This window comes from Heterocephalus glaber, unplaced genomic scaffold, assembly GCF_053883595.1.
Source record: "Heterocephalus glaber isolate CG9 unplaced genomic scaffold, H.glaber_assembly_v1.0 deba00001550, whole genome shotgun sequence".
NCBI lineage: Eukaryota > Metazoa > Chordata > Mammalia > Rodentia > Bathyergidae > Heterocephalus > Heterocephalus glaber.
Genome location: NW_028258343.1, coordinates 11,890,155 through 12,135,475, shown reverse-complemented (window position 1 = coordinate 12,135,475; position 245,321 = coordinate 11,890,155). Strand labels below are relative to the sequence as shown.

The 245,321-nt window shown below is 37.2% G+C and overlaps 1 protein-coding gene and 1 pseudogene across 8 annotated transcripts; one reads left to right on the top strand and one right to left on the bottom strand.

Moving 5' to 3' along the window:
• The first annotated feature begins 2,848 nt into the window (after positions 1–2,848).
• On the top strand, positions 2,849–147,295 carry Eya4 (EYA transcriptional coactivator and phosphatase 4). 8 transcript variants are annotated; one of them, XM_087190090.1, is made up of 19 exons: positions 2,849–3,261; positions 15,382–15,431; positions 76,150–76,274; positions 77,598–77,666; positions 86,348–86,440; positions 90,864–90,930; positions 92,090–92,232; positions 92,373–92,516; positions 95,287–95,366; positions 99,308–99,473; positions 108,005–108,141; positions 109,965–110,048; positions 126,929–127,018; positions 131,942–132,000; positions 132,108–132,268; positions 135,732–135,846; positions 138,369–138,490; positions 140,357–140,457; positions 144,006–147,295. In XM_087190090.1, the coding sequence occupies exons 3-19, from the start codon at positions 76,154–76,156 to the stop codon at positions 144,084–144,086; spliced, it is 1,833 nt and encodes a 610-aa protein (XP_087046216.1). In that variant the 5' UTR covers positions 2,849–3,261; positions 15,382–15,431; positions 76,150–76,153; the 3' UTR covers positions 144,087–147,295. The 8 variants fall into 8 exon arrangements, with proteins under 8 accessions (XP_087046216.1, XP_087046215.1, XP_087046221.1 ...); XM_087190089.1 differs by lacking the exon at positions 140,357–140,457 and adding an exon at positions 140,496–140,596 and having other exon boundaries at positions 2,852–3,261; XM_087190091.1 differs by lacking the exon at positions 140,357–140,457 and adding an exon at positions 140,496–140,596 and having other exon boundaries at positions 2,929–3,261; positions 86,363–86,440.
• On the bottom strand, positions 115,476–116,165 carry LOC110349475 (homeobox expressed in ES cells 1 pseudogene; annotated as a pseudogene).
• Positions 147,296–245,321: the final 98,026 nt, after the last annotated feature.

The following is a 245,321-nucleotide window of genomic DNA, read 5'->3' as shown; positions in this document are numbered from 1 at the left end:
GGGATAGTATAGTTTGTGTGCCATTTTCAGTATTTTAAAATGTAAGGGAAACCAAGTGTTTACTCATAGTAAGGATTTTCTGGATTTTAAAAACATCTAGATCCTTTGATTTGGGCTGTTTTAAAAACTCATTTGTACCTGCTTCCTGTCATAATAGTTAGCAGCATTGATTGATGGCAGTACGAATGATTTCAAATATGGAGATGAAAACGGTTATTGTCCACTAAAATATATTTGGCAAATGGAGTCTTCTTAAACACATGGTTCATGGTGGAAAAATAAACTACTGTTATGCCCCTGATACATGTGAGGTGGGGGTACTCACTGGTGATACTCACAGGTGGGGAAATTGAATTTTGGAAAGAATGGTTTTTATATCTCTGGTTACTATTTGGCAGTATGCTAGAAATACCACATGACAACAATCTCTGTAAAATGTAAATTTTTAAAAATCTATGCAATTTTCCTACTTAGTTATAACAGTATAAAGGTATATAATGGTATACTTTAACATATATGATTTACTTTTATATTTGTAGAAAGACTTTGTGAATCTGGTGTAAACTGTGATGAAGATTGTATTTTTCATCAGAAAAAATGTAGTTATTTGCACTCTTTAAGATTAGAAACTGCAAAGGACTTTATTTTTGCGTGTACAGTTTCAAGAGATTTTGCTGCATTTTTCTTATTGTCCTCACTTCCTTCTCCTCCTCTAGTTTAGGAAAGAACATGACAATCCGTCCAGTCACCTTTAATGCATGAAGAACTTACTTTATCCTTCTCACAGTTTCAGGCATGGTTGATTGAGTCTCTATTGTACCAGGAACAGACATATGCTTTGCTTCAGTGAATACCTGTTCAGTTCCTAAGCATTTAGAAAATATTGAATGACTTATAATCCCTTCGGAAAGTAGCCATTTCAAAAGCATATTGCATTGAACTTGGAAAATCTGACTTATATTACAATACTCAAAAAGCACTAATTCCCTGAAATGATTTGGGTGCAAAGACACTAGTTTTGGAGAGCCTAGCCATCTTAGGAATCAAGAACTGCACCTGTCCAAATAGGATCTCTAAGCACTCTAACAGAATGGCTACTTTTATGGACTTTAATAGACTTGGGCAGCTCATGGCATCCAAACCTAAACTGAACTCTTACTGTAGGTGAAAGATGTATATTTATCTAGCTTCTCAGCAGCAGCAACTGAAGCAGACAGTACTGGTGGGGAGATAGCGCTGTCTTCAGTTCCTAGGGTTACAGCGGTTTCTTTCCTGCAGCCCAAAGCTGAAATAGGTATATGACCTTCTACTTGGTTCCTCCGGAAAAAGAGCAGCCCTTTAAGAAATACTCATGCTACAGATTATCCAGATGAGGTATTTACTCTTTGCCTGTAAATCATTGCATTGTTTAGAGCCAAGCTGTAAAGAGGAAGAAAAATGAAAGAAAAAAATTTCAGAATTACATAAACAAACTGGAGTCAGTAATTCCCTTAATATCTGTAAGTTGTTACTGAAATTGCTGAAAGAAACCATGCAATGCATGTAGTCTTCATTTGAGTTCTGTGAGATACATTTTTAAAGGGATGAAAGATGAATGTGACTTGATATTACTTTTTATCATTAATTAAGTTTATGGGTACAATTTAGACACACATAATGATCACATTCATCATATAGAATTTGTACCTGTGCATGACATATCTTTATTTATATTTTCCCATTCCCCTTCTCTCCCTTCTACCCTTCTTATTTACCAGAGCTTTGTTTCCATTCTTTCTTTTCTCATTTTTTTCTTTTCCCTTCCTTTCTTTCCCTCTCCCCCTTTCCTTGTGCCCCTTCCCATTTGAAAATTTTCTTCCTGTTTCACAATATCTGTTATACATTTTGGTCCTGATTTACACTTTCAGTTTCTCACCCCAGTGAAGCAATGCAATATTCCTCAGACAAAAGACTGATATCTGGAATAATGAAGAACTGAAAAAAATCAATCCCTCCAAATTTAAAGACCCAATCCAAAAATGGGCATCTAAGATGAATACACACTTCTCAGAGGAAGAAGTACAAACGGCCAATAAATATATGAAAAAATCCTTGACATCACTGGTCCTTTGAGAGATGCAAATTAAAACAACTCTTCCATCGCACTCCAGAAAGAATGGCTGTTATTAAGAAACCAACCAATAACAAATGCTCTTGGGGTTGGGGGTCTTGATATTACGTTTTCATCAGTTATTTAAAAAGGGAACATAAATACCAGATAATAAGCTTAACTTGCATCATCCTTATTTCTTGAATTTAGCTATTCATGTTTCATCTTAATTTTATTAGCACTTAACATATCCCTTCTCTTTTTGGTTAAATAAAAAGGCCTTATTTTAGAATACATGTTCTGTAAAATAACTATGTGTTTGTGAACTTTTCTAAGTGCGTTCATTCCTTCCTTTCTTGCAAATGAAAATACATAAAAAATGAATTAAATTAGAACACCTATACTCATTCTTATTGTGTTGATATACACATGTGCTTAAGAGAGGAAGAAACTTTGTCCTTGTTGTGGACAGTAATGAAAGTGAAATCTTACATGCTTAGTCCTTCTTCCAAAAACATAAAAACAAACAAAAATGTAAAATGTTGGTTGGGAGCTTTAAATAAGTATCATTCTTATCTCTCTTAACTTGCCAGGAAGTATTTCTTCTCAAAGAAATATTCTGCTGTAACAGAAATTTAATGTACCATTTCCTTTTTGAAAATTGAATGCAGGGATTTAATTCTTTGAGGGGTTACACCAGTGGGCTGTGAATGTGTCACATGACACAGGTTGACAGAGTCTAGGAGTCAGTCAGATCTGACTTCATTGAAAGCACTCAGGAAAAATGCTGGGCATAGGTTGGATCCCTCAGAAAGACAGGCGCTGTGGATGAGGGTGACCTCTGACAGCAGTTCATCCTACTATAAACACAACGGCAGGGAAGGCCATTGGTGGGAGCCCAGAATGTTTGCTCTCCAGGGTTTCTCCTAGTTATCATAACTGCCCTGCTGCTGGAGCCGGAAGGTTCCTGCCAGAGCAAGGTGTTTTTAAGGCTACCTGGATGTTGATTAGAGACTATAAACCTCTCAGAACCTTCTGTGATCCTCAAACCAGGCTTCTTTCTACTGACTTTGCAGACTGGAATTTATTGACTGTTGAGCTTCACATACACACACACACAAAACTCACTTCCAGAGACAACTGGAATTCGTTTCAGGTGTTTGGAATTTGAGGTAAGTTGTATGTAGCTTCTGACTGAAGCATTGTCATTATTATTATGCTACTTAGACAGTCATATATTTAAATATATCTGTCTTGGGAGGAAATGTTTTTCTAGTTAAAATAGTTTGGAATTTTTACATTTTTAATATAGAGATGATAAAAGAAATATGTTCGTAAACACTTTACAAGGAAATCAACTAGAGAAACATCTTTAATCTGTCCATACTTAAAGTTTTAAATACATTTTGTCTTTTTACACCATAAAAATTCACCTATTCTAGTTAGATCATGTGAATGATAGAGTAAAAGCAGGTAATGTGATAATTGATAACTACTAGATTACATATCACTACAGAACTTTAACAGGCATCTTTCAGGAGTTTTACCCTAATTTTTGCATACTGCAACCTTTAAAAAACTAATGCCAGCTATTTAAATTAAGGATTTTTTTTTTTTTTTGGCTAACTTGCTTTGAAATGTTATGCTTAGTTTGAGTTTTTCATCAGGTTTGGAATGTTGCCAACTAAATGATAAATATTTCACATAATAAAATGAATGTTTTTCCTCCATTTATGGAACTTCATCTTTTTTCTGGAATAGTAAGACCAAGTTTAATTTTAACTCTTCCAGAAGTAATATTTTCATTGGTTTAATCTTCATTTGAATGACTACTAGAACATATACTTTGAAAGAATACTAGAACATAAACCTTAACATGGAAGCCTTGGAATGCTTTGGTTTAAATCTTTTAAATATGTATTTGGGTTTTTGAGCAACAAAAGGAAAGGCTGTTTGGTTGATGAAAGGTCTGAGATGTGGGTGAATTGTCGCAGTAATGAGAGTATGAAAGATTTGTTTCACTCTAGATAACTGAGGGACAGTTTGCTGTATTTGTAAAATTTTATCCTTCTTGTGAGTTAAAAAACCCCACTACACAGAAGAAGAAAATATCCTCTAAGTATCTATGAAAACTGATTTACTGCCAGAGTTAGAGTGTTTAGGGAACCTGAAGAAGAAAGGGAGGATAAATTATCTCGGCCAGTAAGTTTTCCTGTTTGGTTTCTAGGGTCTACTGAGCATCGGTTAGCACTATCCAGTTTCCTGCTTCTTTTCTTAGTTGCAGTTACTGTTTTTTGAAATACTGTGCAATTAAATGATTGCTGAAAAGCTTTGCTACAATTTATGCAAAATAGATCAAAATGCAGCATGCTACAAGTACATTCTTCTTACTGCATAGAATTTAATTTTGGATTACCTTATTTTTCTTTTTGTTTTCTAACTGAAAGTTTACTAAACTAATAAAATATTACTTATCACAAATGAATAAGAAAAGCAAATACCAAAATCATATAGTACATTGTGTAATAACTTTTTGAGTGGAGGGAGTGGGAGAAAGACCAATCTTTTTATCTGTACTTTGATTTTTCTCCTTCCTCCAAGTTCTTTATATATGACCTCTGTTGAAATTTTCAAAATTGTACAGTCTGACTTCTTGAGCTCAGAGCCACTCTGCAGAAAGGGAGGTGGTTGTGTGTGTGTCCTAGGGCAACCACACATATTACTTTAGGGAAACAGCCCAGGCCAATTTTAAAGGTAATGCAGCTGTTGAAGAAATACAAAAGCCAGATGACTTCAGAAGTGTGCATTGAGGAAATCAGGATAAATTGTCCTTAAATCTAGCTTTCAGAAAGCCATTTTAATTGAGGTCAAAGAGGAAAAAATCGTAAGTCTATCTCAATTATTTATTAGGTTTGCTTAGAATGAGACCTTCACTCCAGATAGACCTGATCTATAATTCCTTTCCTCTTTTAACCCTTGCATTTTCTACCCTGTGGAACCGTTTTACATTTACAGTGCAAACTGCACTTCATTCTTTAGGATAGACAAATATTTAGGACCAGAGAAATTGTGAAGTTAACTGACTACATTCCATTTCCATCTAAGCAGTCGATTTTTGCATTTAAAATTTTTTCCAATAAGCTACTCAGTTTTGACTTGAAATCACAGTTAATGAGGCTATTTCTTCTGGCCACATTATATATGTGAAATATGTGTCACATGGAACTCTTTTTCCTTAAACCCTTAGCTCGCATGTAATTTTAAGTGTTACTTTAATTTGATAGAAAATCTGCTCAAACAAAAAACACATAATTTGCATTTTTTTCTTGTGTTAAATTATGCTATAGTTTGTGTTTTATGAACTCTCACAATGAAGAATTTCATTTTGTTATTAAGACCCATGGAAAAGTGATTTATAGGCTTTTTATAACAATGATTAAACAAGATAGATTCAATATAACATGACTTGACAGTAGACTTTTAAACTCAGAAATGTTGCTGTAGTATTGTGAATACAGATTAAAATGTCATATCCTACAAATACATATTTTTATTATATAGTTTAATTTTACAAATAATTGGATGCCAGCATGTCAGAAGTATTCTTTAAAAACTGATCTTAGTAGATCAAGAATATAATTCATAAAAATTAAAAATATAGCTTCTCTATATATTATATACTTACCAAGGTTTTTTGCCAGAAAGTTACATTTCATATAAATTTATCTAAAAATATATATAGATATGTGCTGTTTAATTTAAAATTACCTTTAAAATTTTGTTTGCATTTTATCAATTTGTTTCTAGGTTGAAATGTTTCTATTTTCTTTAAGAGTTATGATGACTTTATTAGCACCGAAAATTTTATGCTCTTTAGAAATCTCATTTAATATTCACACACACATGCACACACACACAAACCAGAAAGATTTTAACAGAAACTTTTACATGTGAATCCAGCAGTTTTATACTGATAAACCAAACCATACAGTCGACTATTGTTTAAATTTTAAAAATTACTTAGCAGTTATACCTAACAGGCAAATGATGTTAGGTACACTATAACATGTTACACAATGATTAATATTCATGCTTAAAACATATGATATCTAATCTGCCTGTGGCCAGATTCTTTTGAAGTTTTGTGACTAAGATGAGCAGAATTTGTTAAGAGAGAGGGGACTGTGTTGTCTGGGGTCCTGTTGTGCTTGGCAGGTCATGATAAATGAGGAAGTTTTTCTTAACCTTGTGGCCAAAACATTCCAGTGTCTTTAAAACAGGGTATTAAGAAAAAGATGCACAAAATACTGCCTGAAACATTACCAAGGGTTCTCTATTTAAAGGATATGGGTAAATTCTTAAGATTGTTTTTAAAGCATTATTCCTGAGAATTCATAAATCTTCACTTGCATGGAAAGAAATCTAAAACTAGAAATTTTGATACATAAAACTTGGAATTATTGCCTCCTGGTTCAGTGTGAAGATTCACAGTATAGTTAACAGTTTTAGTTTAATTGCCGTGCATTTGACTAAATTAACATTACGCTCATTAAGCAATGGTTTTCAGTTTATAATGGAGTATTTTGTTTTGGTTTTTGTTGCTTGTTTAAAGAATTTTCCAACCTTTTTTTGTAACATACAGGACTACCCAAACAAGCAAACAAAACCCTGCTTGTAAATAAAAAGTTTTATATAAAGGAAATCAAGATAAATGGGGAATATGTTTTTAGGTGTTCATAATGCACATTTGTGAAAAATCCTCTTAAAATTCTTATCTATTATATTTATGCATATAGTTAAGGCTGGGTAATCTTGTCTCATTACCAAACTTAGATGTTTTCACTGGTGCTGTGAAAGCACTTTATAAGGCATCGAATGGTTCCTTTTGTGGCATTTTAAAAAAGAAATTAGCTTTGGCCTGGTGGGAGATAATGAAAAAAATGTAACCATAGAAAGAATTAGAAATATTCCTGAATAATTCATACAGTATATGTGGTGTGTGTGACAGGTGACCAAGGACTATGGCATAGCTAGGGAGAAAATGTGTTTTAGAACTTTAAAGATTAATGTGGTTTGGCATTTGGTTTAAAGCTTATGTACCACGCATAAATAATTATGCTTTGTTTTCCCATGTTATTGTAACTAAGTTGCTTTTTAAACATATTCAACCTTGCCATGAACTCTCAAATAATTTGAAAGCTATTGTGACAGTTGTCATTGATGAAGAGTTATAGACTATAGGATTTTTTCCATTTAAAACATAATTTCTCCCCAGTGTGTGATTTTTGTCTAACCTCCCTCCCCCAAATCAGCATCCCGGGAGGCCCCGTACTGAGGGCCAGAAATCAAGTAAGATCTTGCCCTTGACAGCCCAATACACCAGGGATAAAACAATTTCCACTTTGGGTTATTGGTGGTGCATTTTTATTTATTAACCTTCTAACACTACCATTCTTAATCTTTATGTTTATTTTGTCTACTGTTGCCAATTTCAAACAGAATACTCAGTTGTATCTTTGTTATACAGCAGGTAAAGAACAGTGACAGCAGTTTTACTTTAAATGGAAGACATGAAGACCTTGGGTTGTGGGCTAGAATTCTTTAATAGGTGGTAGTTTGAAGACTGGCACTTGGTGGTAAGGAAATGATACCTAGGGAGGCTAGGGAGAAGCCTAGGTAAGAAATGATAAAGAAAATGAAAAAGAATTTACCCAGAAAAGAGAGGAAACTTTCTCAGCTCCATAAAAAGGATTTCAGAGATATATACATTTTTGAGCTGTAAGATTTTTTAAAAGGAGACAGTTAATAAAAATACTTTTATATAAGCTAATAATGAGATTATCACAAGTTCTATTTCTAAGACTTTGTTTTGACTATCATTTGACAAAAAGGCATTTTATTTTCTTTGAAAAACCTGTCAAGTTTGGATGGACATAGTAGAACATAAACACATTTTTAAAAATTCATTGTGACAACTTTTGTGTTCTAAAGGTTTTTTAAAAATGTTTTGAGTTTTTAAAGTCAAAGAAATGAATTATAGCATTTACAAAAAATGTCAAATAACTCCTATTGAGAAATACTGAGAGATTTTAGTTCCTACCAGTAGAGACTGTGTATCTCTGAGTTTGTATCTGTGTGGGTTGGCATTTCTGAAACTCCATGATGATCTTCTCCACATAAATTATATTTACATGGATCCCCAAAGGACCGTAAGTTATCACATTACAATGTGCATCTTACTTGAATTCTAAAGTAGCATTAACTTGTAAATATTATGTTTAGGAAATGAGCCTGACTGATCTTTCATTGCTTTAAGTAACTAAATATTGTAATAATTTTGATGAATACATTGTAAATGTTATAAATTTATGCACTGTTATCTGGACTATTGTTTTCGGGACCTCCTTTGTAGTATATGTGCTGCTGAAGTGAGCACGGGACCTCATTTTTAAATTAATTCATACACCTGCTTTTACATTTTCTTATGTTGTGCATACATGCTGAAACAGGATGGGGGAATTCTAATTAATATTTTCTGAATGCTGCTAATTAGAGGCCAAGATGATCTGGCCTATCAAACTATGTATCAATTGGTTATAAATTTTTTTTTAAATTTAATATATAAAATATCATTCAACTGATATGTAGTAAATGCAAGCATAATTTAAATACCTAGAATAGACCTGGGATAATTATAAGAAAATAATGTTAAGTTCCATTATTTCACTTAATAGAAGGTACTAGAAAATATAAAAATGTGACATGACCATTATATTTCAGAAGTCTCACTTTCACTAACAAGAACCTGAAAGTAACTAAAGTTGGTGCCATCTTGTACCTAACACTAGACAATGATTCAGTGATTCAGTTTAAGTGAGTCATGAAAATTTATGATACTGCAATACTTTTGTAATTATCATTTATTCAGTCTTATTCACATTGAGTCTTCACACTTCAAATATAAAGCTGAAAAAAATAAATAGTTGTACCACTTTCTGAGTTTCCAAAGGGTTTGTCATGCAATAATCTTATTAAGGTATGTAATATCTTACAAAACAATTTGTATTTTGGGGATGTTTTCCTTAAGCAATAATGCATTCAAATCTAATTTACTTTATATTTCCTACACAGTTCAGTGAAGAAATATTGCCTTACCTACCATGCATAAACATATGTGTAGTAAATTATTCATTACAGCAGCAACTTGCTTCTGAAGTTTTCATCTTGGACACTTAGTTGCAGATTGCTCTTTTATTATCAGTTTGTATTTTATGTCCTAAACTTAATCATTCAAGTTTATTTCTAAACAAAACAAAGTTTCTAAAGAAGTCTTTTGAAAACATCTTTTTCTATTATTCCATTTTTACATTTTTTTATTATTGCTAATGTTTCAGGAATTATAAACAAGATTAAGTACAAAATAATTAGGATAATAGATTCCAGCTTGTTTTAGACGATAGTAGGTGAAATAAAAGAAAGTTCGTTGTGAACTTTTTTATGAGTTAATTCTATTTTTCCTTAAAAGATCATGAGCTCCCCAAAGTGCCAAGTGGTTATAAAATGTGTAAAAAATTAAAATTGATTTTGCTACTTCAATCTAATTGTCATAATGCTAAATATTCTAGAATTTATATTTTCTCTATATATTTTCCTGACATTAAAATCATTCATTATTCTCCACTCCAAGCCCTACATTTATCTATACTTTATTTAAAAATTGTTCTCTGTGTTTTTCATCTGACTACAGCTAAAAATACTTCAATGATGAATGTATTGTGAAATATGAAAAATGATTTTTAAGAATAATTGTCTCTAATGTAATGTCATTGACCAGTCTTCTGTACTCCATTTTCCTGCTTTATTTTCTTCTCAGCATCTGACCCTACTGACATTTTTTGTTCACCAGTTCACACATTTGCTGTAAGACTCTTCCCCTAGAATTCATGATCCGTGCAGGCAGGTTTTTGTTGGTCAGAGTCATGACTGTTCAGTAGAAGAATGCCAACTATGAGTGTATGGTAAATTTTCTAGTAGCCATATGGTAAAAGTAAAAAGAAACGGGAAATTATTTCCTTTAGCCCTGTGTGTTGAAAATATTTTGGTTCTCAGTATAAGAAATAGCGATGAATTTTACTTTTGTTCTCATTAAGACTTTGACATCCAGCATGCCTTTGATACTTACAGTGCATCTCAGTCCAGACTGGCCATGTTTCAGCTTCTACATAACCACATGTGATGAGGCTCTGCTCTGCTCAGTTGCTTGGGCCGGCTTCGTCTCCGGCCCTGGAGGGTGTCTAGCATTTCCCAGGCATTCAGTAATGCCTAGCGAAATGAGCACATTGTGCTATTTTGGACAGGAAAAAACAAAGCAAAACAAAACAAAACAAAACTCAGAACTTGTTTTTCCAATTAGACCTTCCTTTTGCAGCTGTTTGTACTGTGGTTGGTGGTAGACACCCGAGGTATCTGGATAAGTTTTTCAAAATTCCTTTCATTTTGCCGACCTGAAGATTAAATGTTACTAGTACTTGTTTGAAAACTGGGTACTTCAGGAGTCAGTTCAACAGATGTATTTAATGGTTGATGTATTTTATAAAATGAAGGTTCTTCTTTCAAAACTATTCCATAAAACTTTCACTTCAAGTCTTAGTTTCAACAGGGCCCCAGGTTCTAGTTGTGTAAGATGAGCAATTCTTAGAGATAGATCCACTGTGCAGCATAGTACCCAGAAATAATACTAGTAATGTATTGCACAATTAAAGTTTTACCAAGAGAATAGATCTTATGTGTATGTATCATGTCCACACACACACACACACACACACACACACACACACACACAGAGGTGGGAAGACTTTTAGAGGTGATGGATGTGTTCACAGCATAGACTATGGTGGAGGTTTCATAGGTGTCTACTGCTCCAAACTCATCAGGCTGTATACCTTAAATATGTACACTTTTTTTTGTCTTTCAACCATACCTCAAGAAGAAAGAAAGGACAGCCTAAAAAGCAACTGGCAAATCTAGCCTAGGAATGAAAGAAAGCCTTGATGTGTAGTCCTCAGTCTGATTCTAGCCGTGCTGGTGCCAGCAGTGGACATGGGTGTTTTATAACATCTTTGAAGCTCAGTTTTGAAGCTTGTGGTTAGATGTTCCCCAAAGCCTCATGCTTTTCCAGAGGTGGATGAATCTAGAGTGTGTGATGCTGGGATTGAGGGCTGTGATTACTAAACCACTACATGTGAGTGATTGGTTTGGCACTGCCCTAATTCTGGTAGTCTGAATAAGATGAAAAGAGCAGAAAGACACTGGTAAAGTCCCTTGTTGCTTTTGTTACTTTCTGGCCACCATGAACTGTTTCTCTTGTTGCTTCTGCTGTCTTCCACCGCCATGAACTGTTGCCCCTCTGCCATGCCACCTATGCCTTGGAGCCAACTGATTATGGACTGAAACCTCTACAAACTGAGCTAAATAAACTCTTCCCCCCGTTTAACTTGGGGTGTTGAGTATTTTGTCTCAGCAATAAGAGAAAGTAAAGTACACATTGGTCATATCTATCTTCATTATATAGATAGTAGAAAAAAATTGTTGAATAAATGACAATGCTGTATTATGATATAATAGAAATTCAGTTTTTAGAAATTTCTCTTTTTTTATTAGTACATGTTTGCAGTGTGTGCAGTTTACAATCATCTTGTGTAGTGGGTACGTGTACACATAATCCTCTTCCCCTTCTCTCTCAGCTCCCTCCCTCTTCCTCTAAATCCCCTTTACCCATTTTCATTCTTGTTGATATTATTAATCTTAGCTCATATTTATAGCATATAGTGTTTATATTCACTAAGGCTATTAGGTTCCTTGCGTGGTGAATCTTTATTCTACTTACTTCCCCATTCCCTCCCCTTCTCCCCTCACCCTGGGTCTCCTGGATCCCTTCCCATTTGCAAGAGATCTAAGAATGTTTTGTTATTCACTTTAGTTTATATGTGTATGAATTTTAAATTCTCATCCTGTTAAAATGCCCTTATCTATCTGACTTTGAAGTTTTCTACTTAACTTACATAGAGATCAATTTATTTTTGTTCTCAGTATTATATGGAAATATTATATGGGAAAATAGTGTCTACCTAAGCATTGTGTCAAGCATATAAAAATACTCAGAATTTAATTAGTATTCATTTCTTAGGTCCACAAATTAGTATTTTGATATTTGTTTGTTCATTGAATACTTAAAATCTTCAGCATGCTTTCCTTTTACAAGTGGTTTTATAATTCCTAGGACAAGACATTAAGTCGGCTAAAATTCATTTTACTATAGCCAACTTGAGTGCATTGACACGTCTTTTCCTTTTCAGGTAGTTTTTGTCCACAGGCTGGTTTCAAACTTGTGACCCTGCTGCCTCCACCACACGGAGTGCTGGGATTCTGGGTTGCACCACCACACTCCTTGGCTCCTGTTTTAGTTCAGATCTTCTCCACCTCTTAGCAATAGGTTGAGTGATTTTTCTTAGCGAACTAGTATGTGAGGAGCATCCTATCAGGGCTGAGGATGTAATGATGCATGCTTAAGGTCAATACCATCTCTGTGTTCCTTATTGCATAAGGCTCTTACCTGTCTTTCAGGCTTCTCTTTTCTCCTTTTTTTCCCACTATCTTCTAAGCCGTCTCTACTCAAAGCATCTCTATAAAACTGTTCAGCAATCAACATTGCCTAAAGGTTAGTTTCCAATTCTTTACTCAATATAAGGGCTTCACATGTAATTCTTCTGTCAAACCCTGTGACACAGTGCCTGTTTCCTCCAGACTGGGTCTTTGAGTCCTGTATCCTTTAAGACTCAGATCTGAAGCCACTTCCTGTTTCATTTGCCTTCTTCCTATGCCCAGGGTAGTTCGGCCTTTGAAAGTCCACCGTACTTTATATTGACCTCCCTATGTCAGTCACAGGGTTCTAAATATTATCCTTTCCTCACTTAGCCATGAGAAAGTAAGTGAAACCTCTACTGACATCCTTTTTGGATAAATGCATAGCTCTAATAATATCTAAAAGGATGTACAGTACTTTCTCCCATTATTAAATGGGAAATCCTGGGCTATATATGCTATGCAAAGAAAAGTATTTCCCCTAGAGTATGTAGAACCTTTGTCTTCAGTGAAATACCAATTTGCTTTGGAACTATTTTAAATAAAGTGGAAACAAGCAGGCCAAGAAATGAGGCAGAATTCGTGCCCATAATTTAAATTCAAACCCTAGTTTTCATAAAATGTATAAGCCTGAACTTCTGTATTAAACAGTAAGTAAAGCAATAGATTTATTCTCTGTATTACAATCATTTCTTTGAAGCTATTTAAATATAATCAGAACTTTCTCATAAGCTATTTGGAGAATAGCTTTGGAAAGTCATGGATATTTTAAAAATACTTTGTGTTTCAATTATGGGAAGCTTATCTGGTTTTGAGTCTTGATTGAGAGTATGTCTTCTTATTCCCAAAGTCCCATCATGGTCTTCAGGAAAACGGCATTCATTTTATGGTGATTTCTGTGTACTCATTAGGCAGTTTCTATAGTTTCTGGTGGTAAGCCATGGGAAAAAAGTATTCTGTCTCCTGATGTACTTCCCATTTGATTCTTATTTTTCTTGGACAGATTTTTAATGGACAAGACTTTTATGGATTTTCTATTAAGCTTTGTGATGACATTTCCTTTTTTTCCCCTCATTTTACTTTCTCTTCATTATTATCTTACTCCTCCTCCTTTTTTCTTTCTTTCTCAGTGCTAGGGCTTGAACCCAGGACTTTCATACAGAACTGTAACCACAGCCATTTTAATTTTGAGACAGGGTTCCTAAATTGCTCACGCTAGGCTTGAACTTGTGATCTTCCTGTCTTAGCTTCCCAGGGTGCTCGGACTACAGGTAAGAGCTACACGCAAGATGGCTTTCTCCTCCTCCTCCTCTTCCTCTTCTTTCTCTTTCTCCTCCTCCTCCTCTTCCTTCTCCTCTTTCTCTTCTTTCTTCAGTAATTACTTTTGAAAACATTTCTTCACCCCTCCATCTTCCAATGCAGTTCCATCTTAAGGGCATGGAAGTGACTGAATAGAACAGAATGGCAATGTCTTTGCTACTCAGTTTTTATTTTCATGTAGTGTAAATGTATGCACAGGGAGCAAAAAAAGAGAACAAAGTTAATCAAGCAAACAGTTGATTTTCCAGATTACACCATGTCTAGGCTTGGAAAGAACAGCAAAATACATAGATTTTTACGAGTATAGAGGGTTTTGTGTTTGATTTTTAACCATTCTTCTAAGCCAGGGAAAGAATTACTTTCTAAACTGGAAATGTAATACTGTATCTTTAAAATTCAAAACCTATTGTTTAGCGTTATTATTCATTTTATAATTCACACCAAACAAGTGTGGCTATGGTACACATCCAATACACTTTTTTTTTTTCACTTCCAAGGCATATATTAGAAGCTAAAACTTCTAGGATTCTGTAGGATGCATAGATAGGCCATGTCAGTATGAACACTTAGAACATAAGGCAATGGACTTGTAAATGTATATTTTACACTTCCCATGTTAACTAAAGGAGTTTTAAGATTACCTCTGTATGCATATAGCTTTAAGACCGTAATAATCAGATGTAAATGTCTCTGCCTGAAGTTAACATGTGGAAGATGTGAAGAGTATGTGCGTTACCTCATTTTAGAGGATGTACCCCATATGTCTGTGCAGAAATAGATAACATACCCTAGCAGCAACATTTTTTTTCATTCTTTATCCTTTGTGGGTTAAAAACCTCAACATTGAAATACATTCTTGAAATATACTGCAAATATGTTTGAGAAGTCTAAGAATAATATCGAAACTTAATCAGTATGCTGAACATATAAGACATATAGTCCTTTGGCTGAAATAATGAAAATTAATACAGGAATGTGTTAGCTAACACTATGCTCTGTCTCAGAACCTGATTATTATTGTGAATAGTATGCTTGCTAGTTCCTAACAGGGAAACTTAGTTCTTCAGTTTCTTTGTTTTTTGTCCGGCTGGTCCCCAGCTATTTTAGCTGAACATTTTACATACTAACGGAGAGCAGGGGAGTGCATTTGGCAGCTGTTCATGGGATAATAATGAAATATGCAATTTAGTACTGCATGCTGTTGCTGTAAAATGTGAGGAATATTTTATAGAGATCTTGGTGACCAGAACTGTCTCCACTTTAACAAGTCTGTGACCTTGAGTGAGGAAGTTGAATTTCATGTGAGAATAACTGGTACTGTTTTCTTACAGGTAAAGAAAACGTGCACAGAATCCGATGTTTCAGAACCTCAGAATTCCAGGTACAGTAAAATAAAGATCAAGACTTCACTGAGAAAAACTGCAATTTTGAGAATTAATAGAATATTAGACTATACCACAGGCTCAACTGTGACTTGAAACATCGAATGTCTTAAAGAATTTTTGTGTATGGAAATTAGGTATTACAATGACTAAAGTATCATTAATCATATCATCAATAAAGAAGATTGATTGAAGTTAGTTTTTTAAAATGATTATAGAAATATCTCTAGAAATACTTGAAAATATTCCCTTAGATGTTGTTTTAAGTTAACCTTACTTTTTCATTCTACTCTGTTCTTATAATCCATTTAGATCTGAAATTGTGCCTGTTATGGAATAACTGACAAATCTGTATTTACAAAAAAAATAAAACAGCCTCCCCAAAATATCTTTCACAAGAAATACTTCTAGAGTTTGAGAATGCTGTCAGATTGTTAAACTCAACATTAACTTGGCATGGTCTTTTTGCTTTTTAGAAGCTGGTAAAAATGATGAATTAAAATTGTCACGCAGCTCAATGGAAGAACGTAGCACCATTTTGTTGTTTGTGGTTGGACCAGATCCCAAACAGATTTTTAGGCCTGTGCATTTTCATTACATTCATTTCAAAACTTAGGCCTCAATATTAAATGGAGAAGGGCCGGGGATTTAGCTCAGTGGTCCTGGCGCCTGTCTGGCAAGTGCGACGATCCGAGTTTGATACTCGGTACTCCCCCAAAAGAATATTAAATGGAGAAACAAAACTGTTGCAAATACCGTGAGAATAATAAGCATATGTCTTTGATAGGATGTTAATGATGTGACTTACCCTATTACACTGAGAAATTTGTATTCATTGTGAGGTGGGTACTAGGGTCTTGTGCTACTCACTGTAGCATATGACATGGTTAATAATTTTCTTGGTTCAGAAAAACAATACAAATCTTGATAAAATGTTAATGGTCACTATATTTTTCTTTTATAGATCAAGTATGTATTATGTACCAGTATGATATGCTTATCACTGATTCTTCTAGATATCAAAATGATTGTACATGTATAATCTGTTCCTTTGGATCTTTAATGGCATGTAATATATAATATAAGATTATTTGCTCTTTAGTCTTTCTTTCTTTTTTGGTTTTTTGGTACTGGAGATCGAACTCAGGACCTTGCCCTTGGGGTTGTGAGGCAGGCGCGGTTCCTCTGAGCTATATCCCTGGCCCTTATCTTTAGGATTTCTAATTAGCTATCAAATAGAATGAAATAATTTTCAGCTTATGGGAGCATTAGAAAATGGATGAACTGTTAATTATTTTCCTGCAAAGCACAGAAAGGTAGGACGTGTAGAGAGAAAGAAGAGCTGGAGCACTATGCCTTGCAGGTGCTTCCTTCCAAATCATTCTGCATGCTCTGAAAGGGCTATAGAAGTAATGCAATCATTTTGTAAATGTCAGTGTGCCATTTTTTTTGAAAAACTTTATTTCAATTTAATACAAGTAAACACTAACAAAAATATTTTTTAAAAACATTCTTCTGTGAAAAAAAGCAAAACTTCATTACAAATTAGAGAACAACCCTAGCGAATACTCAGTGTATCTTGAAGACAGAGTCAGAAGGAAAAACAGAGCAGTAATCATCTGTGTTATTAATATTTCATATCAGTTTTTGTGCTTGAGGTTGCTCAGGATTTTTTGATAATAAATTTTAAGCCAATTTGGTAGAAAGCTACCAAACTGACTTGGTATTCACAGGCTGCTTCAGTAAGTTAGAGAAAAATTCAAAAGTTTTCATAGCTCAGTGGAGTTTGAAATTAGATCATTCTTTTTTATATAGGAAAATCTCAGCCTGTGTGACATTCAAAGTAGCGTTTCAGAGCTGAGGGGATGGATCGCTTGGCAGCATGCACGAGGCCCCGGGCTCCATCCCACCACTGCACCAGAAACAAAAACAAAAAACCGAGGAGTGAAATAAATTTTACTTTTAAGATAAGTACTGGTTATTTCTCAAGATTGTTTAAAAATGTATTCTATTCTTTAATAATATTATCCCTGTAAATTGAAAAGTGGCTGCAGTTCCTAGAAATTAGCAGATATTTTCCATGGATTAGCTACTTCTTAAAAGTTACTTTCTTCGCCCCCTGCTGCGCAAGCTCAAGGACCGAGTTGGATCCCCGGTACCAAAAAAAAAAAAAAGTTACTTTCTATGTAATATAAATGGGTAAAATTAGGCAAATGACTTTCTAAGAATGCTAACGCTTTTTTGCAATCAAAAACAAATACACTAAATAAACAATCCTTATCAAAACTCTAGATGTAAAAGCCTTCAAGAGAACCTGGGGTCACTTAGGCTTTCACGGTGCCCAGACATCTTCGCGGTGGCCGGTTTTTTCCTGATTTTTGCTTTGGTGACCAAACTCCACACTGTAGCCAGGGTCAGTACCATGCAATATGACCGTTCTGGGATTTTGAAATTTAGTTACTGACACTAAAGCTGGGAGACCCTAAACTGACACTCACGAAGAAAAGAATAAAAGTAGGCTGAAGAGCACTTTGTATAAAAGGATATGATAATTACTGAATAGTTAAGGAATCAAAAAATGCTTAAAATAACATTTATTATGTGCTTTCACAGAGGTTCTGCTTCTATAACCCTAAGCAGTGATTTAGTATGCAAAAAGGGGTTCATTATTTTTTAACCATTAAGAACCATTACATTTATATTTTCTCATTTTCTCCCTTTTCCTTAATCCACTTGCAAATGCATGTGTGTGTATGTTTGTTTGAGAGAGACAGATAGACAGACTCAGTTGGATTGTAGAGTTTAAAGCCTGGTGCTTCATGATTCTGTTCTAAACAAACCTTCAGTACGGACTTGAGCTCAAAATGAAATATACTGTATCAGCATAAAGTCCAAGCTGAAAACCTCCTGTCTTACAAAATGCTGCCTCACTTGGAACCTAGAGTTAATGTCATTCATTTATTTAGCCAGCTTTTTATTCTGTGTTGGTTTTGGATTTTCAATGATTCGAATAAATACAGATTGGAAAATGTTTTTACAGTAGGGAAGTAATTAATTGGGTGTGGAGGCTTTGTCAGGAGAATTCTTGGAGTGACATATGTGTATCAGCAAATTATTTGTCTTGCTTGGCCCTAATTCCTTTTGGAAAGAAATGCTGGGACTGCAGATGTAACTAGTTGATTGGGGAAAAGAGAATTTACGAACCCATGCAGTATGAGTGAGGCAAATCTGTCTTCATAGAAACAGCATTTCGTATATGTACTGAAAGGTAGACATCAGGGACAGTATTTGCTCTGCTTCCTGAAACTATTAAATTTGATGTCACATGGAATGGAATATAATACATTTCTTATAAAATTTTATACTCATTAAATATTTTCCTTTTTTTTGTTTTTCTTCTGTGTTGCTAACCATGCCTGGAGTACACTATTCTTGGCCTGTATTCTTAAAAATGTTAATCATAAAATATGTTCTTTAAAAATATTAAAGTTTATATTTATCTCATGTTTTACTTATCCTCAAAGTAAGTCTGCCACTAGATAAACCATCTTAAAAAGTAAGCAGAGACTTTATTTTTAAGTTGATTTTTTTTCTGTATTGATGGTAAATTTATCAGCATAGATTTGGGCCTTGTTTGAGTCACTTTAAAAGTACATGGTTCTTATTAAATATAATAGATAGCTCCTGAGCAACTGAATTTTTTACCAGATGTTTCTCCGAATCTCACATTTGAAAAAATACTTGTAATTTCAGTTTTTTTTATTTCTGAGGGGAGAGGAAATAATTTGCCTCATTCTTTCATTGGATCCTTTATAAATGTTTTAGAGTTCTTCTAGATTAAAGTAGCCTGGTATACTGAAGTGATTTTTTGTTGTTGTGATCTTTTATTCAGTTTTTCTTTGCCTTTTCTCTTTTGGGGTTTCTCTTTAGTGAACTGTCACCAAGAATACATCAGAGAAAGGAATTACAACTCAATTCAGGCATTTTTATTTTACACTAGTTCTTTTAATGAAGGAGTGAATGGAAATAAAAATTTTGGTAAAATTCGGCTGTGATGGAACTTAGAGCAGTTATAGCAACTCTTTTCCTTTAGTGGCTTCATCTCGGCCTGCCTACAGTACTGCCTGCAGAGCACAGTAATAAGATTGAAGAGAGACTATTGAAATAGAAAAAGTACTTATGGCACATGGGAACTAGAATGATAATATTTCCTTTTAGTGAGTAAAAAAGAGATTCCATGGGTAATGGTGAGGGTCGATCTTCCTCCTTCATTAGCTAAAGACATTGAATTTTCTGAGAACTTAATGATTGCCTGAAATCAGCAAAGGGCCCAGCCCGAGTCTACTTGCCTAAGTCTTTCCTAATGTTGCAATTATCCAGACAAAGGCAAAATGACTGTCCAGCTTTAAAGAAGCACTGGAATTCATTTTGGCTTGATAGCTAGGGTTTTAGTGAGGCTCAGGAAGTTTATTGATTCAGGGCTTAGCTGCAAGAGCTTTAAAAATGCAGTGAATTCATCATCTTAAATAGTTATGATTTAACAATGTTACAGTTAAGTCATTAAATTATACATATTTATTTGTTAGGATAATAAGTTTTGCACTGCTTCCAGAAGACTGAAATGTTTATCTGCATATAACTGCCTGTCTAAAAATTAAATGCTATATTGTTTTCACTGCAGGGAAAGCTGAGGGGCCCTTCCTGAAAACATGGATACTTTATTACTGTGCCAAAGCCGAGGTGCATCTAGTCCAATATTCTGTCTTCAAAGATCATTTCTGCCGGGTTACATTTCCTCAAACTAGAACATTTGGGAATGTAGTTCCAATAAGCTTAAATTCTCTCAATAACACAAGCTAGCCATGTAGTCCATGCAGTTATGCAACATTTCTTGGACTCAGTTATATTATTAGCATATGATATTTTTGACTAATGAACCCAGAAAATTGCTAGTCATGTGCACAATAATAATCAACTCCTTCTAGTTATTTAAAACAACCTCTTTCAAGTCATAAGGTATGCATCTTCTGAAAGTGATAGGTGACAGATATTCTAAGAGTATGGTTCAATTCTCCTGTGATTTAGTTAACCTGAGTTATGTTATAGCTTAATCCCTTTCTTCCAGTCCACAGTGTTTTGTCTTGTTGCACAGTTGGGCCTCGTTTGGACTTCTCTCCATTCTCTTCATCATTTTTCTCCATTCACTGGAGGTTTTCTGAATTCCCATTGATAGAATGCTACAGGTGTGGATTCAGCTGGAGTTGTGAGTGTGGATGATGTGTTGTTTTTTGCTGTTAATGGCACTCAGCAGGTAGCGTTAACTTGACTGTTTTGGTCATGGTAGTGTCCTGAGCATATTTCTTCTGATAATTGATGTCTCTACTAAATCCACGATATCAGTAATAATTTAAAATTTAAATATCTCTAAACTTCACTTGATCTTAGCCAAAAAGCCGAGAAGCGATCTAAACTTAAATTGTACTTAAATGTGTTATATATATAATATGTCCCCTGTCAGTCCTTTTTTATGTCTTATTGGAAACTCCTGGTAATTTATCCTTTCCAGGATAAATTATACTATACTAATTATAGCAAATATACTGTCTGTATATTTGTTGACTTCTTGGTATCTTTCTCCATTTAGAGTGAATCTTGAAAGCTTAAATGACTGAGCAGATTAGAGTAAAATAATGCAATGGGTTCTGACACATTGTTCCTAATGGAGTAGTTGACTCTTAGGGCTTGCATTGAACAAGACCAGTCCTGAAGCTCATGAGAGAAGAGAGATAAACTGCACTAAGGCCTTGCTCTCCACACCCCTTCATTCACTGCATGTTCGGTTGGCCTTTGCTTTACTGTCTTCAGATTCTGAGGTCTCATTCTTAGTTTGTTTTACTTTCCCTTTTTATCTTTTCATGTATAGTCCCTGTTCACGACTTTGGTCATGGCTCACAACGCCTAACATGCTCTGCTCGCCAGAAATTGAAATGTAAATGTGTTTTAGAGATGAATAGTCCCACTTGATTTATGCGAAAACTTAGAGTATATTGTAAACTAGGTGAGTTGGCCCAGATGGTGGCTTGCGTAGTAGATTCGTTATTGTTTTAGATACAGCTACAAATATGTTATTGGTTGCAACTACAAATATGAACCTGTCAAAGCGGAAAAGGGAGTTTTGATTTTTTTCTTATTTCGTTTTGTTTTTTAAGGAAGGATATAATATCCCTTGGAGAACTTGAGAAGGGAGGGTGTTCTGAGTCTCAGAAGGTATGAGGGCCGGGGTGGCTGTCCAACTCTCCTTCATCTCTCTGCTCCCAGCTGCTCCAGTGTCTCCGTGTCTCTGGATTCGGACCAGTGGATTAGCCTGATGTTTCCTCCAGGACCCGCGAAAGGAGGACAATTCCCATGTGACACTGCTCTTGATGTTGTACATTTTATCTCTTTAACCCCCAAGTAGATAGTAGAACTTCCCTTTTTCCTTATCTCATTTCTAGATTTCTAGGGAAGAGAATGCCACCAGAGAAGCAAAACAGAATGTGGCTTTTAGGAGCCACATCTGGGAACATACAGATGGGGGTTGAGAACTCCCTAAAGAGGGACACCGAGAAGATAACCAGCAAGTGTGCGTTCCTTCCCAGAATGTGTAATCCACTTGTGTTATCCAACACCCTGTTCCATCCTTCCCTTCATGAAATATAGAAAAATGAAAATGCACCCTCTTCCCTAGTGAGATACAACTCAGTGGTTATTCACTAGTATGAAGATTTATTTCATAGATCAAATATTTATGAACTGTGATCTGCAAAGCAGAAATTTCTTGAGACAGACCCTGAAGTGGAGTGGCAACCAAGCTTTGGTGTAAAAGGACCTCCATTGCTCCTCCTCCTCCTCCTCCTCCTCCTTCCTCTCTCTCTCTCTCTCTCCCTCCCCCTCCCTCGCTCTCTCTCTCTCTCTCTCTCCCTCCCCCTCCCTCGCTCTCTCTCTCTCTCTCTCTCTCTCTCTCTCTCTCTCTCTCTCTCGGCTTTGACCTTCTTGTCCTCATCCCCAAGCTGACCACTTACCACCCAGTAGACCCAAATCTCTCTTCTGCTCTCAAATGCTAATCTAAATGCCAATTACCTTCTTCATTTCCTGTGATTAATCTGGATGTTAGATTATCAGATTAATGCACTTTATCCTATGATTTCAATTATTTACCTTTCTAAAAATAAGTTCATTGAAATTAGAGTCTTGGTTTGGACTTTGTTTTGAAACCAAGTCTGCAATACTCTCAGAGAAATATAACCAGTAATCAGTAGCCTAGAGCCCAATTTGGAAATTTTGGCAGACCTTCTCTAGACAGCAAGTGGTCTCAAATGGGTTTCTGGTCAGGTGATAACATGATTAAAATTGTACTAATGATGACAGATCAGCCATGGGACAAGTGCTTGGAAGCAGGGAAACCAGCTAGGAGACTTACTTAAGAGGCCTGAGGGAAATTTAGCAAATTGTGCTTATTTGGGAGAGGCATTATACACTATTTTTCTCATGGTTAAAACATGTTTTCCAAATTTTCTACACTGCATATCTATTTCATTTGTCTTTCTTTTGTCTTTAATTATATACAGAGTATGAAATAGGCATGACAGTAATGGGACTGGCTGCTTCTTCTTGATGCTTTTCATCATTCTCTAGCAAAGAGAAAATGCCTGACTTCTCCACATGTATTAGTGATACAGAAAATGGTGATGCTCCTGGTCAGCTTCCTCTGTTGCAGACTGAGCATCTCTGACATCTCATGAAGCAGTCTTTCTACAGACAGTAGAAAGTTACTTGCTTTGAATTAATTGGGTCTGAGTAATGCATCACACAAAGTAGCATTTGTTTAATGCCATTTTGTTTTATTTTTTGGAGCTGGGGTTGGAACCTAAGCCCCTGTGCATGCTAAGCACATGCTTTGTCTCTGAGCTACATTCCTAACATCTTGTCTAGTATTTTTTTTATCCAGGGGATCTAAGGATCTAAGAAAAGACTATTTTGCATCATGGGGATAATTAAAATTATTGTGGATGGGAGTGGTGAACATCGCTGCATATAGGTCTTGTTGACTGGTCTGCTTCGGGGGTATTGAGATGCATAAATCCTTATTGTCATCCTGGACGTGGGGCATCATTATTGCAGAAGTTCTAGAAGAAAAGTGGAAACTTTTATATGTCCCACTTCATGGTGTACCAATTTAAGGTGGAAGAAACAAGGGCTCTAATGGTTTCCTTTCTGCTCTTCAGTTACAGAAACACTTAAAGTTACTGTGTATTGGGCATCTACTATGTGTCTAGCACTGAGTGTTTGAGATGATCCTATGCACAAAACAAAGATTATGTTAAAGTGTAATAAATACTGGGCAAAAGAAGAGACTTGAGAACACCGAGGAATAGATTGTGATTTTAAATGTGATGCTATTTGAAGAAAACTTGAAGATGATGAGGAAGTAACCCAAACAGAAGACTAGAGGAAATATATTCCCTTCGAGAGGACCAGTGCATGGGCCCTTCAGCAATGGCCTGCCTGGCATCCAGACCGCAGAAAGGAGGGCAGTGTGGCTGGAATAGAGTAAACCCAGAGTTTAAAATTAGAAGTAACGCTATTCCAGAAAAGCTATTTCTTGCCCTTCCAGTATTTTGAAAATATTTGCTTGAAATTTTAATAAATGAGTTGCGAATAATTTTTTCTGGACTAATTGGTAACAGTCTCTGGCAGGCATTCCATCTCCCAAGTGCTACCAGATGGGGCTGCCCCTGGCCAGGACACCTCTCTCTGCCACACCACACATTCCCTCTAGGAGTATAGCCATGTCCTGATCAGAAGGCTTGGGGCTGCTTCACCAGCAGAGCTCAAGGCCTTAAGCCTGTGTGAAAATAAAGCCCTTACAGTTTCTGCCGTAATATAGATGAGGTTTCAATAACAATTCCAAAAATTTGATATTGAAAGGTACAGAGATTCTGCTCATTATCTGACATTTAATCGTCACGTTTCAGTTGTCTTAGCAACCTACGCAATGCTCTCATTTGCTTTTCAATAAGCCAGAGGGTGAATGGATTCTTTGTTCATGTGTTTATGAATTTCTATCACCTGATACTTGATGTCTTTTGGACATGCTTGCTATGCCAAATAACTGTCTCCATATTATATTCTTGTAACTAAAATTAAATTCAACTTTTCCCAAAGATGTTAATTTCTGAGAGAATATCCAACATGTGAATAGTTGGAGATACATATAGTTTAAAAATGCTTTCATTTTCATTTTGGTTGTAATTAATTTCCAAGGCTCTATAAGCTTGACAAACTTAGTTATCTAACAGACATCACCCTCACAGGCATATTTGAGAGCTGCAGAGAGAGACAAAAGCCTGATAAGGAGTATAGGTGTCCTAGAATTTGCTGAGTACTGTCTCAGTGTGAGTCTTCACTTACTGCACATATAGTCTAAACTCTAGTGGAGGAACATGTTGAAATCATTGACAGAAATACAGGAAACTAAATGACTGCTCTTAATGATAGTATTGGAAAGTGGCAAAAAGAGGTAGAAAAATAATTAAAATAAATGTGAGAATGCAAAATGCTTAGTCACTTGAGGTATTTTAGGATTCACACTAGAAACACTGTAGACAATTCCCAAGGCCATGGATATGTCTTAGTACCTACCGTGTAAAGATTCTTATGAGTGTTGGTCAGCCTGATTCTGTAAATAAAAGTTAATTGTTTTTAGAGTCATAATATTTTGGAATTATTTCTATACTGCATGATTCTATTTTAAGTACACTTTTGCACAAATACTCAAAATTTGAGTATACTCACAAAATTTGAGTTTATTGATAATTCTTTGAAGGTTTCTGGACAGCTAAGTTTTGGTAGTTGCATTCCTTTTATTCCACTAAGAAGAACAACTAAAGCGTCTGTATCACTGGGGTTTTTGAAGTTGGTGGCGGGTGGAGGGTTCTAACCGGTTCAGGTACCTAGCATGATTCCTGGGACATAGTAGGAATTAAACAAATGTTTGTTATGTGAATGGGTGAATGAATGAGCAGTGCCCTTTTACTTTTGGGGGATAGAAGAGTTCTTCATATCTTTACCTATGCTTTTTTCACTACAACATGCCGTGTAATACTAAGTAATGAGGTTTAACTGTCATTTGTTAAGATCAAATTTCAGGAAGGCCTCTAAGTTTGCCATAGAAAGTAGAGTACCATTATGTCCCAGCTTGCCCCTAAAACAGTCCCAGTTTACACCTGCTACCTCAGCGTCTCTTTGGTAAAACCCACTTCACTTTCAAGAAAATTTTGTTGGCATGATAAATTTTGAGTTACCTTAAATAAAATCACCATGGCTTTTACAAGCTTCTTGAGATTAAAAAAATGTAATATTCTATCAGTGTTTCTTTTTTATACTTCATTCCTTCTATCCTTTCCCTTCCTTTCTTTCCTCCATAGGAAGATTTTTATAGTGGTCCCTTGTGAGTTTATCTTTATAGTAACATAATATGTGAAAATCTCCCTTGAAATAAAAGATCATTTAAGAAATATCCTGGATTTGTAGGCTTGACCTAAATAGGCAGCTCCTCTATTTCATTCTGTCATCTAATTAATGTGTAGGAACTCCATACTTCTCAAAAACAGTACTGCCTTTTCCAGAATACACACAGAGTTATCACGTGAAGATCCCAGCTCGTATGATTCATCTCTGCTGTCACCGTGCTCTGGTATTCTTCTCCTGGGTGCTCTGAAGTCCCAGCTAATGGGGATGTTAGATATGCTAGTGCCTGGGAAGAAGTGATTAATGTGGCTTGGACAGATGCCAGGACAGATGCACCATGCCCTCAGGGTGGCAGCTGTTGTGGTGAAGATTGCTGGCCTTAGACAAGAGTGTGACGTCCGACTTCAGACAGGAGATGAAACCAGGCCACTGTAGCTCAGACGCTGGCTTTTCCATGTTCTTAACCTATGTGTTATTGCTCTTGGAGATTCACTATCTTAGGCTTTCTAATTATTTATTGTTTGTTTTAAAGAGAAACATTGATAAAAACCATTTTATAGAGATCAGAAATAAGGGGGGGGAGTGTGTATGTGAACACACACATGCACGCAACATGGCAACATGACTGAAGTATGGACAACCCCCCACTGTTTCTCCAAGGGAGATTTGGGTAACTCAGCTCTGTAAGGAGGGCCTGTCCAGCACAGAGCAGTGCTGACCCACACACTGCAGGACTTTCTGACACAACCTTCTTCCATATCCCAGTGAGCCAAACTTTCTGCCACTACCAGTGATGCCTGATTTTGGTCAGAAGAGGCTGCTGTGCTTACTAAAAATTCAGAGGCTTTGTGGACTGAAAACGATTTGGGAAATACAAAGCTTAGAGTATTCTGATGGGGAAACCAACCCTTTGAAGGCCCAAGAATGAATCACTCCGCTTTGCTGGAAAAGAGTTTCTCTTCTAGAGTGACCCTCACAGTGACCCTCAGTCTTGGTTCTTACAGACACGACATGACACAGGACACACACGCAAGCCTACAGGCAGCAACACAGACCTCACCAGTACATTAGAGAAACATCAAGGCCAATGTCCTGATGACAGCCCTTGACTGTCGGTGCTGCTTATAGGGTCAGCAAGCTCCAGGGCCCAGGTTCAAGGCCTTGGAAGAAGAGTAATATGAGGTTTCAGAATTGTTTTTCCAAAATTTCTACATTTCTAGTGTCTTTGTACTCTTTCCACTCATTTCCAATTTACCTGTTCCATTCCATCTAACAAATTCTTGATAGTAGAACATAATGATTTTTGTAAAATTTAATTTCACTTCACGGAAACATTTTTTATTGATGTTATGGAAATGAATGGTGTTTAAGGAATATTGGAAATAACTTTTCACATATTGACAACTTCTTCTTGATTTGTCATTTATCAGTACAGTATTCTAAACAGGATATGGGAATCTTTGATAATGACTTCTTTTATTTGCACATATGCTGTATCCCCTGATTTATCACACTGAATCCTTTGTGTGTCCTTCTGCATTGAGGCCCCATTTAGTTAAGCAACTGAGTTGCTGCTCAATGCTTTGTGCTTCATACAAGGGATAAAAATTGGAAGAAAGGGAGGATGTTGCAAGATAGGGGCCTTGTCTTCAGGTCAGGAATCAGATGAATGGCAAAAGCATACTTGTTTTTCCTCTGCTCAGTTCCTAGAAGTGACCAAACTGACCAAACTGGTTTTGCAAAGCATAGAAACTGATTCTATGTGGATGGTAGGGGTTGTTGATTCATGTGCTGGAGATATTTACTAGAATTTCCATATTTTCTAAGTAATCTTACCCTTTCTTAAGGGAGAGGGATTTTATGCAATAGATTGTCATTGGACTGAATTTTCACAGCCAAATTGAAGCTGTTAGCATTGGTTGAACTCTTCTTGCTGAGTGACTTTCAAGGTGGTTTTCAAATTCTTCCCATTAGAGCATCTGATGCATTTCAGCTGCTTCTTTTTTGCTTCGTATTTTCATGCTGTTTTGACTCAGTGGCTTTTCTGATTATCATGTCAGTAATAACAGCAGTTTTAGTCTGACGTGTGTTCCTCATTTAAAGTCCTGGTCTGAAAGTGCTTCTTTTCTGTACATGCTGCAGGAGGTTGGTTTCAAAGCGCCGGGAAGATTCTACCTGAGTGGATTTCAGAAAATAAGGACATTTCATATGGTAGATTGGGAAAGGCCAGCTTGCTAAACAGTCCTAATGTGGGTCCTTTGGGGAAAAAAATGCCACTTTGCAGGTTAAAACTGTACAGAGTAAAGTATTTCCCCCAAATGACACAGGTGAAATATGCACAGGATAGAGAAACGAGAGGTGATTGGTGCCTCCTGAAGGAGAGTGGAGTTTATTGAAAGATTTTTAATAAGATACACGGATGAAAATAAATTAGGTAACTATGTATAGCATCATTATATGGTTGGGATGTTTTCGCTAAATAGTTGCATTGTCATATCTGTAGTCTTCTCCTTTCTCCTATCTGTACCCATCTTGACTCAGCTCAGCTGGTACCCACTGAAGATCATGTTCAATCCAGCTCAGTATTTGAGAAGAGACTGCCTGCTCTGCTAGTGGATTTTTTGTTTTGTTTTGCGGTACCAGAGATCGAACTCAGGACCTTGCACTTGCAAGGCAGTTGTGGTGCTAGTGGATTTTTAAAGCATAAATTACACATGCTCAGATTTTTCAGTATTATCCATTACTTGGTTAGTTCATGAAATCCAGAAGTTGGTGGGTGGAGCAGAAAGGTAGGAAGAGTTACAGAGTTAAAAGCAGGTTGAAACAAGCTGTTGAGGGGCAAAAAAATCCAAGGAGGCCACTTAAGTTTTAAATCAAGAATATATTTTCAGTGAAAATAGTTTCTCATGATTCACAGAAAAATGTTGACAACTTCTGCCACATCTGCTGGAAATCACAATGTAAGTAAGTATTTGTGTGGCACTGAATTATGGCAGGGATCCGTGCTGTGATGTGAAGCAACGTTCTCATGCAATGGCAATACTTTTGTATTTTTCTGGCTTTAAAAGTAGTTTCTTGACTTCTAAAACATGTTAACAGCATTTCTTCTTCTCCTAATTACAAGGATAAATTGGCATTGTGCCTGTATGATTTCCAGAGTAGGTTTTTAAAAATAAGTGTAATGGGAAAGATAATCGTTTAATGCTGGTGGATAAAGTTCTGGCACAGTTTAAACAAACTTATATATCAAAACATAAAGAGAAAGTTTTATCACATTACTAGGAAAACAAAATGGAAGGATAATTGGGCAGTTAGATCTGAAATGATGAGGGCTGGGTTTCCATGTTTCATAATATTCTTAAGGATTTCTTATTCTGAATTTGCATATCAGAATAGCAGCACATTTTTTTTAACCTATTTCTAGTTTTTATGTGTTTATATAGTCTCCATTTAAAAGTGTTTCATTTTAAATTAAACACACCTAGTCCATATTATGTGCAAAACAACATCATTTTGTCAGTGAGTTATTAAGAATAAAGTACTAATAATGGTACATCATTGGGCTGGGGATTTAGCTCAGTGGTTCTGCCACTTGCCTCGCAATCTCAAGGTCCCTAGTTCGATCCTCTGTACAAAAAAAACAAGTCACATTATTTCTAAGGTATAAACTGATACAGATACAAGTTTAAAAAACTTCATACAAGCTCCCTTTGTAAACAGTCTGTGGTATTATTTTATCGGTTTATTTTATTTATTATTTAGCACAGTTCATGAAATCAAACTCGGTATTTGTGCCCTAGATATTATGGTGAATTACGGTATACTGATGGAAAGGATAGTAATAAAGCATACAAAGTATTAATGGCTACCTTCTCTTTCAGTTGTGCTATTTTTTAGGTAGTGAAGAGGTTCTATATTCTGATTTCAGTTTAAACTAACTTCAGGTAGCATCTACCTCTTTTATGTTAAATTGTAGACTTTTTTCTTGTTATCCTGGGATAAATGCTAATCAGTGATTCTAATAACAAACTTTCAGACCATCTTGATTCATCTGAAGTGAAAAGAGGAGTTGATATAGAATAGGAACTGTGAAATAGCTCCCTATCTTGCTTTATTAATATTTTTCACAGACCATATTTAATTCCTAAAAATCTAGCTTAAATAGTAGTACTTTATAGGGCGTAGTCATATAAGATAAATAAACTTTCTCTTTTCCCCAAATGCCTTCTTTAACTGAAGGAAGAGAAATAATATTTTTGTTCTGATATGTTCAAGAGGAGTACAGGTAGTATGCGATGTTAATTCCGTGTTGAAATGACAGTTCATGGAAAGCGTTTATTAAAGAACACATTTAACTTCAAGGATTCTTCTTAATACCAAACAATATTTATTTTTCACAATTGTCCTTAATGTATTCAAATCTAAATACATCAGTCTTCTGTTTAGACTGTCTTTTACACAAGAAAATACTACAAAAAATACCTCACAACTGGAAGAAATCTTTCAACGTATCTTCTTACTAAAATGGCTCAGGACTTTAAGTGCTGAGTCTTCCGTTTACTTACAGTTTTGTAATTCAATGAATGTTGCTGACGAGAGACAAATTAGAATAAAAGTACAAAACATGTTGCCTTTTTTCTAATGCTGATGTTTTGTTGATGATGAAAGAGCAGATCAGTTCTCAGGTTACTGAATGGATGAATATTTTTATCCATTAATTCATTCCTAACATTCAGGTAGGTAGCATTTAGTGAAAAGCTTTGTTTGCCCCATCTTTGTACTGCTTAAAGAGACTCCATTCTTACTTAAGTTATTTAGACAAATATTGGCTCTCAGTTCAAAATTTTTCTTAAAACATTCAGGGTTGATTTGTTTCATTTTACACAGAAAATGCAAAAGTTTGTAGTAAATAAAAGAAAAATAATTTATAGTTTCAGATCATACAGTCTTCCAGTCATAGAGAACAATTCCAGTCATTGGCATGAATAATATCACATTTTTGTAACATTAAAATACTTGAGACCATTAATTTCTTATGAATTCACTTATCAGCAAATGTAAGTGTCCACCTAACAGAAAGCAGTTTTGTTTAGTTTCGAGTGTCCTTTATGTTCTTGTCACCCTGCCTCATCCTCCACCCCCAGTGAATCACTTATATCCAGCTTCTAGTCACTTTGGGTCTGCACATGAGGGCAGAAAATCCTAATTCCTCTTCACTCAAGATTCAATACCACTTGCCTTATTCTGTTTTAAAACTCACCTGAGAAGTGCCTTGCTCACTCATTCCTGGCTGCCATCAGTCTGCTGTTCTTTCTGCATAAGCACATACTCCTGGTTCTTCACTGGAGAGCTCTTATTCTTCCATTTTCATTTGGGAGTCTCCTTCCCTGAGAAACATTTTCTACCATAATGTGTTAGAGGTGCCTTTCCTGCCCACAGTCTCCATCTCCTGTGCTCACCACTGCCATGGCCTTAACACAGTGTGCTATCATATCATGACTCCTGCCATCCCAGCTGGACTTTGATTTGCTAGTGACCTTATTTTCTAATCTGTGTTCCAAAGTTGTAGTCATGTTCTAGCCCATAGCAGGTGTGTTATAGGCTATCTATAGGATGGATGGATGGATGAACATTATTTTGGCAACATTCTTCCCGCAATAAATCTCCTCATAGTACAAATGGCTCAGATCGAATATAATGGTTTTGGGGTGGGAGGAAATATCATTATTGTAAAATCCTCAGTGCTGTCTACAAACTTATTTTTTCTTACATTGTCATAATGATGTGACTCATTTCCTCTGATCTTATAAAAATCACTCTTGATGTTTTAAATCCTAGTACCTATTTATGGAATGCAATACTCTTGACTCATTAACTCAAAAAATTAATTCAAGAAGTATTTCTTTTCTCTCTCTTTTTTTTTTTTTTTTGGTGCTGGAGATCAAACTCGGGTCCTTGCACTTGCGCAGCAGGTGGCGAAACCACTGAGCTAAATCCCCGGCCCTTCAACAAGTATTTCTTGAGTGTCAGTTATACAGTAGGCACTGTTCTAGGGTGAGAGGGCTACAGCAGGGTGTGAAGTAGAAGCTTCCTCCTTGGGCTTTATGTTCTAATGAACAGACACAAACAGTAGTAAAAACTGGTTTATAGAACAGTATATTGGATGGTAGTAAATGCTATGGAAAAATGCAAATCAGGAAAAGAGATGTGTGGGAGGAAGAGGATTACTGTTTCTCACTGTTTGTCTGGGTAAAGCCCTAGTGAGAGGCAGATGGGGGAAATGAAGGGGTTAGTCATGCAGACACTTGGGAGCAGGGTTCCAGAAAGAGGGAAAAGTATGTGTAAAGGTCCTGAGGTTAGAGCATATTTGTTGTGTTTTGGGAATAGTGAAGCCAGCTGGAGAATGTGAGAATAGGAAAGACAGTATGCTGCGTGATATACCTGGGAGTAGAGAAGAGGCAGAAAGCAGTTCAGCTATGGTGATTAAAATGCCTTTACCTTTTACTCTGAGTGAGCCGGAAAGCCACTGAAGGCCTGTGAGGTACGAATTGAACAATTGCACTTTGTTTGTAATGGGCTCACTTTGATTTCTGTGTGGCACAGTGCTGTTCCATATAGCTTTCTGCAGTGAAAATGCTTCACAATCTACACTGTCCAGTAGCGCAATAGCCTTTTGCCATATGTGCCTATTGAATGCTTGAAATACGAATGATGCAACAAGGAACTGAATTTTTAATTTTCAGTGATGTGGTTCCTATTTACTGGACAGCACAAGGGTCGAGTAAAAACTGAAGGGAAGCCAGTGTGGGAGCCCGTGGTGATAGCGCGGATATCCAGGGTTGTCTCCTCTACACAAAGTAGGCCTTTGTCAGTATTTTCTTTCATTCATTCATTCATTCATTCATTCAACAGGAGGGTACTCCACACTTAGCATGGTCCAGGGTCTGTCCTAGGTATTAGGGGAATTTAATATCTATTATATGTAGCTTTGTTCTTACAAAACTTATGAAATAGCAAAGGTAAATACATATGCAGCTAATGATACAAGAAAGCCTCATAAGACCGTGACTATTAATTTGTTAAAGACGAGAGTGAAAATGAAGGCAGGGCTTCCTGGAAAAGGTGACGTCTGACTGCACAGGAAGAGGTGCTCAGTGTGAGCAAAGCATAGTACATAATGGCGTAGACTGGGGTTCGTCTGCAGCCCTGGAAAGCCTTTGAATAAGGGCAGTATGTATTTTGTGAATTATCTTCATTAAAAATGTTCTAAGGTCTAGGCAGGCATGATGGTGCATACCTGTAATCCCAGCACCTGGGAGCCGGAGGCAAGAGCATCAAGAGGTGGAGGCCAGCCTGAGCTGCCTAGGGAGACTCTATCTCAAAAAAAGAGAGATGAGAGAGAGTTCTAAGATTTATCAAGACACTCAATGCTTTGATCCTCAAAATCATAATGCCCCTGGCTACATGCCAGTAAATGCGTAGTTAGAAGGCATAGCTTATGTAAAGCTATTAACAGGCTATATAAAACCTGTTCTTTATACTTTGACAAAATATATAACATCCAGGTACACTGTTATCATTTTTTAATTCTAGAAGTTTTTCTATCACAATTAAAATGAAATGAGTAAAATTCATTTCTTTTCAATCTCTTTTGCTTTTCCTGAGCAGAAGAAATGCAGTTATGTTAAATCAAGTTATGCTTATGATTATAAAGAAAAGCTGACCAAAGAATTAACATATGTATAGCACTTGATTTTCCTGCAACTGAAAACTGAGACACTTAAATATTTAATTTTAACTTTCAGCTGTACTGTCTATTAATCTTGTGAATGTTTTAAATACAGGTGCTGATATGAAAAATACAAGATATCCTATTTCTTTGAATTTTGGAAGAAATTTGGAAGAATGACTCCTTTTTTATAAATGAAAAGATTATTTAGAACTCTTAATTTGAATAATTTAAATTCATTATTGAAATGCTAATTCAGTTTTATCAACCACACCTTATGCTGTGGATTAATGAACCTGAACTGCTGACTATGGAGTCTAGGCATTGTTTGTTATGTACTGAAGGAAGGGTGTTCATCACAGGATGTTTATTTAGGTCACTTATTTCGTATTGTTAGGAATTTGTTAGTGTTTCTTAAATGGAAAGAAGATTGGACTAGACATTAGGGGAGTAGAAGGAAAGACCTCCCTAAGCCCAAATTCTTCTCGCATAATGGAGACTTTTGTCCTTGCTTCTTCTAGATCCTCATCCCCCACCCTCTGCACTTGGCTCATGGCCTCACATTACAGCAGATCTGGCAGAAGCAGTTCGCAGACTGCCTCCTACCCTTGACTCTTGAATACTCCGAGGACCCCCTGTGCCGGAGATGAAATGCAATCATAAATCTTCTCAGCTCCTGTAATTTTAGTCTCCTAAATTCAATTAAATTGAGCCTAGTAAGAATTTATAAATCAGAAGTGAACTCTGTGTAGATTTAGTTTAGGGTTCTGATGTTTGCTACTGATTGTTTCTCAGGAAAGAAAAAAAAAGGAAAATTACTGCAGCTGATTTATTTTTTTTTTGGAGCTTCCTCGTGAATGTATGACTTATAGAAATCAAAATCATATTTCTCAAATTCCGAGACCACTGCCTATCGGGCAATTCAAGTCTGTTTCCCAAATGGTGAAGAGAGTGCCAGAAAATCAAAAGCTTTTGGTTGCCTGACTTCTCTAGCATTCTTTGGAGGATTTCAAGTTGAGGTGGGAGGAGACAGTGCAACCAATTTGTATTAAGAACTAAACATGGAAAGGGGATTAGGAAAATCTTTTAACTTACTAATTATGCAAACTTTCCAGGCCTATTATGCATACCTTTATAGTTTGTTTTCCTGTTTATGGTGCAGTTTGGATTTTGTTGAAAAGTATTTGTTACTAAAAATTTGGATGTTATTACCAAACACATTACGCATGTAATGCTTACACTCTGCATGGTGAACAGACCATGGCTTCTCTGTCTTTTGTTGATGAATGACCTGCTAGAGGTCCTGGTGATGAACAGGAAGGATCTTCCTTCTCCAAAGGCGACATCTGGCTCCTTGGCAAATTCCATGTGCATTTTTGTTGATGGGGTTGACTTTGCTCAGGACTGTTTTATGTGGTTACACTGCAGATGGGCTGTCTGAATACTCTTGTCCTTTTCAATTATTTGTATGAAAGATTAAAAAAAAAGAAAACTTTCTCCTGATTTTTAGAATTTTCACATAAGATTGAATGGATCTCAACAGCTGTAGATTTTTTAGGTTTGGAAAAAATTGAAAAGTTGTTTTTACAAAGGTAATCTGATATCATGGTACCCAGTGTCAGACGACTTAAATTAGAAAGCTGGACTTAGCACTTGCTAGCTGTAAGGTTTTCAACAAAATATTTAACCTCTTTCTGTCTCAGTTTATCCATTCTGAGAGTAGGTGATAATAACACCACTCACTTCCTAAGTTTCTGTGAGTTTTAAACAAGGTTACACCTCCAGAGCTTTTAGGAAACTACTCGGGAACCTAGCAAGCATTCAGTGTTAGTCATGATATGATAATTTTTTTTTCCACTGGACTGGAGTGTATTCTTGTAGGTGTGTGATTTAGGATTATTTTTGGCTTTAACTGTCAAGAAGTTTAATGCTATGGGTAGCACTAAAGGAGAACTTATTAATTATGCAAACTTTCCCAGAATAGCCTGAATACCTTTGTAGTTTTCCTATCAGTGTTACAATTTGGATTTTGTTAAAGAATGTTTATTACTCAAACTTTGGATGTTATTACTGAACACATTATGCATTTTATGCTTGGAGAAGAGACCACTGCTCCTCTGTCTTTTGTTGATAAGTGACCTGTTTTTTGATAGGGGTCCTATAAGTTTGTGGTCATTTTCAGCTGTGAGTAACAGTGATTTATTTTTAAGAGTGAAAAAAGAATTCACCTTCTGCTAACTAGACTTTGATCAGGCAAAATCCCTCTTCAATCTGGGTTTCATTAGAAGTGATATGAAGTTGGCGTTTAAGTGGTCTTGATTCCATAGCTGCCAGGTTACATGGAAACAGCTCAACTCCTCCTGGCAAGGAAGAACTGTAGGCTGGATTGGTAAGATGATTTGGAAACCTGTCCTGATCCTATTCAACATAAAGCATTAAAACTCAAAACAAAAAACTCAGTACCAAAAAGAGATGAAATCAGCACCTTGTAGAAATGTCCATACTCCTGTGTCCTTGGCAGGATTATTTACAATAGCCACATTATGGAAGCAGCTGAAGTGCTCATCAGTGGATAAATTGTCTGTGAAGGAGATATATTATATATAATGCATAATATTATAATATATAATACCTTAATATTAAAGTATATTACTATTGACTATTATTATAAAATTCAAATATTAGAAAGTAGAATATCAAAGTATTGTACTTTAAAAAGTTGAGCAATGTTCTAAACATATTCTAATAATATTAATGTTAATAATAATATTCTAATATATAGCAAATGAGTCCAGCAGGGTGCAGCAATAAAGATGAATCTAGAGGACATTATACTGAATGAAACAGGCATGGAAAGACAAATACTACATAATCTCTCTTGCATGTGGAAACTGGAAAAATAAAATGTGTTCACTACATAGAAACATAACAGAGAGGTACCAAGCAGAGATGGGAAAAAACCACAGGAGGAAACATAGGTTAAATAGTACGAAGTTACAGTTACACAGTCTAGAAATCAAAAGTACAGTGTGAGGACTACAGTCAACATTGTACGGTATACTGGAATTTTTCTAAAACTGTACACTTTTCTCAGTGGTAGCCAACCTATGGTGCAGTGGTGCAGTGGGCTTTTTGTATCATGGAAAGCTCTAAAAGCTTTAGGTGTTCATATGGTAGAATTTCTGTTCCTTTCTTCAGGGTTATTTCAATGATGAGTTAAAAAAAACACAGGCCTTAAGCTTTTGAAACACTTCAACCTCTGGGTATCTATCAGATTTAATGCAGTAAATTTGCTAATATTTGACAAACCAGTCTGAAGAAAAATAATTTAGGTATAGTATATCAAGCCAGTGTCCTCAGTGCTGTGAATATCTTTGTTGTTTAAACCTTTTCTTTGCTTTCCTGAGATGGTAAGAGTTTACACTTGACCTTGCCTAAGTGTATGAGGAGGTTGGCATCCTTGAAAACTTTCTATTGAATACATTATAGGGAAAATAATCTAAAGGATACATTTTAGACATAGAGATGTGTTATTGGTGTTATTTAAATATAAATCACATCCTGTGTCTTCTTCAGAATTGACTTAAGCTTTAGAGTGAACAGCATTGTTTGAAGATGAAATGGAGAAAAGACATTATTTTGAGAAAGTATTATGTAAGGTGCTGTAAACTCAGCATAACTAATGATATCAGATAATTTTCTTCAGGCTATATACCTTTAAAATAAATTATTAGCTAATACAAAAATTAGGAAGTTTTTCCAAAGCAAAAGTCACAACTTGACTCTAAAGAAATCTCTTGCTAGAAACAAATTCTCTGTATTTTTCCACTAAAGTAAGATCTTAATTCCTTCTATCCATCATGTGTTTTCTTCTTTCCCTTGAAGGCTCCCTGCTTGCTGCGATGGCCCCACAGTCCCTCTGTGGGCCAGGCTTTCCTAGCTTCTACTGGGCTCCCCTGCAGTCCACTTCAAACAGGGCTCAGGCTCCCCAGTGAGCCAGTGAAGTTATTACCCCCAGGTGTTGATTCACCTTTGTCATTGCTGGCTTTCACCTCCTTCAGCCCTGACTCACTGGGGAAGGGGAGAGAAGTTGGAAGAAGATCAAAGTCATAGTGCTGTGGTTGGAGCATCAGAGGTGCCCTTGGACCCGAGGTGCGGTGCTGTCTTCTGCTCTTCCTTCCTCTCCCTGACACAGCCCCATCCCACCCTACCCCTTCACCCTCTGACATTCTGCCCTCCTCAGCCTATGCAGATGAGCGGGGCATGTGGGTAAACCATGAACGGAGTCCTTAGCATGACTTTGTTTTTACTTTTGCATACAACAGCCAGAGGTTCAACACTGCATGGTGCTTATTTAACGATTCGGGACAGTTACAGATGATAGAGGAGGGCTTATTACTTTCTTGACTTAATATTTTAAAACCATCTTCTCTGCTCCCTGGGAGGCAAGAAGGATGAAGGGTATGATGACGCAGAGATCCCTTGTTTCTCGGCACCACAGTCAAGTGGCTCATCAAATTTTTATGCAGTGGTTCGTAATTGTTATGTGTGGTATAAAACACAATGTGAAATTCCATGAGAAAAACAAATAAAACAACAGCACCCGTGATTTTCTTTTAAACCCACAAAGTATTTCATGCTCTTTCTAGAAAATCCAGAAAATATGCAATATTTTAAACTAAAAACGAATTCCTTCTACCCAGAGATAAGAACATTTTGGCAATTTTTATGTGTATTTGGAATAATACTGAAAATTTACTTTTTTTATCCTGCTCTTTAAAAATTTTACATTGAATTACAAATAATATACAATATTAAAAATTACCTCCATAATATCATATCATGGGTTTATATGAGTTTATGTAATTCCTCATTGGGGAATATTTCTGACTTTCCTAAAATTTTCTTATCTATGATTTATTGAACATATTTGTGCATAAATCTCATTTTCTTGGAATGAACTTCTAGAAGTGTAATTCTAGGTCAAAGATGATGCCTATTTTAAAGCTGACAGCTGTCCACCAAGCCTGTACTGTTTTGAAGTAAAGACTAGCAGTACATAGGAGTTCTCGTCTCATGCTTGTTGATACTATTACTTTTATTTCAAACAGTTATATTTGCTATTTCATAGGTAACACTGGTATACATTTTTAGTTACTTAGGTTGTGGCTTAGTTTTTAAGTATAATATGCATACTGAGAAATACACATATCATAAATGTGCAGTCTTGAGTTCAAGGAACTGGACACACCGATATGATCCGCACTCAGAAAAGACCTCAAACAGGAGCTATTTCCAGAATCCTCCGTCTTACTCCCTCCCCTCCAAGTCAAAGTCCTCTGTCCTTGTATTAACATTAATGTTAGTTTGTGTGAATGGGATTTTATGTAATGTTTCTATTTTTTTATGTCTGGCTTTTTTTGCTTAACTTTGTAAAATTCATACATATCTCTGCGTGGGATTGCATGTTTGTTATAGCCTACTGATTTCTCTCAGGTGGCTGTTTGGTTGAGGTCTCCAAGGTGTCCAGTCTTTTGAGCCTCTGTCCTCCCCAAACGACCTTCACCTGTTCTTGTTCCTTGTCTGGCTGTGTAATTCTCAGGGCTCATCTGTTCAGCTGCTGGCCTAGCAGGAGTCATAGGTTTCTATCCCTTTTTCTTTCCACTGTGCTCCCTGGCTGGTGGTTAGGGCTGATGTCTTCTTCACCTGTCTTCTGCTGTTTGGTGAGAGTGCTCTGGTTTTCATCATAGCCCTGCAGCTGGATGAGGCAGGGGCATGAGGTACCCATGAGCACAACCAAAGCCCTATTCACTACTATGGAGGAAGGAAATCAGAAATATTGGGACGCAACTGGGAGTATGTCAGAAGATGATCAGTGTATTCTTCAGTCTTAGACCCTTGATCCTACCTGGGAATTAGTCAGAATTTCAAAAATAACTCTCTTTCTTGTTTCTAATGGAATGTATTTAAAACCTTTCCCACTCTTCCTTAGTCCACTTCGTCTTCCCTTCACATTCCCACACTTGAAGTTCTTGCCTCCTACTTCTCAGATTAAAACAGAAGGCTAGACATTTCCCTTGCTTCCTGTCTCATCTGTTACCTGAGGACATCTGTCTTCAGCCCTTACTGCTGTTATTCTGACATAATATGCTTCATTCTGTCAAAGCTAATTTTCTCCTTTTATGCTCAGGATCATTTCAGAATTTGGCAATAACTTTTGTTGTTAATCTGGTGAATTTGCGTTTTACTCCTTTACTTTTTTATTCTCTGCACATTTGTCATTATTGTCCTGTTCACAACTCTCTGTTGTTGTTGTTGTTTGTTTTTGTTTTGTTGTTGTAGCTTTTGAGACAGGGTTTCACTATATAGTCCAGGCTGGCCTTGAACTCACTATGTAGCTGAGGCTGGCCTCGGACTCGTGGCAATTCTCCTGCCTCAGCCTCTCCAGTGCTAGGATACAGGCTTATGTCACCATGCCCAGCTTCACAACTCTTAAAACATTCTTCCTTTAGCTATCCTGAGGCCATACTCTCAGGGATTACCTCCTGTCTCTTGAATTGATGCTCTTCTTTTACGTCCGTCCCTTAGTAATGGTGCTTCACAGAGTGCTACCACATTTATCTTTTCACCACACCTCTGCCATACCCATAGATTGAACACTCTGTTATGCTGATGAATCTTAAATGTCGGTTTCCAGCATAAATTTTAACCCAAGCTTCCCATAGATGGTAGAGACCTACTTGCATTTCTCTTAGGCATCTTAAACTCTGCACTTCCAAAATTTACTTGATATATATCCAAAAGTTCGCCTTCTTTCATTGTCTCCTTTCTCAGTAATATTACTTTTCTCACTTTTTTTTTTTGGTTACAGGGATCAAACTCAGGACCTTGTTGCTCTTGCGAGGCAGGTGTGGTGTCACTGAGCTAAATCCCCAGCCCAGTGTTACTTTTCCCCATCACAGAAATCAGGATGCTCATTTTTGGGTCTTTTCTCATATTTTTCCTCATGTATAATCAATCACAATTTACCAGAAAAATAGAATTTGTCCCACCTATTGACTATTATTCATCTCTAGTTAATACCCTAATCTGTCACCTAAATAGTAGTCTCCTAATCATTTCTCTGGACCTGATTTTCTCTTCTAATTCATTTTCTACATGCAAACTAAAGGGATTTATATAGAATAAAATTGCAAGTGGGTAACTTCACTGTTTAACTACAGGTGCCCCCCCTCGCCTAAGGTGTTAATGTAGTTTTCCTAAAGGGACACCAAAGGCCCCTCACGATCTGGTGCCTGCTACACTTGCCAGCTTACCTTATTCTCTCATCCTTTGTCCATTTCACTCTACATATTCTCCATGCTCTTCCCCATGTTTGGGTCTTATATGTGTTGCCCACTCAGCTCCTGTATAGATTTCAGAACATAGCTTTTTATGCTAAGAGCCTTTCTCTGATCTGCTTTCTCCGAGGGTTGGTGAAGAATCCCTCTTACATATTCTCAAAGGGTTGTATGCTTTCTCTTATATTATTGTAAAGAACTTAGAAAAAATGTATTGCAATTTTCTGTTGATTGCATCCTCCCTAGAGTTTCAAATTCTTAGTTTTTACTGTTTTAAGTGGTATTAAAATATTTAACACCAGACATAGCATCAGCACAGACTCAGACTCAGTAGAAAGCAGGCCACACACCTTACTATACAGGCTTTACTTCCTCAGTTCACTTGTTTCTATTTGGCTTGCCCTTTTCTGCCCTAAGACCTGAGAGTTTGCTCCACAGCATAAGCTGCAGAAATAATGAGCTTTACCTGATCTCTTTTCTATTTCTCAGGGCTCCCAGAGTTGCTTTATATTCAGTGTCTTGAGAACTGTTGTGTCCTGCACTTTGCTATTTGAGTATTTTTGTTTTGTTTTTTGTTTTTCTGGTTGTTTTTGTTTCTTAATTATTTTAGGGAGATGGGAGTGTAAGTCACCTCCTTGTTAAACTATTTTGGGCAAAAGGAGAGGTAGTGTCAGCTGTTTTATCTATTTGAGATGGTTGGTATTTATGTTATTTCTTGGCCTTTATGTCAGATTCATTATGCAAATAAATGTATTTGATATTATTTCATAAATCTTATCCTGTTTTTCAGATGGGCAGACAGGCTTAGAAAATTCAAGTAACCATAGTTCATTCACAAAGTTAGTAATATCTCCATCTCAAACTCATGGCTGCTATCAAACATAGCTCGTTCTCCACTTAACCACACAGCTGTTTTCTTAAACTGCAGAGCCCAGCTGTATCGGTAGACCTGCTGTTGCAGAGATAAGTGACCCACCAGAGGAGAACAAGGTCTTAAACCTCACACAAAGGGAACCTATTAGTAGACATTTCTTACCTAGCCACTTCCTGTTTACAAACCCTCCAGTAGGTCCCTTTTTCTTTAATAATAAATGCCAAGAATTTACAGTAGTTTGAAAACCTTACCCAATCTAGGTCCGCCATTATCCTGGGCCCCATGGTCTGCTCTTCTCTACTGCTCTTTGGTTTTCTTCAGTCCACTGGCATTTTCTCTGTTCTTTGAACACTCCCAGTATACCTCTTCTCAAGCCCTTGCACAGGCTGTCCTTTCTGTGTGGCACCCTCTGCCCTCTGGTATCCACTTGGCTTGTTCCTTCACTGGGTTCAAGTCCATGCCCAGTGGGAATTAGGAGACACACATGACTGTTATATGTGAATTGTATCCCCTCTGCTCATCAGCATTGTCAGTATCTTCTCCAGATTTCTATCTCAGAACTTACCATTTCCTGGCATAATATGTAATTTACTCAGTTATTACATATGTAAGTTTCACAAAAAAAGAGAGATTTCCACTTGACAATACCATGCACTACTGCATAGTACCTGGTACTTTGTAACTACTCATAAATATTTTAATTAATTAATCAATGTTCCAGGTCCTGTGCCAGATAAGACAGCCTCCAAACCCATAATCTAATGGGAGAACACAGACATACAAATATAAAGCAGTGTGTCAGAACAGTGGTTGAGACATATATAGGGATTCCCTTAATCTGTCATGAGTGACTTAGGAAACACTTTTAGAAAAAGGTAAGGCCTTTGACATTTCTCCCAGGATCGTTTGGAGTCAGTTAAATGAGCTAGAAAGGCAAGATATTCCAGGCAAAGTGAATCTTTGTGCAAGGGTATGGGATCAAGAAAGACAAGTCCTTGTGGAGGCCTCTAAGATGTGCTTCTCTGAGCACTGGGGACTTGAGGGAGCATGCGAATGAAGGGTGTGCCATGGTCAGACGATCCTTTGATAGAGGGGTCACTCAGACTACAGCGTGAAGCAGGAATTTGAAGAAGATAGATCAGAGGTAAAAAAAATAAATAAAGGTCAATGCATAGTCTAAGCCAGAATCTAAACACAGAAGATTCAAGAAAAGTTCAGGAAATCAACATGTCAGGAATTGGTAGTTGATGGCATTCAGTTAGTGTGGGAAAGGAGAAGGTCAAGATAAACCCAGGTGACCCAGGTATCTGTGATCCAATGGCTTCCTCAGCCAATTAACAGGTGTCTACAGTGATCAGGTATTTTATTGTTTTCCTTGCTGGTTTTATTTTAAATTCCTCATCAAGTCCCATTTCCCATTCTAACCACACTCTAGAAACCCTAAAAAGAGAAGGCTTCAGGAAGAGATTATGAGAAGAATGTGTATAAGGGTCCTGTAAATTAGTAGATTGGCTTCAGGGAGAATTTCATTATCACATAAAAAAGACAAAACATTCTGTGTATTTTATATTGTATTGATATCTTTGATAAGCAAAATTACACATGCACGGCAGTTTTCACACCTATATTTATTGCGTGAAGAACAAAGGTTCTACATTTAACTACCAGGTTCTACATCTAACTACTAGGTTCTACATCTAACTACAAAATCAAAGTAGTAGAGCCATACTCCTTCGAGTAAAATTTATGTAATACCTTGGCTCACACATGAATAGGAGAATAGAGCAAAGCACCATCTCTCTCTAGCATCCACACTGAGTCTGATAGCTGTTAGTGACAATGGCTAAGGCCAGCTACCTGCTGTAGTTATGCAGCTGTGAGGAGCCGTGATGACCTTTTACTCACATGAAGTGCAGGAAAGCAGCCTGTTGGTAAAGCAGTTTGTTAAAATTGTTCCTATTCTGGTCATTATTTAATTTGAAACCATTGTCATAACTAGATTTTTGCATGTCATTTGAATCTTAAATATAAAAAAAAGAATATTCCAATTGGAGCCAGGTGTGGTGTGCAACCTTGTAATCTCACATCCTAAAAGGCTGAGGCAGGAGGATTGAAAGTTTGAGCCAAGCCTGAGCAACTTAGTGACTTACTGAGACTCTGTCTCAAAAAATAACTTAAATTCAAAAAGAGCTGGAGATGTAGCTCAGTTCAAAACTTCTGGATTCAATCCTCAGTATCACAAAAATAATATTTTAGAATATTTTATTTGTAAGACACTCAAAAATCAGGACAAACCTATTCAGCTTATAGTTAAGGAAACTGAAGGCCAGAGACTTTCAGTGGCTTTCCCAGTATTTGAGGAGTTTGAAGCAAGGACCAAGACAAGATCTTAATTTCCTGGTTCACATTTTTTAGCAAGGATATGTGAGGGCTGTGGCTGATCCTTGGGTTTTGTTATGCACATGCTAGACTGTTAGACATCTTGCGAATCTCTTCTCTCCATAATGCCTAGCACAGTAACTTGCATACACTAATTGCTCAGAAATATACATGGTTAATGAAAATTATTGATGGCATTATACTCTGGACCTTTTTTTCTATGACATTAAACACTGAAATGTTCACATTTCTCTATACACATTTACAAAATATTAATCTATACATGCTTATTCTCAGTGTATTTTAAATACTATAATTGAAAATCCAGTATACAGATAAATTGTATAAAATCTGAATAAACTTGAAGTTTTGTTCAAATGAGTACTAACCTTCACAGCTTAGGCACATTAGCTGGAGATATAGTAATATAGTAACTAAGAACAACTCTATAAACAAAGCCAACCAAATTGATATCATGAGGATCTAAAGATAAATTATAACTTTATAAAATTGACAATTGACATTTCCAAGTTAGAATATTGTATACTTTCTTGAAAATAGAGAAAACTGTACATCTGGAAGCAATAACTTCTGAAGTGATGAGATTTACTGACCTGGCTTCCTTTTCCCTTTGTCGATAAGGGTGGATAGAATGACGTAGCACCTTGCTTTCTCTCTTGTCTCTGGGCCAATGTTAGACTGTCAGGTTGTTTCTGTTTTTAGTACACAGCCAGATCTTTTTCTTTTCTTAAACATGGTGGACTTATGCAGTAGTAGTTCACTGTCCTTTCATGGATTCCTTAAATTCTCAGATTCTGGGTAGGATTTCAGCAGATGCATCTTCTGTATGGCTTCATAAATGAGTAGGAGACACATACTGGAAAGGAGATTCAGTAGCACTGTCTTCATTGAAACCAACACATGAACAGTGTGTCAGTCAGTTTTATACTCTGTGATAGTGAAGGATGTACTTTTCCAAATAGTGTTGGTCCTGCATCAAAATACAATCTTTAGTTTGTCTGTCATCCTTGAACCTTTATGATGTACTGCCTGGCATTGGCTTTTCCTGTGTGAGTGTGGTGGTTTGTCTTTCCAGTCAAACTGTGAACTCTTCCAAGCAATGGATTTTAGGTTACAAAACTTGATAGCCCCTAACTATGCCTCAGATGAAGTAGATTTCATAAATACTGGAAGTGAATGAAATATTTTCATCCTGTATGAAAAAAATTTTGAAATGGAAGACAACGTGCAGATACACCAAAAATACCATATTTCCTTACTCTTCTCCATTGGAAAGGAAAAAATGAGACAAACTGTTAACAGTTTAGTTGGAAAATGTCCCCAGTGTCATGAACTCATAGGCAGGGCTTTTGGAAGGTGATCGAATCATGAGGGTGGTGTAGCTAACCTGCTATTAGGAGGTGGGTCTGGTTAGGGCCAGGTCTTTAAGGTATGTCTCCTCCTTTCTGCGTCCCTCCTCCTTCTGCTTCCTGACCACCATAGTGTGATCAGCTTTTCCTATGAGATGCCCTTCTGCCATGCTGTATTGTGCAGGACCAGCCGACCCTGAACTGTAGCTGTAAGCCAAAATGACCGTCTCCTCCTTTCAGTTCTGTGTGTATGATATTTTATCCCAGCGACAAGGAAAGTAACTAAGACACAAACCAAAGCATTTATACTACCCAAACCAAAAGAATTTCTGTGCATGGACAAAAGAGTGCAGTACAGTCCCAGCAATATATCCAGCACTGACTACTTGGGTAATTGCATCACTTTATAGGGAGCAAACACTACAACTTCTTCATCATGTTATCAGTGGTGCTTAGCACAGTGCCTGGTTCATTAGCCATTAATGAATGAATATGCATGTGGATATGAATAATTAATGAATGAATATGGATGAATAAATAAATGCCCCACATTGAAACCACAAAAGAAATGTTTTATGCTATATTTTGCTTGGTGTCCCATTTCATGTGTCCTGTTTAGTATGTTGAGGGTGGCAATAATGTGAGTATAAAATATGAAGATTATATTTTTCAGATGACTTGCCACAGTGGAGAGCCGTAAGGGTGTAGTTGGGCAAGTGACTGCACAGAAAATATCCAAGAGATCTACAATTCCTAATTTTAGAACATCACCAAAAAATTACCCATAACTTACACAGACATTTCCATTAATTTAAAAGATGTTCTCAGGCATTCATGTCCATTACTAAGATGGTGAACACTTGTTCACCAAACTCATAGCAGAACCGTTAGCATACTGATAAATAAACATTCCAGTAAAGACTAAAAACTAGAGAAGAATGGATACTTTGTATAACTTCTTTGTTGTCAGAGTATTGTTTTTGGCATTATTACAATGAATATCTTGCATATGACTTACAGTTTTAAAAGCATCTATGTTAGTCAGCTTTCCCATTACTGGATAAAAGAGCTGACACCCACAACTTAAAGAACAGACTTAATCTAGCTCAGGAATTCAGATGATTCAGTCCTTGATCAGTAGGTTCCAAGGCAGATACAGCATGGCAGAAGGGTGTGGTGAGCCACGGTGGCTGGGAAGCAGAGCCAGAGAGGAAGGGATCAGAGATCCTATAAAGTACCCAAGGCCATGCTTCCATGATCCACCAAACACACCCAGAAATGTGATTTACTAATCCCCTATGAGCTTCTTCATCCAGCCCTATCATGAATAATGGGCACAGCATCTTTTTAAATATAGGTTACATCAGTCTTTATCTTCCTTGTTAGGCAGTGCAAGAGTTCTTTTTCTCATTTTATACATGAGGAAACTGAGGTTGAGTGGAGCCCAAATTATGTCACTCACTTGGCACATAGTGGAGCTAGGCCTCATGTGGAGGCCTTCCAAGCTTGCTGGTCTTGCTGTCTGCCCATTGTTCTTTTAAAATTGGATTCTGAAAGCTGGTTCTTGAGTTTGCCTTTAATTATAACAACATTGTAAGAAGGGATGACCTTGACAACCCTGAACAACTTTTACACTGTGTTAACCCAAGAAAAAACAATTTGCCAAACTCATGGTGAACCCATTGATAGATACTTGTATGATGGAGCAGACTGCTAAAGTCAATGTTAGTCCTCATAGAACCAATGGAGAATGTGACAAGCAGCACTTTCTCAAGTAGGACACTCAACAATTCAAGAGGAGCAGGCCATGCAGCAGTTGGACCTTATGTGCATAATAGGCCACTATTACCCAGCCTCTTATCTGGCTCACGTTTCTACCCACTACCCTTACTGCAGCCTACCCTTCATGTCAGGCTTCATTGTATAAAGAAGATGAGCACATACTCCTTCCCTACATTGGACTCCTTATTCTGCATCTTTTTTCCTGTAAAGACAAGGCTAAATAAGTACAGCTTAATCATGCAAGGTACTGGTCAGAATGAGACTTCCATCTTTATCCTTGGTCAGATGCATTCAAGAGAAGAGTCAAGCATAAATATTATTATTATTCCTACAGCACACTGATTATAATTACATTTGAGGTCATATTCCAATATAAATATCATTCAAACTGTCTTAGCTCTTCTGTCCAAGGATTCTCGAACTCAGGAAGAAGAGTTGGTCAAACCGCCAGCACATTAATCTAAACATGCCAAAGAATCTAAATAAATCAAGTAACATCTCATTTGGGATGATGTTTAATATACCAAGCTTGTGGCAAGCCACAATGTTTTGAGATTGTTCCATATGATTAAAATTGGGTTAAAGTATGTTTTATTTAACATGGGTGCTCAAGAGTGGCCTACATATTCTACATTTTAGTGTCTGTGTATTTGGGTGATCTTTCTGTGGCTGTCTCAAACCTCTTCTTCACTTTGAAGTGATACTGACAGTAATTGAATTGCAAAGTTCAGACTTTTCTGAAATTAGGAATCACATTATGGAATGGGATTGAACCATGTTTATCCATGGCTTTGCTTATAGCTAACTTTGAACAAGAGCAGCTCAGCTTTAAAAGATGTTTCCCACATAGGTTGTTCACATTACCCAAAGTTGAACAGTGTATATGCTCATTTGAAACAGGACAAAGTCATAGATAGCCATGTGCTTTCGTAGTGTCCATAAATTCATAAATATGGATATGGATTGGGAAAAGAATCTAGTCAGCCTATGTTACCTCTGCGACAACTGAACAGTTCACTATTTCCCATTATAATGGGGTTTTAAAGGTATTATCTGTCTGCAGGGATGACCCCTTTTGTCTCTATTTTTATTAGAAAATATGAAATTGTAGTACTAATCCTTTTGCTATGAAAGGGAATAAAGCTGTATGTTTTATTTTATTTTTACCCATTTTCTTTTGTGACATTGCAACAGATAAGAGACAAATAAATCTTTGTACCCATTTTTTTTTTTTTTTTTTTTTTTTGTACCGGGGATCGAACTTGGGTCCTCGCGCTCACGCAGCAGGCGCTGAAACCACTAAGCTAAATCCCCGGCCCTTTGTACCCATTCTTTACCTGTATAAAATCTTAACTTCATTGTATATTTACTTTGGATCCTAAAAATAGGCACTACAGAAACTGTGCGGATCCCTGTATAATCCTCTAAGATATCTGTCCCCTTTCTCTTCAGGAAAAATACTGTCCTGAAAGGAGACATTTCCATTCCCATAAATGCACTAGCATTATATTTTTAGTACGTATTAGTGATTTTAGAAACAACATGTAATATACTTCTGCTGGTTTTTAAAATCCACATGACTATAAATGGGATGCATAATTCGGTGGTTGGCTTGTTTATATTCTGAGATTATGTTCTTTACATTTATCTTTGTTCATACATATAGATCTAGCTCATTTATTATAATCACTACTTGCATTGTATTTATATAACTCAAATTGTCTATGCATTCTTTTCTAGATGAGCACTTAAATTGTTTCCAATTATTTAGCCTTACAAACAAGCAATATTGTGGATGATTTTTCTGAGGTTGAAACATAAAAGAAGAATTTAGGGATTTAGTTCATGATATTTGTCTCTGCACTTATTGTGTAATACAAGGTTTCATAGTCTTTTAAAGTACTAGACCATGTATCCAATGAAAGCATTTCATGAAACTAAGTATTTCCAAGACTTTCATGAAAAATCAGCAGGTATACATTATGGAACCATGAAATGTCCTTTACCTGTGATTGCCTTTGCTCTTTCCTTTCAACTTAAATGCCCTTCAAGTTGCCCTTCCAATTTGCCTGCCCTCGAGCTTCTTATCTCCCTGCTCCCTGTGATCCCTAGAGTGAAATTCTTCATCCTGTGGCCTCTTCCTGAATGCTGCCAGTCCCAGAGGCGTGTCTTCAGATGGGGTTTCCTCCATGCTCAACTCTTTATGGGGCAGGTGGACAGATATGCAATGATGAGGTTGGGATGGAAAAGACAAAAGACATGCTAAGAGCAAGTAGTTTCATGAGTAACAAAATGACCAAAGAGTTGCAGGGGGAAGGGCTGGAGAGATGTTGAAGAGGGGTGAACGAGCTGTGGAAGTCTGAAATATCACTATTTATGCCAAATGTGTACATGTTTGCCAATACTTGAAAATGCATCAATTGCTTGAATAGTGGAAAAATGAAAACTGGTACTGTATTACAATCATTAGTAATGTAAACACGTTTTCAACTTTACTAGTTATTGCAACATTTCTTTCCAAATTGGCTCATTAGTTTACATTCCCAACAGAAGTGTGAGAATTACACACTCTAGCTAACGCTAACCTTTATTTGATTTTGTAGAGTTTGCCAGTCTGATGGGATTGACGCAATCTTTCGTTATTGTTTAAAGATGCAATTCACTGATTATTAGGGAAATAGAATATGGCCAGTGCTTTTTAAAAATTTTACAATTTTTAAAAGTATACACTCATTACATAAGTACTATGTAAGTACTACCTTATTACATAAGATTTATGGAAATTCAAAAAGCAAAAGGAGAAAATTAAAAATTAAAATTAAATTAAATTAAAATGATTCCATAACCTAGTAGGTCTATTCAACACACCTTCTAAATGTTCATTCTGACACATATATGTGGAAGTAGAGACCCTAATGAAGCCCAAAAGCTTGTCCCTACCACTTAGTCATTTTTTCTTTTCTCCCCAGCACAATCTCTTGGCAGCTGCAGATCTTCTTTTGTTCTCAGATGCTGCCATGTTGTAAGTGCATAGTAATGAGTCATTCCTTTGTACTGCTGAGCCTGGTTCCATTGGGCAGAGATACCACAGTTAGTAAACACATTAACCTGCTCATGGATGTTCATGTTGCTTCTGGTTTGCTTGATTGGCCACTTAATCTTTTATAGAGTAATATTTATATAATATGCCTATAAATTTTCTCCTGAGCAGAACATTAAACAGAAAGTAATCCCCATTATTATTCAGGGCCTAGGACTTTAGGTTGTAAAAGTGTCCAGCAAAGATGAAAGAATTAGGTGTCTGTTGGCAAAATCTAAAATCTAATTAGGAAAACACAGCAAGAAATTAAAGAATTTGGAGGAGATGAACTGAACTGAAATCAATAATATTCTTCTCTAATCCAAATTTCTGAGCTTCCTTTCCCCACTGTTCACTTGAAAGTCTTTCCCTTTCTTCCAAACAACACATCCAAACCTGAATGACTTTTCTTTCACTCAGGACAGTCTCTTTATTTTGTTCCTCCTTAGTGCAGTTCTTCTCCAACTACTAAGTTCAGAAACTCATTTTTTAAAAATTCTGTTCACATCTAATTAGTTTCCAAGTTCTGATTGCCTTCCTAAATAGTCCCTTCCCAGTTCTTTACTCCTGACACTGTTTCAGTTTGACTCTGACCACCTCTTCCTGAGCACTTCAGTAAGCTCTCTTTCCTCCCTCTCTTGTTTGCCTTTGTTTCATTCAGCCTTCTTCACCTGGTCACCCCATGCTTCTGAAATGTCATTTTGACCATGCCATTCTGTTGCTTCCAATGTTCCACCTGCTCCATTTTTACTTTTTAAATCAATTTTACTGAGGTTTACTTAGCACGCATATTTAAAATGTTCAGTTGAATATAGGTATTTGCCTTTCAGCTAAAATCCAAACTCCTTGGCACAGAGCTGAGTGTGGTCTGTGATTTCACTTCCACCCAGAAAAAGTCCTTGGTCTCAGCGATGCAGGAATATTTCACTGTTTGTGGGAACCTGAGCACAGCAGGCCATTTCCCTTCCATGCCTTCCAGGAAACCTGTCCTTCTGTCTTCTGAAATCCTTCACTGACTCTGAGAGGAAAAACTCAGAGCTCCGCTTTGTGTACTCACCTAAACCTGGCAAAGTTAGGCACAGTTTCATCTTTGCTGTGTCCCTACACTGCCCTTATACTGTTAGAACCTCCTTGGTGGCCCAGAGTCACAGGAGTTTGAATCTAGTAATATGTAAAATGGCACTTGCCTAACCAAGTGCTCAGTAAATACGTTGAGTGTTAATAAATATGAGTAACTCAAACCGTGGGGCTCAGCAAATGTGAATAAATGAAAGCGTGATTTAAATAATCTGATCAAGGTGTAGTAATCTCGCCAAAATATGCCCAAACATTTCACTTGTTTTCAATTCTGTCATCACCACCTTACTCAAAAGCCATTTAACTTCTTGTGGAACTTGTTGTATTAGCTCCCTCATGAGCTCATGCCAATAAATTAAACTACACCAGCACAGATTAGCTAGGCTAATCTACAAAAAGCCAACTGATTACATTACTCTCCTGTCAGATTCCGCTGCTGCCTGGCTTTCAAACTCTGTAGCGATGTAATGCATTGTTGATAATTATGTTCACCTGCTGTGCCATGGAACACAAGAACCCAGGCTTCCTGTCAAACAGTAAGATCACACAGCTGAGTGGCCTCTCTCCCACTGTTCCTCTGTACTGCTTTCCCTTGGCCTCTGGAGGTAACCAGTATACTCTTGACTTCCGTGAAATGCACTTTCTTTGGATTCCACTTATGATTAAGGTCATACATTGACCACTACCCAATGTATACGTGAATCAGAACATCACACTGTACCTCATAAACAGGTACAAATATTATGTCTCATCCAGTAAAGTGTTTTTAATTTTTAAAATTGTGAAATAAACGAATAGAGGTATGAAATTGTCCACTACTTGGTGGGAGTACAAGTAATTCTCATTTCTTCAGGGGAAAAAAACAACAACTTTGAAGTATGAACAAATTTGAGTGAATATGATGCATTTCTATATTTCTTAAGCAGAACCACAAGACTAGTAATTTATAGTATTCATTCATCTAAAATGTAGCATTTAAATTCTGAATTTGGAGAAATTTCTGAAAATAGTAATTGTTGTACCCAAAAGTGTCAATTTATCAGTCATATATTTTCTGGATTTTTGGGCTAATACTAGTGTAAATTAAAATTAACTCAAGATAATTCTAGTATAAGTCTAAAGAGATGGGGCATAAAAATGATATGAGACTCTTGTAGCTCAAAGTAAAAGAGCAAGCAGGTTCTTGTTCAGGGTAGTGTGATGATACCTAATTTTGCTATGGCTAACTGCATTTACCAAGTCTTTCCTAAATTATGTGATCTTTTTTAAGGAGAAAAATTGTAGCCCATTTTTCCAAAGCTCTCAGTCTGGAAATCTGTAGTGGATTAATGGATTGATCTGTAATGGACTATTAAGTATTTAAATAGAAACCCCTGAAGAGCCTTTGGGAGAGGGTGTCAAGAAGGGAGTGATATAGTTATTGGTGAATTTCAGAAAAAGGATGTGCAAGTGTGATTATAGAGCTCCTATGACCTGGCGTGCTACCAGGTTCTAGGTTCAGTAGGCTCTTCCTAGGGATTCTCTCCAGGTCCTTGTTACTCTGAACAAAGAATTGGATGAGACATGTGAAAATGGTAGTGAGGTTTTTCATTTATTAAAGGTAGGGAAAAAAGTATGCTTTGCAGAATGAGAGCGGGCCACTGAGAAAACTGAGTGACCACGAGGTTAATGGTGGATCTCTTTTGTATCCCTCATTTTTCAAGCTGATGTCAGGTCTAGGCTGTCTTGTCAAAAACCTGCTTGATTTCTCACCAGAAGAATTGAAGATAGCACTTTCTGATTGGTCCCAGTTGCAGAAACCGGCAACTGTGCTTTGTGCATGTGTCCCAGATCTCTGGAATTGACAGGTCACACCAACGCGCTCTGTTGGCTAGCCACACCCTAATCTCCTGCCTCATTTCCCCCTGAGATAAATAAATCCCCATAATTCTTTATGGGATACTGAGCATGTGGAAGTCTCTGTCTTCATATAGTTACTTTCAGTTGAAAGGGGCTGCAGACCCTACTTACTGGGAATTAATATGGCCTCCAACTGCTTTGAGATGTTGAGGCTTACTGGCTGGGTGGAAAAAAGACCTGTCAGAACACAGTGAGAAAGAACTTAGCACCAGTATGTCAAGAACTGCCTGTTGCATGGTCTGTTTTAAAAGGTGGACTACGGCAGATAAAGTAATAAGTGAGCCACTCAGTCTGTGCAAGAGGTAGACCCTTCTGTAAAAGTTCAGGTAATGAATTAGGAGCAACTAATTTAAATAATGATTGGCATGAAAAAGCACGGGTGTTTTGGAGTCCATTTAGTGGAACACCAATAGAACAAACAGCTATGTAAAGATTGAGAGTTTGAGGAAACATCTAAGGATTTAATTTGAGTGACAAATTTAATAGAACAGATAAAGCTCAGAGCATGGCTCTGTGAGAAAGGAATGATCATGAGCTGAGGTGTGGACTTAAAAGCTTAGAAAAATTTGTGAGAAATCCCTGTGGAGAGAACTGGTATAAAATTGGAGATAAGTACTGGTGCTCAGAAAAGTTATGAGGGTTGAGGAGGGATAGATTTGGAGTGGATCAACAACAAAAAAGTTGTTGAAGACATAAATATGTGTGGAATTTCCTCCAAACAGAGTTACTTAGGCAAGATGAATTGAGGTCCAAGGCTTCAAGATATGGATATCGAAAGGTGAAGAGGACAAGGATGATCCAAAAGGAGACTGGAAATTAATGGCCAGACATGACATCAGGAAACCAGGAAAATAGTGGTTGCATTGCTTAAATGGTATCAAGTGGAAGTAATAGCCTGGCTCACCTGGCATAGAACAATAAAGTAATTTATTGGCTTGCATAACTAGAATTCCAGAGGTGGAATGGCCTCTCAGGAGTACGTGATCTAGGAGCTCAGTTTCTTCATCAGGAAACCACTTTCCTTTGTTTCCTTTTGCCTTGCCACCCACAGTTTTGGAACTGCCCTGTGTCTGTTGCTCCTTTCATGATAGAGTGACTAATAGCAGAAACCAAGATTCAGGACACTGTGCTCTCTCTTCCTCATCCAGCCAAAGAGGTCATTTGGATATGAAAGCTCTCCTAGGAGGGTGAAAAGGAACTTAACCTACTGTCTCCAGCCCAGTGCTCTCTGAGAGCCCTTGCCACAAATTTGGCTACCTGATGATTCCTAAAATAATCATTAATTTGGTAGAGAACATAGGCTTCCATGTCCTGGAGCTAAAGGGGGATTTACCTTCCCCTGGGCTGCTGGCCTTTGTTGGTGAGAGGTGAATACCTGAATAAAATTCAAGTTTTTTTCTTTTATGTAAAAGAAAATGGAAAATAAATACTTAGATACACAGCAGGGATCTCCACTTAGAAGCCATTGACAGTGAAATCATTGACATTGTCAAATTCCAAAAAGAAGCAAAAGAAACAGAACAGAAACAGAACAAAACAAAATGGAACACAAATTAGTTCACCAGTTAAGAGGAACTGACCCTAGACATGCTCTGTGGATTCTGATTGCAGTGGCACCAAACTGGGTTCTGATAAAGGCTCTTCCCATCACCAGGGTATGAACATGGTCAGAATCTCCATGAGTTCTCAACAGTTGAAAGGGGAAAAAAGAGGATCTTTTTTTTTATATATATATATATATATATATATATATATATATATATATATATACTGCACACTGGGTAGAGCTCAGAAGTACTTTAAACAACATTATCATTATTACATTCTTTATTGCTATTTTAGGTATATTTGTAGCTCTGCAGGAAAGGTCTGAAATGTTACATACTCCATTGAGATGTCAATAAATTATTTATTTGGGAACTGAAAATAGAAAACTTTTACTAACTCACTGTTTGCTTTTGGCTAAAACACATTTTTAAAGGAAGTGAAAGAAAATGTGTAATTTTAGATAAAACTTTTTACTATAGAAATCATGGTACCTGATGAATGATAGGCACTAATAATTATTAAGTTATTCTAGTCTTCATATCAAAGGATGAAAAAATATTAGATTGTTTATCAATCAAACTGTAGTATTATGCTTGTGATAGTTAACTGATTGTGTCCACTGAGAGAGAAATGCCCAACTAAATTGGCTCAGCACAGTTCTGGGTGTGGAAGACCCACCCTAGGGAGGACTGTTGCCAGAATGGCATAAAAGGGAGATGAAGAAGGAAGGCTGGCTTCTGTTTTCTTCAGAGGAGCTCCAGTGTTTGCCTTCTCCTTGGATGTTGTCTCCTGGCTTCCAGCACTGACCCTTTGGCCTCCTGATTCGGACTTGCACAGGGCACTCCACTGAGCTCCAGGCCTTCACTGGATCCTTCAGATCCCCAGTTTGAAGACAACCCTTTTGTGCTCTTCCATACCTGACTCTCTGGGTGGCCATTGTAAGGCAGTCTTTTAAATTCTTACATATGTGTATATTTTGCTTTAAATCTGTTTCTCTAGTAAGCACTGACTGATACAGATTTTGGTAAAAGAACCGGCTCTAGAGAAACAAAACTGTAAAGATGAAATCCCTTAATGGCTTTAGGGGTTCCTAGAGTTGGCTCTCTAATTTGATGAGACCTAAGGATCCCGTAGTCTCTCCTTATACTACTATGGAGAATAATGATTGCCTTTGGTGTGAACTGTTTAAAATAATACTCAGTGTAGATCTGTTTGATTATCCTAATCCATTACTTGTGAGATATAAGGAATTTAGCGACTTCATATATGAAACTTTTGAATATTTTTGGCAAAATGGGAAATATGATGCTGGCTGGTTGCTCTTAGTATCTCTGGACAAACTAGTGGAGGGAAACAATGAGTTCAAAACATCCAGAGGAAATCTAAAGTCTTTTGATTGTGAGGACAAATTAATAAAGGAAAACAAAGAGCTCGAAGACTCAAATTCCCAGCTCCAGACACACATAAAAAATTTAAAAGTTTCTCAGTGTGTCCTGAAAGAGAATCTCTTTTCCTTTAGCCACAGGGCTGAGATTGCAGAAACCTAAACATGGGCCCTCATAATTTGGTTGGCTGAAATACAGTGCAAGTTTAATGCTCAGCCTTCAAGGGTATCTGAAGTATGGGGGAGCGCACTGATTGGAAAAGAATGTGATCCTGTAAACTGGAATGGAGATATTTGGGGAGATCCTGATGAGGCTGAGGATGTTGAGTTCCTAGACTAAGGAGATTATTTTGCCAGAGGAAGAGATTTCCCCACCCGTAGTGGCAGAGGCATCCCCATCCCCTCCCCATGGTGTTGGCCTCTCCTAGTATATTTGAGGAAACTAATCCTGTGTTGACCAAACGTGATAACACTGACATTCCTCAGGACCCACCTTCACCATGTACTTTTGCCTGTAGGCCTATAGTCAGGCTCAAATCACAGAAGACTCCTAAGGGTGAGGTATACAGTGTGGTCCATGAAGAGGTCCACTATTCTCCCAAAGAACGTGTTGAGTGTTCTAACTCTTACAAGCAGAGGCCCAGTTAGAAAATGTGGGAATGGATTTTACAGGTGTGGGATAATAGTGGCAAAAATATATGCCTGGACCAGGCTAAGTTTGTTGATATGGGCCTGCCTCCCTTAAGCAAGGAATCTGAATTTAATATTGCACTTTGTGGAGTAAAGAAAGGTATTAATAGTTCATTTGGCTGGTTTACAGAAGAATAAATCAAAGGATGGCCCACTGTATATGAGTTAGAGATGTCTGATATTCCATGGTTTACTGTTGATGAGGAAAATGAGAATGCTCAAATGAATTTGTCATGTCAAACCTAATCTGCCACACTGGATGATCCCAGTGATCACTAACACCTTGAGAAACAGATTCCTGAGGGGAGCACCAGCTTCCCTAAGGAGTCCTGTCATTGCTCTTTGCCAGACCTTGCAGTGGGGTCTGTGGTTACTCAGTTGGGAAACTTAAGGGCTGTGGGTTTGATTGGATCCCAGAGTGGCAGGGATCAAATGGCAGCACTTAACTACCAAAGACAGGGTGCACACACTCGCCCTAATGGACAGCAGAAGCAGAATGATGAACAGAATGGCCTGACATGTATAGACCTATGGTGTTGGCTGATTAGCCTTGGTGTTCCCAAAAGTGAAACAGATGGCAAGCCAACAAAATTTTTGCTAGATTTATATAATTGAAAAGATTTAAGGACACACGAACAGAAATCTACTTCAAATTGTAGGAACAGGGAATCACAGCCCCTCGACCAGTTCCCAGATTTGAGCCAGCTCACAGACCCAGAGCCCCTTGAATGAAGGGGTGCCCAGGTCCTCTTGGAGGAGGACCCTGGTCCACCAAAAATTTATATGGTCGATCTTTCTTCCAACTGTCCCCAAAGGAACCTAAGGTCTTTCACCCAAGTGACTGTCCTTTGGAGGAATGGAAATGATCGGCCATTTTGTGGACTGCTAGACACTGGTTCTGAGGTAATGCTGATTCAGGGAATCCAAAGCATCATTGTGGCCTTCCAGTAAAAGTAGGGCCCTTTCAGTAAAAGTAGGAGGTCAGTTGATCAAAGGAGTTTTCTCAAGGGTCTGACTCACAGTGGGTCCAGTAGGTCCTTGAATCTATTCTGTAGTCATGTCCCCTGTTCCAGAATGCATAATTGGGATAGATATACTTAGTACTTAGCAGAATCCTCACATTGGTTCCTTAACCTGTACTATGAGGGCCACTGTGGTTGGAAAGGCCAAATGGAACCCATTGGAGTTGCCTTTGCCTGGTAAAATAGTAAATCAAAAACAGTATCACATCCCTGGAAGGACTGCAGAGATTAGTGCCACTGTCAAGGACTTCAATCATGCAGGCAAGGGTGGTAGTCCCCAGCACATCTCCATTCAGTCCTCCCATTTGGCCTGTGCAAAGATAAGTGAGTCTTGGAAAATGACCGTAGATTACTGTAAGCTGAATCAAATGGTGACTCCGATTGCAGCTGCTGTACCAGATGTAGTGTCTTTGGTTGAGCAGATTTACACATCTCCTGGTACTTGGTGTGCAGCTGTTGATTTGACAAGTGCCTTCTTCTCCATACTTATCCATAAACCCATTAAAAACAATTTGCTTCAGCTGGCAAGGCCAGCAGTACCTTCACTGTCCTACTTCAGGGTTATATTAACTTTACAGCCCTATGTCACAACTTATTTCATGGGGATCTTGATTACCTTTCTTTCCCGCAAGGTATCACACTTGTCCATTACATTAATGATATTATGCTAGTTGGGCCAAGTGAGCAAGAAGTAGCAACCACTCTGGATTTGTTAGTAAAGCAATCAAGAGCCAGAGGATTGGAAATAAATTCAACTAAAATTCAAGGTCCTTCTACCTCAGTGAAATTTCTGGGAGTCCAGTGGGGGGACACTTAGAAGTATCCCTTTTAAAGTAAAAGATAAACTGTTGCATCTAGGTCCCCCTGGAATCAAAAAAGAGGCACAAGACCTAGTAGGCTACCTGGGTTTTGGAGGCACCACATTCCTTATCTAAGTGTTCTACTCCAGCCCATTTACCGAGTGACTCAGAAAGCTTCTAGTTTTGAGTGGGGCCCAGAACAAGAAAAGGCTCTGCAACAGCTCCAGGCTGTTCTGCAGGCTGCTCTGCCGTTGGAGCCATAGGATCCAGAAGATCCAATACTACTTGAAATGTCAGTGGGTAGAGATGCTGTTGAAGTCTCAGGCAGGCCCCCATAGATGTGAATTTCAGTGGAGACCTTTCGGATTTTGGAGCAAGCCTCCGCCATCATCTGCAGACAACTATTCTCCCTTTGAGAAACAGCTCTTGGCCTGCTCTTGAGCATTAGTGGAAACCGAACACTTGACCATGGGACACCAGGTTACTATGTGACCTGAATTGTCTTATCATGAGCTGTGTATTTGATTCACCAAGACATAAGGTTGGCTGTGCACAGCAACAGTCCATCATTAAATGTAAATGGTACAAATGGTACATACATGATGGAGCCAGAGCAGGTCCAGTAGGTACAAGTAAGTTACATGAAGAAGTTGCCCAGATGCCTGTGGATCCTACTCCTGGAATATTGTCTTCTGTTTCCCAGCATACATTTATGGCCTCATGGTCTGTACCATACCTCATGAGCTGTCAGAGGAAGAGAAGGCTAGGGCCTGGTGATGGATGGTTCTGCTCATTATGCAGGCACCACCCACAAGTGAACAGCTGCAGCTTTACAGCTCACTTCTGGGACATCCCTGAAGGACAGTGGTGAAGGGAAATCTTCACGGTGAGCAGAACTTTGGACAGTGCATCTTGTAGTATGTATTGCCTGGAAGGAGAAATCACCAGATTTGCGACTGTATACTGTCTCATGGTTTGTGGCCAATGGTCTAGCTGGATGGTCAGAAACTTAGAAGGAACATGACTGGAAAATTGGTGGCAAAGATATCTGGGGAAGAGATATGTGGATAGACTTCTCCATATGAGCAAAGGATGTAATAATTATATCCCATTTTTTAAAAAAAAAAGTCTTCAAAAAGTGACCTCAGCAGAAGACTTTGATAATCAAATGGATAAGATGATCCATTTTGTAGATAGTAGTCAAGCTCTTTCTTCAGCCACACTGGTCATTGCTCAGTGGGCCTATGAACAGAGAGGCCATGGTGGCAGGGATGGAAGTTATGCATGGGCTCAGCAACATGGACTTCCGCTCACCAAGGCTGACCTGGCCACAGCCACTCCTGAAAGCCAAATGTGCCAGCAGCGGAGACCAACACTGAGTCCCTGATATGGCATCATTCCTTGGCAGTCTGATTATATTGGACTACTTCCATCATGGGAAGGACTGAACTTTCTCCTTATAGACATAGATACTTATTCTGGATATGGATTTGCCTTCCGTGCAGGTGATGCTTCTGCCAAAACTACCATCTGTGGACTTACAGAAAGTCTTATCCGACATCATGGAATTCCACAAAGCATTGCCTCTGACTAGGGAATACATTTTATGGCAAAGGAAGTGAGGAAATGGGTTCATGCTCATGGAATTCACTGGTCTTAGCATGTTCCTTGCTATGTAGAAGCACCTGGATTGATGGAAAGGTAGAATGGTCATTTGAAGACAGTTATAGCCCCAGCTAAGTGGCAGTAGCTTGCAGAGCTGGGAGAAGGTTCTTCAAATGGCTGTATATGCTATATGTAAATCAACATCCATTTTATGGTACTGTGTCTTCCATAGCCAGGATTCATGGGTCCAAGAATCAAGAGCTGGAATTGTGATAACACCATTGTGATACCACTCACCATTACCCTTAGTGATCCACCAGCAATTTTTTTTTGTTTCCTGTTCCTTCAACCTTATGCTCTGCTGATTGAGAAGGAAGGCTTGTACCATGAACCACAACTACCATTGAACAGGAAGTTAAGACTTCACCCTGCTCATTTTGGTCTCCTCATGGCTCTGGGTAAACAAGATAAAAAGGAAGTTAGTGTTAGCAGAGGTGTTTGACCCAGACTATAAAAGGGTAATTGGACTGTTACTGCACAGTGGAGGAAAGGAAGACTATACATGGACTGCGGGAGATCCCCTAGACTGCCTCCTAGCATTACCATGCCCTGTTTTGTTTTGTTTTGTTTTTTGGTACCAGGGATTGAACTCAGGACCTTGCACTTGCCAGGTAGGTGTGGCACCACTGAGCTACATCCCTGGCTCTCCATGCCCTGGCATTAAAGTCAATGGGAAACTATGGCAACCCAATCCAGACAGGTTAACAAATGGTCCAGAACCTTTAGGAATGAAGGTGTGGGTCACCCCACCAGGGACAGAACCAAGACCTGCTGAGGTGGTTGCTGAAGGCCAAGTGAATACAGAATGGGTGGTAGAAGAAAGTAGTACTAAATAAGAGCTATGACCCTGTGATCAGCTATAGAGACAAGGATTGTAACAGTTCTCTCCTAATACCCTTCCAATGTAAGATAATTGACAGACTTGATATTGGTTCTTAAGTATTGTTAAACCTATATTAGATCATTTGAAATTACTGGTCAATTTATTTGTACATTCAACACATGTTAATTGAGCACTTACTATGTACCAGGCACAGTTTTACATGCTGTAAGTACAACAGTGAACAAAAACTCCTTGTATGTGTCCTAGAGGGAGAGACAATGACTAAACATACAGTATGCAAGGAAGATAACTGCTTTGAAGAAGAAGAGTAAAAAATGTTATGGGTTGTTGGCCATGATTGCCTGTAAGAGTCACTGTGCTACCTAAGTCAGTAGGGGATCTCCCAGCAGGAATGTCTGAACATAGAAACAGGACCAGGGGATAATTAAGGGAACCGTGTTGCATGGAAAAGGAATATCAAGCACAGAGACCCTAATCCAGGAGTGGATTGGGCAATGGTAAGGAAGAGCAAGTTGGGTTGGAGAGATGGGATGTAGGAGGTGGAGCTCCATGAGTGAGGGGAGCCACTCAGGAGATGAGGTCAGAAAAATGGAGCATCCTGCATCGTGTAGGGAGTAACGAAAGCGCACCTGGGAGTGACTCTAAGAGGGACGTGAAGGCACTAGAGGTTGTGAAGGAGAGGATTGATGTGAATGAGTTGGTTGACTGCCATAGGGAGAACAGGCTATTCTAGGGAAGGAGTGAACTTGGGACATAAAAGTGAATCAAATGCAGCTTAAAATAAATTAGTTATGTAATAATAAAGATACTAAAGCATAGGAACAGGACAAAGCAGGAGAGAGTATGGAAGGAAGTCTAGGAAGTTTGAATATAGATAGTCCCTAGCTTACAGTGGTTCTGTTTAGACAAAGCTTACTCAGACAACCACTCTGGTTTTCATTTTCAGTGCAGTATTCAATTCAAGACCTTATTATAAATAGGTTTCATGTCATAGGCTTTTTCCAAATTGTAGGCTAAGGTTAACATGCGGAGCACATTTCAGTTAAACCCAGATAAGCTATGATGCTTGGTAGATCGTGTGTATTAAATGTGTGTTTGACTTTTCACTGTACAGTGAGTTTTGGGGACATAACCCCATCATAAATTGAAGAATGTCTCTAACACAGACAAATCTGTTTTAATTAGTAGATAATTTTGGTTTGTGATTAACATCACTGTTCATGTAGAAATTTTCTAACCCTCATGCAGTCTTCTTGACATTGAATGAATTTTGCTTTATAGTAGTTGAAATGTGAAGCACACTGTCTCTTGACAGATTACCAGAGTTTATCAGGGTCAATGTCTTTGAAATTATTGTCCTTTTGACATTTTATTGTAAAGAAAATTACATGCTGGATATTTTTATCGAGCTTCTAGGAACTCCTCAAATGCTTTAAATTTAGAATATCGTGCGATCCCCCTTCAATGTTCATGGTTAGAATGCATTTAAATTTATGCAATGTTTGAATACCTTTTTAGCAATAAGATTCATGGGAAAGTGACCTAAAGCTTCTGTCATCTTATATTTTATAGGCTAAACAGTTTACTCTAAGAATTTAGAAGCTGCCACCTGAAGTTACAGAATGATTTTATTTTGGAAGACAATTGAAAAGTAAAGATTACACAGAAGCCTAACAAAATATTCAGTTTACTTAAATGGTCTGGCCAGGACTTTCATCATGAGGGCAGACCTTAGTGCATTATTCCACACCCTAGGGATCTGCAAACCACCTCCAAGTTCCTAAGGGACCCTAACAAATGGAAGCATTGACATTTCTGCACTCAGAGCGGCCTCCCACCTGGGAAAGACAGCCCTGTAATTGAATCGCAGCATATGCATTGTCATTCCTCCCACCTGCCCCCCTGATGCTACAGCAAATTAAAAGATCTCCTGGGCTCAGCCTGCCTTCCAGCTGCCAGCCCCTGGTAGACATGAGGGAGCCAGCAGGAACCAGGTGGAGCAGTTTTGAGTTGCACTAAACACACAGTGCAAGAAGATTGGCCATAACTTCCCAATTGAATATTTATGCCAGCCCCATTTCTCATCTTGCTCTTTGGCTCCGATGGAGTGCTGAGCTCCTGCTGATTTCAAGGGCTCTGCATTGTGTTTGGATCGGCTCCGTGAACTCCTGTGCCAGATGAGAAATGGGCCGTGGGTTCCTATCACTGAGATGGCTTGCTGACTTTTTTTTACACTGTGACTATCATGTTCTAGTGTCCTAAGGCTGGGGGGCGGGCCAGGGGGAGTCCCCTGAAGTCCCCTGGCACTGCTGTTCCATCAATTGTGTACCACTCAGCCACGGCTTCCAGCAGAATGGAACTTTGACTGCTTCTGTGAAGGGTCACACAACACTGGCTTGTATGTGGCTGCATTTTTCTGAGGTTTTATTTTTGTTTGCTAAGGTCAGGCACTTATCACAGGGCTCTGTCATCACATTTCACATTCTGATCCCTCGCAGCAGGTGCTAACTTCCTTGGTCTCAAAGTGAATGGGTTGAGTAACCTCATAAAGATACAGAATGTCTTGGCAGGGAAAGGAACAGGGTACAGAATACCTGTCGATGGAGGAGTCTCAGTGTTATTTAGCGAGCCCTGTAAACCCAAGAAGATATTTGGAAAACTATGTACACACATCTATTAATTTTTTCAAGGTAGTAGATGAGATACTTAGACTTGTGTTCTTGATTCCTAGTCCAAATTATTGTCTCATGGGACACCATTCTTATGTGTATTTCATCATGAGATTTTCTGAAGAAAAATCAAGTTTTTTTCAATTGTTTCATGTAATGTAAAAAACTAGACACCACCAAATTGCTGATTACAAATGAAATTCGTAAGTAATTAAATGTCAGTGATTATAGGGCCACAGTCATGAGAATCCAGTGCTGTATAATTCCCTAAACCAAATAACCTCCTAGTCTTTTATGATAATAATACCAGGAATGAAGAAGAAAATCATGCATTACATTTATTTAATATATACAGACTTTAATAAAGTATGTGTGTCAAAGGCTTTCGATATATTTTTGAGGACAAGGGAAAAAGAGTCTGAATGCCATTACTGTTTTAGCTCAGTACTTTTCCTGAGGAGATGCTAGTCCACCACTGGAGGTGGACTTCCATTCCACTCAAGATCTGTCCTTGGCCCTGACCTGCGTGCGCTGGTCCCATTGTCAGCGTGTTGAGGGTATGCTGGGCTAGTTCGTGGTAACAAGGCATGGAAACAGAATCAGAATTTAACAGGACAGGCCGAACCAATGGAGTTAGTCTAACAACATGACTTTGGGAGGAATATATGAAAAGCTGTTCACTTGGGCTTTAGGTGCCAAGTGTATATTAAACAACTGATTAGAAACATGGGTCGAAAACATCAGCAGTGACACAGACTTGGGGACTTCCTTGGCTGTTTGCAGCCTGTGTTGGAACTGCAGAGTATCTGAGAGTGCTCCTCACCTACTCTTCAGGCTGCTGGCAGTCCCGAGAGAGCTGTTGTCTTTGCCATCTTTTGTATCATAACTGTGCGGCTGCAGGTCCCACAGTTTAGGTAGAACTCTGGGATTTCCTCAGAATGGAGCACTAGGAGGCTGAAGGAGCTTGGGATGGCCCAAGTGCACTGAAGAACGGGTGGTGCCTTACCTGAGGGTGGAAAGTCCCTCAGCCAGGACAGCTCCTTGATGTTGGAGGGGCTGTTGATGTTGGAAGATTTCGAATGGACCCAGGGCAATGAGTGAGTTTTCTTCTGGGTCCAAACTTCCAGGGATACCATGGGTAGAATGATTTCTAATAGTGTAAGTTATCTGAAACTGAAATGGGCCGCCTTTCTCTTTTCTTTTTTCTTTTCTTTCCTTTTCCTCCCTTTTCCCTCTCTCCTTCCCCCCCTCCCTCCCTCCTTCCCCCTCTGTCTCTGTGTACTAGGGGCTCGGGGGGGGGGGGTTGAACCTGGGGCCTTCACACTGCATCTTCAGCTCTTTTTTATTTTTCACTTTGAGGCAGGGTCTTCCCAAATTCCCCAGGCTGGGCTTGTGATCCTCCTGTCTCAGCCTCAGGGAGTGTTGGGACTACAGGCACGCACCACCATACCTGGTTTGGGCTGCCTCATAAGAAAAACTTTTTTCTTGACGATAGAGTTTTCAAACGAACAACACAAGTGTTTATTGTTAGTATTTCAGGAGTGGCTCTAGTAGTAGTTACCATTTATTATGTATATACTATATGTGAAACTGCTTTATATGCATGATTTGTTTAATTCCCGCAGTAGCCCTCAAGTGGATATTATTAACATCAGTTTTGACCTAAGGTAACATGACTGATAAATAGCAGTGGGGTTTAAAACAGATAAATAGGTGGGATTTAAAACTAAGTATTAAGGTGACAGTTCAGGTCCTTAACACTGCACTCACCCTTAAGCCTAATACGGTATTTTGTATTTAAGGAAATTTGATATATCTTCAGAAACTGAAATTCGATTAATAAGTAACCATCTTTATTTTGTTCATTATGTTAGTGCTCTGTTCTTGGTAGTTCAGCATTCTAGTATTGAAAAATAATCCTTGTTTGTTCATCCTGTATAATGATTTCTCCTTACTGTTGAGGTTTTTTTTCCTTCGAAAAAGGATTGATATGTTTCTCTGTGTAAATGATGATGTTAACTATTTTGATTGTGGCCTTACAGCTTTACCCTCTACTTGCTAGAGGAAAATAATTTCCTGCTTCTTTAACCATTGTTTATAACTGATCTGACAGAAATTTAAGCCCTGCATCGTTCAAATAATGCTTAGAGGATCTGTCGGATTTTTGTTTTCCAACGAAGGGAAGCTTTTGAAAACTGAAATTTAGGGAAATGCTCCTGTTATTTTGATATATTGACTCTTATTTCTTGGGGGTACAGGAGATCGATGTGTTTTATATGAATTTTGTAGAGTCAGAGAAGAAAGGGCCAGAGTTAGAGAGCTTAGGTTGAGAGTTGGAAGCCCTGGAAAGGAAGGACCATAAAAGTGTCCAGAGAACAGTATGCTCAGGGCTGTATTTGCTGCTTCTCTGGGGCCTGAGGTCACCCTGGCAGATGGGTCACTTGCCCTGCAAGCACTCATGCTAGCCTCGGGGACAAGCATGAGGTCGCTGCAAAGTAGAAGAACAGCTCCCTTCTTTCTCACAATCCACTTCCCTGACCCTTGCTCTGTGTGTTCTTCCTCGTGCCGTTCTGCCTCCCAGGCCTGACCCTGTCTGGGGAAGCGGGGTGGCGAGGGCCTCCTGCTGGAACTGCCTGTCCACTGGATGGTGACACAGACACCACGCAGCAGCGAGGAGCCACAGCTCCCAGCCTTACTGCCAACAGAGAGTGCTTGGCTCAGGACTTCAGCTGTGGCAAGGACTTTGGATCCTGATCTGAAATGTGTTAGGTTGAGGCGACCTGGCATTGTTGCTTGATATTTTTTAAAGCCTGTATTGTTTTCCAGAAAATAGAAAGCTGGTATTCTATGGTGATATGCCCTGGTTTTTTCCTCTGATATGAGTTGACCAAATTGCTTTATTAGTTTTCCTTCCTCAGTGACCTTCTGTCATTCACAGAACCTCCCTTTCTCTCTTGCTCTCCCCATCCCCATACATAGCGCACACAAATTCACACACACACCCCTAATTTGCTCGGGAGATCTGTCATACAGACATGTAGACATACATGTATGAACATTTCCACACACATTTGGGTCACTGTCTACCTCCACCTCTTCCCTCCTTTATCCGTAGGCTACAAGCCCTTTGAAGATATGTCAGGTTCCTAGAACTGTCCCTAGAAGACTGAAGATGCTTGAGCAGTGTTCATGGAACTAAACTACATTTGACTCCAAATAAGTCAAATTACTTTCTCTTCATTTTTGTGCATTTTTGTTTTATTGTTCGTTTCTTAGAACCTGCTAAATACACTGCACTACTCTAGCAGTGGGGGAGAGGGTGGATGGAAAGCAATGAGCAAAACAAAAGCAATCCCTGCTCTTCTGGAGCCTTACACACTCATTACCAGCAGAAGCTGATGTTGTTACATCTCTTCATCTGGAGACAATTGAGTTTACATTGCATAGAAAAGGAAATTCTGAGCAAATACCAGAACTCTTGCCCCTAAATTCATCCTGATAGTCAAAAGGCAGTTTTGATTACTAGATAGTTTCTGAGAAGTGGGGAATAGGAACATGCACCCGTACTGTCCATTAGTTTATGCAAAGAGGAAAAGCTGACAGGAGATTGTCCTTGAAAGTCGAGGATGCTTTTGCATTTCCTGGGTCATGAACAACTGATGGAACAGGCCTATAAATAAACTGGACCATGGCTCATTACCAGGATCCGTGTGGAGTGAATCATGGTTTCTGGGTTGGAGTAGATTCTAAACTGCACAAATGTGAGGATTGACCTTCCTTGGCTCTGAAGAAGATATTTCACATTGTTTAAAATAATTTCATCTATATACAGAAAAATTATAGAAAAGAATCAATATACAAGCTGCATGTGTTTTGCAATTCTCTATTTTTAAATGAGTCTTTGTATCTTTGGATGCATTAACCTCCTCATATTGCTCAGGCAGATGGATGCTAGTGTTTACATGGCTTGATGATATAAGAGCACTCAAAGGGGACTGAAGACATTTGCAAGGAAAAGAGGGTCACATGCAAAATCACAATAAGTAGTGTAGATTTAGCAGAATAGTTTGACATTAGTAATTTTTAAAAACTTTTCAAATGGTTTTATTGCAGAGTTGTGCATTCTGACTGGTCTTGCAGTATGAAACAATTAAAATTACTTAAATGGGAAACATATAATGTGTGCTAGAAAAATCCTTTAAGTTCTGGTGGTGCTTTCTGCTTGCTTGATCTTGAGCATGCTCTGTGTCCTTTCTGATCTTCAATTTCTCCATTTAGGAAAGGTGGAAAATAATGCAGACATCAATGTGTCATTTCAAAAAGTAAAGGAGACAGTATATATGAAATAGCAAACATAAAATATGTCATGCACTCTACTCAGTAAAAATTGTTGTACATTAATAATTTCCTATTGAACACTAAGGTAAATTTTATATTTTATACATTTTGAATGGATTAAACTTTAAAATAATTTGAAATTTCATGGCTAAATATATTACAAAGCATACCAAAAAAGGTACAGGAATATGCTGACTGTACTCCTGGTAGTAATAATGCATCTCTCTACTCCAAAGATTCTTCTAGTTGTAAGAAGTATCAGCCCAACAAAACCAATTTGAGCAAAGAGAACAAAAGTATCCAGATCCAGATTACTGCGTTTCAAGTTCCTATGCACTGGAATGTACCATGCCAAGCCTGTGTTCGTTTTGTTGGCTATTTTTTTTGTTTTGCTTTGCTTTGCTTTGTTTTGTTTAGCAGAAGCAACATTTCTATTTCCTCTCAGTTACTCTCTGTGGTACTGTGTGGGCTCCATGCCTTTATTCCTGACTGGTTTTCCCGTCTGGCCCATCTTGCTTGGTCCAGGTTGGCTGGCAGCCCCTGCACTGCTTCCCCACTTCAGAGACAGCGCTGCACATGTGGCTCCCCAAGATCTTTTGTTTGACTCCATCAATACCCAGCTACCAATTCCTGAGAAACATCTTCTGGTTCTTTAAGTGTACATTATTTTCCATCCATTTCATTCAGTGGACACTTAATGTTTCAAGCCTTGAATTTCCGTTTACCAGCTCTGCCTTCCGATTTAGATTTTGTCCTTGAGGGCAGGACTGTGTTGGCTTCATTCCGTGACTCTAACACCTGTGGCAGTGCTTGACCCATAACAAGTGATCACTAATTTGTTTATGCCATTAAATTCTCTGTGTTGAATCCAGTAGAGGATAATGAAATTAAGAGTTTTCATTGTTTACTATAATTAAATCCTGGAATTTAATCATTATAATTTCATTACTATAATTAATCAGATATGTCTACAGATATTACCTTTTCAGATTCTTGTATTCCTAAAATTATCTTTTGTTCCTGGATTTCACATATAAGTTTTTCTTCTGTTTGTACCATGATTAGTAAATCTCACTTCTGACTGCAATTTAACCCATTTTTCTAGTTTTTCACTTAAATTTATACACATTTGCCTGATTTTATGGCTTTTTCTAAGATGAAAATAGTTCATCATTTCACTCATTCATTTTTTCATCAAATATTTATTGATAAACCACTATATTCCAGGCAACTTTTCAGTCAATGGATAGTGAACAAAACAGACCGTCCCTGCCTGTGTGTTATTTCCTTTCCACCTGAGAAATTTCCTTTAGAATTTTTTGGAGTGGATTTGCATGCACAAATTATCTCATTTTTTGAACCTTAATTTACCTACTTTGTTAAAAGATATCATTCCTGGATATACACTTGTATGTTGACATTTTTTTCTCCAGTCTTAATGACTCCATTACCTTCTGGCTTCTGTTGTTTCTCACACACAAAAAAATCTATGAACATTCATCTGCTGTCTTTTAATATTTTTGTCTTTGTTGCTGACTTTTGACAATCTGCTTTGGTTTGGGCTTTGAGTGTACCGTGCACTTGTGGACAGATGCATAGCATATCCTACTTGGGCCTCAGTGATGTGTGTCATCAGGTTTATTAAATATTCAGCATTTATTTCTTAACATATTTTTTATTCAACTCTCTTCTCCTTCTGGTAACTCACTACACAAAGGTTGGATTTCTTGATATCGTTCCACAGGACACAGAGGTCCTATTAATTTATTATCAACTTTTGTTCATTTTACTCTCAATTTGTTCTAGCATTCTCTAGTCTTCAGTAGTACTTTCTAAAACTGGCTAAAGAAAAGAAACAATGAAATGTTTATTTTCATAGTTTTCAGCTCCAACAGTTTTATTCTCCTTTTTATTTTCATGTTTCTCTTTCATTTCTTAAAGTGTATTTAAAGTTTATTTTAACAACATCGTCTGCTGATTCTGTTATCTTTATTTCTTATAAATATGTTCTTATAGTCTTATTGTCTCTGGTTAATGAATTACATTTTCTGGCTTCTTTGCATAGCTAATAAGTTTTAATAGATTTTACATTATCTGGTGCTGTTTTTTTCCTTTAAAAATGTGTTGTGCTTCTGGCAGATAGTTACTTTCTCATCACTCTTTTCTCTCCTTTCCTTCCTTCCTCCCTCCTTCCCTCCCTCCCTCCTTTCCTTTCTTCCCTCATTTTTTGTTCCTTTGGGTTCATTTTTTAAGCTTTCTTAGGCTATCCTTGAAAACAAGGACAAGTCTCACCATATGTTGAAGCGGGAACTCCTATAGGGTTTTCCACTGGATGCCAAAACAGCAGGCTTCATTTGACTTCTCAGAATTGTTCACCTTACAGTTCCTGAATGGTTCATTGCCCATCCTCACAGAATATTATCCTCCACAGGCACTGTTGAACATTCCACAGAACTTCCAGGAGACTTCTGTAGTGATTTCTGGAACTCTTTTTTAGAAACATTCCTGACCATGAGTTTGTATGACAAATTCTAATAGCGTCATTCTCTCCAAATTCCAGCCTTTGTCTCTTCAGCTCAGAAAGACAGCTATGCTATGCCTATATTAAGATCCAGTTAATGCCTCTGGTGGAAATCTAGATCAAAATCTGTAGGACTGTGATTGGGGGTGATCCCAATACCACCTTCAGCTTCAGTAATTCCCTAGAAGGAATCATAGAACTCAGAAAAGCTGAGCTAAATTAGCAAAGAGAAAAGATGCATAAGGCAGGAGTTAAGTTCCAGTTATCTTTTCCCAGTAGACTTACAAAGACAGCACTTCTCTCTCCCAGCACCAAGTAGTGACAATATGCATAAAGTGTCGCCCACTATGGAGGTTCATGCAAGCCTTGTTTACTAATTCCCAAACTTACTGTCATATACAAGTCTGCTCCTATTTACGGTTTCTCTCAACTGAGGGTTACATTGTCTGGTTAATGTCTCAGAATACATAAAATAGTGATGCCTCAGTTGTCTCATGGCTCCAAGGCTGGAACTTTTTAATCACTTGAGCAGCAAAGCTGGAAAAAAAATCAGTCTACTTTGTGTTTGTAATTTTGCCTGATAGTTGAACCGAAAATCCATCTTGAAAAATACCTGTAAGATCAGCTGAGAGTGAGTCACACTCTGTGTCTGGCCATGGACAGAAAGGTGTGATGCTTCAGTCTAAGTGACACTGTCACCCAGAGAACATTGCTTGGGTTAGTGTGTTACAACATGCATCGTTGTGCTTTTTTTGCCTTTTGTTTGTATAAAATAGCATAAACATGGCTCCAAAGAATATTAGCAATACCAGCAGTAAAGCTAACAGGAAAACTGTGAGAACCACGAAAAATATTAGTTGACCTTTATTGTTACTGGGACAAAATACAAACACTCCTAACTTAAAGGAAGAGAGATTCATTTTGGCTTAGAGCTTTAGAGGGTTTAGTCCATGGTTGGTCCGTCCCTTCACTGCAGACCAAAAGCAGCATGGTAGAAGTGTCTGGTTTAGGAAAACTGTTTATTTTATGGCTGCCCAGAAGCAAAGAGAAAAGAGAGTAGCTGGGGACAAGAATACACCTGCCCAAGTCACACACAGCCCCAGTGACTTGCCTTTTCTGATCAGGCCCCACCTCCTAATGGCACTTTTAGCTGTGAACTCCTTAGTGGATTAATTCACACAGATGAGTATAGCACCACCATGATGTAATTATTTAAGTTCTACCTCTGAATATATTAGAGTTTTGGGAAGCATTGTAGATCTGCACCATAAAATTTTGCCCCTGACCCCATAAAGGTCTCATGTTTATTTATTATTTAAAATATATTTAGTCCATCACTAAGCATTGTTAAAATCTTAATAGTTTTAGCATTGTTTAAAAGATCAAGCCTAAAGGTTTTTTTTTTGAAACTCAAGGCAAACTATTACCTGTGCGTCCCCATGAAAATTAAAGAGTTAATTTTTTAAACATTCAGTGGTACTGGGAAAGCAATTTTATTTTAAATGGGACAAGTAGAGGGATAGAAAGGAATGAAACCAAAGCAAGACTGAAAACCAGTAGAGCCAACATTAAATTTTAAAGCTTTGTGTGCCAGGGCAGGTTGTAACAAGAAGTGAGTTGTAAAGGGCTTTGATGTCCTTGCTGGTTGTAGCCCACATAGCCTCTTTTTTGCTGTTTGTTAGCAGATAATCCATCCACGTTCCTGGCATATCTGTCTTCCTGGATGTTTGCTGTACTTTTACTGTACTCCACCAGCTTTACACACTGCCCTCTCAGAGTAACGCTGCCTAACCTTTAAGACCTTTTAAAAAATTTGAGTGGAAGCTTCTGTTACTCTATACCACTTTCATTTTATTTGTAAACCAGCACCATGTGGATGACAGCAAAACTGTCCCTAATTTGAGCAGTAGCTAGGCCCCTTCAAACATGGCTGCAGTAAACTTTGAATATCTGGATGGTTGAGCACAGAGAAATGAAACCTAGCAAATCATTTTTTTTTTTAGGTGGCCTTTTTTTCACTGGGGGCCAGGTGCTCTTTTTAAAAGTGAAAGTATTATACTTTTGCATGCTTGAACCTGTGATATTTGGAGTGTTGCTGATTCCAAAGATGCATTTAAACCATCTTTTTTATTGTCCTGATATAAAGTATTGGCTTAAAAAAAACTATTAATCTTTTTATTTACCATTCTCCTTTCCCCCAATTTTTATAGGTGGTGCCTTTTTGACCAAGCTTTATATTATTTGGCTCTTGTTTTTGTCCCTGATTCTCACTATAAATTTGATTAAAGGCAGCCATTACACAGATTTAAGCTGCCTTAAATTTTTATTTTGCCAGATTAATTAGTTCACGGCCCTTAATCTCATTCTCCCACAAAGTCTCAGAATGTGAGGAAAATGAAGTTGAACATTTTGCCAGCGTGTGACACACATGGCTTCTTCCATTTTTTTAATAGAGTTTTCAACTGAAACCTGTTCCTCGCTGTTATTGTTTTTAGTATTTTGGTCTTTTGAGCTCCAACCAAAATTATCCATCAGGCTTTGCTTGTAGCATTCCAGGACTTCTCTAAGCCACCAGCTCTATACATTTCCAAACTCCTCCTGAAAACCAGTTTTAAAACCTTCTGGACTACACAGTCAGGTATAGTCAGAGCAATGACCCCACTCCTGGTACCGATCTTCTATGTTAGTCAGTTTTTCCACCAATGGGACAGATAATTCAACACCTGAAATTTAAAGGAGGAGAGGTTTCTTTTGGCCCACAATTTTAGTAGGTTTGCCCCATGGTTCTAATGCATAAATGGCATGGCTGAAGAGGTTGGCAGAGGAAATTGGTTTAAATTGCGGCATCCAGGAAGTAGAGGAGGTAGGAGCCTGGAGAAAGAAGACACTGGTCCAGGTCATCCACCTAGTAAGTTGCCAGTTCTGACCAGGCCCCAACTCATCAGTGGATTAATCCACATATAAATATAATACCCCCATGATCCAGTTGTCTGATAAGTCCCTCATCTGAATATATGAGACTTTTAGGGAGCATTGTAGATCTAAACCACAGCATGTCCTTTTTGTTTGTTTGTTTGTTTATAAGGAATATAGATGTAAAATTTTCTTCTTGAAGTTGTCTTTGTCAGGTGTCCGAATAAGTCTGGTCTACTGCAACAGAATGAAGAAGATTCCCTCCTATATTTACCTGATTGAATTTGGAAGCCAGGTGTGGTGATGCACACCTGTAATCCCAGCACTCAGAAGGCTGAGGCAGGAGGACCACCTTGAGTTTGAGGCCAGCCTGGGTTATATGCATAGTGAGTTCAAGGCCAGCCTAAACTAAATAGACAGGCCCTGTCTCAAACCCGCCCCCCCAAAAAAATCTGGCAAAGATTGTTACTGTTTTCCCTTAAAAGTTTATTGCATTCACTAATTAAACCATATGACTCTAGAGTTTTATGTTTTGAGTGCTACCTCAGATTTTCTGTTTTCTTGTGTTAACATTTACAGTTGTGTCTTTCAAGAAATCCACTGGTTTTATATGTTAATGAAATCATTGCCATAATAATGTTCATAATATTCCCTTATCTTTTTAATCTTTTTATTATCATTAGTATCTTTAGAGATCATCCTCTGGATTTATAAATATGCTGTATTGTTCATAGAATTTGAATTATTTCTGCTCTTTATTGTTTCCTCTCTCTTGTTTTTCTTTGTCTATTTTTTTAATGTGAAAACTTAGATCACAGATTTTTAAGCCTTCTTTTCTAATACACATTTCTCACTGCTCACTATTTCATTTCCATACCACAAGTTTTAATTTGATGTGTTTTCATTATCATTTTTTCCTAAGTATATTTTTACATTTACTCATGGATTTTTCTCTCAGAGATTATTTACAACTGTGGTTTTTAATTTTCAAATGTTGGGGATATATTTTATATATGTGATTACCTTTGTTATCTAAATTAAATTCAGTGTGGTCAGATACCATGTTCTGTAAATTTTCAGTGTTAAATCTGTCAGCATTACAGACCAGCTTATAGTCCTATGGGTAGATATTCTAAATATACTTGAAAATAATAGCACAGGATTTTAAAGTAAAATTATATTTTCTAAGGTTTTTAAATTTAGTATTATATTAAATTTGAGTAAGAGGTAAGTTTTGGTTGCATAATACAGCACCTAATGCAAAATGGAAGAACCTCTGTGCTGATATTGCCATTTATTTTACTTTTATGTCATACTATAAATCTCACAGTGTAATTATGTTTGCTTCAGTTGGCTCTCTTTTCATGAATTAGGAGAGAAATAAAAGAGAATCTTTTGATATTTACCCATCCATTTGTATTTATTTTACTTTTTATTCCATCCTGTAGATCTGAGTTTTCATTTGCTATTCTCCCTTTCAGCTGAAATCTTTCCTCCATAGCATCTCTTGTTGTTCAAGTCATTGGTGACAAATATTCTTAACTCTTGTTTATTTTAGTTGTTTCTGTCCTCTCATGAAAAGATGTGTGACATCTTTGGGCCACTGAGCAATTCTTGTTTGCTTTCCTTTTCAGAAAAGGGTCATCCTTTCCAGAATCCCAGGTTTTTTAGAGTTTCATTTCTAATACATTGTCTGGAGCAAACCCTTGTCAAGGTCTCCTATTCTTCAGTGGACATTCAATGTAGTGTACAACTCCAACTCTTGGCCTGGTGCTCATTTTCAGCCACCTGGGTCATCAAAGACAGCTAGAAGCTTCTACTCTGGGTTTGAATTCACAGTTTACTTTTTGCCAGTGATTCTTTCCTCAATGGGAGCAGAGGATGCCAAGTTACAGGAGTTAAACATTTTCAGCATTTCTCTGTGTTTATAGCAGAAGTGATCAGTTTAGGAGAGCACAGTGGCCGTGTCCGCTTAAAGTGCCAACATGACAGTCTGCTTTTCCCCTTACATTACCATATGGAGAGTTGTAGGATTACAAATAATACCCAAACTATGATGTCAGACTTACTCTGCAAGCTTTTCGTATTTATTCATCACTTTTTCCATCATTTGGTTGATGTTCAAAGGATCATCAGCACATTCACCAGTTAACTAAGAAATTTTGGCTACTCGTCTCCATTCTTATTGTGATATCTCCTGTATGCTCAGTAGAATAATATATGTAATTTGTTAAGAAATAATTGCAGAAATTTCAACTTTGCTCTGCTACATTTTGCTCTCACAGGTCTATGGAAATGCAGGACCTGGCAAGTCCTCACACTCTTGTTGGAGGTAGTGACACTCCTGGTAGCTCCAAACTGGATAAACCTAATCTCAGCAGCACATCAGTCACTACAAACGGGACAGGAGGTAAGTGTGTCACCCCAGAGATACCCAGAGTCCCAGCTCAGTGTTTGTTTTATTCTCACATCTTAGAGATCAGCTAATAAATGAGTATCTTTTCATCAATACTATAATCAGCATTAAATACTAGGAATACACAGTATAGTATAGTATAGTATAGTACAGTATAGTATTTTTTTTTCTATTGTTTTCTTGAAATCTGTGTTCCTCCTCTGTAACTGGAAACATTCAGAGAGAATAGATAGTCCTAAGCAACATTTTGAAGGCCTATAGAAGGTCTTTCTTTTCTGTATTTTTACACTTGTATCACTTTTTAGATTTCTTTTGGGTGGTAAAAAGAAGTTAATCCCATTTTTCATAAAAATAGTTATTTTAAAATGGTTTTTGAAGTACAAAATTATTCATATCTGCTGTATTTTCTTTTCAAAGAGAATAATACCATAATGCCTGGTATTTATTTTAAAAAGGATTGCGTTGTCCAGGTACTTTTTTATTTATTAGGCTATAATTGCACTATAACATATGGCAGCCATAACAGCCATTATTTCAGATATTCAGCTCTATTGTTTTTATATGATCCATTCAACTTCTGAGAAGATAGGATCTAATTCTGTTAGCTATGTGAATACAGGGACTGTATATCTATTTATACACATATACAATATGCAAGTTGCATTTTAAATTATTCACAACCATTTTGAAATTTTGTAGATTTAAGTAAAGTAAAATTGGCATGAAATTTGTTTTACTTTATAAACTTTTCATTTGACTGGATATTAGCATTTGCCACATCATATTTTCTTTTAAATTTTAACTAAATAGCTATGAAATCTATATAACTATTCCCATTTAATACAGAATAACTGTGCAATCTAAAACTTTCTTTGTCAAATTGTGTGCAGTGCAGCTTACCTGTATTTAACGTTTTACAGCAAACCTTTTGTAAATTAACACTCTCCTTGTTATAATATTTATTTGTCTCTAAACATGCATCTGTAATGTCAGCTAATTAATTATGAGATTACAAATGTATAAGAATATTTAGAAATGACTACTGAAATAAGAACATTTACATTTAAACTTTAAATTGAGTACAGATAGTAAAATTGAGATATCCAAGTACTCTAGCATCAGATCTTGAGTTCATGAATGATCATGTGCATGTATTTAGCTGAACTAAAATAGACCTGATGAACTAAAATGTAGAAGTCATGCAGTATGGTTGTACTTTTGCTGAAACGTCAGAAGCCAGTGCAGGGATTGGAAATGACTCAGTGTACACACGGCAGGTATTCAGACAATGAACTTTTATACCATTCCTGTTCTCAGGGGACAACATGACTGTTTTAAATACAGCAGACTGGTTGCTGAGTTGCAACACCCCCTCTTCTGCAACAAGTATGAGAGAGAATGGTACACTGCATGTGTTTGGGTGTGTGGGTTTGCCCCTCTGGTTTGCTGTCTGTTGCTATTTCTATGTTTGCATCTCTTCTCTGTGTTCAGTTTTTATGAAGAAAAAGACGTGAACATCCCTTTTAGTTGTTTATGGTAACACTTGGCTGCAGTTTTCTTATCAAGTGGTATTCTAATCTTAGTTTCCTTATATCAATACTATTCTTTTCTTAATTTTTAAAATTATTTCACAAAATAGTATTAGTTTTTTCATGTATTAGTAATATCATGTATTAGTTTCTAACTGCTTATCAGTTTATTGTGTGCTTAATTCAGTCCAACAACAGCCAGGCCAATCAGAGCAGTAGAAGCAATGTAAACGTACAGTATGTACCAACTTAATTATCTAATAACCCATAGGCATTCATAATTACAATTACATTTTAATTTAATTAATTTAAAGTTAATTTTAATATTTGCTTTTGTACAGACTTTTGTAACCATTCCAAAACACCTAAACTGGCGTTAATAATCAATATCCCATCACTTTAAAACTTCTCAATGATGAAAACTATGCATTTAAAATTATAAATGAATATTAAGAGTCAAAATGTTTTGATCTATAAATATTCATTACGTTGATAAACAAATTCATAAACAAATTTTCTCCTACATCGAAGGTCAATATGATATCCAAATTTGAAAATTAAAACCATTACACTGCTGCAGAACCACCAGTTTTAGGACTGAAAAGAAAAGCTCATGCCTATCGCAAATAGGCACGGTATATTTACCAATGTTATTCTCCAGTCGTTTTTGTTACGAAAAATTATTTTTTCACAGAACAGCTTTTGTATTTTCTTTATTAATATCTACTTGTATTATATGAAAATTTAAAAATTTTTTAAATGTGCTTGTCGTACAAACAGGTAGAAAAAGCACACTTTGGCCAGGACTTGCTCTACCTCAGGTTAAATTAGAAAATATGACCAAGGAAAGAAGGGTATTCCCTTAGGCTCAGCATTTACATTGTTTAGTTTTTATTTCAAATACTTGCGTTTTCATACTTGAAATGTAAGTTTCATACTTAAAATATGTTGCCAGAATTCAGTATTTCTTAATTCTAATGCAGGGGTGTGTTTTTTGGTGAAGAGCCAGATAATAAATAGGCCATATCATCTTTTTCACATGCTGAGCTATGACATTGTAGTGCAAAAGCAGCCGTACATTGTATATAAATGAATGCGTGTGGCTATTTTCCAGTAAAATTTTTCATAAGGACCTTGAAATGTAAGTTTCATTTATTTTCTCTATGTCGCTAAACATTCTAAGTTTTCTAATTTTTTCTTTTTTTTTGGGTACTGGGGATCAAACTCAGGTCTTTGTGCTTGCGAAGCAGGTGCCGGAACCACTGAGCTAAATCCCCGGCCCAGTTTTCTAATTTTTCAAACAGTTAAAATATAAAAAACATTGATAGCTCATGAGCTGTCTGTTTCAAAGTAGTGTTAGTGTAAACCAGGCGGCCGTTCAATAGTGAATATAAACAAGTAATATTTAGTAATTTCTATCTCATCTTAAAGGTGAAGTGTTAAATTTTCCTGGTTCTCAAGATTAATGTTGTCTCATGTGGCCACATGGAAGGAAGAACAAAGACCTGTGTGCGAGGGGCACCACGAATCTGGACCTTGGCAGTCTACTTACTGGCTGTGTCAGCCTGAGTATGTTATTAACCTCTCTGAGCTTCAGCTCCTTTCAGTAAAAGGAAGATCAAATTCCTAGCAAGACTTTTTGTCATTAGATAATGTGTACAAATTTCTTGGCTGTAGATACCAGTATCTTTTTCTTCCTGATATTAATATTTCCATAATAATTTAGCAGCAGTTTTTAAGGAAAGTACAAGCGTGCACTGTCTTTAAAGGACTCCAATATTTGGCCAAGTGAATTCTTTTGGATTTAGGCATGTGTACCCTGGACCAAAGACAAACTCTTGGTACCAAAATGTTAACCATAGTTTGATTATTAGTAATATAGTCCTGGTGGCATACTGACATGAAAATTCTAAGGAATTTTAATGACTTTTATGGCAAGTATTATATCACAAACTCAACATTTGTTGTATATGCTCTCCTCTTGAGAATGAACTATTTTATTTTTAATTCTGGGTTTTATTGTTAGAATTGGATCACTCTGTAAAATTGTTGCAATAAAACAAAAGGCAAATGCTAAAATTAATGAATGGCTTTTCAAGATCTTTCTGTTAACTTGGAGAATAATTTTAATTATATATTTTATTAATATAAATAGTATCACTTTAAGATCCTATCTTCATTGGTGTCGCTTAAGCATGTTGCATACTTTCTTAAAGTAATTTAACATATTTTACCACTTTAATCCTAACTATACAATACACTTGGAGATTCATACTGGAATCAAGATTTTCCTTTTCAATTTTTATCATTTGTAAATTTATTAAACTGTAAAATATGAAAAGTAAAATAAGTACAGTCATACCTTAGCAAATAAATTATTCAGTTGTCAGGTTTTGTTGGTTGCAATGGACTGTCTTCTAACTATTCAGTCTCTAGTTGTTACCCGAAAGGAGCCGCGAGCAACGCTTAAACAAATAAGCCCAACTGTGCTCAAATTAAGTTTATTCATCAGCAATGGAATTTTAATTTTGGGAAATTTTCACATTGCAATATGTCATTCTTCTTTTGATATCTTCAGCCACTTAAAAAGAAAAAAAAATATTCTTAGCTCATGGATCATACAAAAGCAGGCCATGGGTCAGATTTGCCTCAGCCCCTGATGTGGATTTACGCACATATGTATGAAATATGTACAAATAAGAATTCATACCAGTTACAGAAAATCTCCTTCCAGATAAGGTTAATTCTAGATTCTAGTTTGCTAAATGTGCCTGGTGTCCCAGTGAACTATACTTTGTATATGAAACTGTTTAGTTTTATTGTGCATGCTTAGGACGGGTTCTAAAATAGTTACTCCACTTTCTCACTTATTAAGATGTGTCGAGTTCCCTATGATAGGTCAGGCTCTGTGCTGGGAACTGGGAGCCTGGTAATCTAAAGAACAGGCTGCTAGCTATCCAGAAACCAAAAGCCCAACAGAGGAAAACAGACGTGAAAATAAGGAGTGCCAGAATGTGTTGCAGGTGACTAAGGCAGAGAGAGGGAGTATTTGATTCTGCATAGAAAGAAGAGGAAATTTTGGAGAAAAGATTTCAGAGAACTAAAATTCAGACATTGTGATTAGCTATGTTGTGTTTTTTAAACTTGAACTTGATATATAAAAGAATCCTGAATAATTTTAACATATAGGTGATTGACTCAAGTGTAATGATTTTATTTCTGAATGTTATTTGTGCAATAGGACAACCTACTACTGTGACTCTGCGCTTTTAAAATTTTCTTTTCAGAATGAAAATCATAAATTCTTTTATAAAGTTATTTCATTAAATTGAATCCTTTGTGGATAGTTAGGAATGAAAGACACTCGTAGACATTCATAGGGTTTTTTAAACAAATATAAATAAGAGGTTATACTGATGATTAAATCTAGTGAGTAGTGCTTAAGGATTGTAACCTTCTTCATCTTTTTCTAAAATTGTTTGCAGAAGTTAATATCAATATATCTGTATCTCTCTATATCTTTAAATGCACACCAGTGTAAACACAGATTTCTGGAATGCAAAATGTAAATTACACGGGTCACTTTTCAAGAATTCAGCCTGATATTGCAAGAAATGAATTTGAACTTTGAATTATGATAATAAGATGGACTTTCTTCAAAAGTTCAAAAGACAATATAAGGAGATAATATAATATATATAATATAATATAGATTATATATATAATATAATATAGATTATAAATATAATATAGATAATATATATAAAGCTTGTTTTGAAAATACATGTATAAAAGTAGGGACAAGGACGATTCTGTAGCATAACCAATATCTGACAATAATTACATATGATTTGGATTTAGTCTATAGAAACCAATTATTTTTAAAGCTAAAAATGCAAAATCTGACCAAGTGTTTGTGTGTGTGTGTGTGTGTGTGTGTGTGTGTGTGTGTGTATATATATAATGCATATGTGTGATATATATGTATGTATCTTTATATATTTAATATTTGTCTTTATGGACAGCAGCTAAGTTCCAAGTAGATAAGTTGTCAGGAGGAAATATGAAATATGCACGTATTTTTTAACATAACAGTTCTGTACATGGTGCTGTGAAGTTATTTTTTCCCACTTTTAAGGAAATAAACCTTAACTCACTTATTTTGAATATACAGAGAGTAAAGCCTCAAAACTTTTCAAACTATGATTGTTTGAAATAAAAGCTTTTGATATGTGAATTTGAATTTTCTTGAAAAATACAGTGTTTTCCTTCCATACAGGGTTTTGGCTTCTATTTTATAGTATGTTATGATTTTGGACAGTGTCCTGAAAATAAAGTTTAAAAAAAACTGTTTAAGCCCTATGTGAAATTAAGAAAAGAAAGATACATGTTAAAATATAATTAAACATTTCAATGCATATACACTGAATGAGGAGTTTTACAAGTTTTTAAAAAATAGATACAATTCTAGATTTGTTGTATTAATGAATATCTTCACAATTGTGCTTGCATATATATAATAAAAAAGTCTTCTGTCATTAGAAGGGTTAATAGTATATTTCTCAAATCACAGAAACAATATAAGACACAAGAAAATAAAAGATACTTCAAACATATTTGGAACTTTAGTGAATATTACTTCCATTTTATAGCTTTATCTGTAATTATTATATAATGTATATTTCACAATAGCAACCTGTCTTATTAATATCAAGATAACACTTCTTTGTATTCCATTATCTTGTTAATAACTAAAAGCATAAAGACTATTGATTTCATTTCTGGGTTTTCTAACATTTATTTAAACAAAGTTTTAAATTTTTTTTCCCGATACTGGAACTTGAAGTGAGCTACATCCCCAGTCCTTTTTCCTTTTTATTTGAGATATGATTCTGCTAAATTGCCCAAACTGGGCTCAAACTGTGATCCTCCTGCCTTAGCCTCCCAGAGTGCTAGGTTCACATGCATGTGCCACCATACCCAGAAAAATTATGTATTATTACCTAATACTACTTTTCTTTAAAAAGTAAAACAAAAATAACTTTGCAGCTCTGGAGGTCAAGAGATGTCAGGCTTTCTTAATGTGAAAATTTATTTATTGTGATGCTATAATAGAATTATTTCCCCCATTTCTTCCTGTTTTACCCTTACAGCATAGGAAAAAATAATATTACATTAATGTGCACCATTTTCTTCCAAATGTTAGCCTCAGTTTTTGGTTTCCTGGGGCTGTAAAATCCATGCATTTCAGTACACTGGACAAGTATTTACAGTGTGCATCTTATCATATACTTTCTAGGGATTCCTTTTCTTAATAAATGAATCATCTTTTTCTTTGCCTAAAGACCATTAATTTTTTAATGAAATATGTTACCAATTTAATGAGTAAGATCAAAAACTCTCTCACTCTTCTTTTGATCATCTGAAACTTTCAAATCAAAGAGATTATAATCAAAATGAATACTAAGATGTTTAAATCAAATCTCAAAGTTAAAATCCAAAGGAACAGCACAAATCTCTATGTCTGGCTTCTAGAACTGTTTTGTTCTCTCTCAGCTCACATTCCACCCTCACCTCATTTCAAGAGTGAAATCTGCTATTTTTAGTGGCATAACAAATCTATTTCACAAGTATCATTTATATAGATATCTTTGAATAGGAACTCATCCACAGTTAGAATTTAAAGGAACTGTTCCTTGTCTTAATCTGGCTGAAGGCGTTGGCCTATGTGTTTTGTCATAAATATCAGAAGTAAAATGTGGATAGTGCATCATAGAAAGTAGCCTTTGCGCACATCTAGGTCATTCTCTGGAATTTCTTCTGCAAATGTACCACCTGCTTTCAAATCCTAGCTCTTTTCAGTTGTATGAATATGGCCAAGTTGTTTTTTAATTTTTATTTTCATTAGTACATGCCTGAAGTGCATGAGTATTCACCATGGGAAGTCGGTACATGCACATAACACATTATAATTCTTTTTTCATCTCCTTTTCTTCCCCCTCCCTCCACCTCTTGGTCCCCTTCCCTTTAGCAAAAGATCCATCTCCCTGTTTTCTATTATCTTTTATTTTTCTCTTTTTATGTAAGAAAAAATATTCAGTATTTAAACTCGTGTGTCTGATCTGTTTCACTTAACATTTTGATCTCGCCACTTTTGTTCAATAAGAACTCAAAACAGCCAGAGCAATCAGACAAGAGAATGAAATAAAAGGGACAAATATAGGAAAAGAAGAAGACAAATTATCATTATATGCAAGTGACATGATCTTCTACATAGACGTCTGAAAAAAAATTCCATCGAAAGATTCTTAGAATCAATAACCAAATTCAGCTATGTAGCAGGATGCAAAATCAACTCATGGGCCAGGGATTTAGCTCAGTGGTTCTGCCGCCTGCCTCACAAGTGCAAGGTCCCAAGTTTGATCCCCGGTACCCCCCCAAAAAAATCAACTCATAAAAATCAGTAACATTCCTTTATACCGATGATAAACTCACTGAGAAATTCAGGAAACTATACCTAGGAGGATATTCACAGTAGTATCAAGAAAAATTAAATACTTGGGAAAGTTATTTATCTTTTCTGCACATCACTTTCCTCTGCTGAAAAGTGACGATTATAATATTGTCTACTGACTGTTATGGCAGTGAATGAATTAATACTTAGAAAGCTCGGGAAAAGTGCCAGGAATGTATTAAGCACCTTATGATTGGATGCTGTTTTTCTCTACTTTTAAACTTGCTGCTTCTTTTTGTGTTATAAAATATTTCAAGAGGAAGAAGTGAACACATGCCTTAGTATTCTATTCTAATATCTTACAGTTTCCATTTTTAATAAAATATCCTTGATGTTTCGTATAGAAGATAACCTCAATTCTTTCATTCTCTTTGCCTTTGTGAAGAGATACTGTTAGGAACATAAGTCATTTTCATACCTGAAGGCAGCCTATTATGGAGGAAAGATCGCAGATATTAAAATTAAAGATCTGAGTTCAGATCTTGGCTCTGTAATCTTCAACATTAGAACTCACACATTCCTCAGCTCGCCTAAACTTCAGTTTCCTTCTGTGTAAAATAGAGTGATTTGTACCCTTGAGACTTTTTAAATGATTAACTAAATGTCCATGGTCTAGCACATAGTGAACTCTCAAATGACTTTGTAGCACTAAATAATTTTTTAGTGGTAGGTATAGCTGTCGAGCAAGCATAGCTGTCATGTGAACGATGGTGCAGATTACTACTAGAAACTAGTAGCCACCGATTCCGTTATTTTTCATGGCACAAAATGTTAGATTCATTTCTGATTATTATTGCTATTAAAAGATAGGTCAATTTTAAATTTCGCTTTTGCTAAGATAAGTAATCCAGCACTTGATTTTCTCTTTCCAGCCTTTACAGTTCACCTCTGAATCTTTTAGCAGGTCATTTTATTATTAAATCATAGATGCTAAATTGACTCTGAGCTCACTGAGAGTCCAGTTAATTCTATTTATGTGGGAGGATTATAATCATCAATTAATACTTTGCTAACTGAGTAACAGTACTGGCTTGATTGGGTACTGCATGGCCCCACTGTTCCTTTTTGGTATATTCATTCCTAGTTGGCTAGTTTTCAGCTGTCTTTTTTATAGTCTTCTGATTGCGTCTAAGTTGTTTAACTATACCATTCCATTTATGACTAGCAAACAGAAGAGGTGTTAAGTAGAAAACAGTTTACTTTATTCCCTTAGTGCTGTGATACACAGACTAGAGCTTTGCCAACACAGGGAAAATATGGTGTGAACAAATGGGTAGAGGCTTTATCACCGTGCCCACTCTGCATCTAGTAACAATAGTGTGTGCCAGGCTACTTTATCGCCAAATGAGGGTTTTGCCAAAAAGACACCACGTGGAAGTAGAAATAACACATTACAAGAGTTTTCAGAAGATGTTCTTGCTGCTATAGAAGTCGTCTCTTAGTCTATGTTTCTCTGTATTACATATTAAAAATTAGTACACTATTAAAATTCAAAGTCCAATGCTTTAAGCGTCCTTGGTCTTTTTTTATAGTAGAAAATTTACTGAGTGCTTATCTTTCACCCATCACATGACTAAGTTCATGGTTTCTGTATTTGCATATGCCTCCACTATACTCTAATGCGATCGTCTTTTTAAAATATCTTTTGGAAAACGTAAAATGTAAGCTGGTAAATCTCTTTGTTGTGATTTGGATTAAATGTGCTGATTCCTCTTTTCTGTCTCTTGACTGTCTTAGAGCGTGCTGACTGGAGTTAAAATACAAATAGAGAACTGCTGTTTCGCTTTTTAAGCTTGACTGCCATTAAAAGCCAGACTCAGAGAACTAGCTTAGCCAGAGAATTTTAGGAAAAATCCTTTATAAATGCATGCCCACTTAGAAACTAAATTAACAAAACTTTCCTCATTGGCTTCTCAAGTTTTCTCTTGCATGCCCTGTAAGCCAGCAAAATCACTAGTAGAACAGTCAGAGTATTTGATATGAATTTAGAAGTAAAACTCACATGTCCTTATTCTTCTACATAGTGTCTCTTCTTGCAGTCAAAACAGAGCCTTTGAACAGCAGTGAAACCACAACCACGACTGGAGATGGAGCGCTTGACACTTTTACTGGGTCAGGTAAAGCCTTTAGCTCGTGTGTCCTTCCGTAGACATGTGGGTACACGCTCATCTTCCTCCTGGGGAATAGCGGCGTAAACATCAAAGCAATTAGAACTCTCACCTTAATAAAATCGTCAATAAATTCACTTCTTTTGGAGACCAAATTGTTCTAAAATTATGTATCTTTAGAAATCGTGTTTGGGATGGTTGGGGCTAATTTTCAGTTGATGGTGAAACAATCCCATGGCTTTGTCAGTAAAGATAAGTGGAGCTGGCTTCCCTTGTTATTCCTTTGTGCCCTGTTTAATTAATTAATAATTAGGTCAGAATAGCCTACTCTGTTCCTTCAACCTGCCCATTTAAATGACATTAAAAATCACCTTCTGTCCATCATCCTAGATGTAAAACTATCCATTTGATTCTTTCTAAATAACCTTGTTTCCCCTTTGGGTTTAAAAACTCCTCCTGTGTAAGCAGCTGAGTGACAGGTTTGAAAGGTTAATGGGCTGCTGGAGAACACATGCTGGTTGCATTAGAACCCAGCTTCTGAGAGCAGTCTGTGCTTCACAGAGAACAACAGTGTGACTTTAAGCATCAATCCTTTTTAAGTATAAATACCTGGTAACTCCCAGATGGGTACAAAGAACATGAATTTAGTTGACTTAATTAAAGATGTTTTGTTAAGTTATAGTATTTTGTTTGGCTTATTATCTGATAAGAGAATTTTTTAACTTGAGAAGTAATGTGTACTCTCAGAAAGATGAACATTAAACCAGTAAACCTAGAAAAGTATTTATGGCAATTTAAACCTTGATTCTGTTAGTCTGCTTTAATATACTGTACACTTGTCCCTGTTCTCATGTGCAAGGATTTTAGGTTATGCTTTATGTAAAAAGAATTGAACTATGTCTTTGAGGTTACTGTCATTATATCATTTTCTTTATATTTATGGATCCAGATGATCCAGCTTTATTTGTTTACACCAGTTGAAAGCAGTTGTTACATATTCACATACTGTTAATACTCCAAATAGAAATAAGTAATAATACATAAACCTCATATAATGACTTTTGTGGGCTAAGCCACATCCTCCCTAGCAGTTCACATGCCTCCTGGCAGATACATGTAAACCAGCTTACTTTGTTATTCTGTATTGCTCATGTACCATAACTCTTGTAAATTTTCTTCAAAGTAAAAGTATATGAATGACTTTTTATGGAAAAGAATGGAATGGTGAAGTAATTACTGTCATATGTCAAGAGTACACAAGCCTATTAAAAGCTGCGTGACAAAACTAGTGTTAGCTCCAGGAAGAATTTCAGAGCTAACGGATTCATTTTACAGACAAGAATACCCAGGTATACAGAAAAGTCCAAGGGGGTCATGGGCCCAGAGTCAGGGCCTCATAGCCAGTCAGCGGTAGAAGTGGTTCTAGAACATTGTGGGTAATCAGTTCTGGGCCCTTTCTCTAATACTCTGGGAAAATATAAAGAAATGGGTGTAAACAGTTATCTTATTTGAAACTCCTCATTATATCTTTATAGATATTTTCCCAGTTTTCTTTTAAGAACTTTCTAGGGCCGTGTAGTCCAGAAAAGTAGCCACTTGCCATATATGGCTAGTAGATTTAAGTTAAATAATATATGATAAAGCAAAGCATTTTATTTCTGGTCAGACTAACCACACTTCAAGTGTTTAATTGCTGCCTGAAGTTAGTGGCTACTGCACTGGGCAACTCAGTTATAGAACATGCCAGTGTCAGGGAAAGTCATGTTCCACTGCAGTGATGTAGGGCTGAGATTCTTAACAGCAGCATCATTAAAATTTTGGACTAATTCTTCATTGTGAGGGAGCTGTATTCTTGCAGTCTGCATTGCAAGATGTTCGACAGCATCCCTGCTTCTACCACAAGTGCTCTTACCACCCCTATTTGCGACACCCCAAAATGTTGCCAGATATTTTAAATATCTCCTGGTGAACGAAATTCTCCCATTTCCCATCCCATTGAGAATCACTGATCTAAAGTATCATTGTAATAAGAGATAATAAGAATAAAACCTTAAAATTGCTTAACACCATCCTCTGGGAAACGGATAATATACATTTAATTTTTAAAATTATTTTTGAGGATATTTTGAAGATTATCACTTCTGTCTCCTTTTTTGCAGAACTTGTAGAATTTAATGAGTTGAGTAGTTTGGGTAATGCCTGTCTATAATTAATTAAATGACAGTGGGGAATACAATAAAGGTCTTCCACATTTGTACATGATATCCTACACATTGTTTTGAAGATGAATTTGCCTTTGTAGGAATGAAGTCTTTATTCTGGTCAACATAATTACAACTTATATTTAATTCATTTTTTCCTGGTTTTTAGTTATCTGCAAGTTTATGAGTTAGAATAAAATATATACATTTTAGTGACAAAGCATAAACTCTCTAATTTTTTTCATGTGACTTAGTTTTCTGAGACAAAGGTTTTGGCTTTCATTTAGAAAATGAACAAATAGGTATTAATATGAAATTTCAAAAGTTAAGTGATCCTTTATAGTGTCATGGGTATTTTATTGTAATGGTGTCTAGATTGTTCCTTAAAGGGAAAAAGCATCCAACATATTCAGCATTGTGCGCATGTATATGGGATTTTTCTGAAATACAGGATCTTGCTCTTTGTTTTATTTAATAAAATCTGCTAGAGTGGATGTTGCTTTTTGTTCAATGTCATTTTGGAAAAGCCTATTTTTCAATCTTGAGAAAAACCAATTAGTATGTATAGCCCAAGTCTTAAAATAGTCTACTATTTTAAGTTTACCAAAATGAAGTTTCATTACAAAAAATACAAAGCAATCTTGAATTAAGCCTCATTTAACTGTATATCTACTAACCGAAATACTCACTGTTGTAAATTACTAAGCTCAACTGCATTTCCTGTGGAATAACACTATTATTATAAAATGTATATTTAGTGTCCATGGGGTATAGTACAGAGTTTGTTCTCATTAAAGTTATTTGAAAGTTTTAATATTCTTTCAAGTTTTTAGGAAATTAAATAGGAAATTAATGGTTTATTGGTCAGTTTGTTTCCAACTCCATATAGAAAAATCACTTAAATTTTGGTTCCCAAAACTGTTCAGAATACAACACTTCTGGTTATATTTGATAATTCTCAAAATTGACTGAGAATATTCATGAAAATGTGATGACTGTACTATTGCTATGAAAACTGAAATACGCTTTTCATAGGCTGCCCTTACAGGCAAAATAGCATTTTAAACATATTAGACTCTGCATGTTTATGATGCAGTAGATCACAAAGGTACTTGACAGTATTTGGATATAGAAATATATCATATTTCAAAAACTAGTTAGCAACCTAAACCTATTTGTCACTTGTACAATTTTAAAAGTTTAGCTCCAAAATTATTATGAACAACTTAGAAAAGGGCATAGTACTTTGAAGTTTAACTATGATTGATTAGACTAAACTAATTCCAGCACTGCATTGTGTACTACTTTAATCTTTTTGAAAAGGGAATGAACAGCAGATGGCCTAATAAAGACACTCTGTGTGCTTGCCCAGTATGGATCGGCTCTAAGGGGACTGGCTCAACACTTGAGTCCATATATTTCATCTGTCTTAGTCAAGGCAGATGGTTAAATGAAAGAAACTTCGAAACTTTTGGATATATTCCAGTATGAGGTGCATATTTGGAAAAAATGTCAATACAATATGACTTTGACTTTTATGTTCTTTTCAGAAAATTATTATCTGATAGTTCAAAATATATTTGTAAATATGATTACTACTGCCTTTTGTGATAATGTGTAAAATAAAATATTGCAGTATCACTCATTCTTTTCATGTATCTGACAATTATTACTATACTAGGATATTGCATACTACATTTTTAACCAAATCTGATTGGCAAGATGAAAGGGAATAGAAAACAATTCCATGTTTTGAATTAAGAAATAAAATTCTCAAAAAATTTTATTTTAATTAGAATAAACATGGATACAATATATTGCCACAATATTTGGAACTAAATCTAAAATTTTTGAATTTAAAAATTTACTTTTATATCATGAAAGTTGAATTACTTTATGATCAAAGATATTTATTCATAACGTGTCAATACATAAGAGCTTGCTGGTGATTTCAGAAAATGAAAGAATGATAGAATGTTTTGGGAGAGAAATGTTCACTTCATGCTCCTAGAACAAAAGTATAAGCAGTTGAATTTGGAAAAAAGTTTTTAGAGAGCTGTTTCTTTCTAGAATATGAATTTTAGAAAATGCATTGATTTAATTTTTTTAAAAATGAATAATCTTTTAGAAAGATGTATTTAGTGTGGCACTTCCTTTAAATTGGTCACATACACTCTAGTGAAATGTGTTTATGAAGCAACTTTGTGTGCACTGGTTTTTGTGTCTTACAGTAATAACAAGTAGTGGCTACAGCCCCCGATCAGCACATCAGTATTCCCCACAGCTGTATCCTTCCAAGTAAGTGGTAAATAGATTCAGTTTTGTTAGAACAGTTTTCTGGAATTACATTTATTAACCTGTATTCACAACTTTAAATTGGAAAGCATTTTTGCATACAAATATATCTTAGTTCAATACATAGATGGACAAATCAGACCTCGTAGTAAATATCTTATATAAAATAGAAATAATGACTTGACTTTTTATGGATAATCTCTTTTATTCTGAATGTTTATGTACTCTGAGGAAAACATCAGGTTCACACCAAAATATATTGTTGTTAATGAAAATTCACAAATGCTTACTAGTTTAAAGAAAACATAAAGAGATCATGTTTTATCCAATTCAACACTTCATAATTTATTCCATCACTGAAATATTTTTATTGGATTCCAAGTTATAATAGAAACACTTTTTTGAAGAATATGCTTTATTATTTTTGTAACTAATGTAGTCAATGCATTTAAAATGTGGTAGATATTTCAAATTGAACTATATTGACTGTGTATCGGAATTTGTTTGGGATCAGCCAGATGTGGCAAGATTTTAGCTTCTTGATACATACACACTGAAATATAATATGACTTTCTGCACCATAGAGCATGTCCTTAAGTATAGTCTAGGGATTGGATATTCCTTAGGACCATTATATGAAACATGAAATGATAATAAAGGCCATGACACTCCATTTCTTCTCAGGAAGAATTTTTTCTTTTTGAGATTTCAAATTTTTGATAGTGAATTCTTGGAAGACCTTTTAGATAGACTTGCAATCATTGTATTCCACCAGCCATTCATGATGAGTGTAAATATGCTTCCCAGCACATTTCTGTAATTGACTGTCATGTGCGCAACTTTGTTTAGCTAGATATTAATTGGATTGCCAGTTCAGATGTAAACAAGAATTATAGAGCTGGAAGTGACTTAAGATACCATCTAAACCAAATTTCTTGTTTTATAGATGAGATATAGTCTTAGAAAGTTTAAATTATTTGTCCAAGGTTTGTAGCAGAGCCGGGGCTCTTGATGTTCAAACTTTTTCTTATATCGTTAACATTTTGTTGTGGCTAAAGAGGAAGATTATTTCCGGGATATTGTAGGGTTTCACTGAATCTAAGCTGTCTGAATTAATATGCAGTCTTTGTTGCCACAGTAATGCTATTTTTCTGATATTTAGGCCCTATCCACACATTCTTTCTACACCAGCAGCTCAAACAATGTCTGCCTATGCGGGCCAGACTCAGTATTCAGGAATGCAGCAGCCAGCGGTCTACACAGCCTACTCACAGACAGGACAGCCCTACAGCCTGCCCACTTACGGTATTTCACATCTCTGTCTTCTTCTTTGGTTATAAGCATCTAATCCTGACGACTAGTAGCTGTATATTCTAGTGTAAGTTAGTGCTCAACAGGAGATCATTTTACTAATTAAGTGGTTTGCACATGCACTTTCAAAACAGATCTGGGTGTGATGTTGCCAGCCATCAAGACCGAGGGTGGCCTTTCCCAAACTCAGTCACCATTGCAGAGTGGCTGCCTCAGTTACAGTCCAGGGTTTTCTACCCCACAGCCGGGCCAGACGCCTTACTCTTACCAAATGCCAGGTAAGTGGCCACCAGTGAAATCTCTTATGTTAGAATGAGTTCTTTGAATGGGACTCCATGGCTGCAGCCTAAGAAGTAGCAGATCCTAAAGACACTTTTAAATTTTACCACTGCTTACACAGTTTCTTAACAAAGTACCAAGAACTAGGCAGAAACATGAAAATAGTTGAATATACGTCGAGAAACATGACTCATACTAAATGTGAACGCTTAAGCTTAAGCTCCATAACAGCAGGAAACCAAGTCCAGGCAGACCTTCAAGCCAGACACTAGGTCAGTCGTTCATACATTTGATGTCTGCCTGAATGATTCAAAAGATTCAGAGCAGAAACCAGTATTTTCTTCTGAATATCCCATAAGAAGGTAATGCTATTTTGATTGTAATGTAATGCTATTACATGTAAAAGTGAGTTAGCACTTTTCTTCTAATTATCATTGGTTGAGGGCTTTGTTTATCCCTAAAATAACTCTTACCTACTGATACTACATTTCTCAGTAGGATTATTTATGTTTTGTCACACCTCCATATACAATCATTTGAAAATTTTTCTCATTTTTGACTCCTGTTAAAAATTGTTTGATCTTTATGTAATATTAGCAGAAAGAATTTCAGTGACATAGTGAAAACATTAAAAACTAGTTTTTATTTGTCCTTTTTGTCTAAGTTATTAGTTATGTATCTGGGGCTATATTAACATATTTGAACTAATTTATATTGACATTTTAGTCACTTGACTAAAATTAAATATAAGACATTTATGGCTCATTTTACCTAGAAGAAGTGGAAATATATTTCCATACATACTATTAGGTGAATGTCTTTATGAGTTGTGATAAAAAAAATACAGTGAATGCTGCTGCCAAATGTTATCCAACAAGAGGGCAGGCTCATAAAAACATTACAGTGTGTGTCCTCCTTAGTCGTATTCACCAGACCAGGTGCTGTGCAACTTCTGGCTCTTCTCCAAAGTCAAAGTGACCAGGAAAGGTAAATATTTGATTCAGGACATCAAGGCAGACACACAAAGCCATTAAAGATATTTAGGAAAGAGGACTTCAGAACTCCTTCAGAAAGTGGCAAGAATGATGGAATAAATGTATTCAAAGCCAGGGGAGTATTTTGAGGAGGATTAGAAGCAATGTGTCTTTTAAAATAATACATTTTTAAAAGCTAAATGTTAACTGTAGTATCTGATCACATTTTGTGTAACCACCGTGAGCCACAGAGCCACAATTAGCAGTATGACAGCAAGCATAAAAACATTTCATTTGTCCCCAAATATTATCTTATTGTCTATCTTGGGCCAAATGATTGCACTGATTATGTACTATATTGGTAGTCATGACGTGCTGATAAAACATAATTAGTGACCTCCTCATGTTTCATTTTACTCCTGTAAAAACACTACCAATAAGGACATACTTAAGGAGAAAAATTTATAATCATAATTTATCTTCATTTGTTTTTCCCAGTTTTGAAAAATGATTAAATTTTAGACTTTGTGGTTTTATAAGAACCTTAAATCTTAGACTCCTGTAAACAATTCTTCCTCAATTCTGAATCTGAATTCACATCGCTTGTTCCAAGGAAACAATGTAAAACAATGAAATAGTAGGAAGCTGCCAGCATCAATTCTAAATGGGATCTATGTGTTTATTTCCTAGTGACTCCATACAAATGTTTATTTTATTTGTTTTCTTATGCAAATGTGGTGGGTATGATTTGAAAGGTCTAGTTGTTTTCCCGGAAAAGTCTCAGCCTGTATAGTATTTTATTCTTTGGGTTCCCCTATACTTCCAGACCTCCGCTCTTGACTACTAGCTTCAGTCCTTGGGAGAACTGTCCCTGTTTGCTCCTGGTTAGCCCAGCACTCTCAACCAGGAAATGTCTTACCATCAGTCACAGGAAGTGCCAGAGCCATGCACACTTACTTTATCAATCTCTCAACTTCACAATTACTGGCTTCAAAACAAAACTCAAGATATGTTTTCCTTACTGAATTATGCAAAATGAAATATTTGTATTATTTTACCAAAAAAGAACTGGTTTGGGATGTGTGGAAATTTTATTTATTATTTTCCAATTTATACGTAAGTACTCACTTATTGGGTATCCTGAGATATTTTGATGCAGATACACGTTGTATAACGTTGAAACATGGCGAACACAAGGGGTCATCAAAAAATGTCATCAGTGAATGCTTCACTTTTTAAATTCACTACAGAAAAAGACACATTGTCAAAAGCAGTGGGATAAGAGTGTTTTTAGTATTCTGAGAGTAACTTATGGCAATGTGTCTTTTACTGCAATTTTTAATTTAAATATTCACTGCACTTTTTATCATCCTAGTCCAGCTCTTCAAGTATCATTTGTGATAAAAACATTCCAAATCCTTCCAGGTTTTAAAAAAATACACAATACCTCACTATTTGTAGTCACCCTACTGTGCGGTATCACACTGGAACTCCTTTCTTCTGTCTGTAACTTAGTACCTGTTGAGCAACCTTTTCCTATCCTCCTGTACCCCTGCTCACCCCGGCCTGTGATAGCCACTATTCTCCTCTCATCCTCTAAGCCATCAACTTTATTAGATTCTTTAAATGACTGAGACCATGTGGTACTTGTCCTGCTGGGCCTGACTCATTTCACTTAAAATAAAATAATATGCTCCGGTTTCTAACCATGTTGTTGAAAATGACAGAGCTCCATCCTTTCCTATGATTGAATTATATGAAACTTTTAAAAATGCAATTTGTTCTTTACCTCCAGGTTCTAGTTTTGCACCATCATCTACTATTTATGCAAATAACTCAGTTTCGAATTCAACAAATTTCAGTGGTTCACAGCAGGTATAGTAGCTTTTTATATTTATGCTTCTTGTATCTATTGGAGATTTTTGAAGACTATTTTCAAGTTGCCATGTGCATTCTGAAAAACAGTGTATATTCTACAAAACTTATGTTTCTTTATTGAAAATTAAGTTAGCATTTCAAGATAGTCCAAAATAACCTGTCAAGAATTCTTAGGATCTGTGTTAATCTCTTTTCAATTTCTTTAGTGTTAAAAGTTTGCCCGTTAAACATTTAACTTGCAGTCTTGTACAGTATAATTATAAAATAGATTGCATACTTTACTGTTACGTTAAACTTTCCTAAATGCAGTTTTGTTACTACTGATAACACACAGTTATTATTATGAATATTAACTGACTGAAGAATAAGCAATTATAGGATTTTACTATAGACTACAAGACATTTTCAGTTCAAAAAGATACCATTGGTTAGCAGAACTACTCTTAGCTTTCTAATATTCTTATTTTTTTCAATTCTAGGGTTTTAATGCTACTGTTTTATTTTTTAGTTCTATGATGTCTTAATGAGTGTTTGGTTTCTACTTTCCTAATACCTGTGCTTTTTGCTTTACACGGTGAGCTTGCCTTTAGAAGGTCTTGGTCCTCCCCTATTGTATTTATTGCTGTTTTCATGGGTGTTCAAATCCAGCCTGTCAGTAGTATGTGTGGAGCAAGCGTGAATGTTCCTGAATGAGGCACCAGGCACAGAGATGAATTTGTGGCCTGTGTTGACATCCTATCCTGATTTTCAATCATGTTCGGTATAGTTGAGATTGAAAGAAGGCTGATTTCTGGACAGGCAGGGCACTACTTTATATTTCTAATGTTTAAGTTTTATTTAATTTTTATTTGTACGTATTGGCAGTGCATAATGATAACTTTCCTTGTGAGGAGATGGTACATGTACATAACACACCTCAATTCTTTTTCCATCCCCTTTCCATTCCCTTCCCTCCCATCTCCCTTCATCTCTTGGCCCCTTCCCCTTCTCCTATCTCCCTGTTTCCTATTATCTATCCTTCATTTTTCTCTTTATTTGTAAGTCTTTGGACTTCTCATACAAAAGAAACCATGCGTGCAGTATTTAAACTTGTATGTTTGATTTATTTCACTTAACAATTACTTTAATGTCATTGCTGTTCTTTTAGATATTTTAAAATATCTGTACAAGTGCTTGCATGTCCTGTAATATACTAAAAGAATTCTACTAATTTTGTTCTCCTAGTTTTATTAACATAATCAAAGGCCAAGAGGAAATTTTGCTTATTAACATAGTGTGGAATTAAAATATTCTGATGGAATTAAACTGTGAAATTTGGAGGTAGGAAAATAATGCCTTGAATCAGTAAACATCAGAACCACTATATATATTTTATTTTAAAAAATTAGAATCTGGTAGTTTAAGTCCACTCATTTATTTATTGACACCACATATATTTATTAAGCCCTTGCTATACATTAAATTTGTGAACTAGGCATTGAAGATTCAGAAATAGTCTTTATTTCCTGCTTTTTCAAGGGACATAGTCTTCCTTAAAAAAAGAGGGTAGAATATACTGAATGTAGTAGTAGAACTATACTCTAGGCAGAAGGTAGTGTGAGGAAATACTACTCTATTTTATTTGAGAAGATCAAATAAAGATTCAGGAAGGACAAGAAAATATATTTTAAAAACCGAAATCATGGATGTGATCCAGTTCTATCTGAAGATTTAATAGAGTGGGTCTGGTATAAAATGCAATTTATGCTTGTATCAGGGATCGAACTCAGAACCTTGCACTTGCGAGGCAGGTGGTGGAACCACTGAGCTAAATCCCCAGCCCTGTAATTTACACTTTTGATGATAGTCTGAGTGGCAGTTTATCCTTTTAGTAAGCCCTGAGTATGTGTTAAGAATTAGGAACTCCTCTGCACACAAGGACACGAGGGTGGTGTCAGGTCTGTAGCAGACTTCGTGGAACTTAGGGCCTACAAAGAGAAGCAGACAGACAACGAACAGACGTGAAGGGAGAGAGCAAGATCCTGCTGAAAATATTACTAGATATCTAATTCTGAGCAGGGGAAGTTCTGTAGAAGCCTTCTTTAGGGGAACGATATTTAAGCAAAGACTTCTCAGAGTTGGGTGAAGAATGAGAACAAGAGTTTTGAGGCAAAAGAAGCAGCAAGTTCCTGAAGTGTGGAATTTCACTCAAGGAAAGCTAGAGTTCAGTCAGTGCGCAGGGTGGTGGGAGACACAGGTGGAGAGGTAGGCGGGGCCTACTCACGTGAGGACCCCTGGGTCACAGGAAGGCCTTGGATACTGTTCCAAGCCCAGTGGGATGGTACTGAAGGGTTCTGGGCAGGAGAATAGCGTCATAAAATTGGCATTTCGTAAAGATTGTTCGGGCTTCAGCATCTTTGGGAAAAGCTAATGGCAACAAGGAGATAAATTACAAAATGATTATGTTCCCTGCAACAGGAAGTAAAGGTAGTAGCTTAGCCAGGAATGACAGGAGTAGAAAGGAAGAGAAGGGGCAGTTTTGGAGGTGTGTTTCCAAGCAGTGACTAGGGATCCTTTCCAGTGTGTAATTCTCTTTCCCTCTGAGGGCATTAGCAGGCTGGCCCAGAGCTTCGAGCTTCAGCACACAAATACTGCAGTGCGACGCCAGGTTGCAGTTCCAGCTCAGAAAATTACTAGTTGGGTGACAAGCTAAGGGGTCAGCTAAGTGATAGCTTAATGTAAATCGCTTAATCATTCTGAGCTTCAGTCTTTTTCAGTGTAAAATGGGAAGATTGTGATGATTAAATGAGCAAGTCCATTTGAGCCATTAGAACAGTGCCTTGACACAGAGTCATACGTGTGTTTGCTACCGCTGTTGACTTTGAGAATAATGTTTGCTAGAAACTGTTCAAATATTGATGAGATTTTACCCTTGGCTCACAGTTAGTGGTAGGAAGCCTTAGAACCTGAAATTAACAGACTTAATAGGGTTCTAGTTTTCTGCCCTATTACATAATCTTTTCTGATAACGTACATATTTACATATTCAGAGGATTTCCATTTTTGAAATCACATCAAACATGGATCTTGTTCCCCTCTGACCTTGTCACAACAGGCGATCTTAATCCTGACCAAAGATTTGTCATCATTGATAACATTTTTGAGCCAAAACATGGCAGATATATTAAACACCATTTATCATAGCAAATCCTTACTCATCATCATAATACGTAAAATATTTTGAGGGCTCATTCTTATCATTTTAAAGCTCTTAAAAATGTTTTTTAATGAAAAGCAGGTCAGAGGAGTTGATCCAATGATTTCATTTTTGTCTGTAACAAAGGAGAAAACTAAATATTTGAACACTTCCTGGAAGACTTTAGATCAAGGCTACAGGTAGCACATAGTTGTGAAAGATTGGATTTTTTAAAAAGTCCCTTAATCATCTGCATTTATTTACTTTATATCTCCTGCCAGTAAAATGAAATTATCATGTATAGTCTAGAAGGAAAACAAAAAGTTTGAAAAATGCACACAGCTTTGTGTAGAAGCTGAGAGGAACAGCCATAACTCCTTGCTGCTGGCTTAGGAGATAGATAAAAATTGATTTTGCAAAAATGAGCCAATGCTCTGTCCGAACATTTTCCCCTCTTGCAACGGATGAATCTCAATAATGTAAGCCCTTGGATAAGTAACTGTGAAGGTAGGGGATGAAATGCACGCTACCTTTAGGCAGCTTAAAATCTGTGTACTGCACCTGGTTTGCAAAGGCAATGGGAAAGTTCATTGCTTTGTGTACCGCAAAATAGTCTCCACTCACTAGGAGCAAGCGCCTCAAAGCTGACAACTCTGAAACAAATAGAGCTGAATAATAATCTTTCATTTACCATAGAGATTGTTTTTAGCATACCAGAGGATAATTTCTTTTTCAAACACACACATCTCAATTATTGTTTCAGGATTATCCATCCTACACAGCCTTTGGCCAAAACCAGTATGCACAGTATTACTCAGCATCAACGTACGGAGCGTATATGACATCAAATAACACCGCCGACTGCACGTCATCATCAGCTTCCACTTATCAGTTGCAGGAATCTCTGCCCGGGCTGACTAGCCAACCAGGTACAGATCTGCACCCAGATGAAATACTTTTAAATGTTTTATGGGACTGAGTCACAAAGAGAAAGTATACGCTTCAGAAACATGCCTGAAAAGTCCAGATAATTGTGCTTGTGTTTAATCTGCATTAATCTCTCAGCATAAAATGAGGCTCTTCTGGCTTTTAGATGAAAATTTCTTTTAGATGTGGGATAGATAAGGGACTTGAATCTCAAAACAACTATGTAGGTAGGGATGTAGGTGAATAGAGCTTTTGCCAGACCCAATCTTTATTTTCTGAAATACTCAGCAACACAGTAAAACGTGTAATTTTATCTTCTTTGACCATAACTAGTAATATTTCCTTATGTCTGAGACACTGTGTAGCTCCTTCATCCCTGAGTCATCAGTGGATCTAGTCAGTCAACATCCCTGCAGTCCAAAGATTTATAGGATCAGTAGTAGGGAGCTTAACACCTTTGTCTGATCAGTGCATATTTAAAATTCCTGGTAGTTTCCTTCATCTGAAGCTTGCTTTATTCTTAGAAGAATTGTGTTTGCTGTACATATTCAGCATGGCTGCAATGTTTAAAAGCAAGTTTAAGAGAGATTCACCCCAATCTCAGTCAAAATCCAAATCAAACTTTTCGGAGAAATTGCAAAGAAGAGTTTACAATTATAAGCAAAGATAAAGGAACTAGAATAGTTAAAACAGTTTTGGAAAGAAAGAAGAGTTTGAAAACACATATTCTGAATTCATGATATAAAAAATTATGGTAATCAAGAGAGTGCAGTATTAGCAAAAGTGTACATACGTAGAGCAGTGAAATAGAATCGAGAGTCGGGAAATTGACTCAGACACTGGAAAACTCATTTTTGACCAAAGTGCCCAGAAAATTGGAGAATTAATAATTTTTTTCAACAAAAGGTGCTGGAAAATCTGAGTTATCCACACATAAAAGAATGTAACTTATTACTTATATACTAAAATTAACTAAAAATAAATCATAAGCCTGATATAAAAGCTAAATCTCAAAAATTCCTAGAAGAAAAATATGGAGGAAATCTTTGTGACTCTTAGCAAGATAAAGATTTTGTAAATTTGATGCTGAAAAAAGAAGAGAAACATGAAAAGAGAAAAATAACTCAGATTTCCTAAAATTATGAACTTTTCTTTGAAAGATATTGCTACAAGAATAAGACAAGTCACAGCTTGAGAGAATTATTGTAACATTCATATCTGATACAAGACTTACAGCCAGAAAATACATTCTCAAAAATCAATAAGAAAAATGAGAGTAAAATTTTTTGTAAATATTATAGATATGTTTGGGTGTGTTTTTCTGCCCTCAGTTATTTACAAGATTCAAAATCGTCTATGCTTTTGATCCCGCTTTGGAAGGGAAAGACTGTAAGGAAACATGTTCACAATACTGTAAATACTTTCTAATGCACAAATGGGAAAGATGAGTGCCTACTAGGTCCCCGCACTGTGCTAGACACTGATATTTCATCCATGAATGAACTCTCTGCGTACCTTGACTTCCTTTAACAAACAAGGTAAAGATCAAGCAAATACATATAATGGTGGTGAGGCCTGAGAATGGGAAAATGCTAGGTAATATGGCGAATATTAACAAGTAAACTAATTCAAATATACAGGGGTGACAATAAAAGCAATTTTTAAGCAATAGACAAGATATGCATATATCATGAATTGCTGAAGTGGTAACATCTGTTATTTTTGTTTCCCTGTGCAAAACACAGTAGTACTCCTTTATCTGTATTTCCCTTTTCCCAGAGCCAATGAGCCATGGTCAACTTGGTCCCCCCAAAATTAAGTGGAAAATTAAAAATAAATCATAAAATTTTAATAATTTTTATTACAGGCCATTGTTTGATTTGTTCTGTTTTATTATTAGCTATTGTTATCTCTCACCCACCTAACTCATAATAAGACTTTATCATAGGTATATACATGTAGGAAAAATCATAGTATATGTGAGGTTCAGTAGTATGTATGGTTTTAGGCATCTGTAGAATATCTTAGAATATATCCCCACAGTTAAGGGGAGATCATTGTATCGTCCTTAACTAAGGACCCAAGAAAAAATAGTATAGAAGTGATTTTAAAGGCTGATCCAAAAATGTAGTGTGTGTTTAAATTATAAAATATTACAGTAAAAGACACATTACCACTAATCCTCCTCGGTATACTTCCCTCATTTTGAGCACACCTATCCCATTATCCATTTTTCTTGCCACTTTGTGAGGCATTTCTGGAAGTCCTCTTTCACGAGTGTCTTTACAAGGTGTGATCAAAACTACAGTGAATGCTGCTGCCAAGTACCATCCAGTGAAAAGGGAGGCTCATAAAAATATTCAGTGTGAGGGGCCGGGGATTTAGCTCAGTGGTTTCGGCGCCTGCTGTGCAAGCGCAAGGACCTGAGTTCGATCCCCGATACAAAAAAAAAAAAAATTCAGTGTGTGCTCATTCACCCTGCTCATCAAATCTTGCACCATGCAACTTCTGACTCTTTCCCAAAGTCAAAATGACTGTGAAGGGTAAAAGTTTCAAATCATTTAGCACATCTACTCAGCCATGATAGCATAACTAAAAACACTCAATGAAAGAGGACTCCCAGAACTTCTTCCGGAAGTGGCAAGAATAAGGGAATAAATGTGCTCAAATTGAGAGGAAGTATTTTAATTTTTAAAAATTAAAATATTCTCAAGTTTTAGTCAGATTTTGTAGTTTGTCTTTGGTGTCCCTGTATTTCTGTTTCTTTACTATTATCTTCTTCCTGTGAGCACAGAGTCCGCTTTGAATCCTGATCCTATTTCCACTAAGGCTTCCTGTTTAAACTCTTCTCTGAGCCTCAACCTCCCTGAGCATTTGCACCCCATGATGGCCCAAGCCCCAGCTCAGCCCGTGAAACACTTAGGCTACAAAATTTAGGAAGGCACTCATTTTCAGGACTGTTAAATTTTCTCCCCAACACGTCTCCCTCATTTGTTCAGTCTTAATCACGTGTTCCAAAGCTGCTCCAGTGCTCTTTGAGACAACACTTGCATTTCATCAAGGATCTGGCCTTAATTTAAAGACTGAGTGCCTTGAGAATCCTTGCTTAACAAGAGATCCTTTATGTACAGAGATACTTGTCGTACTTGTAGCATTCAGTGAAAGGTTTCTCTAAATGACGAATACACGGGGAAAACAGGGTAGGGTGACTGTTGAGAAATAAAACCACAGAAGGGTTTGTCATCACAGTATCAGAGGCTGAACAGCATTCAGGACCAAGAGGTTGTTTTTCAAGTTCCTAGATGACAGTTCCGCTGTATGGAAACCATTTGTGCACTTAGATACGTGGTATGTGCTACATAGAGCTTTAGTCCAAGATTGATTTGCTTTCCTTTCATACAATCACAAGAGTTACACTGCAGCAGAGACACACGTGGTGAATTCCCATAACTAAAGAAGACTCAAAATAGCTATTTTATTCATGTGAAAAATACTAAATGCAGCAGACAGGTAGATCAACTGAGCAGGGGACTTTGAAAGTGACACGTTCACATGTGGTATCCTCATGTGCACTATCAGAATGCTGTGCTTTCTTCAGGCTTCCACTGGTTGATAATTCCAACAAATATGGTTTGACATAATTTTCAGATTTCATCAGACTTTCTGTTGAATTTAAAGATTTTTAACTGTATTATTAACTATTTGTAACTATATTATTCTCTCCACCAAATTCATAACAACCCATATGTCTGGATTTTTGAGGAATTCTGTGACCTCAGACCTTTCTTCAAGGTAGTTCAGAGCTGGCATGCACGCAAAAAGCAAACAAGTTTATAACTGTGATTTTTTTTTAATTCATAGTGAAATCTGATGGATTTAGTTCAAGGGCAGGAAAAGAATTTCCCATTAACTGATTCTACATTTTGGACTTACTGTGGAGACCTAACAATTAAGGTCCACAGTTCTTCCTAGAACATTCACTGTTAACTTCCACTTTTGAAATAGAAACTTACCTTATTTCAATAAGAGACAGCTGGTTGTTCTGATTTAGAGATAGATAAACCTAATGAAATAAAGTTGGATCTAAATGTCCAAAACTTATAAGAGGCAGTTATTCATTACTGTACTGATTAAAGGATAATTATTCAATCATGTAGAAAAAGCCTAGGGCAGTTGGTAATGACTGATGTATTTGCAAATAGCATTCAGTTATTTATTTTACCTTATTAGGTAGTTTGACAATGGATTTAAAGAAATACTACCGTGCTGATTAAGAACAGACATTTTAGTTTATTATCATTAGGGAGATTTTTCTTTGCCTTGAACTTAAAGTTTATCAAAGATAAATTATATTTTTGATTTGTATTCATAAAGCTTGAGAATGGATTAGCACATGAAGACGAAAGATATTCTTACACTTCATCCTTTCTCATATTTTAAATATATTTGAACTTAAGTTTGGTTAGTAATTTGTAGCAATATTATCCTTTACCTTGAGACCTTGATGAACATTACAGAACATTAGCTAATTGAATTTAACAAGTGCTCCAGAGAATTTAAGGGTCTACTAAAATCACTTCCCTTTCTGCAATGAAGCCAGCATCTTACATAGACAACAGTGGCCTTTAGCAAAGTGCTAAATCATCTCACTGAAACTCTCAGGAAGATGAAGACGCAAGGGACAAACCACACAGAACTTTGCCATTACATTTTCCCTACCTGCAGGGTTACTCTGTCCTCCTGCAATTACCTGAGTGAAATTTGGCAGGGACACTAGAATTAACACCTTTCTCTTTAAAAATAAATAGTGTCAACGAATGTTTAATGACCAGTTAAGCTCAAGTTCCTCATTTCACCCCTCTTCAGGAGAAAGGATAACATCTTTAGAAGGTACAGAGGTGTACACAAATTGCACCCGGAGGACGGCTGGAGAAACCCAGATACACCTTTGCCTCCACAGAAGCGCTCTTTTACTTTCTTTTGAAGTTCTTTCAGTGAATTTCTCGGTCCCCTCTCTCACACAAATGTGTAGTCTGTGTGATGCTTTTTAAATTTTTCTAGTTGACAAAATTATGTATCTATTAACCTTGTATAGCATACTGCTTTGAAATGTACCTATATAGTGTAATGACCGAATTGACTTAAAAATGTGCATTACTTCCCATATGCAATTTCTGTGATTAGAACACATAAAATCTACTCTCAATAATTTTCAAAAACTACAATACATGATTATAATATAGTCATCATATTCTACAGTAGATCCATCCTACCTGAAATTTTGTATTGTAACTGAAATTTTGTATCCTTTAACCTGTCCTCAGTCCCCCTTCCCAGCCCTACAGACGCTAGGAACCGTCATTCCACTTTATTTCTGTGAAGTCAAGCGTTTTATACTTCATGTGTGAGTGACATCATGCAATTTTGTCTTTCTGTGCCTGCCATATTTCATTCATCATAACGATCTCTAGTTCCATCTATGATGCTCTAGATGACAAGATTTTTTTTTCTTATTTTTAGGTTGAATAGTATTCCATTGTGTATATACACCATTATTTTCTCTACCTGTTCATCTTATTGGATACTTATGTTGGCTATTATGAATAATGCTACAATAAACATTGGAGTTCAGATATCTTTTTGACATGCTGATTTCATTTCTTTTAGTTATATATTCAGTAGTGGGATTACAAGACCTTAATGTTACTTTTAATTTTCTGAGGAGCTACTGAACTGTTTTTCATAATGGCTATACTAATTTATATTGCCACCAAGGATGTGCAAGAGTTCCCTTATCTTCTCTCCTCATTCTAACACTTGTTATTTTTGTCTTTTTAGTAATACTCTTTCTAACAAATATAAGGTGGTAACTCATTGTGGCTTAATTTCCTACATGATTTGAATATTAACACTGTATCAGATGTATGGCTTGCCAATATTTTCTCCCATTCTGGTTCTCTTGATCAGGAGAAATAGTTGTAGGTTCCACCCTTTTGTGATCAGAAAAACTGTTGCAGCTTGGAGTAGGCAGTAGAGCCTGGTAGTTAAAGCAGGAGTCCTGGAATCACACCAACATTGCCAGATGCAGGCTAATTAATTTGAATCTCTTTCTTTGTGGATCCACTCTGCAACAAGCCACCCACAACTGACCACAGTGATTGGGATATTGCAAGGTCCTGTTCTTTCCACTTTTTTGCTGTTAGAAGAACAAAGCTGTCTTATACATAACACCTGGAAATTGATTTTAATGGAATGTCATCCAAAATATTTGAGAGTTAATTTGAATCACCATTTTATTTGGAGAACATTCAATTGCAGGATATAGTAAACTTAGAACAGAAATAATTTAAAATAGAAAAAAATTTGTGGGCTTTTATTTAAAAGTTGATGTGTGTCCAGATATCAAAATCCTCATTTAATGATTATTCACGTGGGCTGAAGCATAATTTACTATATGATAGGGGTAAATGCAACCCCGTAACTAAGAAGCTTTACTATTGTGCTATCTACTGTCACACAAGAGATAAAAAAGACACCCATGCGATGAGCTGGGCTAGCAGTATTTTATGAGTGAACAGTACTTAGAGCACATGCATATTTTGCTTTGATCCTTACCTGACATGTGCAGTGTTTCACAAACAAAACATTGGAATCAAAAGAAGTAATAAGACTTCAGCTCTGTAAAAATTACTATGCCTCAGAAAATATAATGCCTAAGTGTGCTTAGCTTGTTCAGATTTATTTATATAGATTAATTCTGCTTGGCCACCCTGAGAATTATTTTACTGTAATTTGATAGTAAAGCATGATAGTCATAACATCATAATGTTTAAAATATGTGTAATTTGAATTCAGTATAGTTTGCTGTCTGATTCGCCTAGAAATTTTTATTGTAAACATAGGATCTAAATCAAATTATATATAAACCTGATTTACCCTCAGTAATCCAAAATGGTAGGTGCTATTCCCCCTTTAGAGAAATTGAGTGAAACACTTGAAGTCATACAAAAAGTCTGGCTCATTTACGTGTTCTACTGTACTTCACTGTTGACTCAGTTTATCTTAATAGCACCTCACAACGAGTTTGCCACTGCTCAGGACTCTGTACCTCTAAGGTAAATCATTACTAGCTTTGGATTTAACAGAATTTTAGATATCCATTGTACAAATGGAAGCCAAGTAGATAAGAAATCTGAAACTTAAGATGTGGTCTGGATAGAGGTAAGGACTTATGCGTGAGTCATCCCGTACATGGTCATGGACCATGAAATAGTTAAAGACTCAGATTGGGTCCAAGGATTTACCTCAGTGGTTCCGCCGCCTGCCTCAAAAGTGGAGGGACCCAAGTTTGAACCCCGGTACCAAAAAAAAAAATAAAAAAGAGAGAGACTCAGATTGCATGGACTTGGGAGGATAGTAATCAAAGGATGGAACTCTTCAATTCCAGTTTATAAAATTGATAAAGTAAGGACAGGAATACATGCCTTCGACACCGAGAAGAACTGTGACATCCTAGATCCAGGAGGAGGGCGGGGTATAAGCTACCAAAGCCCGGTTCCAAGGAGGTGGTGTTTAAGAGGATCAAACAGGAGCAGAGATCCAGGATGATGAGGACTACACCTGACTCTGGTGTTTTTCATTCAGTGCTTGTTGAGGACCCTTTGCAGAGTCTTTTTATTAGCGCCTTGGCAAACTGAAGCCAGATTATGATACATTGGGTGCCCGGAAGTGGAGATAACTATGCTATGCAGAACTGTAGCCACCTGTGGCTCTTGAGCACTGATAATGTGGCTCCTGTAGGTTGAGGTCCTCTGTATGTGCACAAAATTTCCAAGATTTAGTACAAAAAAGAGAATGCTAAACATATCTTTGCTAATTTTTATATTGGTTACATACTGAAATGATATTTTGCATATATTGAATGAACGAACAGACACTTAATTACTTTTATACGCCTTTCTTACTTCCTGAAATGTGGCTGCTTCGTAACTTAAAATCATGCACCATTCTTTTAAGTTTCATTTGAAAGAACAGATAGCAGGCAGAGCATATCTAGGTGGAAATGAAAGTCGAGAGGAAACGACGAGGTTGAGGAAAGATGAAAGAGGATTTGACTGATTGGCCACAATCTCCTTAGAGGCGGTGCTAGGAGCTCACGTTTGTAGGTGGAGGGTGGGATGGGACTGATCCAAAAGAAGACATCTCATGCTCTAAACTGTGACAAGGAAGGAAGTGAGGATAGATCTAAACATACATAAATACGCAGATGAGGGAATAGATAGGGAGTCGAAGCCACATGGTGTGAAAAAGACATTCAGGTTTGATAGATCACGTAGACTAAAACTAGGAGGGATTTGTGTAACCTATTCCTTTGTACTAATTTAAAAATGTTGTATGCTTGGGACTATAAATCTTTTGTTTTTCTCATAAAGAGGTTTTAAGTGTATAGGACTTGGCCAAGATAATTAAAACTGGATGCTCACGCCTGATCTAAAGAGGAAGTGCTCTTCTTGACACGCTCTATTATTTGTAGGCGACTTTGATACTGTTCAGAGCCCCTCTACACCCATCAAAGATCTTGATGACCGAACATGTAGGAGTTCTGGATCAAAGTCCCGAGGAAGAGGCCGGAAAAATAACCCCTCCCCACCTCCCGACAGTGACCTGGAGGTATGCTGATCCATTCTGAAAGAGCAAAATATGATGGTTTATTTTATTGATTGGTACATTCCATAACTCATGCTTCCATTAAATTTCAAAATTTAAATTTGAAAAGATGTACCGTAAATTGACCTGCTTTGTCATAGGCATTTTAGAACTCTACGATTTCACCCATTATCATGACAAAAGTAAAAATAATAACAGCTCAAAAGTGATAGTACTTTATAATTTCTAGGCCTGATACAATTTTATATTTGATCTAAATTAGCAAAAACAGAATTTTTAAAGATAAAGTGATTGTTCGTGAGAAACACTATCTGGTAGTCGTAAACTAATGAAAGACATGTATGTATATGTCCATATATTTGATATGGTAGAAGTAATCTGTATGGAAAAGAAAAGTCATCTTCTGACAATAGAGAAAATCTCATTCCTTTGACATATGTGTTAAAATTGTTATGTTTGTGAAAATTTTAATGTATGTATGTCATTTTTTCCACTTGAGAGGTCTTTTGAGACATATCCACCCTAATCAGATTGATTTTTATCATGAAACATTAGGACACTAAATGAAATAAATCAGACACACAAGTTTAAATGCCACGTAGTTTCTCTTATATGAACAACCCAAAATAAAAATAAAGAGCAAAATAAAAGCTTGATAATAGGAACTAGGGAGATAGGTCTTTCTCAAATGGGAAGGTGATCAGGAGATGGAAGAGGGAGAGGAACAAGAGGGAAAGAGGATGAAAAAAGAATTGGGTGTGTTATGTACGTGCACCACCTTCCTGTAAGGAGTGTGATCATGTACTGCAAACTGTACTAGTAAAAAATAAAAACTGGAAATACACATTAGAAGGAACTATTCTTCACCGTGTATTTCAACTGAGGAAAAATAATTCAATTTCCATGTTTAGTACAAATTAATAGACATTTTCCTCTTTGTGAGTGATAATTGCCTGAACTTGAATGACAGTGGCCCGTGATTTCATGAGTGACAGCTTAGGGAGCCCGCAGAATGTCCTGTCGGAGCAAGGATTTGGCCCACTCTGGGGGCCCCACCACCAGTGCCGTTCAGGGGTGTCAGCCAGCACAGCTGGACCCCCAGGTTCTGTGCTGTAGTCAAACTGTGACGTTTGATAAAATCCAATTTAGAAAGATCTCCGAATGCAGGCCAAACAACACATTCACAGGCCCAGTCGGACCCAAGGACCTACACTTACAGTTTCTGTCTAGGGACAACTCATTGATTCTTTGAAATATTTGTTAAATTGAATTCTTTGCATAAATTAGAATATTTCATGGACCCATGAGCTATAAAATTTTTCATAGAGGTTAAGCACACATCTATCATAAAGCCTGAATAGGCCTCTTATTTTTTGGTATTAACTATAAGTAAGTGTGTTAATTCACTCAAATTAGGACATTTCTTAGCTTTCATATATGTATCAATCAATTGATCTTTCTGTCTATCTCTCTCTTTATTACAGCACTGGACACCCAAGGCCTTTGCACTGAGCTACATCCCTAGCTCTTTTTTTGAGACAGTTTCTCCCTAAATTGCCCAGGCTGGCCTAATACTTGGCAGTCTTCCTGCCGCAATCTCTCAAGTAGCTCTGACTTGTAAACTTACACTCATTTCTATTACTTATTTTCCTCAGGCTTTATAATAGTTGGACTTGTTAAGTTAAAAATGAACAAATAATGAAATAACAAAATCTTACATAAAAGGGTGTCAAGACACTACCCAACAGTGGAGAAAGATGTTTTCTGTTTGTTTTTTTGTTTCCTTAAACTTCACATTTTTTGCTGTTTGTGTTTTTTGCCTTTAGCGTGTGTTTGTCTGGGATTTGGATGAAACCATCATTGTTTTTCACTCACTCCTCACAGGATCTTACGCACAGAAGTACGGCAAGGTAAGAAATCAAGACATTATATTCCAAGACGTCATGTTAGAATTTATTTGGTTCAAAAATCAAAGACCATTTAAAACTACTTTTAACTGTTTTCATTGCAGTCAAATCTCCTCTTAATTACCTATTTCTAGTAGCTTATTGTTCTGTAATGAGAACTGCAGAATTTACAAAGCTAAGTAGAAAGTGAATTCCTTTTTCATCCTTTATAACGACTAGACTATGTTTTCTGCATCAAGACCAAGTTTCATACCCTTACGTAATTATTTTAGAAACAATTATATTAATTGAAAAAATATTTTAAAACAATAATATTCACTAATGGGCGAACTTTAAGAAATTATTTGAAGTAATCTAGTGCACAAACTGTTGCTATAGAATGCCATTCAGATTAAGCAGGATCATCACTTAACCAGTCAACTGAGAACATGCTGGCCTGTCTTTGACTACTGTCGTCAAAGTGGTATCTGACTTGGGTTCCTTTACATCCCACATCTACAGAAGTGTATTATTTGATACTGTCCCGTGTCAGCTCAATGTGTAGTTTTTATCAACCATGTGAAGCTTTGCCTTCTAGACAAGTAATGATGAATTGTGTTTAAGTGTGTATTCCTACATTGCTTGCACTTTGGGTGACTCTGTACAGTTGTCTTTTGGTATATGTAATGGGTCTTGTAAAATAGATATGAAATATTAATGATTTTGTTTAACAATATTTGCAAAAAAGAGTCTTAGATCCTCTATCATATTCATCATCTAAAATAAACATCACTAGAGTGAGATCTATACATGTGCACTACACATACAAGATCATCTACAGAGATGAGGAAAGAAGATACTAAAATGAATAACATGCATTTTAGCCCATATTTACTACTTTGTAGGGCTATTTCACAGTGGACACACTTTATAAATACATAGTCTCACTCTGCTTGGAATATTATAACAAATAGCATAGGCTGGAGGACTTCAACAAATAATTATGTCTCACAATCTGGAAGCTAGAAAGGAAACGATCAGGGTGTCTGCAGATGCATTTAGGGTGAGGAATTGCTTCCTGGTTTACAGACATCTTCTTGCTGTGTCTTTGTATGTTAGAGAGCAGAGGGGAAGAAAACAGACTCTTCTGCCTTTTTATAAGGGCCTTGACCCCACCTGTGAGTGATCCACCCTCCTGACCTGATTCTTCCCTGCAGCCCCACCTCCCAGTACCATCACAGTGGAAGTCAGAATTTCAATATGGAAATTTGGAGAGGACACGAACTTTCATCCGTAGTATAACTACAAGTTAGCTTTCTGTCACTGTGACAAAATATCTGAGATAATCGACTTCCAAGGAAAGGACAGGTTTATTTTGGGTCATAGTTCAGAGATTTTGGTCCATATTGCTTGGCCCTCTGCCTTTGGGCCTGTGACGAGGCGGCACACTATAGGGAGCCTGTGGCAGAGCAAGCTGCTCATCTCATGGAGGCTGGGAACCAAGAGAGAGGATGAGAGGGCTGGGGTCCCAGCGACCCCTTTGAGACTGCATCCCAACTGCCTCATCTCCTACACCCCCTCCAAGAGTGCCACAGGCTGGTGGCCAGGCTGTTAATACTTAACACACAAGCCTTTGGGGACACATATACAAACCATAGCACTGCAAATGATTATGGTTAAGATGTATGTATATAATATATAAGGAAATTACCCTACATAAATTTGGAGGACACACTCTCAAATTCTATTGCTGATGGAGTATGGAGTCTAAAATTCTCACATAATAATCTAAAGGATTGCTTCTGAAATAGTACTGGCTTACCAGGAGTACCCAATACATCCAGTTGAACTGCTTGTAACATTTTTGTGCAGCTAAGTTCCATATTTGGACAAGTGTTTAAAATAAACAGTCTGCTTTGAACATATAATCTCAAATAAAGGTCTTTTTAAAACAGTCACCATTCGGGACCATATCTAAATATTTATGATTTTCCCTGTGCCAAATCAGTGTTGGGATTCATCTTTTGGGATAACCATTATGTATTTTAATGTATTTCCTGACTTCAAGTATTTATCCTTTTGTGGGAATTTTGGTCTTTAGAAATAGTAAGATCATTGGACTCAAGGCAATGAGTAAAGACCATGATAGAAATATCATTATATGTAAGTTTGCTTTCTTTGTGTCATAGTAACATAAAATAATGCAGCTGCTTTTCTCAATTGACTCATAAAGCAATGCTAAGAATAATCCCAAAAGCAAAGTTCTCAGACTTCTCTCAGCAGTGGGGCATCATGGACATGAACTTGTCACCTCTCCGGATGACCACCTGGAAATATGGCATTCATGTGATTGTATGACTTTCATCATTGCAAGGTGGTGTCTAGAAAATGTTAAGTCCAGAATTTAAGTGCATGCTTCCAGAAGCATAAAACAGCAGAGGATACCAAAAGGGAGGGAAAGAAAGGAGCGAACCTCACTTATTGTTTGTAATGTGCAAGCAGTGGGTGTCACATGGTATAGGAGTAGGGTGTTTTCCCTGGCCTGTAGATGAGGAAACATATTCATAAACACCATCATGTGTGTGCACAGTTCACCATCAGTGGCAGAGATGAGTCCTGGACCTGAGACTGTTTTGACCTCATGGAGAGGCCATGCCCTTCCTACTACGATGTATTATGTGGCACAATTAATCAGCCAGAAATGCAGTATATAAGGGACATTTCCTAGAGGAGTAACTGCAGCTAATAAGAAAATAGGTAGACAATTTTGTGAGCTCTCCTTCACATTGTGATAATTTTAATTATTTTCTCTCAACCCTGGGATATTTTTCCATCAGGACATAAAACTGAAAAAATGTTCAGTGACATAGAGTGCTGCAGACAGTGCTCAGCTCCTCGTGATGGCACAGAAAACTGAAATAGCCAAGGGTGCTATAGGGAGATGCGCTTACCTTCTTCATGCGGTTGGGCCCACATTTGGCCTTGTAGGAGCTTCAAGGTGATGGTTAAGGGCAAGAACTTCTGTATCAGATGAACTAAGTTTGAAAATTTCAGTTCTCATGCTTACAGTTTTCCAACTCTGGCAAATTACTTAATTCCTGAGTCTTACTACCTGTGAATCGGGAATAACACCATCTGTCATTAGCAAAAGATAATAGTAGCATATTTCAAGGACTTAGAAGAACATTTGTTGTGAATTAGTACTCAACAAGTTGTAGCTCTTCGTAGTCACTTTCACAAATATCTCATCTAATTCTCATGATTACTGTGCTGTCCTTTGTTGTGATACAAGTTTTATAGATGAGGGGATTGGGATCATGAGGACTTAGGTATAAATTGACCAGCATCACAAGTGGTAGATGCTGCTACATATACTGGAAACCAGGTCAGTCTCATTACACATCCACATTCTTTATGCTGTTCTCTGTTATAGGGAGGAAGGTCTGTTAGGATTGATCATAAAGAACAGTGTTTTTACTTAGGGCAATTTTAAAAAATAAAAATCCTTTAGGTTATATTTTTATAATAAAATTGAAATACTCATTTAATTCCATAAAACTATTTAGATTACCTTATTTATTGTTATTATTAACATTTTTTCTAATTGTCACTTAATTATTGATATTTTTCTTAATGCCATTAAGAAACTAGGCAGTGCCTTTCAGAATGAGCGTCAGCCTACTGAGAAATAGCTAAAGAAGAGCTGTTAGCACAAGTTCATCTTGTGAAGCTGCAAACTGCATGCAGCTCAGGGCTCATTGTGAAGGGGACAGAAAGGACACTGAGTGGCTTCAGCTTCCCCACAAACTATGTGAAAATGGTGACCTAGAAGCTGGAGTTCCATAGACAGGTTCCATCCACCTAGGTGATCCTGCATTTATTAACACAAACACTCATGGAGCTTACAGACAGACAGACTCATTTCAGGCAGTGATAACTGTGATGAAGACAATAAAGCTGGTTCCTAGACAGAAGGACCAGGGTAATGTGACAGAGGAGGAGGTGACACTGCAGCTGAGACCCGAGTTATGAGGAGCTACTCATGCGGGATGGGAGAGAATGGAAAGCGACTTCTAGCAGGGGTTACAGAAGCTCCCTGAGACGGTGTTCCCAGAACGTGAAGCCTAGCATGGCCAGAAAGTGGCAGATAAGGGGAGAACAGCATAAGATAAGAACAGAGAGTTGGTCAAGGGGCGGGGCGAGGTCAGGTAAGGTAGAGCCCTGTCCTTTGTGACAAGGTATTTGGGGTTCTCTGGTTGCCTTCGAAACTGTTGGAGGGTTTTAGGCAGAGTTAGGATAAGATGGTTTATAATTGTCTGCTAAGGGGTGAATGACATTTAGAAGAACAAAGGTAGACCCAGTTGACCATTTAGGAGCTACTGTGTGTAAAACAGAAATGCTTGTGTTCATGGCTTGGACTGAGGTGCTTCTCAGCTTTTACTTTGAGTCTCAGTAACCTGCAGAGCTTGGGTCCTGCCCTCAAAATTTCTGAATTAAGAGATCTGGGATAGGGCTTAAAATTTGCATTTGAAACAAATTCTCATATAACTCATAGTCCTGAACCACATTTTGAGAATGACTAGAATAGTTTTTTTTTTTTTTCATGGAAACAACACCTTTTCTTGGAAAAATTAATTCTAGGACATGTTCATTAGTAGTCTCAAGGAAAGGCTATGGTCAAATTAATTTGAGAAATGCTTGCATTTTATGGTCATTTAGTACAAACCATCATATTAAAGATCCTGAGATGTTTTAAAGAGTCCTCTGTCATCAGACTTAATTACTCAGTTTTCTAAAGTCTTCAATAATTATTTTTAAAGTTTGCATTTATTTGCAGCTTAATTCTTTTGTGTACTGCATTAGTAATGCTGTATGACAAGTGATGTTTTATATTGCTATTTTGGCATGATTTCCCTTAAAAAAATAAAACACAAAAAACTAGAAACTGGCTTGCCAGAAGGCTTTGTTTTGCTATATGATGATTTACTACATAAATCAATTAAAAACAGGATTCACGAATAAATCATATTCTATAATATAGTTAAACACAGTTAAACATAATCATATTTCAAAATGTGCTTGATGGAAAATAACTGAAGTAAACTGTACTCTTTTTTTTCAGATTATTTTATTTGAAGTACTTTGTAAATGGAATTCAGCTTGTGGAAAAGTCATGAGTTTATTGATTTTAGCATTTTGATTTATTAGATTAACTTTGTTTATTTGAAAATGTTTATTAAAATATATAGGAAAGGTCTTTCATGTAATTAAAAGTGCCCAGATATAATATGTATCATGCTATAATCGTAATTATTTACAATATATTTTCAGAAAAAATGACAGTATTTGGAGTAAATGCAAGAAAGAAAACATCACATTTAAACACTTGATATTTTCATTGATTCATTCTGCAATTGAGAGATAGTTTCACTTATTTAGTTTTCCTCTGATCTATTCCATGAGATTTGTGTTGAAATTTTTTTTTACCATTAAAAACTGTGATTCTCTGTGGGACCTTTTCAGCTTTGCTCACCAATTTTGGAACCAAATCTGGATTCTGTCTTCCTCTAGATTCAATTTTTGAGCTAAATCTTCTTGGATATCAGTGCCAGGATAGCAGTTTAAAGACATTTTCCAATACTTCAATCTGGTTTTGAGTAAAGGCAGTTCTTGGTCTTCGTCCTCCATATCAACTCATCTCTCTTTTCAAAGACAGTCTTTCAGAGGTCAAAAAGATCTGTTCATATTTCAAAGCTCTTTCTTCTGTCACCGGCTGATCCACTGTGCAAGGAAATGAGATCCCACCAGGAAGACTTGGGACAGGTAGACCCAGGTCACCATCTTTCCTTGAGGAGCTGCAGGTATCTGCCCAGGGCCTGTGAGGTTTCGGTGATAGAACACAATCTTTCTTCTGGTCCAGCCCTAAGATGCTCTCAGTTGAAAAGGAGCAGGGTGAGGGTTTGCTCACCCTAAGCCGAGCGCCTTCCTGAAGGCTGGGAGACATCCTTTCCAGGCTGCACAGCGAGAGCTCTGGCCTTTCCGCCGGCTCTGCCCCACGTGCACAGGGGTGGGCTCTTCCCGAGTTCACCTTATAGCTCTCAGTGGTTCCACCATCTGCCTTGCAAGCACAAGGTCCTGAGTTCGATCCCCAGTACGAAAAACAAAAAAGCAACATATGTATCCCTCTAGGGAAATCTTGAAAGTCTTCCTTCTTCAGAACAGGTTGCATTGCTTTTGCCCACAGCACGTGCGCACAGGGCGCTCGACCCTCTCTTTAATGGTTTTGAAGACTGACTGAAATGCAGACATTCTGGGTGGGGAAAGACTTTTGTAATGTTAAAGGTTGTCTGTGCTTGAAATTGTTACCTGTCTTTGGTTCTTTCTGTTTCTTAGCTCAGTCTTATTTCCATAATGTGCATTTTTAGAGCATAACGTTTTGGTATAACAGTGATTTTTTTCAGATTTTTTAGACAGAGACTCCTTTATGCACAAAATATATCCCACAGAGCATCTTTATACAAAACATAGGATACGGTGGTTCCAGGTGGAAAGAAGAGGTCAGGGAATTGGAGGCCCCATTTCTACCACATCACCAGTGCCCTCCTCCATTGTTCTCAGTCACCACTAAAGAGTTTCCAGAGTCCAGGGCTTGCTCCAGACTCAGTCTGTGAGGCAGTCATCTCATGGAAGGAGCAATGATCAAGATGTGGGAAAATCACCCTGTTTCTGGATGTGCCGAAAGGGAAATCATTTGACCTCTGAGCCTATTTGCCCTTGTAAAGGTGGCCATAGTCCATTTCCTTCCTAGAGTTATTGGATGGATTAAATGAAAAAAGGCAAATATATAAAAGTGTCACTTGGATATGAAAAATACCATCTACCTACCTCCCAGGCCAGAGAAACTTGAGTAAGAATACACATTCATTTCCCCATTGAGAAATGACCAAAGGCAGATGTTTTCAGATTTGCAGAATGACAGTTTTTACTGCTACAGAGCACAAAGGGGTACTGCAGGGTCCTAAAATATGGTGAGCTAAGATATACCAGCCAGTGATATAAAACTGTGTCTTGAAATTACCACTTACCGACCTATTTACCAGTCTCTCTTCCTTTCCCCTACCTGGCAAATAGAACAACACCAAATGTCATGTTAATGCATTATTTCCATAGCTTTCAACACCACCCATGTCACTGATGCCATATGCCATGATTTGTAACTGGCACAGCCAGCTGGTACTCAACTCTTTTTGACATGGTCTTAATTGCCATTCTCTTTTGGTCTTACATTTTATCCCCATAACCTATAAACACAAAATTCTTAGGACACAAAATATATTGCTTTATGTAACTAACTTTTGTGTATTCACTTTTTCAAAGCTTTTGGAAAATTCTCCTTCTACTTGTAAATAAAGAAGGTGAATTTTCCAAGGATCTTCCTACTACGTTATCACTTTTGAGTCCATTCCATTGCCAACACTCGCTCTTCCAAGAACTGTTCCTGATTATTTACCATGGTGGCAAGTGAAGGACTTCAGCATTTGAGCTCAGCTGCCTGGGAGGCTGATGATGGGTTTTGCAGCTGAGCACCAGTTGGCACGTACAGTTTTCATCACTGCAAAAATCTAAAATAGGAGTGTGTAAATTTGACAGGATGTAGACCAGGAATCATCTATCATCTGTTAGAGTTTATGAAGATTACGCCTATTCCCTGATTGATTGTATATATTATTTTACCTAAGTTGCAGTAATTCCTTTTCAGGGGATGGGGCGGGTAGAGAGAACTAAATAAATTGTGCTTTAGGGATCTGATTTATTTTGGAGCGTTAACGCATCATGTGCAATGAAACTATGATTTTCTAAAGTTATTCCACAGTCAGGATGCAATGGAAATAGCCCAAGTCAGAAAAAAGACTGAAGAAAAAGTGAACAGTTGCTTTATATGTGTAATCAAAATTTAAACTCCCAAAACAACTTGCTCATTTTAGTCAACATCTTTTTCTTTTTTTTTAATTTTAGACAACATCTTACATAAGAGTAGTGCTGAGAAAATAATATGGTAATCAATATGCGTTTGTATTAACCTACCCACACATAAAAGAAATTTCTAAAATAGCACTGGCTGGATTTTAAATGATAGGCTTATGAAGATAAATAGTGACTTACGTGCTTTAATAGGAAGTGATTAGAATTAATCAATGTTAGAATCATGGATCTGAGGCACCCATGTGACAGAGTTTATCCCATGCCCATTACCTCTCCCCTGGCCACAGGAGATGATTTTGGGTTTTGGAGAAAGAATAGGCCTGAGTTCAATTTCTGGGTCTGCCTCCTCCTGCTTGTATGACCTTGAGTAAGTCTGCTTAGCCATTGTAAATCTCAGTTGTTTTCTACATGAAAATAATAACAGTAAAAGTAGTCATTTGAATATGAAGATGAAATGGGCTAAGGCAGTAAAACTCAGGCATATTGCTAACACAAAATAAATACTTCCACAGAAATCAGGGATTATAGATTCTGAATGGTTGCTGAAGAACTTTGCTTTTTCTGTTTGTATCTGTTGTTTTACCTCAAAGTGTAAGATCTTCAACCCAGTGCTGTGGAGAATTCAGGATGTGCCAAAAGGGAAATCATAGGCCAGGGTGACTACAAAGTGGCTTTAGTATGTAAAAAAGCAAATGAAAACTGAATATACAGACCTGAAAAATTGCGGTTTTTCATAGTTGCTCATAATACGTTTGATTGTATGTATATTTGTGTACTGTGCATGTAAATGTAGCACATTCACATATAAAAATAAAGCTAAATCAAGAACAATGACATTTCTCAAACTCTGAGTTTGAGATACAGGGCTAAGTGCTGACTCCTTTTTCAGAACTCTGTGTTTATTTTAGAGAAATTATTTATTTTCTGTTGCATTGAATGGCTCTAGGTGATATCACAAAAGGCAAATACCTTACTAACTTTTATTTAAGCCCAACCTTACCAAGTTACTGATAGCAGTACATTGAACAAGGAAAAAGATTACATAGGTGCATTGCATTTTTTAACTTGAAGTGAGTATACTAGAAATATTGTGGGCATTGCTTGCTTCAAACCACAGATTTCTGGAAGAGACTTCTATAAGATTCCTTGAAGTTTCAGTCCTTTTATCCAGTTTATCGTCACTTACATCTTGGAGTGGTGAAGGATTAGATCGTGAACTTCCCTTGAGATTCCTTAATCCTCATCAAACCTTTTTCCTGAAATTAATGTCTCACCCATCCATTTAGAGCCTTCTTCCAAAGTACCAACTCCCTTTCTCCTTGAGCCCTGAGGCTGCCTGGCTTGGCCTGTTCACTGTCATCTCTGCCATACAGCCTGGTTTTTTCCCATCCTGAGCTTTCTGGCTCATCCTCCCATGGTCAGTCTCACCAGTGAACCTGTTTTTTTTCATTCAAGTTTTGTGCTGTCCTGTGGCTACGTGTCACAGCTTTAATCCTCCATGAAGTATATTTATTCCAGTGTCACATTAACAATACAATACAGTACAATATTCTGGGTGTGTTTTATTCATTGAGTTTTTTCACATTGGACACTAGAAACTGGTAGTGTTAAGTGCATCAGGCAGTGACCCTCTTCCTGGATATTGACTGTTTGTTAATAATGACTACTATTCCATTGAAAATGTATTGTTTCCATCGAACACGTGGACCATGAACAAATTATTTTAATCCAGAACAGAAATAAGCTCTATTTTCATATTTACCAGCTCCCCAGTTGGTAATGGGCCATATGACTAAGAAAGCAACAACATGAATCATTTGGTCCCTTAAGTGAAGTCCAGAGATGATATTTATCGAGGTGACAGTGAGGAAATGCGCTCTTATTCATCACTTTACTCTAGAGGAGTCTAATTATGAAGAAACTGCACTGAGGCACCATGCTGTGGGCTTACTTACCAGTGCATCATGAGGCCTGTAATACTGGGGCTTCTGAAATACTAACAGGGATATGATCACCCTGGAATCATGTTAAGCTTTGGATTCTGATTGGGTAGCTCTGGGGGAGTGTATAAATCTGCCTTCTGCTGGTCTGTGACCAGCACTTTGAGCAGCAATGTCATCACTTCCTACTTTCTCAGTCTTGTTTGTACCCTGCAATCTCTGCAGAGCTTTGACGTGGCTGCTACCTGGGTCACCTCTCAGAGAATCTGAATTCAATGGCCTGGGCAGTCAGAGGTCTAAAATCTGCACAATTGTTTCTCATGAGAAACCTGTGCCTTAGATATCATCCTCCCGGTGTGGAGTAGTGGGGTGTCACTGTAACCTCTCTTTGGCATAATGCCTGTGGATCTGTACTGCTCTTTCCTCCATCAGAATCATCTTGCAAAAATCCTACTGATTTACCTGTCCCCACTGATTAAGCTGCCCACTGATTTACTGTGGCCACACATCTCAAGTGTTGCTGGGTTAACTCACTCTTCCAGCTGACAATTTCACACCCACTGTCCCTTCCAGTCTTCAAAGCCCTTCCTAATTCTACACAAACCTCATCTTTGGTTACCGAGGTAGAAGAAAGCTAACGGAGGAGAATTTCCCATCTTTGTAAGACCAAATCTGTGCGCTGGGCATCTGTGGTCCTATCCCCTGCCTTCTCCCTGCACCTCACTTGCGCCCTGGCTCCAGGCCTTCTCATTCCCCCCAAGAGAACTGCTCCTGGAATGACATTGTCTGGCAGCCCACCAGTCACCCCTTCTGGATTCTTCCCACCACCAAGTTACACGCTGTGATATTCCTGTCATGACAAAGGCCTCTTGAGCCCTTTCCCCCATGAGTTGCTTTTTTCTTTCTCTGCTCATCCCACATATTGCCAGGGAAACGTTTCTATCAGAGTTTGAGGAACTACTTTGTAGCTGAGGCAAGTGGTCCTTTCTCATCTTGCTGGTGCCTCTGCTGAACTGGACTCAGGTGAGGACTCACTCCTTTTTAAAGTACTTGCTCCCTCCCCACCCTCCCTTCCCCTTTCCTTCCCTTCCCTTCCCTTTCTTGGCTTGGGTCCCATTGCCTGTGTTCCTCCTCATACACAGGTGAGCAAAACACATTCTCACCTCCAGCTCTGCGCGTTTCCTTACATCTCATCTGTGTGTGACCAACTCCTCCCCTCTCCCAGCCCTCTGCTCCTTCGTAGAAGAGCCTTCCTTGCATTGCCTTGAAATCGCATTGCTTGTCAGCTGCATCATAGTCTGTCCAGATTCTTTCCCACGAAGAATACCTGAAATACTTCTATTTACTTGGTTTTGGCTTGTCACATATCTCTCCTAATAAGGATTTAAACCCCAGAAGGACGGGGCCTCTGCTTGCTAGGTTTTCTGCTCTCTGCACAGAATTTGAACATGTCTAACACATAATGGATACTTAATGAATAGTTGACAAAGAAGTGTTCCTAAAGCCACTCTACAGTTGAACTCTCAAGCCCATCACCCCTTCACCACACCTATCTCATTTGCAAAGTTTTCCTTCTGATAGGCGACTGAATTTTATTTTATCTCTTAATACTGATTTTAAAAGTGCATGCATTCTAAGAAATCCAGGAGTGATTTCCACCTTGGCTTTTGAAGCCAATTGTCTTCTTCCCCCCGAAGAGCGTGGATTGCTTCTGTCTCTGTTTGCATGTGTCTACAAATGTGCTTCGGGTCCCAGAGAAATAAGTTGTTCTGAGCTTGAAGCCTTTAAAAAAAAAAAGTCCTCCGTTTCTTTAAAAATACATAATTGCTGCCTCTCCTGAGATATTTTTACAGTGTGTCCCAAGAGGAGGAGGAATTCCAGCTGATGGCCCGGCACCGGGCAGAGGCACAGACAGACAGTCTGGCTCCAATTTATGCTCTGCGCTAACACAGCTAATAGGCGTTAGTGTTTTGATTTAGAGAAGCGCCCTACTTGATCCTGACTTGGTTGTACACTGGTAACATCTGGCTTAGTATCTCACATTTAAAGGCAAAAGGCTATTTCTTCTCTCTTCTCTCTTCCTCTCTCTCTCTCTCTCTCTCTCTGCTTCCCTCCCTCCCTCTTCCTTTTCTCTCTACATTCAATACAATGTCTTGGGAATAGTTTCAGGATGTTGATAGAGCAGCACACAAAATAAATTGGCAGAAGTTTCGCCCTGTATTAAACTGCTGTAGACACTTTGAATCCTTTTGGAACTATAATGCACGTACAATATGCATCAGAACTTCCACACAACCTTGCTAGCCTTTTATTATCCCACTTTTCCCCTCTATCCAAGGCCTAGCTATCACTTTATATTTAGATCCCAAGCTCAACATTCACTCCAGTGAATGGAAAAACAAAGCAGCAACTCTTGATTCATAAAGTGCCTGTGATCCTATAAACATCTAATGAAAATGAGGAAACATCTCTGTATAACACTTGGGCTCCATCCAAAAGTGTATTTCACCCTCAAATGCCTGATAAAACAGTGAAACTGCAGGCGCTGGCAGGAATTCCTCAGCAGCCTGGCAAGGCTGAGGCTGCCCAGCGTCACAGGACCATGGAAAGGCCACACGTGCCATCTGTGGGTTCTTTAGCTGGAAAAATGGAGCACCATAATCTGCCTACTTAGACTTAGCTACCCCAGTTCCTTGGTAAGTTTGAAAATAATAAAAAGTAAAATGAGGTAGTTGACATTAAGGCTTCTCCAGACATTCTGTCAGAATCAAGACTATGACCTGTTCCAGGCAGTTTTCTTTGACTCGGGGCATGACTGTCGCTGCCCACCTCTAAGGAACCCTGACACAGCACCTCCTTTTCAACAACCTTGCCCTAAAGAAGCTAAGCAAACACCCTGACAAAGCCCGAACCTAAACTTAGCCAGTTACCAAATGGTATTTGGCTAAAATGCTAACTAAGCCCTGGCTGTAGCAGCAGTGTGTGATGTGGAATAGCCACAGCTTGAAAAGCAAGCAGCCAGCCCTCCCAGTGCCATGGGCCTGCGTTCCAAAGGAGTGCTCCAATACAGCTCTCATCATACCACATGCTGTGCTTGCTTGTGAAAGGATTCTTGCACTTTTTCAAAAACACTTACATTTGCTTGCATGCTTATCAGATGCACAAAATGCATTCTTCATGGATTTTCCTATCACTGTTAGGGTAGCATAGAGAGTTACATGGCTCCAAAGCATGGAATTGATGGGTAACAATCAAAAAGGAATGGTATGTTTTCTTCCATTCCCTGTAAATCTGATCTGTAAATGTAAAAAATGTGTGGAATGAACATGAGCAATTCCATAATTTTATTGAAAACTTAAAAAGGGGGAAAATGGCAACTCACAGGATAAGCGTTTAACCAACCTGTGCTCCAGAAGGAAAACTTTTTAAGTAAGATATTTCTACACCCCATCTGAAATAGATATCTTTAGGGCAGGAATCATCAGAAACATAACAGTGTAGTGTGGGAGTCGGTTTTATTGTCTTGCATCAGTGAAAATTCCTCAAAAGCAGAAAGCGTCACTAATGGAATTATGTGTTTTCATGCTGTAATTACATTTGATTTTTCCTGATATTTCTGTAGAATTTTTTGCTCCTAGGTTCATGACTAGGCAGAATATTTACAAGTTTTCTATGTCCTCTGCCTATCCAGCGCCCATCTCCTCTCAAAAAGAAAATAGTCTAGCAATAAGAATTTTTAACACAAAAGGAAAAGAATGTACATTTCTTAAAACTTGTATGCAACTTTCTGAGTTTATTTCAACAACAAAAGAAAATAAGCATTGTATCCTTGAAGGCTGTGAATATAGCTCAGTGATAGAGCGTTTGCCTAGCATGCACGAGGCCCCTGAATTCAATCCCTAGTACGGAAGAAAAAAAGTAAAGAAAGAAACAGGACAAGGGGACTTGAATTCTGAAATTCCTTGAGACAGAAAAGGAGCACTTAGTGATTCTTTCTCTATTTTTGAATGCACATTTGTTGGATAAAACAGTTTATTTGATCTGTGGATATGTTGTTCATATGGTCCTGTTGCTGAAGACACGACAAAAGAATCTGGCAGTAGAATCAAGCTGGACTGAGAACACAGTACCAGGGCACCATTAAGCCTGTGATGAGTCTACATCCATTTTTGAAAAGTGAGACATATTAGCTATTAAAAAAATGCCACAAAAATCCCTGCTGAAGAGATGTAAACAATTAGAAAAGCATCACAGCCTTCTCTTCCACATCAAATCTTATCTTTGTCCTAGTCACCTCAAAGTCCCACGACACTCCATTTCTATTTTTTAGCTTGCAATTCCTGTTTTCTAGGTTTTAATGGATGCAGAGTAAGGGATTGACAGTTCAAATACATATACACTCTAGAGCAGTGAGGGCGAACCTTTTAGAGACTAGTGCCCAAACTGCAGCCCCAAACCCACTTATTTATCACCAAGCACCAACACTGCAATTAACCCTGAATACTGAGGTTTTAGTTTAGAAAAAAAAAGAAAAGAAAACTCATACATCAACATCTTTTGTCTTAAAAGAAAAACTAATATCACACGTGCCATGCGTTCACCACCCCTGCTCTAGCGTTTCCCCCTCAAAGCATTATGTTAGGAAATACAAGAATAAAATGGGTCCTTGCAGTGTAGATAGGGAATGGGGAGGGGCTTCCACTTGCAAAGGGAATTAACATGTGGGTGTAGATGAACATCTCTTGGGCCAACTAAGGTTGCCTGTTCTTACCGTAAAACTGAAGTAAGTTAGCATTACATTTTCCCAAGTTTAAGTACATTGCTTGAAATGGCATTTATTAGAATGTTGAAAATGGTTTCATTTCTCTCCTCTCAAATCCCTACAGTCTGGCGCCTGGCCCAGCCACTCCACCCAAATCACCCTCTGATGTCTTTCAAAATAACTTCTCAGCCAAAACCAATAGTGTTCTTCTAGACTTGTCAGCCTGATTCAAAACCGTATTCTCCCTGCTAACACCCATCTGGTCTCAGATTCTATGGATTTGTCCCTTCCAGGTTTTCTGATGCCTGTGTCTTTGGAGTTGCACTGGTTGCCTGTCTCTTTGAGCTATCCCTCAACACAATTTTGTGCGTGAATTACTTTGCTATCCCTATCCTTAAACTCTCCTCACTTTTCAAAATCTTACCTCTCTCGATGCCAGGCTTTCAGCTGTTGTTGATCATGGTAAAGTAAAAATTGGTCGTGATTCTCAACTCTTTGCAGCTGTATAAGATCTTGGTTGCTGTACACAAAAATTGAGCCATTTTTGACTGTTCCCTAACCCTTTTGCTTTCTAAAAGTATATATTTTTGCCTGCGTGATACTTAGTAGATGAATTATCATTTAGTCATCCCTCACCTTTCCCTCTTTAACTCTAGAGAAATACAGTTTAGACAAACTATACACATAGTAAGAGATACTCCTGTTGATTAAAATGTAGTTCATAATTAGCAGTGGTTGTACCTTGTTTTACCATCTTTGTCATCCCACTTTAATGTAATCCTTCTCAAATCCTACAAACAAATCCTCTTCTCCAATCCTACAAACACCCACTGATTTATTTTTCTCGATATTCTAATTCTCATCACCATTTTGAAAACCAAATATCTTTCTCTTTTTAACAAATTTGCCCCATTCTCTAGTACTCCACCCAAATACCTTGCTCTAAAAGATTTTCCATAGAGTAAGTTTAACTGTGTCATATGAACTAGCTGGTTTTCTTCTCCTTTTTCTCATGAACACACTGGTTTAGATGAAAATATGTCCTAAGTTATCTCTCCGTGTGTGGAAATTCCCATAAATTCTCAGATGTATCTGCCTGTGTCTCAACCTTTCTTTTCCCTCTTCTCCCAGAATTCTGCACTTCTAAGGCTTAGATTGGTCTTTCAATTTTTATTTTAAGGCGTTTTTAATTAGTACATGTTTACAGTACATAATGATGCATTTATCATGGGGAGTTTGTCCATGTACATAACACAACTTTATTCCTTTTTTCCCATTCCCGTCCCATCCCTCCCTGCTCCTCCAAATCGTGATCTCCTTTCCATTTGAAAAAGCTCTATTTCCATTTTTTTCTTCAATTCCCTTTTTAATCCTCCCCCCTTTTGTTGTTCCCTTTCCCATTTGAAAAAATCTCCCTACTTCCTATTCATATCTTTTATTTTGCTCTCTATTTATATTTTGAGTTTCTCATATAAGAGAAACCAGACAATGTTTAAACTTGTGTGTCTGGTTTATTTCACTCAACATTATGGTCTCTAGATGCATCCATTTACCTACACATGCCTCAGTTTTATCCTTCTTTATTGCAGAATAGTACTCCATTGTGTATAAATATCACATTTACTTTATCATCTGTTGATGGACATATAGGCTCTTTTCCAAGATTTGGCGAGTATAAATTTGTGCTGCTATAATCATGAATATCCATGTATCACTATAATATATGTCAATCTTTTGTAAATGCACTTTTTTGGATAATGGAACTCTTTTTATACTGCATACTTTTTAAAAGTTTTAAATTCATACATAATATATGTACTTTGGAGGTACTTCATGTATTTCAGTACATGTATACAGTATGCATGATCAAATTGCTGTTTAGCATATCCATTTTCTCAAACATTCATTGTTTCTTTCTGTTAGAAACCTTTAAAATAATTCCTTCTAGCTATTTGTAATCTGCAATAAATTGTTAACTGTAGTTACCCTACTGTAATAGTTTATTAAACACTGGGATTTTTTTCCTCCTGTGTATTTTTATGCAAGCATTAAGCTCTTTTTTTTCCCTCCCTTTCTGAAAATTTTGTTGAATCTTCAGTACAAATCCATGAAACATCCACCTCCCTACACCTTACAACAATATTTACTTAAGATATTTTTAATACTAGTAATTGTGGTGATGAGACCTTGACCTCATTATGTGTGCATTTTCTTTCCAGGATCCCCCTATGGCTGTAACCCTAGGACTCCGAATGGAGGAAATGATTTTTAACCTTGCTGATACACATTTGTTTTTTAATGATTTGGAGGTAAGAATCTTAAAAAGTAAGAATAGTTGCTTCCAACATAAAACACTTACGTGGTTCCATGTGTACAAATATAAAGAGAAAGCACAGTTGTTTTCATGAATAATACGTGTGTACTGGTACAGATTAACAACAGAAATACTGTAGAAGAGGAGTTGGTCACCCTTCCTGTCCAGTATGAGACACTCCTGTGTTCTTGTCCTGTGTCTTTCAGTTTCTCAACCATAGCCTCTTTGAAACCTTGAGGGTCAGCGTTTCCTGGTTTCTAGCTGGGATACTTTTAGGTTACTCACTAGAGAATGTTCACAGATACTCTTCTTGGCAGTAATGTGCGTTGTGGAATTTTGAAGATAGTCAGAAACCTATCTTCGGGCAACATTATCCTTCCTCATTCCCTCTCCTTCTGCATGAAACAGTGCTAGAGCTATGTATATAGCATTTCTGATGAGTTTGAAAAAATTTATTTTCTTTTTTCTCAATCTTATTTCTTTGCCATTTCTAATCTTAACTGGTAATGGAGACAAGAGGAGGAGAAAGCAAATACAGCAAAATGAAAAGGCATGAGAAAAATTTGCCTAGGCATAGCTATATATGTACCATAACAAGGAATATAATCTGTGTGCTAATGACTTCGACATAGAATCTGAAATAGCTAAGTAGTTTGGGCACAGGGCAGAAATACTTCTTTGAAGATTGTGACTATGATGAAATAAACATTTCTCTTTCTTTTTAAAAATGACGTGTTTATCTATCTCATGGCTTCTCATTGAGATAAAGTGTATTCCTATAATCACATTGTGAATGAAGGGGACAATTATTATTACTGATCCATAACTTGTTCTAGAATTTTATACTGGAGTTTCCATTAATTACTCGATAATTTTCAAAATAAACATGTATGTCACATTACATTTGTGAGGCAGAAGCTGCAGGACCCACAGTATGAAAATCATGTCCAAGGCTACCTGCTAGCTGTGTAGTAGAACTGGGATTTTGAAGGAGATTTGTCATCACAGCACTTCTGCCTCATACTATGCTGAAAGTAAGACTGTGAGAAAAAAAGTCACGTTTTAGTGATTGACTTAAATATATTTTTTAAATTGACAAGGTCTTAAATCCAGATTTACATTTGAGACATGAGACTAAAAGTAAATGTTTCAGTGTAACGCTTAAATGTACTTTCTGAAAATCATCTGTGTTGTAACAATTTGTTGTTTTCTCTGCAGTGAGTCAGTACTTTTATTGGATAATAAAATGACTGCTTAAAGAGGTTTTATTTTTTTATTTAATGGAGGGTATGAAAGGTCAGTATTCCTAAGCACGTCTTCCAGTTTTAGATAAGAAATAATAATCACCTAAAATTTGATTTCATTGATCTTACTAGTTATTGCTATCTGATGTACAGAATGCCTTTAAATACACTAGTTAATAGAAACACATTTGAACCTTTTTGAAACTTGAAAGCTTTATATGCAATGATAAAGTCTTAAGTTCATTTTCCGGTCATTAATATGGATGAGTCTCAGTCTACAGGAGATTTTAAGTTGATTACTCCTTTCAGAGCTTTAAAAGGAAATAAGAAATTTTATATGTGATTTTATCCAAGTTTGATAGTGTTTACCTCATTTGCTTAATTATTTTTTTATTAGAAATATAGAGAATGAATGAACTTTTATTTTTTACTGGCATATTAGAGCCAGATATAATAAATTTACTACTTACCTTTTAGCATAACGCTAACATGAGAAGGTAAAATTATCATGTGATGCATTTACATCAGTGACCATCTGTGGTGCTTTAGGACTTCGTATTTTGAGTTAGATATTATATTAAAGGCATTTTTTAAAATACATGAGAGGATTTCAGGTAACTGAAAAAAATATCAGTATTGATTCTTCACTTTTTTTATTGTGTTTTTAAAATCTGATAAAAATGCTGTTTGACTTAAACCCTAAAGCCTAGCTGTTCAACATTTCTGCACCTGATCAATAACATAGTTGATTGAGTCTGCACATAGATTGATTGACTCTTCACTATTTATGCATGCACACACAAGATGAAATGCCCAAGGAAGCTAAAAGGTTTCTTAGTGCTAAGCTAATGAAATCTATGCAGTAGCTTTCATGATCTTTCAGTGTAGTTACACACATACCCACTCTCCTGCATGTGTGTGAAAGTAGAGCTGGAAAGTCAACTTTGCTAGCACACAGTGTTTTTATTTTTTTCAATAAAGCTTTCTCAACCTGATTCCAAAGGCTCCACAACTGGAATTAAGTTATTCTGCTTCTGCTGAGGAAAGAATTCCTCAAGAGAGTAACTCCACTGTTAGCCTATTGTGGGTTTTTTTCCCCTTGTATATTTAATCGCTCAGGATCTTTTTTATAACCTAAAAATCTAATTTGAGACTCAAATGCTGCAACATATGCAGCGGCAGCTGCTCCTCTCATAAGTCCTTAAAAGACACAAATTTAAATCCTAATAGACCTTTCACTATGTCCTACCCAACTGCAAAGAAGGCAAATGCTCACTCTGCCCCCCTAAGAAGAGAGTCCTCTCTGTTTAAATAAAATGTTATTTCAGTTAGAATAACTTCCAGAAAAGAAGGCACCAGGGAGTTGAGGATCACAAAAGTCAGAGAAAACTGCTGTGGATCATAACTGCAAAATATCAGCAACAACTCTGGTCACTTTATGAGACAAAATTAAAGCATTTAAGATTAGCGCTAGAATTATTTCAAATGTTAAGGTCTTTCACTAAATTTTGTTAAAACCAAAGCACTACAGTGCTTTTTAGGTATTCAGGATTGAGTCAAAATGATTCTTGAATAGTTCCTCAAAATGAAAACTAATTGAAGAACAATTATCTAGATATTCCTAAAAATGTAAGTAAGTGAAATTCAAGTTCTTTCACTGGACTGTAATCCTCGGGCAAACGTCCAGAGTCAACAAGCAGAGTTAACTAAGCATAAATTTAAGGAGAAGTTAGATTTGGAAAGACCTCAAACATAACTTCAAATACAGAATGCATGGTCCAATAAGTTTGATATACTGTTGTCCTCAGGAGTAAAAAATACATTTTTTGGATAACCTATGTATAAATTAATCATAAGAGTTAATACTTGAAATGTCAGAAAAATTGCTTTAAAAAGTAGGATGAGAGTATTAAATATAGAATTACCTTCTGATTACCAGGGTAATTCACGAGGCTTCTTCACCATCTAGTATATTATTTGATATCACACAACACTGTATTAGAAAATTTAAGTGATTGTTGCAATCCTGTCAAGAATTCTGATTCACCGGACTTCTGCCATTTGTTTAAAAAAGAATTCTTGTGTGATTAGTTATTCTTCACCAGATTATTTCTTAAAAGGGAGTACATCCTGGTGAATGAAATACCACCCCTAAGGAACTTCTAGCTGGTTGAAATTTTCTGGATTCTACCTATGAATGTAGGTAGATATTGATTCAAAACTTACTAAACCCATAACTTATGTAAACCTTATGAACACTTAAAATTAGTGTACCTGGGTTTTTGGGTTGCACATTAAAATGTACTGAGTAGGCTGTCTCTGAGTTTTATATTTTAAAGGAAGGCAGAGTCAACTGCAACATGATTAACATGCTCTGTATAGAAAGCTGGAAGCTAGATATTAAATGTTTGGGCTACTGATATTCCCAAGTCATGTAATGAAATGAATAATAACTGAAAAGCCTTTGTTCAGTATGGCATGTTTTCAAATTTAACAGATTTTTAAAAATTTTATTTTAAATGACTAGCACTATGTATAGTCAGTATCAATGACTGTGATGTAAATAATTTGAGAGAGCTAAAAGAGGCCCCAAGGCCAAGACGTACTTTTTCTGAGGTTATTTATTTATGTGTTATAAATTATAATAATTTATTATTAATCACAAGCTGAGGGCTAGGTATTTTAAATGCCCTCATCATCAAATACCACTATCAAATCATGCAATATTTCACTGGGACTTTGTAGATTATTTCAAGGCAGAATAGGACTCTTTGGTCAGGAAAGACAAATTGAATCCTTTACCCAGAAGTTCTCATTTGCTTTCTCATTTGCACACTCTAACATAACATCAGGTCAGTTGTGTGGCTATACTGACCTAAAATTTACTCCCCTTTTATTTATAAATGTTATTGTCATTTAAAATATTAAAAGCCTTAACAAAGAAAAATGTTAGCTTCTATGGTTATTATCTTTTTTCCATCTTAAAAGACTAAGACATTTAAAATAATGTCCTTCGTCTTTCAAAAAAAGCGGGAAGGCACAGAAATCTCACAGGACAACATACTCTGTGGTCAAGCTCTTCTGTTGCTGCTCAGCAGTTAGTAAATAATAGTAACCACTTGAAGTGTTCAGACCAAACAAATTTTTTTGTATATTCAAACTGGCATTGCTTAAATATGCATGGCAGAAATGGTAAGAAGAAACCCACATGATGGACCACAAAGATTCAAAAGAGAACTTTTTATCGCTAATTTTAAGATTAGACTATTTCTTACTTTTTAAAGATTAAAATTGCATTTAAATTGCTCTACAGAAACCCACAGGCCATATTTTCAGATCTCTTTGATGTATGTCACACTGTCGGATTTGCATTTTAGAGAGTAGCACTGGTGCCTTTCACTGGGACCCTGCGGACTATCCGAAGGTGGGACAGGACTGTTAGAACAGCAAGGGCAAAGGGGCTCCTTAGCCAGGAGCTCCCATTTGCTCTAAGCACACTCTTAAAATCAGGTCAACTGCGTGGGTACGCCGACCTAAAGCAAACATGGGGTGGTGGGATGGATGGACAAATGCTGCCATCTTCTGGCACAAGTTGATCTTATGGGCCTGTGGAAAACCTTACAAGTGGACAAGCATGGTTTGAAAACGAGTCACATTTCCCATGTTTTCAACAGGAGTGCGATCAAGTTCATATAGATGATGTTTCCTCTGATGATAACGGGCAGGACTTAAGGTAAGCCATGCCTTTCAGTATGCTGTTTCCTACATTAATTCAGCTATGGAGTTTTGCACCTGTAATTATTTCTTTTATTTCTTTTTAATGTATTTTGGGTGTTGCAGTACCTACAGTTTTGCAACTGATGGCTTCCATGCAGCTGCAAGTAGTGCAAACCTTTGTTTGCCAACAGGTGTAAGAGGAGGAGTGGACTGGATGAGGAAGTTGGCTTTTCGTTACAGAAGAGTAAAAGAGTTATATAACACCTACAAGAACAATGTCGGAGGTATGTGCGGCTTAGTTCATCTAATGAAGGCATCACAGGTATAGGCAGAATTCAAGTGCAGTTTCATGTTAGAGATTATCCTGCTGTAGAAAGATTCAGCAAAAGCTCATATCAAATAACATTTAGTTTCTTTGAATTGTTGGGAAAAATTTAACTGCAGAAGAAAAAACATGCATGCCTGTCAGAGAAATTAGACATTGTTTGTGAGACTTAGTGCACAGATATACAAGTTGGATGGCAAGGAATTCAATTACTTCATGAACCGGTTGTGGTGACATTAGTGTGAAAAATAGACAGGGGACCTACTGGAGGCAGTAGAAAGCAAACCTTCCTAAAGACCAAAGCCCTGATCACTGAAATAGCTATGGGTGATCATTACCTCTCTGTAACCCTATCATCATAAATATAGACAATGATTTATGTCACTTCACAGTCGTTCAACAGGTCTAAATTATCTTTTTAAAAAAATTACATGTTATCTGGCAGCATATCTTTACCACATACAAATACTGTTAAGATTATCATGGTTTTTTAAAGTTCACTTACTCTGTAGCAATATTTAAACCATTTAATACTCGTCCATATATTTGAGACATCACATCAAAGCCTATAGCATGAAGACGAAGATCCTGAATGTGTCTCTAGTTATAATAAACTTGAATGATCTCTATCACTAGGATCAATTTTAGGTCAAAAAGATTCCTAAGGTCAGTTGTTAAAGCTCTTCTCCCAGAGTGTTTCCCTTTTCAAAAACGAAAGATGTTTAAAGCACATAAACCAGGTCCAAAAGGGAATAATGCATCTAAATGTGTGCATTGTACATGTACATATATGTCATAGAATACAGTATAATAAATAATTTCTGTATAGTATACACGTCCACCAGATACATTCTTAGGGTGGGATTGTGTCAGGTCACCCTGTGTCTGCCTACTATTGAACCACACAATAGATACTCAATAGGTAACAACTATAAGAAAACAAGAAAAGTAGACAATATTAACATTAGAACTAAAAGGGAATTGGCCCCTGTGAGAGGGACGGAGTACTGCCTTGCCCAACATTCTGGAGGAAAACTCCTCTCCTAAGTCACTCTAATGCTATTTCCAAGACACTCATAAATCAAATAATTAACTTTTCAAGTTAAAAATCAATTACTGATAATATTGGTACTAGGGATAGAACTCAGGACCTTGCATTTGTGAGGCAGGCATGGTGCCACTGAGCTAAATCACTGACCCAATATGTTTAACTTTAAAATTGATAACCGTTCTAGAAATCTGAAAATACTTATCATTCATATATGTCACTATTTCTTTGTTGCAGGGTACTATTTAAATTATTTTCAATTCAACAAGGTTACTAAGAAATAGTCTCCTATCTTAAAAAGTTTATGCAACCATATAAGAGTTCATTTTCTCTCATACATCAGCAACTCATTTTTTAAATTAAGTTTATTGGTACATTTTAGGTATACAGCAGTTACATTCATCATTGGGAGGAACTTGTACCTGTACATGAGTATCTTGGTTCTTATTTTTCCCCCTTCCCCTGCCCTCCCTTCACCCCCTCCACCCTTCCCTATTTACAAAGACTTTGTTTCCATTTTTCCTTTTCTCATATTTTTTTCCTCTCCCTTCTTTCCTTTCCCCTACCCCTCCCACTTCCCCTACCCCTTTAGACCTTTTCTTCCTATTTCACATTATCAATTATTCATTTTGATCTTTATTTACACTTTCAGTTTCTCACACCAGATAAACTATTCAGTATTTACATGTGTGTCATATTTATTTCACTTAAGAGTATGGCATTAATGTGCATCCATTTAGTTATACATGTCTCTAGTTTCTCATTCTTTATTGCTGAGTAGTACTCTCTGTTTTATATATACATATAAAACACACCTTCTTTATCCAGTCTCCAGTTGTTGGGCAATTGGGCTGTTTCCAAGTTTTAGCTATTACAAACTGTGCCGCTATAAACATGGGTGAGCATATATCTCAGTGATATGATTCTTTTAATTCTTTGGGGAAGATCCCCAGCAGGGGAATAGCTGGGTCAAATGGGACCTCTAATCCTAGTTGATTGAGGTATCTCCATACTGATTTCCACAGTGGTTGCCCCAGTCTGCACTCCCACCAACAGTGGAGCAGGGTTCCTTTCTCCCCACAACCCCACCAACATTTGTTATTGGTTGATTTCTTGATAGCAGCCATTCTTTCTGGGGTGAGGTGCAATCTCAGTGCTGTTCTCATCTGCATCTCTCGATTGACCAGTGATGTAGAACATTTTTTTATATATTTATTTGCTGCTTCTACTTCTTTGTCTGAGAAATATGTGTTCATTTCAAATACCCATTTTTGAATTGGGTCTTTGAATTTGGGGGGTCTGATTTTTTTCAATTCTTTGTATATTCTAGATAGTAGTCCTTTGTCTGAGGTACAGCTGCTAAAATTTTTTCCCACTTTGTAGGTTGTCTCTTAGCTCTGTTGGTGGTTTCTCTTGCAGTGCAGAAGCTTTTTAATAAGATGAGATCCAAGTTGTTGATTCTTTGTGCTAGTTCCTATGCTACTGAGGTTTTCTTCATAAAATCTTTTCCTACATCAATGTCTTCAAGAGTTCTACCTATCAACACCTCTTTATGAAATGAGAACAGATGATACTTGCTAGAAAGTATAAATTTTAACTTAAAAAAATCTACATGTATATGTGCACCCAGTATTCTCAAACACATTTCAAGTAAGAAACCTTTCTTTTGAATGGATGTGTCATTTTGTTTTATTATGAAAACAAAAGTGACATCTTTTAAAATGAGAAATTAGTGTGCCTACATTCTTTTCTTACCATGACATCCATTTAACTTCCCAGTGTTGTCTACAACGGTCTAGGACTTGAACAGTTCTTAACTTATGTTTATAAAATAAAATACCTATAGCAGCACTAGTTTTAAAAACATTCCAGTAGCTGTATGTGATAATTACATTATTAACTGGTTCAGGATAGAAATGATTGTGATTAGTAAAAGACTAAACATTTTCAGGCAGCCGTATCTGATGCTTATGTCCCTAGGCTGGTAGAGCTCCATTACTTCTTCACACCTAACACATTTCAAAACCTTGCAGTGAGTCCCAGGCCTGGCAGTTGTAAAGTGACTGTTGCTCACTCCACCAGCTTCTAGGCTTTGTGACAGGATACCTGGGATCCACTTTCCACTGTGATGTTGTTATGTTCCCCATGTTTAGCCTAGCACCTGAACTTAGAATTTGCCCAGTGACTATCCACTGAATGAATGAGTGGGCACTCATTTATAGAATGAAGGAGCAATATCAATCTGTCTGCCTCTCTCCCCATTTCTGTCCAAATTAAAATAAACATTGTCTATACTTGACAAAAAAGAACACCAACCTAGATCTCCCAGAGAAAAAGCTCCTCTCTTGATCCTCCTTGTTCTTCGGTGTTACAGGACTCCTTGGCCCTGCCAAGAGGGATGCCTGGCTGCAGTTGAGGGCAGAAATTGAAGGCCTGACAGATTCCTGGCTCACAAATGCACTTAAGTCTTTATCGATTATTAGTACTAGGTAAGTGGGATTATTGCCCTTTTACATTAAGTAAATAGAACATGTAGGTCTAATACTATATAGATAAAAATATTTTAATTCTTAGGCAATTAAGAGTTTGAAAAGAGCAATTCATTGAGTCCATTTATTTTTAATGTGTATGTGTGTGTGTGTGTGTGTGTGTTGTGTATTTTGGGGATGCTGCTTCTCAGAATAACCAGGAGATTATATCTTTCCACCCATCTCTCTTCTTAACTACTGATAATCCCCACAGAAAGGCCACGACTTCTAATGACAAAGGAAATGGCATCATATTGGCAACAAAGTACAGGGATGATAGAAAGAATAAAGCAGGATGTTCATTTTATAAAAAGAATGTTTATTTTAGATCTTTTAGACCATAACAGATAAAATACATAATTTAAGTGCATCAGAAAAGCAAGAACAAAATCTTGAGAAATTTCTAAATTTTGTGTTATTTGAATTATACAATAAAATACTGACTTGGTAATATAAAAAATAAAGTGGATTTACAAGTTGAAAAAACTTGTGCCATGAATGCTAATTCATAAAGTAATATAAACCTGGAAAGTAATAGCTAATGTATGGGATTAATCTTTGTACTTTTCTATTCCATCATTTTATTTCTGAATTAGATGAATAAATAAAGGCATGCTTAGGAAATGAATAGCATAGCAATGCTAAGAAAGAAATACTATTTGTACTAATCGAGTACGGACACATAGAAAACTTAGCAGAGTAAAAAGAGAATCCAGTAAGGAGAGCATGAAAATAAATGGGTATGTGTCAAATTTGGCATGTAGCTTGCAACCCTGTGATGTGATGGGGCCAACACTGATAACAGAAAGTCCAAATGGCAGGAAGCCTGGTGCATAGAATGCAGGGTTCAAGGGGGGGAAGCCATGACAGAGCCCTCTGCCCAGTTCTAGATGGGTGGTGTGACAAGAGTTGAAGCCTTCTGTGCTGGTGTGAGAGACACAAGGATTTGGGGTATGGAAACCACATTGCAGAAACAGTTGGTGGAGCCAGAAAGTTTAGTCTGAGGAAGAATCCTATGTGAAACAAATCATTAGTTTCAGCTGTTAGAGATGTTAGGCTGAAAATGAACCGGGTGCTTCTCTGTCTATGAAGGAGAGAATTAGGATGAATGCATAGGAATCCTAGGAACGGATGTTCTAATTCCATGTAAGGAATTGTCTAACAAATAAAACTGTTTGAAAATGGAACCTACTGCCTCGTCATTTTTTTTATCTATTGACATGGAGGCCAAAGTGGAAAAAAAACTGATATGCAACTCCGGGGCCCCTAAATTGTGTGTAACATTTAGTAGCATGTGTATTTCTCTGAGGAGGAGGTTAACACCCTTCATCATTTTTCCAAAGAGGTTTCTTTGTAGCAAAATAAAAACAGAAATCATTATATTACTATATATAGGTAATATATAACATCTGTCTATGTTTTATTACAGAGGACTTCAGAGCAACTGTAGGGACATGTGATTTTAAGAATTAAAATCATAACAAGAAAGGGACAGTGTGAAAGATGTTAATATATGTTGAATAGTTAAATACTATGAAATTTGCTAAGTCATCCACATAATATTATCATATTGGTAGTTTCCACAAAATGAGTGGAAGGCCTAAAAACCAAACACTGTTGAATTATGTATCAGAAGCTTTAGCAAAGTTAAGTTAGCCTGTGATGCTAATTCTGCTACTTTGAATTACACTAAGGGCAAACTTGAAGGTACAGAAAAAAATGGAGTAGCATTATTTATAATACTGAGTCAACAAAAGCCATCTAAGCGTTAAACTGAGCTTTATAAATATGGTTCATCCACCTGTCAAAGGGGTTTATATATATTTTATTTGAAGATGAAGAATTACTCATGATACACAAAATGAAAAAAGAACTCTAGGAAGGAAGGAAGGAAGGAAGAGCGAGAGATACAAAGAAAGAAAAATACAAAATTCCGTATATAATGTGATCCCAATGGGAAAAAACCCATATATGAACAGAAATACTATAAATGAACAAATGTGCACTTATCTCTGAATATCTAATAAATGATCGATGTTTTTCATTTTCTTTTTTATATTTGTCTCTCTTTTACAATTTGTGTTCATAATTTAAAAAAAGAAATGATAACAACTCCAAATGTCGCAGTGTAAATCATCAAATTTCATTTCAAAACCACTCATTTTATTCAAAAATATTTTCATTCCTTAACATTTATCTACATATGACTGAATACCATTTTGTTTTGACAAGTTACTACAGCAGATTACTAAGAATAATGTACAAAACATGACGATATTGTGGACAAAGTTAAAAATACTATTTTCACGTGACCGTAGAGTTTCAGGTGGATTCAAATAGCATGTATAACCTTGTCACAATATCATCATGATTTGTACATTATTCTTAATAATCTGCCATTATTTGGGGAATTTCTGTCTGTTAATGCAGTCACACACAACACACACACACACACATGTTTATCTGTTTCCTCTCTGTTTCAGGAGTAACTGTGTAAATGTTTTGGTAACAACAACCCAACTGATCCCAGCACTGGCCAAGGTTCTACTCTACAGCTTAGGAGGTGCTTTCCCCATTGAAAATATTTACAGTGCAACTAAAATAGGTAAGGAAATTATTTTACAGTCTGCATAGAATATACTCACATGTGTGTTTGGGGAATTTTCTTAATGTATATTTCTGCTTAGTTCCCTTTTCATCGAGATTTTGCAGAACATCAAGCAAAGTGGGATAAAGTTCAAATCACAGAATCCTCTGCAACTCATTGTGTATGTACAAAATTTCTGAGAACTGTTGGCCAATGGAATTCTAAACTCAGTATGTGAGTTTTTCTGACTCATTCCACACTTCCAGCACATGTTATCTAAGTAATATTCAGTCTTGCTATCCATGCCATTTAATAGTTTAATTAATACAGTACTCCATCCTTCATACAAAGTAATCTTTAAGATATTACAATTGATCTTAGACAAAAGGCCAAGGAGCTATGAAGGAAGTAATCTTTAAAATAAAAATACAATTTTGGCATTACCAAGGAGTCACAGATGGATTCAAATAGCATCCATAAAAAAATAAAAACTTTCTTGAATCAGAAAACATAATTGAAATATTCATAAAATATAAGTGGCTGGACTCTGCATTTCCAAAAGAAAACTGTTTAGTAGCAACCAAAGAACTACAATCTTGCTTATTTATTTAGATAATTATCTTTGCCTTTAAGTAGATTTTGCATACTTGGACTTCTGATAAACACTCAAAAACAAAACTCCATCAGGCTCTGCCATCTTGAAAGAGTTAAAGAAAACAGCACATGTATTCCACCGTCTGTCAAGGAAATGCCTGGGAAAATTAATGGGTTGTGTAATGTGCCCTGAAGGTCAACAAACTTAGGTTTTGGCACATTGACAAGAGAAGTTCAAAATCCTAAAATCTCTCACCAAAAATAGCCTGCCCTGGGCCTTGTGGAAGGCTGATATTGGCACTGGCAAAAGGAGCCCCGGCTGCAGCTGTTTCTGGAGGATAGTTAAAGATAACCAAACTTTTATAAAGTAAATTGTGCTATGTACTACAATTCAGAACCCTGATACCAATCTCTTACATTTTTTATATAAATGTGTACATGTGGGCTAGCAGAATTCATATTTACAATGTGATTTTGCCTTTTGACAATTACAGTAATCTTATAAAAGGATACACATTTCTTTTGTTTGAGGACAATATATTTTTTATAGTGGCCAGATTGTTTCTTATATCTACTCAGAAAAAAAATCATTTTTCCTTTTAATGTTATTTTTTGGAGATATAAACACAAAAGTAACCATAACTGCATAGATATTCTGGGAATGAAGCTCAGAAAATAATGCCTTTATTTTAAAAACAAAGAACATGGAGGATCCCCACAATGTTGTTCTCTTGTGCAGTCAGAGCATGCTAGTGTTTTCAGTGCTGTGGCCCAATTGGGAAGCACCCTTAGTGTAATTAATTGGAAAATATTATTCCCATCCACCTGAAGAAAGGAATTGTTCATCCAGGTAAAACCACATCTTAGTGCGTATTTCCTTTCCTTAGAGGCAAAACTTCAGTTTTTCATAACAATATATTCAGCTGACTTTGTCTCTGCTACTTAAGATAAATCAAATGAAATTGATTAATAGGATTAAACAAACACATGTTGTTAAAGTTTATAATCGCTTATAAATTTTCTTCAGTATTCTTTTGGTGGAGTAAAACATGCTAACAATTTCTGTAAGTCAGATGTTTAACCCCATTGACATTATTAAAACATGAAACATACTTGTTTCATATCTGCTCTTAGTAAACACTTGTGTTATTCGAAGGTGTATGTTGTGTTCATAAACCCAGAGATCAGAAGCTACTTTGAGATGTTCAGGAGACGTGAACTTAACACTTTATGAATCTTTAGATTAATGAATGCAGTGGCTGGAAGAATAAGCAGTGCATTGTTTTTCAGGCAAGGAAAGCTGCTTTGAGCGTATAGTGTCCAGATTTGGCACTAACATAACTTATGTTGTGATTGGAGATGGCCGAGATGAGGAACATGCTGCTAACCAGGTAACTTCACTCTGAACTTTATCTCATTTATCTTCCAGGAAAAGAAAGTTGCTTTGAACGAATAATGCAAAGGTTTGGCAGAAAAGTAGTATATGTTGTAATTGGGGATGGTGTAGAAGAAGAACAGGCAGCAAAAAAGGTAACCTGTCTCAAAACAATGTTGGTGTGATATTCCTAATGCAAGCCTTTGTGTTTGCATTCTTGTAGTTTGGCCCACTGGCAGCTTGACAAATGATTTAAATTTATGGATGCAAAGCAGTAAGAGCATGAGAGGGTCAATACTTACATTCAAACCAACCATTTGGAGTCCAGCATTTTTTGCCTGAAATTTGACAGGAAATGCAGGAAAAGATTATTATATTTACTTATGTGTATAAAGTAAATATATAATAAATATAGACTTTGTACATATATACACAACACCCATGAAATGCGTATACATATGTACACATTCAGAGAACACAGACATAGGCAACTCAGTGGTCTGTAAGAAAAGTGAAGGAAAAACTATTGTTAAGCATCTGAAATTTAACAAGATAAAGACATTTAATGAGCTCATAGAAAAACCATGTGAGTGCCTTATGATTCATCTGCTGTGTGGCCCTTGTGATTGCCTAGAAGTAGGTATGCTCCATGATGATCAACGCTGTGGGTAGATTTAATAGCTGAAGACAAACAGTTAAAAGAGATTTTAATAAGCGCTATTGGAATTAGATGTATTGTTCAATCCTCTTGTGCCAACTTGTCATAAATACTTAGTGGCAATGTGTCTCACATTTTCCGTAAGATTCTCATGTGTTTCGGTGAGCCATTGGTACTTGACTGAGGCCAAGCAGCTGGCACTGAGGATATTCAGGCCATCTCAGAGCCCTTATGTATTTATATAAGTTTTTTTTCTTAATCTGGCCCATTTTCCTGAAGAAGAAACCAAGACAGTTAAAAACCATTAAGTGGTTAGTTCAACATTAGTAGGAGAATAATAACAGAATTGGCCCCCCACACTGCAAGACTATCAAACAATACCAAGATAAAAGCCAAGATAAAAGTGATAGAATTTATAAAGCAAAGCAAAATGATGATTTAGTAGTTTCAAACAATGACACATCGCCTTACATTGTTTCTTATAGAAAGCATGTAATCCTTAGTGTTCTGAAGCAATTTAAATCATTATCTAAAGTCTTCACCAAACATGTGCATGTACTGGAGCTTTTATTATCTAAGTTCTGTTTTATAAAAATATCAGCATAGTTTCATAGAAAAGTTTACAGCTATATATAAAGACAAAGGAAATGATTTTTGTTTCTGGTAAATTCAGATCAAACAAAATGGAGTAAGACAAAGTACTTCCACTGTAGAAAGTTTGGAAACGTTGTTGGCAGTCATACTTGAAACTCCCCATGTTTTTCCACCCAGTCAAGAGAGCTGGTAACACAGAAAACCCTCGGCATTAATTAGCGGTGTCAATGACTCAAAACAGGACACTGGCCCCAAGGATGTTCTGAATGAAGTTCCGGCTGTAGCCTCAAGAAAGCCAACCTGCATTCCTGACTCCTGCTGGAAACCCTTGCAGGCACGCACTGTGGAAATCTCCTCTGCAGTGTGTCAGTATCCTGAGTCCGTGATGTTTTGATTTTTCACATGGGCACCATAATTACACACAACAAACAGCAATTTTTCCATTACAACCACTCCTGCAAACATTTACATGGGTTTTAGCCTATGAAAAATATATATTTAGGTCAGGATGACTAAAATTTACTTCTTAAACAATAGCACATGCCTCTGAACGTAAAAACTTTCACATAGTGTGAAAGCTAAACTATTGTTATACCTTCTGCTTTACACCTAACACTTCAGGAGAAAAAGGCTGACTCCAAATGGATAGAAATCTTGGATAGAATGCCATTTTCAAATGGTCGTCTATGTAGGTACAGTTTTGGTGACGGTGAAGGCTTATAATTCTATGTGGAAATTCAGGTGGTTGGTTTCCCTGGTGTCTAGAATGCATGCTTTTCTTTGGACATAGCAGTAATCGCATGTGCAGAAATACTGAAGACTGTTTTGTTATCACAAATAGATCTGAGCTGAATGAAAAAAAGGCGCTTTAAGATAAATTTCCATGCTGTGCTTTAATTTGACCTACTTTGATAAGAAGAAATATCAAAGTTTAAGAATAAATATCAAAGAATAAATTTAAGAAAAATATCAAAGGATAAATATCAAAGTTTTGGAATCAGAATGAATAACTACACTCTCCTATTGAAATATGTAATGTGAGATGTATATGTAACTTTTTAAATTTTTCTAGGAGTCATGTTAAATAAAAGTAATGAGAGACGGATAGGACTAATTTAATAATTATTCTAATTGGTCTGTGTAGCCAAACTATTGTGATTTAACACCTAATCAATACACATTGCTGTGATGGCTATATTCTTCTGCTGTTACTGTTTTAAGTTTTTTGAAATTCAGACTGTATTATAAACTAGAGTAAACATATTTCAAGTGCTCATTAGCCACATGTAACTAGTGGCTACCATACTGACTTATATAGCAGTGGTAATCATTATGAGGATGATTAGTTTTTAAAGAAAATGTCTTATTCAGAATATATATTTCTATTATATACCTGAGAATATTCCATATGTATATATTCTAGAAGGTTTTCAATAAGCCCAAACTTACAAGCAGCACATTTGTTTGTCAGTTGCTATAGTGCAGGTTTATCTTTTTTATTATTGTTTCCAAAGGGATCTTTTTAGACAGATTTTTCTCCTCACCCCTTCTATGAAATTTTAAGGCCATAAAAATCTGCTGGATGCCAGCATATCTCTGGAGAGCCACAAGCCATTGCTGTGTCTAAGGTTTTTATTTTTTACCACCCAGGAACCCAATTTTATCCCCTGGGGGATGATATGTCTCCCATTGCAAATGCTCACCGGAATGCTTTCTAAATCCCACACCAGTGAAATAGATCAGCCCAACTCTACTGGCTTAAGTTGTTGGTTATAGCAGACAATAAAGATAGTTATTCCCACAGTTTTTTCCTACTTCATACAGTAGTGCTTCAAGTTATTTTTTTACATAGGAAAGAATTCACTCTTCCTTTCTCTCAAATAGACAGAAAGCCTTGGGCTTAGGACGACATTTATAGTTTTTGTTTGTAACTGAGAGATGGAGCAATGTGTTGATGAAAACTTGTTTTCCATCAGCCACGTAGGGTTTTCCTCCTTGCTGGCTTTCCCAGATGCTGATGTCAGTAATGAGATTTGTGTGGGGTGGATTGAACTGCCTCTGAAATTTCGGTATTTGCTTTTGTGTCATTAAAATCCAGTTCAGATCTATTTCTCTGTGATTGTGACCTTGCCATATTGGTGCTGCCAAACCTTCAAATATGATCACCCTTCCATTAAACTCTCCCCTGAACCTGGGTGGACAGAACATCCTGGTATGTGCTGCTGCTTCACTGAGACCGTGGCTATGATCTCTCCCCATTCTTCATTCCTGCCCCTTCTCTCTCCCATCCCTCTTCTTTATTAACCACACAGCACAACATGCCCTTTTGGAGGATTTCAAGTCACTCGGACCTCTTGGCTCTACATCAAGCACTGGAATTAGAGTATTTGTAACTGTGTTCTCTAGCTGGAGATCCATGGTTTTTTATATTTCAAGTACACTGAATTTTTATGTGTGATTCAATGCCTCTGGCTCTACACATATAAATTGTCTTAAAGGATAAAATCATATTCGGAATGAGAATTCCAGAATGAAGAATTCAGATTGCTGAATGGAATTAAATTTTAGTGCTACAGAAAGGAAACTCTATGGTCTTATATTTACACCACAATAATGGTTTAAAAAAAATCTGTGGAAATTGCTGATGCACAAGGAATGAGTCCTAACTGGAATGAACAGCTTTAGCGAAGAAATCTTAACCCTCCCAAGTAGCAGCACCTGAGCTCCGTGTGGCAAGGTGATCAACAACATTCCTCAAAATGGGAGATCCTCTCAGCCCTGAGGTTTGAGTATGACTTTAGCCTACCTAGCCCAGAAAATCTGAATTGGAATGCACTCAGACTGTATAGGGGCAGTCCTATCTAGACCTGTAATTTGTGTAAATTATTGATGAAAATAATTTACTGTGACTTTATTAGCAGCCGACTTTGAAAGTGGATGCAATTTTTCTGTAATTTGTCGGGGAGGGGCCGAGAGGGGAAACAGGAATATAATATTGTCTCTTCTTTAAGTTTGGCAAACAGAATGTTCATACTGATGTGTTGTGCCTTAAAGACAAGACAGCATTTGTGTGTTACAATGTAACTTTGGTTAAAAAAATCTCTGTAGATAATGAAAAACTAAATCCTTTGTACTAATTATTAATATGACCAAATTTAAAATTCAAGCTATCAAAGTTTAAGACTGTATCAACAAGAAACCAAGTATTTGTTGCAAAAAGAAACCATCCGTAGTAATAAAGGAAAGCTTGTATTTTATTTGGGTTCTTAATAATTCCATAATTGTATGAGGCAATTATCTATGCATCCAACCATAAGGAGAAGGTTTGCGAGAGACTGTGGGACCTTTATGTAGAAAGTAAAATGTATGTAGAAGTCTCAAGTATCTTTTCTTACTGAAAAAAACTAAGGGCCATATTCATGACAACTTGCATGATTTTGAGTTTGAGACTTTTGATCCATGTGAATCGCGTAGAGAAATATCTTAACATGAAAATTATTGCCAGTTATCAACCAAATGTCTTTAGAATATGGGGTGGACATAACTTAAAATTCACATGGAGTAAATATGACTTAAATACAACTAAGCACATTTATTCCCAATGCCACTTGAGAAAATGAATTGTCATCAGCCATGAAAGGTGGATGGGCCAGATGGCTTTGAAGGAATGAAGTGAGTCTGAAAATTTCACCTAGAATATCATCAGAAAACTAAATTACACAGTGAGCCACATCCTGGCAGCTTTACCAAATTACAACAGTGAAATAGTACTGGTTCTCTGTCTTAACACATCAATCCAAGGTCTTCACATTACAGACTTGGGTGTGTTGGATTTTGCCTGTTCTGTTAATGAACAGTGGACTGCATTTGTTGCAGCAAGGACCTGTCATCGTTGTGTTTGCATGTTTTTTTTCTTGGTGTGTACCCCGTGTTGGCAACATGATACAGGTTCTCCTGTCATTTTGTATGACATGATCTCCCTTGGAGAAATTTAAGACTTTGAGATCTACAGTGTTCTAGTAGTGTCTGCACCTGCAGCTGTGTATTTAAAGCAGCACAATACGGAGTCCAGATTTGAGTCAGTGCCGCTTATCAGAGGCTGGTTCACAATAGTCCATCAGCTGAGGCCTCCGAGCCTTACTTGAGGTCAGTGCTTTGCTCACAGATCACTGCGTGCACTATGGAAACACAATTTTATTTCATCAGACTATAAACCTGATTTTCTTCATTGACTGCTGAGGCTAAGTTTATGATGGGCAGAAAGATGAGATCCCAATTTCATCAGATTAACCTTGTTCCTTAAATGTTGCTGCCTCTGCCCCCAAGTACTACAGCTAGCAAATTATGGTTGGAATCTTTTTAATAATACTATTACTAAAATAATAATACAGTTTATACTTCTGTTAACCTCTAGCTTGAAAAGAGCTATTTAAAAAGTTAGAGTTGCAACTGATTCTCAGTGGTTTGTGCACTAAAATCTTTAGTATTTATTACTGTGAATAAAAATTATTTTTCTTGTACAGCCAGTTTCTTTAAAAGACAGAATTGTCACACTACATCTAAATTTTTGGATTCAGTTTTTATATCAAGTGAGCAATTCCTCTTATGTTACTAAAGGTCTGGGCACAGAAAGAAACACCAAGAAGCTGTCTGTTATCCTCTCCCAGTGCTCCTTTACACACACACACACACACACACACACACACACACACACACCTTCTTTCTGGTTATTTGTGCAGAAAACCTGAATGTGACATTGGCACAGAACAGCTTGGCAGATGCCAACAAGATGCAGGCACAGCCTGGTCATGTGACTTCAAGCATGCTGAAAGTAGAACTCTTCCCTCCCTGTCTTAGAAGCAGAAAGTCCTCTTCCTTCCTGATCAGAAAAACAAAACAAACCAACAAATAAAAAACTAGCTCTTTGCCAGTTCTATTTACATGTGGAATATTGTGCCTTATTGTAAACTAGTTTGAAAACTCTTCTGTAACTAAAATGGATTGTTGACTTTTAAATTTACAAAATGGGTCTATTACTAGGAAAGATAACCACCTTGTGTTGCACCTTAAAAAGTATCAAGGCTGTATAATTTCAGTAATAAAATAGGTGGCCTGACAATGACACTATAGCATATGATAAAGACACTATATCCCTGAAAATGTATAAATCAGATTCAGAGTCAAAAATATTTTAGAATCATATAGTTTAGTCACAAAGAAATAGGAACACCTGTCTCTAAAATTTTTTTTCCTTTAGTCTCTGGTGAGCTAAGATTCAAAATAATGTCAACAGCATGCTCCACTATGAAGTTGTTTTTGTAAAGCACATTTGTTTATGACACACCTACATTCTCCATGAATATGGCATTTAGTATTTCTTTTAAAACAAACATAAGCATCATGAGCCAAAGTTGCGTTTTGACTCCCAACTATGGTAGCATTATGGAAATCTCACAGTCAAAGTCAAGGGATTCTGTTATGTATTAGTACAGTATAGATTATTGGGGCCTACCTAATTTAAAGAAATGTAAATTAATATTAAAAGCTTGTAAAAATATGTACATCTTTACTATTTCTCAATAAATACCTTTGCAAATGTTTCCATTTTCTTCATCCTGGCATTTTGTAGAGTCTTTATGTGTATATTTAGTATGATTCTAAATCCTGTGCATTTTTTATTTAGGTTTCTTGATGTATGTAGTTGCTACTCCTTGTGCCTAAGTTGCACAGTTTGCTATTAAGGTAACTGAGATATAACACGGTAAAATGTCTCTAACACCTTAAAGTGGCTGGTTTACTAAGAAGATATGGGTTGTATAAATTTTTACAAATAGATATCTTTATTCAAGTAGAAAGCATATTGTAGCCACAGTTCATTAAAGTGTTCCCTGTAGGTGAATGGACTGTTGTTATAAGCTATGGATTATAGTTTACAAGAATCTTTCAAGAAAATAAAGGAGTATTTTTCTGATATGGACTTAGCAGCTCCTTTATTATCTTGTGTATAGCATTGATTTTCTTTATAAATCTGTTGTTCACTTGGAAATCAGAGGCGAATGTCAGAGCAACTTCTGCCTATTTGGAACTTTTAAAAATTTATCCTCCAAATTAGCAAAATCTGAGTGGAATTATGTGAGAGCATTCTGATGAGCAGTGAGCCTTATGCCCTACCAAAATTAACTAGGGTTGCCAGGAATACAAGAAATATACTTAGAATGGGTTGCCTATGTAAACTTTCTTTATATCCTCTTACATCTGTTTACCTTTGAAATCTGAGTTAGCGAGGAAGATTAAATCTGTGTACCACATTCCACTTCTCCCCTGGACTCCAAACAAGTATATCTTCATTGCCTGTGTCTTCATCTGCTTGTAAGAAAGGTCCTCTCCAAGCACCAAGTCCAACCCAGGGCTTGTGCTTCTGTCAGTTCATGTCTCCCACAACAACCACCCAGGCTGTCACTGTATCCCACCCAGCGTATCCCACCTGGATCACTGCACAAGCCTAGCTGGATGTCCTGCTTTGGCTCTTCCACCCTGTCAACATCACGGTAGCCAGGGTGGCCTGAGATCTTGTCCGTCCTCACCCCGAAAACCTCCATCAGGGGCTTCCCACCTCACCCAGCACAAAAAGCATGGTACTCAACAATGAGTGTGAGTCCTTCATGAATGGTCTAGGGGTCATCATAAGCTGTCCATCTTCATGCTCTGTTTTGCTCTGGTGCATTCCACACTATCAAACAGGCACCCTTGTATTCTTGGCAGGTACCTGCACCCACCTGCAGCAGGACATCTGTGCTTGTTATTCTTTCTGAGTGAGAAAGTTTCCATCCACGCATCTGCAGCACTTGTGTTCTGAGTTTTCTCCAAGTCTTTACTCAGCGGCCACTGTGGAGCTGAATAGGTCTCCTTCTATAAAATTACACATGCTTCCCTGGAGCTTCCCATTACTCCACTTTACCATTAAACTATGCTCAATCCTTAGGTTTGTCTAACACTGTGTATCCATCTTTTATATTATATGGCATACCCATAATGATATATGCTCTGTGAAGACATGGGTTTGGTTTTGTTTTATTCATTTCTATATAGTCAGTGTTTGCAGACATATCTACATAGTGGGTGCTCAGAGTATCTGTTAAATAAATGTTTACACAATGAGAAAACATTTATAGGGTCATGATCAGGAATTAAAGAGACTTGTACTGATAGAACTACATTGCAGCTGAAAAAAGAAAACATACAGGTAAGTTTGGAGGAAAACAATGTAAGTTATTACAACATACTAGAGTGTTTTATGGCCTACTAATTTATGACAAAAAGGACCAAGGATGGGCATAAGTAAAGATGTATTTGGAAAGAGGTTATTCATCACCCAAGAATGCTCTGCTGGGTGAAAGCAAATGTAACGATGGAGCGACCGCATCCTTACTTCTCTTATTTTTTAAAAAAGTATACAGCATCAGTAGATTTAGTGACTTAATTTATTTAAAGCCACAAAAATGTCATGTCAAAAAGCAGATCCCTCTGCAGGTGCTTTGAATCATGATTCTGAGTCCCTGACATTAAAAAAGTGAATGATTCTCCTTAATGAGAAAGATAGCTATTATTTAATATCTGTGCATGTTTTTCTATTTAAGAAAACAGTTACGAGGTGTCATCCTTAACTGTTCTCATACATGGGCCACTACATAAGTCAGACTTAAACTGAACTGGGTCAGAGTCAATTCTTGGAGTACGCTGTGGTCAGCAAAGCTGCTCCCTCAGAACGTCACAGGTGCACATTCACTGTACCCAAGCCCCAACTTTCGGTGAGAATGGCAGCCATGACCACTTTGAGTTCTCTCAGACCTCTTTCAAACCTCTCTCAGGACCACATCAGCGCACATGTTGAAAAACGATCCAACATAATATCCGAAGGAATCACTGACAATCACATCACTGTACACGCCAGTTAGTTGCATTCCTAACAAAAATTTTTCTCTGGGGCTATATTTTCTTGTCGTGACATCTTTGGCTTTTGTGTATGGCAGCTGCTATTATGAAATCATCTAAATTCTCATCTGAGCTTTCAGTGAAAAACGTGTGCATGGATCAGGAAACTCCTAGTAAATCTCTCTCTACAGCAGCACAACAGAGCGGGAGGGAGTTAGAGTGGAACTGCTTGTGGAGACACCAAAACAGCCTTTAAAATGAAGAGGCCCAGAGGAAGTGAGTCCTGAGCTGCAACTGGAAGGACAAAAGCAGGAAGGCCAAGGGAAAGGGGACAGGAACCGTAGCATCCATACAAAATGGAAATACAAGGGAGGGGTGGTGCAGCTAAGGAACTGCAAACAATTCTGGTTTACGGAGCATTCCAGTGAACAGGGAATAGTAAGAAATGAGCCCAAAAAATAAATGAGGCCAGATCATAAGTATTTTCTGCTGATGAGTTTTGATTTTATCCTGTGATCAGTAGATGTCAAGTGAGAGGGTCATAAACCAGGGGGGTTACGGTGCCCAGATTTGTACTTATAACAGTTCCTCTAGCCACACTGTGCAGAGTGAGGGACCGGAGAGGCTGGCACAGAGTTAGGGATAGATTCCTGGACGAGTGGGGAAAGAAGCGCACGGATTTAAAGAAGTTAACGTGTTCATGATAATCAGAAATTAGCACTTATTGCTGCTTCTCCTCATTGCTCAGGCAAACCCAGCCTGACCTCCAGGTTTTCAGCATGGACAGTCTGGTAGACAGTACTGCAGGTCTCAAGAGGTCAAAACCACAAAAGAAGAAAAAGATTCTGATTGCTGTTTTATTGTGGTTGGTAGGCTTATTTTTGAAGAAAGATATTAACTCCAGTATTTTAAAATGTTAATTTGACTTAGTACAATTGTCTTACATGTATTATATGTTCTTTGGCCTAATAGGCATATATGATAGTTAAGGTTATAAGATCTTACAAGATAAATAAATGAATTTGATGATGGAAAAATTAAAAGGGTGTGGAGGGAGAGGGGAAAAGAAGGGAACTGAAATGTGTTATATACCTGTACCAGACCACCCTGTGAACATAATCATTATGTACTGCAAACATGTACTAATAAAAGTAAAAACAATTTAAAAATATAAACATAATAATGTCAATTTGGAATGAACTGGGCCAAAAAGTAGAGTTGTCCAGTAGGAAGCTGGATTTGCAGCAGCTTGCTAGTTTTTTTCTTAAATACCTAGCCAGATCACAACTGAGTTTCTCTGAGAATAGCAAGTGAAATCCTAAATGATTTCATCAAATCATATTCATCAGTCATTTAGAAAGCATTTACCATTTATGTGAACTTGAACGGTGCCAGAGATGTAGAGGTTGTGATTAAAATATATGGTAAATGTTCAAATTTTTAGAATGACAGTAAAAAACACAGCCATTAATTCCTCTCAAAATATTACCTCTGTCTTGGAACCCACTTGCCCCATTGTTCTTGCCACTTTCTGAAGCAGTTCTCGAAGTCCTCTGTCCTGAGTGTCTTTAGTTGCTACTGTGACTGCCTGGATCAGTTCAAAACATTTACTTTGCATGGTCATTTTGACTTTGGGAAGAGCCAGAAGTAGTATGGTGCCAGATCCAGTGGATAAGGTGGATGACAACACATCATAATGTCATTTGTCAGAAATTGCTGTAAATGCTTAATAAAAGGATCAGCAATTTGATGAATGTTTACATTTTTAAAAGTTTTACAGTAAAAGATACTGGCCATTAATCTCCCTGAAAATATTCAAAGTACTCCCTCTCACTTTGAATACCATCCCGTAGTTCTTGGCAATGTGTTTTTTTACTATAATGTGTTTTTATTAATCAAAACATTAACCATCATTTTTGATCACCCTTTGCAAAATATATATGCAAGGGTACCATTTAAATAGTTAATTTATTATTTGGGGTTGCTAATTGATTTAACTTCATGCTTTTTCTCATCCTCTGCCTCATTCCAATGTGCAATAAAGATAAACTAGTAATACATCTAGATTTATAAGCCTGAAGAAATTTAAATGCCTCTATAAAGTAAGCATGAAGTAGCTCACATCTACTAGGAAACATGCAACTCTTAATTTATTTGGAAAAGAAAGCAAACATATTAGAGAAAGAGCTCCAAGACAGAATGACAGCTCACTTAGTCACTCTTAGATTAATGTATTAATAAACATGGTGATCATTAAAAAATGTTATGATGGAATAAATTATTCTATGAGGCTGGACAGCAATCTCCAGTTTGAGAATAGAAAGTAAAATGGATGCCAAGCACACACCGGTGAAAGCATTCTCTTCGGTTCATGCAATTACCTCTACAGTAGTTATGAGAACAGCAGGGGTAGGGTCAGAGAGACACTGGCAAGGACCCTAAGAAAAGCTGGTATAATTTCATTTTTAAGCTTTAAAGATTTACAAGTGAGAAGTGTAGTTTCCAAATTTTGAGCAGCCACTGATTACACAAATTTTGGGCGATGTAGTTCTGCTTCACTGAAGAACTGGTTTTAAAGAAGAGAAAAGGGGATGGGCATGGAGGTACTTGCCGGTAATCCCAGCATTCTGGGAGGCTGAGGCAGGAGTATCAGAAATGAGACTAGCCTGGTCAACTTAGTAACTTAGCAAAACCATGTCTCAAAATGAACAAAAGGGCTCTGCGATGTAGCTCATTGTGAAGGTCTTGGGTTCCATCCCCAATCCCAAAAGGGAGGGAGGATTTCCCTTGCTTCTGCCCCAGTGGAGCAGACATGTTTATCTTTGCATCTTCTTTTGTATACTTGAAGCCTTTGCTATTGATTCACTCATTCACTTGGTGTCCACAAGACAGAGAGAGACCGATGGTACCACTGTAACAAAGGGAGCACATAGGATGTAGTCAGGGTTTGATTTCGTCACTAGCTTTGGAACAGGCTCCAGAGCAAGCAGGCTGATGGGAGGAAGAGGAAGGAAACTAAACTTTGAGGAGACTAATAGTAATACAGGAGGTTACCATATTTGACCACTTTTTTCCTGGTACTGAATTCAGGGCCTTCGCGCTGAGCTACATCCTCAGCACCACCTCCCCTTTCTTTGTGAGACAGGGTCTTGATACATTGCCTAGACTGGGATTCAACCTCCTGCCTCAGCCTCACAGAGGGCTGGGATTACAATGTGCATCTCTATGCCAGGCTTTGTTACTTCATTGAGTTAGTCCTGTCTTGGGTCTGTAATATTATGTATTATTATTTGCATTGTATAATTTAGCTGGCCCCCAAGGTCACCTGATTTGTAGGTGATGCAGACAGTTGGAATGTGGGTCTGACCGATGGATTTTACCTGGACTATGAAGTTGGCTCCTTGCACTGTGTCTGCTGTCTGGTTACTGCCGTTGAGTTGCTCAGAGGTGGTGGAGTGAAGATCTAAGGAAAAAAATCAGGTGCAGCTGAAGGCTAAGGAGTTCACTGTAATCTTCTCTTCCCATAGATACCAATGCCGCCTGAGCCACCTCTGTGTTGCTTTTGTGAGAAATGGCGCCCATGCAGCAAAAACCTTACCTTTGGAGCTAAGTGATAAATCCTTACCTCATGATTTGGCTTGGCACCACAATTATCCCCAGCCCTTTATGAAGACCCAGGATATCACTACCGAGTTAAAGTTGCTGACTTGATTAGCATTTAGGTTAGAGCACATTTTCCAGAGTCCTCTTTTTCAAATCGCCATCACTGGGTCCAACACTCATATCAACAAGTCTTAGCACAGCTGGCTTGTAGACGCTCTGACCTAAAGAGAGATCCCGGGGGAGTCCTGGACAGGCTTTTGACCACAGTTGGGAAGTAGGAAGGTTCTGGGGCTGCCTAATGTGGGGAATGAAAATCACAGTGGGCCACTGTATGGAAGTTCCTAAAGAGTGCAGAAAATATTTTCAGAAAAAACTTGACCAGTTTTGTATCTTTCCTAAAATTCTATAATGTACACAGTTTTTAAAATTTCAGTGAAATGGCGATTAAAGTTACTGTCTTGATGATTTTTCAGCGTGGCATCAGTGGTATTAAGTTCGCTCATGTGTGCAGTCATCACCACTGTCCATCCACAGAACTCTTTTTCATCTTACACAACTGAAACTTTGTACCCACTGAACATTAATTTCCCATTTTCTCTTCCGCTTACTCCCTGGTAACCACCAGTCTCCTTTCTATCTCTGAGAATTTGACTTTAGAAGCAGAATTGTGTAGTATTTATTCTTATGTGTTTATTTCTTTTAACATAATGACCATAAGGTCACCCTTGACTTCTTTCCCTTTTAAGGCTGAATATTACTCCATTGTATGCTATACTGTGTTTTAATGATACAGTTGTTTTCTCATGGGCATTAAGGTTACTTCTAACTTCTGGCTATTGCAAATAACAGTGCTATGATCCTGATTGTAGTAACACCTCTGAACTCCCACTCCAAACTCTTTGGGGTATCTATCCAGAAAAGGAATTCCTGAATCATATGTTAATTCCACTTTAATGTTTTGAAGAGATTCCATACTGTTTTCCATCACAGGCACACCATCGTACATTTCCACCAGTAGCTCATAAGTGTTCACATTTTTCCCACATCATCACCAACACTAAATTTTTCTGTTTTGTTTCCATTTTCTTTCTTTTTTTTTTTTTCGAGTTTTCATCGTAATGGGTGAGTTTTCATCTTACTGTGGTTTTGGTTTGCATTTTCATAACTATTCTGGTTTATTGGTAACTATTCTGATTTATTGCTTCTTTGGAGGAATGTCTAAATCTTTTGCCTGTTTTAAAACTTTTCTGGTTGTTGAATTGAATATTCTTAATATTAACTCCTCATAACATATTTGATTTACAATATATTTTTGTTCATAGAGTTAGGATTTCAATAGCTTGATAGCAAACCTAACTTCTTTTATATACTAAATATCACCCTTTTTAGGAAATCATCATACCTCTGGACATATGGTTCAACCCTAGTCCATAAGCACACCCCATTCTATTTGCCCTGGTAATTTATCTGTCTAAAGATGGTCATACTCCATCCTATTTCCCATGGTAATGTGTTGAAAGCTGAGTACAGGACCAAAGCCATGCTTATGCAAATATAATCCATGACATTATCTCTAAAAAAAAAGTTATCTTTCTGAGGCCAGTAGCTGTGGTGGCTACATCCATGTGCACTGCCAGGGACATCTCTCCTACCCTACTGGGAGAGAACATGAATAGGAAGCCAACTGGGAGGAGACAGAGGTCAGACATCCAACCCTGGCAATATTGCCACAGATTTAGTTTCAGTATGTTGGGAGACTGAACTCCAATGCAATAATCATAACTTGATAGTTTTTTCAATTCATGCACCAAAAGCTTTTCTTTTGTCTCTCCCTTAAACTTATCTGATTTCAATTCCTGTCATTTTCAGTCAAGAGGATGCACACTAACATGCATTTGTTTGAAAATGTTTTTTCTTGGAGACAACAGTCCAAAGTGTGCCCTTAATCAACGTGTGGGTGAATAAAGGAGATTAGAGTTGGTCACCCAAAGTCTGTAAAGTGGTTTTGCCCCCCACCCACCCGCTATTACTATCCCTAGATCTGCTGATTCAGCCACACACTGGCCAGAACTTTTAGGGCTGGAAAAGACATGGAAGGGAAGAACTAGAGCTTTAAAAAATCTCAAAATGGTTTAAAATTGTTTCTTTAAATTATCTCCCCCTTCTAAATTATAGTGCTCTGGATGGATCCTGGCACCTCCCTTTAAGTCACCCCACAAATTTGCCTATTGAGAAATTGGAATCTCAGTGCTCCTTCTGCCTCTCCTACCTCACTTCCCACCCTGTGAGCACATCAACTAATTATCTGTGAACTCAAGTTTAGAACAAACTTAGCTAACTGGGTGTCAGATTCTATGACCACATCTGAATGTTTCTTTGGAAAAAAATTTAACCTATAACTTGAGTGATTACAGTCTCACTTGTAGGCGAGAAACACGCCAAAGAAAAAGAGCAATGCTGAGTCATAGAAAGTTTCCATCACTGTGTATAACCACAGCCAGCATGGTGGTTAAGTGTGCTGCTATTTGGGATGGGATGGCCTCCAGCAGTGCATTGCTGGATGCTTCATCGCCAAAGTAATGAGAATGAGAGTTGGCATGACCACTAAGAGGTGAGCCTGGTGGAGAGCAACTGGGAGCAGCACTCTCAAGGGGATTAATGCTGTGCCACAAGTCCTGAGGGACTGGACTGGGTAACTCATCACAATCCTGTGATAAAGAGAGTTAGACTTCTTCAACTCATTGACTGGCTTTCTGTTGTCCTATCCAACCTGTGTCGCACATGTGTTTGCCACTCATGGTGCTGCATACTGTGAGACCTTAGCCAGAGGCCAATGCCAGCCCCTAGACACCCACAACTGGGAGCTACTCTTCTTTTTACTAAAGCACCCGATCTCAGGCATTTTATTATAGCAATAGAAAATGAACTGAGTGTGTATGTTTTCTTTCTTTTCCTACTTTTTATGTATCTCCAGTATTTCCATTCTTCCATCCACACTGAAAATATGAACAAAAACCTTTTATATCGACAAAAACCTTTCTTATTTTTGCTTTTTAAAATTTGTGCTGTAATAATTACACTCACATTAGTGAATTGATACCTGTATGTGTGTCCGTGTGTGTATTACACATTATATAAATATATATTATATACATGCATATTATAGTGGCATCTTAGTGGTACCTCAGTTCACGAACTTAATTCTTTCCATTATTCTGGTCACAAATCGAGTTGTATGAGAACCAAATCAAATTTTCCCATAAGGTCAACATTGAACCTACCCATTGAAATAGATACAGATATAGATACAGATATAGATATAGATATAGATGTAGATGTAGATGTAGATATATTTGATGTATATGTCTTGATCATTTTAACTCCTCTTCCTGACACTGCCCTTCTCCCTTCCCACCTTCCTATTTCTACAAAGTCTACTTTTCTTTTTCCTACCATCACTCTTTTATATTGGCCTTTATTTATATTTTGGGTTTCTCATATAAGAGAAATCATGCAATGTTTAGCCATCTGTATCTAATTTATTTCACTTAGTATTATGGTCTCAAGTTCCATCTATTTTCCTACAAATGACTGAAATTTATCCTTCTTATGGGCTAAGTAAGCAATATATTGTGTGTATATACCACATTTTTAATCTATTCATCTGTTGATTGACATATAAGCTGCTGCTATCATTTAGCTATTGTGAATTGTGCTGATTTAAATGTGGGTATGCATTTATCACTGCAATATACTATCTTTAACACTTTCAGAAAAATATCCTGAAAAGGTAAAGGTGCATTAAATGGAATTTCTATGTCTAGTTTTTTGAGGAATCTCCATCCTCATTCCAATAGTGGTTATACTAGTGGGAATCCCAGACAGCATGCAAACACGGAGTTAGGAGCAAAAAGCTGCTTTAATAATGCCAGTGGCTGAACAAGTGACTCCTGTCAGTCTCGAGAGCCCTACATAGAAGTTTGTTCTTTGTATACCTCTTTGTACATTGATGAGGCTTAATTTCATAGAGTTTCCCTGGGAATATAGCAAGCAGGATTTACACAAAGCAAAGCAGCAGTGGAGGAAAAGCAAAGTGTTCTGACAGGACTTTCTCAGTCTGTTACTCTCCTTTGGTGACAGATTACAGAAATTTTCATGATTACTCAGATACATTCCACAAAGAGCATAGTTACCTACTTAACCATAGTTGCCTAATTACACAGAGGGGTGGTTTCCTCTCGCACTAGTTTATATTCTCAAAAATATGTAAAAGGATTCTTTTTTCCCCACAACCTCACCAGCATTTACTGTTTCTTGAGTTCTTGACATAACCATTTTTACTGGAGTAAGATGGAATCCCCGTGTTGTTGTGATGTGGATTTTTCTAGTGGCCAAAGATGCTGAACATTTTTTCATAAACTTATTGGCCATTTGTACTCCTTCTTTTGAGAAGTGTCTATTTATATCCATTGCCCATTTTTGGAATGGATCTTTTATTTTGGATGGACTTTTTTTTTCTTTTTTAGTTCTTCACATATTCTAGATATTAATACTCCATCCAAGGAGTAACTGGCACAATGTTTTCCCCATTCTGTTGGTTGTCTCTTCACTCCATTAACTGCTTCTTTTGCTGTGCAGAAGCTATTTAATTGATTTGATATAATCCCATTTGTTGTTGTGCTATTTTTGTACAGTTCAGGTTCTGTTTAGGAAATCCTTGCCTATGCCTGTGTCTTCAAGAGTTTGACCGATTTTGTCTTCTAGGAAATTCATTATTTTTGTTTGTATATCTACCTCTTTGACCTATTTTGATTTGATTTGATTTGAGTACAGTATGAAAAACATGGATCTAGATTCATTCTTCTGCAAATAAATAACCAGTTTTTCTGGTGCCATTTGTTAAAGAGGCTGTCTTTTCTCTTGGTTATGTTTTAGACTCCTTTGTCAAAATTTGGATAGCTGAAAGCATGTGGATGTCTCGGCATGGTTTTATCGCACTAGTCAACATATCTATTTTTGTGCCAGTACCATGCTGTTTTTATCACTGTAGCTTTATAGTGTAACTTGAAATCCAAGATTGCAATGCCTACTGCTTTGCTTTTGTTGCTCATAATTGCCATGGCTATTCTGGGACTCTTCTGGTTCCATATAAATTTTAAGATTGATTTTATAGTTCTGTGAATGGTGTCATTTTGATTGGAATTACATTAATCAAATATCATTTTTGGTAATATATTTATTTTAAAAATATTGGTTCTGCCTATCTAAGAATAGAGGATGTCTCCATTTTCTAATGTCCTCTTTGATCTCTTTTTTCAGAGTAGAATAGCTTTCCCTATAGAAGTCTTTCATTTCCTTGCTTAGGTGAATCTTAGGTATTTTTTTTGAAGCTACTACGAATAAGATTGTTTTCCTGATATCTGTCTTGAAAATTTTATGTGTTAATTTTGTATCCTGCCACTTTGCTGAATGTGTTTATTCTAGGACACTTCAGGTGGAGTTTTTTGGGTCTTCTAGTAAAGGACCATGTTGTCTGCAAATAAGGATAGTCTTCCTTTCTTATATGTATCTTTTTAAAATTTCTCCTTCTTGCCTCATTGCTCTGGAGAAAGCAGAACCTTTTAAATTTAACATCTTAATGATAAACTCTAAAAGAAGGAGTTTCTATTGCAGCAACTGATAGGCCCTTAGTGCCAGGAAACACATTATGTTCACGAAATATGTCATGAACTTGACAGCAATGACAGCAATGAGGCTGTTGTCAGACAATTGTCTGTCTTTTTATAGGGAAGTAATTTAAGTTTGAAAGTACAATTTCTTAAACACTATGGCCAGAAATAAGTTGCCTTCCTATCCTGAAATTTCTTTCCTTAGCTAATGACAAAATTGTCCATAATTACTAAGTGCATTCGTTGTGTTTTGTTTTCAAAAAGTGTCTAGAAGAATTTCTTCTGAACACTTAACTTTAATTGTGTTTATTAACTACAAAACATAAGATATTTGTCAATTCAGACCATAAAGCATTCTATTTTGAGGCTGCTTTTTCTGTTTCTCTGGATAAATAAGAAGTGAAATGTCTTTAGCATAACCAATCCCATCCTGGAAAAATATTCCATTTGTTTCTCTCTTTGGATTTTTAAAAATTAAAACAAACTAAACTGAAATAAAACAAGTCAAAACAGAATATCTGTACCAGTGGAGGCAAGTGGAACTAAAGTAAATTTTCTATTCAAAACAATGTCTAAATGAAGTCTAAATTCATCAACCTTGCACTCCCTAATAATGTGACATGTTTACAATGTTGAAGGAAATCAGGTGTTTTCATGCTAAATGAAAATAAAATTTATGTACTGTTATTACCATATTCTCTGCCTGGTGTTTCTCACTCTATTCATCATTAAAGGCTGCTCAATAAATACTGTGCAAACTGCATATGGCGATGTCATGCAGTAATAATTGAAAAATCGACCATAAATAACTATCCACTAGTACCACAGAGAAAGTTAAGGGTTTAAGAGGCAATGTTTGCCTTCCAATTGTTAAATGCTTAAAACTGAGGCATTGGTCTATGTTCCTTCCACATCTGATACACTAGAAGTAAGGCTTGGGTGCAGGAGTTCCAGCCCAAGACCAGGTCTACATGCATCATCCTCTGAAGAGCTGAGTAGTCAGTGAGTGCACTGATGTGAATTCAGAGATAGCAAGATTTTTCTACCCAACTATATTTAAAAACCTCTTGGAGAAAAACTTAACTTTTCTACCTTTGTGTTAGTCTTCTATCACTCTGTTAAAAGTATCCCAAAATGTAGCAGCTTAAAACACAAAGCATGTATTACCTCACCTAGTGTCAAAGAGTGAGGGATCTAGGAATAGCTCAGTTGGATGCTTGCAGCTCAGGGTCACTCACAAGATTACAGTCAAGCCGTCTGCCAGGACTGTAGTCATATCCGGGCTTGCTGGGCTGGAGAATTCCATCCCAAACTCTTTTATATGTTTGATGGCAGGAATCATTTATTCCCCACGTCTTGGCTGCCATATGGATCTTTCCATAATCCTGGTCCCAACATGGCAACCTCAAAAGAGAGATCAGAGGAGAAGTATATTAGTCACCTTTCCAGTGCTGGCCAGAACAATTTGAAGAAAGATTTATTTTGACTCCCTTCTTTAGTTCATGCTCATTTGGATCCAATGCTTTAGGCCTGTGCTGGTGGCAGAAGGGCATGATGGAGCAAAGTTGCTTACTTCATGGCAGCCAGGAAGCACAGTGAGAGAAGAACTTGAGAAGTTATGTCCTTCAAAATCACACCAACTGCTTCATCCAACTAGGCCCCACCTTCTATTGGCCTGTTCAGCTCTGACCACATAAGTGGGTTAATCCAATCACCTCTTCGTGACTCAATACAATCAATTTGACAATCAAAATTAACTACCACCAGTCAGCTTACACATCTCCTTACACCTTCCTTTATTTTCAAATAAACACAATGACAAAAAACATGTATTGCCTCACCTGATGTCTAAGGGGGAGGAATCTAGGAGGAGCTTACCTGCATAGTTCCAGCTCAAGATCACTCACAAGATTACAGCTAAGCTGTCTGCAACAACTGTGGTCTTCTCCAGGCTTTCTGGGCTGGAGAATTCTCTCCAGTGCTCACTCAAATGGTTGATGGCAAGAATCGTTTCAAGTCTGGGTCTTTTTTATTTTTCTTAAATTCTTTTCTTGATACATTTTAGGTATACAATACACTTACATTCATCATTGTGTGCTTGTACCTGTACATAATGCATCTTGGTTCTTATTTTTTCCCCATTCCCTGTCCTCCTTTCACCTGCTCCACCCTTCCCTATTTACAAAGACTTTGTTTCCATTTTTTCCTTTTTCTCTTAATTTTTCCTTTCCCTTCTTTCCCTTCCCCTTCCCCTTCCACTTCCCCTACCCATTTGGACCTTTTCTTCCTATTTCAACTATCAATTATTCCTTTTAATCATTTTAATCCTTATTTACACTTTCAGTTTCTCACATCAGAGAAACTTTTCAGTAATTACACAGGTGTGTCCTATTTATTTAACAAGTGTATTGCCTCAATATGCATCCATTTAACTATAAATGTCTCTAGTTTCTCTTTTATGGCTGAGTAGTACTCCATTTCATAAAAAAAAAAAACCTCACATCTTCTTTATCCAGTCTCCAGTTGATGGGCACTTGGGCTGTTTCCAAGCTTTAGCTATTACAAACTGTGCTGCTATAAACATGGGTGCACATATATCACTGTGGTATGACTCTTTTAATTCTTTTGGGAAGATACCCAGCAGGGAAATAGCTGGGTCAAATGGGACCTGTAGTCCTAGTTCTTTGAGGTGTCTCCATACTGATTTCCACAGTGGTTTCACCAACAATGGAGAAGGGTTCCTTTCTCCCCACACACCCGCCAGCATTTGTTATTGGTTTTTTTCTTGGTATCAGCCATTCTTTCTGTGGTGAGGTGGAATCTCGGTGTTGTTTTCATCTGGATCTCTCAAATAACCAGTGAGGTTGAACATTTTTTCATATATTTATTTGCTGCTTTTACTTCTTGTTCTGAGAAATGTCTGTTCATTTCAGATGGCCATTGTTTTTCCTTAAGTTCTTTATTGGTACATTTTAGGTATACAATTTGTTTACATTTATCATTGGGTGTTTGTACCTGTAGATGGTGTATCTTGTTTCTTATTTTTTCCCATTACCTGTGCACCCTTCACCCCCTCCACCCTTCCCTATTTACATAGACATCAAAGCAGCCTAAGTGCCCATCAATTGGAAACTGGATAAAGAAGATGTGTTTTTTTTAATAAAATGGAGTACTATGCACCCATAAAGAACAAAAAATTAGAGTCATTTATAGCTAAATGGATGCAAATGGAGGCCATACTCTTAAGTGAAATAAGTAGGACACACATGTAAATACTGAATAGTTTCTCTACTGTGAGAAACTGGTAGTGTAAACAAGGGTTAAAATGATTAAAATGAATAATTGATAATTTGAAATAGGAAGAAAGGTCCAAAGATGAAGGGGTGAAGGGAGGGGAAGGGAAAGAAAAAGAGGGATAGGAAAAACTATGAGAAAGGAAAAAAAATGGAAATGATGTCCAGATGGCCAGTTTTGAATTGAGTCTCTGAATTTGGGGGTCTGATTTTTTTTCAGTTCTTTATATATTCTAGATAGTAGTCTTTTGTCTGAGATACAGCTGCTAAAAAAATTTTCCCACATTGTAGGTTGTCTCTTAGCTCTGTTGGTGGTTTCTTTTGCAGTGCAGAAGCTTTTTTAAAAGGTGAGATCCCAGTTCTTGATTCTTTGTGCTAGTTCCTGTGCTACTGAGGGTTTGTTCATAAAGTCTTTTCCTATGCCAATGTCTTCAAGAGTTCTACCTAACTTATCTTCCAGCAAGATTAGTGTTTCTGTTTTAATATCTACATCTTTAATCCACTTTGATCTTAGTGCAAGGTGATAAATATGGGTCTAGTTTTAATCTTTTGCAGGTTGAAATCCCGTTTTTCCAACACCATTTATTAAAGAGGCTATCTTTCTTCCAGTGAGGGTGGTTGGCTCCTTTGTCAAAGATGAGGTGGCTGAGTATGTCTGGAGTTGTTTCTTCATCTTCTAATCTGTTCCACTGATCCTTGGGTCTGTTTCTTTGCCAGTAACATGCTGTTTTTATCACAGTAGCTTTGTAGTATAGTTTCAAGTTGGGGATTGTGATACCCCCTGCCATGTCTCTGTTGCCCTAAATTGCTTCTGGTATTCTAGGTCTCTTCTTGTTCCAAATGAATTTTTGGATTGTTTTCTCTAGTTCTGTGTAATGTATTGTTGGAATTTCAATCAGCATTGCATTAAATCTATATAGCAGTTTTGGAAGTATGGCCATTTTCAGTATATTGGTTCTTCCTACCCAGGAGCAAGAGATGTCTTTCCATTTTCTTACATCCTCTTTGATCTCTTTTTTTCAGAGTGCTGTAGTTTTCTGTGTAGAGGTCTTTTGCTTCCTTTGTTAGATTGATTCCTAGATATTACAATTTCTTTTGGATGCTATTGTGAAAGGGATTGTTTCCCTAATTTCTCTCTCAGTGAGTCTGTTATTTGTGTACAAGAAGGCTATTGATTTTTGAGTGTTGACCTTATATCCAGCTGCTGTACTGAATCTGTCAATTAAGTCTAGAAGTCTTTTGGTGGACTTTCTTGGGTCTTCTATATAAAGTTTCACATCATCAGCAAATAATGACAGTTTAACTTCTTCCTTTCCTATCTTTATTCCTTTTATTTCTCTCTTTTCTAGTTGCTGTGGCTAATGTTTCCAGAACAATATTGAACAGGAGTGGTGATAGTGGGCATCTTGTCTTGTTCCTGATTTTAGGGTGAAAGTTTTCAGTTTTTGATCACTTAGTATGATGTTGGCTATTGGTTTTCCATAGATAGCCTTAATCAGATTGAGATAAAGACCTTCTATTCCAATTTTGTACATGGTTTTTATCATGAATAGGTGTTGGATTTTGTCAAATGCTTTTTCTGCATCTATTGAGATGACCATATGGTTTTTGTCCTTTACTCTGTTAATATGGTGTATTATTTTTATTGATTTACATATGTTGAACCATCCTTGCATCCCTGGGATAAATCTGACTTGGTCAGGGTGTATGATCTTCTTGATGACACTCTGTATTCTGTTTGCCAGTATCTTGTTGAAAATTTTTGCATCTATGTTCATTAGGAAGATTGGCCTGTAGTTCTCTTTTTGGGTTGGGTCTTTCCCTGGTTTTGGAATCAAAGTAACACTTGCTTCCAGGAATGAATTTGGAAGTATTGCTTCCCTTTCAATTTCTTTGATGAGTTTAAAGAGTAATGGCAATAGTTCTTCTTTAAATGTCTTGTAGAATTCAGCAGTGAAGCCATCAGGACCTGGGCTTTTCTTTGTTGGTAAATTTTTAATTACATTTTCAATTTCACTCATTGTTATTTGGGTGTTTAGAATTTCTATATCTTCTTCATTTAACTTTGGCAATTTGTATGTATCTAGGAATCTGTCCATTTCTTCTGTGTTTTCTATTTTATTAGTATACAGGTTCTCAAAGTAGGTATTGATGATCCTCTGGATTTCTGCTGGTTCTGTTGTGACTTTCCCTTTTTTGTTCTTAATTGCATGGATTTGAGCCTTTTCTCCCCTTTGTTTTGATAAAGTTGGCTAAGGGTTTATCGATTTTATTTATTCTTTCAAAAAACCAACTCTTTGATTCATTGATTTTTTTTGTATCGTTCTCTTAGTCTCCATTGCATTGATTTCTGCTTTGATCTTTATAATTTCCTCTCTTGTCTGAGCTTTGGGTTTGTCATGCTCTTCATTTTCTAGAAGTTTGAGGTTCAGCATCAGGTTGTTTATTTGAGCTCTCTCTGTTTTCCTAATCTGGGCATTCACTCCTATGAATTTCCCATGTAGAACCGCTTTCACTGTGTCCCATAGATTTCTGTATGTTGTACTAGCATTATCATTTACTTGTAGAAACTGTCTAATTTCTTCATTAATTTCCTCTATGACCCATTGGTTTTTCAGGAGAGTGTTATTCAATTTCCATGTGTTTGGGGGGTTTTCAGGTTTCTTATGCTACTGATCTCCAATTTTATTGCACTATGGCCTGATCATATATAGGGGATAACTTCAATTCTTTTACATTTACTTAAACATGTCCTATGAGCTAGCATGTAGTCTATTTTTTAGAATAACCCGTGTCCAGCTGAAAAGAATGTATATTCTGTGGGGTGGAACACTCTGTACACATCTATTAAGTCCATTTGTTCAATATCCTGGTTCAGTTCTAGAATTTTGTTGTTGATTTTTTGTCTAGATGATCTGTCTATTTGTAACAGTGGGGTATTGATGCCCCCACTACAATTGTATTAGTACTTATTTGGTTTTTCATGTCCATTAATATTTATTTTGTATGGTTGGGGACATTAGTATTTGGTACATATATATTTATGATTGTCATCTCTTCCTCTAGGATTGTTCCATTCACAAGGATGTAGTGACCATATTTGTCTCTCTTAATTAGTTTTGGTTTGAAATCTACTTTGTCTGCAAATAAGTTTACTACCTCTGCTTTTTTCCTGGTTCCTGTCATGTGGAGAACTGCTTTCCATCCTTTTACTTTCAGTCTATGAATTTCTTTTTGAGTTAGGTGTGTTTCTTGTATACGGCATATTGTTGGATTTTGTTTCTTAATCCATTCTGCCAATTTATTTCTTTTGATTGGTGAATTGAGGCCATTAACATTGATGGCTATAATTGATAAATATTGACTCATCCTTGTCATGATGTTTTACTGTTGTTGGTTCTTTTATTTTTTATTTTTCTCTCTTTCCCTTCAGTTTCTTGCCTTGCCTGGTGGCTTTGCTCTGTTGGGCCTCATGGAGTTGTGACTTTCATTGTCTTTTTCTAGGATATTGTTTAGAATTGTTTGGAGTGCTTGTTTGGTGTTCATGAAATTTCTCAAGTGTTCTTTGTCATGGAAGTATCTAATTTCCCCATTGATTTTGAAAGATAATTTTGCAGGATACAACAGTCTAGGTTGGAAGTTATTTTCTTTAGGGCTTGAAATTCTTCACTCCAGGCTCTCCTTGACTTGAGGGTTGTGTTGAGAAGTCTGCTGTGATTCTGATGGGCTTTCCTTTGTAGGTGATTTGTTTTTTTTCTCTAACTACTTGTAGGATTTTATTCTTCTGTTGGGTTTCTGGGATCTTGACTATTATATGTCTAGGTGTAGCTTTTTTTTGATTGTAGCTAGTTGGAATTCTATATGTCTCACTTATCGGTATGTCCAATTCTCTACCTCTGTCTGGGAAGTTTTCTACTATTACTTCTGTGAACAGATTTTTTTATGTTAATTGTACTTTCTTCTGCTTTTTCATGGACTCCTATCAGTCTTATGTTATTCTTCTTTGCATCATCTAGCAGCTGCTGGATTGATTTCTCTTGGTCCCTATATTTAAGAAATCTTTATGTTCATGGTCACTAACCACAATCCTGTCTTCTATATCTGATATTCTATCTTCATATTCCCGTAATCTGCTGTGAATACTTTCAATGGAGTTTTTAATCTCCTGGATATCTGTTTGAATCTGTTTCGTGGATTCCATTTCTTTCTTATGTTGGGTGACCATGGTTTCCATTTCTTTCTTATGCTGGGGATTCATGGGTTCCAGCATGGTTCTGAGATCATCTACTTTTTATCTGTTTCTGTTCTAGTGTCTCTAATTATGCTTTTCACTCTGCTCACCATCTCTGTAATTATCTGGGAAATTATTTTTGTTTTGAATTTTTCTAGAGCCTTATCCATTTTGTTACTTCCTGTGCTATCAGTTCAGGGTTCAGGTGATTGATTATCAGACTTTTCCACCTGCTTTCCCCCAGAATTTGCCTTTGGTGGAGTGGAAGTCTGAGTTTGTGCATGCTTAAATGTCTTCTCATTTTTGTTTTTGGTACTGTCCTTGGTTTAATTCCTGGGTTGATACTTCAAAATTGCTTATTGTAAGTATCTGTGTTGCTTGTGTTTAGAATCCCTATGGAATGATTTCTTCTCAGAGGTGTCTTCCAGGTATAGCTGGTCTTCAGGTTTTGAGTCTCTAATGATTCTGAGGCTATCTCATTTTCATTATACCAGGAAGGACAACTGATTAGATCAATCACAACACCTTATCCCAAGTTATACAAGCAGCAACAACAATAGTATAAACTACAGCTTAAAAAATGGCAATTTATGGTAGTTATTATTCTGTCACCTTTTACCATGTAAATTAAATCAAAATCAAGGACCGGCCCAAAATATGTTTATAGTGAATAAACTCTTCAATATAGCAACTTTACCCTCAGGATGGGGAGTTAGAAGGAGTTGAGGAGGGAGGGATAAATAGGTAGAAGGATAGGGAAAGGTTAAACAGTGAGGCCAGAGGACACAGAAAGATCATGCAGATGCTAAGAAACTATTGAAAACAAGAGGAAAAGACAGATTGAAAGAAGAAAGATGAGACCAGAACAACCTAAAAGCAATAGGGAGGCTAGAAATTGTATTTACTTTCCTTTAAAACTAATGACAATCTAGAGAATGAAAAAGAGAAGAAAAGAAAAATAAAGAAGAAATCTGAATTTGTGCCAGAACAGGAACAAAAAGGGAGATGAACAATGTGGGACAGTGAGATAATGAGAGAGAGAGAGAGAGAAAGAAAATAGAAAAGAAAGAAAAAAACAGAAGCAAAAAATAAAAATTTGAAAACAGTAGAAAAAAATAAAAATTAAAAATAAGAGCAAAAAATAAAATTTTTGAAAATAACAAATAAAAAATAAAAATGAAGGGCCTCCTTCAGGGTATGTCTCTGCTGTCACAATAGACAACATGGGCAACAGTGTGCAGATATAAGTAAATGAGTCTCAACAAGCCAGTAGCAGACCCATGTGATTCAAGCAGATTTCTGGCTCCAAGTCCCAAGTTGGGCTCCCTGTCCTCCCACAAGGTTGAACTCTGCAAGGCTCTACTGCAGGTTCCAGCTGCCCTTCACCTGAAGATAGTCCAGGTTCTGATGGGAGGTGATGATCCCTCCAACTTACCAAGTATGATAGCCTGGTGTGCCTTTATTGAAGAGATTCTCTTCACTTTTCTAGTGGGCTTCAGTTTTCATCAAGGAGACTGAGAGAGGCCCTCTTTCTGTTGTTCACTTCTGCTCTATCTTCTGGAGCTCAGAACAATGGCCTTTATGTCCCCCTGTGCCTCTGTAGTGTGGAACCAGGTAGTGGCATAGCCAGGAGGCCAGAGGCAGCGGGGTGGGGGTTGCAGGGGCTGGTGCAGCTAAGCTGGTCACTGGGAGGTGGGGGCTGGGGGGAGCCCCTCCCTGGATTTTGGTTGGAGGATTCAGCTCTTCCCATGTAGCTCTCTCTATGAGTTTAGTCCTGAAGTAGAGTCTTGATTACTTCACAATGAGAGGTCCAAGAGATAGAAATGGCTGAAGCTAACAAGGGAGGACCCAAGATAGAAGGGACAATCTTTTGCACCTCATCTAGAAGTGGCATGCCTCTGCCATATGCTATTAGTCACAGCTCAACTTGGCACAGCATGGGAGAGGGGCTACCCCGGTGTGTTTTGTTCATATCAAGAAGATGGGCAGGCCGGGGATTTAGCTCAGTGGTTTTGCCACCTGCTGCACAAGCACAAGGACCTGAGTTCGATCCCTGGTACAATAAAAAAAAAAGAAGATGTGAGTCACTGGGGCTATTGTAGAGGCTGGTTACCTCACACACCTGGGTTTGAATTGAAGAGTGATACTACCTTGTGGCAATTGTTTTACTCTCATTCTCCTTGTGGGGATGCAACACCTCAACATCTTAAAGGAGAAGAGAGGTTTTTGGTGTTTTGCTTTGCTTTTTTTTTTGGCTTAGGGTTTTTCAGGGATTCAGGAGTCTGCTGGCTCCAAAATAGAAAGGGCATGGTGCAAGGATCTAGCAGAGGAAAGCTGCTCACACAGTGGTAGCCCAGAAGCACAGAGGGGAGGAGCAAGAGCAAGAATATATCCTCCCAGGCCATGTCCCAGGGGCCCACCTCCACCCAAGTCCCACTGCCTAAGGCAAGTTGGCTATAGCTTTCCCATGATCTAATCACCTTCCAAGACATGATCTGGGGAGACATTTTTTGATATAACCATAATGTTAACTATGTCCCTGAATTTTAAAATTCCCTGAAGTCAGGTTGTCCCCAGGCTGTCTCGGGAGTCACAAGCATGGTGAGGAAACAGGTACAGAGACAGACTGTTCTTTGAAGGAAAGTCTGAGGAATGAAGCTTGCTCACCAAGGAAGGAGGCCTAACTGGGAAAAGGAGTCAGGCTTTCAGCCAGAGCTTGGCAGTTAGGGAGGGTTGCCCGGGAGAGAGGTGCACCTATTTCAGAGCTCCTCCTTGGGTGGGTTGCCAGATGAGCAAATGCAAATACAGGACGCTCAGCTAACTTAGATTTTAGATGATCACCAAATAAATATTCAGTATATTGCCATATCTGACTTCTAATAGTTTGTTTTGTTAAACAAATTTCTATCTATGTTCATACTTTTTTCTTCTACTAGCTTTATCCAGTTTTAGGATTAGCACAATGTTGAGTTCCTAAAATGAGGGGAGAAGTGTTCCTTCTTTTTCTGCTCTAATTATTTGATATAATTTATCAGTTAAAATGTATATGAGCCTGCTCTTGTCATATAAGTAGGTTTTCAAGCTAGGAATATACTTTCTTTAATAGGTGCTATTCAAATTTTATATTTCCTCCAGAGTTAGTTTCATTAATTTGTCTTCCAAGGTACTTCTTAGAAGTTGTCAAATTTATTTCAAAACAGATTTTTTGAAATATCCTTTCTATATCCTTTTAAATTCTGTAAAATCTGTGGTAATGTCTCCTAGATCTTGATATTGTAATTTAAAGAAATGTATAATTGATATTGTATAACAGGAAGAAAAGATCTAAAGGTGCAGGGGAAGTGGGAGGGGTAGGCGAATGGAAAAGAAAAAATATGAGAAAAGGGAAAAAATGCAGACATAGTCTTTGCAAATAGGGAAAGGTGGAGGGGGTGAAGGGAGGGCAGGGAAAGGGGGAAAAAAAAGAACCAAGATACTCATGTAAAGGTACAGGAACCCAGTGATGAATGTAACTGTATTTTATACCTAAAATGTACCGATAAACTTAATGGGAAAATAAATAAATAAATAAATAAATAAATAAATAAATAAATAAATAAATCTTCAGTATAAGTATATCCCAAATATTGAATTGCCATTATCTGAAATCCCAATTTGGCTGGGCGTCCAGTATTTTGCCTGGCAATCCCCCTATCCTGGGACTGACATCCATTATGCCTGCACCAGTGAAGTTTGAGTATAGAGAACAAAACTACAGAAAGACTAAGGAGGATTTTAGATGCCAGATTGAGGAGTTTGAACTTGAGCCAGTTTGGGATAGGTGTTAGAGCCAGCAGTGCTCAGCTGAGGACTGTCATGGTCAGACTCACTTCTAGTAAGACCCTTGTAGCTGTGTGGAGAATGAAGGGTTGTCAGGGACTGGGGCTGAGAGAGCGGCTAGGACACAATTGCAACAGGACAGGGTATAGGGAAAGGGGACTTAACCCAAAGCAACTGTGATAGAGCAAAGAGGCAGGTAGAATCTCTTCTGAGGACAAAAATTAGTGATGAAACCTCTTAGTATGACATCCCCTTTAAACAAATTTAAGTTTTAAACAGATTTTAAATTAAAATTTTACATTTTAAGAAAGTTATCCTCAACTTAAAAAAATTCTGGAATTGTATTCCCATTGATACTGATATAGATGACTTGTCATACCTGGGCAATGGTATTTTAAAAGATTCTTGTATAGTTTAAATGTACAGTCAGGATCAGTAACTATTAAACCACCTTACCTTTTATTATCGCAAGGAATGTCCAATTTTATTGAAATAGTGCACCTGGGAAGGAGCTCGGGTCATCGTGAAGTAGCTTTGCATCCTTTCCCTCAGAGAACAATGTGAGTCACTTGACATATTCCACAGGGAAAAATCAATAAATCAATAAATCAATAAATCAATCTGGCATTTGTGCCTAGGAACATTAAAAGCCTATTTATTTTGATGATCATTTTTCTGAATAGATCATATCATTCTCGAATTGAAAAGTAGTAGCAGAAGGATAGTAAAGGATTTACTTGGACCTTTCTTGATCATCCAAATGTATGAACGCCTCTCTATCGTCCCCTAGTTACTCTCTAGCCATCAGTCCAGAATGTTCAGGGTTCTGACCCTGGAAGTTGTACTCTGAATTTCTGCCTCAATGTAGATCTCTGGAGAAAACAGTTTGAAATGTCAGAATCTGGAGTTCATTAAATACCCCTCAGGAGAACAACCTAATTTTCACTAAGCTCACCTTGATTCTCCTTACTTTCCACAGGTAAATGGTGCTGCCCATTTTCAATGATTTGGGTTGTTCAGGGAAATGAAATTGCAGCCATCTTTTATTTTTTTTCCAGGTCAACTGGGTGTCCCATTTTAGGTAAGAAGAGAACCAGCAGCAGCCAAGTGTCTGCCTTGACAGACATAAGTTATGGACACTGAAATGTGTACCTCTTAGTTTTGTTGTTCACTTTCGAAAATTTAACCCAAGATTCTTTTATAGTTTTAAGAGCTCTTCAATATCTATAAAGTGAGATTCAATTTACAACTTGTAAGAGCCACATATACCAGTATATTCTAGTTTATCCTTTCTTCCTAAAGGCACACTTCTATTTTTGTTCCTCAACTAGAGCGTCTCTAAAGTCAAGAGCAGTAATCATTGTTCCTGCTTAAGAAAGGAAGGAACGACTGATTTGAACCTGTAAGCCCATAACCACTCAATGGAAAAACAATGGTTTCTTTTTTACATGTTGGACCATGGATTTACAAAATATTTTGATGTTTAATCAAGCCTGAAAGGGGCTTTACATTATACAATTTATCTTTTCTTCCCTACTCGTCTTTGTCATTAGAATTCCTTTATTCGGAGGCAGTTTTGAGTGAGTGTAAAACACGTAAAGAGAAAATCTGAGAGTAGGAGCTTGAAGGATCCAGTGACAGCCAGGAACGTGTTTTAGTGGCTTAGTATCGACAAAGAACTGACCACAGGAACTCTCCTCTCCAAATCTGATTCTAGGGAAAAGATGAAGGCTAAAGTCTGATGACATTGATAGAGACCATGATGCTTAAAAGTCATTAGAATGCTAGAAAAAATTAAAGTACACATACAAAGACCAGTAAGGGGTGATAGCAAAAGCACTGGATTAAGAATTGAGATCTATTCTTGATCACAGTGTTACTAAGAAAATATTCTTCTTTTCTCCACTTGGTTTTTCAGGAACCTTCTTAAATAAAATAGGGAGTTTGAAATAATTACTGCCAATGTATCTTCCTTTTGGGGAATCCTAAGTATTTATAATTGATTTAAACTTGAAAGTAAGCAGAATAAAAGAGGCGTTACTTTTGTTTCCATTCAGGAAACACTTTGGCATCTGATATTAAAATTACTGGTTCCTTTACTTAACAAACACATATTGAGCATCTATCTTGCATCAAGTCCTCTATCAGGCCCCAGGACCAAGCAACAAAGGAAACAGGTGTGGTTCTCAAGGGATTTTGAAGCCTGAGGAGGGATACAGTTAGGAATAAAAACAACTCCAGTTCCCTACAGCAAGAGTTCTAATAAGAGTGTCATGACATAGAATCTGGATGGAAATGCTATTTCTAATTCAGTAATGTTTGAATCTTTGAATTCAGCTACATTAAAAGCTAAAATGGCTGCCAAATTTTACATCATAATATCAACAGTGCAGTGGATTTCAAAAAATGCAGCCCTTCTGTTGATGCCTCGTGAGAAGGCATGTGTGGACAGACAAGTGTGTTCAGCCTTCCTCTTAGCAAGCATTCTGTCAGCCTGTTGGTACTAGAACTGCAGCTGAGCACAGACAGCTCCAGACATCAGCTGTACTGGAAGCAAATGGTGCCTTTCCAAAAATGACCCTAGAATTCAAAGTATCTAAACAGTTTGACAGGCACAACCAATAATTTACAAAGGAAACTCCACAACTTACAGATATAGCCATTAAGTTCAGTAAGAAACCATTCTGAATCAAATATGTGTCCCTCCAGTACCAAATTTGAAATCTTCCCCATAGAGCAAACACCACCATGAAAATAAGCAAAATGAAAAGATGTGTTAAGTGATTGCCAAACCACATAATGATGGATTAATTGGTGAGAACACACAAATTCAAAGCATTTAACAATTTTGGAAATCTTTGCTTATTTGTTTTTTGTTATAGGAAGTTAAACAATGGAAATGCCTTTTAAAACAAGATGCACATACCAGTAAGGAAGTGAAATAACCTGCTAGATCATTCCCATGTTGGTCTCATAATTATTGAGAATAAAGTAAAATGTAATTCCCATGATCCTGGGAAAAGCCTCAAAGTTCAATAGCTCTGCTAGACAGTGATGATGAGAAACTAGTTTTATCCCTTTTTAATAAAAGATCGTGGTAACAGAAAAACACCAGGGCTGATTTTAAACTTAATCAATTAGTGATAATTTGCAGTAGTAGTGAATACAGTTCTGGAAACCACCAGACAGGGGAAGCCAAGCATTTCCAAGTCACCATTGGACTGCGCGTGATACAGAATAACAGAATGTAGAATAAGGCTGAGCTCACCCCACCTGTCACCTGCACTGAACACTGCTCCTAGGACTATGGCAACCTTCTCCTGCCTCTGTCACCTCCATAACACAGAACAAGCTCTGCCTCAGGCCCCCCTTAAGACTTTTGTTCAGTCTGTGCCTGACCGCCAGAGCTCTCTCCTTTAAGCAAGCAACAAATTTGATTTTGTGTTTTGGAGACTAAGCATACTGATCACTTGCTTCTTCAAAATATTTGAAATTAGAAGACAAAGATTTAATTTTATGTATTGTTTGGGCAGACTTGTTTGTGCACATAAAGATCCATTATGTTACAATATTTTATTGAGGAAACTTTTTATTTTGAGACAAGATCTCATTATATATAGTCCAGGCTGGCCTTGAACTCACTCATAATCCTTCTGCCTCAGTCTCCCAAGTGCGGGGATTACAAATGTGAGCCACACATCACCTAGGAAACGTGTTTATTAAACATAGGCTCAGGCCCCTATGCAAAAATCTAGCTGCTTTTTAAAAGTTTATCTTTACTTAGAAATTCTGCATTTAATGTTTTCTAAGCTTCAGCTTCTCGTGGAAAGCCCCAACTTGGTACATTCTCTTCCCTTCCTTTTCATACTTTGTGCCATAAACATCAGCCTCACTCCAGCTGATAAACCTCACACTAGCATTGCCCCTTCCTTCTCTCTTCCCTCTCCAGGATTTGCAGTACTATCTGTGGGCCGTTCTCCAGGCCTCTGGCCTCTCTTCCTCTTTTGTTCTTTCTCTAATGTCAGATTTCAACTCCTTTTGGTCAGGATGATTAATAGTGTTCCATGGTTATCAGAAGTCACTCCTCAGTTTTCTAATGCATCCGCCGTGACCCCAGTGGGGTGACAAAGAGTAGAGCTGAGCATGTCTGGCTGTTCTCAGGACTCCCCGCCTCTAGGGAAGCCTCATTGAGGTGCCTTAGTGTGGCGTGGTCATACCAACACTTGTGGACTCATACTCTTTTCTACACACTTTGCCATCATTTCTCTCCCCTCGTACAATTTAAACCTCGTTCACTCTTATCCTGTGCCTCCAACTGCTCATGCTAACGCCTCTGCCTACAACTCCTTTTGGTCTTCTGAATGTGATTATATCCCTACCTCAGCTGGTCAGATTCCCTCATCCTCAAATCATCTGTCTTACAGCACTGGTTACTCTCTAAGATTTTTAATCCATTCTGGTCAGTAGACCCTAGAATTCCACTCATTTATACTCATGATTAAATGTGTTCTTTCCCCTCTGCTGGAAGCAACAGAAAGCCAAAGACAAAATGTTATTTGTCTCTGAGTTCTATCGGTGAGAACAAAATGCAAATGTAGAATAAAATCCCAGGAAATGTTAGTTTAGAAGAATTTTATTTGTTATATGGATCAGTGTCTGCAAGTAGACTTTAACAAATTCATATGTCTTACAGAATTTCCAACCAAAACTTCCTCATCTTGCTAATGCACTTGACCCTGGCCTCATAGTACTGGCGAGGTGTGCTTGTCTCTATGACCAAATGTTAGTCTCTAGTTTGGTTTTCCTCTCTGCTGGGCTCTCACTGAGCTATTCTTACGAGAATGACAAGGCATTCCACAGTGAGTGTTTGCATGTGTTTCCAGAGCTTTGTGTCTTGGGCTTTCCTGTCCTCATTGGCATTCTAAAGGAATGACTTCTTCAATGGTAGCAGAATTGCATGATTGCATTATTCTTGCCTTGGCAGTTGTTAGCGATGCTTTGGCAGATGGACTTCACTCCTTCTCGTTTGGGAAATGGGAGTTTAAAGAAACAGTTATTGAGTGTTTACTGCATGTCAGGTACCATGTTAAAGAGACAGACTCAAAGACAATTAAAACATAAGCTGACTTTCAAAAAATTTCACCCTAGTAATGAACAAACCAGGTATAAGTGCAAATAATAAAGGCACAGAGTAGAACTGGTATGCAAGGCATGAAAAATGTGCTCCTGAAGATCAGAAGGCACAGAAGGGCTTCCTGCCATGAGCCATTGGGATGGATATGGTCATCTATTCACTTACCTGCTACCCAGAAAAAATGGCTGATGCTTTCATCCTCTGGACAGTGTGGTAGTTTCCCTGTTTTTGTGTACATAGGTAATGTAAATAAACCATAGTTCATGATGAATTTTAGAATTGGATCACCTGAGCCTTGGTAGAAATATACTTTCTGGTGAATGCAGGTCTTTTGAGCAGTCGTTAACTAACTTTGTCCTAAGGCTTGCCTTTCAGAAGATGGAAACAAGAAACCAAAACATAATCTTTGTGTCTTGAAGTCTGAACAACTGGGACAAAACGCAAGGTGAAATAAAATGTCAAAGAAACTCGGAAGAAAGTAACCATGTCATCTTAGAGTTCACAACAAATGTGGATGAAAATATAGAGAAAGCCTAATATATAGATTTTTAAATCAGAGGAGAATGGATAGAATTTATGAGGGGACACTTTAAAAGATAAGACAACTCAAACGGAATGAGATTATCAGAATATTCTAATTGTATACTTTTGGAAGACCTTGTTTTTTTAAAGGCAATTTAAAAAACTAGTTGATCACAAAAGGGCTTGCTATTTTTAAGAGGATTTGGCCAGAAAAAGGAAGTCTGTACATAAAAAGCAGTCAATTTTTATATAGCCATGGGAGAGGAAACATTTTATAAAAAGACAGATGTGTGGCCCTGTTTTATTTGTCTTTTTATCTCTAGCATCGACTGTAACACTAAAGGGCACCAAATTCCTTACATCCATTCTGCAATTTAGAGATCTTCTATCATGGCTAGTGTAAGAAATTGCTCCTTTGATGATGGCAATATGTGATGAAATACAGGGAAAGAGAGAGGCTTCGAAAGATAAAGTGTACTGCAACAGAAACACCTAGCCTGTTAGTAAGTCCCTTTTCTTCACTAGGAAGAGAACTGTTTGAGTTCATTTGACAGGGCAGGCACTGTGTCCCAAGAAATGTACACATTTTTAGCCTTCCTCACAGATTGATGTGACCCTGTGACTATATTTTGGCCAGTGAAATGTACCAGTGGGCATCAATGTGGCTTCTGGGTTGATTGAGATCACTTCACTGGGAAGACTAGTACATACTTTTGTCTCTTTGCTATTCTAACTACTGTCATTTTGTAATGCAGCTATGACAGTTGGTCTTCAGCAGCCGTTTTAGGCCATTCCCTGGCCTGAAGCAGGGACGTTATACCTTGAAGGCAGGATAAAGATGAAAACCTGGATTCCTGATGGCCCTGTGGTTCCACCTCTGAGCTCTCTGCTTCTGGATTTCATTAGAGAGAAAAACCTCTTATATTTTGATTAAGATCATGTTGTTTTGAAGTATCTGTTATGAGCAGTTAAATTTAATCCTAGCTAATAAAATTGCCAGGAAGGGTTTTAGGAAGAATATTTATAAGCATGTGCAAAACCCAGGAAAAAAAACCTTAAAAAGAATTCTGTCACCTTAGAAATACTTAGTGATGGAAATGGTGGTTTATAGTGGACACAACACATTTGATAAGAGTCATTATTGCCAACATATATGCAATTTTGGGGATAATTTTATCAGATTACCAGATTTTATTTTATTTTATTTTCCATTAAGTTTATTGGAACATTTTAGGTATAAAAGACAGTTACATCCATCATTGGGATCTTGTACCTGTACAGGATGTATCTTGGTTCTTATTTTTCTCCCCATTCTCCTGCCCTCCCTTCACCCCCTCCACCCTTCCCTATTTACAAAGACTTTGTTTCCATTTTTTTCCTTTTCTCATATTTTTTCTTTTCCCTTTTTTCCTTTCCCCTATCCCTCTCATTTCCCCAGCTCCTTTAGACCTTTTCTTCCTATAACACAATATCAATTATACATTTTTAAAAGTTATAATATCAAGATTTAGAGGATATTACCACAGATTTTACAGAATTTAAAAGGATATAGAAAACATATTACAAAAATCTTTTTTGAAATAAATTTGTCAACTCCTGTGAAGACAAAGTAATGAAACTGACTCTGGAGGAAATATAAAATTTGAATAGCATCTATTAAAGAAAGCATATTCTTAGCTTTAAAACCTACCTATATGACAACAACAGGATCTTATACATTTTAACTAATGAATTATATCAAACATTTAAAACAGAAAAAAGAAGGAACACTTCTCCCTTCATTTTAGGAAATCAACATTGTGCTAATCCTAAAACTGGATAAAGATAATAGAAGAAAAAAGTATGAACATAGATAGAAATTTGTTTAACAAAACAAACTATTAGAAGTCATATCTGGCAGTATGTAAAAAGTGGTTTTATTATAGGGATGGCAGTGTTGGTTCAGCATTGGAAGATCCACCCCCATAAGTCATCATTTTAACAGAGGAAAGGAAAAAGCCAGATGATCCTATCAGTAGTTGCAGAAAAAGTATTGGACTAAATTCTACAGCTGTTCATGTAAAAGCTATCAGGAGACTAGAAGTAGAACAGAACCTTCTCAACAGACAAAAGACATGTACTGCATACTTCCAGCAAAATCACCTTATATAAATGGAAAAGATACAATGCTTTCTCCCTAAGATGGGGAACAAGGGCATATATGCCTACTCTTCATCTGTCCATTAAACTTTGAAACATAGGCCCAAACCAAAATAGTCTGACAATAAAAAGAAACAAATAGCATAGGATTGGCAAGGTAGAAGTAAAATCTTTATGTGTAGATGAAATGATCATCTACAGAGAAAATACTAAGAAATATCTAGAAGCCCTTATAACTTGTATTTGAATTTAGGAGGATTAGAAAACACAAGGTACATATAGAAATTTAGATCTATGTATATTTGCTATAAATGAGAATTGGATATTGAAATTTAAAAGTTATGTAGGAATATAAAGGATCTAGAAAAGTAAAAACAAAAAAAACTGTTGGAAGACATTTATTACCTAATTTTAAGACTTCCCCTAAAGCTACAGTAATCAAGGCAATGTTGGCATAAGGAAAGACATATATAGATCAATGGAATAAAACAGAAAATCTAGAAAGAAAACCACACATATATGATCCACTGATTTTTGAAAGATTATTTAACATTAACATTTTATAGAACATAAACTCAACTCAAGAGCAGAGGAAAAGATAGTGTTTTCAACAAATGGTACTAGAACACTTGGTATCCATATGTAAAAAATTAATCTCAACTGTTTATTTCCATACATAAAAATAATTTGAAAGGATCTATGAACCGAAATATGAAAGACTAAAACTATAAAACTTCAAGAAGAAATTATAAGGGAAAATGTTTATGAATTTAAGGTAGGCAAGAATTTCCTAGGATACAAAAAACATGATGTATAAAAGAAAAAAACTGATAAATGAGATTCCATCAAAATTTAGAACTTTAAAAGACATCATTAAGAAAATGAAAAGTAGTCCTTAAACAGACCAGATTTATAATACATATAATCTAAGACCAGAATATATAAAGAACTCTTACAGCTCATTAATAGACAACCCAATTGAAAAGTAGACACAAGAAGATGATAAATAGCCAGTACAGAACAAGGAAATGTGTGCAACACTAGCATCAGAAAAATACTAATCAGTACAATAACAAGATTGTATTGTACACTCATTAGGGAGATTAAGTTAAAAGTTTTAAAAGAACAAATATCAGCTTAGGTGTGGACCAGTTAGAACTTTCTAATACTGTTAATGTGAACATAAAATGATAAAACCATTTTGGAAAACAATATAGAAATTTCTTGTATTACTGTTAAGAACCAACAGTTTCAGGCTGGAGATTGAGTTCACTGGTGCCAATGCCTGGCAAGCTCAAGGACCCCCCCCCCAGTACCCACCCCCAAAAAACCCAAAAGAACCAAGAGTTCTGTTCTTAAGTTTTTACTTAAGAGAAATGAAAACACATGTTCACAATAGATTTGTACATACAAATTGACTATCCCTTAGCTGAAATTCTTGTGACCAGAAGTGTTTCGGATTTTGCTCTGAAATCCACTTGCTCTCCAAAGAGGATAGCTACTCCTGCTTTTTTTTCAAGTTCCTGTTGCATGGAGTATTGTTTCCTTTAATTTTCAGTCTATGAGTTTCTTTTTAAGTTAAGTGTGTTTCTTGTATGCAGCATATTGTTGGATCTTGCTTCTTGACCCATTCTGCCAGTCTATTTTGTTTGATTGGTGAATTGATACCATTAACATTGATGGTTATAACTGATATGTACTGACTTATCATTGTCAAGACTTTTTCTTTCTGTTGCATTCTCCCCCTTTGCATTTAATTTCTTCTCATGCCCAGTGGATTCATTCTGCTGGGCTTCCTGGGGTTGTGATCCTCATTGTCTTTTCCTAGGACATTGTCTAAAATTTTTTGGAGTGCTGGTTTGGTATTCATGAAGTTCCCGAGGTGCTCTTTATCATCAAAGTATCTTATTTCTCCATCAATTTTAAAAGATAGTTTTGTAGGGTACATCAGTCTGGGTTGGAGGCTGTTTTCCTTTAGGGCTTGAAATACATCACTCCAAGCTCTTCTTGCCTTGAGGGTTTGCAATGAGAAGTCTGCTGTGATTCTGATGGGCTTTCCTTTGTATGTGATTTGTTTCTTTTCTCTAACTCCTTGTATAATTTTGTTCTTCTGTTGGGTTTCTGGAATCTTAACTATTATATGCCTTTGTGTAGATTTTTTTTTTTTTATCACGGCAAGTTGGAGTCCTATATGCTTCACTTATCTGTATGTCAAGCTCTTTTCCCCTGCTTGGGAAGTTTTCTGCTATCACTTCTGTGAACAGGTTTTTTATGTCATCTGCACTCTCTCCTGTTTCTTCATTGACTCTGATCAGTCTTCTGTTATTCTTCTTTGCATCATCTAGCCCCTGCTGGATTGATTTCTCATGGTCCCTTACTATTTTAAAGAAATTTTTCTTTTCCTGGTCACTAATTGCAATCTTATCTTCTATATCTGAAATTCTGTCCTCACATTGGCTCATTCTGCTGCATAAACTTTCAATGGGGTTTTTAATCTCCTGGAAATCTGTTTCCATCTTTTTTAAGGATTCCATTTGTTTCCCATGTTGGGATTCCATCATGTTCCTCAGAGCCTCTATTTTTTTAATCTGTGTCCTCTCTAGATTTATTAATCATGTCTTGCACTATGAGCACAATCTCTGCTGTTATCTGAAAAATTACTTCTGATTTCATTTTTTCCAGATCTTTTTTTGTTGCCAGTTCAGGGAGTCCAGATGATTGAGTATCAGATTGTTCCATCTCATTTCCCTTTGGGATTGCTGTAGGTGATCTGGAAGTCTGGTTTTGAGACTTGTTTACATGTCTTCTCATTTCAACAGATGCAGCCTGCTGTGCCTTTGTTGAGGCAACTTTTTGCTCACCCAATGGTCTTCAATTCTCAGCAAGCCATCAAGCAGTCTTTTCTCTGCTGCTCACCATTACATTAATTCCTAGGTTCAGAAAAGTGACCTTCTGGATCCCTGAGCTGACCTGTTGTCTGGGCGGGCTTTAGGCTGGGGCCTGTGCACACTTGGGATGATATCTAGGTGTGCCTCTGGCTAGGGTCCTTCCTTATGTAGCTATTGTCTGGGAGGGACTTTGGCTGGGGGCTGTGCACCCCAGTTCCTGTGGTGTGAGCAAGCCTCTGGCTAGGGTCTCATGCATTTACTGATGGTATCAGGAGGAACCTCTGGCTGTTGCTTGTGTGTCTGTGCAACTCTTTTCTAGGTGGGCCCTTGGCTTGACCCTAGTGTGCCCCAGACTCTGGGGTCAGGGCAGAGCCTTGGCTGGGATTTGCTTGCAGCCATGCTGCTCTGGTCCACACTGACGCTCCCCCAACGAAGGTGGTCTGGTGTGCCTTTATTTTCTTCACTTTTCCAGTGAGCTTTAATTTTCATCCAGAAGCCTTAGAGAGACCCTCTTTCTGTTGTTCACTTCTGCTCTATCTTCTTGAGCTCAGAACAATGTCCTTTATGATCCCTGCAACTCTGTGATGTGGATCCTAGTAATGGCTCGGCATAGCCATGGGGGGGGGAGGAGTGTGTGGCTCACCTCCTCCTCTGTGCTAGGGGGCTCTGCTCCTTGGTGCTCTGGGGTGGTGAATTACCAGATTTTATTTAATAGCTAAGATTTTTAGATGATATAGTACTTCACTTCTATGTTCTAATTTTTTTGTATGTATTTTTTGTATATATTTTATAGTCATCACAGGAGGTAAAATTCCTGTATTTCAAATTATGAAATGGAAGTACAGGGGTGTAAAAAACAGACTTGATCCAATGCAACATAATTATTTAGTGATAGAGATAGCCTAGACACTTAAATGAGGTCAGCAATGGCTTTATCAGTATACGGGGTGTGATCAAAACATACAGTGAATATTTAAATGTTTAAAAAATTCTTAAAGTAGAAGGCACATTGCCAACAATCCCCCTCAAAACATCGCATCTCACTTTGAACCCACTTATCCCATTATTCTTGTCACTTTTTGAAGCAGTTCCGGAAGTCCTCTTTGGGGTGTGTCTTTAGCTATGCCCTCATGGCTGTCTGGATGTTCTGAATCAATTTAAAAGGCTTGTTTTCTGTGGTCGTTTTGACTTTAGAGGAGAGCCAGAAGTCACTGGGTATCTGGTGCCAAATGCGGTGAAGAAGGTGGATAAGGACAAACTGTAATGTTTGCGTTTGACAAAAGTTGCCATAAGTGTTTCGAATCAATTCAAGAAATGTAAGCAGCCGTGAAAAGACACTCAAAAAAGAGGACTTCCAAAATTGTTTTAGAAACTGGCAGGAATGGTAAGTGTATCTGAAGCAAGGAGGAGTATTTTTAAGGGGGATTAATGACAATGTGTCTTATTGTAATAAAAATCTAGTTATTTATATTGAAAGATTCACTATATACTTTGATCACACCTCATCTGCCCTTTCAGTGTATTGGTAAGGACAGGGTCATTGAATACGATTTTGTAGCAGTGGGGTGGAAAAGGAAAAATGTGCAATTAGAGCAGTTCAGTATCCCAAGCAACATCAACCTGGAAGGAAATGTCCTAGTACTTGCCAAAATTTCTTGCTCAAATGGCTCCTGCTTAAGAATTTTATTAGTGGCTTTGGTTATAGGAGATATGTTTATGCATTGTGCAAGAGGTAGAGTAAGTGTAGCCTGGAAGAAAGAGGATTTATGGAAATATGGTAGTCTCATTGAACACTTACTCTATAATTTATGTTTGAGGTAGAGTCTTGCTACGTAGTCCAGACCGAACTTGAACTTGTTATATAGCCCAGTCTGGCCTCGAATTTGGTGTCCTCCTGCCTCAGCCTCCCTAGTGCTGGGATTGCACATATGCACCACAATGCACAGTATTATTCTATAATTTAAAAACTTGAGCAGCCTCCTGCATCATTGATTGATGTCCCTCAGTGATGATGAGAATGCAAAGTGGAGACAATGTTTTGCAGTATCATCATATTTGCCACTTTTTGAAAACTTACATCTGCTTGATCCCAAAATTTCACTTCTACAGCATTATTGCAAAGATACAGTGGTGTGAAGCTTTAAAAAGTAACAAAACAAAACAAAAATGCAAATTCAGAAATATTTCCATTATACCATAATTTGCAAAAGTAAAAAACTAATACCAACCTTCAAATTAATCAACTATGCAGTTAATGAATAAACTGTGACATACCCACACTATTGCATTATAAAAACACATAAATGTTGTTAAACATTCCACTGAATGATCTCCAAGTAAGGTAACTTATTTGGTGCTCCTAAGTTTGCAGAGCATGTTACCTTTTACTTAAGAAAATTTTATTGGAGGGGAATGAGGAGATCAAAAACTACATTTGCTTAATAAAAGCTAGAAGGACAGTTACAGCTTTTTTAAAAAAGCTACCTGTAGAAAGAGAGAGGTAGTAATAATAACGATAGATGTTAGAGTTGAATATGCCTTGTTTATATCTTTGCCTTTTTGAGCCATGTACATATTTTATATGGGCATAAAATAAATAACATTTGAAAGTGCAATCCCTTATAACTGAAAGGAAATGGAACAAATGATATTGTGTGTCTGACTGTGTTACCACTTATGAATGAATTCGGGTTACTTTAGAACACATTTGTTTGTTCATCCTGAAAGAATAACAACAACAAAATATAGAAAGATGGTTTTTAGTGTTCAGACCTAGAAGCTAGTACCAGTACTGGTCATCTGAGACTACTATGTGTGTATTGTAAAATAGATTAGTGTTAATGGGTTCTTCAAAGACACACACACACAAATATATACATATATGTATATCACAGGTATATGTAAGCACATAAGTGTATGAACTGTATGCATGTGTTTCTGTATACGTGAGAGTAAATTAAAAATTCTATAGTCCTGAATTCAAAGAGAAAGAATCAATGCGAACTCATGATGTTTTTAATCTTTAGAGACCTAGAAATAATGAATAAGCTAAGAGTAACATGTACTTTTTCATTCATACTGTGGTCTAAAAATACTATTTTCCCTTAGAAAGGACTGTTAGGTTCAGAACAGGAGCGTAGGAAGTGTATGAGAGAATTCTGCAATGTGGTAAGGGTGGGACTCCCAAGTCCTTTGGTGTTCACATCTCACCACCTGCCTCAGACACTGGACAGGAAGCGGCTGCATTTAATATTTGCCCTGCTGAGTTGTGGTCTGGGCTTGATCTGATTTCTTTCTATTTGCCTATTTCTCCATTTTGGAATGGGAATGTTTGTCCTGTGCCATTGTATGTTGGCAGTGTTTAACTTTCTTTTTTTATAAATTTTATTTCTCTAGGGACTTACAGCTAAAAGTTTGCCTCGAGCTCAAGGAAGACTTTGGATTTAGACTTTTCAGCAATGTTGGATCTTTTAAAACTTTGGCAGTTCTTAGAGATGAACTGTATACATTGCACATAAACAGATACACATGAGACTTTTGAGAGCGAGGGGTGAACATTATGGTTTAAATCTAGAATGTCCCCTCCAATCCCCATGGAAGGTGAGTGGATTCTGGGGATGCCACCGCAGACTTCTGTTAGCAGGTGGGAATTGGTCATAGCTGGGTCACTGGCAGTGTGACTTGGAAGGGTGGGTCTCTCTCCTGGCTCCTCCTTTCACTCTCTGCTTCCTGGGTTTGGGTCCTGAGGTAAAGAATGTCTTCTTACAGTACACTGCCCACCCCCAGCTATGATCCTCCCTCATGCTGAGCAACCCTGAAAGCAAACATCCCAGAATTCTTGCTTTTATTCTTTCTGAGCAGAGCAGCTCTTACTCTTCATAAATGAGTGACCAGATTCAAGAATCAGAATTCCCATTAACAGCCCCTCTTTGATTTTCTGCCTTGAATCCATTTGGGCTGCCACAGCATAATACCTTAGGCTGGCTGGCTTAAAGACAACAGAAATTTATCTCTCACGTATCGGGAGGGTGAGAGGTTCAAGATCAAGGCACTGAGAGATCCAGAGTCTGGTGAGGACCTTCCTGGGTCATAGATGGTGTCTTCTTGTCTTTATATGGCCAGCAAACTATGGGGGACCCTCATCCCATTTGGGGAGGCCCAATTCTCATTCAGCATTTCTCAAAGGCTCCACTTCCCAGCACCCTCACATTAAAGAATAAGTTTTATCACATGAATTTTTTTTCTTTTTTGCTGCAGAAGAACATTCATTTCACTGCAGCTCCAGGCTATCTGTAAAAGCATCGCTACCCGCAAGTGACACTGTCTCATCAAGTCTCAAATATCTGAAATGCCATAGTCTACCATGACATTTCCCTTCTTTCTCTGGCTGCTACTCACTCTTATGTTTTGTTGTTTACATCTGAATTGAAGCCTTTTGGAAAGGTTGTTAAAGAAAATATGAGAACTTCAAGATGAAAAGTAAACAGGAATGCAAATTGGAACAATAATGAAATACTATGTGTATCCTGTAAAACTGGCAAAGCATACAAAAAAGAACTCTACTGGTATTAGGTCATAGTTATTGGTGAAAATACAAACTAGGACAGTGCTTTTTGGAAAAGAACTTGCAAACACACCCTAAGTCTCTTAAAATAGCCACTGAGTTTTAATTTCTCTACTGGGGATTTTTCCTAGGAAAACTCAAATGTACGCAAAAGTTATGAACCTAGTTACTGTGTTGATAATAGTAAAATAGCAAAGGCAATGAAACTAGCTTTAATATACTTCCTTACAGGATTAACAATATATTATGTTACATTTTTAAGTCATATAGTAAGGAATGAATGATATTCAAATATTAAAAATTATCAAGATACTTTAAATGAGGAAAACAATACATTTAAACTAGTGTGTATAATACTGTTATGCTTTCAAGCATAGCATATATCATATTTTAAAAGATAATTAATGGATACACTAAATTAAATGATAATAATTATCCCTTGGTTAAGGGCATGTAATTGCATTTTGTGGTGTTTCCCAGATCTATATTTTCTAATTCTTCTACAGTGAAAGATATGTCTTCAATGAAGCAAATTTGGTTTTGATCTTTCACATTTCTTCAAAAAAATGCTTTCACGATTTTCCTCCTCCTATCATGAGGAAAGGAATTTTTGAAAAGCTCTGTTTTCCTATGAGAAAGGATTTCATGGTACCCCTAATCTCCCTCTTTATCAAAATCCTCTAAAATACAGGATTCAAAAGGATCAACAATGCACATGAAAGAAAAAACACAACAAAGACTTCAACAGTGAGACAGCAAGAAGTGCAGTTGCTTTTAGGACACAAGAGGAGCACTGAGCTAGTGTCAGCAGGTCTACAGGGAGCTGACAGCAAGTCAATCAGAAAACCGCGGTCTGAGGGTTTCACCGGCAGGAGAAGAGTCTGCGAAGCCCGTCGTCCCCTCTAGGAACGTGGGTCACTTGGGCCCCATGGCCGGCTTTCATCCTCGCGAGGTCTCCGCCTGTGCCTCTCTGTCTGCGCGCTGGGCGCCTTCGCCCTCTGCTGGCCACACAGGAGAATGAGGCTCTGGCTGGCACCTCCTGATTTTCCACTTTATGGGCGCTCGTAGTGTGTTACCACAAGAAGGAATTTTCTGCAGAGAAAAAGAAGAAAGGAGCCAAAGCCCAGTCTAGAGCATCGGCCCATACATGGTTTCAGTGACCAGGCTTCCACCTGCCTTGGCTCCTGGGTTTCCATCCTTCTCTTGCTTTGAACTCTGCTTCCCACTGTAGAAACAGAAAGACCCTCCGACCCCGAGAGTGTCCCGCATTTCCTTCCGCTTCCCCTTCATTCCTAGGAACTCCCAACAGGCCGCTCGTCCCTTCTGTCGAATTACAGTGGCCTCCTTCGAGGTGGAAGCGCCTCCCTCTCAGTTTGCCGTCGGAATTTCAGAGATATTCGAACTTTGTGAGTCTTCTCTCAAAGCTTTCTGATCCCGCGGTGGGGTGCAGTTTGACCCCCAAGGGCTCCAGGGCTGGAGCTTGTTCCCTGAGGGGTGATTGACAGGGGCAGCTCTAGAGAGGGGTCTAGGTGGGAAGTATTTAGGTCACTGGGTGTCACCTTCAAAATGAACTAATGCTGCTCTATGGAACCCTAGTTGGTGCTTCAGAGGGCTTGTTGTAAATGAGCAAAACGAGCCCTTCCCACTTTCTTGATCCCCATGATCAGTTCCTCTCATAGGAGCTCCCATCATGACATCGACCCCCATGTGCTAAGCCAGCCAAAGGAGCCCGCACCAGAGCCCCAGGTGAAGATGCTGCCTGGTCTCAGACTTTCGGCCTCTACTGTGGATAAAGAAACCTATCTTCTTTATAAAGTACCTGATTTGGGGTATTTTGTTATAGCAACAGAAAATGGGCAAAGATTACCCCTCAGCTTGGAGATGCACAGTCACGGCACATTACACTGCATTTTCACTACACAAGATGGTATTGGTATTATTCAGGCCTGTGGTGTTATTATTCAGGAAAAGAAAAATGGAAAAATGGTAGTGGTTGTGACACCTCCTCTCAGCTCAGTCAGAGTCAGATGTGGCTTGTCTCTCCCCTGAGTTGTGCTCAGTGGTCTGGTGGAGGTGGGGACACTGAGCGGGGGTGGAGCCTGATGGCGCTGTGGGTCCTTCCCCATGCACCCCCCCCCCGGGCTTCCTTAGACTTGGATCCTCATGGGTGAGGATTATCCCGGTTGCTCCACTCCTCAGCCCTGCATCCGAGGCTGGGAATCATTCCACAGTCACCTGGTGTTTAGATGTAGCATCGTTACCTCATAGTTGACTTGTCCTCACTCTTACTGCATTCCACAAAATTCCAACCTAATTCAAATACAACTGATGGGAAACGTCACTCAGAGGAACACTAATGAAGGAGTTTTACTTTCTCTTTGGAAGCTAGAATTAGTGTACTGATTTCAAATAATTGAAGAGATGTTCAAAATCTTCAGTATTTGGAATGCAGGTGTGTGGACAGACAGTCTAAGCAGCAATTAGTGTTTCTTTGGAGCCTTGAAGGGACAATTCACCATTCTGACATTGTTTATCTTCATCACATTATTTGCGAGAAGGGCTGGCCCTGCCAATGTCTACCTTGGCTTGCTAAAATTTCATTCCTACTTAGGAATGAAACAAGCCGAAGACAGCCAGTCCAGACAGCTCTGACCAGATCCAAATGCCTCAAGGATAGAGTCAACCAGACTTTTGCTAGAGTATAACATCACAACCAGTATGTGGACATTGACAGAAAACACCAATCATAGTCCAATTTCCAGTATTCATGTGTGTATATGTTTATTCCTGTATAATTTTATCACCTGTGTAAATTTTTGCATCTACTACCCAGTCAAGATACAGAGCATTTCTATCACCACAAGGGAACCTTGCACCATGTGTTACCCTTTCATGCCTAAATCAAGCCCTAGACTCGGCTAATCTGCCCTCCATTTCTAAACTTGTTTCATCCTACAAAGATATAGAAATGGAATTATACAGTCTGTAATGTTTAGTGATTGATTTTTTTCACTCGCTGATTTTCTCTCTAGTTGTTCTATCAATTGCTGTGTTCTTATCTTATGCTGTTCTCCCCTTATCTGCCACTTTCTGGCCATGCTAGGCTTCACATTCTGGGAACACCGTCTCAGGGAGCTTTTGTAAACCCTGCTAGAAGTCGCTTTCCATTCTCCCCCACCCCGCATGAGTAGCTCCTCATAACTCGGGTCTCAGCTGCAGTGTCACCTCCTCCTCTGTCACATTACCCTGGTCCTTCTGTCTAGGACCCAGCTTTATTGCCTTCATCGCAGTTATCACTGCCTGAAATGAGTTTGTCTGTCTGTAAGCTCCATGAGTGTTTGTGTTAATAAATGCAGGATCACCTAGGTGGATAGAACCTGTCTGTGGAGCTCCTGCTTCTAGGTCACCATTTTCACATATAGTTTGTGGGGAAGCTGAAGCCACTCAGTGTCCTTTCTGTCCCCTTCACAATGAGCCCTGAGTTGCGTGTAGTTTGCAGCTTGAAAAGATGAGCCCGTGTTCAATAAATTCAGAGTTCCCAGAGAAAAAGTTCTTGCCAATAGTATTGTGTTTTATTCTTAGTCAGTGAAATGATCGTTGATCAGGTTGTACCTAATATGATTGTGGCTGTTTCTAGTTTAACCTTCCTGGTGAAAATAGCACTTAAATTTTCTCTTCAAAGTCTTTAAACTGTGGTTGTGATGCTAAATAAGGTACCCAATTTTCACCAATGAGCTATAGTCATGATTTGTATAATTTAGTCATTTGAATTTTAATTAACCATTATTTATTATATGATATATTTTGGGGGCATGCTTTTCATGCTGCCACTCATATTTTTAATGAGATTTCTTTGTGTATATCTGACTATATCAACCTCTTACAGTAGAAAGAAGAAACATCCATATCCTGTCTATGTTAGTGATCCTGAAATCAAGAGTTTAGTTAACACTGGAGTAGAGTGTCTGTTTATATCACAAGCAAAGGGGCTTACAGAGTGTATAAGTGAATTTTTATAACTAACAAAAGGAATGAAAAATGTTTACTTTCTTTGAATAAAGTTAGAGTTAAAGTTATAGGAATATCCATACGTATGGTAGAGTTATTTATTACACAGGTTCACTATAAAAATAAATCATGTGTGTGGTAATGTCGCCATTGGGGCTCAACCAAAATATGAAAATAAGAATGTTTAGCTGAAGTTCTAAGGACATTCAATATATAATGGAGTTATATACCCTGTTGTTGGAAGCTATTTTATATAAATTAAAGTGAATAAACTCTGTTATAAAATTTGTTAGACAAAAAACCCTTTCTAACAACAGCTTGAAACAGAGTTTCTTCACACAGCTAATTTCAGAAGTGTTCTGCCAGGATTACTGAAAACAGTCCTTAATGTAAGGAATAAGCCCCTTGGGAGAGGGTGGAAGCCAGGAGTTGAGAATCATGGCTCACTTCTGAGAGGTTTATTATTGTATGGCCCTTCTTACCATTTATTCTCTTGTTTTCTTATTTTCCAAAAAGCAACAGATGTAATGGTTTGTTTTGAATGAGTCAGAGACACAAGGTAAATATTAGTTAATATAGCAGAGTGTCGTGCTGCATTTGCTTGTTAAAGGTGAATGAAAGCTATCAGCAGTTTTCAGGTTCATTTAAATGAAGATTGGTACATTTCAGAAAACACATCAGTGAACACTGGTTATGCAAGTGAAGCTACAATCCTGCTCCTTATTGGAGCTACTGAGGAATTAAAGTGTTGCAGTTAATGATGCTTCATTATCACAGGGGCTGTGCCCTGGAGAGGATTCCTGTGGCCTCAAAGGTAGGCCTGTGACCGCAGGAGAGCAACACTGTTCTCTACCCTGTGGAAAGCCCCAGCAGGGGGAGAGCTTGGCCTGGAAACACTGGGCTCTAAAGACATGCTAGATGGCAGGAGACTGGAGGGGAGCAAATGGACCGGTAGGCCAGACCCTTTGTCAAAGGCCTCTGGATTGCAGGCATAATGCCATGCTTGGCAGATATACCCTGCCTAAGTCAATCAACCCAAATCGGAGTTTTTATATAGCGATGTGTTCCAATAGTCATTTATTACTCTCAGAGCACAGACATTACCATAGCTACCACAGACTACCATAGCTCCTTCGCCATCTTTACTCTGTTTATCCATGGAGATGATATCCTCAGTGGGGTTAGTGCCTCTTTTAGGGACTGTTCCTTTAAAAACTATGTAGGGGTATTTTGAGCCACCCTAATAATATCAGAGAACCATTGCTAATTTAGCGATTGAAAGTCAAAGTCTTGCAATTTTTGAGACAGTGATATGCAAAGAAATAATTGTTTTATTTTCTGTATACTTTAAATGATTTTTAAAGTAAGATGATAACCACAGAATCTAGCTCTGTAAGATATATAAAACTAAATAATTTTGTATAGTTTTAATGGTCACTGAATTCTATGTTTAAAAAACCCCACAGATACATTGATTGTTGTCTTTGGAAGCTTTATCAAGATTGTTCACCATATTGGAAAATATACCATTACTGGTAATCCCATTCCAATATTTGAGTTGAGATTACAAAGTAGCTGTGAATAAATCTGCATGAGGACTTCTTTTCTTTGTCACAGTAACAATCCCAAACATAAGTTACAGGTAAAAGAGAGAAAATTAAAAAACATTTTGCATAGAGCCATTCCAGGAAAATAGGACTAAAGTGATATTTCCTGTTCATAATATTCTTATGAAAAGTCAGAGGACACTTTTTTGTTTAACAATTACTGAATTATATTCCTCATGATGTAAACTTTGATGAGTACTCTTTGGGATGGGAATTTCTTCGGCCCCCATAGAACCCCTGAGTAGTAACAGAGGGAGGCAGCCAGGGAGCTGGAATAGACGCAGGGGTATGTGTCTGCCATTGGGCTTGGTGCCTTGTGAACTTAGAAATATTACTGATGTTCTCTGGACCTGTGTCTTTACTGATAAAACACATATAAGATTATGCACCTCAGTGGGTTGATATGAGTTGGCTTTTGTATCTGCAAGCTCTGCATCCATGGAATCAACCAAACAGTATCAAAAATATTCTAAAAAAATTTGGTATTCTCTGTAGCTAGTCTTATAATGGTTGTTTTTATACTGACCATATAGATTTTTCTATATTACTCTGTAAGTAATTATATATAAAGCTTATTTATATTATATTAGGTGCAATAAATATTTTACAGATGATCTAAAGTATGCAAGAGAATGTGCCAAGTTATATGCAAATGTAACAGCATTTCACACAAGGAACTTTTGGGTCTGGTATCTGAAAGCTTAAAGAAGCCCAAATGTAGTTAAAATAATGCACATTGCCACCTCCAAGGCAATCATTCAGTAAAAGTCATTAGCTGTATTACGATTTTTCTCACCATTATTTATTATTGTCATTGAAAATATACCAGATGTATAGTAGTCTGCCTGTACTCTTATCTCTGGTATCATTTTCTCCTTAATGGGGAAATCATCTATACCTGGGGTAGGGGGAATTTAGAAAAAAATGAGGAGATGAGTGAAGATCATCTGATAATTGAACACTGACTGCTTATGTGCCAATTTGAAATTGCATGATTTTTTACAATCCTGAAGTCTAGAGATTCTGCAACGTTTCTCTGTGTACTTGGAGAAGGAGTGGTGGGATTCACTGACACTCTTCCAAGGATTCACTTTGGTGTTGGGGGCACCAAATGTTTCCTTAAATAACTGGGCAAGGTTACAGACAAGGCTGAGGTGATTGAAAGACAAACATTAGCAGCCTCATGAGCTCTTTAAAAGCCACCCACCAGTACAGACAACAAGGAGTAAAGAGTACTCAAATGAAAGAGAAACGTGAGTTAAATAGGAGAGTTAGAGCCAGCCAGGCCCTTCTTTTTAAAAGAAGTGTGTTTTAATTAGTGAATATTTTTATTAATACATGTTTGTGATACATAATGAATCAGCCAATCTCTTCTTAGTCATCAAATAAATGCAAAATCTATGCTTTTAACAGTTTTTAAAAAATGAAAAAGCTGTCCTAAAACTAGCCCACTGTGCATGTATCTTAGATCCTTCTGCTCCTGAATCTTATTATTCTGCCCCAATTTCCCTGAGTTGGGACATGGAACACTCGTGTAGGCAAAAATGAAACAATCAACTCTGAATGAACTCTGTAAACCTGAGCTCACTGTCTCACGAAGCAAGCAATGAGTTCACAGACAAAGAGGGAAGTTAGGAGAGTGTTTATTGGAAGTAAAAAGAAGCAAAAGAGCTCCTGGGTTCCAGGAGGGGACTCAAAGTAGAGTTTTTTAGGTGTTTTCCTTGTTTTGGTTATGTATAGATAGATAAGCAGAGTTAAGGAACTTATTTTAAACGGGTGGCTCTGTGAATTTAGAATAACCAACTGGGGTTTAGGCTTTGTAATACAGAGTCTGAAGAACATCAGTTGCTCAGTTGGTCGAGTTCAAAGGAAACCTGTGTCTAAAGGAAACTAGTTATTCTGAATTTTTAAGTTCTTCCAAATTGAAGACAGAGAGGAGCTGCCAACTAATCTAGTATACTCTGCTTGTCTCCTGGGAGGAAGGATCCTTATCTGGTTGTTCTCATGCTAAATTATTTTTATCTTTTTCTGTATTTGCTCCTACATTTCTAAACTTTACTAGCAGCCCAACTTGAAATAGATCTTAACTTTGTGTATTTGCTTTTTTTAAAAAATCTAGCTAACTCTATTTTAGGCCCACCGCTTTTTTTTTCTTTCTTTTTTTTTTTTTTTTTTGGTACCGGGGATCAAACTTGGGACCTTGTGTTTGCCAGGCAGGCGAGTGGAACCAGAGCTAAATCCCCGGCCCAGGCCCATCCCTTTGGCCCCTTGCCATCCCTCTGGGAAAAATTCTTACATCAAATATAAAGGGAAGGTGCGACAAGGTGTGAATATTCCACAAGAGGGCAGCACATGCTATTAAATCTCTAAGGCTTTTCCAGCATCTCAAGCGTACATTACACATATCTGGGCTTACTGAGGGTTGCAGGCTCAGTGTGGATATAGTTAGCTATGTGAAGAGGAAGAAATTCATACTTTGGGGCCGTAAGAGGCATCGTTACCTACTTTGCTTTTTAAGTCTTCTCAGAATCAGGAAGGTAGTATTTAAAATGTGTCCAAATGTGGTCTTAACATTTAGTTAATCAATGTCTGATAAAATTCCAGACACCATTCATAAAGGAAAAGCTATGTGGTTTCCCCAGCAGGACTCTTCCTTCAGACCATGTCTAACAACAAAAAGTAAGAATGACAGCTTTGCAGGCAGGTGACCTGATTGATCTTCCTGGCTCACTTCTTTCCTGGGCTCCCTTCATGGATTAGACTTCATCTGCTCATTCAGTATCTATTTTCACTTCACAGAATTCTTATTCACCATGTTCAGAGACCAACTGCAAAATCTGGTCGGGTGGATCTTCTTGTGGAGAACAAACAGTTGACATCTGATAAAATACATATTTTGGAGTATAACACTTTCCTCCTTTCAAAGAGGTTTAAATTTTACACTCTGAGCCATAATTTCTCCATTAGGTATTCAATCAAGAGAAATGAAAACATAATTCACTAAACTACTACACAAGAATGTTCACTGCAGTATTTCGCTTAACAACAGCAAGGCACAAACACACATCAACTGTTGAATGGATAAATAAATTATAAAATATTCATATAATTGGGTACTACTTAACATTAAACAATGGTGACCTATTGGTATGTATTATGATGTGAATGACTCTCATGGGCAGACGTTTACTGAGATGAAGTTGAGTACAAAAGTGTAAATGCCATATGATTTATTTATATGAAGTTCCGCATTAGGCAAAACTAATCTATGATAATTGAAAGCAAATCAGTGATTTCCAGGTAATTTGTGGTACAGGGTTGGCAGACCAGTTTTAAAGATCTTATGATCATGATCTACAATCTATACCTTGATAGGGGTGTGGATTACATGGTGGATACACTTGTCAAAAGCCATTGACTTGTACAATTCAGATGTATGCATATTACTGTATGTGAGCTTTACTTAAAAATCATACACAATAATATCTAAATTATATTTATGCCCACTCATAACTTCTCTTCACAAAAACCAGAGCAGGATAGGGCCGGGGATTTAGCTCAGTGGTGCCGCCACCTGCCTTGCAAGAGCAAGGTCCTGAGTTCGATCCCCAGTACAAAAAAAAAAATCAGAGAGGGATAGTCGGTCATTTCTAGGTCTGGATGTACTTACTTGCTACATATACATTATAAAAGTGAGCAATTTGATGAGTGATTTGCTTTAAACATCAGGTGTCTGCCAAGTATTTGTGTACTGATGTCTTGACCCCTAGTGCAGCAATATTTAGAGGCGAGACCTAAAGAGGTGACTGGATTAGGAAGACACTAACTTCATCTATGGATTAATGCCTTAATTAATTAATGAAATCATTAATTCATTAATTAATTCATTAACTGAATGGGCTGTTAGAAGGAGAGTCCTTTAATGAGTTCATTAGCTGATGGGCACTTGGAGGGGCAGGCCTGGTTGGAGAAAGCAGGCCATTGAGAGTGTGCTTTGGTCACAGGCACCTTCCTGTCAGGATCTCCCCTAAAACTCTGCTTCCTGGCTACCATGAGGTGGGCAGCTGCCTTCCATCTGCCCTTCTCCTACGCTGTTGTGCTTTACCACACGTTAAAAGCAATGGTGCCAGGTGAACATGGACTGCAACCTCTGAAACCTTAAGCCAAACAAACCTTTTCTCCAAGTTGTTTATGTCATGGATTTGGTCACAAAAACTGTCTAAAACAATGTCTCATGGAATCACTAGCATTGACCATAGGCTAGAAACACACTGAGGTGGGATTTGACAATTTCTGCCTAAGTGTGGCTCATTAATGGCAATCAACTAAGGAAAGAGGCTTTAATTTATCAAATAGTCTTTCTCTCCTGTCCTTCAGGAGTTTTCATTATGTGTGTTAGCACATGCATTTGTTTCCCAAAAGTCTCAGAATTTGTTTCTTTTCCTTTATTTCTTATTCTCTCATTGGATTATCTTCAACTACCTCCCCTCCCAGAGAGTAGATTTTTCACAATAAACTAGTTAGAGTCAACTTTGTAAGAGGGACTTCTAGGAATCACTAGTCAATCAAATAATCAAGTTTGTATGTTTATATAGCACTTTGCATAGGGTCAAGACTCTATCAGTTATCTGTGTCATATAATGCAGTTGAGGAAAGGGAAATTGTTGTACCCACTGAAGTTTTCACTTGCAGTTTGGTTTCAGTGTTACCTAGAATACCTTGCTTTCTATAATACTTAAATACTTTGCTTTCTATAATATTTCCCTGATATTCAGTGATCACGGATTCCCACAATTGAAAATTTGTCTGTGTCTTACTTTTAATCACCTTTCAATGGCTTGATAAATGAGTTTATCAAAATCTTTTATGGGGTCAAGTTTTGACTGGGGAAGACACTAAAGAAGAGCCAAATGTCTTGTATGACTCAATAGATGAGGTTAAGCTTATTTATTTCACAATACTTTCCAAGGGTACAGTCCAGTTATGAAATATAATCATTCAAATGGATATTTTCCATTCTTAAAGTCTGAGACATCTCTTGCCCTTTTTTGCGAATTTTCCTTTATTAGCCATTTTGCTAGTGACACTGAAATCAGACTTAGTGAATCTTGTGGAAACCTTGGAGATACGGTTTGCTTTCACTTGCTCTTTAACTCTCACCCTTGTGTTGTTTCCCAGACATTTTGTCTGTCCTCTCCTTCTTTTCTCTGACCAGTTCTTGGTACACCATGAACCCTTTTGTTTGGACCACTGAAGCTCTTTTTTGAGTGGTTTCCCCATCTCTAGCTTCATGTCCTTTGAATCCATACCTTGAAGAGTCTCAGGGGTACCTGCAATGTAAATCTGATCATGTCAATACACTGCTTTCCTTCCCGACTTCCAGTTCTGCTTAGCTATGGCAGTTATCATAAGTGGTGGAAAGATTTTTGGCCTCATGGGTAGGTATTTTGTTTAGATGCAGTCTTTTTAAGTAACTTGAACTTAAGTATGGTAAGTCTTGTGTTACAATCCTCAAATGGTCTACCTGCATCCTCCTCCTTGTCCTTCAATGTGACAATGAAGTTGCTTAGGGCCATGACTTGGCCTTGAATGAATTTTGAAGGTCCTCTTTCATCTAATCCTACCTTCCCCTGCAGTCTCATCTCTCATAAAGTCAAATCAATTTGATTTTGCCTCAGCATATCAGTGCTCATTAATTCAATTCAGGGTTCAGTTCCTCCTGGAATAGGCTAGATTAGGTAATCGCCCTTTCTACCACTGTACATACAACATCTCACATTAAAACTCGGTTTTCAGCCTCTTTCATTCCAATGAGAGTACTTTGAGGGTAGGAACTGAATCATATTAATTTGAAAAGCCCAGTTTCCAAGAATAGTGCCCTAAACACCAATGGCTCAGTTAATTCATTTTGATACTGAATTAGGGAAGAGAGTTTAAGAAAAGTGTTCAAAAAACACTGTATCTGGATGGTTACTGTAATCAGGGAGATAAAAATTTTTCACAATTTCTCCCTCAGGAGAAATGGATGAGCAGGCAGCCAGTGAACCTAAGTTCACTAAGGGACTCCAGAGGGAAAGCACCACACCCAACTGAGGCTCGAAATGAGGTGCTTGTTTTTATTGAGTTCTCTTTTCTTTCTCAGAAGATTTTTGATTGCCTTTCCTTGTTTTTTGGAAGTTCCTGAAGATTCTGGCCCCTTACTAATAGTATGGGAATCTAGGCTTCCCATGGCAATTAATCCCTCATGTTTCTCTGTATAAGGTAGAGAAACATGAAAATGGAAACCAGTGACCCATGATATGACAATAAAATCATTCCGTGTAAAGAAAGGAATAGCAAGTCAGAGGAAAACAATAAATCTGAAGAATTTTGATTACTTTCCCTTTTTAAACCAGACAAACAGATTTTTTATAAAGGTCTGTTTGACACCTTTTACAAAACTGAGATATAATTCATGTACCTCAAGCATTGGTACCTGTCATACAACATTCAGTTCATTCCTTTGTGCTCTAATTTTCATTATTCCCTTCTTTCTCTGTGATTTGGTTCTAATTTTTAGTTTTCTTGCTTTTTAAAGATGAAAAATTTACTTATTAATTTGAGACCATTTTTAATGTAATCAATTAAATCTACACATTTCCCTCTTAGCACTACATCCTATGAGTGTTGATATTTTTTTTCACTTATCTCTAAGTATTTAGTTTATCTTGTGAGTTCATTCCTAATCCATTGGTTAAGAGTGGGCTGTTTAATTTCTATATATTTGTGAAATCCTCGGTTTTATTTACATTGATTTCTAATGTTCTTAAATTGTAACAAGAGAGCATACTTATATCAATTTTTACCTGTCTAGATGAGTTTAAACTCGAGTTATTGCTTTGCATATGGTCTATCCTGCAGATATTGCAAGTACAGTTGAGAAGAATGTGTATGCTGCTGTTGTAAAATGAGTGTAGAATTCTGGAGTTATCTATTATGGCAAATTGTTGCAGTATTGCCAAGTATTTTATTTTCTTACTAATTTTTTTGTTTAGTTGCTTTATGCACTACTAAGACTGAGGTATTAAGGTTTCCAAGTATTATTGTTGAATTTTCATTTCTTTCAATTCTGTCTACTTTTTTCTTCCATGTCTTTCAAACTGTTGTTAGGTTCAGATGTTTGTAATGATCTGTGACAACTTTACCATTATAAAATGTCCCCTTTTGGCGCTAATCACTGTTTTCGTCTTAAAAACTTTTTTTTTTTTCTGATATCAGTATAGTTACTTCAGGGTTCTTTTGTTACTATTTACATGGTATTTATTTTTTCTATTCCTTTGTGATCAAATTATTTTTATCTTTGAAACTAAAGTATGTCTCACAGATCCAGCCTACAGTCATCAGATTATATATTTGTTTTAAGCTATATTTAATTTACATTTAACATAATTACTAAGTAGGTAGAATTTATTTTTGCTACTTTACTATTTGTTTTCCTATATATTTTATATCTCTTTAATTTCTTCTAGTCTTCAACCTTCTTCAAATACAATAAAAATGTGCTCTGTCACCATTTTAATTCCATTACTTTTTGTTTGTCTGCTGCCATATATTTGGATTTTCTTAGTATTTCCCTGGAGGTTACAATTAAAATCTTAACATATAAACATCTAGTATGAATAAATATCAATTTAATTTCATAATATACAAAAATTTTTGCTATTGTTATTCTGTTATTATATATTTCTTCATTTTACATCTTGTACCCATCAACACAGACTTATTGATTTATGCTGTAGTAGGATATAAAGCTTTACAAGTTAAAAATATATTTAGTGACTTACATATTTATCTCTGTTATTTTTACTGGTATACTTTATTTCTTCATGTAGAGTCAAGTATACTATTCTTTTAGTTTGAAGGACTTCTTTTTACTTGTACAACAGATTTGTTACTAATATTCTGTTTTTGTTTTACTGAAAACATCTTGATTCTCTATTTTTTATTGATATCTTTTCTGGGTATAAAATTATTGGTTGTGGGGGACTGCCACATTGATTATGCCCAAAGCAGGCTTTGAGCAGTGCAGACTGTAGAAAGTTAACCCCGTAAGAGGCATCTTTTAAGATGTGAATCCGTCTGAAGCATATGTGACTCATAGGGGCATCGAGGATGGCATATGGGCCAATATCAGCTCTCCTGCCAATGGCCATGGTTGAGACCAGAGAAATGGCCTGTGGAGCTACAGGGCTTAATGTGAGATAACACACAGCTGAGGTCAGAATGACACGCATCCAAATTCTGTTTCCAGAATTTAAACTTTCTTAACTAGAAGGACTAGGTTATTTGCCAACCACAACCTATATTTTGTCTGTTCTGTTCCTAATTCAAGAATGCTTTGTCTCTTCCTTTACAAACCCTGCCTGCATCAACAATGTATCTCTTGCAACTACAGGTAGCTCCTTTACTTTGACCTAGCTGTGATGTCACCAATAAATATCAATGGCTTGGCTGGCCAGGTTCTCTGCTTAGCACTGGCCATCCTGGCTCTCCATTTTTCTCTTTAACCTTGTTTCTGTGTCTTTCTTCCCACCTTGCATCATAGCACTGAACAAGAGATCAGGATCCACTGCAAGAGTCTCCGGTACTAGGTTGATACTTGTTCTCCAGGTCTTTGAGTATGTCATTGCCATGACTTCTGATCTCCCTAAATTTTGATTAAAAATTCTACTGTCAATATTAATGAAAAGCCCTTGTGTATGATATCACTTATTTCTTGCTGCTTTCAAGATTCATCATCTTTCTTTTTAGACAGTTTAGGATGATTCTTAATCTGAAAGTCTTTGAGTTTATGCCACTCAGAGTTTATTTAGCTTCTTGAATGTGCCAATTAATCCTTCCATAAAATTTGAAACATTTCTGACCATCATTTTTTCAAATGTTTCTTTTGTCAGTTTATTTCCTTTCCTTTGGGATTCCCGTTATATACATGTTAGTATAATTGTCCTGCAAGTTTCAGAGGATCTGTTCCTTGTTCTTCATTCTTTATCCTCAGACTGGAAAATCTCAATCAAACTACCTCTCATTCTGGGTAGGCTTTTCACAATTATCTTAGTTATTTTTCTCTCATTGCTGAAACAAGATACCCAACACCAAAGTTAAAGGGGGAAAGGCTTACTTGATTTACATTTCATAGAGGTTTTAGTCCATAATTGGCTGGCTCCATGGCAAGGTGGCAGAGTCAACAGTTCATGGTGGTAGTGGAAGACAGCCAAAGCAACAAGAGACCTTACCAGCATCTTTCTGCCCCTTATATCCCTTCCAGACTATCAGGATTAGGACAGTGTCAAACCAGTCACTCGTATGTGCTAGTTTAGTAATCAATCACACACCTTTAATCTCAGCATCACATATTCCAGATTCAGCCACCTCTGGAAAAGAAAGCCCCGCCTCAACTGCAAGAGGCTTTGGGGGAACATCTAAACACAAACCGCAACACACAATGAATTAGCTCTGAGTCATCTCTAAGCAGGCTCTTCCAGGAAATCACCAGATAAATCATGTAACAATATATCTTGGAAATAAGACCTTTAAAGAAATCTAGCCCCATTTTACTCCTTTTGATGCCTGCCATTTTGCACCAGTAACATGGACTACTCTTTTCCTGGGTTAATAAAGGTGACTGGAAGATCAGAGTAGTATGGGACTAAGAAGACAAATCAAAATGCAATAAAGTTCCTCGTTCTTACAAAGCTTCAGTTGCTTTTCTTGAATAAATACTTCCAGTTCTAGGTTTTTAGAATTGCCTTAGTGAAGAAGTTAATTTTCAGAATTCTTACTCTGTCATTTCTCCTGATGATGTCTTGGATTTTTGTTTTCTTATTTCAACCTCCTGAGAATGTGTACAGACAGCAAGTCTGGGGCAGGGTCCCAAAAGAATGGGAAATCTAACATAACCCATACCTCTCATAGTTGCCTAGAGACCTTGTTGGAAGTACATGAATTTAAAAGAACACTGGTGAGAAAGGTGAGATTTTATTCTAAGTAGCTTGTCTCTTGCCTGTGATGGGTAGCAAAGGATAAAAATTGGACAGATTCAACTGTGAGAAGAAAAGTGAGAAAAATGAGCCCACAGGAAGAGAATCAGGTTATCTGAATGAGAGAGAGAGAGAGAGAGAGAGAATTAGGTTAGACAGAATGAAGTATAAAAACAGGGCCAAGACAAAAGAAAAAGAGGAAACAGATAAAAACTTTCATAGGAATCTGCACAGCAAAATCACCCTGTACTGGAAACCGAGGAGAGCTACAAAAGGCATATTTTCTCCTGAGTTTTTTGGATTTTTCCCCTGCTCTCAAACTTGTATTTATTTATTTATTTATTTACTTATTTTGTTTGTTTCTTTGAGACAGGGACTTGCTCTGCAGCCCAGGCTGGCCTTGAGCTTACTTTGTAGCCCTGGGTGGTCTCAAACTCTTGACATTCCTGCCTCAGCCTCCGAGAGTGCCAGGATTACCGGCATGCACCACCATGCCTGGCTGCCAATCTAAAACTTGAGCGTTGAAGAAAAACTGGTCGCAGGAATATTGGAGTCTGTGTGCCTCAACCTGCTCCTCTCCATCATCACCCAAGTAAAACCCACGTCCCAGAGATCTCAGGGACACCAGAGTTCAGAGGTAGCTGCATTGTGGAGCCCCACTGAGGCTGGGGCGAGATAAAAGAATCACATAAAAAATGGACTAGAAGAGCTCATTCTTTTTACCCTGTGCTTCCAGACAATTCTACTACTGGTAATGCTGTGTTGATTGTTCTGCCACAATTCACAATTTTGTGACTGTGCAGAGACTGTAAAATGCATATTTCTGGGCCCATCCCTCAGGCATTCCAAATCCATAGGCTGATGTGAGGGCCAGGAATCTACAGTTTTAAAAATTGCCTCATATGATTCTAATTTAAGTGTCTGCTGGATCACACTTTGAGAAACACTGCTATAAGAAGTTTGCGTGATTTTTTCTTTTGTTAGATGCAAATGCTACAAAAGGGTGGGTGGAAAGCAAGACTGTCAATGGCTTAGAATTTAAAGGATCTGAAGGTACCTTCCCAAGAGTGGTTCTTAAACTTTTTGCCTACATTAGATTTCTAGAAGGGTTTGTTATGGAAGTTTTATGGGTACCTCCCCTAAAGTTTTTGATTTGGCAGGTCTGGTGAGGGGTTCCATGTTTGGATTTCCTGCAAGTTCCAGCTGGTCCTGAGGTGCTGGTATAAGGATCACACTTTGAGAATCACTAGTTTACATTAAGCATTTAAATTAAAGAGCATTTGCCCTATGCTCACGATTTGGATGTGTCTCCTAAAGTTTATATATTGGAAAATTAATACTCCGTGCAACAGGAATGAGAGATGAGACCCGGAAGAAGTGGCCACATCATGGGAGATCTGCCTTCATGAATGGATTAATGCCATCTTTGTGAGAGTGTGTTCATCATCGAAAGGGTTGGGTCTCCCCTCTCCTACCCATATGTTGCCTTCAGCCATGGGGGAAAGCAAAAACACCCCCACTAAATGCTGGTGCTCTCATCTTAGATGAGATCACAAGCCAATACATTCTTATCATAGATTACTCACAAAGTAGACTAAGATACCTCATGTTCTATTAATTTTTTGAGCAACTAAATATCCAGGTGACAGGGGGTAAGTAAGATTTGTCAAGTCCCTATTATGTTTCTTCATCTTTTGTTTCTCTAAGTATTCCATCAGGAAAACTCAAAGCAGTTATGTTATTTACTTAGATTGTGTAACTTACCGGTAAGAGATGAATCAGCATTCAAACGCAAGTTCAATAAAACATGTTAGTCTTTTTCAAAACTGAAGTCTTGTAAGTCACCTCATTAGCAAAGTAAAATAGTAACTGTAAAGAGTCCAGATATAATCAATTGCTTGATGCCTAGATGTGTGATACCTTCAAATTGGAAACAGATCATTCTGCAAGACTTCCAAGGGACTATGGGTACCACCCTTTTAAGAGGGGGGTAATTTACAGTGGTACCTTGGTTCACAAACTCAATTCTTTCCATGATTCTGGTCACAAACTGAACTGCATGAGAACTAAATCAAATTTCCCCATACGGTCAGCATTGAACCTAACTGTTGAATTTGATTCAATTCTTGTCCAACTTGGTTTGTGACCAGAATCATGGAGTGAATCAAGTTCGTGAACCGAGTATCAGTGTATTCTACCAATAATCCAGGCTACTAAGCAGTGTCAGTTCTGGTACTGGCACCAAAAATTTTTGGGCAAATGAACAAATAAGTTGGCAGTGAGTCCTGGCTTAACCACTGGACAAGTTAACTCTGTCAGGTTTCTTATCTCCTTTGAACCCGTTTTCCCTCTGTATAATGAAAATACTAACACCACACCCTCGAGACTTAAAACAATCAATGTAGAGCACTTATTGTAAGATTCAACCTAGCATCATACATCTTGTGTTTCTAGGATGCTTAATAAATGTCAGGAAAAATGGAATTTTTAATTGCTCCTGAAATATTTCTGGAGTCCATGGTCTTTTCTCACTGCCCCTAGTCTTAGTGCTTGCATCATATATTTAGGTGCATTTGAGTCCACTGAAAGTAACACATCATAATGTTCATGTTTGCATGAATAAAAAGCACCTACTATATTGTCTAGTGCACAGTAGGTGGGTGCCATCCATTTCCTTCAGATTATTAATGTAAGAGTAAAATAATTCCTTCTCCCTTCATGGTAAACATACGGTAAACTTTTCTTCTATGAATTGCAAATTATTTGTAATACCAGAATATCAATATATACCTTGTTGTAAGTCCCTATTTCACATCTAGTATAATGTTGTACCCATAGCATGTACTCATTATCAGACTGTTTAGTATGCAAAGCTTACAGGAAATCTATATGTGTTGGCAGCATATATTGCAATAAGATGCAAGGAAAGCATCCTATTGACTCAAAATCATGAAAAATGTGACCCCACACCTGATATTCATATACTTAAAAGACATTGAGAGGAAATGATCACTGGAATAAACTGATTATACACATTGCAGTGAGGAAGTGTTTAGGGAGTATCTTCCAATGAGGGAATTTAAAAGGCCTCTTGTGTTACATGTTGAGGTATCTTACATTATCCAATATATATCCAGAATATGGTAGATCAAAATCTTCAGTAAATAATAACATTTAAATTACTGAAATGCAATTTTGTTTTTATCATTAATATTTCATGCTTTCATTTGTATATTCAGAAATTAAACTTTGTTGATGTTAGAACAGTCACATAATTTCTAAACCAGAACGTTTATTTAGGACAAAGAATACATTTACCAAATATAATCACATTTGATAAATGTAAATAGAAAAATTCTCCATATATAAATCTTTCTCTTTTCCTCCTCCTCCTCCTCCTCCTCCTCCTCCTCCTCCTCCTCCTCTTCTTCTTCTTCTTCTTCCTCTCTCTCTCTCTCTCTCTCTCTATATATATATATATGTATATATTTACTATAAACAATGGCAGCATGACAATTTTGGGATATGGAGACAGGCATATTCATCTATATCTGTAATGTAATAATATATAGTTTCTTCAAAGACCTTGAATTGGATGCATATTGCATTTATTGTGCAAAGAAACAAAAAATCACATTAACTACAGTTAAGGAAGTAATGTTAAAATCCTGCTCATAAAATTGGATGTGACTTGAAAACATATATATTTGATAACGATGTTTTTATGTGTTTTAGCAAATCAGTTAGAACTTCAAAAGCACAGGCCAGCGGCATAAAGATGTAACATACTGGTAAAAAGAACTCCAAATCACAACTCCACTCCTTAAATCTGAAGGCAGATGCTATCATTAAGAATGTCCTGCTCTACGTTCCAGTTTACTTTTCCTTACTTTAAACTCAGCCACCTTAGGAAGCCATTGCTGAGATGTTGCAGAACCCTGCAGGTGGCGCTGTTGGCTAGTTTAGCCAGACACCAAATTTCTTCAAAAATAACAGAAATATCATGGATTGGATAAAGCTATAATTCAAGTCTTATTTTTTATTGTGAGTTTTATTGTGAGTTTATTGTGTGTATTTTGAAAAAATTCACATTACTTATTTTATTTCTCATAGAAATTAAGTGTTCATTTTAAATAATTAAATGGAGCAACTTTGCTATGAACTTTGGGATGAATGTAAAATTTTAAATTCAGTCATCAACGTAATAATAAAAAGAACTTGACTAGTTTCTTTTTGATGTAAAGTATTTATATTTTACAAGTAAACTGATAATTTGAACTCAGCAGTAACTGAAGTTTTCTAAAATATATCAGGCTTTTAAAATTAGCATGTAGGCTTTGAGTCATAAATGTAATTGAAGCACAGAAGTTCATATTTTGATGTTTTAATTTAATCAAATTGTCTACTTAAAAATTCACATTCATAAACACTATTCTGGAGACTGATTATTCTGAATTCAAAAGCTTCCACAAAGCTTCCTCAACATATTCTTCAAATAAAAAAACTTCTTACTTTTTAAAATAGAATTCAATTCTCAGTTTCCTTGCTTGCAGTTTTTTAGCAACAAATATATTAGTCAATGTAATTTTAACTTAATCTTAGCACTGCTCATTTACTCATAAAATTGTCAAATATGAAGTAAAAAACATATTATTCCTGAAGCTTTATTTTCTAGTGAGAGTATGTAATGATGATAATATTACTTGTGAATGTTACTAGCATCTAGAAATTTCAAGTATGTTATCTTGAATCTACACAACAACCTTGAAAGGCAAGAATTATTCTACTTTTAGAGGTATCTGTGGTACAGATCACTGAACCTAGGATCATTTAGCAGCCATGCTGTATTTTTATGTTTAGAAGTAACTTTTCTTTAAAAACTTAATTCATATTATTAACTTTGTACCATTGCCCAACTCTATGTTTTGACACTATTCCTAACAGCATATATGTTATGGTATTCACCATCTTGCCATGGAAAACATACATTTTCACAAATATTTCTTTATTATTCCAAATTCTTGTAAATTTCATTGGAACATTGTTTCTTAGGGAAAAAAGTTTCTGTGAGGAGAGCTCTAACTGAATTAAATCATTTGATTTTTTTTCTTTATTTTGTTAAGGGGCATCAGGGTATTGGGGCTTGAACCCAGGTCCTCGCACATGCCAGGAAAGCATTCTATCACTGAGCTATATCTCCAGTCCTGTAGGCTTTATTTTTTTATGATTCATGCTGAGATTATTTATTTTTGTCATGTGGTTTATATTTATAATTGCTGCAAACAACAGCAGCATGACTATTTTGGGTTTATGGAAATAGACAAAACAGCTTATTACAGTATAAAAATCATAAATCTCAAGAGATACTGGCAACTAATGAAAGAGGCCAAAAAACCTGGCTTTTGGTTCTCATTATCGGATACACTATAATTCCTATTTTCCAGGAATTTAATGTAAAACTTTTTATTACTAGGAATTGACTTTGAAGAACAAAAATTAATGAGAATAGCTTTGCTAAACACATAAGCACATACAGAACCATGCTGTTTCTCCATTATTTTGATTTATTTCTATAATTGTGAAATTTTTATTGCACATAGATCTTTAGCATCAAATATTTAATTCTACTGACAGCACATACTATGCATTCACTTAATTGTAGGAGGGGGGCAAAAACCGACAGTGACTTGTACCATCCATTGTTTAAGGCACATTGCCATTGATTTATACAGGGAAAAGTTTTCATTTTTATTCCAGTTAATATTTCATTTTTACTGGTACCTGTTTGCGGTGTATGATGTTTACGTTCCTCGTGTGGAGTTGGCCCCTGTACGCAACACATCTGCATTCATTCTTTTATCCCCTTCCCTCCTCTCCCTCTCCCTCCCTGCATTTGGTCTCCTTCCCTTTTGCAAAAGATCTGTCTCCCTGGTTTCTCTCAGCTTTTGTCTTTTCCACCGGATGTGTTAAGAGATTTTGATGTGGACCACTGCAGAGGTGGAAATTGGGTAAAGGCTAATTTAAAGGATATTAAAAAGCAATAGCTGGGTAGGAAAGAATATAGAAACAAAACAGCATGGTGATATGCTGAAGAACTGAGAAAGTTAATAGGTTTTTCCCACTTATTTTCCATTAGAACTTTGTAAGTTTGAGTGGTTGATTGCAAAATAATTAAGGGGTCAAATTCACAGCTATTGCCAATCCATAAAGCACGGGAAGGAAGAGCTAGGTGGGCTCAGGAAGCCTACAAAGCTGAGAGCCCAAACCCTGGTTCTAGGAGCCTGCTCTGAGAGTACGGATGGCCAGAGCCGCCTTCCTGTGCAGGCACTGTGAGGGAACCACACGGGGCACATGCAGCCCGGGATGTGGCCGCAAGGAGCTTTCAGCACCCACGTGACGTTCGTTCATGGAAGAGCCGTGTTCTTCTCTGGATGGCAAGAACAGGAGATCAAAATCTTACCGGTCCTGTATTCCAGACATTCTTGGTGGTGGTGGGCAGTGGCTGTGGTAGGGTGGGTTGAGCTAGAATGAGAAGTACATCCAACAAAATTTGTGTTCCACGAAATTACCTAGGGAACATGCGATGAGGTATGTGTGCCTATCATTATTAAGCGATCAGACAGTCACTTGTTCAAAAACCAGTGTTTGAGTGGTAACCACCTGCTCCAGGGATTATGTATACAATCCATATGAATACAGAGGGGTGGCTGCTAGGTCCCACCACTTTCTCTTCACATCTGTATGCAAGATGACGATAAATGGGCACAACACTTTTTCACTGAGCTTGAGTCTTGTCAACAGAGCAGGCCACGCAGCTCTCAGAATTGAAACATACCTGCTTTGCCAGCATAACATGAGCGTTTAGTGAATATCTACTAGTATCTCCTATCTGCTTCTGGAGAGGCAATGAGGAGGCACTCCTGGCCCCAGGAGTGGGGAGTGGCAGAGGAGACCCACAAGCTTGGGATTTCTACACCACACCATGATGCATTGCCACACAAGCTCTGGTTGGGACGAAGTGGAGATACTTGGTGTTATTTTTATATTTTTTCTTTGAATTTTTATAGCCCACATTAGAGTATGTTCCTTTTAATCATTTAAATCTACTAATATGATAGTTTTCTCTTACTTCTGTTTGAACAAATCTTTATTAATTCTTTCCCATTCAGGCAAGCAAACATCTGGACAGAGTTTTTGACAATTGGTAAGTTATCCTTTCATTCATTCACTCAACAGATATGGAGTCATAACTGCGTAGTAAGTATCTAACTAGAGATAATGTAAGGAATCACAATGGCAAAAAGGGTCAAAACTTGCTATCTTGCAGGATGCATTCACATAGAGAAATGCAAACAGTGAAGAAAATGCAGAAGTCCCCACAATCTGCAGAGAATACGCTCCAGCCCCTGTGGATGCCTGAACCAGCAGTTAGCGCTCAGCTCCCTGTATGTTACATTCCTGCCTATGCATGAGTGCCTATCATAAAGTTTCATGAATTACGTAGAATAAGAAATTTTAAAAATAGCTAACAATAAAATAGAATACTTATAAACATTGGGTAATGAAAGTTATGTAAATGTGATCTCTCACAAAATATCTTAATGCTTTATCTCACAATAGGCATATTTTCTGATTGTGGATGATAACCAATAATGGACACTACAGAAAGCAAAATCATGGCTAAAGGGAAATTATTGTATGGCATTTATTAAAGGATGAAAAGAACTGAGAATTAGTGGCTTATCATATGAGTGATATATATATTCATATATATATATATATATTCAATATTCTGGAAGATAAAAAAGCAGGCTTTGAAGGCAGCTACCATGGTACATTTGGAATAGGCTTATGGGGCTAAGGGGCTTCTACTTTTATACTATGCCCTCTGGATTTGTGTGCTTCATTTTATTTTTAAAATAATATTCATATATTATTTTTATGATTAGGCAATGTGGCCTAATTTTTTGAAGAAACATAAATAGTTAACATATTCCTTCATATTTGATTATCACTTTTACAGTGTGATATAAAGCTTAGGGCTAACAGCTGTTTGAAATTTCCTTTTAATTCTCCTTTTCAAAAGCATCAAGCCATCATTTCCTGCTCAAGAATATTGAGAATAAATAGTTTGAGAAAGTAAACAAGAGTCATCTTTCACTAAGAAATTGCCCACCTGGAATTGAAGGATTTGTTAACTATTTTAAAGAGTCTATCTTTTTTGTTATACTTTCTTAACAACTATGGGCAAATATAATTTTATAAATAGAAAAGTTTCCTTGAAAGAATTTATTGAAATGTCCAAATGCAAAATCAATGTATAATTTTTGCTAGCTAGATAAAATGTGCTTAAATTAGATCCTAATAATCATATGTTAATAATTCTTCATAAACTCCGGAGTAAATTTTTGTAGCATAATCGATTAACACAATGGGAAATGTTACAAGATATGAGGTGTAAATAATAAGCAATACTTTTCACAATAATTATGCAATTAATTTATTATGAATATTTATATAAAATGGAAATTACATGTATAAACATTTAGGATGACATATCTTTAATATTATTTTTCTCTTAATAGTAGCTGATGAATGTCAGCTAACTTTCAATGAGAGGCCAACTGTTATACAACACCAAATACCCTATGATATACTTTTATACATGTGAAATAAATGCAGTGTTTAAGAACAAATAATCAGAATAGATAGTCTGTGCCTAATATAATTTTTCATTCCAGGCATCTAAGTCTGTAATATCCTGGATCATATGGTCATGATTTAATTAAACAATATCACATGTTCTAAAAAATTCTGTAATACCACTGTCTACAAAAGCTTAATATCTCACATTCCTGCCATTGCCTGCCATTATCCAAGTTTCTCATTTTTGCCAGTCCAAGGTTCTATCTCATGGCTGTTATATTTTGTATTTCTCAGATTGTTAAGGAGTATGAGTATTTTTTCCAAAGCTGTTGGTCCTTAGAGTTTTCTCTTCTTTATTCTCAGGGCATAAAAGTGGACTCATAAATCATCTGTTATTATTTTTATGGATTAAAATGTCACAATTAAATCTGTAATACATCTGCAATCAAATTTTATTTATGGAATAAGTTATTGGTCTGGTTTTATTTCTCTCCATGGAGAGGTAATTTCCCCAGCAGCACAAGTCACGTTTTTTTCTATGATTTATAGTGTTACCTCCATTCTATATTAAATTTCCATATAAATATGGATCAGTTTCTATTCTCATCTCTTCCCTTTCCTTCATTTACCTATTCCTGCACTGATTAATTAATACTATTTTTTACTGCAATGACTCCTCGGTATGTCTTAATATTTAGAAAGGGAAGTTCCTATATCTGCTCTTTACTTTCAGTGTTGAGTCAATTATTTGTGAATTGTGATCCATCTCTATGAATTTTAGATTAAGTTTAAAAAATTTTTGAAAAACATAGTGGGAATTAGCAGTGAATTAAACATTAATTGGACAGTAGCTGACACCTTATACTATTCTGCTCTCATTGTAAATCATGGAAAAGAATGAAATGCTTCTCTAAATATATTCTTCAGTTGTTTGGATCACTTTCTATGTCCTTTATGAAAGTGTCAAGTTTTTCTATGTAGAGAACTTATGTATTTTTCATTAACTTCTAGACACTACAATTTTGTTGCTATCAAAACTAATCTGTTGTCTCAAGTATTCATAGTACTAGCCGGAGCTGTCTGGATTCAAGTCCTGCTTTACCACACCACAGCTGTTTGGCATTGAACAAGTTACCTAGGCTCTCTGTTATGCTCTCAGTTAGGCTCTTGTGTCTAGCTGTGCCCCCTAAGCCTCTTATAGTCATAGGTGGGGCTTTTCAGAGGTGGCTGGATCTAGAGTGTGTGACACTGGGATTAAGTCTGTGATGCTGGGATCAAAAATGTTTGATTACTAAATTAGTCCACTGCTTGGTTTGGTATAGTTCTGGGTCAGATTACACCCTGGGAGTGAGTGCTACCCACCCTGAGGGCGAGTAGCCTGGATAAAATATGATGGACAGAAGAAGGGCTAGTGTTCTTGCTTGCTGCTTGCTGCTTTGCTGCCTTCTGCCTGCCATGAACTGTTTCTCCTCTGTGATGCCCCTCTGCCAGGTCACCCTGCCTTGGAGCCAGCCAACAATGCACTGAAACCTCTGCAAACTGTGAGCTAAATAAACCTTTCCTCCTTTAACTTGTGGATGTTGTGTAGTTTGTCTCAGCAATGAGAAAAGTAACTAAGACATTCTCTTTACTCTTATAATATTCCATTAGCATTAAATGTTACCAATAACAGTAAGCAATCTTTGCCTATTCTAATTTTAATAGAACGGTCCCTCCATTTTGTATATTATTATAATGTTTTTGCATGTAACATTTTCCATTAAGCTTAGTATATTGAATATGTAATATTAGCGGTTAGAAAGTTGGCTTCTACACTTGTATGCTAAAAGCACATTTTAAGAAGCCTGGACATAGTGCCTTCAATTTTTTTTCTTCTTCTTTTTTTTTTTTTTTTTTGTACCAGGGATTGAACACGGGCCCTTGCACTTGTGGTGCAGGCAGCAGAACCACTGAGCTAAATCCCTGGGCCTCTAAAAGCACATTTTAAAAATCCATAAATAGATGCTCAACTTTATTAAATGTTTCAGGGTTATATAATTCTTCTCATCTAGTCTTTGACAGTGGTGATTTATTTTGGTAGATTTTTCCAATGGCAAACTACTTCTGAATTCCTGATATGAATGCTATCTGATCACTTGATATGCTATTAGAATTGTATATCTATTACTTCATATGTTATTAGAATTGATTTTCTATTATTAATAATTTTTACCCATTTTTTAATGAAATTTGCTAATTCCTCTTATGTTATTCTTATCTATCTTTGGAAGGAGGATTATATGGATCTCTTGAAAAAGACTGAGAAGTTTGTATTTTCCTAAAACAGTTCACCCCTTGAAAGTCTGTTTGACTTGTCTTGTAAATCCAGTTGGGCTTGTGGCATTTTGAGGAGGGGAGACTTGGAGGATACTGATTATCATTTCCATTTTATTATTTTTATTGTTTTAATCATATTTTCTGTTTTCTTGTAAATCAACCCATCATTCCTTCTTTCCTATACTCCTGGGAACTTATGCCTTCCTGTGATGGTTTAAATCTAAAATATCTCTCCAAAGTCTCATGTGTTCAGAGGTGGGTATTTCTGAAGGTGATTGGATCATGGGGTCCTACACTCATCAGTGAGTAATCTATTGATGACTTTATAGCTGAGAGTATAGTTGGGAGGTGGGTGGGGGGAAGAGAGTTGGGGGGGTTCTTTTAGAGAGTACTGCTATTGCTCCAGCTGTTCCTGCTCCCTCTGCTTCCTGGCTGCCATGGGTTTAGCACTTTTCTTTTTCCAGGCTCTTCTTCCATGCTGTTTCTGCTTTGGAGCCATGTGAAATGGACTGACCCCTCTGAAATAATGAGCCAAATAAACCTCTCATCTTTTATGCTGTTGTGTCAGGTAATTTGTTCCAGTGAAGGGAAAGTAACTAATACATCCCTACACACACTCTCAGAATTTATATTTGCTAATGTGATTGTTTATATTATTATTTTAAAAGCTCTTATAATTTTATCTCCATTTTTTTTGTTTTAAAATTGGTTTATTATATCATCTTATTTTTCTTTTTTCTTGATAGGATTTACAATAAATATATCCATGTGGTAATCACAAAATATCTCTTGGGTTTTGTTCATTTCTTTTCAGTTTTTGTTACTTATTTCATTGATTTTTGGTAACATCATTATCAAAATCCTGTCTTTTATTTGAGTTACTTTTTCATTCTCTTTTTATTTCAGTAGCTTGGCTCACTTGCTCTTAATTATTCATACCTCCTAATTAATTTATCTGAAAATATATTTCACTTGGGGCTACTTTATCTGCTGCTTACAGATTTTGATTTGCAGATTTTTTTTTTTTTTTTGGTTCTGGGGATTGAACTCGGGACCTTACGCCTTCGAGGCAGGCAGTGGAACCACTGAGCTAAATCCCCGGGCCCCATTTTTGCAGATTTTTAATGAATAGTAGTAGGCACATTCACAACTTTCTTCTTCAACAGAGGCAGAACAATGTCTACTATCACACTTCCATGTCTACCTTTATAGGATTTCTGACTTCTCTGGATAGATTTCCTCTTAGTATTTTTTCTTAGAAAGACTATGATATGGAAAAATATTCTTGTTAGCTAGATAAGAGGGATACTGTATGTGGTATTTATATGTATTAATGAGTAAATTAGTTAGACCCCTTCATAATACAAAACAGTAGGTTCATTTTAATGAGGTAAAAAACAGAGAAAGCTATTCCAAAGTATGTAACCTTCATAGATCAGTGCATATTCTCCATAGCAACTCATGGCTTCAAGAATATGTGACAATTTCTCACTCACTTTACACTATTTGAATAACATCACAAGCCATGCACCTGATTTCCTCAGTGTTTCACACTTGTTAAAAAACATTCACTTTAGTTTTAATTTCCTTATCTATAATTTTGTAGTTAAAAGGTAATATAAGTATAATTGGGAAAAATAAAACTATAAATGTGTTGAATGTTATTAATTTATCAAATATATATGGAGGTAACATAAGTGAATGACACAAGTTTCTAAATACCATTCCCAGCCATGACAGAATCATGGGCACTGGATACAGTCTTCCACGTAAAAAAGTTGGAAAATTGGATAAAATGTAAAAAGCAAGTGTTTTTAATCACTACACAGTATACATTCCAGGATTACAATCCTGGTATTCCACAATATGTACATGGGCCAGGATTACTATCCCCGAGAATAAGGAAATGTGTAAGGTGATCTCTCCACTTCTCCAAGATTTCTGCCTGAGGCAGAGAGAAGTTGAGCCCAGTGTGTCGGATGCTGCCAGGTTTAGAATTAAGATAGAATGTTGGAGCCTTGGACACAATTATAGATGGTAAAGTAGGGTAGCACAGCTGTGGGTTTGAGCAGGAAAGGAGCTCAGAAATATCATCGGGATCCACTGGAGTCTACCAGAATTTTAAACTTCATTTGCACAATGACTTGTAGATACTACTTGGAGATTGTGAGCTTAATGAAAATCCTCAATGAGAGACTTAAATCCTGATCTGCCAAGCTAAAATGAACTTAATGAACATACAGAACATTAAGTTGAGACCCCCAAAAAGCCTAAGCTTTGTGAATATAGCTACCCTGATCTGAGAATAATGGCAACTCTAGAGCTCACTTACAAAAGTTCATGACCATGTCTTAGTAGGGCAAGCTAAACTGTTAATAAATTATCAACCTTCCAGAACAAAATTCAACTTTCATTGAATGAAGAGAGAATAATCCGGACTCTTAGCAATGTTGCATGCATACAGTGCAACCCCAAATAAATTTGACATATGAAGAAGCAAAAAATGTGACCATAGCTCCAGTTTATTTCTTTTACCAGGATGACAGAGCAGTATGGCTCCTTCTGTGTAGACCCTTCCCATAATTCTAAATGACTTAAATGTAAATGGTATTTTCAATAGTAATTTTAACTTTTTAAAATTTCAATCATGTTAAATGATTACAAATCCTAAACATGATTTTTATTTGGAAAGAGAAATAGATGCTCCCCAAGCAGGGCTGTCTTTATCCTGTCTTATGAGCCCAGGGAACACTGTGAGTTTTCATCCTAGTTTAAGAAAGCTTCAATTTACAGTTAGTTCATGGAGATCTGTGGTCAAACTCCCTACGAAGCCCATCTAGGACAAAAAAATAAGTAGTTTAAAGAGTGGCAAGAAAAACAAAATCTTCTTTCAACATTAAAAAAAATGGACAATATTCAAAATCCATGCATAATTAAACAGTTAAGGAACAGAGATACTATATAGAAATAAACTGGAAATATGATTAATATATCTGTTCAAAAATAGTGTATCTTAGAAATAGAAAATTTCAATAAAAGTATTGTAAAGCAAATTATGCCACTACTTCAAAAAAAGCAGAGGAATACCACACCCATATAGGACTTATTCTAAAAAAGCAAAGATTAACAAATGCTTAAAATATCATTTACATATACTGTACCATAACCATAAATTTCATGGAGAAGTCCAAATTACAAAATATATCCAAATCATAAAATTAAATCTTTTATTAGCTACATTGTGTCCATGATAAAAACGAAAATACAAAGAGATTTCCTTAATAAACTCTATTGCAGTTATATTTGTTAATGAATTATGGGGAATCATCAAAGGCATTCAATATAAATCTACAGAAAAAGAAATCTGCAGGCATTAAAAATAAATCTACAGACAAGAAAATGATGCTCTCTTTGAGTGGGTAACCATTCAGGGAGGCATCCAAACGGCAAATGGAGATTAGAAGGATGGAAATAATGTTTAGTGAATATAATTAAAGAAAATTATGTAATAAAATCAAGAGAAACTTGAGAATCAGATTACAAATATACAAAGAATGAAATAGGGAGAAAAATAATCAGAGCTATGTATAGGTAATATTTTACCTTGTGAACCCAAAGCAAGAACAGGTTTTTAATAAGCACCACTAAAATCTTGACTACAGCCTCATAGCCTACAATGGGCTCTTTGTATGGTTAATGCAACTGGAACATAGGATTCATCAGAGCAAAACCCTGCCTGCTTCACTGACTTATCCACAGCCAGAATCCAAAGTGGTGAGAGTTATCCAGTAGATCTGTTTTTAGTGAAAGAAATGCAAACACTGATAATCACATTATTAAATTGCTCAAGTTTACCATACTTGCAGATTGGTGAATACATGTATTTTTGCTAATAGGAAAAAAACATAAAAATTGGAAAATTATAATATTTTTCTGTCACAAAAGTAGTATCTGTATCTGTATCTGTAGTTTTTACTATTTAGATGAACATTTTGATTATTGTTATTAAATGTTGCTGTGGAGAATATTTTTCATGTTGAAACAGACTCAAAGAATTCTATTAGAGGTAAGTCATTTTCTATCAAAATGTCAATCAAAATCACAGAAAGAAAATGATTGAATATAATTTCTTTCCAATTTTAGTATATGTGCTGCCAAAGGGAGCACAGTTGAATATAATTTCTGCATCTGCTTTGTTTTATTTTAAGCTGATAGACATTTTCACAAAAATTTACTTTCACATACACAGATGTATTCGTTAGTTTAAGAATACAGTTAAAATGCATTTATGCCTCTCAATATATGTTACTATGGGCATAGATGGAGGCTTCTTTATTGTTCATTCATGCATTCATTCATTCATTCATTCACGTATTTGAAGTCGAGGCTAGAAACAGAGCAAATATCTATAACTTAGCTAAAGCTGACTAAAGCAGCATACTGCTAGGCACTGGGGAGGTGTAACAAAAAAGACCAGTTCCTGGCTTGGAAAGAACTCATAAAGACTTTGGGAAAACAGTTTATCATTCCCTCTTTCCTTCATTTATTTTGCAATCTTTCAGCAATATTTAATGTGCCTATTATGTGCCACATGCTATGATAAATTCTGGGAAAAAGATAATATTTTGGAGGGGCATTTTTCTTTTCCTTTCCTTTCATTTTTTATTTTCCTCCCTTTCTTTGGTCCTAGGGATTAGACACAGGGACTTTGCACTGAGCTATCTCCCCAGTACTTTAAAATTATTTTTGTATTTGAAACAATGTCTCATTACGTCACTAAATACCCTGGCCTGTGTTCAAACTTAAAATCCTCCTGTCTTAGCATCCATAGTGCTGCAATTACAGTCATGTGCCACCAGACCCAACCAAGTGAACAAATATTGACACGTTTCTTGACCTTAAGGAATTTCAGTATTTATGGAATAAAAATTAATTATCTGATCTATAAAGTAGGGTGACTGTAAAATACTTTTCAGAGACACATGTAAAGAACTATACATTCTTACACACAAATTCATTTATAAATGTTTGAAAAATTATACTTGGCATTCTGGCCCTCATAAATAATCTAACATATGTCCCTCTCCACATGGATAGAATTTTAATTGTTGCTGTTACTTCCTTGGGAGAATACTCTTTCTCATTTATTGGCATGGAATATTTAATGTCTAATGATTCAGCTGGAAAGAGAAAAACTGTGGTTCAAAAGTTGTAATTAATGCTTTCCCAAGTTTTAATGCCTTTGTCTTATTAAAGTCCTCCAATATGCCAAATGCAACAATGATAAGTTTATCATTATATTTAACATTGCCCACTGTCTTTTCATTCTTTTCTTTTCTTTCTTTCTTTTTTTTTTTTTTTTTTGGTACCAGGGATCGAACTCTGGTCCTTGTGCTTGAGCAGCAGGCTGCGAAACCACTGAGCTAAATCCCCAGCCCATCATTTTCTTTTGTACTAAGGGCTGAACCCAAGATTTTGGCACTGAGCTACACTCCAACCCTTTTTAAATTTTTAGACAGGGTCTCACTAAGTTGCTAAATTGCCTGGGTTGGACTCAAATTTGCCATCTTCCTGTCTCAGCCTCTCAGGATCCTGAGATGATAAGCCTGTCATTTTTAGAATATAGTATATACTTTCTGGAGAAGAAAAACACATGAAACAATGACACATCGGTGATCTTCTATCAATTTGTCTATGAAAATAGCCCGAGCTTTTCCTCGGGAATGGAGGGAAGCATTAACGTTGTAGGTATAAGGACAGAACATGGGAAAAGGGGAAAGTAGGGTCAGTTGGGTCGGGGAATGTTCCCAAACTTCCTCAAATTATAACTCACAGGGCAGTGACTTTCATATTTTTTAAGATTAGAAATGAGACAGGGAAGTTCTGGGTTCCTCTGGAAGAAGATGTGGTGGGGTTGAGGGGGGCTATTAGGCACTGCCTGAAGCTCCATGGGTTTCTAGAGTGCAATTTGAACTCCATGACCTTCCACATAGACCTAAGACCTATGCTACCTGCACTGAAAAACTCTGAGCTCATTCTTCTCAAACTATTTATCCTATATAAGGCTAGAAATTTCTTGGTTAAATACAATTTAGAATTGATGAATACCTAAAGATACCTTTGCTAAAGAAGAATCCAGTGTTTTAGAATATACCTAAACTATAACATACATCTGGTTTCCCTGGGCTCCTCATCCTATAGCATAAGTAGAAAGAAAGGGAATTGATATAACAGGAAAAGAGGGGATTTACATTGATTCTCAAAGGGTTCTAAGGCTTCTGCTACAGAAGAGAGGCATGGAGAATTTTCTCCAGAACTTTCTGGGACACTGCTTGGTGATTACATAGTGAATGAGCAGTTGTAGCCACCGTGGCTTGACAAAAGTAAAACAACCACAGTCTTATACCTATTAAGATTAAAACTTTGGGTAACCCACTAGAAGCAGTGGCTGAAGAAAAGCACAGAATGGGTGGTAGAGGAGAGGTACTGAATACCATGTGTGGTCGACAGTAGCATGACAGATACTACAGCTTTCTTGTCATGTAGTGATCTAATTATTCTTTTGCTGAATTTTACAACTCTTGACCCACTAGCACCTTGAATAATGAGAGTTAGTGGTGAAGACAGTGTGAAACTAGTTCAGGGGGTGAATCTGGCAAATATTTCTCTATGCCCTAGGTTAGCAAGACTTGGGGGTGGTTTACCTCACAGTAAGATTTCCAGATGAAATACTTGACAATGTAAGGTCAAACATCAATCAAAATTTAGAGGCTCCAGCTCTTTTTTTAGTGTATTTATTTAGCGTATTTATTTAGCGTACCAGAAAGCATGTCATTTTAAGTTCTTTGCCTGTCTCTTTGAAACATATGTAAATCTTTTTTAAGAGGTAAATAAGTCTTTTGCAAGCTTTCCCATGCAGGAAAAGACCTGGGACCCATGTCCTTGCAATCTGATCATCAAGAATACAAGTGCCCAGGGGTCTATCTCAGTCATCAGTTATAAAACTCTCTCTTATTGTGAAGGTATGAGAAGCTCATTCCTCTTATATAAGTTTGATTAACACAGATGGGCACTGCTAGTCCTCGGGGAATTGGAAATGAAGTATGTCTGACAAATGGTGGTATTAGGTCTCTTTATTTGAGGACTAGTTGTGGTTTGTCTTGAGAGCATCATATGCAATGGGTTGTAACTGCCTGAACATATAAAAGAGTGAGGGATGGTGTGGGTTGTGGTGCATGCTTAGAATCCCAGCATTCTGGGAGGCTGAGGCAGGAGGATTCCAAGCCCAGACTGGACAACATAGTTATTTATAGAGACCCTGGCTCCAAAAAAAAAAAAAAAAAAAATTAAGAGTCTGGGGTGTATAGCTCCATGCAAAAGCTCTGTATTCAATCCTCAAACCACCGAAACTCAAAATTTTTTTAAAAAATGAGATTATGTTTTTTCTTTGCAGTGTCTTAGCTGATTGCTTGATATGTGTATCACATTTTTGTTTGATGTTCCTTCAACAATAAAACAAATTTCTTTCTTTTTTTTGTTAAATTCTTTTATTGCTACATTTTAGGTATACAACACAGTTATATTTCTCATTGGGAATGGGAATTGTACCTTTACATAATGCATCTTGGTTCTTATTTTTTCCCCATTTCTAGCTCTCCCTTCACTCCCTCCACCCTTCCCTATTTACAAAGACTTTATTTCTATTTTTTCCATTTCTCATCATTTTTCCATTCCCTTCTTTCCTTTCCCCTGCCCCGACCACTACCCCTACCCCTTTGGACCTTTTCTTCCTATTTTACATTATTGATTATTCATTCTAATCATTGGTACATTTTAGGTATACAATATAATGACATTCATCATTGGAAATTTGCACCTTTACATAGTCTCTCTTGGTTCTTATTTTTCACCCTTGCCCAGCCCTCCCTTCAACCCCTCCATTCCTCCCTCTTTACAAAGATTTTGTTCCTAGTTTTCCATTTTCTCATATTAATCCCATTCCCTTCTGTCCTTTCCCCTAGCCCTCCCACTTCCTTCCCCTTTGCCCCTTTTCTTCCTATTTCACATTACCTATTATACATTTTAGTCCTTATTTACACTTTCAGTTTCTCACACCACAGAAACTATTCAGTATTTTTACATGTGTGTCCTACTTATTTTACTTAAGAGTATTGCCTCAATGTGTATCCACTTAGCTATAAATGTCTCTAATTTCTCATTTTTTATGGCTGAATAGTACTCCATTTTATAAAAAAAACTCATTTTCTTTATCCAGTCTCCAGTTGATGGGCATTTGGGCTGTTTCCAAGTTTTAGCTATCACAAACTGTGCTGCTATGAACATGGGTGCACATATATCACTGTGGTATGATTCTTTTAATTCTTTGGGGAAGATCCCCAGCAGTGGAATAGGGGAGTCAAATAGGGCTTCTAGTCCTAGTTCTTTGAGATATCTCCATACTGATTTCCACAGTGCTTGCACCAGTCTACACTCCCACCAGCAGTGGAGTGGGGTTCCTCTTTCCCTACAGCCCCGCCAGCATTTGTTATTGGTTGATTTCATGATAGCAGCCATTCTTTCTGGTGTGAGGTGGAATCTCAGCATTGTTTTCATTTGCATCTCTCAAATGACCGGTGATGTTGAACATTTTTTCATGTATTTATTTACTATTTCTACTTCTTTGTCTGAGAAATGTCTGTTCATTTCAGATGCCCATTTTCAGATTGGGTCTTTAAATTTGGGAGGTCTGATCTTTTTAAGTTCTTTATAGATTCAAGATAGTAGACCTTTGTCTGAGGAAGAGCAGGTGAAGATTTTTCCCACATTGTGGGTTGTCTCTTCACACTGCTGGTGGTTTCTCTTGCTGTGCAGAAGTTTTTTAATAAGAAGAGATCCCCTTTGTTGATTGTTTGTGCTAGTTCATAGGCAACTGAGGTTTTGTTCATAAAATCTTTTCCTACACCGATGTCTTCAAGAGTTCTACCTAACCTCTGTTCCAACTGGTTCAGAGTTTCTATTTTAATATTTAGATCTTTAATCCATTTTGATTTTAGTTTAGTGCATGGCAAGAGATACAGGTCTAGTTTTAATCTTTGCCAAGTTGAAACCCAATTTTTCCAGCACTATTATTAAAGAGGCTATCTTTCCTCCAGTGAGGGTGTTTGGCTCCTTTGTCAAAGATGAGATGGCTGAGTGTGTCTGGCATTGTTTCTGCATCTTCTAATCTGTTCCACTGGTCCTCAGGTCTGTTTCTTTGCCAGTATCATGCTGTTTTTATCACAGTAGCTTTGTAGTAGAGTTGCAGGTTGGGGATTGTGATACCCCCTGCCATGTCTCTGTTACCTAGAATTGCTTTTGCTATTCTGGGTCTCTTCTTGTTCCAAATGAATTTTTGGATTGTTTTCTCAAGGTCCATGAAGTATGCTGCTGGGATCTCAATTGGAATTGCATTGAATCTATATAGCAGTTTTGGAAGTATGGCCATTTTCACTATATTAATCCTTCCTACCCAGGAGCAGGGGATGTCTGTCCATTTTCTGATATCATCTTCAATCTCTCTTTTCAGAGTGCCATAGTTTTCAGAGAAGAGGTCTTTGATTTCTTTTGTTAGGTTGATTCCTAGGTATTTCAGTTTTTTGGATGCTATTGTGAAAGGAATTATTTGCCCTATTTCTCTCTCAGTGAGTCTGTCATTTATGTAGAGGAAAGCTATTGATTTTTGTGTGTTGACCCTGTAACCAGCCACTTGATTGAATTTGGTTATTAAGTCTAGAAGACTTTTGGTGGAGTTCTTGGGGTCTTCTATATAGAGTATCATGTCATCTGCAAATAATGACAATTTGACTTCTTCATTTCCTATCTTTATTCCTTTTATTTCTTTCTCTTGTCTAATTGCCATAGCTAGTGTTTCCAGAACTATATTGAACAAGAGTGGTGATAGTGGATATCCTTGTCTTGTTCCTGATTTTAGTGTGAAGGATTTCAGTTTTTGACCATTTAGTATGATATTAGCCGTTGGTTTTTCATAGATGGCTTCTATCAGTTTGAGGTAGAGACCATCTATTCCAATTTTTTGTAGGGTTTTTACCATAAATGCCTGTTGGATTTTGTCAAATGCTTTTCCTGAGTCTGTGGAGATAATCATATGGTTTTTGTCCTTGGCTCTATTGATATAGTGTATTACATTGATTGATTTTCATATATTGAACCATCCCTGCATCCCTGGGATGAATCCCACTTGATCAGGGTGTATGATCTTCTTGATGATCTTCTGCATTCTGTTTGCCATTATCTTATTAAGGAATTTTGCATCTGTGTTCATTAGTGAGATTGGCCTATAGTTCTCTTTTTCAGTTAGGTCTTTCTCTGCTTTGGGGATCAAGGTGATGCTTGCTGCCAGGAACGAATTTGGGAGTATTGCTTCCCTTTCCATTTCATTGAAGAGTTTAAACAGTAGTGGCAGCAGTTCCTCTCTAAATGTCTTGTAGAATTCAGCAGTGAAGCCATCAGGGTCCAGGTTTTTCTTAGTTGATAAGTTTTTAATTACATTTTCAATTTCCTTGTTTGATATTGGGTTGTTTAGAATTTTTAGGTCTTCTTCGTTCAACTTTGGAAATTCCTATATATCTAGGAATCTGACCATTTCTTCTGTGTTTTCCAACTTATTTTCGTATAGGTTCTGGAAGTAGGTATTGATGATCCTCTGGATTTCTGCTGGGTGTGTTGTAATTTCACCCTTTTCATTCCCAATTGCATGGATTTGGGCCTTTTCTTTCCTTTTTCTGATAAGGTTGGCTAAGGGTTCGTCAATTTTGTTGATTCTTTCAAAGAACCAACTCTTGGCTTCATTGACTTTTTGTATCATTCTCCTAGTCTCCATAGCATTGATTTCTCCTCTGATCTTTATAATTTCATCCTTTGTATGAGCTCTGGGATTGTCCTGCTCTTCTTTTTCTAGAAGCTTGAGGTTCAGCATCAGGTTGTTTAATTGGGCTCGTTCTGTTTTCCTAATATGTGTATTCACTGCTATGAATTTCCCTTGTAAGACTGCTTTCATTGTGTCCCATAGATTCCTATATGTTGTATGGTGATTGTCATTTAATTGAAGGAACTATCTGATTTCTTCTTTAATTTCCTCTGTGACCCATTGGTTATTCAGAAGTGTGTTGTTCAATTTCCATGTGTTTATGAAATGTTTCCAGTTTCTTTTGCTATGGATCTCCAATTTCATCACACTATGGTCTGATAATATACAGGGGATAACTTCAATTCCTTTGCACTTACTTAAACATGTTCTATGTGTGAGTATGTGGTCTATTTTGGAGACTGACCCAGCTGAGAAGAATGTGTATTCTGATTTTGTGGGGTGGAAGACTCTGTAAACATCTGTTAAGTTCATTTGTTCAAGAGTTCGATTGAGTTCCAGTATTTCATTCCTTATTTTCAGTCTAGTTGATCTATCTATTTGTGACAGTGGGGTGTTGAGGTCCCCCACTACAATTGTATTAGTGCATGTGTGACTTTTCATGTCCATTAGTATTTGTTTTATATAGTTGGGCACACTAGTGTTTGGTGCTTAGATATTTATGATTGTCATCTCTTCCTCTTGGATTGTTTTCTTTACAAGGATGTAGTGTCCTTCTTCATCTTTCTTAATCAGTGTTGGTTTGAAATCTACTTGATCTGCAAAGAGGATAGCTACTCCTCCTTTTTTTTTTTTTTTGGTTCCCATCACATGGAGTATTGTTTTCCACCCTTTAACTTTCAGTCTATGAGTTTCATTTTGAATTAAGTGTGTTTCTTGTATTCAGCATATTGTTGGATTTTGCTTCTTGACCCATTCTGCCAGTCTATTTCTTTTGCTTGGTGAATTGATACCATTAACGTTGATGGTTATAACTGAAACGTATTGACTTGTCATTGCCATGACTTTTTCTTTTTGTTGGGTTCTCCCCCTTTACATTGAATTTCTTGTCATGCCAGATGGGTTCATTCTGATTTGCTTCCTGGGGTTGTGATTCTCAATGTCTGTTCCTAGGATATTGTGTAAAATTTTTTGGAGTGCTGGTTTGGTATTCACAAACTTCCTAAGGTGCTCTTTGTCATGAAAGTATCTTATTTCTCTAGCAATTTTGAAAGATAGTTTTGTAGGGTACATCAATCTGGGTTGGAGGCTGTTTTCTTTTAGGGCTTGGAATATGTCACTCCAAGTTCTTCTTGCCTTGCTGGTTTGTGTTGAGAAGTCTGCTGTGATTCTGATGGGCTTTCCCTTGTATGTGATTTGTTTCTTTTCTCTAACTGCTTTTAGAACTTTGTTCTTCTGTTGAGTTTCTGGAATCTTAACAATTATATGCCTATGTGTAGATTTTTTTTGATCAAAGCTATTTGGAGTCCTATATGCCTCACTAATCTGTATGTCAAGTTCTTTTCCCCTCCTTGGGAAGTTTTCTGCCATTACTTCTGTGAAGAGTTTTTTCTATGTCATCTGCACTCTCTCCTGTTTCTTCATTGACTCCAGTCAGTCTTATGTTATTCCTCTTTGCATCGTCTAGCAGCTGCTGGATTGATTTCTCACATTCCCTTATAATTTTGAAACAATTTTTCTTTTCCTGAGAAAATTGCAATTTTATCTTCTATATCTGAAATTCTGTCCTCACATTGGCTCATTCTGCTGTGTAGATTTTCAATGGAGTTTTTCATGTCTTGGAAATCTATTTGCATCTGTTTTGTGGATTCCATTTGTTTCCTATGTTGGGATTCCATCATGTTCCTCAGCTCCTCTCTAGATTTATTAATCATGTCTTGCACTAGGGGCACAATTTCTCCTGTTATCTGAGAAATTATTTCTGATTTCATGTTTTCCAGATCCCCTTTTGTTGCCAGTTCAGTGGGTCCAGGTGGTTGAGTATCAGTGTTCTATCTCATTTCCTTTTGGGGTTGCTGTAGGTGATCTGGAAGTCTGGTTTTGAGACTTATTTACATGTTTTCTCATTTTGACTTGGGGGACAGTGGGGGTGCTGTTGGTGCCTGCACGGATCACCTCCTCTGAGCTGGGAGAGGTGGGACAGGGGCCAGGAGCAGTGGTAGCGATGGTGGCCCAGAATCCCCTTCCTCTGGGGTGGGAGCAGTGGGAGGGATGGTGGCCCAGAAGCCCCTTCCTCTGGGCCAGGAGCCGTGGGACCGAAGGCAGCCCAAAAGCCCTTTCCTCTGGGCTGGGAGCAGCAGGAGGGATGGTGGCCAGGAATCTCCTTCCTCTGGACCAGGAGCAGTGGGATGGTGGCTCAGAAGCCCCTACCTCTGGGCTGGGAGTGGCGGGACCCAGTACCATGGTCTGGTGGTCCTGTGTCCCCTGTGTCTTTGTAGTGTAGAACTAGGTGGCTGTACAGAGGAGCGAGGTGGGTGTCCAGTGGATTGATGCCAGGGCACAGGCTGATTCGGCATGTTCTGGGCAACTCATGACCTTGGTAGGGCATGCGCAGACCTGCCTGTCTGCAGCGGGCTGATTCGGCATGTTCCACACGACTCGCGAACTCGGTAGGGCATCTGCAGACCTCAACAAATTTCTTTCTTATATACCTTTGTAAATAAGTCTTCCAGGTTTGCAGGAGATTTTGTCTGTAGTTATTTTCTTGGAAATACCCAACTTTCATTTAAAGTTGAATGATGGAGGAAATAAATGTTTAGTACAAAGAACTTTTTAGCATAGCCGTATACTAAATTTGATGCATACTGTTTGTTTACATGAAATTAAAATTAAAGTGGATGTCCTGTATTTCTGTTGGTATCTGTCTATGCTGCCTTTTTTTTAAGAGGCAACCAGCAAAGTCTGAAGTCATTTTCAGTTGTCACAGCTGGATGCTACTGGTGTCCAGTGAGTGGGGACTACTGATGCTCGTAAACAACCTGCAGTTCAGGAGACAGTCCCATAGCAAAAATTACCTGGCCCAAAATGTGAATACTGTGAAGATTCAAAAATGCAACTGTATGCCCATCGGACTGCCATGAGGCTGTCTGTGAAGCCAGCACAAGCTATAAGTGTAAGGAAGTTACTGCTCCTAGGTGCAGCCATGTCTCAGTGGGGAGAGTTGGTAGATGAGTGTCACCATCTCCCATCCTTCAGTGACACCTTCCTGAGGGACACTCCTCACATTTCATCAGGATCCCCTGGAGCCTCAGCAGCACACAGCACGAACTAGCACATACTTCAATTTCTTCCTCTTTCTCATTTCACTCTTCTCACTATCTCATTTCTGCTTTCTGAAATCCCTTCCCAAATAAATTATCTCCACACAAAATATTTCTCAGGCTCAGATTTTGGAGGTCACTTGTCATAAGATTATTATGTCAAATAAAATCTCTGTGCTATGAAAGTCAGGTCTGGAAACATCTTTCCCAGAAGAGCTGCAGAGTGAGGTGCTTGTCATGCATAGGGATGAGGCAGAGAGCTGCTTGCAGATGGTTCAGGATGCAGGAAGTTTAACATGAAATTAGCATCACACTTTCAACAGCTTCCTAAATTACCAGAGACTGCTCCATAACTTGGTAGCTCTCCTGTGAAGATAAAGGAGACATAGCAGCCTTCTTCACATTTATTTCAAGTGTAATTATAATTTATAAAAACAGTTTCTGGAAGGAAAATCCTCCGATATATGGTTAATTTAATAGTTATTTGTGGAGAACTTACCTGACCAAGGCATTTCACTTCATGTCATGGTCCCACAACCAGGAAACAAGCAGCTCCTCTCTGAGTGGGAAAATAGAGCAGAAATGCTTACCTTACACTGGGGTCAGGGAAAATTTCTTACTGGTATTTGTTACGGTTCGTGTTTAGATGTCCCCCCAAAGCCTCATGCAGATAAAGTGGGACTTTCTTTTTCAGAGGTGGTTGAATCTGGAATGTGTGAAGGGCTGGTTTGGCACTGCCCTAATCCCAGTAGTCTGAATGAGATAAAAGGGACAGAAAGATGCCGTTAAACTCTCTCTTTACCATGTTGTTTCTCCTCTACGATGCTTGTTTGCCATCCCTGCCTTGGAGCCAGCTGATTGTGGACTGAAACCTCTATGAACTGTAAGCCAAATAAACCCTTTCCCCTCTAACTTTGGGTGTCAGGTATTTTGTCTCAGCAATGAGAGAAAAGTAACTACTATAGCATTAATATCCAGGCTGAGCGTTAAAGGATGTCTAACACTTAGTACTAAAAAAACCCCCGTGTGTGGGAGCTGAGGAGTGAGGGAAAGAGAAGATTGCAGGGAGTGCACCATGAAGATCAGAAGGACAAGAGGTGGGGCTAACTTGGGGTCAGGGTCTTTCCTGCCTGCAACTAAGAAAATGTGGTATTTATACACCATGGAGTACTACTCTGCCATAAAGAAGAATAAACTTGAGTCATCTGTAGGAGAAGGGATGAGCCTTGAGACCATGATGTTAAGTGAAATAAATCAGATACACAAGTTTAAGTATCTTTAATATAAGAAACCTATACTATAAATAAAGAATGAAAATGGATAATAGGAAGTAGGGAGATAGATCTTTTGCAAGTGGAAAGGGAATCAAGAGGTAGAATGAGGGGGAGAGAAGAGGGAGGGGTTAAAAAAGAACTAAGATGGGTCATGTAGGGCTACCAGCTCCATACATGAAATGTAATCATTGTGTACTGCAAACATGCAAAACTCTGTGGAAATAATAAGAGCGAGAGACGTAAGAAACATAAGAGGCATAATAATAAGAAAGGGAGAGGGATTTCAGGAAGTAACTAGTTTTGTTTTTAAATCTGAGAAAAACTCCATGGTGTCTGAAGATTGTCTTGGCTGGTGTGTGCTGAGGAGTTGTTGAACTGCCTGGAGTAGCAGGTGCTCAGAGGCAGCATGAACCCTCTTCCCTGGGGCTGCCACAGTGCAGTCATTCCCCTGTGGCTTCCCGCAGAAATACTGAGGGGTGCCCAGCTCATGTGCCTGGGCAGCACAGATACCTGGCCAGGTGAGAGGCCGATGGAAACAGATGAAGCTGACTTGCCACCCATTTACGTCTCCATCACATCTTCCACCCCAAGGCCTAAGCACATCTCTATCAGGGTGCTGTTTCTCCTTAAGGGGAAACCTCAGCCTCAGAAAGCTTCTGGTTCCGGGGCAGCTTGGGCATGATCAGTTGTGGCTCCCAGGATCTCGCATCGCTCTGCTCTTGGGCCAGTCTCTCCCTTCGATTCTTTGTTAGCATCAAAGAGGACTTGAATCTCAAGAATTTTTACAGTTAGAGCAATTAGAAAGACAAAGGTAAAAATGGAGAGAGAAACCTAGGAAGGCACTGGATAATCTATCAGAAAGAGAGTGACAAAAACAGAGGAAGCCAGAAATATAAAAGACCAGGGTAACCAGCCCCCTCACCACCTCTGATAAAATGCAAAGGAGACAAGGGGCAGCCACCTAAGGACTCTTAATACATAAAAGACACACACACCTATACATGTATACACATATGTGTATTCTCGCTTTGGGGTCACTGTATTACTGTACCAGATACACACATTGTATCTTTACTTAATCATTGACTCTAAGCTACCCTTTTGTAAGCCCCCCCCCACTTATCCATCACAAAAGGGAAGGAAGGAATCCAAAGGCCAGAAAGAACGTAGACAGAGGTGCCCAGGATAAGGTCAAAGACAGCCAGAGAGCCAATCACATTGTTATGAGTTCCAGGTGCCCCAAACAAGGCAGGGACCCAGTCTTAATAAAAGAAAGCCAGAACAAAAACTGATGGGTATTAGCTTTTCTAATACCCACTACTCTTTCAGAGTAGCTATCTTCTCTTTGTCTGCCCCTCCACGTAAATCATCTTCCTTAATTTTAAACTCCAACTCTTTAATTCCTTCCTGGTTCCAAGAGTTTATGATCCCAGAAACTGCGTATTGCAGCAGAACAGCGGTGTGTACACTTCACCCCAACACAAGATAGAGAAGCGCTATCTCCAGGGAGATGGTATCACACAGCCTAAAATAAGTAATCATCCACGGTGCTAAATCCCCTAGAGAAAGACAACAAGCTGGATAATTCACATCATCTAAAGCAGAATTCTTTATAGGAAATAAGAATTTAAAATAAAGAGGGTAAACCATAGTTGAGGAAATAGGGCCATGTGCTTGTAAGATGGACTTGCTAGTCCTTCTTCTGCATCCAGGAAGCAGGTTGGAAAAGGAACATGGAGAGATTGCTCCGCCAACAGAGGAGAGCCCTGGGGACGCGGGTACAGCTACAGCTTTGACAGGCAGGACTACCTGAGTGGGACCTGTCTGAGCCATGAGGATGCAGCATAAGCCAGCTGCCCTTAGACCTTTTGTTGCTCAAGATTTGATGGCCGACTTAGACAATCCATCAACACAGGCCATGCCACATGGAGGTGTTTGTTTTGTTTTTATTTGGGCCTTTAGTGAAGAGTCCTTGGGGATGAGGAAGTGTCAGGGATTAAGCAGTAGGGAAGGTCATATTCTAGGCTTTCCCCAAAAGCACATGGACCAATAGAAGACATCTAAACTTGAGAAAAAAGTTCAGAGGAGGCGCTGGCCCCATTTACCTTATCAGAGCAGAGGAGAAAGGGAGACCAAGAAGAAAAGAGAAGAGGAAGGGACAGAAGCTTACCTAGATGGGCCGTATGCTCTCTGAATCCCAGAGACACACACTCCAAAGTCCTTAGGGCAAGGAACGAACAAAAGGAGACAAAAAGATCAAAATTTTAAACTGCTGGAGAAAAGGGATGCAGGGATCACTTATTCCCCCAAGGAGTAAAGGAAGCACGGGGCCCACTAGAGCTGCTAACAGATACACGGAAGGGGGCCCAACAGAGCGCATGGGGAGGCAGCTGTTCAGGAAAAGTTATTTTGTTTGTATCCCTACAGAATTTAGACTGTTCATTATTCAAATGAATGTGGGCATTCTTTCTGGAAGAATGTACTAAATCATTTAAAAGGTTAAAAAATGGTAAATATCGCATTGTTTCTCTGGTGTGAGAAACTGAAAGTGTAAAAAAGGACCAAAATGTGTACTAGATAATGTGCATGGCAGCTCCACTGACCTAATTACCTCCAATGAGATGAGGCCACACAACTAAAAGGTTCTTCCACCTCAACACCACCACACTGGGGACCAGGCTTCCAGGACGTAAACCCACTCAAACCATAGCAGGAGCCAACATGCAATAAAGGAAAATTCGATGGGCATTGTCGGAGAACTCATGTTTTATTTTAATTTAATTTAATTTAATTTAATTTAATTTTAATTTTGGTACCAGGGATTGAACTCAGGACCTTGAACTTGCCAGACAGGAGTGGTGCCGCTGAGCTAAATCCACAGCCCCAGAACTCATGTTTTTTAATAGATTTTGAAAGAACCAAGAATCATGACAAGTACAGTTAAAAAAAAAAACAACAAGACTTGACCTCCAAGGAAGGGAGCAGATGGCTGTGAGCAGGAGAGGAGCAGGTGGCAGGAGTGAGTATGAGAATATAGTACAGTACTTAACATTTGTGAGGCGCTTACTGCATCATGGGCATCATGGTAAGAGCTTTGAGTTTAAAGGTGTGAGGGACATGGGATCATCACTCTGAGTGAGTGCTCATAACTGTCTGTGGATGCTGGGTCTGCAGCGCCTCTGTGAGCCTGGCTACCAGAGGTAAGAAAGGCAAAACTTTTCTCCATCAACAAAGAGAAAGCATGTGCATGTTCTGGATATGAATATGTGATGAAGATGGTGGATGTAGCAGATAGCGATGTTCACAGAATGGGTTGCTGACAGGCTGGAAGGCCACAGAGTGACTTTGGAAGAGGATGGATGAATATGTGCAATGGGGGTGTATTTAGGTATTTTATATGGCGATTTAAAAAAAACCCTCTTCTTCTTTTTACAAGATATTTAGAAATAAATCCTTTGCTTGCTGGTTTTCTAGACTGGATTTTTGCTTTGGGAGTGCAATAAAGTGCTGAGTGAAACCAGAGCTTGGCATAAAAGACAGGCATATCAGGGTTACATGCTAATAATTTTAATTCATTTTATATGGGCACTATTAATACCTTGATTGTAGATAACTAAAACTAAGAGAGGATAAATGATTTCCCAGAGTTTGTAAGTAGCAAAGTTGAGATCCAAAACTAGACCTACTATATCTATCTGCCTAACTCTAAGGTTGCCACTCCTGACTGATGTCTTCTAATTGTCTCTTGAATTCTCAGTGTTTCTGCATCATTTTGACTAATGGCTTCTGTTAAGGACATTCAGTGAATTTACTTGTCACTGTAGTGTAAAAACTTCCCATATTACTTCACTCTAATATATAAATCTTTAGTGAAACCTTGTTATTTAATCAAGAATAACAAACTTGCTGGAAATACTTGATACAATGTGACAGTGTTTTAAATAATTGCCTCCAATATTTTCCATTAGTTATCTCTTGCCTCTTCATTTTGTTTCATTTCAATGCAACATACAGGTGTTATAGAAAACTGTTTTAAATATTCACTATTTCAAGTATGGATTTGCCACCACAGAATGCATGTGTGAGCAGGGGATTCTCCACGGAGCTCACTTTGCTGTCATTTTTAAGAGTCTGAGAATGGTTGTGGGGTGGACTTTCAAGGCTCCACAGGACTCTACCCTGGTGGGAACACATGGCACCTCTGAAAGGCATCTGCCCATCCTCAGCCTGAGCATTGATGCAGGATTTGTGCCATGGGCTGAGGCCATCTTTGGCTCTATGCTCAGCTGACAGCACCAGCACCTGAGACCAGGAGTGCCTGGCCTCACACTGCAACCCACACTGAACACCATTACGTTTGAGTTCCAGTGCTCTCCAAGAAAATGTTATTCTTTCCTTACATTATTAATGGTAAAAAAAAAAAAATTCAGGGGAATGAAAGACTCATGGAAGGAAATCATCATTCTAGTTTGCCAAACTGAGAGTTTAAGAGGAAGAAGACTTCTATCTTTTTCATCACTTCATAAAAATAAGTTCAAAATAAAGAACAGTTTGAAATTTTACTATACATATAGTAGGATGGTGAGAAGTAACAAAAATTCATGTATCTATCTAGTAAACACCAGCCAGCACATTATCACTTACTAATAAGCATATTTCTAAGTGTCTTATATACATTATCTCATTTAGATCCTAAACAATGTAGGTCTCTTACTACACCATTTTGTACATGAGATAAAGTAATGAGAACTTAAATAAATTGCTCAGAGTCCCATGCTATGGAATGTTGGAACTGGGATTCAAAACTAGGTAATCTGGCTGCAGAGCTTCTGATCTGCTTCTTCTACAGATGCACATGGTGTCTAAGGCTCAGGCTGCCAATCAAATAAACCCCTCTTCTCTCCATGTTTGTGCCATTCACTCCTTAGGTGGCCTTGGGCTCTTTACTCAGACTTGATCTGCCTCATTTTCCAGACTTGTAAAATGATGGCAATGCCTTCTCCAGAGCGTTTGGTCCGAGGAGTTAATCAAGAATCTAGGGGCTGGGTATTTAGCTCAGTGGCTCCACTGCTTGTCTCATAAGCACAAGGACCTGAGTTCGATCCCCAGTACCAAAAAAATAAAACTTAGTTCATAGCCTACAACACATACAAACAATTATTGTTTTATTATTGTTAATAGTTTGAGTATAGAAATATGCCTGAGTGAACTGCACATTAACCCCTATCATAATGTGGGCTTGTGATAGCCAATCTGACTCCATCTTGAGCCTCACCACCATTTTGTGCTTGTGCTAGGCAAAGCACCCAAAACCCACATCCTGTTTGACTAAAAAACTTGCTACAGCTACAGGATGTTTCATAGTTCACTTAATACTTGAAACTTCCTCTTGTCCCCTACTAACCTGACATGGTTCTATTTCTATAAAATTCTGCTTGCTCTCCCCTTGAGCCCTCCCTAACTAAAAACATGGTTTAAAAAGAGAAACAAAACCACTTCTCAGCACCAAGAGTTCTTTCTGGGCACTAGCCCCCTCTCTGTTGCCAGCTTTAAATAAACAGACTCAAATCTGACTCAGAGTATGGCACATCTCTATAGTCTCGACTTGCTTGGATAAAACAGGTTCAGTGTTTCCAGCTAACACTTCAGTTATCTCCACAGTTATGTCCACAGCTTCACTCTGGATGTTTTTATCAGCAGACTGCAGGATAAGTAGTCTGTTTCTCTTTCGACCACAGTCACTACTGCAGATGTAATTCTTGCTTTCAGAGCAGGTGGGAAACTACAGAGCACCTCTTGAGGGGAGCAAATGATTTCCTCTGTCTGCATTTTCATATGACATGAGGGCACTGGGAATTGTAATTTCAAAGGCTCCTGACTTCCCACACCTGTGCATACTGCCATGGAGGTGTAGGGCTATCTCTGGGGGCTTGTATGGTCTTGTCATAAAAAAGAAAATATAAACTTCCAATAAAATTTAGCTTTTCAGAATGCTCATAATTTCCCCCAAATTTTACTGAAAATGAGATTTATTAATTTTGGCAAATTTTTGTTAAATTTTAATTTTATTTGGATCTTGGCAGGCATGATCTTGCAGTAGCAAAGTAAAGCACATTTTCCTGTAGGTGGTGTCATCGAGTAGAGGACTGGGAAGGGGCAGAGAAGCAAGAAGGCAGTGGGATCATGGATCAAGGTCCCTGGGAAAGGGCAGATCAGACGGAGAGAATGAGGTCAGGTTACTCACTGAACCTAGATACTGTAGCCAGGGAAAGAGATCTCGCAGGAGAAAAGACATCTATGCTGCTCTGAAGAACTTGTGGGCATTTGCTGGATGAAGGCAATGAGGATGGAGAAAGTTCTCCAGACAGAAGGAAGAATATAGAGGAAAATATCCCAAAAAACTAAACACAGTAGTGAAATTGTGCTCATATTTGAGGAACTGCACTCTCCAGTAAATATTAAAAACCAATATAGTGAATTCATTTGTTCATTTCCACAAATGATTTTTCTTGTGATTTGTATGATGATAGGGCTCAGGATTCAGCTATTGCAACATAGCCCCATGGGTCACATTTGGGGATGTGAGCTCATGGAATCTCCTTGTTCTGAGATTAATAAGAGATTCTGAAAATTAATGTTTTAAGTACAATTACGTTACAAATTTAGAAATTCTAGAAAAAGTTAAAGATGCTTTCACTATTGTGATTTTTACTAAAGACAGTATAAAAAGGGAGAGATAAGAGATCATAATATATTTAACTTAAATGCTGATATTTGAAAGGTAAGGTAATAAGAATTTGGCTTGTAGAAAATGATTACTTTCCTAAAAATATTTATAACAGGTCATTTTAATTATAAGGAAGACTAGCGCCACATGTTAAGTTTCTCAGAGTCAAATGATTATGGGCAAAAAATATTTTAAGAAATAATAACTGAATTGAAAAAGTTGCCCTATGTAACAAAATGATCTCAGCAAAAAAGATATTTGCATTTTAATTAGCAAAATAAAAATCTCTGAAGAGAAACTCAAATGGACTTGGGTTGAGCTTGGCTATTAATGTGCTATGTGAGTAATCAATGCATCTATTTTCCCTTTGAGAACTTTCACTTGATATTATGCCAACACCTAGCCTTAACCCTTACAGAGGATAACAAAGGGTCAATAGGTTATATAACCACTATACTAAATATACACAAGTAAATCTTGATGTGAATTTGCACAATAATGCAGTTCAGGATTTAACTACTACAATGTATTCAGATGAATCACATTTGAATACTTACTGGAAGCATACACAGAAGCCTTCAAAATCTAACCATATATTTTTGAAACACCATTATTCATTGCTATAAATTCTTCCTGTGATTTTTCTTGTGTTTCTGCTGTCTGTCTGACAAGTCCCTTTCCAAATTAAAACCATTGACTAGATGGGAGTCATTTAATCAAAGGTCTGTTTATTCTTCTGTTCACATAGAAAAGAGAGATGTCAGACACATTTTATGTTGTTAAGTTATTAAAATATGGACAACTAAATCAAATAATGAAGTCTAGTCTTGCAAAAACATTTACTGGGATAATGCTAATTACATACCAGCCTCAAATTTGTGGAGATGTATTTCATACAATTAGGACAATTTAATACTAACTTTCATGCATCTTAGACTGGTTAGAAATTTTTAAATCATGTTGATAAATTTTTATACATATTCTTTAGAAATTGGGAATTTACAATAGAAATTAGTTAGCTTAAATCTGCTGTACTTGGTTGGACATAGGCATAAAAAAAGGATGGTCCAGAGAACAGAAGGGAAATTTAAAACTTGACAGATGATTGCCACAAATGTGTTTCTGTAAGTCACTTAATTACTCCCTCCTTAGAGTTGATGATTCTGTGACTTTATTTTATGTTTATCAGTTTTATCATAAAACTCCGAAGACATCTTGAACCAGAATTTTTATGCAGTGCCACATAATGCTCTTGGATTTGAGTTATGGCCGAGTCTTTATTTAGCAATGGAGGGACTGGCAATGGCTCCAATGTTTTGATCACAGGCTATATCAGTTAAAACCCATGAACTTTACCCATGGATCCTCAATCAAATCTTCTTTCATTTTCATTTTTAGTTTAAATTTAACAAGTGAAATGATCTCATCTCTCTAGCCCAGGGCAGATAAAACTCAACAAATTAGAAGAAATTCTGAAGAAAGGGTACAGTGAGATGGGAAGTGAGAGAGGAACAAAGAGCCCTGTGTGCCATGAAGTCCATGAGGAGGGATAAAAGACCATGGAACGCTTGCTAATTTAACATTCCCAGTACAGGCAATGGTGTAATATTAACCTGTGAAATGAAAGGAACTCATGAAGAAACTATTTTTTAATTCAGCAAAACATTAAAGCTATCCAAAGTATCAAAGGTTTTAGGAGTTAATACAATTTTCTAAACTGAAAAAAAATAGATTTCTGGAATTCTTTTTAAGTATACAGAATGACAAAAATTGTTTTTTACTTTAAAATTTAAAAGATGCTACTGTAATTAAATAATTGGTGATAATTTAAGTTTGTGACATTAAAACATAATCTATGAATTTATTAAGTGATTGAATCTAGCATAGTTTATGAGTATCTTCTTTTAATTAATGGTGAAAAAACCCTTATGCGGGCATATTGCTTACCATGAGGTACCTGTCATTAACAGAGCAAAAATAAGATTATAATTGACAGTAAATGTACAGAACCCAAACATTGGTTTTAACCATAACAATTGTCAAATTTTAGCAGAAATCATGATGAATTCATGTATACAACACTGTTATCTCAGGAACACTAATTAAAACTAAGTGTAAGAGATAAAAATGGTATAAACTCATACAGATTGATTATAGGTGATATCACAAATATTTTGGATGATAGAGAGTAGGTGAAGAAGTTATCAGAGTAAAATTAATGGAATAAGGTAGGTGTGAATGAAGGAAAGCTGGACATGACTCAGGACCCCAGACACAATCAGTAGGTATTTGAGAAGGAGAGATTGAGAAATGGACCAGAAGTATGGAGATGGGTTGAATGTCCGTATAAGGAAGTCCACTTCTCTCTAACTCCTTATGGTTTATCATCTGGTTTTCTTCTGCTTAAACAGGACACTGGAAATTGCTTTAAGTACAGAAATGAAGTGAGAGATCCCTAGATCTGAGTTAAAGGTAATGTGGAAAGCAGGTGAGGCCTCTATATAGGGTGTAGAAGATTTAAGTGCAGGTCCACATGCTGCACTGCTGAGGTTGAGACTCAGCTCCTCCATTCTGGTTGGCTTCAACTGCATGGAAGGACAAGGACACTAAGTCCTGTGGTTCTGCACTTGGAGGAAGACTAGAGGACCCTCACCTGGATAAATACCCCAGAGTTAGAGAAAAGCCCAGGGACAATTATATTTGGAACCAGTTCCACCTCCAAATGAAGCACACATACCCAGTTATCCTAAGTTAAAGCCACTTGACAACAAGCTACAAAGCTGCTTCCAACGAACGGCAGTTTAGTATCTTAAATTTCTTAAGTATATATGTACAATGTATGGGCAGACAATTGAGGAAAGGGTCTTACGTGAAGGAAAGAAATTAAAAATTGCAGGTAGATTTATTGGAAATTAAAACAATAATATAGGGAGAAATTTATTTTAAGAAAAGGTAGTGCTATCAAGAATGTAAGAGGATATTAATCTATCAACTACACAACTTTTACAAAAATAATAAAGAATAAATGAGAGTTCTTAGAAACTGAATAGTATAAATGAGACTTTCAACAGAATGTTTAAATGGTAAAGTTGATACAAACTATAAAACTTTTAAGAGAAAAGATGGGGAAAACTTCATGACATTGGCAGTGAATTCTTGGTGATACTAAAACCACAGGCAACAATAGTAAAAATAAATTGGGTGTCAAAATAAAACAAAAAATTTCATCAAAGTATAAATTAACAGAGTAAATATACAGCCTATATAATGAAAGAAAATACTTGGAAATCATATTATCTGATAAGGGATAAATATCAAGAATATATAAAGAACTTCCACAAAAAAATAAATCCCTCAAAAACAATTAAAATGAGCAAAGGACAAGAATAGAAATCTTTCTAAATAAGATATAAAAATGCTCAACAGCACATGAAAAGATTCTCAGTATCACTAATCATTAGAAAAATGCACCTCAAAAATCCCAAGGAGAACCTCACACACCATGAGGATGGCTACTATCAAAAACAAAAACCTACAAAAAATAACAAGTGTAGACAGACATGTGGAGAAATTGGAACCCTGGTGCACTGTTAGTGAGAGTGCAAAATCATGTAATTGCTATGGGAAAGATTACAGTGACAGCTGAAAAGACTATCGTGATAGATTCTTGGATCTTTGGATAGATCCAAGTTTTACTTGTTGGTATATTCCCTAAAGAACTATAAGCAATACCTTAAAGACATTTGTGTTCAATCACACTATGGCAGCATTATTCACAATAGCTAAAAGTTGGAAGCAACTTAGGGATGGATGGGATATTCAGAAAGTGCTATATACATACAATGGAATATTAGTCAGCCCTAAAAAGAAAACAAATTCCGACACCTACTACAAACATGGACAAGGCTTGGGACATTATATAAGCCAGTTACAAAAATATAAATACTTTAATATTTCTCCTTACATAAGTTGTTAAGTTAATAGAGATAGAAAGAAGAATGGTGGTTTTCACAGGTCAAGAAAAGAAGAAAATGGGGTATTGTTGGTTAATGGATTTTTTTCAGTGTTGCCTAAGAGTTTTGGGTATGGGTTATATGATAATGTGAATGTCCTCACTGCTACTGAGCTGTATATTTTTTAAAAGTTTAAAGTGATAAACATTATATGAATTTTATCTCAGCCTAATTTTTTTAAATTTAAAAAAAGACAAGTAGATGAAAAACAAATGGGAAAAAATACAAGCACAACAGAGTAAAATTAAGAGGAGATTAGATGAAGATTCAGAATTCAGAGAGAATTTTTAAAAGGAAATCACTAAAGGGCTCTCAGAACATCCAGCATACCTTGTGGGAAAAAAGGCATTGTCCAATTACCATGAAATTTCACGATGTCAAGAATGAAAAGAAGATCCTAACATTTTCTACAGAGAGTGAGAAGAGGTGCATACAAAAGATCAAAACCAAAACACCCCCTCCACTCTCGTGAGCAATACTATTTGAAGGTCAGGGATTCACAAGATCTTCAAAATTCTAAAGCAAGTGACTTCCAAACTAGAATCCTGTATGTGTGTAAATAAATTGAGCAGGAAGGTGAGACATAGGCATCTTCAAGCATGCAAATGCTCACAATTTTTATTTCCTATACACATTTTAAAGAAAGTATTGGGAAAAGTTCTAAACCGAATTTAGGGCATAGACTGAGAAAGAAGACATATTTTTAAAAGTAGGAAATCCATCAGAAGAGAGAGACAAAAGTAGTCCCAAGACGACAAATATATTTTTTACTTGTACTGAAGCAAGAGAGAAAAGGACTCCAAGAGACAATGTCTCCAAGAAAAGGACTGGAATTTATAGACCACCTAATGGTTTGGGGTAGAAAATGGTGGTTAGAGAGATTTTATTTCTCTTTAGAGCTGGAGGATAAGTTTAAGAAATCTAATATACCTTACAGTGATTATAGTTATTAATAATGTATTACATTATTTTAAAACTACTTAGAGTAGATTTAAATGTTCTCCCAACAAAAACCTCTTGTAAGATAATATATATGTTAGTTAGCTTAACTGAGCTATTAAACTAAGTTATATCAAAGCATCGAGTTGTACTTGATAAGAATATATGATAATATTGCAAATTAAAAAACCAAAAGAGGGCCGGGGATGTAGCTCAGTGGTGGGAGACTTCCCTAGCATGTCAGGTTCAACCCCAGCTCTGCAAAAAGTTAAACTTGGATAAAACACACAGAACAGATAACTAATAAAAAAGTATTTATATTTCACAAAGGACACCAATTAATCAACAAAGAAAATCAAATAACACAAAGAACAACTAGGCAAAAGACAAAAATAGGCATTGTGCAGAAACACAAACAGAAGTGGCAGTAAACTTATAACATCAGTTACATTAACAATCAGTTAAATAGAAATTTAAAACATGATGGACTACTTTTGCTAAGAAAACAGGTTGGCAAAATTGAAAATAAAAATCACCATGCTCTCTCTGAAGCTATAGGGAATAACACATTCTATGTGTGACTGACAAATGGTACTGATCTTATGGAATATGTGGACAATAACTATAGCAATCCCCAACAGAACTTTATTGATTGGCCAGCTAATCCAGTTCATGTAGAAATTCATTTATAGGAGCATTATTTATCAAAGAATACAGGAAACAACTGTCAATAGAGTTTGGCAGGCACAAACTATAACTGAGTCACATGATGAAGTAGTATGTGAATAAAATGGAGGAACTACTTAGATATAGACAGTTTTATCAACAATATATACTGAATATTTGTAGAAATTTGTTAAGCTTTGAATAGAAAAATAGGAAATTTCAGAATATTGTGTGTATTTGTTTTTATTTACATAAAGAATTTCAAAAAGTTTCCTACAGAAGATCAAATAGTGAAATGGTATAGAGAGATACATAAATGGAAGAAAGGCTTGTTAGCATACACTTTATATTTTCATTTTGAAAATGTGACTATATTACCTACTTTAAAAATAAAATATCCTTTTACATCTAGCATATTGGTAAGCATCACACAGATCTAAATATTGGCTAGCACACGGAGCAAAGAAAATTCTCCCGCATGCAGTGCTGGTAGGAATAGATATTGATACCTCCATATTGCAGAGATGTTTGGCATCTTATTTTAAGATGAAACAGGCAAATGCTCTACAATCAAGCAGTTATATTCTCAGGTTCATATATTAGTGCATGGTCTCCTAATCCAGTATCCAACTGGGTCCACAGTTAGATTTCAAAATTCCATTACTGTGGATGGTTAAAACAATTGTATCTTTAACTGGCATTCAACATTTTCTTCAATTATTAATTTATCATTGCTGATAAGTAATCACAATGTTAATAGTAATAACTGTAACCCTATCCATGAAGAAAATCACAACATTTAATATTACACTGTAAGCATTACAAGTATCTTAAGAGATTGTGTATTCTGATTACTACATTGAAAGTAGGGCAGTTATTAGTCCTGTACTGCAATTCATGTGGTCATACCTTTCTGTCTCCAGATAACCCTGGGACCTACAGTGGTCCCCTGTCTGACACTAAGCTTACCAATCATTCACCCACCACACAGTGAAGTTGTGTGTTCTCATGGTGTTAACCAAGCTAAATATTTTGCTTTCTACTGTTCCCTGTCAACAATCCTCTGTTAACTAATACAGCATAGAGAGATGAATTGTTTTCACTGAGCACTAAAAATTTAAGTAATTGTCGAGGGAAACTATAGCACATAAAAAGTTATGAACCCCCAAAATAAAGACTCTCATGCACGATTGTGTAAGGGATATTTAAGAATAATGATGACACAATATGTTTTAGTTACTTTTTCCTCATTGCTGAGACAAAATACCTGACTCCCAAAGTTAAAGGAGCAAAAGTTTATTTAGCTCACAGGTTTTAGAGGTGTCAGTTTGTAGTTGGTTTGCTCCAAGGCAGGGTGGCATGTCACTGGGGCATCACAGAGGAGAAACAGTTCATGGTGGGCAGAAGGCAGCAAGGCAGGGAAGTAGTGAAGAAGCAGCAGCAACAAGCAGCCAGTGATGACAGCAGCCCTCTTTGTATCCCTTACAGTATATCCAGGCCACACCCCCTTAGGGTAGGTAGCCCTCATACCCATGGTGGGCCTTCCTATTATCCACACCCAGAACTATACCAAACCAATCAGTGAATTTAGTAATCACACACCCTTGATCTCAGCATCACACTTAATCCCAACATTACACATTCTAGATCCAGCCACATCTGAAAAGTCCCACCTATGACTGCATGAGGTTTTGAGGGAATATCTAGAAATAAGCCATAATATAATAGTTTACTAAAAAGAAACAAGAAATGATGAATATAATTAACACTGTAGCAGATTTTTTAAAATTTGTAACATTGTTATATAATAAATACCATTGCCTGATGAAATGAATGAACTATGACATGCAACAAAGGAGATGAGTTGCACAAATATTAAATTAAGTGAGAGAAGTTATTAATTTAGATAAAAGTCCATAAAATTATTAAAGTAATCTGAAAATCATAATTATATATATAATTGGTAAAATTAGAAATCATAGGTTTTGATTAATATAAATGTCTAAATGGCAGATACAAAAGATGACCCAGAAGAGACACACACTAGACTTTTATAGCAGATGAATATTCCATTTTCTAACCCATCATGAGTATTAAGCTATTTACTTCAATAATATTTGGTATACTATTCAGATGCATATTATACATTATTTTGTATGTATTATATGTCTCACAATTTAAGAAAATAACCTTCTATAATTAAGACTTAGGACAATATTTGAGAAGTAGCTCCTGTCTTTTGATCCAATTCTGACCAGCTGCAGTTTGCAGTTTCATCACTTTCAGTGAGGGAGAATAAACCAGATCCTGAAGGCACCCTTTCATAATAACAAATGGTACACTATCCCACATAGGAAAAAAGCCACAAAATTTCGGATATTTTAATCTCTTGTTTAAAGTCATTAATAAACAACAGCAATTTTATCAAAAAAAAAGAAAGCTCTAGCTTTTGTATTCACTTTGTCCTCATTTTTTTTACAACCACTGGTTTTTTACACTTCGTGTTAGGATACTGAAGAGACATTCTATGTCAGTCATGAATAAAGATTCTGAAACACTACTTGTTTTCACGCTACAACAGTCATTTTTATGTTGATAAGCAAAACATAAGAATTTGATATTCAGAACTGATTTAATTATCAGAGTATGTTTCAGTGAAACTGGGCTCATAGTGAGTCAGAAAGTTCACTGCAGTCTTGAGCATTAAGTTTATAACTGTGACATTCATGCAAGCTACCTAAATGTTCATTACTTCCTTTCAAGTAATTGTTGACCCCAAATCACCGTTGCCACAGTTGGGTTTTAAAAGCACAATAAAATTATGGGAAATTATAACAAGTATTTTATTTTAAGTAAGTGTGTTTCAAAGACAAAATTAAATTCTCTGCATACAGAATTCATAAACTTGGCATTGTTTTCCTACAAGTGTTCAATAAACCCATTCACCTGTGACTACACTTCGTTGATTTACACACTATGGCCACTAGAGGGTAGCACAAACACATTTATGTAGATTCAGTGCCATCACATCCGGCCAAAAGCCAAGATGAGGCAAACCTAGGGTGTTGCTGTTCCAAAGGAGGGAAGTTATACCAGTCACTCTCAGGGGATTGCCAGGAGAAGGGCTTGCTGTTATGTTGGCCTGAGAACTCTGTATCACAAAGAAGGACAAGGGACTTTCACGTGGGATAAAATGCCAGTCGCATACGTCTATATTTGGCCCTGCCAGATAGCATGAATATTCAAATGAATTCAAGAGATTCCACCAGAGAATAGCTTAGTTGAATTCAATCAAGTGATGAAGTTGTCTGTTTCTGGATATTAGAATTTTATCCATGTTAATCAAAACTGAAAGAAATTACAAGGAAATCAGATAAGGGACTACCTTGGAGTTCAGGTTATAAAAACAAAGCATTCGTGGTCCCTATTGGCATACAGATTGTTAAATACCGGGTATGATAATATAAATTGTGAAAAACTCAGTCCTGATGGCCTGCAGCTGCAGCTGTTACAACTCACATAATCTCTGATGAGTATGTAAACTCAGTCAGCTGAAGGACAACCACAAATCAATAGGATGCCAAAATGATAGACTTGATAGTTCATTTTAGGTGGCTGGATGGAGGGATACCTAGCCAATTTGCAAACCATTACTTTTAGTTATCTCGAAGATGTTTCTAGAGGACATCGTCGTGTTAGTCAATGACCTGGATGGAAAAGGTCCCAGTGGACAGGTGATGGTGGGTAGTGCCTGGATAGAAAACAACAGAGGAGAGGTAATGTGCTCTCTATTTCCTGGAGCTGGAACACACTTCTCCTGCCCTTGGACACTGGAACTCCAGCTTCTCTGGCGTTTGGACTTCGGGACTTGCTGAATTAGGCTGTAGAGTTCTTAGACCTTCAGCTTGAAATACTTTGGTTCTGAGGCCTCAATCTCTCCCCGCCCATTCCTTTCATCTTTCCATCCATCCCATTGGTCCTAGAGAATTTTGACTGATATTATGAATAAATTAAGCATAAAATTAATTCGAAAAATTATGAAGCATTAACTTTTTATGCTAAGTGTAAAAGAAACTTGTCTCCTATGTAATCATAGTTGGAAGTGAAACCTTTGGGAGGTTATCAGGTTATGAAAGGGAAGCCCTCATAAATGGGATTAGTGCCCTTACAAAGAGACCACAGAAATATCATTTTCACCTTCTACCATGTAAAGGTACAGAGGAAAAATGGCCGTGACACGGGAAGCAGGTCCACACCACGTGACAGCTCTTTCTGGCACCTGATTTGAGGCTTTCCAGCCTCTAGGAGCTGAGAAAGAAGTTTCTGTTGTGTAGAAGCCACCTACTGCATGGAATTTTTGTTATAGCAGCCAAAACAGACTGAGACAACATATGTAGTACTTTGTAATATATTAAAGAATATACCATGATAAAATCTATCAAATTAGGCTTTTAAATGTATAGCTTAATACTCAATTTTAGCTGTATAATTAAGTTAAAGGGCCCATGAAGATGGTGGTCTATAAATATTAATGTAATGTACAGGTAGCATTGTTTCTACAAATATACACGTTTGATTACTTGACTCGTGATGATTTAAGAACTCAGCAAGATTTTTTGCTACAGTTTTTGACTTGTAAAATATTTTAAGAGAATATAGAATACAGCAACATTGTAAATGCAATCTTAAAGGTCTAAATGAATTTAATTTTAAAGGTCTAAATGAATTTAAAATGTTTACAGAAATGAACATATTGTAAAATAATATTTATTACAAATAAAAAGTGGAAATAAAACTGGATTTACAAATTTATAGTAATAACAAATTTTTAAAACCAGAGTACAACCAATTTCCCCTTCCATTTATTTAGCTTTCTTTCTGGTTTAAAACTGCTACCTGCAGGGCTGGGGATTTAGCTCAGTGGTTTTACCGCCTGCTGCTCAAGCACAAGGACCGGAGTTCGATCCCAGGCACCAAAACAAACAAACAAACAAACAAAACTGCTACCTGCCAGTTTTGTCTACTGTGTGGAGTCTTTCTCCACCCATTTTACAATGTTCAATGTTTGATGCATAAAACTGACAGAAGCTTAAAGGCAGACAATATGAAAAGTATCTCTAATGTTCTCAATTTAAATAGAGTCTATAGAAATGTGAGTTAACTGGCTATGATATAAAACGGCCTTAAAAGTAGGAAACTATAATGACAGAGTACATCTCTAATCTTGACTGGTCTTCTCTTAATCACCTTATATTCCTATCTCGGATCACCCATATGGAAAAGGCTACAGCTACATATAATGGTATCTACATCATATCCTATGATACAAATCGTTCCATAACATATATATTTTTATTGAAGTTTAAAATATATTTTTAAAAGTGTCCAAATAATAAATGTGCACTTCTGAAACATCACAGAATAAACGATGGTAACCA

What these genes read in the sequence shown, in the direction of transcription:
- Eya4 (XM_087190090.1), top strand. Translation starts at nt 76,154, where the DNA reads ATGGAAATGCAGGACCTGGCAAGTCCTCACACTCTTGTTGGAGGTAGT. An exon ending in CTACAGCCTGCCCACTTACG is followed by an intron (nt 92,233 to 92,372) that starts GTATTTCACATC and finishes CTTTCAAAACAG; the next exon opens with ATCTGGGTGTGATGTTGCCA. An exon ending in AGGAACATGCTGCTAACCAG is followed by an intron (nt 140,458 to 144,005) that starts GTAACTTCACTC and finishes TTAACCACACAG; the next exon opens with CACAACATGCCCTTTTGGAG.